Genomic DNA, 288,358 nt, shown 5'->3' on the forward strand with positions numbered 1-288,358 from the left:
GGAAGGAGGGACTAATACTCAGTCAGATTTCTCAGTCTAATTAACGCCTTTGCTACAACAACCCCAGCATACGTTTCTACAAGAAATTTCCCAGCAGCCCCAGTTCCATTTGAGACACTGAGAAGGGAGCAGTCAGCATGTGTGCTTGAAGGGGTCTGGGAGATGGGGGTTGTGTGTGTGTGTATGTGTGTGTTTGTGTGTGTGTGTGTGTGTGTGTGTGTGTGTCCATGTCCCCTACCATAGGTCAGCTTGGGCAAATGCTGCTTTCTGACACACTGTTGGGAGTATTTGTGGTTTGTAGCCTGCGGGCAACTTGGGGTTAGTGCTACCATCTGCATCATATCGCCAAGCAGCACAGAGATCAGAAATTTCCTAGGAAAGTTTTAAGGCAAATGGACAGCTGTAGGATTCTAGCATCTCGACAAGTTTTGATGCATGAATATGTGATGGGTTTATATTTTGAGTCACGTCTCAGTTGCCCCGAGATCTCACAGTTTAAGCATTTTGAGATGAAATGGCATGTTAATATAAAAAATGCTCTAAGAATAAAATGACATATCAAGGACAGTTAAATAAACAAATCCTCCGTCATTTGGGATTCATTTAGATTTATGCTAAATTAATCTTTGTTCTGGGAATAAGACGAACATGTGCAACGTATTGTAACACTGTTAGAAGAAAGTGTTTTGAAATCTAAACAGTGATCTGAGCTCCCGCTAACAACTCAAAGGAGACAGATCTTATACTGACAGTGTTCAGAGACCGCAGAGAATCTCCTGTAACATAAAAGTGTTTGTAGACACAAAAGTGGTAAATTCAGGAAATTTGACTGTTTTTCTGAATGTTAACCAATGCTTTGAAACACCTTTTTATACAAGATTGATTTTGGTTTGGTTTTCAAGTAGCATTTAGTAGCATCACATTCAAATCTGTGCAGAACTACAGAGGGATTCTCAAGAGTGTGTTTATCCTAAATGTTACTTAAATATATTTTTCTATTTCCAAAATATATATAAAAAATACATTTATCTAATTTAAAGGAGTAAAATCTTCTTTTTGTGGTAGTTTTTTTCAAAGAATTTGAATACTGCTTTAATGCACATTTATTGTATCAGCACACCTATAACTGCTTTTACCTTCAACCCCTCTATACCAATTCTTAGCTTTATTGCACTTCTTTCTTGGGTTCAAAACCCAACCAAGGTGTTTTTCTCTTCTAACAGCGCTACAGCAGTGAAAGCCCTGAAAGCTGCTGTGTAAAGTGTGACCTCATCCTCTTCTTCTTGGGCTCCGCAAAACGGCAATCACGTGATTCACACCAAAGACGGTGTCACATCATACAGGGAGTGGGGGGATGGGCGCGGGACTGGGAGAGGTAGAGAGGGAGAGAGAGAGAGAGGGAGAGAGAGAGAGAGAGAGAGAGAGAGAGAGAGAGAGAGAGAGAAGAGAAACAAGTGGAAGGGGGAAAGAGGTGAGAGAGACAGTCAGACAATGAGGATGGAGAAGGGGGAGAGTTGGAGGGAGAGGGAGGGGGATTTACAAGGAGAGGGAGAGGCAGGGATAAAAAAAAGAAAAAGAAAAAAAGCAAGGGACGAAAAAAGAAAAAGCAGACAAGCGATTTATCCAGTTCAAACAGAGTCCAGAGGTAAACCACAGTGAAGTAGACTAGATGACGAGCAGACCGAGCCGCCGCAGCAGAACTAGTGCATCCAACCCACATACTGTAATCTCACACTACCCTTGGGAGTCTGATGTAAGAGTCAAATTCACTATCAAAGTTAAGATATTCATACAATTTCTCTCTCCCTTTCTGTCTCTTTCTTTCTCTCTCTTTCTTCTCTCTATTTGTTTACCTGTTATTTGTGTCCCTGTTGTAGAAACAGCTGTAGTCTTCAGTCTGTAGAGAAATAAATAAATAAAAATTGGCCTGTTCTTATTATTCTGCATTCACACGTCTTACAAAGATGTGTATTATCTTCCACTCCTGTTTCCACAAAAGCCAGTATAACACATAATGGTGTTTCATCTTCTTCTCCATGTGTATTGTGTTGTGTGAATGTGTGCAGTTGAATTGTAATATCTCTATTCGTCTGCCTCTGTGCCTCCTCTATCTTCCTAAACACGCTGTTTTTCTGTTCCTCCGATATCAGTACAAGTCCAATTGGCCTCTGTGTCCGATTAAGTCCTGCCAGCCACTGATTTTTATTGGCTGTGTAATGGTGCAGAACCTAAACATTTATCAGGTCGATGGGCTATGCGGTGAGGGGTGTCTGTATTACGGCCTATTAGGGGATGGAGAGGAGGTAAGTGGGCGTAGAGAGTTAGTACAAGCACGAGGCAATAGGTGTCAGAATGAACTGCCACCTCCAGAGGAAAATTAAAGCTGTCACTAAAAGGAAATTGTTGAGGGTTTGCTTTTACCGCAGTGTGCCCTGGCCCTGTCTGCTTTGCATTAATGACAAACTACTTTGCCAGGTAAAGTTGGTGCAGTATGGCAAAATACTGTAGCTTTGTATAGGCTGCTGCTTCCAAATGCTGGATCCTCACAACAGAAAAATGGTGAGCTAAGAGCAAAAAATTAGTAAACAGTCCCTTTCTCAAAGTTCTAATAACTTTATCCTGGCTCACCCAACCTTAACTTGGATGAACTGGGTAAGAAGAGGAGAGAATGCATCTGTTTTTTTGGGTTTGGGTGCATTGTGTTCTCACACAGGTGCTGGCTGTGCCTCTGTGATCCTCTGGCTGACAAATCTGTGCATAATCCACTAATGTTCTTAATCCTGAGGTCACATTAAAAAATGGATCAGAAATTAATCTGCTGTCAGGGCTGTCAGGTAGTTTGTCAGTGCTTATTTTCACCTCTGCTGCCTCACAACCCAACCAGCCAACCAAATCCTTCTGTATGGGCTACTGCTGCCCCGCCGCCAACCAAATCCCTCTGTCCAGTTCCTGTCAAATTTCCTCTGTCCCTTTGCCCTTGCACTGTGAAGGTTTCATTAAGGGAGAGTAGTATGAGGACAGACCCAGATCACAGAAGGAATGTTTGGTGTTCAGCCTCATATGAGCTGCTATATAACAGAGTGGTGAAGAGGGACAGAAAGCATTGTGGCTGGACAGAGAGAAAAGTACTTTGCAGCCAGAGCAGAGCGGATGCTTTTGCTCCCCTGGCAGACTGAAAGTTAGAAACTTGGTCATACTGTGCAAATGCATTACTGCTTCCTCCCCCACATGGATGCAAACATCAAGTGTGTTTTGTTTCAACGTTTGCCATATCTGCCTATGCCATGCTATGCCGTGCATATGTGCTGCAGTAACCGGGCTAATTTCATTGCTTCTGGGTGAGTGGATCAAAAAGACCCGCATTCACTGTTTTCTTCTGTTTGCTCTCCCCCTTTCATGCGGTAATCTGCGCAAAAGGCAGAATTAAAGCAGCGCTCCCCCGGAGCCAGTCTTCTCCTTTCAGATTGGTAAAAGAAGAGAGATTGGGAGGACATGCTTGTTGGGGCAGAGAGATTGTGGGGTTCACTTTCAGGTGAAAGTTCTGGTATAATCTGTCACATTATAGAAAAGCCAGGCAGAGCAGAGCTTGCTTTAGGGAAAACACTGTGGCATACAGGTATTTTCGCTCCTCTTCACTATTTTATCAGTATTTTTATGAACACTTTCTTGTTTTGTCAAATCATATTCCAGTAAAAAATCAAAGCCAAAACATCAAGTAAAATATGCCAGAAACATCCATGTTAATAGTTTAATTAAGTCTAAATACAATTTGTATGCCGGCAAAGGAATGAAAATCAAAATTATTCATTATGTAAAAGACAATAAGGCACGGTTTGAATTCCTTAGTGTCCTGTTATGATTGATTTGCTTACATTTTGGACTCTTTTCAACTGTCCTTCCCTAACTTCTTAATCCAGGGGAGATGTCAGTATGATGTAAGGTGGCTGCCATGATGGATTGTTAATAAAGACGTCAGAGCTCCGGTGTCATCACTCACCTCTGTCAGTCTGGCCTTGTCCCTCCAATAGAAATCCTCTAGTCAGGAAGCATCACGTCTACAGTTCTAAGCCAGTGGTTTTCCAGTAAGGACTCACTTTCTTTTGTCCTTCTCATTAGGAATTTACACAACCAGAAACTAACACTGGTGAATTAAGAGGCCATATACTTCAAGTGACTCAGTATTAAGTGTATGAGGGAGCTGTTGGATGATGTCACAGCGTGTTACAATAACACAGTAATGGCTACATAGTATTTCATGTAACATTTATATCCCTCCCTCTCTTTCTGGACAGAATTAATGCACCAGTGATATCACACTATGAAAACCCCCGTCTCCCTCAGCTCTCTGGAGCTAAACTGTCACTGCATTAAACAGAGTTCAGAGTACAAGGCGCCCTCAAGTCAGACCTTCCTAAATATATGATGCTATAATCCTGTTTATTTACAGAAATGGTTAAGCTAGAGGTAGAAAACATATTTCTGAATAATCTACACAGACCTACGCATGACCCCATGTCATTTAATCCTGTGCTGCAATATACAATCTTAATGCTATAGTGCACCAAACCTGCCTCAGTGTGCCTGCAATGCTGTTCTTTATACAGTATAATTGCCTTATTTTGCTCTGGGTGATGATGTGTGAAAGTACTGAGGTGAGTTTGGGTTGAATCTCAGCAGCTTTGAGTCAGTCAGACACAGTTGAGGCTGTTGAGATTTTGAACCATAATAAATCCTCTTCAGATGAGGCACTTGACTTCGAAATTCTAGTGAACAAAATGTATCTTTTAAAGTCACTGAAATGGAAAAATCACTGTTTTGCCTTTTTTAGCTCATTCTAACTATAATACCATACGTCTATTTCACAATTTATGCCAAAAAAAAGACCAAAAAATAATTTTCTTTTCTTTTTATATCAAAATCTCATTTCTTTTACTTCCTGGAAAATGGAAAACAATCAACTGTCTTTCTCTCCAGAACCGGTGTACATTTGATAGATCCTTTCCCATGTGATGTCCTGCCCTAATATGCTGTTTCAACAGGAAATTCATCACATTAAGCAAGCAAGATGCACTCAAAATGCTGTTTCATTGTGACTTTAAAGGATGAGTTTTTACTCAGCTGATTTCTTAGGATGAATCTTTCTCAGCTACAGACTAACAGAAGGTAAGCAGAGTAGCTGCACTTGCACCAGAAGCAAATATATCTTCCTCTTTTTTGTGGAAGCAGAGAATTTAATTAATTCAAAATGCAATCATAATATTTCATTTTGCATCTTTGCACTTACACACACCACCAGAAAAAACATATCTCAAGGTAAAAGATGAATGATAACAGCAGAGTTATGTTTGTGTAGCATATAGATTTATTTTATGAGGCACGTTTTTTTTTTCCTCAAATAAGGAATGGAATTACAATGAAGTGGCCCACGTTGCTCATAAAAGAGCAGTTCCTTTATGAGCTGAGTGCCTACCTCTCCCAGTACGTCCAGGGAGAAAACCTTTCCTTTAATATAAGGGTGTCTCTGCTGACAAGCTTTGTCGATGACTCAGATTAAGGGCTAAAATATGGCTCTAAAAACCCCCTGCCTTTATCCTGAGCACCTGCAATCACATGAAATTGGTGGTGTTCCTGCAGTATTTGCCTTGTAGTCTCAAAATAGCTCCTGTGCAGCCTTGGTTTGTTCTGCTGCTGTTGTCGCGGCGGGTAAGGCCAGCAGATAAATACATAGGTCATTGAGTTTATATGATCTCTCTTTCTGCGTGTGTCTGGGTTGTTTTAGATGTGTAAACCTGAACCAAGTGAAGTGTCGTCTACATTTGTCATACCGCCAGTGAAAAGCTCTCTGTCTTGCTCGTAAGCCGGCTCTCATGACTACAAAGGACGCAGACACACAGGTACAGTGTAATATCTACCGAGCCCTCCAACACTCACATGATGTAAATGCATCACAGCATGCATAATTGCATTCATACATAACCCAATAATTTTGGCATTTAGCTGGAGATGTGAAACCAGGTTAAATGTTGCAGGGGAAAAAAACCTATGAAAGCATCAAAGAATTATAACCACTGCACCTCAACACTGTACAGTAAATGTACAGTAGAAATGTGTAAATGTTTGTTGTTTTATTTATTTCTTCTTTTCCATTATTGTTTGTAAGTCTCCCTTTATATATTCCCGTTATGTATACAATGCCGTAAAGTGAATGTGGAAACGTAACATTTTTTATAGGCTTTGTACTACAGGGAACTTGGGCTAACTTTCTTTGTCCTGTGCTGTACCTCGGGAGAAATGAAAGAAGAAGGAGAGGGAAAGGAGCAGAAAAGTGAAAATGAGATTAAGGAGCGACTGAATAAGAGAAAAAGAGACGGATGAGCAGGAGAGAGAAAGATAGAGAGAGAGAGAGACAAAGAGGCACAGCACTGCATTGCATCAGGCGAAGTTGACAAACGGCTTTTCTTCCTCTCTTCCCTTTTCTTTTTTTTTATGAAGTTCTTGAGTTAGGGAGAAATCTTGAGTCCCTGCTGAGTTTGAGATGGATGTGCCAGTGTTGGGTTCTTCGATTTCTCCGCGCTTTGCAGAGTCATCCTGGCAGGGGAAGCATCAAGCATCCAGCCCTCCCCGGATCACCCGCAACGGTCAGCTCCAAACATCTCATTCTCTCTCTCTCTCTCGCTCTCTCTCTTTATTTCTCTCTCTTTAACTCTCTCTCCCCAGTGTGGGCGTTTAGTTCAGCACTTTCTCTTTTTTTCTCCCCTTCTGTTTTTTCGTGTTTGACCTTCACGAGGAGCACACACAACCTTCCCCCTCGGTCCAGGCTGCTTTCTTGCATCCCTCCTCAAATGAGAGAAGAAGGGATGAGCAGAGCACCCAGAAAGGGCAACTCCCACTGTATTCAGAATGATGATCAGCTCTTTGTCATTCCTACAGAGTACAAGGGGCATCTCTGTCTCTGGTCAAAGTCACAAACTAAGTTAAGAGTGAGACCCTGCAGATGTATAGCTCACAATAAGGGCTGAGGGCAGCGTTTGATTTGATGCATGCTGTGTAGGAGTTCCCTCAGGCCACGCATGCTATTATGGACCATAAAGTATTGATGTGTCTCATGGAAGCAGCATCAGTATTGAAACACGTTGCAGTCGCATATTTGCAGAAACTGATGAGATCCTGATATCAAGGTGTGTCCTGCAGTGGGGTTTTCTACAGAGTGGGTGTGGCTAAGGTCTTCACTGCACCAAGGCAAAACTCACACTGGAGAGATGTGATGGGGCATTCAACACAAGCTACTGTAGCAGACACAAAGTATTGCACCTCACACGTTTCTGGTGTACATGAATCCCACTTTTATTTTAGACAGAAAAACGATGTTTGTTTTTTTCTGGTCTGTTTTGGTTACATTTAAAACCATTCTATGAAAAACTGTAGCACCAGAGCAGATTTCTATTGCCCATTCTTTGATAAAAATGTCAATTTGTGCTATTTTGAGTTTTGATCAGCTTTGATTGGGGAGAGACATTTCCTTCTTGTATATAAAAAAGACTAGCACTTCATTTCTTTTCCAGTCATTTGCAAAATAAAATAGAGAAAACTGTATATCCTTTTTTTTTTTTTCATTTAAATCACAACAAATACATTTAAAGCAAATAAAAATTGGGCGGCATTTAGCATAATCCAAGCAGGGAATTAGCTTTCATGATGAATATTATATATTTATATATTTATATGTATACATATATATTATGTTTATATACAAGTATGGCACTTGATTACACAAAAGCAAGAAAACACTTCACAAATGAAAGCAGTGGGCGCTTTGGTGTGTTATAAATTAAGGAAGTCACAGACGTTAGCGTTTGCAGCAAATCCACCAGATACTGTTTTGCAAGTCAGCTATTAAGCAATGGAATGGTTACATATGTTAAGGTCAGTGGTGCAACACAGGCAACAAAAACATGAATGACGCTGATGTATTTCAACTAGGTTGATCCATAATCATTACTGATTTATATATCTATGCATATATAAATCTGGATGGTAGATTTTTCCTTCAACCACTGTGTATGGTGTCACTTAAATAGGTTGGTGTCAAAAATCGGTGGAAAAAAATGCTTTAAAAACACCGTCAATAGCACATATTGGGTTAGGTTTGGCTCTCAAGTGTTCACCTCTTAGTGCAATTTGCATTTACTCTCTTCAAGTACAGCAGAACAGCCCACAAAGAGTAAATATGTGAACACGTTAACATGGTCTCCATTTAGCTTTTTACAGAGTATAAACGTTACTAAAAAGTTGCATCAGTGCAATAATAAATAAGTAAACAAACGTGTAATCCACGCTTGCCATGAAGTCCTTAAAAGACAAACAAATCAACAAAATCTGCCCACTCTTAAGTCATAACACGAATTAGGCGTGCGGAGCTGTCCCTCATGTCCATCATGGTTTTTCAATCTTTTCATCTCGGACTCCCTCCCATGAGTTACACATAAGCAGAGTCACTGGACTGAGTGCGGCCAAAATTAGGTACACTCATTCTTGGCAAGTCCTTGTTTCTGATTTCATAAATGGACTTTCGCCGAGCCTGCACACCTCGCACGGCCGTTTTGATTTTCCTCCAGCCCAAGTGATTGAGTTCTGCCAGGTTCAACACCACACAGAACCCACTGACCGCAAACATGAACACCAGGAACACTGTCTTCTCCGTGGGTCTGGAGACGTAGCACTCGACATCTTTTATGCAGGGGTATCGATCACATTCGTACACCGACGGGACGTTGAATCCATACAAGAAATATTGACCCACCAAAAAGCCTATTTCCAGCGCGTTTCTGAAAACCACTTGAATGATGTAAAATCTGGAGATGCCCTCTTGTCGCCTCATTTTGGACTTAGTAGTTCTCATGGCCGAATTAGGGATCTCTTTCACTTCCAAACAGTCCGGCTCGGCTTCTTTGGTGGAGTTCTCCGTGTTTTGAAGTACTCCATTAACAATGGTGTTTTTAATCTTTTTGCTCTCGTCTCGTTTCATTGAATCTTGATCCTTATCCAGTGTCAAATAGACTGTTGAGTACCGTCGCTCCTTTTGCTTGGCCGACTGGTGCACCGAGTATGTGATAAAACAAAGACTCGGAGTGCACACCATGATGATTTGAAAAACCCAATATCTAATGTGTGAAATGGGAAATGCCTTGTCGTAGCATGCCTGGTTGCAGCCCGGTTGTAAGGTGTTACAAACAAACATGGTTTGCTCGTCATCATAGACAGTCTCTCCAACTATTGCTACGATAAGAATCCGGAAGATGACCACCACAGTTAGTAGGATCCTAAAAAGCAAGCAAACAAACAAACAATGTGAAAATAAGTGTATAAATATATGTGTTACTGATATCAGTGTGGTTCATTTACGCGCTGCCTTGGTGGCTTATGCGCTCAATGGAGTCCAATGCTGGCGTGTTGGTTTTAGGGAGCTGTCCAGTGCTGAACCGGGACGCTCGTGAGGATGCTATGTGCTTCTTACTGTGTGCATTTATGTGTCAATGTGTCTGTTTCAGTGCGTCTGTGTGGTTTATGTGTTTTCTGATATTATGGTTGGAATGATATGTAAGCAACCCGCGTTGCTTTGAGAGTATGTGTGAGCTTTTTTTTTTTTTTTAATGGAAAGGGGTGATAACGCCAGCGCTCTCTCTCCTCCTGAGTGCACAACGACCACTCAAGCCCCAACAGACAACCATGGATGGATGGGTGAATGAAGAAATGAATGACACGTGAATTTTAGTTTAGTTTAGGGTGATTGAGTTTGCAGCACCAGCCCAGGTTCTGGAGAGACAGCGGTCAACTCAATTACTTCGCTGCCTCGTCAAGGAAGAAAAAAACCTGTGAAACAAGAAAAAAATCCACAACACAGAAACGGGGGACTGGGGACCATGCTAAAGAGGATCCTGGAGGCTGCTGCATTTCTTCGGTTGTTCTTGTTCTTTTTTGTTGTTGATCTTACCTTCCTATCATAGTAGAGTGCTGCTGGACAGCAGCCTCCAGGAGCCTCTCTAGTATAGTCCATTCCCCCATTTCTGATCATCCGGAGAAGACGAGGGCACAACGGCACTCTGCTCAAATCCCTCCGAAAATGCGCTTTATTCCTCGTCCCGTTTCTCTCTGTCTCTCGTTGTTGTCAGTCTCCAGAGCGTCCGATTTGAGCTAAAAAATACATCGATGACGGGATGCCGCTGCCGTCCCCGTCTCTCTCCGACTCGCTCTGCGCGCTGTGTGGTTGGTTGTGCGCTGAGAGCGCAGTGCCAGTGAGCGTCCTGCTGTGTCTGCCGAGCGCTCCCACGACGTCGCCACACTTTTCCTTGTCATGGGAGTCTGAAGGGCTGATTACTATAAGCCCTCCTATTTTCGATCTTCAGATCAGGTTGATGGGTTGCGCGCTGCGACTGGATGGAGGGAGGTTGGATTTAATGTCTTGCCAGCGTTAATCCGCCTTTAAGTAGTCTCCCCCCTCCCCTGCGTCACGTACGCGCAGACAGGTCGGTGGAGCGCAGCCAGGAGTGCCAGGGTTTCTCATTTTCAATATTCGGTGCATATACATAGCACGTGCCATTTAGTGGACGCTTTAGTGGACGCTTTTGCCCAAAGTGCTATACAGACCCATGAGTGTATACATTTTTATCATGGGGGGCCCTTATGGGAATCACACCTCTAACCCTGACAATATTAGTACCATGCTCAACTCACTGAGCTGCAGCACCACATACAACAACATCCAGCCCTCCGGGACAGGGCTCGTGGATGCGCGGTGTCCTGAGCTCAAGGGTCAAGGTGGCGTCCTGGTGTTGTTTATTTTCTTTTCTGTTTTTTTTTCTTGTGCAAGATAAAAACATATAGCTGATGTATGTAATATGCATATTCTGCCTATCACAGCATTTTTTTTTATTTATTATAAAACTTGTTGCATTTTAACCGAACCCCGTGGAATATTATAAGGCTTTATAAAAGATGACACTCTTCCTTTCTTGAAGCGGATTTCCTTGCGTGCCTCGAGGTTGGCTCTCCCTCCCCGTGTCGCAGGCTGCTGGCTGGGCTGCTACAGTTATTGTCTCCACCTCGGGCAAAGATGATGCTCTGGATACAGTGACAGAGTGAAAGTACCATCCGAGTTGCTAATCGCTTTACAAGGCAGCCTGCCTGCCTGCCTGCCTGTCTCTCTGTCTGTGTGTGGAGGTTTAAAAATAGATGCAAAATATCTGACTCCGCCCTGTAGGCTATATTGCCCTGAGATATGATCAACTGCGCTGCATTGTGTGTGTACATAGTAGACACCCTTTTAAGGGGAAATCGAACGGATTCACTATGAATTACATTGCATGTAATAAAAAATGATTGAATTTCAGGTAGCAAATGGAACTTTTTTGTTAATTTATAACTTTTGTTATTACAGACTGCGTCTGGACCAATGCTCTCTAAGACCGCATAATATTACTGAGTATTTGAGCAATAGGCAATTGTGTGGGTGCATAATGTTTAGCCAATACAGGTAGGTAGTGTGAGTTTAGGCCAACCTGCTCTGGGAGACTGGGATTACTGATCACGTGATAGCGGTGTTTTCACTCAATGAAAGTATGTGAGGTTAATTTCTCATGAGGGGGCTTATCCTCTCCGCTCACTGTAATCTTTTCTAATTCAAATCTTTTATAACCTTTACTCAACCATCACGTGACGGAAGGACAGAGGCTCGCCCCTTTTGAGAGAAAGAGAGTGCAGTGATTTTTATAAATCCTCAATCATTGTTCCATGAATCTACATGAACCACTGTTATTCTGCTGATTTAAACCATGAATAAAATGAAGGGTAGGCTTATGCAAAGACACAAAGAAACGGGTGTGTTGCAAGTCCCGGGTCTCGTTTATTTATAAACCTATACATACAGTATCCACATATAAATTGCACTTGAGTGTAAACAAATACTGGGAATTGACGACAATACATGAATCGCTGTTTTTGGGGTCGTGGGTTATAAATTGGGTTGGCGCAGAAGGAGGTAACATGGGGTGGTGGCGGTGTGTATGTATGTGTGTGTGTGTGTGTGTGTGTGTGTGTGTGTGTGTGTGTGTGTGTGTGTTTGGGGGGGGGGGGTGGGGGGGGGGGGCAGTCTTTTTAGAAACGTTTAGAAACACTTCCTGTGGACGATGGAGGGGCCAGCCTCATCATACTCCTGCTTGCTGATCCACATCTGCTGGAAGGTGGACAGAGAGGCGAGGATGGAGCCGCCGATCCACACAGAGTATTTCCTCTCAGGGGGAGCGATGATCTAAACACAAGGGGAGAAAGATTGCACTGGTTTATTCGGGACCCTGGACAAGCGTGTACACACACACACACACACACACACACACACATACACACTTCTGTTCTTCCTTTTAAGTGCGTAATTAGATGTTTTTGAAGTTCTGGATGGACCACACATCCCAAACAAATGATCAAATAGCCTAAACCAGGGCCGACGCGCAGTAGAAATGTTCCAGTAACATTCAACAGTGAGACAAAGTTACCTTGATCTTCATGGTGCTGGGGGCCAGGGCAGTGATCTCCTTCTGCATGCGGTCAGCGATACCCGGGTACATGGTGGTTCCGCCGGACAGGACGTTGTTGGCGTACAGATCCTTACGGATGTCAATGTCGCACTTCATGATGCTGTTGTAAGTGGTTTCGTGAATGCCAGCAGATTCCATGCCTGTGCAAACACACATGGGCAAGTAAGTTATCGCGTTGTTTTACCCCAAAGAGCACATTTGATACCGCTGTCGGCTGTTGTAACAGGTGCTGAAACGGACAGCTCCCAGCTACAGCTGCGCTGAGGAGAAAATTTGAACAGGGCAGAGCTGCAGCCGTAGAGGCCGAGCAAAGAATCCACTGCTTTAGATCACTGGCTGCCTCTCATCAGTCATGTAGTAGGCTAGTAAAGCAAAAGGGGTAAACTGTAACCTCCAGCCGGTGATTATCATGAGGCAAACAACCACTAATATGAGTAGGCTAAATATCCATTCTATTTTCCGAAAATCGTCAATTTAAAAACGATTCCGCCAATACTAAGGTGAATAAACCGAGTTTAGTTGGGTTTACGTTTCACTACAGCCCTGCTTCTCTTACACCGCAAAAATACTTAACATACTTAACTTAGGCTACTTTAGTCGAATATTGAGTCTTAAAATAGCCTACTGTATTCCTTTAAACAACTGAAAAAGTCTGCCATTGGAGTAGGTAATTTCATTGGTTTTCAATGCAGTTTCATCTGTTCTGGGAATTTACATGAAACAAGTGAGAGTGTCTAGAAATTAGGCGGATCAGGATAACATTAATAATATATTCCTTGATTAAAGCCTAAGAATATTATTGAAACAAGCGGATTGGCATTGGAAACAAGGAAACTTATCTCACTCCACTGGCAGATATTTTTCACTTGTGTAAATAATTGAAAACTCAGTACTAATATTTATAAAGTCACGTTGCGGTGTTCCGTTTTTAAACTACAGTTCACGGATCACTCAAACTAAATCTAACTCTTGAAAGGTTGTTCTCGTCGTTACGCACCGATGAATGAGGGCTGGAAAAGGGTCTCCGGGCAGCGGAAACGCTCGTTGCCGATGGTGATGACCTGGCCGTCGGGCAACTCGTAGCTCTTCTCCAAGGAGGAGGAGGAGGCGGCGGTGGCCATCTCATTCTCAAAGTCCAGAGCCACGTAGCACAGCTTCTCCTTGATGTCACGCACGATCTCACGCTCAGCTGGTGGGATCAGATTTGTATGTTGTCAAAGGTGCCTCATTCAACACATCGAAATGTATAAAGATGAAACGTATGCGTGTTTTTTTCGTGAGCAGTGTTGGGTGGTAACACCTAACTGCTGTTTAGTTTCCCAGCAGTGTAACGAATTGGCATTTCATTCGTTTTAGCTGCCTAATAGTTTTACAGTTACCCATCAAAAAGTCGTTACTCTTCATCAACCCCTCTATATATGAAGTTGATATTGAAGTTGAATTAGCAAAAAAAAAAAAAAAAAAAAAAAAAAAAAAAAGATTATCAGCATGAGAAAAGACAGAAAAGTTTACCAAAGTATTCCTGCTACTTTGAGTTTATCGAGCAAAAGGATGCTAGGAATCTAAGTTATCTAACAGCTGAGTCATCACAGTTTTTGAAGGTCAGAAAAAATCAACTTTGAGGGGGGCTGGTAACGGAAAAGTAGCCTAATAAAATGACTAGTGTAACAAATAACTGCTCTCGAGGAGTGGTAAATAAAGACATGGTATTATTTTTGAAACGGGTAACGAGTAATGCGTTACCAGCCAACCCAGCTCTGTTTGTGAGTAATGTGGCTCGGTGGCTTGTAAGTACCGGTTGTGACGAAAGAGTATCCACGCTCAGTCAGGATCTTCATGAGGTAGTCTGTGAGGTCGCGACCGGCCAAGTCCAGACGCATGATGGCGTGGGGAAGCGCGTAACCCTCATAGATGGGCACGTTGTGGGTCACGCCGTCACCAGAGTCCAGGACGATACCTGAGGGTGATGATGAACACCTTAACATTCATTAATTCATTCATTCATTCATTCATTCATCCACTCATCTATCCATTCAAATCTCACTTTGTCAATTGTCAAATCAGCCCTCACACACACCAAACGTACACGTGGCTTTCCATACCTGTGAGGTATCTCTGTCACGTACCTGTGGTACGCCCAGAGGCGTACAGGGACAGCACGGCCTGGATGGCGACGTACATGGCGGGAACGTTGAAAGTCTCGAACATGATCTGGGTCATCTTCTCTCTGTTGGCCTTGGGGTTGAGGGGCGCCTCTGTCAGCAGGGTGGGGTGCTCCTCTGGGGCCACGCGCAGCTCGTTGTAGAAGGTGTGGTGCCAGATCTTCTCCATGTCGTCCCAGTTGGTGATGATGCCGTGCTCGATTGGGTACTTCAGGGTCAGGATACCTCTCTTGCTCTGGGCCTCGTCACCGACGTAGGAGTCTTTCTGGCCCATACCGACCATGACGCCCTGATAACACACAAGACCCAGGAATCAGTGATGAAGTGGGTGAACTATGGCCTCCAGCCGGTGATCATCATAGCGCATCACAACCCCAATATTAACAAAAAACAACCTTATTAAAAAAATTAAAAAAAAACGTTAATTTATGCTGTTTTCCTTGTTACTATGATGCATACTATGAATTTACAGCATAAAGGTGGATAAACTCCCCAAGTAAGAAGGTGGGTAAAATTAGTTTGGTGGGTTTACCCTCCATTACATCCCTCCAGGAATCTTATAGCCTATAATAACGACAGTTATCCTCACCTATTAGTAGCCTACATTTGTAAATAGTGCGCAATTACGCACGGATGATCTGTTCCTCATCCCAAGCCATCGATTTGTTTTCATGTGGTGTAACGACTAGTATCAGGTAGCCATAGGTTTATGATATTGTATGATTAGTCTATATTACCTGGTGACGGGGGCGACCAACAATGGAGGGGAAGACGGCGCGAGGTGCATCATCTCCGGCGAACCCAGCCTTGACCAGGCCGGAGCCGTTATCACACACCAGCGCGGTTGTCTCTTCGTCGTCGCACATGGTGTCAGCTGTGAAACACACACGCGCGCGCGTCCGCGCGCACGCAATGCCACTGTTAGATCCAGTAATGAGATTCCCTGTGTGTTTGTTTGTATTAGGTGATTACAGGCGCACGCACGCACGCACGGTGGGTATTTGTGATTAAACCACTCAGAAGGTGGTTACTGGTTAAGGTGTCCATCCATGTCTTTTCATGAACCAGTGAGATTAGTATTTGGGGTTAGAATTTCAGAATTCTTGCCCATTACAGGAATATTATTACTATAATATTTAGGCTTTATAATATTAGTATTATGAAGCATTATCATTTTCAGCATGTCACATCAATTGCAATCCATAGTCCGCCCAAGAAAACCAAGAGAGGCTGATGGACACTAAGACGATGCGGTCTAAGCTTGTGTGGTGGATCTCAGTTCCAGTTAGATGATGCCATTTGGTTAGTCAAAGGCGGAAGCATTTGTATGGAAGCCCTTGTCAGTCGTGTTAAAATCCTGTATCCATCCTCCTCTGATAAATCCATTCGCTGGCCTTATTCAGCGCTTCTTCAGTCAGCCCCTCTACTCACCAGATCAGCACCAAGCGCCGGATCTTGAGTGTTTAAACCAGGGGTGCTGAAAAGTCAGGACGGCCCAATTTATACTCTGACAAGTGTCTGTGAGACGGGACAGTGGAGTGCGACCCCTTCTCCATATTTGGTAGCTCATCGCGCCATTGACAACAGCAAGTCCATTAATGGAATGGCAAGAAGAGGGAACTCCCGCGCGGGCAGCTGTGCCCGCCGCCCATGTAGGGAGGAGAGGGGGGTGAGGGAGAGAGACAATACCGGGGCAGCCAAACACTGACTGCAGGCTTCCTTTTGATTGATTAGCTATAATATTACTATAACGTGTATATTGGACCTAGTGCGTTCATAGTAACCCAATAGTCCTTTATGGCACTTTTTATCACTATATAGGAATGTTTTAGTAGAGAACACACGGCCGACCTAAGTCTTATCAGTGGAATCAAATTTTTAAATTTGCATTACTCAAAACAGTAATCTCTTCTGTCTGCTCCTGTGTTTCTGGAAAGGGCTCCCAAACATTATACCCATTTAGCCTAGAGAGGCGCGTGTAGTGCTACCAAATGGAGAGAGAGCACGAGCACTTATACCGCACAGCTGGTGGCTGCAGCTGTTTGACTTATTAGAAGCAGAATTTCCAAACTCCACATTTCAGATTTCTCTCAGCAGAGGGGGAAGCCACTGCTGCGGCCCAAACACCCTGTTTGAGTGTGTGGCAAGTGTATCTTCACTCATAACAGTTATATAGATATAGATATAGATCATAGAATTGAATGTTGTTTTGCCTTCATGTAGGCTAAACAATAGCATTCCTCTGGACTCATCATAAGGCAAATGAGAGGATATTTCTAAAGAGACATTCATGGATTTTATTTGCATAAAATCAATGAGTTTCCATAATCATAATAAGCTGCTTGGGAGCGGTTGGGTTATTGATGTGCTGGCCATGCAACACGGCTCCTGCAGTGTCCACATATGAAAAATGTTGAAATTATTACAATTAGTACTTAGTCATGCTGTCTTGGAACACAGCATATCAGTCAATTATTATATGTAGATCTTACAGGAAGAAATTCTCAAGTTTAACATCAACATTTATTCATTGCATTTGCTACATTTGCAGTTTATTCCACTTTTAAATACATATTTCTCTTCCTCCATCTTAACACACAAACACCAGGCTGGTCTGGTAATTAGTATTTATATAATAAAAGGCAAGGTAATGTGTTCATTCACGTCAAAAACCGTTGCAGGAAAATCAAAAGCAATGCTGATCCCTTCTGTTGTATTCAACATGAAAACAAAGAAGAAAACAGCATATCTCTTGTTGTGACACATGCCATATTCTTTCTTTATTCCTCCAATGAGGAAAGAACAAGACATTAGGGATGACATTGCCAGTTTACATGAAACAGAGAGAGAGAGAGAGAGAGAGAGAGAGCAAGCTCTGAAGGCTGTAAAATAACATTGGCTAAGAGCAGTGGATGGTCCCACCACAAGGAGGACAAGACAAAAGGGCACAGCAAGCCATGAATCATATGCTGCTGTCACCCGACCCCGAGCCATAACCCTTCACTGTGTGACTCTTTGTTTTGGTCTTATGTAATGAATGGTAGGCTGTGGCCTGCTTTAAGCATCCTTTTGCCCCAGTATTCAAATAATGTTAACATTTTATGACCATAGCTTCACTGAGTCTGTCTATAGGGAACATGGCTGTTATGATCAAGAAGGAAAGGTGGAAGACTGTGGCTCCTTTCAACATGATTTTGCCCGTGTGCCAAAATATTAAAATGCTATAAACTTGACATCGTTGAGTTTGCCACTATCCTTCTTTGTGTGTGTTCAGGTAATATCAACAAGTTATGGACATGTCAGGCCAAGGGCTCAAGATATATGTAATAGTATTGTATTGTTAGACTGTAAAATATTTGTTCTCATAGAGGGATATAGGCTCAAATGGGAATTAATGACAATTGTGTGTTCCCAGAGCACCCAAGGGTGTGATAGGCTCATGACGGTGCCTGGTTTAGACACGGAGACACTTGGAGGCTGCTCAAATAGTCCCATCCTGTGATTTTCACTTTAGCTGTTGCTCCTAAGATTAAATCATTGTGGCACGATCATACCACCTCCCTAATCCCGTAACCCCCTCAGGAGATCGGCCTCATTATTCAGCAGCAGAGGTGAGATAATAAGGACAAAACTGTCCGGCACAAAAACCTATTGATTTTCAATGGGAATTTCACATCATAAACAGAGTACAAAACCTTTTAAAGAACCCTGAGGGGAAGTCATTTGCCTGGCGCAGGCAAGGTTTTGTTCGTGAATCAATAATGTGCACATATATAGGAATGTCCCTGTGCTGGAGCGTAGCATTTGAACAGTTCATCAAAACTAGTTCAATACAAATGGTCTGAAAGCACTTTGTTCTTTCCAACATGGCGCCTGTATCTGTGCTGAGTGTCAGGGGCCATTTAAAGGTCACAGCAGAGAGAAGACATGAAACATATTGCTCAGTGAAAATTGTGTGTGCTCTGTCTGGCCCATATACTGAATGCTGAGTGACAAGCAGTTGGCTTATTTTAAAGTCTCCTGCTCCGTACCTCAAGGGAGCGTCAGGCTTGGAGCACTGTCACTATAACTCCAGGGATACAGCAGAATTTAGTTCATTCATTATCACTGATACTTCTGACAGAATGGAACTAAGTAGCACATTCCTAAAATGCGCTGTTTTTAATTTAACTTTCTGAACATCTGCTACACTGATAAGGCACACAGAAGAGTTCTGACTTTGGAAAATAGAGATGCAGTATTTGTTAAAATGGAGAGTCTGTACATTTCAAAGCACGGTGCAGATCAATAAAGAAACAGTTGAGTCAGTTACATATTGCGTAAATGCAACATGATAAAATAAGTAAACACAAAATGCACAATATTGCTGTATTAATTTAAAAGCAAATCAAAGATGTGATATCTATACAACAACAGCCATTTTCAAGTAAATACCAAATGCTCAGTTGGCAGTTAAACTATTTAAAAACATACATATTATGAATGAATTACATCTAGCCTGTTTGTCAAACATATCTTGACATGTGTCATATTTCGTAAATCTCTGCCAACAGAAATTAGCCTATTTTTGCATGTAGTGCATGTGTGTGTGTTTATGGTCTGCATTTATTAGCATACAGTTAATGAACAGTCAAGTCCAATTTATTTATATAGCCGTTAATCACAGTTACAGTCTCAAAGGGCTTCACAACACCCACATTATAAAACAATACATTAACCCCCCCCCCCCCCCCCCCCTCCAATGAGAACAAGGAAAAACTCCCACAAAAAACCTCATTAGGAAAATGGAAGAAACCCATAGAAGGGCCTCACACAGCGGGAGCCCAGTCTATGTGAGTCTGTTGCACAGATCAACATTAGCAGCAGAAAAAGTTCCTTTTCATGTGCAACGCATGAACATGAAGGCTGCTAACTGACATTTCCTTTTTAGCCATGTCCCCACTTCACTGTGTGTGTTTGTGTGTGTGTGTGTATACACGTGTGTGTATGTGAGGGTGAAATTACAAAGCAGTATGTGGTTAATTGAATGAGGAGGCCTACATATCCTCTCTCTGAGCCTCCCAGGACTCCTTGCAGCCAGTAGGAGCAGGCTTTTTCCATACCCAATCTCAGACCCAAATGAAAAATTCACCAGCTTGACTCTCTCTCTCTCTCTCTCTCTCTCTCTCTCTCTCTCTCTCTCTCTCTCTCTCTCTCTCTCTCTCTCTCTCTCTCTCTCTCTCTCTCTCAGTAAGGCGCTGTCAGCTTGGCTTCCAGGCCCAGCCTGCTCAAGCCAAGCTTGCTGTATTCTCTGCCAAGACTTCTGGGAGGAACAACAGAGAACAAAGTTGAAATTAAAATCGGGCGATTTTTTGGCAAGTGGTTTCTACCCTCAGGATGTTTGGGAGCAGAATTGGGCAGACAAAAAAAGCAATCTAACTAGGTCTGATATGACACTCACATAAATATTGCAATACAAGTTTGGGTTTCGGCCATATTTGTTTTTTTCAAAGGAATTTCTCTCAGATTAGAACCTAGCATTTAAAAGCATGAGTGAGTTTTTGTCACTGTGTGTATCAGTCAACAGTGAGAGGCAGAAAATGAGGTTAAAAAGCGCTTTGGATTGGAAATGAAATATTCATGAATCAAATTTGAATAAGCTACAAAATGCACAGCTACCCGGATTTGTAGGTACGCCGCTCAGCAAGAGTATTTTGGCTAAGTCCTTATAGGGTTCCTAAGTATTGAATCCTGAGCTATTTTGGAAGTAGCTGACAATGCATTGTGCCAGTCAAAACTGATAGGAAGACAGAGGCACAAAATACCTAGATACCTAGGAGAACAGATGAGCTCAGCTAAATGTCCTTCTTCTGCCTGATAATCCCACATACATGCAAACAGTTTTGACTGGACTTTCACAGCTATAACATATGGTATATTCCAATTATTCACTCCATCATGTTGCTTTTATTTTGATGTGCATGTTTGAGCAGCATGATAGAGTAGTGAGTAGGGCCAAGCATCCACCTGCTGTGGCCTGAAAAGAGAATTTCTCCATGGAGATCAATTAAATATTGCATGTTTTCCCGTAATAAATAGTTAAATTGTTCACCAAAGTTTCCATCGGTTGTTGGTCTCAGGAAGCTGCGGGATTATTCGTCTTTCTCCCCTTGTGGCCTCCTGTGCTCCTCTGGGATTTCTTCTGAACTGTAATTCTGTTTCATGTGTTACCTCTCACCACCTGCTTCACAAGTGCATAAAAAGATAAAAGCAGAGAAGGTGCGTCAGGTGGACTTTTCAACTTTCTGATGCTCAGGCTGAAGAAGGCAGAAGTTTACTGTGAACTTGGACCAAGTCAGCTTTTTGAAGCTTTCAAAAGTAATCTACTCAACAATGAAAGTATTCTAATGCACACTGAAATACTACAGACCTATTTCATATTAAGTAATATTCTGCAACATTTTCATAAAGATTAATGTCCGTTTTGCTACTCTCTATCGCCAATTGATATAATACGACAGTGATTCAAATATACCCGATTCATGAAAGGTTTTACAGTTGCTACATTTCCTATTCTAAACACTCTGTCAGGTAGCTCTTTCCTGGGAAGAATCCTCTGGTGCACAGGAAGTGATGCCTTTGACATTTGTTTGGAGTAAATAGAAGAAGAACTGGGTAGTTTGCATGAGCAGTAATAACTACCATGGCTGAACAGACAAAGAGAACAGCGCCACCTACAGAAACTCAAACTTCATCAAAGGAAAATCCAAGGAAAAAGAGGTCACAGTACTGGACACACTGGTCAATTGACAGGTGATGTGCAGTACTGAAACACCACAGCAATGAACATTTATCACTTCAGCAAGATGTTGCCTAAATAAAAAAAATGGGAATCTCACAGATTACCACTTTGATGTATCTACACAGCAGCAACAATACACTGTGTTTTGCCAACAGGGTCCATCAGCCTCCCAGGGGCGGTTTTACCATTAAGCCCTGGACAGATAGAAAGCGTCACACGCCAGCATCAGCAATGGCTGTAGGCAAACTAGAGGCGTTAAGTGGCGCGTCAAAACAGTTTGATGAGGCTCCCAGCTTCAGCTCAGAACTCGTTTCAATTTCGGAGCATCGAAGCAGGGAACACGCCACTAAAATACTTGTTTTCTGTCATCCATGAACTGCAGGAGTGACCAGCTGATCTTCTATTTGTCCTCCTGTGTGCAGTGTGCTCTAGTGGCATCATATGCTATAGTGGACTATTCCATTTGACTTCTAGCACCATGTTGCCACTTGACTTTAAGATCATTTTCCTTGCCACTGGACTGTTACTGCAAGAAAAAAAAATGAAGCAAAGCTACCCATGTGGCACAGATAAACAAAAAAGAGAGGAAAATAAAAGATTTGTTGACAAGTTTTTTTCATCAAAGAATCAACTGCTGCAAGTGTTTGCTGCTAGCAAAGTTACCACTGCTTCAAAGCTCAACAAGCTCTAGTGAAGCAAACCGGCACCAACAGCAACAATGTAGTGAAAGGTGACTTAAGGTCACCAAATTAATATGTGCCATACAAAAATGGTAATTTACCATGATATTCCTCTCAAATGTTTGCTCAGGCACAAGCGTTCCCTCTTCTATTTGTCATGATAGCTCAGAGCGCAGTAGGTTGAGTCACAGGAAGCTAGCAAAATAGCCTTAAAGTGATAGAATTAAACATAGCCAAATCTCCCTCTGAGATTCTGCATGCTATAATAGAATGGACTTACAATTAAGGTCAAAGTTAAAGTTCTGTGGCTGTTGATTAAACCATGACACATACGCAAACACACACACGCGCGCACAGAGAGAAAGAGAGAGGAGAGGTTTGACTGTTTCACAGTACATGTAAATGTGAGAAAGGATTTTATCAATATTTGATTTCCATCAGATATTTTTTTTTTTTTACATTTTTTAGCACACTAAGCTGATGAATGAAGCCCAGGAGGTACATGGCTATAGCTCAGTGAGATAAACAGGTGCTTGTCATGTATGAAGATGCTGGTTTGAATCTCAACCCGCTCTCTCTTGAGTGTTTCCATGTTGTTGTTGTGAACAGTTGTAGAAATCAGATGACGAACAGAAGCAGAACCAATCTCAGAAATAGCTTTGATCCCTGATGGTGGAGAAATGTCATTGCTAAAACCAGTTTGTAACAATATACGATTAGACTCAAGGTTTGCACTGCTTACAGATCATACACTGAGAAGCTCCAATTAGGAATATGGCTTGTACTGCTATAGGCAGGTGGTGGCTATTGGAATTTGTAATGAAAACATTTTCAAAAACCTTGGCATGATAAAACTTTAGTCTGCCATGGCTTTCTCATTCATCAACCCCTCTTTACAGCGGGGGTCCCACCTCAGCAGGAACAGTTTGTACACCAGCGACTGGGAGGGAATCAAACCAGCCAGCCTACACTTTCAGACGTATCCGGGGTTCGTGTTGACAACACCGTCACACCACCAGGTCCTCTTCGTACTCACAGTTCTTCTCTGAGAGCTTTTCAGTCTTTCTGCTGGGCGTCAGCTTTCAAAATTCACTGACTTACTCGGGCTTGAACCTGCAACCTCAAAACCTTTGTGCAGCCGTCCAGTGCTTTGAGCCAATGGGTCATACTGCATCACAGCACATTTTGTCAGAGCTTTATCAGAGTCTTTGCTTGGGCTGTTGGCTTTGAAAATGTACTTTAAGAGAGGAAAGTGGGCCTGAGCCTTGAACCGAGAACATCACAATGAGCAGACAACTGTCCAGCACTTTGAGCCACTTGGTCATATTGCTGCTGAGCTTGTTTTCTGAAAGCTTTTCAGTCCTTCCTCTAGATGCTGGCTGGTATCAAAAGCTGGACCTCAGCAACTTTGTGTATCTATTTATCAATTTATCTCAGTGGGCTCAGTCTCTCAGCGTATGCTCTGAAAGTCTCTGGATAGTGGCTCTCTCTCTCAAAAAAAGAAAATAACAAGGTTATAAACTTCAATCTCAAAAGGCTCTTAAACACTTTATTCCTCTAAACAACTGATTGAAACTCTAGCTTAGCTTGCTGGAGATCATTTAAATTTCCTCTTTGTGCTGAATATCAAAACAAACATTTACCCCAGGAGACTTAAACACCAATTCTACATAGCCTAACCTACCCGGCACCACCAGCCTTAGCGCACTGCATACAAGGAAAACGTCCAAGAAAAGACAATGTTAATAGTTTCAGTGTTTTGCACTTTGAACACACAGTGCAAATGGACAACCACTTTTATCAATTTTTATAGTATTTTTATCATTGTTTGGTATGTAGCCTATAATTAACTATACATCAGATGTTTGCTATCACCCCAACAATAATAACCTGAATAATACCAAATAAAAGAATGTTGTTCAGTCTGATATAGCTGCCAATATTCCTTTCGGCAACATCATGTTCATGTCTGTGCACTGAAAATATGGACCCAGAAATTCTCAGAAATTAAGTTTGGGGCTAAAGCATTAATTTCTTCGGTGAGTGTACAGTTTGAACAGAGTGAAACTTCAAATTTCAATACAGAATAAAAAGCAGGGTAAAGGCAATGTAGGCCACTCAAGATAGGCCTAGCATAAATCAACATTGATTCAATGTTGAAAAAACAATTATTCACATTGATTCAAAGTAAAATTAACATAAAATTTTCAACCTCAACCAAAATGATGATTCTGATGTGAATAAACATTGCATTAGTGACATACAACATTGCTATCTGGGTGTTGCCTTAAAGCACAAAAGTCCTGGGTTCGATTCCCTGGCCGTCTCTCTGTGGAGTTTGCATGGGTTTCTTCCCACAGTCTGAATGTGAGTTTGAGTGTATCTATCTGTTGGCCCTGTGATGGACTGGAAACCTGTCTAGGGTGTCTCCCAGCCTTCCACCCAATGCATACTGGGATAAGCTCCAGCCCCCAGTTACCCTTAATAGGAATAAGTGGGTAAAGAAAATGAATGAATGAATGTTTTCCTGTTTTCTTTGAAGGAAGCTTGAAATTCATCCGTTCATATCTCTAGGTCTTTATATCTCTCCATTTACCTCCTCCTTAAGACCTGATGACATGGATTTTCTCACAAATACTGTATACAACAATTCAGTCAACAAACACAGAGGACAAGTTCAAAGCAGTTTTAATCGCATTATAAGTTTCCATACAGTCATTTACAAGTCTAAGCAATTCCATTGTTAAACTGCTATTTCCATTCTTATCTTCCCCATGCAGTGTCATCATGAATTAAACAGCAAACACAGACCATGAACACAAAGCCTATTTCCTTCCAGACAAACCCATACAAATTTGAAATCCATGGTTAATTACATGTTCACAGAACTAGTGGAATCCATTTTCCAGACCTTCCGGACCTTTTTGTTAAATAAGATAAGTTGCTAAAAAGTTTCTCAGTGTATTGAGTCTGAGTGCCATTCACCTCAGGACATTGCCACATACAACAGACAATAACACTTCTCCTCAAAATGAAGGGTAACGCACTTCTCTGTAGAAGAGCAACAGTCTTGCTCTGGTTCCCTGTGCCGCCTGGGCCCCGATGGCTCAGGCTGGATCTCAACACAAGGGCTTTCCGTGCCTCATGTTCTGGGCACAGGTTCGGCCCAGGTTGGCCCCCTCCAGGAGCAGGTCAGAGAGTCGATCCAGGCCGACGCAGGTGGTGAGGGGGGTGATGAGGCCGTAGAGACCCCCCAGCATGATGCTGAGGGGCCAGCCCAAGCACAGCAGAACCACCAGCCAGATGATGCTCCAGAAACATGACCCGCAACTGGCCATCTTAGTCTGGGAGAAGGAGAGAAGGTTGAGAGGGGTTGGCGTTTTACTGAACCGTAAAATGCCTACATTGGGAAGATGCTGAGGGTAGGACATCAGCATGCTCTGCAGAGCCATGTGCCGCCCACTTGAATTAACCAGGCATACAGCAAATACTGTAAACAATCAGAGTGGGAATTTAGTTTGAAAGTCTTGCTGTAGAACACTTTAATCTCTGAAACAATCATACATGACAGTGTATCAGTCGCCACAATAGTATCAGAAGACGAGAGCCCCAGTGCCGGGCCACGCCTCTTTAGTGATGAAGGGAGATTATCAGATTGGAATGTGCCCTGTTGATGATCTGGATGTACTTGTCAGGATTTAGCAGTGGCCTTGACAAAGCATGATAAGCTGGCAACCTCAAGCAATAACCGCCATGCCTGTCTGGCTGTTGAGGTCAACTTGCAACTGGCACATTAGTCACCCACTAATAGCAGATCAACAGAGATCATGCCCAACTTCGGTAATAAGCATTAATTTATCTGTCAAAGTTGATAACAAACAGCAGTCAGGAGTATAATGTTCTGCTATTCTTGGCTACACACATGCATGTTGTATTATATGTGATGAAACACTGCTAATTGGTATGCCATGCAATGTGTGAATCTACCTGATGATTTACTCAAAGTATAGCGACAATAATATGCTGATTTCGCAACACATTTAAATTGTGCTTCAGTTAAATTTTATTTCTCCAAGAAACTCAATATTAGAGAGAGGGTGAAACTGTACATCTTTTTATGGTAAAGATCTGCCAGAAAATCTGCCCCGAGGCTCAGCCTTGAAGTTTAGATTGTAGAACTGATGGTTTTATGAGTGTGAAAGTCTTGCTGCTGTCAGATTGATTCCCTAAGCCTGTTATAGCTTAAAGAGACAGTGGTCAGATCCTTCCTCCCTCCCAGCACTTCTGTGTTGGCTCTACAATGTGTAATTTCCTGTTGTGACATTACTACCATATAGGGCTGTGGTGATAAATCACACATAACAACACGAGTGGATCCCGTGGTTTTGGGAAATGCCCTCACAGTGAATTAAAAAAACAAAACAAAATGGACAATAAAGACATCGAACCAAAATAATTTAAAGCACAGAATAGTGTGGCACACTGTAGCCTCAAAATCTCTCTTCATTGCACTTCACCTCTCCTCTCCCCTTATCTTCCTCTATTGCACCTGGTATATCTTGCTCTTGTTGCAAATCCCTCTGGATAAGATTATCTGCTAAATGGTCAAGATAAGCCGGCTTTTCAGATATTAAAAGAATAGAAAACATCTTAGAAACAAGACATAACTTATCATAAAGCAAACTGATTCTAATTCAGTGCTTTGCAAATTAAAATAATACTTATTTTATGTCACTAATATTCAGTACATCTGCAACAGAAGATAATTTTTTGTCTGGTAATTGCAAATCAGCATAAAGAGAATAATGTACCGGATGTGATCATGAACAAATGCACATTGACAGTTTTACTGCATGCAGTTAGTCTCCGTGACACATCAGCCCATAGCAATGGTTAGAGGAGAGAGCTTTGCAAAGTAGCTATTAACCTAATGAATACCTGTCGTGTGAGTATAAAAGACATGTTCACCTTCAGCAGTGAAGAGTTCTGGAGAAAGTGAGAGCCTGTTCTCTTTTCTTGCTTGTAGCTATTTCTTCCAGTCTCCCGGTTCCTGCTTCAGGCTTCCAGAGATCATCTGTGTGAGCAGTAGCCACTTCCCACCAGTTAGCTTTAATTTGTTACAACAAGGCACCACAGGCAACTGAATACCCAAGAGGTCAACTAGTAGGAAACAGAAATTTAGCAATTGGAAGGCTCACCAGAGGGAGGATATTACACAATGCAGACATTCATGTGACTCAAGTAAAAGCATGGTTTCTGTCACGGGTTTCTGCATAGTTTAGAGAACACTCACAACCAATTTGCGATAGATACTGGGAACTTCATGGACATCAGTGTTATAGTTATGTACAAGTCTACCATAATAATGGTTCTTGTCATACAATGATTGACTCTTGAATGAAGTTGACATTAAATATTTCAGGGTTATATGACACAATTGTCACATATACACTTAGGCTTGATGCCAAATCTTAAGCCTGTCAATAATTGACAGATGCAGCAAAGCCAACACTAGAAAACTGACTGAAAATATCTGTTGTCTGGCCTCTCATTCTAATCCTTACATTGGCTGAGAGAGAAAGAAGTACTAGTCAGAAATACTCATATGGACCTACACCCAAAGTGGCCTGGTCTCAGAAAAGATAGAAAAATGGACATTGCATGGCTCCACATTGGCTGAATGCATCAAATGTGTGTCTCCTCACATCTATCAACACATGGTTCTCCATCAGGTCTTTAGACTGGCCCAGGGTGGAGCAGCTGCACGCGCGGCTGACCTGTTCTCTCAGACAGTGGGGGGTTGTGGACTAGCCTGCCTGAGGTATGATGTAACAACAACTAACCTCTGGTGCATGATAATGACTAGATTTCCAGTCTGTGTTTCCGCCTGCAGGCTGTGGACTATTCTGCCTCTTCATGGTAAGAGGAGCCATGTGGAAATTACCAATACAAGGCCCAGGCTGGAGCCCACCATCCACAGGCACGACCTGCATTCAACTGGCCATTTTGATGTTCACACAAATATTAATACTGAAATTATGTCTGATTTCAACGGTCAAACATCAATGCTAACACTGATCCAGCAAATATCAACAATTCTGCTGTCCTGTTATGTACAATACACAAAGGTATGAATGTCAAAGGATTTAAGGAGTGCCGATTGAGTGACTGTGTGCATCCATAGAGCACAGTGGCCTTTGGGCTGAGTAAGTGACCTACAAATACAGCTTAGTAGCAGATTGTGTAGCTGCTATAGGCTGAGCCAATCAGATTGTCAGATTCCAGTTGTGCTTAAAGAGGGGGAGGGAAGAGGATGAATGGACTGAAGTATCATGACAAAGAGATTTTAACGAGGCTTAAACACGATGACTATACATTGTATTTGTCTGTCTGTGTGTGTGTGTGTGTGTGTGTGTGTGTGTGTGTGAGTGAGAGAGAGAGTGGGAATTATAAGCTTTTCAAATGCACATATAGTAAAATATATCACAGACTACAGTTAAGATTGATCATTTCCTTTTTTTTTTTTTTAATAAAAAAGTATTAATGGTTACAAAGTATTTTAGAAAAAATTGAATGAAACATTATCCTCAAGATTTCCCTGTATCTTCATGGCTTCAGTAGAAAACAAATCTAAAAATCACTGACTCCACACTAATTATCTCTTTCTCTAAAGGACAGTCCAGTTAGGCGCTCATAACTGAGGCCCATAAGATGAGCTACAGCGAAGGCGCTCTATGGCTGTTGCTCCTCTCCACTGTCCTCCCCATCGCTGTCGCTGTCTCTTCCGGGATGCTCTGGCATCTTAGCGTGATCCTCCGTCTCCTGGTTTCCCTCCGTCTCCTGGTTTCCCTCCCGCTCGGTCGTGTTTGGCTCTGAGCTTGGCTCCCCTCCTGGGTTTTCCTGCTCCATGGGGGTCTCTTCCTGCGGCTCCCCAGAGCTAGCTGCTTCCTCCTGGACTACAGCCTCTGTCTTGGTCTGCTGCGGCGGCAGAGCCAGCTTCTGCTGTTGCTGTACATAGAGGGTGAGCAACAGAGGGAAAGGAAAAAGGTTCAAAATGTAAGGAAAAAAAAAATATTTCCACTTTTAATTGTAATAATATATTAATCCAAAAAATTCAAATCTAGTTTTATTTCATTGGGAAATAGTAGTTCAGATAATAAAAAATAAATAGTAGTTCAGATAATAAAAAATAAATAGTAGTTCAGATAATAAAAAATAAATAGTAGTTCAGATAATAAAAAATAAATAGTAGTTCAGATAATAAAAAATAAATAGTAGTTCAGATAATAAAAAGGCCCCCTTCCTCCATCTTACTTTTCCCTTTTCCTCCCTTATCATGCCATAATCCTCTCTTAAGTTAGCATAAGAGCCAGTGTGACAGTGGACAGGTTAAAAATCATTTGAGCTCCACATGTAATATGCTAGGCTTGTGGCCTGTTAATTCTCCACGTGCCCAACTAAAACAATTCTCTTACATCTGACCTATTTCCTGTGCTGCATTAAAGTTTTAAAGGTTAAAAATACCAAAATAGCTACCAGGGAGAGTGGGTGACAGCTTTTAAAGCTGCTCCATTGCTTACTGTATAGTAAGAGAGCTTGAAAACAGTTGGGAGTACGTTTGTTAGTGTGTCAGTGTATGCGTGTGTGTGTGTGTGTAGTCAGCACAGTAGGAACATCAGTTTTAAATTGTCTCAGGTGTATTGTACAAAAAGGAGCTACCCTAGATGAAACAGTAGAACTTATTGCAGAGCATTGTGAAACAGCTACAGTATCTGTACTGCTGGTTGCCTTGAATCATCAGTACAATACAGCAGTATATCTTTTCTTAGATACACTATACTACGGTAGTCACTGTGTACATGAGACAGATGGTTATTAAAGGTTTTGTACCTGTCTGTACTTCTGGGTGCTCTGGATCATGTGCATGTACATATTATACACCAGGTTGGCCATCTCCGGCATGTTCTTGACTGGTCGGTCTGGCTGACCAGAAGCCTCTCTCTGAAGGAAAGAAAGAAAGAGGAAAAAACAGAAGTGAAAGATGGTTCAAGTTGTATCCAGGAGGCGATGTGAAGGGAGAGATAATGGAGAATTGTATCTGTCTTGTTAGCGGGCATTCTTAAAGGCGTCCCCCTTGTAAACTATTGATCTGAGGCAAAAATGGGCAGAGAATTACAATTTACTTGCTCACCACCCGCTTGTTAATTTAAAACAAATCTCCCACTCGCTGTCTCAAACTATCAATGGTCACGCACCATCAAAAAGGAGTCAAGGATGCAGAACTTGTATTTGATCAAATTAGTATGCAGACAGAGCCATACAGGCTAAACTTCGAAGGGAGGCAAGGAGAATATTCATTCTGCTGGGCTGTTGCCTCCTAAATACAGAGGTAATATGCTCAAATCACAGCGGCCCATTGGGCATCATGTGGATGTGAATGCACTGCAGTATTGTAAAACTAAACTGTCTGTGGTTTTATTGCTGTGAAACTATCAAAGGGGAAGTGCTTTAAAGTGCTTCCCAATGACTGCCGGTGATAAGACATCATGTTTTACTGTCTGTCCAATACTGCTGTAAATATACTGTATAAATATGCATATGGGGCATTTTGTAGTAGTGTTACCCTTTGCCTTTATAACTGCTTCCGGATCAGCATTGTTAAATAGCCTATAATACTTCTGTTTGAGTGTGACCAGAAAAATTCTGACTAAATCTGCATCTGGGTACATGCAGCAGAGGGTTACTGACTCCAGATAGACTGGCTAAGCAGGGGCCGCATGTGTGTGCCCAAAAGAGCTGTCCCCCATGGGAATGAACACTTTAGAGTCAGAGGAAGTGTCAGAAGCTATGGGGTATTTTAGACACCCCTGTTTCCACACACGCCAGTCAGTGAGACACAGTGACCAGACAGCGGCCGTCTCATGCTGGCCTGGCGGGATTTGGGAGAGTGGCTTTGCCTTCTGACCTTCGGGGGTTAATTATAGCCAGGCCTGTGTTTCCCCAGCTAGCAGATGGCCCCTGCAGAATGCTGTTAACAGACCGGAGCCTATGGGCAAAGCTGCACTAAGACTTGAGACCAGCGAGGGCCAAAGGGAATGAAGATTCCATTCAGAATATAGAGGCAGGATTAGACAGGGACAGGGGGCTGTGGCAGTGATGACGTGGAGGGGTGTAGAAGAGCACAACAGTGTTATGAAAATGGGCACTGGTGTGGAACGTGGGAAAATAAGGTGGGTTCTTGCCTGCAAATGCGGAGTTTGAGTACCCAACAATCAGCACAATTTAATGGAGTAGAAGATTATTGTGCTTCAAGAAACAAGTCAGTCTGTCTCTCTCTCGCTCTGTGTGTGTGTGTGTGTCTACTCACAGGCTGTTCCTGGTTGTAGTATTCGTGCGGTCTGATGTGCAGCTGCAGTGGCCTGGCAGTGAGCTGGTTGAAGGCAGGAGTTAGCTCAAAGCAGTTCTGGAACAGGGAGACCCGGGCAAAGATGTAGAGACCCAGCCTGGCTCTAGACATAGCTACCACCAGACGCCTCACATCCCTATGGAGAGATAGGGGAAAAGTTGAAAATTGGTTTGGCACAGGAAAAAAAAAAAAACAAGCACACAGAAGAGGCTGGGGTGGGGGTGGAAAATATGAGATCAGAAGAGGAGAAGAAATCAAGAGCGGGGGAAAAATGATAAAAACTGAAGTGAAGGGATCAGAGCGGAAGGAACAAGTAAAAAAGATTGGAGTGGAAGGAAAAAGGCAGAGTGTAGGAGGAGAGGGGTTTAGTGAAGGATAAGCAGCAATAGGTGAGGGGGAGAAATATAAAAAATGAGAGGGTGATAGAGGAGCAAAAGGCAGATTGCAGGGATAAACAAGGCAGAGAAAGAGAGGGAGAGATGGAAGAGTGCACAAGAGGGCAGATAGGTTACTGTTTGTTGCCATTCAGTAGAATTAAAGGATTAAAGGCAGAGGAGTCATTTCCTGGAGAAAGGAGGAACCCTGCTTGGCTAGCTGTAATAGCCAAAGTGTTTAATAAAATATAGTTTACTGGCTGCTCCCATGACACAGGAATGCCGCTGCAGGCCTATATGCCTCATTTAAGCAACCTGATAAAGATACATGGTTAACACTGAATTTTATTCTAATTTTAACCCGTGGAAAGCCCCAGGTTAAGCTACAGGGCATTGTGTGAGAAAAACTGATTCCACCTTAGGCAACTCTATTCTCATGGTGTGTATCGTCTACATATTGTACTCTATCATGATTAAAATTGTATACAATACACATGGAGTAAGAGAGAGGGAAACATCAGCAAAGCTTCTTACAGCCACGAAAATGTGCTCTTTCACAAAGTGGCTTGCATTCAATAAAAAAGAAAGGTTGAACCCTTCAACCTGTTCTAAGATGAAATAAATCTTTGTATTGTGTGTTTTAGGTGTTTGTACTCGAAACATATTTGAGCTGCACAACATTTGACCGTTTATCTGGCCAATAAATCTGTGAGACAAAAGCAGCTTGACTGATGCAGATCCTTTGAGCATGGAATATGGCATTTGAGGGGGAAGGAAGAGTCTTTGGCTTGCTCAAGCGGCTCTGGCGAGATTCAAAACAGTCTTTGGTTTGATGTACAAGAATTTGGCTCACAATAATACTTGTATGTGCTTACTTATGAACACACATACACAGCCAAAAACGTGGAACGTGGAGAGGACATGAGCGGAGCATGAGATTAAGAAGATTAATCCTTGCAATATGCATGATGTGTGCCATGAATATGTCAAAAAACAGGGTTTATGGAAAATAATGTGTAGGATTTAAGAATGAGTTAACGTGTGGAGCCTATAGCATGTAGGTGTGTGTCAAAATCACTGTAAATTTAAAGCTCTGGAGGATGCATAGTACAGGAGAGGATCTCCACAGCACAACATTTCCACAGAGACAAACCACAACAGCTGACAACCAATGAGCACAGAGCCTGAGAAGATATGAACCAATCGTGAAGCACGATAGCCTACGGACATGGCTCTGTTGAGAGACGCCCACCTGGGTTGTTCCGTGACATGACAGGGCAAAGTGGACAGATAGTCTGTGTGCGTGTGCGTGCGCGTGTGTGTGTGTGTGTCCCCACATGTCAGAGTGTGTCTGGATCGGTGGACGCGCATCCCTGTCAAAGAGTGTGCTCCTGCATGTGAGTGTGCCTGTGTGTATCAGCAGGAATGCTTCTCCTGTCAAAGCGAGGGTCAGCTCGTCATATGGTCAGCTGCGTCCCCTGTGGTTGTCACGGCAGCAGATTGCCATGGGGAGAGGGGTGGGAAGAGGAGGGGGGGTGCAGGAGGAGGACTGTGAGGTAGGACTCAGTGGTACGCCAGAGTGATCCCAGTGAGGGGCAAAACACAAGGGACAGCACAGGAATTTCCCATGAATCACTGCATTCCCAACCATTCAGCTGCCCATTCAGAAGTGTCAGGGACACCATGATTAAAAAAAAAAGTTATAAATGGTATATATGGTATATAAGTATTTCATGGTCATTTAATTACTTTGTTATTAATCAAAAACATTGGACTTGGATAAAGAAAAACCTTGTAATATGTAACCAAGTAATTATCTTGCTTTTATTGATAAAAGTCCTTATCCAGGAGAATAGAAGCTCTAATATTGCATGAACCTTCAGTGAATAACTGGAACTCTAGCACACATCATGATCGGAATGCTTTTGACAACCATCCCACGTAGAGTGGGCTGAGAATAAAATGTGTACTAGGCAGGGTGTAATATCCAGTGTAAGACAAGATCAAATGAATGATGCCGGAGAGGAGAGGAGGCGCTGCCAGCAAGATAAAGTACCGCTCTCTGTGGCCCGCTGCACTTCTCACGCCCAACACCATCAATTCATAGCTTTATCTGCGAGATGATGAAAAAAACAAAATGGAGTTTTTAAGTGTTTTCTCTGCCGGCTAGAAATGAACAGGGGGTGTGGGTGGGGTGTGGGGCGCGTGCCAGGCTACAAAAGGAATGACTTATTAATCGGGCTAAGGCTCCATTTGCAGGGTTCCCGATGTGAGGCCGGGTGAATGCTTTGGCAATAGAGCTGTGATAGAGTGGTGAGGAGTACAATTCCACCAGCAGCCACTGTACATCAGAGCCAGGGGACCAGCATGGACAGCCTAAGTACTGTGGAAGAGTTTGGCCTCAATTGTCTGGTATTAAAACATGCAGCATATTAAGTGTGAAGAACTCATCAGGATCTCATGGCAGCCTAGGAATGAAAGGCCTTTTCACTACACATCAGTTCAATGGAGAACAGAGAAGGAGGAGGGAGAGAGGGAAGGAGGGAGCGGAGAGAGATAAGGAGAGAGAGCAGAAGACTAAGAAGAGAGGCAAGGAAGGGAATAAAGTTGAGGAAAGCGGCGAGCAATGGGACATGGAATGAAAAGACATCAAACCTACCGCTGCAATATGGCTAACCAACATGCCTCTTAAAGCCTGTAGTAGTCTGTTCTATGGTTTGCCTTTGATCAGAGCGCAACTCTTTGTTCGATATTCTCACCCCAATCATCACAGCACAATGATTTCTTTTAACCCGGACAAAAAAATACCGGGTAGCTCCAAAGACATGCGCCTCTCTTTACCACAGTCCCGAAGCTGCCTTCATCCTCCTCGTCTGTGAAATTAACTTCAAGATAGAGCTGTAACTTTTTTTTTCAGCAAACTTCACAGTTACACATGACAGAAAGAGAAAGCCTCCTGAGAGTAGCTGTCTCAGGAGAGAGCGTGTCTGTACTTTTGCTGTGTTGTTTCCCTGAGGAATGAATATCCTAGGCATGGTTCCTATGAGACAAGCATATTTGGGTAGTGGCTCCTGCAAGGCATGTGTATTATGGGCCAGGTAAGTGTTTCTACTTGGCGTGCGTTGGAGTGCTTACCTCAGATGTCCCACGGCTTTGGTGCGGACCAGTGAGAGGATGATGTAGTCATTTTGCTGACCCTGGAACCTGTCCACTGTTGTCACCTACGCAGACACACAAACATTATTAAACACACAACCATACAAATACACGCATGCACAAATGCATACCAAAGATACACTAACACTAAGCTATGCTAGCCGATATGTTTTGCAAAGTAAATGAGTGTGTGCATTTTAGGTAGGTGGAGGGATTTAGCTGAAACGTTTAGCAGCATGAACGAGACTGCTTTCCATCTGAAAATATGAGATGTCGGTGTGTGTTTTTTTGGGGTGGGGGGTGAGGGGGGGGGAGAGATGAGCGGCAGCGGCTGTGTTTTGTTGTTATTGGCGTTATCGCTGTGGGCCACATGGGCAGCCAGCGGGGTTAATGCGGCTTAGAGGGCATTTGCCTCCGCTAGCCGCTTACCTGGGTCCCCGAGACTCAGTGCCATGGCTCTGGGGGCCTCGCTGCTTCACTGGATCAGAAATTATTTCAGAGAGATGGAGAAAGGCGGGGAAACGGCTCTGTGGGATTTTCTCAAAGCAAAAGGAAACTCGTGTCAGCCAATTTGCTTTTATTCCCTGGTAATCCTGTCCTGCTGAGAAGCATACTTATTCCCACAACCCCCTCTGATGAAGAAAAGAGCTGTGTTGAGGGTTCTTCAGTGTTGTTACACCTTACATAATAGAGCCAACATACTGTAGTTGCACTTGAATAGATGTAAAGCCGAGAAAGCTACAGATGCAACCCCCGTAAAAACTGAACCAATAACATATGCTAGTGCTTCTTTGTGGCATGGACCTCTGCCTACAGCCTACATGGGCTGAAATATGTCAACATCTGTACACAGGCCATTAGCAGGGACTGCATTTGTGTAATAAGGTCTCAAGGGGACTCACAAGCTCCGTCTTGCAACCACCGGGGTTAACCATTTAAAACCCATATTAACAGTGTAAAAACATTAGTTCCCTCTTCTCAAGTGAATATAGCCTAGATTAGCTATCCATCTTTAATGTGGTGGCTACAAAGATGCCTACTGTTAGCCTAAACCTCTAAAAGGGTTATGTTTTATTTGATATAGGATAAACCTATATCAAAATGAAGATGAACATGAAGAAAACATGTCATAAATCCTGCTTGAATCGATGTAATTTGTTATATGACAACTACACTACAGCTTTTAGCTATATGGGCCAAACCACAGAAAACCTCTAGAAAACCCCAAAAGCCACCAGAAAGAGAATGGCCTCCTCTTTCCTCTATAGATCCTGTCTCTAGAGTGGATCAATAGGACAGCAGCTACCATCAAGAAGCCAAACTGCCCTAGGACTACAGCAACCAACCAATGAACCAACCGTGCTAAATAAATCATCCTGTGGCTGTGGTTACCTCCCACTGGTCTAATGCAACATTCAGTGACCCTGGAACTCCCCTTGCCAAACCTCTCTAAACCCCCTTATGGGTAAATGGGAAGGGAGTGCGGGGAGAGTGTGTGTGTGTGTGTGTGTGTATAAGAGAGATGGGGGCTAATGAGGAAGTAGCCCGATATTTATTTACGTCTCCCTGTTGCCATGTAGAACAGGTGCAGCACCAGAGGCAACAATATGTCGGTTTTACAATAGCATGAGGTCTGTCTGTTCAAGTCAAATAGCCACCGACAAAGACTGGAAGGACCCCCATCTTGTTCACCATGTGGTCTCATGCACATACCCACTCAGACATGCATTCAGACACATAGGTACGAATGCATGCACGCATCCACACCGGCGCATGCAATTGCGTACACAGACACACACTCCAACCAACCCTCCAATGGTGTAGTCTACTAACTGTAGACTGAGGAGGCTAAATATGCCACATGGTTTAAGCCAAAACAGTGCAACTTGTTTTTCAGAAGAGAGGTGCATAGGAGAGTGAGTTATTCTTAGCCCATAGAGAGCAAGAACGAGGCCCAGATAGAGAATCTCCCCAAGGCATAGCATTTTGCATGGTGTTTAGTTATTTATGTGAAATCTTCCAGGGAGTGAATTGCAGAGGTCATGTCATTGTGGCCGATACATGTCTGTGGATACAAGCACACAAACACACACAAGAGCACACGTGCTCACATAGGAAAGAATGCGGCATGAGCATGCATACATGTACACGTACACACACACCTACCCACCCCTGGGTCTTGCTAATAGAAGCCATCTGACTGAGGGAGAGTAATTTTCTTCCACCTTCCCCTCTTCCTCCTCATTGTCACGGAGACAATGACACACTGTGTCTCAGCAGATGGCCTCACAGTTGAAAAATTCAACCCTGGATCTCTCCTCTCTTTCTTTCTTTTTCTCACTCACTCTATCCATCCCACTATGTCTTATTCATGGCCATTATGCTCTGGGAGGTGCAGAAGTCGGATTGCCTGATTGTTCCATTTTTCACAAGAGGCTCTCGGGGCTCACAGACTTAACAGTCTAATGTCAGCCTATTGTTTCTTGTCACTTCATACCCGGCTTTTGGTCACAGGCTTCGATCTCCATCGGAAAAGGCATGCTGGAACACGCCGAGACATGCTCACCATCTATATGAGCACGTCTAGCTTTAAGAGTGTCCCTGTTTCCTGTCACACTGCAGGACTTGATTTCCTGTTGTTACAGAGGATATTGCTTTCAGAAAATGAAGGATATCCACAGAAGGGATGAGGGGAGCATGTGTGAGTGAGAGAGAGAGAGAGAGACAGACAGACAGAAGCTGGACTGATTTCAGCAAAAGCTTCAACTTGCATACCCTTCCCTCCACTTCTCACCCTTTATCCCTCTCTCCATCTCTCCTCAAATCTGTTGTGGTGCATTCCAACTAACTAGAGACCCAGTCTCTATGGGACTGGGTGGAGAATTGGGGTGGGAACAACAGAAGCAATAACTTGGCTTTGCTTGGGTAACGACCTGGAAGAAGAAATGCTACCCCGGTGTTTCAAATATAGCACCAATAGAAAGGAAACTAAACAGGCTTCGCTTCTAAAATTGCCACTGTAAACTAAAAAAGAAACACCATTAAAGATGCATAAGAGCATAACTGTATGCAAACTGTTGACTACAAGATCCAGTAGACAGCTTGGCCTTGTGTGCTTATATGGGTGACTGTGGCTGGTGCTAACTGGCCTTCTTCTCCTTCTCTGTCTAATTAAAGTCATCACAGTGGAGTGGGCCTGCTGCTGACATTTGCTTGGTTTTAGCCATGGTGACATGCTGTCAGACGCACTGTGGACCAAATGCCCAACTCCATGACCTTTCAGTTGCTCAGCATTTTCCCAAAAGAGCCCCTCCCTCCTTCTCATCTCTCTCTCTGGCTATCTTTCTTCTCAGCAAAATCTCAACAGCATGTCATCCCAGTCAAGTCGGTACTGGACATGCCTAATGACTAAGAGACAGAGAGCAAAGAAAGGAGAGAGAATGTGGGTTTAGAAAGAGAGGGAAGAGAGAGGGAAGCGCAAACTGAGGCTAGTGGGTAAAAGCATTTAGCAGTACAAACAGGAGAATAGGGACATGACTGTGCCAGCGGGCTGCTGCCTTAACACACAGCGTAAAGGAAGGAAGAGAAAAGGAGAGGGGGGGGGGGGGGTGAATAACGTGGGCAGGATGAAGACAACCTAACAGTATCCTTCAGGGATGAACAGAGCAGAGTTTACACCCACACTCACAGTACGCATGGTACACACTCATTATAAATCCTTCTCTCAAACACACACGCACCCTTAGACACACACACTCACATACACACCTCAATGAGTTTGATTTACAGAGGAATGCAGCAGGCTGGTACGTAAAGTGTCGGATACAGAGGGTAGAAAATGTCCAGCTCGACGTGAGTCTTATGACCTGCTGCAGCAGTCTTGATAGTCTCATGATTTGATGCTGCTAGACACTGGAAACTTGGGTGGGAAAATATAATTTTGCTCTGCCTTTAACAGTGGAGAGTGAATCAAAAACCTTCATGAGCCACTAATATTAATTTTCCACCCTGCTGGAATCATGTTGATCCACTACATTCAAGGGGATATGTCACACTAGTAAGGATAAGGACAGTTGGGAAAGTTTAAAGGTACAAACTTATTTACATGGCACAGGGAGAGAAGAATGTGTGTGTGTGATGCGAGTGTGTGTGAGTCTTGTGAGAATTGAGAGCTGTGAATTTCTCTCTTGGCGCAACGGAGGATATAGGAGGTTGGGTGATAACGCTAGGAGACTGCAGCTGACATCTGGAGGTGTGAAGAGCATGTGTTTTGTGTTCATGTGTGTTCCGTATGTTTTAGCTACACTAGGCTGTCTGAATGCTACACACTGTGTGGAGTGAAAACACGTCTGTTGGGAGTTTGGATGCCTGCCTGACAGGAGAAGAAATGTGTGACTCTCAAGAGGGGTTAGGAGTGCGTATGTGCGTGCATGTGAGTATCTGTTTTCCGATGTTAGAAAGCTACAGGGAATGTGTTTATGTTGATATGTCATAAGTAAATTTTAGGTACTTCTTCAGGTGCATTAAAGACTATCTCCTTGTTTATTTGAGGTGTAAAGCAAGGGACTGCATGGAGACAGAGCAGGAATGCTTACTAGAACAAAAACAGTGCTTGTGGTACAAAAACTTGTGTGGTGATGAGAATCATTTGTTTGCCATTATATTTACTGACTTTTTTATTTTGATTTTTTTAGCCCCCTTATTGAACACTGTATAATCAGTTACCATACCATAAACTAACCATATTTCTTTTTTTATCAGATTAAATTTTCTCTGATTGCTCTGATAAATTTCATGGGGGATCAATGGGTTGTTTTAAACAATTGCGTGTACCTGTGTGCATTGTTTGAGTAGAGTATAGCAGCCTATGCATGTGTGTCCTTACCTTATTAGGCTGTGCGAAGAATGGATTGCCTGCACAGCGCTGGTTGATGACGTCTCTGATCAGATGTTTCTGTCCGTTGTAGGTGGTGAGAATGCTGATGCGGTCTGCAGGGTAGCCCAGCAGACGCATGTACATGTACAGAGCCACAGAATACTCCGCCTCTCCCAGGTTCTTCACAGGGAGAGAGAAAAGGAGCAAGTCAGTTACATTATCATAATCTGATGATTAGCCAATTTGATACCAATAAAGCTATAGGTGTATCGCAAATGAGTATCGAGAGAGGGACGGAGCTGAAGGTTGGGAGAGTTGTGATGAGAGGGACCACAGAAGTCTTTCTGGCAGTTGCCTGGTGCGTGTATAATACGTATGGGTGTATTTCAAACCCACTGGCCTGCATCTGAACCACGGGGGAAGCATGACCTCAGCAAACCTATCACCTGCCAGTATAGTTCAGTATAGTGAATCAAACATTGCTAAGAGGAGTGCTAGGCTGATTCACCCAAATATACAGGTCTCTCTAGCCAGCTGCACCTTGATACCATGCCCCTCTCATTCTCTTGTACTCTCACCTCTCCCTCTCGCCTGTCATGTGTTTGACTTCTCAGCCAGATAAAAAGCCCACTCATTCATGCACGAGTAGCCATCTGATTTGGGTTGGAATTAATTGCCTCACTCAAAGCTCAACAATAGCACTAGCCAGCAATCGGCTGGGACAAAATGTCCCGTTCTAGGTTCCCTACATAAAAGCAAGGAGGATGAATGGCATATTTCTGCTATCACGTGGCTTATAAAATCAAGGGTGAATTGATTATCATGTTTTTAGAAGTGTGACTTAAGTTTGTATCTAATATAGTGCTTCTTATTGTTTCTAGATCCTAAACAGAGATTACTGTTACAGAAGCACTTTGTACCTGGAAAAAAAAATCACACTATGTTCTTATTCTTCAAGTTTATTCCTGGTAACAGGTTTAATCAATTAAATATTATTAAATAACAATCCTAAGCATGCAACAGCACCCATCCATCAACCTCTCCTCCCCTGTTCCAAACATCCAGGTCCTGGAACTACATCAACCCCTTCTTCCCTTTACTGGCCCTCCTGGCACTGGGGCCACACTGGAGTGATCTGCCCTCCAAATGTGACCGGACAAAGAAAAAAAAAAAGCCAACAATATGCATTATTCACCCAGTTTCAATTTAGCCTAGACTGCAGCCTCTCATCTGGGCTGTAATAATTCATGGAGTTTGAGCAACAGTTCCTGAGCCAGCCGCATCACAGTCAACACATCAAAACCCATGACAGCCTTTGTTCTTCTGCCCTCGATTACCTGTCCTCGCAGAAATGGCGCAAATTCATAACTATAATTACCAATGCCACACCATGTTTCCACCAATAGAAATGTCCCATTAAAGTTGTTAAGAGAATGTTAAGCTTCAGACTGGTGTTGTGAAAGTCATGGTTGACTCTTAAGAGGAAAGCTCTATTCTCAGTTCTGCATCTGAATACATCAAGAAATGCTAATGTGGTCGCTTTGCAGTTTAGCTAAGAAAGATCATGAGAACCAAACATAACCTACACACATACACATGTTCGCACACACAGATGTGAGGAGCATCATGCGAGTTGATGTCTGGTTGGCACCTCCAGTTCTGCCTGCCTCATGTCTGCGTTTAACATAAATGTGATCTAATGCTTAACACCCAAGATAACTTGGTAACCATAACAACAAGGTCAGACCCAGCCCATTGGATTTTGAGCTAAACGGCCCAAGGCTAAATGACAACTAGGGAGCAGGCAGAGTGACAGAGAAACAGAAAAGAAGAGAGTGAGAGAGAGAGAAAGAAAGAGGGAGAGTGAGACAGAGCAACTCATATACTGGAATGTAGATCAACACACACCATTCTCTAATTTAATGTAGAAGTTTGTAGTCTGCCAGTGAGTAAAACCCACCATGCCATTCGCTATTAATGTCATCTATAATCTAGTGTATAAATGCTGTGCAACAGGCCAGATTATAGCAAATCTTGTGGTTGAGGAAAGACATTTTCCAACTACAGAAGATGTGGATTAAGAGAAACATCTTCCCCTTCACGAGCCATTTGAGAACTTGGGAAGCACTATCAATGTGTTGAGGCTCAATGTGTACTGTGCTTCAGCAAATGAGCCAAAGAGGCAGGGATATATTGCTGCTGGCCGTCTCCTGTTGCTGGTTCTCAATGAAGAGCCTTGGGTTGTGGAGTGTGTGAGAGTGTGTGTGTTTGGGCGTATAATGTGTGTGCATGTGCATGGCAGGGGTCGGGGCAGTGTTTGTACAGCTGTGACAGGCATTCACCATGCACTGGACATGATTGCTTCTCTAGTGTCCAATTTACCCCGTCTGATTCCAAGAAAAGTGTGTGTCAGGAGTGAACATTTGAGTGATGTGGGCAATTCCCTTGAGGAGCCTGGAAATGGCAACAGGCAAATGGAGGGAGGTTCATGTGATCTGGTGCCTCGAGAAGCGCACATGGTCTGCATTTAAGAACAATAAGAAGCTTCATGGACATGGGCGTGCACAATGCTGAACGGTGCATTCAACAGCATTCGTGGCGCACTGTGATACCTTCATTGGTAATGCAGCTCTATGCAAACCATATTGTTTTATCTCCTATTAAATGTCAGATCAATAAATTTGCAGTTTGCTGTGTGATGGTGAAATACATTCTACACAGTCACCCTAACCCTTCCTTCCTTGAAAAGTACTTGTTTTTCATAACCCCAAAAAAATCCAAAAGATACACTAACTGGCTTCATTTTTACATTTCAAATCATTTCCACATTCTTTTATAATGTCTATGAGGTAGTTTAGTGATTTTTTTGCTGTGGTATTTGAGGAAACGGTAATATTTGAGCTTTGCTACCAAAGTAAACATTTTGTTAACCACCACCTCATCCCCCACCCACCCACACACACACACTCTTGAGTGTCTCAGCAATGTCATGATGAAACACAATCTGACTCCCAGTGTGAAGGACAAACCCATTGGTCTGTGCTGGGCAGCCAGCGTTAGTCGCACACTAGGCAGGTTTATGAATATATCATATGGACTGGTCGCTAAACCATTATAGTTGAATGAAAAATGAATGAACTGCTGTACAACAACCAGTTCAGAAGGGGTGCGGGGCAAGGAGAAATATGGTTCTCTGCTCTGGTGGAACTAAGTGTGCATGAGTGTGTACTTGTGTAAAGGAGTGTATGAATTGTGTCTGGAAACCATACAAGTGCTGTACACTGCTGACCATGAACCTTTTCTGCTGTTTAAATATTGTGTGTGTGTGTGTGAGTGTGCAAGTTGTTGGTATACTGAATATGTATGTGTGCGCACTATTCAGCTTGTAGAAGTAATGTTTGGCCTGTATGCATGGGTTTGTGTGTGTTCATACTGGAGGCATTATACAGTATATGTGTGTGGGTGTACTACTGAGTTAGTAGAAGCAAGCGTTGGGCTGTGTGTGTATATACGTGTACTCTAGGTATGTAGTACATGAGTGAGTGAGTGCTACTGACCTGGTAGAAGTAAGGGTTGGGCTCCGACTCTCCCACCCCATTGAAGTCCTCCACATTAATCAGCTGGAAGTCAAAGGTGAGGCCGGGGTTGGGCACCTGGAACTGGGGCAGTTGCTGGACATGGGGCAGGTTCCCCAGGTGTTTGTAGCGCCAATTATACAGGTTACACAGGCTGAGGGGCAGGGAGATGGAGACACATACTGTCACACTGCTGTTTATAGTCCATGACAAAGATTTCATGCTTAACTTTCACTAACTACCACTACTATGACTACTACTCTGTCATGAAGGATGAAATGTTGTCTCCAATTTTAGATGTTAGTGAAATACTGGAACAAGTGAATATTTCTGTATATTCTAGGATTGTAAAATCATTAACTCTTTCAGACATTTTCTCTATCTGCTTAATGCTTTTCAGATTTGTGAGGGGGTAGAGCAGCATACATTGGGCAGAAGGGACACCCTGAACAGGTTACTAGCCCATCGCAGGGCAAAAACAGACAATCACTCACAATCATAACAATGGGAAATTTAAAGTCTCCAATCCACTTGTCTTGATTGTCTTTGAAATGTGGGAGGAAAGCGGAGCACCTAGAAGAAACCCACGCGAACGAGGGAAGAACTCCACACAGATAGGGCTACTTGCTGTGACCACTGAGTCATTATGCGTCTTTTATGTAAAATGAAGTAAAAATAATCTATCAGTCAACACTGCCTCTATCGCTGTGTTCTGCCAGGGTGACCCACCTGGCACGTGCACGCCCCTGTGCGTCCAGATCGACGGTGGGCACCCCCAGGCGCACAAAGCGGGTGAAGAGGGACTGCTCCATGTTGGAGTATTTCTGGAAGGCCATGTTCTTGATAACGGGGGGCAACTGGTGGTGGTCTCCAATCATGATCCAACGTTTCAGCCTGCTGTAGCCGTCCTCTGGGTTCTACAGGGAGGGGAAGAGAGACGGAGGAAGAGGAAAGCAAGAAATGTTAAGAAGAACCGTTAAAGGGAATTTTTTTTTGAAATACAGTGGATGCAAAGGAGTACTGCGCCGAGTGAAACGTCATTTTTATCATATCCATTTTTCGTAGTAGAAGTTGGGATATGGGATGGCCACTTCTTTGAAACGGTGACAGTCAAGCATAGACATACACGTTTGTTCAACATGTTGTTACAGTAAAGGTTCTGTAATAGTTTGATTAAATTATTTTGAAAAAGTGTACATTTTTGTTGATCTGTTATTCGCTGATCGGCGTATCAGAGAATCACAAAACTTTGCTGATTTAAATGTGTGTGAAAAGTGCTACTATCAGTTTAAAATGCAGTAGTTAATTCATAATTAACTACTTCATTAATAATTTTAATGAGTACCCATTATGATGATGTCAATGATGATTTTGGTATCTAACCATGTTGAAGTTATCATCCCCAAAAATTGCAGCTTTAACAATTACTTTGTAATGTAGGAACCAACATAAAATGTAACTTATAACTTATTACATGATCTGGCAAAAGGTTATTATGCATCTGTCATTTTAATACATTATGAGCACTTTATTACATTATGAATTTTAATTACATTTTATAACATTGCACAAAGTTATTACAATATGCAGAATTATTACACTATGAGATGCTACACCCTAGCTGCCTTCCAATTCATATCTCCCTTATCTCCCGACTGACACTTCACATAACATCTGTTTTTCACACCGCCACCCCTCGTTTCACCCCATCTTTTTATCATGCTAATCAGGCTGTGAACTCCTGGCATATCTGTGGGTACTTGCAGACGCAAGTTGAAACGGCTAGACGCATTTGAAGAGCATGGCTGCATTTGAACTATTTTTGCACTATAAAAGCCTCAGAAGATTTTTTTTGTCAACAGGATGCACTTTTCACTGGAAATGTAAATGAGATAATATATTTATACTGTACTTATAAATTCCACAAATTCTCTTAATTGATAGCAGTAGCTACATTTATAGTAGCTGTATGAATTATGGTCTAACCTATTTGCTTCGATCTAGGTCCACATACTGGATGTCCACATTATGTAATCCTGGTGCTCTACAACTACCTTGAGTTCTACAGCTTTATAAAATTTTTAACTTCATGTCTAATAACGTGATAAAATCATATTTGTGTTTGTGAAATCGTATCTTGAGCCGAGTATAACATTACAGTCCAAGAAGGCAGTGAAGCATAGAGGGCCTGTACAGTATTTCACTCATGACTGCTTCATGTTGCTGCTGCTGCTTGTTGCTAATTAGACAAGGTTTAATTGAAGCTTGACCTCACACAAACCTGATATACCAACCCTCATAAGTCACGAGCTGATTCAATCACTGATAAGGGTTCAATGGGAGGAAAATGAAAGGGAAGGAGGGGGGAAGTAGGAATAAGCAGACTCGTGACGTACTTAGTGCATGGTTGTGACTATGGCTCACTGAGAGATGAGTGATAGAGAGACAAGCTCTGACGAGGTCGTTGGACGGGTTGATGTGCTTAATGATCTTGTCTGTAAGCAGACATTAGCACTATCTCAGACAATTAGGCACGACCACCGAACACAAGCACGATTACACTGTATAGAGCCCATCAATCAAGACTTACTTAACAGGATGAGTCAGGTAAGGAGTAGAAGACAGTCATACTGAGGCAGTGAGCATTCAGGTAGGGTTTGGGCATGGCTGTAGTTCTTGACAGTAGTTTTGAGTTAATATTTGGTCAGTTTTAGTCCATAGCATAATTGTCAGGTGAGGGTTACCTGTAACAGTAGAGGGATGAAGGTCTCGATCTCCAGAATCTGAGCTGCTTCTTCCATCAGGATGTTGTCGTACTGATGAAGAAAAATAGCAATTTAATAAAAACACATTACAGAATAACTGACCTTAAATACAAGCTTAAAAAAAAAATTAAGAGCAGTCCACCTTAAATCCCAGTTCCACCAGGTCATGGCGTTTGAGCGCAGCGTGTGTGCAGGTCATAGCGATGATTTTGGCTTCCTTCACCAGCAGATACTTGGAGCGGTCCAGTCCACTCCTCAGCAGCTCAAAGGCCCTGAACTCCTGCCAGGGGAGACGAGAGAGTGTGAGGGTCAGGAGTCAACAACTGGCTACACTGATATCTTAGAAACTCAACACATGGATGTGACTGGGAACACAAAAATGGAAGGGAAACAGTAATCTCCCATAAGCAATTCAAAAAACAGCTTGTAAAATTACTCTCTGAAACATTTGGCTAGCTTGGACTTGGATCGCTGTACCATCGTGTACTCATTTATTTGTGCATACAGTTATGTTTTGCTTCCGTTCCCCGTAGAATGGGGTTGTGGGGAAAGCTTTAATGGCATTTGGAAGGCTATTCCTCAAACAATGACAGATGATTACACTCTGAAAGATGATGGATAACATGATTATCTAAGGTGAAGTAGTAAAGGCCCCCATAGAAAAAGAGGCACACTTCAATATTAGCAATAAAACAGAACCGATACATCAATGTCTACCCATATTCCAAAAATGCAGGTGCTTGATAAACACGTGGCACTGGCTTAAACTGACACCTACCATTCTGATAATTACAGTTACCACTAGTTCCTATTATTGAAGTGTCTTGAAGGCCTTGGAGACAAACCACAACCCCAAACTTAAAGATGGCATAACGGCAGGCAATCTAGCCTACCTCTTTAGAAAACGGATCATTAACCTAATCCCTCTGCTTTCTGCTCTGATTGGACAACAAAGTCTGCTTCTTTCCCTGTATCCTTCAGGGCGGCCCTGGGGAGAGTATACTGGGTGTAGGTTACTGTTCAATAGCTGCAGCTTGAGGAGCACTTCAGAGCAGATACTCTTACATGGCTTATATGGGAGTGCGAAATCAGGGACAGTTTTTACACCAAAAAGGAATCGGTTGACTTCAGAACACCGATATCATGGCACTATGAAAGCCACGCTGCGGGGGGGGGCAATATGGGTAAACAGGCGTGCTATTTTCAGGTTGCCACACTGGCTGTGTAGGGGCAGGGAAGGGAGGGAGAGAGGGAGGGAGAAGTAGTCTCGGAGGGTACTGGGGTATAAATATTTGATGTGTTACTATTTTAACATTAATATTAAACCGATCAAAACATGCAATATTGATGAGGTCTATTTTTAACCCCCACGGCTCCAAGCAGTTGAAGGGTGAAATCAAGCCGGTAAGGATTAACGGACACAGTGAGAGGAAACTGAAGAACTGAAGGGGTAAACAACAGTAAAGATGCGGTGGGACCGCTGAGGAGGAAATAGGAGAGGGAGATGTCTGTATTGGAGGTGCACAGGAAGCACACTGTGTCCCTGTCTGTCTATTTCTCTGTCTGTCCATGAAAAAAAAGAGACAGCAATACATTCTTAGGATCTTCCTATGGCAGCTTATTCTAAAACTGCTTTTACCTTCAAAAACACAGACAGATGTGCAACTTCAGCAGAATGTAGCTTTCTCTACACTGCACCAGAGATAGCAACACCTCTTAATGGGTGTACAGATTTCACTGCAGCATGGGTGAGGCTGAGGGAGCAGGGAGAGGTGTTGTGTCTGATGCAGTGATACAGGGGCCGGCCAGATAAATCAAGGTCAACACACGTGTTGGGATATTACCTCCAGCCAATAACTTCTTTATTGCTTCTTGGAGGCCTTCGTGGTGTTCCCATAAATCTGCAATGTTATTGTTATCTCTATAGAAATACTGGACAGGCCGAGGGGAGATAACACATCTTCAACTGTGTGTTTGTGTGTGTGTGAGGGTGAGAGAGTGAGAGAGAAAAAAAAGAGTGAAAAAGATGAGAGGTAGTAGCTTTTATCATTCTGTCTTGCTATTAGGGATTGCTTAACTTTTCTGCAAACGGGACAACACATTTATCTGCAAATAAACAGCACAGGCGCAGCTATCTTATATAATGATTCACACTAACAACTGAAGCAAAGAGACAGGTGTTGACTGGAAATCAGAGAGATGCTAACGTGGCAGCGGAGCTTCTTATACATGGGCACATCCACAAAGAGACAGACAGTGTCTGACCAATCACTGTTAATCTGAGACAACCTGTCACTGTGGTGGGAGGGGGGGGCAAAGTTACGTGTGCAAGAGGGAACGCGCTTCACCTGAACACACAGCTGGCTAATGGTCTGTGAGCAACAACAAAAACCGCTGACGTACCCTGTGTGTGTTTGAGTAAAAGAGTGAAAGGGAGATATGTTTACTTCTGACTGGTTGGAGATTGAGAGAGAGAGAGTGAGTGAGTGAGTGAGTGAGTGCGTGTGTGTGTGTGTGGATGATAGCACTTGCATACAAGTGACCTCTTTACATCCCACTGGGTGCTGATCTGCAATGAGAGTGCTAGCGTACTCTTCTGTATATGTGTGTGTGTGTGTGTGACCTGCTTACCTCCAGCTGGGTGAAGATCTTCTTGATGTGGCGGTAGCAGCCCTCTGCAATGTCCATGTCCTCTTCATATGAACGGCCCTTGAACACCGGCTGGGGGGCGTTGGAGAAGTACTTGTGGAAGGGGAAGTGTGTGGCCACTGCCGCCACCTCCACTTCCTTGCCCTGCTTAGGCCTGACCTTGCTCATGTACTCTTCCCAGCGAGATATCACCTGCAGCGGGGAAAGAGAGCAGACACACCAGCGTCCTCTGGATGTTAAGAGTCTGGGCCCTTAGTAGTGATATTCTATGTTCAGTATTGAACACAGACACACGCAAACACATACACCCCTCAATTAATCCAAGTGTGCTGGCGCTTTCTAGGTGCTTGTGTGGAGGAGTGGGGTGGTGGATATGCAATGCATGATTGGAGTAAGTGAAACTACACTGGCTTTAAAAACTCCACCTGTTAACACCAAAATCCTGTGGTGGCACAATGTTGTTGTAACCAAGAGAATCACTGAACAAAATATTTAATTTATATTTAGCCACTACAGTTAGAAAATCACAGAGCTACTTATTGGTATGTGGATGTACAGTGCAGAAGCCTGATTTCTACCGTACTGCCTGGCTCTTGGGGCTTTGCACAGCCTAACCGGTGCATACCGCAATTCCCCTAAGTGGTGTGCATTGCAAAAAGCCTTAGACACGAACAAACACACACAGAGCCCTGCTCTCATGGAGGTGCTCCTCCCGAACACCTAATAAAGCAACTTCAACCGAAACAGCAAGGTAGAATAGCTCTATAAATACCCCTGTAAACAACACCTTAAAGGATAAGCCTACTGGAGGACTCTGCTTAATTGTGTGTTAAATGTGAGTTACCATCTGCCTGACTGGATTATTATGACTACCAACCAGAACCTATATCTACCTATATAGTCAAATCAATCACTACGCTCATTGACAGCACAATCTGTTCATGGGCACAGCTTCCAACCATCAATTAACAAGGTTCTCGATACTCACATGTTCAAATATCATAGAGCCACAATGGTGGACCTAAAATAAATACTACTAGGGACATCAACTCTGACATTAGACCTCGGGTAACTGACACGGCATCTGCTAAATATTTGCTATGGCCTCCACAAACCGGATACTTATCTGCTATAGGATCCAGTTTAAGCTATGACCCGCACTAATTGCTATATCATCGGCATCCTACTTGGGCCATCTTTACACCATCTATGTTTTCCATCTGTCTCACCTTACTGATGGACTGCCTCAGTGACAGCCACTTCTTTTTCAGCAAAAACCTGTGGGCTATTACTTAAGCTCCTAGGGACGCTGAAAATGACAGCTACACGCTCAGCTTCTCTTTGTTACAGATGTCTATTTTAGGGCCCTTCTAATGATGCACGGGGATGCAAGCAAGTAATTGTCTGCAGTGGCATTTTTTTTTTCCTGGAGCCCAAGAGGAGTTATAATTAGGTGACAGGAATAAACACAGAGGGATAACACTGTATCTGGGTATTTGCTGTCTAGGCAAAATGAGAAAGTGAGCCAGAGGAATGGAAACTTCAATAATGTCTGGATGTGATCGGCATGAATAAATCTGGGGAGCTGGATAGAGAATATATAAATCCATTCTGATAAAAAAACAAAAAACAAATATCTCCTGAATCCCCATAACACTCTCACTGTGTATATTGTTATCAATATCCTCACACTTTAAAATTCTAAGGCTGTCCAGAGGCCTGACACTGTGGGCACTGGCTGACTGTGCTGGAATTGAACTATTTCAATGGTCAGAGAACATATTAGGGGTTTTGGGTGGCTTTTATAGATTTTTCGAGGATAAACATCTATGCAATTAGTTATTCTATTTGAACACTACCCTTGATTTTAACACGATGGAAAACTACACAAGGGATAGCATGTTAAGACTGGATATCAACGTGAAGTGATGCAAAATGGTAATTCAGAAAGAATGTTAAGTCTATGCAATGCGATCACATCTTGCCTCTTGCATCTCACATAAACACACCCACACACACCCACACACACCCACACACACCCACACACACCCACACACACCCACACACACCCACACACACACCCCTACCTACAGCCTTACCTGGTAGAGGTAGAAGTGTCCAGCAGTCTCGCAGGTGTAGGAGACATCTCCAGGGACATCCAAGCTCTCCTGCAGCCTGCCCACTTCTCTGAGTAGCTCCAGCCTTCTGGCCAGGACATAGTTTACTCTGCCATATCTGAAGACACAGACAGCACAGCACAGTTAGCCAACCCTTTTGTACCAGGATAAACAGACGGCACAGTTAGGTGTCACCCTTTACTCTCTGGAAACTGGACAAGTATATGAATACAATTGTTTAACAAATCACTGCTGTGCTAACATTACAGAGCATAGTCATATTTAGTAATGATTTTCTATCATGCAGCCTAAAACAATATCACAGAAAGGCATTTAGTAGGTGGCAACAAGACAAGCCACACACATACGGGGGCTGGGTGGGGGTCATAGGGTAATACTGGAGGTAAGCTCTATTTTTAGACCCTCTGCAAAGCTCCTCAGTCAGCAGATGACTCAAAGACAATCACACTGCCCTGCCTGCTTGGCCTGGATAAAATTAAATAAAAATGGTGAGTGACCTTGTTTCCCAGGATGACAAAACTGGTGATGCACCTAACTACTCTCTGGGACAGAACAACCAAGACTACATATACCGGTATGACTCCAGATAAAGGTCTACATTTTTAAAACACCGATGTCAACAGTATTATATTATTGTTTTCTGAAATCCCACAAATATATAAATTGCACACTGCAGCAGTGATATAAAGAGTTTGTGATGGAAACTGGATAGGAATAGGCCATTCAATTTCCACCATGGGTTAAAGTGGCACCATGACAATTTTTGACAAAGATTATTTGTTTTGGGAAATTTGGCCCCAATGTAGACTAGATGTACATGTTGGAAATTTTTAGAAAAGGTCTCCTCCAAGTCTCATTAAAACAGCACAATATACAGCGTGAAATACAGGGAGGCATTGCTAATTGATGGTGCTGCAGCCTTCCCTTTGTTAGGCATTCGGTGGAGCGCTGCCTTCCATTTTTCATCCCGTATACAGTGTTAATTAAAACTCTCTAGTTCTCTCCTCTTGCTGGTGTCAGTGGGGTGGAAGGAGTGTGGAGTCTGCATGTTGTTAGGAGGCAGCCAGGCAGGCAATAACATACTCAATGCTTCTAACTAAAGCTCTTTCTTTTCTGTCTGTCTGTCACTGCATAATTCAAGAATGCAACAGACTGCTGCCATGCAGACCTCAGCTCCCATATGATGTTATTCATACTAGTCGTACACTCACAGGGTACTAGTCATACAAAGGGTAGTGTAAATAAGCAACATGCATAACTCCTCCCTTCCTCATCTCTAAACATTGCTGAGAGCTATAGGGTGTAATTTGCTCAGTGCCACAGATGGTTATGGTGGTAATTAAGAATGTAGGCTATAAGACACTTAAAATAGAAGCAGCATAAAAAGTAAATTAATATTCAATAATGTTGAGCTATTTATATTCAAAAGCCCTGCCTTGTTTTGAGGAGAGACTGGCTAGCTAGAAAAAAAAAGAAAAAAAGGTTTGGGCTGATTCATCTAATAGTGGCATTAAATATAGTAGCAGTCATGCAGCACTGTAAATGTTTTGGGTATCTTAAGATATTCTCTCTCACTCTCAGGTCTGCCATGAGTGGTTTAAGTGTGCTGCCCCCCCTCTCTTTTCCATCTATGTCTCAGTAGTAAGGACTGAGTCACTATCCTTCAAGGCATTGCTCACACACACACACACACACACACGCACACACAGAGTGGAGCTTACACAAAGGCGTGGGTGAGGGAGCTGGGAACTACTAGGGCTGTCCTAACAGGACTATAGTGGTTCTTGTCTGAGGCTATCTGTTCTGTACCCTGCCACTAGTACTCTTTGTAGAATAGCTCAGTTGTACGGGTTTTAGTGGAGACTTTCAATGTCACATGATGGTCTAAAGGCAAATGCTTTTCAACCCTGCCAAGAATATAATTCTTGGGGAAAACACTGAATACTTGTAGTTCTTAGCATGAATAAGGTCAAATTTAAAGATATTGGATACTGGCACAAAATATCGGCTATCGCTAACTGCAGTCTAAAAATATCAGTATCGGCCTTCAAAACCAATATTGGTTGAACCCTATAAACCACCCTAACAGAAATATACTGGAAAACTCACAATAGAACTTCGCTAATTCCCTGCTCAACCCATACCAAGGGTTCTTACACATTTTGCTTATCAAATTCAATGACTTGTCCATGACATATTGTGCAGAAATATTTGCTAATATTTGTCAGTGCCTTGTTTGAATGTTACTTTTTTCTTTGTTAAAAATCTGATTTAAACATCCTGGGCCTTATTCTGGTCAGCCACAACTGTAATTAATCAAGAAATGGGTTACTTGGGTTATTATTGCTTCATAAACATAAATAAATTTACCAGAAGCCTAGCTTGCCATTAAACACACCTATATATATATATAATTACAAATTTTCAATAGCATTCCCAAATCTTTTTGAAGATATATAATTTTCCATGACGTTTCCAGGCCTGGAAAATACAGTTTTCTGTCATACCCCTCTACACAGCGTTACAAAGGCTTACTGCCGACCACTTTTTCTTGGAAATGATTCTCAAATTGGCCAGTAAGAATAGGTACAAGGTCAGGTCTTGCAGTCCAGATTAGTGATGAGAGGGTTAATCAGGCAGGAATTGCCTGTGAGTGCAGGGCTGTAGGGAGAGATCCCTTACACTGGTGGAAAGGCCTGGGAGGGCAGCGATGCCTAATGAAGATAAACCAGGTCCATGGACTGGCATATGGGAGTATCGAGTGGCCCTGTCACCGAGTTGGCTCAGACTAATTATGTTTGTGGGCAGCTGGGCTGCTTTTATGTATGTGTGCATGTTTGTGCGTGTGTGTGTGTGTTGTCAGCCTTTATACAACTGTAACGGTTGCCTTTGCAGTGCACATGCATTTAGAGCATAAGTTTGTAAGCATGTGCTGAATGCACCCTTATACATGCAAGTGTGTATGCAAGTTGTTTGACCCAATTCTCACATGTGCATTTCTCTGTTTGTTTAAGTGCATATTTCTGCGTGTGTGTGTGTGTGTCCACCTGTTCCCTGCTGTCCTCACCTGCTGAAGTCCTTCTCAGTCTCCAGCTCTTCCTCTCCGTGGCCCAGACGCAGAAGGTGGCGCTCGTCGATGTCCAGAGCCATGATCTTTTCAAACAGCTGGTTCAGAGCCTGGTGTGGAATGCACAATGGGAACAAGTAGACATACTCAGACATGGAAAATAATTTCTTTGATTTGTGTGTGTAATTTTGTCACCTATTATGAGTACTTGTGCATATAAATCTGTTTTGTCTTTCAGTTTCTATGGATTCTGATTCAACCGGTGCTGTTGACAAGTAGTATAGCAGAGCTGAATGGGTATTTAGCATGCTTTGAGGCACGCTTCTATTCCTGTATGAGGAATATAAATGGAGGGGGAAACTATTCCACGAGAATAGGGCTTTTCATAATTATATATTCAGCAATGCTTCTTTCAGCTGAGGTTCCTTCTTGCAAGCTGCCGTCGGTGTAAAACACCAGCAGATTACTTTATGATTAAATACTGAGGGTGGAAGACTGGGGCACAGGGGAGCTTAGATTTTAATTTTTCCTCCATGATTCGGATATGACTTTTTCATCTGATTAATGGGCAATTCTGAGCCGGGGCTGTTAATTCTCTAGACAGCTTCACTGTTTTTTGAGCAGGTTATTGGGGAAACTTTTCAGAGATCAGAGATGTGTTTACCTGGTTTGTGTTTGTGTGCATTTTGTCTGCTGTGAGGATGCATTGTGTGTGTGTGTGTGTGTGTGTGTGGTGGGTTAACCTGGTTTGAGTGTGTGACTATGAGGGTCCTCTGCTCAGGAAAGTTGTGATAGAGGTTGGAGATGATCTGGACAGCAACATCTGTCTTTCCGGTACCTGGTGGGCCAACAACCTGGAGAAAGGGAGGGGGGTGAGGAAGGGGGTGCATAGAGAGAAATAAAGAGTGAGAAAGTTAACAGACAAAATCAAGAAAGAACATAACAGAACAGGAGAAAACAGCAGAGATGAGAAACACGGTTAGCAGTTAGGTTACATTGAAAAGGCCCCTGCCTTGGAGACAACTTAGCGGTTGTGACAGCGAGGCCCTGTGCCTGTCAGAACGGGCTAGCCTAGCGCCCCGTCGTTAGCACTGCTCAGATGGGCCCAGTGCAGCAGGGCTGTGGAGCCGCCTGGCATGCCAGGTCAGTCCCACAGCACACGCAGACAAGCAAGGACACACAGTGCCAGCGAGAAGGGAGGAAAGTTACACAAGGCCATAGGTAGCTTTCAAGCCTCCCTTTTGTGCTCGTTACCGGAATATTACCACTTCATCAGTATACAGGTTATCATGATAATAAGCCTCATATTTCCTTAACCGAGGGAAATAGGCACATCTAATTTAATAGATAAATATTTATGAAACTATTTAGTCCTGGTATGTGTTATCTCAGGTGAGTAATCTTTGCTAACAATAGACAGTACAATTAGTAGACTTTCCTGTATAAACCAGTACATAAACAGCTCCTTGGTTTCCCTACATGAAAGCGAGCTAGGCAGGCAGGGAGGTAGTGTGTGTCTATCTTGGCTGCTAACGACTGTGACACATGCCAGGAAGGGGTGTTGGAGGGGGTGAAGAGAAGAGCAGAGCAAGGCATGCATGCTGAGTTGTTTTACGACTCTGCTGATAGCCAACTTGCCATATTTACCCCAGCTAGCTGCACAATAAATAACAACTCAGAACCCACTGCCAGCTCCCAATCACCAAGTGGGAATGACACTTTTGTTAAAAGAGTGTGTGTGTGTGTGTGTATGAGTGTGTATTATGCTACTCTAGCAATAGCAGGCTGGAATGACATGTATGTGGCTCGGTGTGTGAGATTGTACTTGGGTGCGTCTATAGCCATAAGCTTCGTGGTTATATGTCGTAGTGTATGTGTATTTCATTGGCAACGTCGAAGTTAATTTACAGAGGGGCTGGCGGGACATTATGTCACCACAACCGACTAAGCTCTGCATGAGTGATGGGGATAGGGACACCAAACAACAGCATATTTACTGGTGGGGGAGTCCCTTCGGTGTACATCACAAGACTGGCCCGAGTGGCTGCAAATCTTCGGCTTTATAATAGCAACCAGGGAGAATGTGCACCTGCCATATCAGCGGTCAGTGGAATGACAATAGCGCTCGCCTAGCAAGCATCACACTCATGGGTATGCATGACTTATGGGCTGGATTTTAAAACATTGCCTGTCCTCCTAATTAGCCCCACTGTGTTCTTTGACTTTCACTTTGTCTGCTACTGACTGGTGAAATGAAACTCATAAAAGACATAAAAGACAAAATGAAAAAAAGAAAAAAATCTGACTCCATGACTTTCTAATTCAACTCCATGACTTCCCCATGAATATTCCATGACACACAGAAAAGCGTGATCAATATTTGTTGGAGCCTGTTAAAATGCAAATGTAAAATGTGAAATGTAAATGTCCCTGGTCTTGTTTGGGTAGCTACAACTCAAGACTGGGAGCGTATGTGAGCAAATCAGGATACTTGGCATTCGGAATAGATAGATGGATATATTCTTCTATCTATAGAGAGATAGATCTATCCACAGAGAGTGTCAAACACTCCTGGCTGAAAAACATATCATTATATCATATCCATGATATTTCCAAAACCTTCTGAACATGTTTCATTTTTTATAACTCTTCCTGGGCCACAAAACACATTTCTCAAATTCTAAATCTTTCCCCCAGGTTTTCCATGAATGTAGAAACCTGGCACTGTGAAGCACTAAACACTAGCAGATGGCCTTACCATGGTGAGTCCCGGCTGCATCCCAGCTCGTATGGCTTCAATCTGAGTAGGAGTGAATTGAATGGTGTTCCTGTAAGAAATGTGACATTTACATTACCGTTAATGTGATACTAACATACCAAATAATTAATCTGAGATATTGAAAACTTGACAGCAACAAAACACATCTATATTCAAATGTTGCATTTTTTTAAAGAAGAGATGCTTCATGCAGCCAGTTTGTTGTGATGTTTTTTGAGACCATCATGAAAGATAGTTCAGTCAGGGCTCCCCCATAGGATTTGTTGTTGATAAAGATTTCAATATCAAAGTACAAACTGGAAATGCTAAAATACCAGATGATGCTTAATTTTCATGAAGAAGGGCAATTATTTTTTGTTGTTATGATTAGCACAAGAATATTAACAAACAAAAGCCTTTTCTGTTCACATTTAATTGCATAAAATTCTCAACCTATAAATGCAGGTCTACCAACGGCCAAAATAACACCAAAACATTTCATAGCTAACATGCCAGAGTAAATCTCCAGGAGACATGCACAGACGAGTCGAAATCAAAATAGTCAGACCTACAGAATTTGAAAGAGGACACAAACCTGCACTGACAGAGCTATAAAAAGCATGCGGCTTGTGTTTTTTTTACACTGTTTTCTGCTGCAAAGATGGTTTGCTAAAAAGCCTTCGGGACATAGAAGCCCCCCAGACACACACACACACAAGCAGACATGAGCAAATGCATGTGCACACACAAACACACAACCATTGGGTAGAGGTTAAAGTTGAGGTCTTACGGCTGGGCACTAAAACACACAGGCATGAGCATTGTGTTCTCTGTGGACACAGTGGAGATAGATGAGGTGTAACTATCTTTAAAGAGGTCACTTCTGTTTAGAGAAGGTGAGACCCCTACTGTAGTTGACTTGTGAACTGTGAGGGCTGACCCTTGGCCTTGACCCCTCACCGTTTGGGCTGGTTGTAGGGGTATGGACCACGGTTGGGGGTGACATGAGGCTCAACGATCAAGGTCAGGTCTTCCTCTTTGTCTTCCACTTCCTCATCGGCCTTCCTCTTCTTCCCTTTGTCTGTTCTGTTTGGGAGTGGAAACTTGATTCTGGAACAAACAAAAGGCCCAAGGTTATTGAGTATGTTAGTTTTAGTCACAGAGAGCTAAAAAAACAGCATCTAACAGAGTGATTAATTATAGCCACCCTCTACTGTGGTGGGAGTTTAATACATTACGTAAATAACCACCAGTATGCGATAATACAATAACAGGCTGATAGAAATACTTAGGTCTTAACATTTCCTTTGCTTCCGTTATTCCTCCATTCATCATCAAGCTAAGACAACCTCAATAAGACCTTACTCAGCTTCACCTTTGACCTTTGACCCTCACCTGAAAGGGGGGACTTGCAGTTCAGGATTCTCCTCTGTGACCTTGACGGTATAACCAGGGAAACAAGAGCGTAAGTGGTCCAGGGACAGAAAGGTGTCGTTGAAGTCCAACGTGGAGATCTGATTGGGCATTTTGGAGTAGTGGGCACTGCCTGGATCACCATATCCCAGGATGATGTCATGAAGCCAGTCAGGGACAACACACTCTGTGTTCATCAGGTTTCTGATGGTCTCCAGCACCGCCTAGTACAGACAGACACAAAACACACAGTTTGGATAGATATCAAACCAACAGCTAACATCAGTGAAAATCTGATTTGAGGGAAACAACAAAACAAAACAAAAAAACTGTCACCATTTGAATGAAGCACCTCAGGCAATAGAATTGCAGAAACTTAAAAAAACTCCATCTAGCAAAACGAGATGGCTTAGCTGGATATGAATAGCTGTGTGGTGGGCTGATGGGGCAGTGGGAAATTTGTGTCTGTCAATTACATTTTAATGAGCTGCAAACTGTCCTGTGCATCAAACCCTGGATAGGGAAAACTTGTTTACTTTCATCTCTGTCGACATCAGAGATGGAGAGGAATGTTTCTGGAATACCTATTAGTTTCTGTGCTTTTCAAAAAAAGAAAAAAAACCATTTAATTTCAAAAGCATCTGTCACTCCTCTGGCTTTGAAAGACAGAAATGGGTTGGGAAGATGAAAAATAACAGATCACTCTAGAAAAAAAAGCTGATAAACAAAACTGAGCAAAACAACTGTGACAAATGTTTCACAGGATTGTGTGGTTAACCATTCCATGACTGGTGGAAAAGCTGTAATAGTTTGTGAAATGAAAAGGATGTAGTGCAGGGATTTCCTTTTTCTTAACCTTCTCTACCAGCAGGCATCTTCAGGAGTGCAACCTGATCCTACAGTATGCATAAACTATGGGCTTGCTGCCAGAAATGGATTCCTGGCAGGAGAGTGAGAGGAGGGGGACGAGCATCACAAGGTCACCCAGGGAGAAGTGTCTCTGTTTGGGATCAGTGGGAGGGGGGGCCTTGAGCGGGCGGTAATCTCAGAGTTGCCCTGGCCCCAACCTTACAGCTACAAGACCCAAGCAGTATAATACGTGTGATTGATCACCCAGGGGTGATGTTGGGAGGGCCAGAGCTCAAGGTCTGAAGAAGCACTACTCAAACAGAGAAAAAAAAATGGACAGGAATAGAGAGATAGAGAAAGGAGGCGACAACGTGCTTGTCTAAGTTAAATGTAGGGGCTGAACTGTGTGTTCAGTTTGTAGTTCAAACCTTGAAATTATTCTCCTTGGGTTTGCGCCTCATAATGATGTTGAAAGTCTCATAGGGATCCTCAGAGCCACTTTGAATGCTGCTGGTCATGTCCTGCTGGTACTGGTTTGGGTCCAGCCATACACGGAATGTTCTGGAGTCTCCTCGCAGCTTAGGCTTTGGGTCAGGTCCTAGATTAGAGTGGAGGGGAGAACACTTGTTACAACTGAGAACAAGTATAACATGTCTTGACAGGATATCAGTATGCGGTCAGCAACAATGACCAAGAGATGTTAAAACCCATAATTCAAATGCATAAATATGGACACATCATGCTTGGCATCTGTCCTCTTGGTACGTTCCACAGTTGAAAGCACACCCAGCATTTGCTCTGCTTCTTCCTCTCTGTCCAAACTTGCAAGACTGGACATAGACATCGGGACAGTCTGGTGTAGACTACCATGCGTCTCCTCCGACACACGTGGAGCCACCAGCCCCTTCTTTTCACCTGACAGCGAGTAGTTTTTCCAGGAGAGCATAACATGCGTGGAGGTTTACACTATCTATTAAGCACCTGTCCTATTGAAGTGTCCTTACGAAAGACAATGAATCCCTGTTCTGCAGCTGACCCTGTGCTCTGACCTCCCAATGGAGGTGGGGCAAGTCAAAAGAGAATTTGTCTACATAGATCAATAAAGTATCACATTATTATTTACATCTATCACTAACCATACTCCTTTCAGTAACCATATCTAATTTATGAATGATCAACATTATTGTTATTCTAAGAAAAACAAGCATTGATACATAAAAGCAGAAATGCCATATCTACTTACTTAAAATAAATGTTGACATATGAGCTATGTGCCATGCAACTTCAGCCAGCTGCCAAATGTAGGGCACATATGGAGATTTAACCTCAGCTTAAGAGTCAAGGGAGTTGCATAATTCTCAAGCTAACCTGCACAAGCCTGTTTCTTGAATATGTGGCTAATGAGGTAGAGTAGATCACTGCAATTTAGCCACTACCAGTGCTTACATAATTGAGAATATACTCATAAAATGTGTATACATGTTTGTGTATGTGCACACACGCACATACCCTGAAAAAAGAAATTACTCTAAATCATTTAACCTTTCCAAACCAAATAAACCAGAAAACAGAATTGCAATAATAATTGTCACCCCATTATTTTATTTTCCAAAGTATACTCTATAAAGATCATAGCCCTAATTTGCCCTGCTACAGCAACACTATGCCCCACCTCAATAGGGACAGGCCTTACATTGTGATGCCTCTCGGGCAGGAACAGGAATTACATTGAGATGCCTGACAGGCAGGCTGAGGGCTTTAGGCTTACTCCCATTGGGAGCCAGTGTGGTGCAGCAAGTGCAGCTTTCACAGATATCTAAATAGGATTCTTGCCTGGTGCTGCAGGGGTGAGAGCAGGCTAGTGAAATTCAATCCTGTTGGCCTCCTGTGTGTATGTGTATCAGTGTGTGTGTGTGCATGTGTCGCTGTGAGGATCATCAAATCCTCCTTACTAAAATGAGTGTGGTGACAGCTCAAGAGTGGAAGCTAGACAACAACACCATGGGATAACAGTGTGGACAGCTGGGCAAAGGTGTGTGTGAGCAGTCAAGACAGGTAGGCCGATGTGTCATCACAATAAACTGCCAGTTATTAAAAGATGAGATTAAATCAATACATCATTCAATAACAGTTTAATGAATTCATTCAGGTGGAATTCACATAATAATCTAAACATAATAATCTTTAACATTCTGTACTTTATACAATTATTTTTCTGAGGAGAGTCCTGGATACAATAATCCTCTGCTATTAGTCAGTAGTTAATGTCCCAAAATGCGCCTCTCAGCTTGTGTCTCCCCACGCCTTCACCAAGTGCCCAATGATTTATGTGACACCTCCCCTCCAACCAGTGAGCCATAGTACCACTCATCCCCGTTGGGGATCTGAAAGTTTAACCAAGCCGACAGTGGCAGGGGCATGTTCCCTAGCAGGATGCCTATTCGGAAAGCCCTGCCCTCTGCATATTTAATCCAAACAGATGAGAGAGGATAGGGGACAGGGTGCTTCAGTACATGGACACATGTTCCGACAGGGGAAAAGGCAAACACTTAGAATAGCAGGGCTGCAGGCTAATTCAGGTTAACCAACCACTTGGAGGGACTGCTCTGGGCTGTGGGGGAGAGCAGGAGGGCAGCAGGAGGAAATGGAGCAGATCGCTTTATTGTACAGATACATTATACTATCCAGGAAATAAGTTGGTCGGACTCCAAGACTCCATTGAGTCTTCTTTTTGATGTAAATTGTATGTTTGTTTTTTAAGAAATATGGTAGCTCACAGATTAAATAACATACTGTGCTCAAATCATATTCATAAAGCCAGAAAGTATTGTCACTGGCAATACCTTGTTTCAGAGCTAGAGGTGAGTGTAGCCTATACGGCACATTACTGTATTCTGCTGGAGAAGCATATCTGGTGTTCTATTACAGAAGCACATCTATCAGATACAGCCAATGCAGCTCTTGTGTTAAATCCAATAAATAAAGCAGGGGGCAGGGCAGAAAGCTCTCAGGTGTTCTTGCCGACCTCAGGTTAATGGAATGTTAATGTGGACAGGTCAGGTCGCACTATGCCTGTCACCATGACAACACCACTGTGACCCCCTCATGAGGATTTTGCGGGGGGGTGGGGGGGGGGTTAGGGGTCTGATGGGCGGGAGGATGTCATGTGTCACTGGTTTGTACGTGTGATGATATTCATGTGTTTCTTATGTGTGTGTGTGTGTGTGTGTGTGTGTGTGTGCGCACATGTGAGCGTACCCTCTTCAATGACGCGTCCCTTGTCGTCCAGCATGCCCTGCACCTCGCAGCCTCTCACGTACACCAGGCCAGTCTGCTCCACGAAGGGCTGGCGCCGGTCGAAGCGCGTGCCGTAGGGCAGGTTGGGGCGCACCGTGATCAGAAAGCAAACATCGTGCTTCCGCAGCCCTAGAGAGAAAGAGGTTAGAGAGAGGGGTTAGAGAGAGAGAGAGAGAGAGAGAGAAAGAGAGAGATAGGGGTTTTAGAGTGAGACAGAGAGTAGCAGTGTGGGGCGGGGGGGGAGTTTGGAGAGAACGAGAGAAGCTGCCCTGTCAGCGTTTGGCTGATCTTTAAAACATGAAGCTCTAATTATACAATGGGGAAACAGTAAGGGGAGGGAATGAAACCGTACTCCACACCTCCATTGAATTACAAAAAAAGAAAGTAAAACCATAAAAAAAGTGTGTGTGCAAAGTGGGAGGAGGTGGAGAAAGATTCTGAGGCTGGCGGCTTGGACAGGCTTCCACTAATGACACTGAACAAGACCAGCTGATTGTGTGAGGATCATGGCTTGTAGTTGAGATTCCTTTAAATTTATGTTGGATACATCAAGAGTACCGAACCCTCCAACATTACTTCTACAGCGCATCTCCACTTAAAGCCCCTGTGTATTTTATGTTTAAACTGGTGCCAGACACCGTTGGCATACATTGGCGTGCGAACACAACCTATATCATTCTCTATAGAGCTATAGAAGTCAACCTGCCTAAGGCTTCATGGTGCTTTCTATGTTCCCCCGTGAATCAATGTCTTTGAGGATGACAAGCTACAGTTAACATTATCTACAGTGCCCCTGCCTACAACACAGAGAGAGACAGAAGATGAGGAAATAAAACACGGAAGCTAAGTGGTACAGGCTACCCAGAAGTGGCATGTCTTCACAGAGACACAAGGCGGGGAGGGGTCACGAGTCAAGGTCTGGCAGGATTGAATAGAGTGGTAAGGGAAGACTTTATGGAGGATATAAACTGTTTACTGGGATGACTGGGCTGTTCGGAGACAGCGAGAAGTTAACAGGAAAAGGAGGGGGTGTGGGAGGGGAGATCAATATGGAAGGAGGGCTCTTAATGTATGATACTCTTAATGTGCATCATGTGTGCTGTGTTATGTGCTGATGCCTATTTTGTATCCCTGGTGAGGCCAAAAACAATTCTGCCCCTTGTGTGGACACAATAATCTATTCTATACAGTACACAGAAACAAAGTGGTTTGGGGTGAGACAGAAAACAAGAGAGCTAGATATATGCATAGATGATAATGATGATGAAAGATAAATGGTGGATACACAAGTACAGATAAAAAGAGCTGGAGACAGAAAAAAAATACAGAGATAGATGGACAGATGGAGACAGAAACACACACATGCATATTCATACCTTCCCACTCGTGTTTGATATGATCCCGTATGTTGAGGTTGACAGTGACATCAGCTCGGACGCGAGCGGGCCAGTTCTCTCCAATGTTGGGCTTGGCAACCTCAACTATGGAGAAGGAAGTGATCATCTGAGCCATCCTGGCCCAGCCGCCAAACACCACTCCCCCATACTCTGACTGCCTGTGTGGAGGGAGAGACACAACAAGCAGTTAGAGGAAAAACAGAATGAACATCCATCATTAAACAGAAATAAACCCAAGAAATTTGGAAAGGCCTTAACGGTATCATTTTAAGACATTTTTGGGAGTTCTGAGAAATTTCCACAAGTGTTATGAGTTATGTTATAGGAGGTCCTGCAGTATTCTAAAAACTGTGCTGGTAAAATCTGAGGCGTATTAGCTGCTGTGGCCAGTGTACAAAGGTGTCTTTCATGCCCTAGTGAGGTTAGGCACACCCACAATGATCAGGCATCTTTAGTGAGACTGATGTCTGAGACCCCTGACCTGAACAGACAACAGCAGGCCTGGAGGCAAATTACTGATACACTTTATACCATGAATTTCAGCTGATTCTGTGGTAGCAACAAAAAACATGCAGTGCAGCGAGCCATGCGATGTTCAACTTCCAAAACGCATGTGTGATTAGTATTCAGCAAGCATTCACTGTTTTTTTTTAGACTTTATCAAGTTGGTATCCAAATGAAAATTGAGGCTGGTGTGATAATGATGCGGGCCTGAAATCAATGCAATAAATTTCCACAGGTCCACAGACAGTAAATCCTGCCTGCTCCACTCCTGTCAGATCACCGCTGGACTGGAACACAGGGCTCTACAGTGCGGCCATTTAAGAAGCATATGATCCTAAAAATAACTCCACGCTCGCTAAAAAATTGAGAGCACATGTCATTTCATTTTCAAAGTAGGGGTGGATATATTAAATTAGGTTAAAAGATTATGCTCCTTAATTTATTTCCTATGTCTTTAAATTTTAAAATTGAAAACTAAATGTGCTCCTTGGAGGAAAATGTCACCACAGAACTGTAGATCAGCTGCTCATGAGGTCTAAGATTGTTTTATATATGTGACATTACATCGTCTATGTCCTGTCTGATCTTGTATAGCAGGTTGAGGTTCCTCGGCAGGTAGTCATGGTCTACATGTGCAGTGTAGTGTAAGCGTGGTGTAGGCCTCATCTTTACGAAAAGCAGGTATAGTGTGAGGTGACCTCTAACATCCAAACCAGACTTCTACATATTGTGCTCACTCTTGCTTGATAGCACAAGGTGTTGTTACATCAGAATCTGTATATGGAGAAAATTTTGTTTAAAAGGAATTCAGGACATCTAACCATGGTTTCATACGCGACACCACATCCTCTATGTCCTGTCTGATCTCGTAGGTCGACTCCAGGCGGAAAAGGTTAAAATTCCTCAACAGGTAGTCATGGAGGGTCAGGAACTGGAGGTTCAGCTTGGGGAGGGCCAGGCAACCTGACAAGACAGACATAAAGGATGGAGAGAGAGAGAAGAATAAGTAAATGAATAATTAGACTATTAGACACAGACATCAATTTAGGCTTGCTATCACATATCTTTACGATTACAAGAAAAAGACTGAATGGTAAAATGTATGTGTCTCTTCCTCGGTTATTTGATCTACGTACATTCTTGCTTCTATAAAGACTATTGCGATGTTACACGAATAATGCGCTTAGGGGGTGTTGCTTGAATGGTGGGTGGCATCTTAGTGGCTGAAGGTGTCCTTGCCAGCTAAAGAGGATTCCCCATGAGAGGGGAGCCAGCTCAGTGCCAGATGAGTGCCCTTAGAACAAGGGATAACACAGCATGGGGGTGTACGTGTGTGTGTGTACGATAGGGCATTGGCTAGACATGCAATCAAGCGTGTGTGCGGTGGCGCACTTTCACACCCACCCACGCAATCACACACACATATACGTGCAAACAAAAACACAATTCACGCATGCATACACACAGACACACACCTTCGCCTGAGTAGTACTCGGTCGGGACGATGTTCTCATCCCAGATAATCTTCTCCGTTGGATAAAGGGGCATCTGGTTAAGTTGTTCAATCTGAGAGATTCTGCGCTCATGACGGGACACCTGTGTGTGGCAGACAGCGAGAGAGAGAGCGACAGAGGGAAGAGAAAGAGACGCAGAGAGAGAAATTGGGTTAATGAACAAATGTCCCTCTGTCCCTTCGGCTGAGTCTCGAAATGTTTATCCTCTCCCTCACTAGAAGACAGACCAGGGAATAAAGAAAAAACATTTCCACAGAATCAGGTCACTCAACCATTCTATTACATAATACCCACCGTAAACGTCTGGTGTAACTAAAGCCTTTTATCAGACGTCGTCTCAGGCTAGTTCTTTTGCTGGACCTCAGTTAGCCAACATGTGTCTGTGTTTGAACACATGTATGAGTATGGTAAGTGCATGGGCCACATTAAAGGCTAAATATTTGCACATCTGTTGGATTACCACACCCACGCATCAAGTCTGTTTACATGCGTGTATGAGTTTTAGAACAGAGTGCCCTAGAACAGTGGAGGGGAGGAGTCGGTGGTAGTGTGTTGATCAAACTACCATGCTCTAGGAGCGATATAATCCCCTCTGCTCTCAAATGTGGCCCACTAGGCGCAATAATAGGCTAATCCTGTTATAGTGCCATGTCCCCTGCCTATCAGTATGGGACCCAGGGTTATTTCACAGTCAGATGGGACAAGGACCGCTCTATAGACGGGTCAGCACTGCTCCGTAGACCCTACAGAGACCAATACCATGTTGAAGGCTAGTTGCTTTACTATACAGTTGCTTCGCTTTAGACTTACAATAAGTAAGCAGGTAGGGGATCATTATCTTGTTCATGGACACTCCATGTTCAAAATTGAGTTTTCCAAGGGCTGGTAAACTAAAAAAATCACATGATTTATTGCTTACAACTATTCCATATGATTTAAGTGTATCAAACTTTATATCATTCTGTAATAAGAGGAGTAGTTTGTTTATTTCACAGGTTAGTGTACATGGTGATTTGCCCTGTAGCTCTCCTGACTGCATCCCTGTAGGTATTATGATGGACTCATCTAAATTCAGGCACAACAGCACATTGTCCCTTCTGGAAAAAAGTTCCCCTTACATAAATTATTCACCATGTGAGGGAGAGTGATATCTGCTGCAGAATACAGACCAGCTCATCTGGTCCCTCAGAGGAAGTAAATAGCCTAAACTCGTCTAACATTGGCACTGGTGTAACAGCAGCACTGCCTCTCAAGAGGAGCGGCTCCTCCCCTCTAAGCTTAATTATGAGTGTGTTCTCTGCAGCATGTGACCTGTTTTGCAACCGTACGGCAGAGCTCTGGTCCTGCGGCCCCTTCCTAGGCTCTGGCACATGTATATTACACACACCGAGTCAAAGAGATCTCGGTTGTTGGGGGCAACCTCGAGCGCACACAAACGAGTCCCCTGACATTGGCTCCTGCAACAATCTAATCAGATAATTATGAAAAAGCTCCTCTCCATCGCTTCTCAGAGAGGACCTGGGGAGGGTCTGAGTGGGTAATTATGTATAACCACAGGTCAGCCTGCCAGCACCCTCTTTGATGAAGAAGCCTATAGCATGTGTGTGAGTGTGTGTTGGGGCCACTAGCGGGACAAGGGTCCATTTAAAAAAAAGGAAAATTATGAGTGCAGGGGAAGGGGAACCAGAGAGGACAATCAAACCAGCTCCAGCCTTTCAAAAGTTAGCGAAAAAAAAAAACTGGGCTCTTTATCTCTCATCAGCACTGTCCTCAATTCACCCTAGCCCTCACAAAAGCTCACATAAAGCAGTAATTGGATTAAAAGGCAAATTCAAGAGGGACGGACAGTGAAGAGGGGATGCTATACGTATTCCAAGGTCAAAAGCAGAAATTAATTACTTTAAAATGAGAAACCCAAAACCTATTATGCCGTAGCGTTTTCTGACTGCTCAACAAATAATTGCTCACCAACATCGTTTGTAGAGGTGCACAAACACCAATTATACAGAACCAATACGAGTACTTTATGAAGTAAATCTGCCGATACGAGTACTGATCAGAGTACTACTGTATCTGCGGGGAATGAAAATATGATGCCAAGGTAAGGTAAGGGACTCTGGTACACGTCCTGTGGGAGTGCCCTCTAATTCAAGATGAGTGGCACCAGATACATGAGTGTATTAAAGAGGTCACCGATGCTGATCTGGACTTCGGTCCAAGACTATATATATACACGAGGTGATCCTCTGAAAGTGTCCCACTGTGATGCCTCAAACTGGATCCAGACTAGGGAGACAGATAATCAAGAGGGGATGGAGAAGTGGTTTACAGAACTTGGTAAAGTGGCGGCATATGAATAAGTTTCTTTCAGCATAAGGGGCAAGATGAAAACACACACATTAAAGTGGGTCAAGTACTTAGTACATGTAGTGAGGAAAACTGTACGTGAAGGGTAGCAAATTATAGCCAAGCTTAAGGCATGCAAGTGTTGCACTATGTATGCTGTAATGAGCGGTAAGGTATGAAATGAAGAAGCCCTTGGATTGTGTGGGCGTTCCCATTAGTTGCCATGTCTTTATTTTTCATGTGCTTATGTTCTCATTACAACATGAACGTAAAAGGAAAAAGCTTTAATAAACTATAAGTCATAATAAACATTAGTTAATTCCTCTGTATGTTTGTGTTTTTGAGGGACAGGGACAGGGACAGGGAGAAATGTTATGCTATTAATTTGAAGGCAAAATCATCTCACTATATTCTGGCAGTTTTTGGGTGTCCAGTTCATGTGCGTTCTTGTGTCCTCCATGCTGCGTTTGGTGTAAATTAAACAGCAGGAATACAATACCAAAACAAAAGAATGTGAGGACAAATGATGGATCAAGACCCCAGAAGTTTCCTTGCCAACCAAGGATGCATCGGATGGTGACATGCCTCCTGAGAATGAATGGGAAAACCCCAAATCTGATTGTGGGAACGATGCATCACGAGTAGCATTTAAGGGTAAAAAGAGGTAGGTCATCATTTGAGGCTACAATATATTTCTGTCATGTTCCTTCAGAGAGCTTTAAGCTCAGTGCACAGACTAATTAGGGGGAGGATGGAAGAGCCAAGGCTAAAAAACTGAGATGCCCTCATGGACAATTCACCAGGAGCAAGGACTGCACTTACCAGCAGCTCAAGGAGAACCTCCTTCTCATAGGTGGTGTCTTGCCCTTCAGCCAGCTCTGGCAACAGACATAGATACGAGGCCACCTGGTGGAGCGTGTTGGAACTACAGAGACAGAAAGGGGACAGGGGAAGAAAGAAAAGAAAAGAAAGAAAATATGAGAGGGAGAGAAAATTAAGAATCAACAATCTTACAATATGCACTTTTAACATTATCTATAATACACTTTGTGAATTCTGATGACATTAAGCAGACAATGACTAACTGCTGTCCCAAGGCAATGATTTACTGATTACTGAAATGGTTAGTGAGGAGGGTTAAGCTTAGGACAGGGAAAATCTAATGCTTTGTCAGATTATAGGGGAAAAATACATGCTCACTTTATATCCATTACTTTGGTGCATCATGTTTTATTAAAGCACACTGTGTGCAGGTCCAGCCTCTTTTTAGTGACACTCCCTTCTCCTGCTATGAGCAAGATTTTTCAAATGGCAACATAACTATTTGCACAAAGATACAGAGCCGTTTCTAATTCTTTGTGCTTGTTAGCATTGCGGCGTAAGGCAATTCTTTGGTTTGCTTTGACACTGCACTCCTGCTCTGTCAGCATGTGTGTGTTAAGGGGCTGGGGCGCATTGATGCGACAGGATTATGAAAATCAAAGCCCATCTCCATCTCTGAGAGCTGAGGCGCGGCTCTCTGCATACAGACCTGTTTTAATCAGGCTGACACACTGTGACACAGGCAGGGTCTGGTACACAAGGAGGGACAGGGACTGGACACATTGTGACAGGCCTGGACAGCCACACGTGGCACTGACCAACTGTATCCGTGTGTATCTGTGTGTGTGTGTGTGTGTGTGTGTGTGTGTGTGTGTGTGTGTGTGTGTGAGAGAGAGTGTGTGTGAGTGTGTGTGTGTGTATGTGTGTGTGTGCATGCGCGTGCATGCATTCTGCTACTCATGATGCCATGCTTGATCATTTGGGTGGCGGTTCTGCCAATGCTGCAGTTTGGTGGCCCAGTAGATGGCCTGGTATGGGTCATGTGGGCACTCCTTCCCTTAGCAACAAAACAACAGCAGCACAGCAGCTCACTGTGAGTGATGAGAGGAGACTGGACCAGGTCATGGCTGACAGCTGAGCCACAGGCAGGGTAAGGTAAGGAGGAAGGCTATTTCTCTGTAATAGAAACTGGTCCATAATCAGTTTGCTCTTTAACCTGGGGGCTGTCTCATTTAGGGTGTCCTCAACTGACCCTTGTTCGGAGCTTGTGTAAACTTTTAGCAGCTATTTCCCTTGACTATTCGTAGGCAACCAATTTTAGAAAACTTCAAACCACTTTAATAAATAAAAATGAACTACACTATATATTTTGCAAAAATTCTTAGCATAATGCATTTAAATAAGATCCAGTGTGCCTTTTCCTTGCTTATATGTTCTGAATGGGCTCCAATAATATCATAACGATCACTACGATTATAAAGAGTGTGGGGTATTATTAGGCTAAGTTCACATTACAGGCCTTAATGCTTGCCTGTTCTTATTCATTCCATATGAAGGAATTATCCAACCGCACACTGTTAGACTTTGTTGTTAACTTACATCTTTATTTTCTCAAGATTAGGCTTGAGAAGCAAACAACGCATTTCGCCAGTTGCTTCCTCAGATTCGCTTATTGATTGCACTCAATTGTGCAACGAAGTCTAACAGTGTGCGGTTGGATAATTTCTTTATATCGACTGTCTTATTCCTGCGGCCAACCTGCACCTGATCATAAGTGGCTGTGCACGGGCGTCTTGACGACTGTTCTTATTCATGTTTGACCCATATCTGACATTGGTATGAACGGACCTCTACTGTGAAACGACCCACATGCGCAAATGAACAACAAATTATGTCATATTTGCGAGACAGCAAATCATGGAAGCCGGTGAAAGTCAAAGTGAAAATGTGGTCCAAGTGTCAACGTTAGGGAATATTTGCAGTGGGGGTCGGATGCTTCATCTGATGATGAAAAAGATTTCCATTGTTGTTGCTGTCCTGTACTGTTTCTGAAATGTGCCAACGCCAAGTGATGAATACAGTGATCTTGCACCGTGGAGTGTGATTTGGATCACCTGTCCTCACATTCTTTTGTTTTGGCCACATGATTGTCCTTGTTCAAAAACCCAACTCAGTGGTGATGATATCACTGAAGCATTGCTAAAAGCCAGGGGAAACTTTTGCATGGAGCCTCCGCATAATCTCCATGTTCTAATGTAAGACTAACAATGTCTTAATAGGTTCCCGGCAGTCGTTTGGCTTCCCACAAATGAAGCCTGATTAGTAATACAGTAGGAAACAAAAGTCAATCCATGTTTCTAAGCAAATTTCAGAGACACTCCTCATCACTAGCGTTTGTATCATTCTATTGTAATTTCAAACGGTCAGAGCTGTATTTGGGATTACTTTTAAGAACTAACCTACAGAGCCAACTACACCAACTATTTTGACATTTCCGGCAGTAATGAATGTCTTCAGTTTTTGCTTGCATTTCACAAAATGATGCACACCATTTGATAGCATATTCTTTTCAGCCTTTGGCCTCAGATGACACACAACATGTTTTATTTAACTGAAAGGAGTGTGTATGTGTGAATGCGTGTGTATGTGTGTGGGCAGGCTATGCAATAATGCTGCGTTTGTGTGTTTGGGGGACTTAGCGGATAAATTCAGAGTGGCGGGTGACTGGGAGCTTAGCTGGTGGGTAGCGCAGCTGGAATAAACTGGCATTAGCGTGAGTTGTTTGGATGAAAAGTGCCTCGTTAAATCTGATCGGCATATTTGGAGTTCCCCAGGAGCTGCTTTGGTGACAGTTGTGGAGCGGGGAACAATACAGTTCCTGCTATATTCAAAACACTAATTCTGGGAGGAAGAGCAGAGCTTCTAGAAATACATGAAAACAGCTCAGCTAAGTCTCTACCTGATTCAGCTCAGCTCGGCTCATACCCCTCTGCCTGACTCAAAGAAACTTAGCGTGAGATTTTAGCATCTATAATCCAGGACAGAAGTTAAAAGGAGGTGATGGAAATGGAAGCAGGGACTGCGAAAAGGAAATTTGTCTTGTTTCTAACACTTCACCTGAGAGCCACTGTGACAAAGGAAGACGTCACAGACAAACAAATAGGTAATCTGTCATTCATACATGTTCTACAGTATATGACAGGCAAAATGGCTTTCATGCCCTCTAAATGTAGGTGTCAGTGATTTTTCTACCTCATTATGATCTCAAATGCCAAGGAAGGTTGGGAGTGATTAGAAAATAGCAAAGAACCAATGTCTTTTCACTCCCCTTCACGTGCGCACACAAGTAAAAACACAGATATACACGGGCCAGCCCATCAAAGCGAGGGGGCCTTTTGGCTCTCTGGCAGGCTAATATGATCTGACAAACACAGCTGTTCAAAGAGTTTATTCTCAAGCCACTGCAAATCGATTAAATTAATGAGGCGCAGCTTTCTCTCTGGCTGGTACCAGCTGCCTGTTCAAGGGCTCACTGGCTGCCATTTAGCAGGGAAGTGAGGCAGCAACAGTGATGCTGATGCTATGATGGAACACAGGACCAAGATAGATACAAGTTTGCATGTATTTTCAATGGGACTTATATTTTTAGGTGCTTGGGAGCACCTCAATAAGAGCTGGGCTCTGTGTGTTGTTGTTTAGGGGGATTTCGGTATGCGCTCTTCAGGCCATGCAGAGCCCCAAGAGACCTGCATAAGGGAAATACAGCGTGTGTTCGTACACCAGGCAGTACGGTAAATGTCACACAGGCATGGGCCAGCTCTACCACCGGCTGTTGCGTGATTTCCTAACTATAGGGACTAAGTAAACACATTAATTATTTTGTTCTGCAATTCCCTTAGTTACAACACTGAGCTACCACAGCACTTGGTGTTAACAGTCAACTCCAATCATTCATACACCCCCAGCCCTCCACCTGAGTACTTATAAAACGTTAGCACACATTTTGTGATTCCTGTTCATTACTGCTGCTGCAATGCCTTATGTTTTACCTGAGATGTCCAAACTGTTTGGTCAGGGATTCTCGTGTATCTACTGCTGCAACGTTGGATAGGGCAAAGTCGTTCAACTCTGGGAAATGGGCAAAGGCTGCCCTCTGCAAGACAGAAAACACACACAGATCAAAACACTCCGATTCAGTCAGGTAAGGTTGGAACATTTTTGATGTGCCTAGTTACAATGAAGCGTCTTTGTGAGGCTACTGCCATTAGCCATAGAGCACAGTCTGTGTGTGAAACAAAGAACGCTGTGAAAAGGTGAGGGCATCCTGGGTGAGCGCATAATACTGACAGAATAATATGAAGAATAATCATGACAAAAGCAAATGTTCCATATGATCAAGTTGATATCTCTGAATGGCATCTGCTAGCTGGCAGTGAACCAGCAGCATTCTATATCCATGTCCCTCTTTCTCTCCCAGCATGAAGTCATGTACTCCAGATGCACATTAATACCCAGAGAGATCAGATCCACTTAGAGTAAGTAAACAACTTCCTGGGCACTTTCAATGAATAGCAGCAGCAGGAGCAAAGCAGGTAGGACAGAGAAGGTATTTGAGGTATGGTACTGCATGTCTGTCTGTCTGTCTGTCTGTCTGTCTGTCTGTCTGCCTCTATGTATTTACCTGGAGGGAGGTGATTCTGTCATAGTGCAGAGTGGTCATCTCTTTCTGTGTCAGAGCGTTGCCAGTCTGGTCATTAATCTCAAAGCCTGTGTAGAACTTCAGCATGTCCAGCAACTACAGAGATGAGACAATAACAAAACTCAGTTTTGAACATGAGAATGACAGTTGAGGTAATTTTAATTTCTGTGTTTAATGTGCCCAGTTCATGTGTGCATGCATGTGTTTTCTGTGTTCTACCTGGCAGAAGAGGTGTCCCTCCTTCTCTCTCTGGGTGAGGCTGGACAGGTGACAGCTGACAACCAGGTGAGAGTCATCCAGCACTGTGTTGAACCAACGCCTGGTGGGCAGCAGGGCCTAGACACACAGAATACCATGTTTTTAACACTGGAATACAGGCTTACAGATGTGGCTAACACAAACTTCCACTCATTGGACCTTTAAGTTATCATAAATACATAACTTGGCTATGTAAAGGATTCTTTCATTAGTGCGCACACAATTCCTTTTCTGACCTAGGCACCAAGCTTAATGTTCCTCCGCCAGAGATAAGAAGAATTTGTCATTGTATAGACTGACATCCTCTCAGAGGTCAAAAGGATCAATTGACCCAGCAACAACCACAGTTCCCAGCATCAAGACTGAGATTATCCATATATCTTATTGATCCAGGGTCTTTTTTAGAGGTTGTTTTGGAACATATCATAGAGAGGCAAGGGATAACAGACAGACTTACAGTAATATGTGAAGAAGACAGGGAATAACTGGCTCAGCTAGGTCTATAGTCATGATTGCTATTCCAGTTATAGCACAGTAACATGACATTTAGTCAAGAACAGAGGAAACCTGTCAAAATGAGATGAAGGGAGCTCCTTCGGTAGGAATATAACAAAGAAATACTGAACATCTTGATGGTCTGACAGTTTGAGCAAGAGGGTGACCGGTGCACAAAGAACAAAAATCGGAGTCCAGTCAATCACATTATAAGGGCTGAAAGAGAAGAACTGTCCAGACAAAACAAGAGCAGTGTGAAATAGAATATGAAATGGAATGTTGAAATCAAAAACACCAACAAAGCAAAATATCCATTATCATTTCACTCATGGAAAACTGCTCATCAAAGGCAGCAGGTGCAGCAAGTGATACCTAAACACCGAGAGAAAATGTAACCTTTATCTCCGGCAGCCATCTTTGATCTCAACACAGTCCTGACAGCCAGCATAAAACAGGCCTGAAAAGGTGGATCTTTTTCCCTACATTAATTCACAGGTCATCATCAGAGAGGGGAAGTATGGATTTCAGGCAGCGGAGGCTTTGTAAAAGGATAGCGCTGAAGGACAGGAGATGTCTCTGGAGACAGGCGGCTGGCTGGCCACTAGCCACTGCCAGGAACAGCAAGGCCGGCCTGTCAGCGGACAGCCAGAGGAAATCTATTCAGCTCTCTTGCTGGTAACAGGAGATCTGCACAGGCAGCAGGAGGAACCATCTTAACTATGTGACATTGTGTCTTCAGGCCACAAAGACAACACTACTGGAACTGATTTTATTATGACCTTTATGAGACTATTATAGCACCCCAAAAATGCTGCTGCATTGAAATTGTGCTACCAATTAGAACAATACCCTTGACTCCATGTTGATTCCAGCCTCCAAAACTATACACACAACTGTACATTATGTGTGTGAGCAGGTGCGTTGTAGCTGAAGCATGTAGCAGCAAGCAAAGTGTGTCTTTATCAAGGTGTGGCCATACTTTCAATCTCCTTTCTAACGTTTGCCATGCTCGCTCTGCTGCTATGCACTTCAGCTAAAAGTAAACACATTCTGCTCCCCCCGAGCCTCACTGCGTCACCTCACAACTTTGCAGTCAATCACAAACAGCACATGAATGGAGGGTAAGACATTTGATGGTGAATAAAAAATGGTACCCTTTATTCTACTTAAAAAAGGATCAGGAAAAAAATGCAAATCAATAACGTGAATTGATCAGGTAAACGTGTTTTGATCCAGTCCTTTCTGGAAACTCTGGAACTGGAACACTGGAATAATTCTATCAAGGAATCGGGTCTCAGGTCCCAACCCATCTAGCAAGTAGAAACTGCACATCACTCTACACCTTGTACCAGTTGTCAAAAGCCATCAAGGCTGAAAATAACCTTAATAACCTAATCTCAGAGTCTGATCAAAGACTACTCTTTCAGATACTGCATAGCTTTGCAGACCGCAACGGCAGAGATGCATTGGGTGGAGCTGAGAGCTGAGGCATTTGTCTACTGTGTCTGTTGACCTGAGGCAGCTATAAACATAAAGGACAAAAGGCAAACAAGGTCTGCAGAATCTGTCAGATGCCTACACCACTTCCTCCAACACGATACCATGATTTAGCAGACAGATATTTTCCACTGTGGTCCTATGCCAGAAGAGTGTCTGACTTTGCTGTGTTTTTATGCTTTAAGGTTTGATCAGGTAAGTGTTTTTGTCTGCAATTGCATGAACTACTGGTTACATTTTACTTTTCCAATCAAATATTTGATTGTATTTATAAAATGCTTTTTTACAAAAAAAAGTGCTTCAAAGAGTAAGTAAAGATGAAGTGAACCCTCTTTCACGGTTGCTTTCAAATAAACCCTAATCAAATCTAGGGGGAGAAAGGTCAAATCTTGTCATCAGTTTTAGAGGTAGTATTGTTGGTCTTTTGTGGGAGGACTAGACTATGGAACAGGAGGTTGATTCTTACCTCCAAGTCAATCATGAGTTCAATAAACCGCTCGCAGTAATGTACTCTGTCCATGGATACTGGACCTACAGAAACGGAAGGAGAAAATCAGGGAGGAATTCAATACAGATACAAAAATGCATGTGGTCAATAACACATGCCAGCACACATTGCAGACACACATGACCACATGCACACACAAGGACACACGCACACAGGGAAAGGTAGAAGTGGCGGGGGAGGGGGGGTGTTTTTCACCGGGGATATGAGGGCAGCAAACGCATGTGGACAACACCGCAGTGCCACGCTGAGTGTGAGCCTCACTATGAGATACTAAGATAGCATGGCCAGCACAGCAGCATGCTGAGAGCTCAGCAATCATTAAGTGTGTGTGTGTGTGTGTGTGTGTGTGTGTTTAATGTTGAGGCATGCAGCAGGCAGCAGAATGATGGGGATCCTGCGGGGCCTGAGATCGTAATCTACTCTGTCAGGTTCGAATTCTACCTAAACACACAAACACACACGTTCTATTTTTAGTGTTCAGGTGGGGGGCCTCTGTGTCGGCCTGCATTACAACATAGCAGACAGTGCCGGTGGCGGGGTGGCAGCTGGAGCACATGCTCCTTCGGCGGCTGCACGGATCAGGAAGAAAGGATGAAGTTTTGACTGAACAAGTGATGGAAAGAGGGGGAAAGGTGTGTCTCATACTGGCAATAGGGTCCTGGACTGAAGAGATGTGCCACCTGAGACTGGGTGTGGTCTACAAATGCCACAGACAAAAAGGTGGCCCAAGTGCATTAAAAGCACTGCAAGGTTCAGACAGCACAATGCATGCAGTGACTTGCTTTGGCACCAAGTCACAGGGAGAGTAAGTCACCTGGTATCATTATTTCTACACAATGTTTGGAGGTGGAAGTCATCCCACATCGTGAGAGTAGGAGTCATTCAACTTGTTAAAAGGAATTCCCTGTGAAGTAGCTATGCACTATGTCACAGTGAGGTATCCTAATGCGTACCAAGGGAAATAATGTTTACCTGATGGAGGAATGGATATCAGAACCCCAAGAAACTTTTTAATGAGTGCTGAGAGGAAAGTCCTCTCTTTTTTGGCCCTGAGGAAGACAGAAAGAGAGAAAATTAGAGAGGAATTAGAAACTCACAGGACATAATATATTTTCGTTTGCTAGTCTGTGTAGATCTGAGGACGCAAGCAGAGGAAATAATAGCCTTACTGCTCAGCTGCGTCAGCATCCATCTTATCAAATTTTTTCTTGATTAGATTCCAGAACTTTTGCAGCTTTGGAACTTTCTTCAGCTCGTGCTGGAGTCTGGACTGCAAATATAACAGAGAGAAAAATCAGTACAGGGTCATTTTATTCAGAACATGATGGCACAGCAAGGAAGCATCTTTGTCCTAGGAAACTATCATGCAATCTGATTATTTGGGCCGGGCCAATCAAGAGATAACTGAGAGAAAAACTTTGTTTGGGGTAATGGGTTGAGATCTTACTGGTAGGAGGCACATCCACATAGGCAGAGAAATGAGCTGCTGCACCTGGTCTCTGATCAAATCCACCTCCTAGGAGGGAGAGGAGGATGGGGGGAAGGAGGGAAGGGGAAAGAGAGAGAGAGAGAGAGAGAGAGAGAGAGAGAGAGAGACTTGTCAAAATGTATTGTTTATGACAGATTTTTATTACACTTCAGCCCCTAATAAAAGTCTGCAACTAAAATATTTAGAGGGCTTTATAGGATACAATCAAAGTGCAGCAGGCTATCACAGCAGATTTTAGAGTGAGATATCCGCAGTGACTCCCCATGGTTTAATGCGGCTGTAGAGGATACAGATGGATGGGAGCTGACCAAAGTGTACAGCCTGGTCTACTGCTGCCATCTTGTGGATATTACAAACAATTACCTTATTTTACACATTTGACTTAGGAGAGAAGGCAACTACATTTTGGCATTACTTCTATATAGACATCAATGAGTATGTTTACATGCACACTACACCAATTAAGGAAATACTTTGACTGAAATTGTCAAGTAAAGACATTACCCGGATAACAGATTTATGCTCAATCTTTTGATTTATGGCATGTACATGTCTTAGTTAGATTTCTTTCAGCTTTTTCAAACTGCCGAATGTCGAGTCACCAGACACAGTAACCAGTGCAGTACAGAAGCCAAGAACAGCTGCAGTTGCTCATAGTTTTTTAAAATCTGTTAACATATTAATGGTTTTGCCAAGCCTAGTAAGCCGGATAGTGTTACCAATGTGTAGAAAGTCTTAGGGCAGCTTAACACAATTCCAAAACACAATTTGATATCAACCAAATCTGTAGTTCCCCAGTGGGTGAGTAAAGCCAGTGGATACTGGTGTAGCCATACACACCAGACTGTTGAAGCAGTGGTCCAGGAAGACCAGCAGCACAGTTTGCTCTTTCAGAGTCAGACCAGCCTCCTCGCCTGTCAGAACAGCCTCCATTACACACTTGAAGAAGAATGGGAAATGGCTTGGCCCCCTCTTGAACACCTGAGATACGACAAAGAGAAGAGAAGAAACTGGTTTAGACAGCCATCAGTCTGCATGGCACGTATCGAGATGGTAAATGTCGCACCTTTACACAGTGTTTAAGTGATTAGAATGAGCCTGATCTCTTCTGAAAATGGGGTCACCAAGTGTTTCTTACCTCCCAAGCCGGGACGTTCTCTCTGAACTTCTCATTGACGATGCAACAAATGGACATGAGGTAGGCATTGCTGGACACTTCTGGAGTATAGTTCACCCATAGGTAGTTCTCAAGGTACTGGCTAAAAGACAACAAAATAATTAGTATCTGTCAACCAAGTGGTGATGTAGGCTATTGAACAACAGGTAAGGAAGTCAAATAACCCACCTGAACTCAAGCAGCATGATTTTTCTGATGGCAAACCTGGAAATATATAGAAAAGAACACAAAATTAAATTTAAAAAATCTCTAAAATGGAAATGCAACTGGGTAAAGCAAGGCAGCTTAAGTCAGAGATGTTGTATTCACTTACTTGGACTTGAGAATCTCCTTTTCATAAACATCTTCCAACACCTAAACAGATGGCAAACAATGTTAAAACACTCATGGGCCCCATTGATGTAATCGGAAATGACTGCAGCACTTTTTTATATACTGCCTCTTCACCAATTATTGTGATAAAAGAAACCAAAAGAAGTCAAAATAACTGGTTAAATGGCAGTTATGAGAGTGAATCTTTTTCCTGATTCACACTCGCTCCAGCATAAAGACTAGATATGTATATATGTTTCTGCCTCTTACTGTAGTTTCACTACCAAAAATTCATGGCTTAGCACCTGTAAAGTAAAAAGCAGCAATGTAAGAAACTCACCTTTGGGTCAAAGGGTAGTTTATTCTTGGCATGGGGAGCCCAGTATTTATTAGCCAACTAAAACAAGGGATATGAAGAAAAACATAAACAATGTGAAATTTGGGAGCATCAACAGACACTTATCCTGAATCACATTTTTCGAGCTGTAAACTCGTTTGCATGCCTTCTATATGGTGTACTGTATCAATCTCGGACACAAGCTCTGATCTGAGGAGAAAAAATCTGTCATCCCAAACTAGAGATGGGGAATCAACTGATGCAAAGACTACTATCCCTTTCATTTTCAAACCTGTGCTAGTCAAACCCAGCTGTGTGACGGAATCTGCACTATTTTTTTCATTAACACTTTCCTAGTTCCTTGTTTGTTCATACTTAGCACTTCATGTAATACCACTATGACAGTTCAGCTACTGCCCCAGGTGTTTGTGCTGGAGCAGGAGGAGCTAGAGCTTCATCTCCTCAGTCCCCTGGTTCAGCATCAGATGGGGGAGATTCTGGAGAAATCCTCCACCTTAAATAACCTCTCAATAGCCAAAGTGTTGTCAGACTCAGTGTCAACCTCCCTTGCGTAGGCTAAACAAGTGGGTGAGTGACTGAGAATCTGAGGTGAGGCCCCTCACCCCAACTTTTCCCTCTCACTCTCCACCCCTTATTCCATTTTTACAAATGTGTAATTGTCAGAGACAGGTGGAAAACAGTGTGTTTCAGTCTTCTATGAAAGTAGGAGTGGTGGGTCCCGATTAACATGACCATTTGATCCATTATAACTCAGTGGGCAAAACGTCATTCTTCCAGTTGAGACCCTCATTAAATACAACCAGAGCTGCAATTCATCAGCGTAATAACAATATAAACAAACCATCTTCTGTCAAAATACCGTCCATTTCAACTCATAACACGAACCACTGTGTGCATGTATCAGTTACCTGCGTGACGTATTCTGCGTTTATCTGAGACACAGAGGGTGCTGCAGCTTTTTTAGCAGGGGTTTCCTTCTCCATGATGGCTGTCTCAAACAGCTACAAAGGTCACTGTCCGGAAGAGAGGGTGATACAATAGTAAAAAGCAGTAATCAACACAAAATGAATCGTTATTTTAGCTACTGAATTCCTATCTTACAGGTTAACAAGTTAACTGGACAACACTTGACTAAACTGGAGAAGAGTGGAAAAGTCTAACGTATGCGATGTTGGACATTAAAATAACAGACTTGAGCGATACAGGAATAATACATTCCTCCACCATACTGTAAAAATAACGTTAACTTAAGATACAGCTAGATAACAGTTGACTGGCAGTTGTTAATGCTAGTTAACGTTAGCTGGTTAGCTCTCTCAGATGGAAAACTAGGCTAGTAGCGTTAGATACAATTGATTCAGAAATAATTTTTGATCGCATTGTATGTCGCCCGTTGATCCTAGAACGTACAAAAATATGATGATAAAATGAACTCACAAACCTTTATTTTTATTACAGCATCTATGTCAACACCGTTGGCTGGCGAGTTACGCATGTACACAAGCAAAACGCGCTGAATGCGACTCACTTCCTGCATGGGTACGTCTGGACAATCGTCCCGAGGTACGAATACATGTCTTTGGTTCCTACTGCAGCTACGCATGGATTAAAAAATAGTAATACTGTATTGGCTCATTCTCTCTCAAAACAAACAAAAAATGGCAATAGTTGTGTGTTGAAATATATTTATATACACAAATTTATTTTGCATTCACCACGAGTGTATTCTTTTTGAGAGCATTGAATTTAGAGCATATTTAATGATACAAATTACATTTTCAGACTCAACAAATAAAAAAAAAATTGGAATAAAATACAAGAATTTCCTTTATGAAAGAAAATGCCACTATGGAAAATACAATAAAATATTGACATATCAAGTACAAATATATCAGCACTATCAAGTACAAAGCATGTATGTAGTAAATATATTACTAAAAAAATATGGACTATTTTTTAATATATTTACTACATACATCACCATCATATTTGACACATCACGTTCATCAATACAAGGGATTTTATTCCAAAACCAAAAATTATGCAATGTCATATTGTATTCAATGAGTCCGTTGGTGTGTTCTGACATGTGCCAATTGTGTGAAAGTTTTGCCACAAACGTCACACCTGAATGGCCTCTGGCCTGTGTGGATAAGATAATGCCTTTCAAGTTTAGAGGGAGATACAAACTTCTTGAAGCAAATATTACAGTGATACTTTGGGACTGACTGAGCCATTTTAGGCTGACCTCTAGTGTTACATTTATGACGTTGAAGATCCTGCTCCGTCTCAAAACTCCCAGTGCACTTGTCACATTCAAACATGATTAGTGGTTCACACCAGTAATAATCTGTAAAATCTTCCTGGATTTGATTCTCAACCACAGAACTCACAAGTCCCTCACTGAGCATCTTGTGACTGTCTGAATTAGCCATAACAGGTATGCTCCCCTTTTCCTGCTGTGACGAAGGTGCACCTGCCGCTTTTTGATTTTGGACCAGCCTGTGAGTTTCAGAGGCATGTTCATAAGGAAACAATGAGCGACTGTAAAGCTCTGGAGCCTGATTACAATTTTCTCTTTGCGTCTTCTCCGATTCCATATTCTCCTCTAGTAAGGCTACTTCTGGCACTGCCAGCCATTCAGTGTCTGTTGCCTCAGAGCAATGAGAAAATACCCTATCAGTGACTAAGTAATGACCAGCACTGGTATAATGTGACTGGGGCTGCTCGCTCACCACATCCTCTTTACAATCATTAAGATGAGCAGACATAAAGGTTTCAGGTGCGGGGCCATTATCAAGGTATTTATCCTGGAGATGATTGGTCCTAATCATTTCTCCTTGAACACAATCTGACGTCCTGTTATGTCTGTGACTGCGCTCATGAGCTTTCAAATGGCTAAGCTGTGTGAAGGTTTTACTGCACAAACAGCATTTGTATGGCCTTATCCCAGAGTGAGTGAGCAAGTGTCTGGATAGCTTGTACGGAGTAGCAAAGGTCTTACAGCATATTCGGCACATGTGTGCTTTCCTATTACCATAAGCTACTTTGTTTTTAATCCTGGTCTTTGTGAGATTGTTCACTTTTGTGATGGCTATTTCCCTCCTGGGGGAGAACTGCTCAGTTTTTCCTTGATTGTTTAAAGCATCTGCAAATTGTGAATGCACTGTGTCTATTCTAATAGAATTTTTCTGAAGTGGAATGTGGATATTGATCCTTGGGTAAAGCTGCTGTTGACTCTTCACTTTCAATTTACTAATCTTCCCTTGTTGATGAACAGGCTTGAGGGGTCTCCTCTTATAGTGAGTTTGTTCATGGACTTTCAGATGCGGAGCCTGCCTGAATGTTTTCCCACACATAAGACACTGAAATGGTTTCAAGCCTGTATGCACCATCTCATGTCTTTGCAGTTTAGAGGCAGAGGGAAAACACTTAAAGCACTGGAAACACTTGTGTTGCATGTTGCTTGGATTTTGCATTGCTTTAACAGTCTGTCTCTTTTTCACAGTCACTTTAGAAACTTTACCCAACTGCACAACATAATTTTTCTGTGAGGTAGGCAGTAAAAATGTTGGTTCTCTATTGTTGTCATTCCACACACTTAGCTGAGAAGGGGCCCGATCAAGCCGTTTCTCAGAGAGTAAACCAATGCCAGAGTTTTTCTCTACATGTTTACTATCTACAAACATTTCTTGCATTGGGACATCAGCTGCAAGCTTTGTGTTAACTCTAGCTATGCGAGATGGAGGCCGACTAATATACAACGATCGCTGTTTGTGATATTTGGACCATAGGTGAGTACGGCAATGAACCCTCAAGTGTGTTTTCTGACGGAATCGCTTTCCACACATCTGGCAGCCGAAGGGCCTTTGTCCTGTATGAGTTAGCATGTGCCTCTGAAGTTTTGACAGAGATGGAAAATTTTTAGAGCATGCGTGGCACTGGTGTGCCATGCATAACGTGTTTATTCTCTGCTGCTGGCCGGTGGCTTGACGTGTTACACTCCGCTGGTCTGGTGATGTAGTCAACTTAACATCCTGGAGAGGAGAATCGCTGTGATCGATGCAATTTTCACTCCATGTCTCTGATTTAACAATGATGTCCAGGTCAAGGGGATCTGCATGGTTGGGTTCAGGTGAATTCATTATTGCTTCAGTTTTCATGTGCGCTGACTGCGACACATTATTCCTCATGTCCTCTGCAGTGGTATGGCTTCGCAATCCTTTCTGGTTCTTGTGAATGTCCTGATGACGTATTAAATTAACTTCCAGGTGAAATGATCTGTCACAGGTGGCGCACCGAAATGGTTTCGAGTCTTTATGGGTCAAATAATGCTGCTCATGTTCAACTGACTTATTTAATGTCTCTAAGCAAACACTCTTCTGATGCTGACTGCTGCTATTAAAATTCTCTTCTGGTTTTATTGCTTCTTCTGACTTGATTTCAGACTTGCCCATGTCTTGTGTAGCACTTACACTCACTTTACACTGCAGCTCCAGTTCCACTGACGAATTCACTGCAGTGTCGTGGCTGGAGGGATGTTGTAGGAGTGATGACTGAGACTCCACACCTGAAGTTTGACTATCAATGCAAAACTTCTGTTTTCTCCTCTCGGTGCTTCGAGATTGTGAACATATTTTTGCTGTAATTAGGTGGGATTTCAAGTGCGTTTCCTGTCTAAAGGCTTTCTTGCAGATCATACAGGAGAAGGGTTTCTGTCCTGTATGAATGAGAAAATGTCGTTTTAATTTGGATGGTGAACAGAAGCTTTTTAGACAAGTAGCGCATTGGTGTTTCAAAGTAACTTTGCCTCTGTAGCAGCCCCGTTCATGGGACTGTGAGTGCATCCTCAAGCGGCCCTTTTTAGAGAAAGTCTGGCCACATATCTCACTCTTGTATTGTTCTGATTTTTTATGAACTGGTGAGTGAATCCAAAGCTGGAGAGGTGAACTAAATGACTTTAAGCAGACACTGCAGGTGTATCCATTGTGGGTATTGCATACTGATGTGTCCATAGCTGTAGAACCAACTTTATCTTGAGGTATTGGATCCATAAACAACGATCCATCAGTTGAGATACTGCTCTGAATCATTAAGCCATCATTTAACCTTGGGATAACTTGTGGTTGAGCTTCTGAGGAAGTCTCTGAGGAAGGAAGACAAATATCCAGTGGCAAAATGTGTGTTTTCCATTTAGCCTGGGAAGACTTCTTCTCCTGAGGAAGAATCCTGTCTGTGGAAGGACCTGCATGGTGGACTTTCTGTGAGTGTGTCTTTAAATGCTCAGACTGAGTGAAGGATTTTCCACAGACTGTACAGGTGAAGGGTTTCTGGCCAGTGTGGATCAGATGGTGTCTCTGGAGTTTAGATGCCGACGGGAAAGATTTTGGACAATCGGGACACTGATGCATTTTTGAATCGCCTCCTTTGTGATCCTCTCATTAGACCTAGGGCAAGGTACATGAAATTAAACATTAAACTTCAAAACAAGGAACTTGCATTAAAACATGACAAGAATCGTCACTTCAGCTTAGACTGTGGGCATCTAACGTTAGTAACACTTCACTTTAAGTAATCTATATAACTAACGTATATCTTCCACAACATACTATTCTCGCTATGATTCGTATAAATATTTTGCATCCACAGCCTAATGACTAATTAATGTTGGGGTTTAACAACAGCGTTGGCAATGGTAACGTTATCTGGCAAGAGCAACGTGCATTTGTAGCAAAGCAAAGGTTGGACCATCGGTCGGACTCACTAATTTCTCTGGCTAACGTTAGTTCAGTTAAAATGTAACCTAAACTAACAATGTGTATATGTCAAACTACTTACTATATACGTTTGACGAAGTTTTATTACAATTCATGAATTCTGAGCCTTGTGTATCATGGCGATAACACGACCTAGCTTGTTTGCTAACGACAAACGAGCCTCATTTAGCGTTACGCCCCTCTAAAAGTACGGGCGGAAACAAGATTTACAAGATTTTTACGTTCCTACCTAAACTACGAAAGGTTGTCTAATTTGAAGATAAATCGCTCAAAAATAAAAACATGGTCCATTTTCCAGTCTGTGAAATTGGACGTTAACCGTCATGCATGGACTTTCATGTAACTTTTTCTCTCGCCGTTACCTGGGATATACAAACTTTACAGATTAAAGATTTGTATTCCTCCGATTAAACTATACTAATGTACCCAGATTATGCCCTGGCATAATTAAATTAGGCCTAAAACGTGCAGATATTTGGTTCTCAGGCCTGCGTGCAGAATGGGGCCTGCCTTTTGTAGGAAGAATAGGTAGGAGAAAGAAAGTAATAAGATTATACATAAAATCTTGAAATATCTTCAGAAGCTACAAATTCGCAAGTTATGTAGCCTCCATCAGTGAAAACAACTGTGTCATGTTTGTTCAGCAGCACCCTAGGGCTCAACGTCACAACCTTTGAGGCCAATGTCAAGTTATGAACTTGTTGTGACATCTGACAACTGGCTTTAATCGTGGTTGTTTCACAGTATGACTAAGGCAATCACCAGTGTGCACAATTATGTCCTTCTCTATAAAAGCAGTATTCAAAATTGTGTCAAAAATTCAGTTTTTAAGATATCTAGACAACATAGAAATGTCTGCAATTTATTTATTTATTTATTTATTTTACCAAAGGCTCCATAAGCGAAAAGCTAATGTTTAAAGATGCTCTATTTACATTTACTAAAATTGTGGAAATTTTATTTCATGAAGATTGGACATTTATCGAGCTGCGGGCTAAATTTTTTATATTTTTCAAATCCGTCTGGATCATTTGGGGACAGTCTGAAGATGCTGTGTAGCAAGTTTGGTGTCAGTTGGAATGTAAACATGTGGGAGGAGTTAGGTCAATTAGTTTTACAATTTTTGATGAAAACAGAGTGGATTGACTCAAAATTGACTACAGGTTGCAGTGAAGCAAAGTTTCTTAGCATATTGATGGAGTAACTACAGGTTTGTAAGATGCAAGCCTACCTCTGATGTATTGGCTTTTAAAATTTTCAGATTTGATTGATTGCTGTAGCCCACCACGAGGGCTATTGGTTACATACTGTAATGGGTGTTGTTGGGCATGGACTGTGTGCAAAATTTGGTGCATTTTCATGGGAAAGCAGTTTTAGGAAGAAGATGAAGAAGAAGATGATGAAGATGATGATGATAGAAATACAATACTAACTTCAGAAATGAAGGTCAAGAAATTAATTCAATATCTCAACCTTGAGCATTGAAGAGAATATTCTTATGATGTATTCAAAGAGAAAGACAATTGTAAAAGATTTCTAGGCAGCTTGGTTTAATTTGTAAATTGTGCCACAATGGATCTAAGTGGGAATTACAGGGTAGAGTCAAAAGTTCTCAGGCTTTTTAATCAGATTGTTTTTAATTGGACTCTTGATGGAGACAATATGGATGTTGACCACAAGAGGGCAGCAGACACCACTCAATAGCGTGTGATAGTTACCAATCCAGTTGACAGAACAAGCTCCATTAATCCAGTGCTGTGACCATGATGACAGGCTTTCATAATATGTCAGGGGACGAAAACAAGGCATTATGAGGAAAAGGATTCAAAACATGAAAACAAACAAAACCACAGTCACTGAGGCAAATAGACCACAATGTCAAGAGGTGTCTGGAGCAGCGAGACCTCTGCTGAAATGGGTTCCCCGACTGTAGGCCACTGCTAGAGGGGGAAGGGAGTCGCACACATCAGCCTGGGTAGCCTGGAGGAGGTACCACACAGTTAAAGTCCATGTGCCAGGCCACAATGACAAGGGCCCCAGGGTGGTACACTGTGCACAAAGGACATTGTTAGCCACAACAGCTAGTTTGTGTGTACAGTGGTTGCAGGTCAACTTGGTAAGAAATGTACATTTGACAAAACACACATGAGAAAACTAAATGTCACCCTGTCTTTATTCATTTTGTGAGGAAACACAGCGGTAAGAGCACAAAGAAATGTGTCTGCCATAGGCCATCACATTGGATGTGATGAGGGTGTGATGATATACTTGTGGCTTTGTTTGTGTCTGTATGAAAACATGTCTGCTGAAGGACAGAGTGTAGTGTTTACTGGTGATCGACAAGTGGTTGTTGTGCACTGAAATTTAGCGGCTGAGCTCCTCTGTATTTACTGAAATGCTGACTCTTGTGTTTTTTTATGTTACGTTTCATATGATTTCCTTGTAATTGATCTGTTATTTCACTAAGGCAAAAAAACACATGGATTCAAAACTCAATAAAGAAGAAAACAGGAGACAAAACATCCAGCACGTTCAGAATTTTAATAAAATCTAGCACTGATATACAATGTCCACAGGCTGATGTATGTTGTTTTTCAGTTTTCCATAGCTCAAAATGAATTGAACTGTTTTTCAATCCTATTTTTTTTAACCTTTATTTACCGGGAAGATTTTGCTGAGCGTGCATGCTTGTTTTCAGCAACGCCCTGCTTTGCATTCATACACACTCACAACTGGGAGTAACCAGGAAAGTTGGCTAAGAAAACATTCTCACTGGGTTGTCTAATGGGAAATATCGGCTATTTGTGCCGTTGCATAATCTATAGAGGTTAAAAGGCCACTTTTATCGAAAACACTGAAATATTACGTCATGTGACATTTATGGGTGCTTAATTGACTAATTGAGGAGGTCTAGAAGCACTTAAAAAGAGTGTTTTATTAAAAATGCCCATATTTAAGTGTTGGTTTGACAGATGCATCATTCAAAAATTAGAACGGGGGGGAAGGGGTGTTTGGGATGGCAAGCAGAGCGTCAAAATCTGCAACTGTCAGGGCCCTTTAGACTGAATAGGTAAACATTAACACATATTTATGGTGCATTGGCTTGCTCACGCTCATATATAATTGCTTGTTTGTGTTTTTCAACCCTCAATAAAAATCTTCAGGCTCTATTGGTTGCCTCTATTGTTCAATTTTTGATAACAACAATGAAAACAACATCTCGGTGGGTGAAGATCAATAGCCCACTCCGCTCCCGCCATCACCAGCACAATGAAGAGAATAGCCGGAGTGAAGATGCATTCCAATTGAGATCATCAATACGGTTCATGATCTTTGAGAAAAGAAATGTTCCAGGAGCAATGGTTAATAGTGTTGTTTTCTTCCCACACCATCACACGGTGTCCACTGAAACACACACACCCACACACACACACACACACACACACACACACGCCTGCCCTGCAGCTGCATGTGGTAGCGTCCCTCTCCTATTAACCAGACTGCCTTAGAATCGATAGGGAACATAAAGAGGCTTAATCTTTTCAGGTGCTTGGTCCTGATTGCCTATTACACAATAATAACACACCTCGGATCCCATGGAGCATGAGAGGGAGAAACACAGTCTCCTCATCCACACACATAACACACAGCCACAAACCAGTAAACCAGTCACAGAGTAAATCTATAGGTTTACATCTGAGCAGATGGTGTCAGCGGTGGCGCTAGGCCTTTATGAGGGCTGTTAGCTAGCGTGCTAAGAGGAATTCCATCAGAAACAGTGGGATATCAAGGCATACACGTTATCACCTGATGGACTGAGACATTGCTGGTGTCTCCTTTTGTAGAATCCTATAGTCTTTGGTCTTCTGGTATGCAGCTTTAAGTTATACAACTTCCACAAGACCCTCTCTGAGGCCGAAGAACAGCTGCTGCAGTATACAACTCTGGTAGAGGACAAAGTGGATTTCTGGCCTGAGTGTTGGGGTATGAGGTGGAATACACACCTGCTCAAAACCACACATCATCAATACAATTTGGAGACACACATAGCGATGAACAGTCAACGTTAATGAGCAGTTATGCATTTTTCCCCCCACATTCACTGATGTTCCGTTGTAAGTCATCAGTTGTTTGGTTGTCAGAGTCGCTCCTTGAGAAAGGCCCCGTTGAATTCCAGCGCTGTGGACGACTAGAGTCTGGTTGTTGATTCTGGCTGTTTTACTACAAACTGAGCCAGCAGGACAGGTGGAGGATCTGGGAGTCAGGCAAGTCCAGGACCGGAACCAGGGCCACGGATGGACCGGACTGTTCCAGAGAGGTTCTCAAACATTCCTCGAGTCCTGGTGGGACGGGGTGCGGAGGGAGAAAGAAGGGGGCGGTGTTAGTTTCATTACAACTTTAAAAAGCTGTCTGTATCTTAGAGTTGGGCATTAAACCCTCAGATGGCCGTCCCACTGGGGCTGTCCCAGGACAGAGGCTGCACTTAACCCTTCAACCAGAGAACACAGGCCTATTTACAAATTATTGACATTCTTAAATCCTTGGCAGATTGTAGCCCCCCCATTCAGTCTCCCTGCAGTGCAGACATATGGTCAGCAAGGACTGAACTCTAAGCTACCCCTCCCAAACTCACACACAGAGCCATATACAAGCAAACACACACACACACACACACACACATACACACACACACAGTAAGGAGGGAGGGGGCAATCATGCCGTGCCCTTTTGGACAATTGAGCAGCTTGTTGGGGGGATCTAGTGGAATGGATCCTCTACCCCTGTTGTGTTGGGATGTTAGGAAGCTGTGTTGGGACTGCTGCTCAGTTTTATGGAGCTGAGAGATGTTGTTAGTATGTGTGTATGTGTGTGTGTGGCAGGTCTACAGACAGACAGTGGACATGTGAGAATTCACTGAGTGTCTCAGAGCCTGGTCTTGATGACAGCCTGTCTATTTAGCAGCGGCCCGCTGGGATGTTGCCCCTTTCCTCTCCTGCTCCGCACACTCTAATTGGTCACAAGTGTTCCTGTCACATGGCTGGCTGTCCTGGCTTGTTTCTTCTGATTTAACAGTATGTTGAATGTGACTCGGGTGTGGTCACTGGGACCTGGCATGGTCATGGTAGAGTTACATATCTGGGAAATTATGCTGTGTCACCATCACACTATCAATACTACAACTGTCAGTGTCTTTACATTTACAGCCACATCTGTCTAACATAATGGCCGTCAAAATCTAATTCCTGCCCAGTTATATTAAGTCTCAGTGGACAAACACAAACTTCTGTTCTTTTTGATGATAATAGCCACTAGTACTGCAGTACCACTAAGATCTGACATCTATGTGAACTTGTAGAGAGAGAAATCAGGACAGAAAGGTTACAAGAGCAGTTCAACACCATTTAATAAGCCTCATCCTCTTTCATTAGAGGCAGACACAGCATGCCAAACATCCATACAAAGAGCCCACACAGCCTAATTAGCTAATATGCACTACAGCTTAAAATGCCCCCACTGGACACAGGGCCTTTTTTGGGGGTATTAAAAGCCTAAATATGTGTGTTATCAGAGCATGTGGTGCACCCTGGGAAGCAGGATCCTCTGGAGATGGCTAGCTGACAACTGAATGAGCCAGAGAGATCACACACAGTGGATGGTTCTATTACGAGAAGAAACACACCCTTCATCACACCTTGCACACTAGCCCTGTTTCATGTCAGGATGTTTTAATCTTTGTGCTAACAGATAGGAAATAATTGTAATCTCTCTGTTTGAGTGTCTCTGTCAGTGTCTGTACACACACACACACACACTTGTGCACTTATGAGAGACGAGAGGGGGTGAAGGTGACTTGAGTGACCATGTTATTGCGTGTTTATGTGCGTCTATGTGAGAAAAAGAGAGTAAAGAAACAGATTGCTGTGTTCCAACCCCTATGAACACTTCCCATCACACACAATCCTATGAACACTTCCCATAATGCACGCAGCCAATGCCTTTCCCCTGGTTCCCTGACAATCCCCTTCCCCTGGTCCCTCGGCCCCCCTTTGGGCTACATGGGGAGCCTCATTGAGAGGCCCAGTGGACAGAGGCTATTAGACAGATTCTAAAAGCAATCACATTAGCAATGGGATGGAACTAAACCATCTACCCAAGAGTACCAGCCATTATTCTGCTTCACGGCGAACACACAGAGAGTTGAAAAGGCTGCTGTTAAATCTCTCTGTGTTTCCAAAACCAAACCATTACTAATGCCCACAACACCCTTTTATGCTAAACATCAACGGCCATTTTTGTTTGCACTGATTAATATATAAATATTGTAAGCCTAAGTGAATAGAAGGAGGGGTGTTAGTGTAGGGTGCAGTGAAAAGGAGAGAAAAGGGGGTTCTTGTGTGAAATGGCTGATGCCTGCTGGGCTTATGGGGCTTTTAAGCAGTGGCCAAGGCCCAGAGCCAGTGGTTTTTAGTTGTGCTACACTGACTCCCAAACTGGTTCAAATTAACCGGTAAACGAGGTGGTAATTAGCAAGTGTTGGCTCATGAAAATTGTTCATTTAGGCCAAGGAGAATGAACAATGTGGCTGGGTGAGAGGCTGGGTGTGTGCAGTGGAGCTCCCACAGGGCCACAGAGAAAGGGAAGACTTCCTACCAAGGCAGGTTGTGGTCCGTAAACTGCCCTCCTGTATCAAGTATTGATGTACCATAGTCTTTTGGGTGTATTAGGAAGCAAACAGACCAACCTTTATAACCATTTGTACTCACATTCATTTTCTTCTTGATATACAGAAATAATGGATTTCTTGACCCTGCTATAATTTTGCTATTAGAATATTGTCATATGAACCCATTTAGGCCCCTCAGTAAAAGTTGAGGTTTGCGGGGCTATCTTTCTTCGAACCTTTCTGTCGTAAATAATAAGTTGAGACAAGATGTTTAAAGGTTTCATCTGAAGCATATGTCATGTCTATCAGCTGTGAATCCTAACGCAAGTAATTGAAAGGAGGGGGGGTGTGCAGTCACATTTTTCCAGTGTTCTCTCTCTGTCTGCTCTCTGACAGTAGCAGTTGTGTGGCTGTGACGGCTAGCGCCAGAGGTGTTACTTTTCCTCCTTTGACTTTTGGGATTCATCACCCAGTGAGCATAGGCTGTGACCCATGAAAAGGCCCATGGGTGAGCTCCCAGGGCTTGGTTGTGCGTGCAGAGGAAGGTAACAGATTCCAGTTCAATGATGAGTCAATAACTGGCTTTGGGGAAACCGTTCATAATAAAAGAAACACACATTTCAAGGGTGAAGATCGGGGTTGATTTTTTTTTGTCGCGTCCCCAATGACCCAGTAACAGAGTTAATGGTTTCTATAAAACCCAAAGAGAAATTCTGACGACTTGCTATTGGATTAGTCCATTAGTAAATGTTTTGTTTGTTCTGTAAACTATGCAAATTCATCTCAATATTTAAGTACAAGGGAATACATTTTCTTAATTTATTGGACATGATATGGGTAATTCTACATATCTTAAGATTAATTAATTCTATTATATATATTATATATACATTTAAGGCATTTTTAAGATGATTTCTTGCCATTGCTACCTCACTGGACTCTATTATAGTGGAGAATGATGAAAATATCATGAGCTGAACTCAAACTCTCTATGCACAACATTATGTGCCTGTGTCCACTAAGCCACAAAGTACTCCATAATTAAACATTTCATAACTATTTTTTATTTTGTACCTGATTGCTGTGTACTTAGCAGCTCTGTTCTACCTTGAGATTGTCCTATCATTAGTCAGAGACAAGGCTGAATAATGATTATATAATTAGGTAACAAAGAGCACTGTTTGTACTTCATGAATTCAAACACACATATTCTAAATAGACCATCCTCATTCCTATTCATCACTGGTGACCATAATTTCATGTCCCCTCATAAAGACGAGTTATGTCGAAGCTAAAAATGACAGTAAGATGGTTGGTTTGGCGTGGATTCAAAAATGTTAATTGATTGCTTCAGCGAGGACTTGACAACTGAGCCTGTGTGATAGATGTGCTAGTCGCCCTTTTCCCTCAGAGAGAGAACATCTCTCCGGATTAAACAAATACAATTCCGCATTTGCCTTGACGAGAACCTAGAATCCTGGGAGAGGAAGACAGTGGCATATAAAAGTATAATGATGACAAAAGACTGTGCCAGCTGCTTGGGTTACTGTACACAATGCAGACACAACAATTAAACACAGGAAGATGTGGAGATCCTCTGGAGAGACTGCTTCCTAGTCTACTTCATGGAGTTTACTTTGCTAATGTCACCTCAAACTTTCTTTGAAAAGAGAGACGCTCCAGAGAGACAGACTTTTGCTCTATTTCTAATAATGAAGTTATACTGTGGAGAATGTGTAAGAACAATACAGCAGCTGTATTCAACAGAACACAAGATGGCCCATTTAGGTTAAATCCTCTTAAAGGACCTAAACATCAGATTAATGTAAAGTGTGTGAGCAGTGTCTCGGCTGAGATGTAGTGACATACCTGTAACAATCTGCTGTGCCAGTGTGTGGTCGTACTTGTAGAACACCCTGGCGCACAGTGGCAGCAGCCCAGCGCCCATCTTCTTCATGGCATTCTTGAACGTAGCACCGACTGCCTCGACTACATCCTTCACACCTAAGACCTCCAGGCCGGCACCAGGCACAGCGAGGGCCAGGGAGAGGGAAAGTGACGCACTGCAGCTGTCAGCTGACACAACAGTGTGGCATTCTATGGATCCACACGCCACCTTTGTAGTCATGTGACAGGAGGTCCTTTCTCTGGGGTCGTCCTGGACAGCGGTGACATGAAGCTCAACAGACGCACCTTTGGGTAAGGCAGGGACCACAGCCACCAATAATGGACCTTGTGTGATCTCAGGCTCCCAAAGCACGTCCTGCAATAAAGACAAATGGTATTCAAATGAACTGGTTGGAAATTGTGTACTGTGCTGTGCCACACACTACAATCAAATGTATAGCCCTCCTGCTGAGATACCTGCTGTGCTTTCTGACCAGAAAGACTATTCCATCAACATAAAACATTAGTGTAAAATACAACACAGAAATTCTACCCCACTCCACCAAGACAGGCTTTTCACTTGAGAGATTGACAGGATATCAATTAACGTGAGATTGCGAGGTGACCCTGGGTAATAATAGGGTGCAAACAATTCAACAAGAATCCATAGGGCATACAGCCACCATAAACAAAATGCACAAATGCATTCACTTTGAGCCGCATCTACAAACATGACAGCTTCTACCAAAGATGGCTTTTCACCTTTCTAAGAAGATCATTCTCGACATGTTGTGGCAGTTTCACACCATTTCACCACACACATCTAGTGGAAAACTGCCTCGATTTTGTCTAGCGAGTCAAAATCTTGTCTTTTTTTCTCCTCCGGACTGTGGGCCATTATCAGTAACAAAATGTCTTGCAGCAGCGCTACAATGTGGCCCTCTAATAATACTTGGCTGTGGCTTCATCTGCTAATGGGAGAGAAATGAGTGTTTTATACAACCGTCATTTCAGTTGGAGTCGATAGGGCAAAAACACTTAACCCCCTTTTCAATTTGCTGGATCAATTTTCATCCACTTACACCCCACTTCGTAAGTGCAGAATAATAACAGGTTACATACACTTTATTTTGAAATTCACTCACAAAAAAGAGAAATCATTGACAAGAGCAGACGGCGGCCTCTTTGTCCCTTCGACAGACGAACCCGTCATGACCCAATCCACCAGATTCACCGAAGCAGCACTTACCTTCAGATTAAACTTTAGCAAACGCCTAATTGTGTATCAACAGCTAACCTCTTGCCTTGGAGAGTGAAAAACACTGAAAGAAGCAGGGGTCGGGGGGTGAGGGGGGGTAAGATTAAGATTTCTTTACTCGGCTGATTTTGTAGAGAGCCTAGCTTGCAGTGATCAACAATAACAACCACAAGAGCAGGGAACAATAGCCATGTAAGCACGGACCTGTTAGCATGTCGGACAGAGTGACAGCACACATGCGAGTCCTATGCTTTGATAAATGTTAGATTAGCACTTCTGGCACAGGCTAGGTATTCTGCTAGAGGGAACTGCTCCTGCACTTGTCAATAGTGATTGCCCAGGGAACAGAGAGTGGGAACTGGGGAGAGAAGTGACAGGACGGGGGTCTTGCTCAGCCAGGCTTAAAGGCCACCCTGCAGGCCTTGGGTGCTGAGGTACTATACCCAACCGACCGTCCACGAGGAGATCAGGGGACTTCAGCGCCGTGCTTCCCCATCCCAGCCTCTGGCAGGACTTTATAGTCGCTGCACAGTTGCTGACTTTTCTTCAGACCTGTCGGAGGTGGTTACATCAGTCCCTGTTTGTTTTTTTATTTATGTAGCTACCAAAATGTTACATTAGGGGGGCAGTTTGTTCAGTAGTTCTAAGTGCTAAAGGTGTGTGTGTGTGTGTGTGTGTGTGTGTGTGTGTGTGTGTGTGTGTGTGTTTCTGTAGGTGCACGTGTGCATGTGCACTTGACTGTGGTCAGAGCTCCATTACTGTGTGCTTCCCTGCCAGGAGAGTGAGAGGGAGAGCAATCAAACTGGCTGACATCCCTACCTGACCAGAGATCATTTATTAAATTAATCCAATAAAATAAAGAGGTGACGAATTTTGATATATGGTGGAGCTGAGTGCTGGAGTGGCAAGTTGGAAGGTTGGAGGGTGGCAGTGTGTGTGTGTGTGTGTGTGTGTGTGTGTGTAGAGGGCTCTGTCCCGCTCTACAGCAGTTACTTAACACAATCCATCTCATTACTTCATCCCACTTCAGTTCCAGGGCATGCAGCCATTCACCCAGCGCTCTCTCCATGCGTAGGCAGCAGGTAAACCCATGAAGTCTGGATCTGCTGCGCTCAGCTCTCTACACTGATGGGGTGTGACCTGCTTCTCTTTATGTTTGTTTTCTTTCCTCCCTCTCTCCCTCTTACTTGCGTCCGTACGCCTGGAGCGTGCGGCGGGTTGGAGGGCCGAGAGGCGTGAAAGCCGAACGGTAAACACGGTAATAAGGAAGTGGTGTAAAGGCGGGGAACAGCGGGGAGCTGATGGGACTGCGCCGCTTAGCCAGTTCCCCTACATTTCCTGCCCAGCGGGACGCCTTCAGCATGTGGCTCTACGACTCAGCGCTGAGTGCCGCCAGTCCGCTATAATATCCCTTCCCATACACCTCCCCGTCCCTCCCACACTCACTCTCTTTCTTATTGAGATTCCACTCCATAGCTAGTCCAGACCATTTGTATAAATGAAACACACAATGCCATGTCTGTTGCACACTCTTCTACAGGGAATGGGTGAGGAAAGATTTAAGGGCATGAGGGCAATACAGGATCCTGCCATTGAGTTACTTCAGGATTGCGAAAATGGAGATGCACAATAATTCAGTGTAAAAAGGGCTTACTGTATGCAGCAACTAAAACACACTTAAAATTCATTAGTGGTTAATTTACTTTATCGCCAATCAAAATATTATTAACATTAACATAACTGCTAATTTCAAAGTTTAATCCACATTACCAAAATATCACAACCTATATAAAAGTACATTCAAAAATATCTCAGATTTAATTTCTTTCTTTTTTCCTGCGTTATGGAAGAATCATGACTACAAAACATTTAAGCTTGCTCAATAACAAGAAAATCACTGGTAAACAAATAATAGTCGGTGACATGTTTTCAGGACCTGTCATTGCTACAGAAAAAGAAGTCTGTTTAACAATTATCGACTTATCACATGAACACCTCCCTATTCATCAAACCCACACACACACACACACATACGCAGGCCTACGCATATAACACACACACACACACACAGACTGACCTTGCGGTTCGATGCACTGTAAATACGATTTCACACTTGTAGCGACTCCAGTATGCTCCCAATTAACCCTGCAAGCTTCCTCATCCACCTGATTAGAGAAATTATCAACGCACAACAACAACATGGCCCTGTGGCTTCACAGACACGGTAGGCACTGGTGTTCCTATCAGAAACATGTGCTTCACCGGTATCATATCTGAAAGTGCCTATCAACAACCCCTATATATTTTTATATATAAAAGTGTGAGGAGTGATAATTTATTGTTTCTTTGAAACCTCAACAACTGGACTCCAATTGCCATTGTTAAGTGAACCACGCATTCAACGCTCTGCTCATGTTTTCCAATTACAGTCCATATATCAATGAGATGTGTTGAAGGGACATGATATCAGCCTTGTTGAAAAAATAAGACAGAATCAGAACAAATTTGAATGAAAAATATTACTCAAATCCTGTTGCAACCTATATACTCAGTCTGTGTAACATACAATATGAGATATTGAATGAATTATTTGCTAATGATGCAGTTTAGCCTTAATGAATCAAGGGATGGGTATAATTGTGCAGATTAGATTTCATGCTTTCACATACAGTACATTTCCATATTTTTCAGTTCAGTTTGATACAATAGAGTACTGTGTGTAGGTGTCAGACATCCTCTTCACAAAATAATTAAATAAATAAAAATCACATAAGTGTATTTTTAGATTATTTGGTTGCCCAGCAAAATAGGCAAAATGTTAAGGGTGAACACAATTTTGCACATGCCTGAAAGTCATGTTTTCTCCAACAGTATTGTTAAAAGATTAAAAAAAAACAGTGTTCTTTAATTGTAATAGTAAGACAAGCTGCAGCAATCAGTGACAAATGACTAGCTACTTTACTGAAGATTTCTTTTGCACATACAGAGGTAATGTGGGAAGAGGTGATGAAATGATACTCTGTTTTTATATATATATATATATATATATATACATACTGTATATATGTATATATACACACACACACAATACTCTGTTTATATATACATACAGACCCACGAAAACCAAATTTATAGGTAGAGATAATTTTCTGTTAATGTTAATCTGAGACTGATGATTTAGTGATTAAAGTAGGTCTTAAAATGGATGCTTTCACAATTCTGAAACATAAAATATAGCCCAACAGATTTTTCTCACTCTGAAATGCCTATATGTTTGAAGGCACCAGTGCAGAAAGTTGTCTACAAGTGAACCGACATTTCTAGGAATTTGCTCCATATTTGCCGATGCCGGTTGGTGGAGCCTAAGTTATTCCCCCTCTCTGTGGGAGCTGTGTTATCGGTGTTTGACCTGAGTTAAATATTCTCATTACAGTCACTTCAAATGAGCAGCAGTGCTTTGTGTAATCCCGACCCCAGGGAGAGAGCGTTTCACCGGGCTTGGGATGAAACAGAAGCCCCCGCCACAGCCCCTCTCTCCCCCATCCTTCCTCTGCTGCCCCTTTCTACGTCTACACTTGGAGTGGGAGAGAGGGGAAAAGTAAGAGCGGTGGGGAAGAGACAAGCTGGGGAGTCACACCCAAAAGATCAGCCTCATAGGCAGAGAGAGGGTAGGAGGTCAGGTTAGTAACCCACCACCTAAGCCTGGTCTGTTCTTGAGGGATGAGCTCACCTGTTTACCAGTGACACACCCGGAGCTGTCAATCAGTGGGGCTTAATCAGTCTCCTAGTGCCAATCCTAGGTCCACTGAATGAATATTTTGAATTGCTCTAATATACATTAAGTGCAACAGATGGACGGTGTTGACCATCTTGAGCCTTTAGGGTTTCTATTCCATTGTGCATTACAACAAGGTGACAATGTGTCAAGAAATAACTTAACAAATAAACACCAACTCTCAACTGAGACGTGCTGAACTGGGAGTTTGAAGAATGTCATTCCAAAATGAGATATCCACCATTTGAAATTTATAACATCAGCTTTGACAATATAATGTCTGGCATGAAAGTGATCACTATTCAATATTACTTTAAGTTAGCTAGCTTAAGCCCTTAAGTTATAGAATAGTACGATTTTTAAGAGGATATAATCATCTTTATTTAAATATGGAGCATAGTGTAAGTTATTTCCCACAAAATGGATATTAACATTTTGGAACAAAGTCCTTCATATAGCAGACTTTGGCAGAATTGATACAAAGTCGACACTCTCCACTTCCAACCCTCTCTGGAGCCTCTAGTCTCTAATACCTTCTACCACAGAACAGAGCCACATGTTGGAGGTGGGCTCGCTCCTCTCTCCCTTAGCCCTTATTCCCCTGGCTAGACAGATTACTGCGGGAGGAGCAGGGCTGGCAGGGGAGACTGGTGCCCCTATTAGCCGTATGGAGCAGGGGTTGTAGCTGGGGAGATGGGATGGAGGGAAGGATGGAGGGAGGTGGCAGGAAAGAGGGGTGGAGAGGGGGATAAGCTGCTCTGAGAGTTGAACGGAGCTCCAAAATGGTGTGTGGGGGCAAAGGATTAGGGAGGCTCTGAGGAAGACATCTGCTTCTGTGCCAAGCTCCATATTATCAAAGACACCAGCGTTTCCCACATCATCAACTTTTCATGAGCGCACTCACTGGTAAATATCAGTCGCAGCGGCCTGGGTCTCGGGGGGGGGAAGAGGGGCAAGGAACTTTTGCTTATTTCAGAACTATAAAATGCAATTCTGAAATCTTGGATACCATATCACGTTTCTCTTCTTTTACTTAGTCACTGGCATATTTTCCATTTTCTTTCCATTGTCTTTTGATGCATTAAATGTGTGTTCACCCTATGTGGTTGTAATGTTGCAGGATAAGTATGATCAATATTTCCTGAGCATCTAATGAAACAGCCAGACACAACTCTTGTCCTTCACTACCTGGATATATTTCAAAAGCAGAAAGCTCAACTCCACACTTGCTGACCTTGTCTTGTGCAGCAGTCAGCATGTTCTCCCACACCGCCCTGATGATGGAGATGTCTTGGTGTCTTGTGGTGTAGCAGTGGGCCTGGACGACGTGACCCAGAGTCAGGCCGCTGATCACAGCTTCCAGAACCTTCTTCACATGGCTGAAGCACAACTGGGCCTGGGTCCTGCTGCCGGCCTTCACCAACTGCATGGTGCAGGGGACCAAAGCAATTTGGCCTGCACAGAACACCGACTCATCCACCTGGAGGAGAGAACATACATAGAGAACGCAGCATAAATATCAGTGTTGGTCTTGGTCTGCTGAACAAAAAAGGCAAAGGTTGGGGTTCATGTTGCCAACCTAGTGTAGAGTACAATGCTTAAACTTATTCATATCACTCTCTCTCACACACACACAAGTACATAAACACACACAGGCTAAAGGAATAAATCTGTCAACCAAATCAATCCATCGCTTGAAACTCAATTACGGCCTTCCACAGAATTGGTTACTGGGCAGGACAGTGCTATAGCAGCTTGGCAGTGATGTTGAACATGATAAATGCAATCTTCCTACCACTGGACAAAGCCAAGTGCAGCAAATGTGAGTCGTGAATTTCTTGCTCCAACAGAACCATTGTTGTTACAGAAGGGGATAGCATGTCATTTAGTGACCTTTATATGTATATATGTTGATATGAAATCTAAACCCTGGTAATGACCTTGCAAACACACAAAAATATAGTTTCTATTGTTGGTAGTAACGGCCAGTGAAGATGTTGTGTGGTTCAATATCAAGAGAGGATGATTTATGTATTTCAATCCACTGTAAACCTCTCATACCCACACCTCATGCTAGGCAATGACAAAAATATTTTTCATTACATTAGTCCTACACGCATGCCCATGTAGTTTTTGGTCGCTATAGCTAGTACTGGGGTGTGCATTACACTCATAAAGAATGAGATTTTGAATTGAGGCCATGGTGAAGACAGAGTTGTCATTTAACCGTCAAAGCAGGTGTACGAAACAAGTCATCAGTTCTGTCAAAAAAATACAATATATTCATCAGTGAGGTGCTATAATCAAATTAACATTAATTACCAGCGTATGTTTGAATAGTAGTGCATCAATTAACAGGTTCCATGTGTCTTTCCCATTTTGCATTTTTTTTTTTTTAATCACCAACAATATTCGTTTCACAGTTCTAAAATAAGCAGGTATTTTCTGAGTAGTCTGTCAACGTACCTCCATGGCACTACTATCTCTGTTATTCATCAGCATAATTAGCCATGTGATAATTAGCCGAGTTCTCTGTTAAATGCCTCTGTTAGAATTTAGTGTCCAAAACTAAATAATGGAACCCGGAAAAAAAAGAAAAATCTATCTGTTTAATGCGGAGAGATGAGTGGGGATGAATGGTGGCATTAAGGGGGTCAGGTCTTTAGAGACCCTGTAACCTGCCAGTGTTTGAGGTTGGACGGCCTCAGTGCTGGACACTAGCTCCTGGTCAATGCAAATAGCTGCTGATGACATGGTGTTAATTGGTGGCCTATGCAGGGACCCTGGAGTGTGAGTGCATGCAGACCCCCAGGGAGGATCAAGGAGGCCTGAATCAATTGATACACGGCCCGAGACAAGGTCCTTAGCTGATTAGCAAAGGCACAGCCACGGGTATCGTGTTTCACAGTGAGATTACCAGGGTTAAAGTGGACCAGAGGTATTACTAAAGACTTAGCACCCCCTAAACCAAACTCCCCCTCCCACTCACTTTAAACACGTCACGTTCCTCACTTGGTTGCAAGTCAGGATAAGTGTCTTGATATCCAAAGCCTATATAGATGGAGGTATGCTGCGCCACATGTTGTTCAAAGGAGGAAAATACCAGTGATTATTTTTTTCTTCCTGAAATGTATTAAATCTGTCTTTTATAGGATATCAGCAGAACAAGATGCTAGCTGCACAACTGTTTAACTAGAGGGCGGACATGGTCACGGCCATTTCCATAATCAGATGGGTTTGCCATGATCCCCAGCTCCTGGGTTCACTTGTCAACTTTGATGAATCTTCAGCTTCTGCCTCTGCTGCTCCAAATTACCGGGACAGCGCAGGAGACAAGAGATGGAGGGATGATGAGGAAGAGGGGCAGGAGGGAGTGAAGGGGGAGGAGAGGGAGTAGATATGGGCCTCCCTGCTTTCAAACGGTTGGATCAATCACTGGATCATTTACCTGCAAGCACAATCTGCCGGAGCGTTACTATGCATTACTATGTCTGCCTAACATAAAAGCCAGATTCCCGCACATCAACAGCAAATTGTCATTGGCATTCCATTTATGAGCCATCAAATGCCATCATATCTGCTCCAACAGGGAAGGGCTCCATCAGGTTGGATGGGTGGCCAGAATCTTTTAACAAGCTTGTCCCCATGAAAAGAGCTCTCTCCATTTTGAATTCATAAAGGAGGGCTACCATTTGTTGATTTGAATATCAAAAGGGGGCTAGCATGGGGCCCCTTGACTGTTAAAGGCAGACTCCCCTAGCTTCTACCAAGCAGGTGTGTGATGATCAATTATTAAGGATCCCGCTCTGGTTATTCTTAGTGGGAGGTGGGATAGGGAACTGAGGGGTTTGTGGTGGTGGGGGCACATCTTTCTGTGGTGAACCTGCGAGGATGGGGGAGAGACAGCAGAGAAGGGAGAGCGAATACTATTTACATAAAATTAACAGTTCAAAAGAATGAGTTCACACACCAATCAAACTTGTTAATTGACTGTCAATGGTGTGTCCCTGAATATACAACACAACTACATTATTCATCTTAGGCCTTGACAGGGAAGACAGTCCAATTTGCATGGGCGTTCTAAACGTGATCAACAACCACAATGCCACATGCATTTTTAATAGGGCAGAGATGGGATCCTTTAATATTCATAAGGGTCAAACAATTGCATATGACATTAAACTTTCTATAACAAGGTAAGTATTTTTCAAATGCTAGCCTTAACAGTCTAAATGGCCCACAGAGAAAAGAGGACGCACTCTATTAAAGTATTCATGGTGAATCAATGCTACGAAATGTTCATGTTGGTTTATTTCTCTTCTACCTGCTTAAATAATAATTGAGATTTGCTGACATGATGTAAAAGGCTCAAAAGGTTATTGGAAGTTTCTAACTAATAATATCCAGGATCAGAGATTTAAAACATGCAGTACCAACTGACTTTGACACAAACTTCATTTACGACCTTATTTTCCCAACAATAAACCAAACAAACTTCCTATCAGCTCAACGACTCTGGTGATCACAGCACGTTCTTCCCTGCTTAGCATTAATTAAAGCCGTGTTTTGGCTTCATGCTTTATCGACCTTTATTTCATGGCTAAAACACCATCATTTTTCATAAACCCAATGACGTGTCAAAAGGTCACCCAGCCCCAAAGACATTCTTTCTCTCCCTCTCTGGGAGCTGCAGACAGTAACATATATGTAAATGCACTCAGGAAGCGCCTGGCTGTGTCCACTTTCAAGCCTTAACGGTGTCTTGTATCAGGATGGTGTGTCTGAGGCATTTCTAATTGCCGTTTTTGTCAAAGAGCTTCAAGGCATGACCAGACAGGGCTGGGCTATATTCACACTGGTGTTGGAGCCCTTTGGGCCCCCATCTTGCTGAGGACGTCTCTGAGTGTCATTAGCAGAGCTCTGGAATGGTATGGATGAACCGGGCTGGCCTGGGTAAAATGACCTGGTATTGACGAACAGTCAGGTTTTTCTGCCTGGTTCCAAGGACAGAGAGAGGTGGAAAACCGCTCCACCGCTCCTATCAGATATGCTAATGGTCACATTTCTCCCCATTGAGACCTCATGCATAATTTAACCAGCGAAATGATAATACAAAATGTGTAAAATGGGTTAGATTAATATGGTGTAACTTTTCCCTTATGCAAGGACACATGTAACCAAGCTAAAGGGGTAATAACAGTACAGTACAGTATGAGCTAAACAGTGGGTGACTAAATGAAGCACAATGCAATTAATATTTGTATCATGTCCTTTCATTGTTGTTTACAGTCTGACCATGGGTAAAGGGGTAAATGTAATTATGTAGACAGTAACTGCATCTTCAGAGCACCGAGGCAAGACTTTGATATCATATCAAAAACTTAATTTGACATATGAATTATAATTTACCACTTTAAATGGAACACTTTTAGGTTCACTTTTAATCCCTTATGGAACATGCTTATTTCATGTGACAAAATTCTAAATTTATTTTTCCATTTGGTGATTTTTTGTCTTTTCTTGAATATTTAAAGGTTGGCAAATAGTTCAAAATGTGGGGATCAAAAAAAAAAAAAAATCCAGGCTTGAAGTTTTGTTGAACGTATTTAAGTGCATATATTATTTCTGCGTTTTTGGAGGGATTTGATATGCAACGACTGTTTAATCCTTACGTGGTGGATGGCAGTTTGTCAGGTCTGTGTGCTGTGATTTCATCTTGAACTGGCTTCAAGTCTGTGGGGCTCTTTCAGCATTAGTGCATTCAAAGCAGATCACGTCTGGGAGTGGGAAATGATAAGAGATGGGCTCATGTTGTGCTGCGCCCTGAGGAAATCCTGCCTCTTCTGACACCTCATTTCTACAAATACAAACCGTTCAGGAGAACCACAACCTTTCTCCCCTCTACAGAATCTCTCCCCATGTTAGGCTTCTCGTTTAAGGCTTCGTGGGAAGGGGGTTGTGGGGGGGGGGTGTGGTTGTTGGGGGGATGGGGGGTATTCGCCTTTTCCATTCCTTCCTCTTGTTTTTTTCTGTTATTTCTATTTTTTCTTCCTGTTTGTGCTCCAGTTTGAGCCTAACCCCTGTATGCTCAACTGTCACACAAAATCAGTGTTACTTAAACGGCGACATAAATAGCCGTATGAAGTGCACAAAGAAAGGCAAGTATAGGGCACTTCTGAATGCATTCTCTCAGGTCTAAAATTGCATGTTGATGCAAAGAACAAACCATAAGCATATGTTCAAAGCACATGGTTATTACCCTGACAAATTTAGAAGAATACACAAAATTATAGAATTATGATGAGCCATTGTAGAGACAACGTGTGGTCAGTCTAAGCCAGGGACACTGGCCTCGACCCAACCCCCACCTTCTCTATGCCTGTGTATTGTAGTGTGTTTTGCATGCTGCCTGTCTGTCTGCCCTCGACATGCCCGCTCCACAGACGGTGAACCGTGTGGAAGAGTAACACTGTCATGTCAGCTCTGGTCAACTTTATGCTGATTATTGGTCTGGAGCCGCTGCTCAGTACTATTACCAAGGTCAGGGGGGGCCGGACTGCTGGATGCTCAGGGAGACGCATCCCAACGCCAACATGCATGAATAAACAAATAAATAAATAAATTGTTCCACCATCATTCTCCTTTAAATATAAACAATGGATTTTTACCACAAAATAAAACTGGTATCGGTAATTTAGGTGTTGTTATTACGTTATATCCTGAATTTACTGTTATTGTAATGTTACTGAAACAAAAAAATAAGAAAATAAAATCTAACAAATAGTCAAAACTGATGTAATAAAGGTATTTGTTGATGTGGAGCACTGCAGACTTCAGACATGCTCTGTGGATGCAGAGTGATGGAGGGGCATGGTTTTTCATTGCGTTAGGGCAAAATGCCCTGCTGCCTTCAACTGTCCCGACCTCACATTTTTTGACAAATTGGTTGTGAGGCTTTTACGACTGATGCACATATCGCAAAAATCATTTCTGCCAAGCTTCCTCTATGACCTGCCCGTGGGACATGACAAGCCCCTCCATGCATCGCTCTATCAAACCGAATCTTTCCAGGACAATGCAAATTATGACAAATTCCATCATCCTGCATTATGCGCTTTCCTGCTAATCTCCCTAATTCGAGAGAATCGGGGAGGGTCTCGCTGTTTCAGCTGAGGGGCATGTTGTCTGATTGAATGATGCTGAAACTGCAACCCTCAACCCCCGTTCTTTCTCCCTTTCCAGCTGTGACCACCTCGTCTCTTCTGTCTTTTCATATTTTTTCCTTTTTTTTCCCCTTCTACATTTCTTAGTCTGGCTGGTAATAGAAGCACTAACTCAACCTGGGCACAACAGAATTATGTCAGAGGTCTTAACTTCTATCAGCGGAGAAAAAAAAAAAAAAGCTGTGGCACAACCGTTGAAGAGTAACTGTCAGTGGCGGTGAATATATGCATGTGTGTGTGTGTTTGTGTGTATATGTCCGTTCTGTCTGGGCTGGTGGGCTTGTGGCACAGACACATCAAGCTGCTGGTCCAGAGAGAAAAGTCCCTCTGCATCCTCGTCCAGAACCCTCAGTTAAAACAAACACACCGACACACATACACACACAACAAAACTACCCTATTGGCTGTACTGGACACTGGACAACCTGCAGCTCACAGTATTACAGATATAAAAAATATGAACAGAAGTCAAACAGAAAAAGAAAGGGAGAATGAAGAAGAGAGCGAAAAGAATGAAGAGGAGAGTGAAAATAGATGTAGTACCATTTCCCCTCAACAGATGGCAGTATGACTGCATGAAAAAGCAGCTGCAGTATCACCGACGCTGCACATACCAAGTCCGCTCAAACCATGGACAGGCTGGCTGGATAGGATCGTAGTCTCTTTGGATATTTTTCTGACAAAGTGAAAATGTTCTCATAAATAAGCCACAAATTTCAGCATTGAAATGGAGGAATATGGATGAAGGAAAATGGATATTACAAATTGTTTGGGGATTTCACTTCCAGTGTGTATATTGGTGTTGCTCTATATCGATTTTTATCAATCAATATTTCAAAAAAAATCTGATGCAACTAAAACATGTTAATAAAAAGACTAACATTTAAAAAAAAAAAAAAACTCAGAAGAGAAAGATTTTCCATCTAACAAATATTTTATGATATCATATTGGAATGATTAAAAAATTACATTTTGCTGCAAATGTGGGCCAGAGAAAATAATATTCTCAGTAGAGTAACCTGATAAAATACAACATGCTGAAAATGTACTGAATCCCTACTGAAGAATATGGCAAATATTAACAGTTTTGTCAGTGCATCAAATTCAATTCAATAATTTTGACGTATGGAAAATATTGTGTACTCCACATTATTACTCTACATGTTGAAGGAACTCTTACCCTGAACATTTAAACTTAATCACATTAGATAGGCTCACAGGATCTGACATCCCCTTCCATAATGAATCCATAATATCAATAATAAATCTGTATTAAAAGTGAACATGCTGAAATGTCCATAGAAAAAACAGAAAGTTGTATATTATTCATCTGCAGCACGTTTTACCTCGGTAAAGTGTGCTTTGATGACAATGGCATTTGAAAAATGAATGACTCGGGTTAAAAGTTACCACTCAGAGGAAGAATCGCTCCATGTGAAATTCATGACAAAGTGAGTGGACAAAAGTAAATGGGACATAAACGCTAACTCCTCTCTGAGCCATCTGTTTTACTGCTTTTAAAAAAAAATAACATCTCCTTAATAAATGAAGACAAAACGGCAGTGCTAACCCACTGTTGCATGAGGGTGCAATAATCATTTCTAACCGGAGGCACTGACTGCCACTTTTAATATGTGGGACTTATGGAATTATAGAATTATAGAGCAGCGTAATAATCATAGAAATAATCTGCGATAGCTGTTCCCTAAAATACACAAACTACAAAACAGTACTGAAGTAGGTATATCTACAGCTGTAACAAGCCGTCTCCAGCAACCTCTCAAGACTAGATTGGTGACAATTGGTGTTAATGAACCCTGCTTTTGTTTGCAGCACATCCATCCCTTTTCTGTATGTTAATATATTCACACTGTGCAAACAAAACTGTCTATTAATAAAATGCTAAACAATTTTTGATGCAATACTGATTGTTGTGCTTCCTACTTTTGAAAGCATAAACACGTGTGACCAGTATTTCTGTGTTGTCTGCTCAAGCCTTGTTTAATTAAAATCTCATAATGCTACAAGGAAGAAAAAAAAATCCTCCAACGTTTCTGTGTGTCTACTGTACATTTTGGGTAGGAGTGAAACCTTTTAAAGGCAAGAGGTCACATTTCTCTCCTAATGCTGTTCCCTATCCGTTTCTGTATGTCACCACATCAGTATGTGTGGGCACTGGCCACTCTATATTGTGTGTTTCTGTCTATATTTGCCACCCATGTGTATATTTCACAAGGAGCATTTTCCAGAGCCTCCCTATCTGTGTGTATGCGTGTGTGCGTGTGTGTGTGAGTGCAGGCCCTGTCAGCTATGCCCTCTCGTCACTGCAGGGGGAAGAAACACACCCGGGCAGCTCTGAATATAGTGGCTAGTTACCATAGTAATGGGATGGTCATACGTCTCTCCTCTCTCAGACAGTGATGGGAGTGGACAGGACACGCCGCTATGCTTTTCATCTATGCATTTGGTATTCAGTTATTTCATTCCACAAATAAAAAGCCAAGCCACTCCGCTTCTCCTTTTTCCATATTCAAACAGGAGGGGAAAATGGGAAGTAAATACTTGGATACAGGGTAATAATTCACACACACAGGACTACAAATAATTGATGCATTATGATTGAGAGTGTTTGTGATCGCAATTGTAACGGGGCGAGTATCTCAGCAGATATCTGTGGTGGTGGAATCTTTACATGACGCTTTTCAGGCGCCTTCTTGATGTCTCTGGTCCATTCATCCTAACCCCCGTCCACTGATCATCAGCAGTGACAAAGTGAGAAGTAAACAAGCGTGCGTACACATGCGCACACACACACACACACACACACACACACACACACACACGCCATGTGATTCTCTCATATCGAAAGCAAAGCCTACAATTAATCAAATAAAATCCCATTCATACATCTTAACTGATTGCATTCATTTGCATTCAATTTAATGTTCTACAATACATTTGTATCCATATAACCACTTAAATACTTACATACTGTTCAGTGTACAGAGTATAGTTACGTAATTTACAAATTTGCCGATGTAGTTTTTGCATGGCTAAGGCTAAGACTGTCCATTCACCAGACTTAAGACACCAGAGAGCACAACTCCATTCTCCTGAGGCTGCCCAGGTGGTTAAGGATCACTGCGCTGGTACATGTCTACCTGTGTGTGTGTGTGTGTCTGTGTGTGTGTGTGTGTGTACACGTGGGTTTGTACATATTCATATGCATAGCTATATGTGCGACCACACATCATCTGTATGTGTGTGTGTGTGTGAAAGGGGAATAGGGATGGTGGCAGTGGCTATCCTGTCCCTCCTTCCTGTGGCTTGTTGACATGAACCAAGGCAGTCAGGCACCAATAATACATGAAGAGCTGTTCAGAGGCAATTAGGATCAGTTGTCAGGGCCGGGCCCATTAATGAGGGGGAGTGTGGCAGGGGCCGGGGCCGAGGCACAGCGCTGGCGCACACGACCGTCTGAGAGCCGATGCGCTCTGACAGATCCAGTCCTTCCCCTGTCCTCGCCCGGTACAAGCTGATACCAGCCTGTGCCCACGTGGTGCAGCGGCAGAGGATAATGTAGCGAACAAACGCTCTGACTCCTGGAAATGACTACTGCCATGGCAGGTCAGCCTCCACGCGGTCACAGCAGGAGAGAAAGAGAGCGGGGGGGGGGGGGGGGGCGCGGCTACGGGACAGAAGATGGGGGGTGGGAAGAAAATAATTACCCCCGCTGCTGTCTACCACCTCCCATGAAACTGCCCCCTCATCAGATAGGAGGTGGTCTACATTCGACCTCTCACACATACATGCATACACATGAGCCCAAACATATAGAGGCACAAGGGCCCAACCCCCGCCCCATGGCTCCGCCACTGTCCCAGGCCAGAGCTATGACCATGTGTCAACGCAGATATACGTCTTGGGATGTGGAGCTGTTTAAGAGGAGGGGGAAGGAAGGGTCTTGTTCCCATTTTTACCATACAATACCCCACTGTGTGTTGGTGATGTGCATGCATGTGTGAGTGTGTAAACCTGCAGCAACCATCAGCAAATCTCTGTCTTGTTTAGTTTGTGTGTATATTCTGCAACGGTATGAGGGAATGTGTTCGTGCTCAAGTGCCTATTTTGCTCATGTGTTTGTTTGTGCATTTGCATGTCAGTCAACGTGATTTGAATGCTGTGAACCTGTCCTGTCAGTCATCTGTGAGACATACAGTGAGTCACCTGTGACTCAGTTTAATGGCCGAGCTTGTTTACCTTGTCGTACAGCCTGGGCCGAGTCACAAAGAGTGCACAGGTGTGTGTATGTGTGTGTGTGTGTGTGTGTGTGTGTGTGTGTGTGTGTGTGTCTGTGTAAGACCTGGCCTCGGGGCATACAGCCGACATGCCATTCCGGTAAGGTCTTACTGGGTTTGATCAGTGAGTATCGTGTGTGTCCAGTTCAAGTGAAGACAGTTGACCCGAGTGTTTGGGTAGGATGAGTAAAGCCTACAGAGACAGACACAGGTGATGTACAAAGACAGGAACTGAATCAATGCTCGCTGGGGAAAGGCTCTGAGGTGAAGCCCAACTGTCAGTCAAAGCCTTTCTGAATCCCTCCAAACAAAAGGTTCTACTCATTGCTTATGATTCAGGCGTTCTGTAAAGGAAACAAACAGCCAGCCTATTCTGCTTGTGCCTTTGGTGAAACGAGCAGAGAGTAAAAAAAAAAAAAAAAAAATACACAAATCCACGTTAACGTCCTCCGTGGCAACCAGGAGCAAGCGACTAGATGTGTCAGAGAACACCATAGTTTTGAGTAGCCTTCAATCTCACGACTGATCAAACCATTCAGCCTTCAAGACCTCATTTTTCATCGACTCAATTACTCGACAACTGTTCCCCCCCGCGCCCCACCCCTTCCTCCCTGCCTCATCTCCCCTCCTCCTTGGTTGGAAGTGATCATTTGTTCTTTTATTAGAGTTGATAACATCCCTTGCATTGTCTGAGTGTGCACGCTAGAGAGCCGCCCCTACTGTTCTAGCCTCCAGCGTTTCGTATTATTGGTGCATTATTTCACGCATGCCCTCCTCTTTTATCAAGCGCTTTTGAAGTAATGTTAATAGACTAGAAAATTGAGACATTTATGAAGTATGGGCCGTGTTTATGAAAAAATCCATAAAGTATGACAGGGGCGAGGTGAGATAAAAGCAAGGTTTTAATAGATTATGGCGAACGGGGGAGAGGCGTCAGAGGCTGACAGGCACCTCCTCTGAGATCCCTCATATTTTATGGGATTAATTTTGTTGTATTAGAAATGAAGTTAAACGTCCTAATTAATCTGTTCGTACTGTGTGAATACCTCCCCACACGCAGACGTGCACACACTGCTTTTTGGCTAATTACTCTTCTGTGGTAATTGAGGGAGATGTAGTCTCTAGATGTAGGCTGAGGAAGTTTTGGGAGGTGGGGTGAGGGTTGTATGTGTGTGTGGGGGGGTGGGGGTGGGGAAGGGTGCTGAATTGTGCATGTAGGCTCTTTCACAGTAGTGAAACATTCTGGGCGAGAATAACAAACCATAAAACAAAAGCACTTAGCTTAATTCCTGCTATTCATCACTGAAAATTTTGCTTTCTCATTCCCCACATTAGCTCATATTTAGCTGTCACCCCCTTGACTATTCACCACAGACAGTCCTACTGGCAGCTCTCTAATCTTCACAAACTCACTTTTATTATTTGATTTCCCCCAGATTTTATTAGAAAAAAGTGTAATATATCCATATGTTATTCTCAAAATATATGTGTGCAATGATACCTATAACATGTATACTTTGTTGCCCAAAATAAATAAAATAAAACAGGCAGAGGAAACCCCATATTCTCATTTCAGACCGTCCTGTGTCCTTTCTCTGGCCCTACATGGGTGGCCCAGCCTCAAAACAGCTCAACTTGACCTCTGAACTCTTCATCAAGGGGGTCAGACAAAGCTTAGCTCATTGTTTTAAAGGCATTTAGGCTCCTGTAAGAAGATTATTCAAATTCTACCATCCGCCGCAGTCCACTCCTCCCTTTGATGCCAATTGGCAACGTCAGATCCACTTTCCTCCTGATGCCTCACAGTCCACTTTGACAATCTTCAAAATCCAATGCAAATCCTATCGCGGGCTCGTGCAAGAGAGTCTTCCACAATATTGACTGTCACTCACAATTAGGGGAACGAGGCAAAGGGTTAGCGTTCACCAGCAACCTGAGGCTAGCACTGTCAGCTCCCCAAACACACCCCACAGAATCTGATCAGTGAGTATAATTTCCCAGCAAATATCCCAGGGGTGAGCCACTTACCTTAACAGGAAAGAGGAGATGTTTAACAACCATTCAACTGATAGTGTTTCTATTCAGACATGGTTTGGCTATTGTGTTTGCCTCTGTAAATGCTGTTCCAAAGGGAATGTGACGGAACAGGCAGCATTAATTCAAATAGATGTGGAAAAAAAATCCAGCAATTTGGGACTCCTGTTGTTAACTATGACTTTGGTAAATGATGGGTCAATTTCTTCCGTCTGGCAACTCACAAGCTTAATCGTCTGTTATGAGTACAAATGGATTTCTGTATAAAAATGTGGACCATCACTGGCTAAAAAAATAGGCCCATGCTCTTCTTTCCTGCTATTATGTTAATGCAGCAGAGTGGGTCTAAAAGCTCACTCAATGCAAGAAAATGCAGTAATAACTTTTTTTCTTTTAAGAGCATGCCATTACTTGGCTGATGTTGTAATGAGAGAATTTGTTTTGATATTTTGTGATAAAACTGCTGGATGTCTGAGGGCATGTATTTTTTTGTTTTCAATGAAGTGATTGATGTAATAAAACAGTGGCATTTCTGATAGCTTAATTAAATTATGCAAATTGAGACCAAACAAAAGACGGCAGAATTTGCATTAGATCTCTGATAAATATCAACACAGCAAAACAAAAAACAATTGGCTGCAAGAATTTTGATCTTACTGCACTCACTAACAATATCATAACTATTACGCTAAATACAACCTCCAAACTCATGTTAATCAGGAACGGAACCAATATGAGATAGTGTAAAAACCATAAATTAAATCACAGTTTTTGTCTTTATAGCTTGCGGCTGATTTTACTTAAACCACTGTCATACCATACATTAACATACAATACACCAAGGGCCCCCCAGCTGTGACGTCATAAAGGTTAACTAATTCTTTAAATCAAGTCCGATCTGAATCTGTCAGCTCGCCAGGCCGCGTCAACAGCCAGTCAGCCTGCCATTCCTGAGAGCTGGGGCTGAGAGACATGACAAGCCGGGCAGATAGATGAATGGATGGATGGAGCTTGAAGGTCCAGCATCCATCACATGCCAATCCCTAATGCGGTTCCTCTGTACCTCCACCAGTACCGGCCCTCGTTGTGGAGCCCTAGTCAAATCCTGCAGGGCCAGAGTGCCATGTCCTGTCAGCAGCCATGTGCTGTCTCTCAAACCACTGGACACTTGTCACACAAATGCTCTGCTCCCAATAGACCCGGACATCGATCAATCTATAGCCCTAATTAACTTCCACCACACATGAACATTAAAAATGGCTTGCGTGGCCCAATACTATTGAGGAACCAGGTTCTGTCAGACCACAAGCAAGATTATAAACAATTAACTGCAATCACTCAGCTATTTGCTATTCATTTTATCCATTAAGGCATGTGTCACCGTCCCTTTAAAAGGATCTTTACAAAAATACCTCTGTTGCACATAACCGATGACATTCTCCAGGAAATAATTAAGATCACAAATTCATCATTTGAGCTGTTCAACCCCCATCCAGCCCCCTTGTATAGTGGGATTCTACTTTTAATTACTAATTATTTTCCAGACACTGGGTAGGTAGAGGGCTCCAGGTTATTTGGTCTCAGATGGCAGCTTCTCTGTCTCCGTTGTTGCCGGAGCCCTGTCGCCATGGCGTCACACAGCAACAGTCACCACGGAAGATTGTCATTAAGATGGAGTCATGGGGGGGAGGGACCACATCTGCATGCTCACAGCAAGGGGGTAATTGTATCAATATGTAAAAATCTCTGGCTGTACTGAAGAGTTGTTAATACATTTTTGATCTAATTAAGTCGTTGTAGCGTGGAGGAGGAGCAGACACACTGGGAGACGACGCAGGGTCGTCGAGAGCGCTGCACAGCTCTGAGCAAACAAACTCCTCTCATTGTTTTCTCAAATTGCTTTGGATATGAAAGATCATTAGGAGAACGAGAGATTATGTTGTTTTCCAGAGGCAACAGTACAGGCCCACAGCTCACTTCAATTTCATGTCTCAATGAGACTCCATTGAGGAAATCGCACATTGCTGGCATGTTAAAAGCAAACCTGACTCTATAGGTAACGTCACAAGAATCCTAACTGCACAGGATCCTCTGGGCTTCGGTGACACATTGGTGAGATATGCCTTCAAGCTCTAAATGAATGGCTGATCCACACATGTTCTCACTCATAGAGGGATTTGGCTAGGGGATCAAGGACAGTGTGGAGGAGACGGACACTAGCCTTGTTGACAGTACCTTGACAAGTGTAATCCCATATAATACACACTGGGTAAACAGAACACCAAGCCAACCGTGCAACCACGGCCCACACTTCCTCTGCTCTCCCTTTGAATGTAACATTCTTTCTGGGTTTGAAACAATATGAAAGAAGTTAGGCCGTTCGTAACTTTACAAACAAGTGCAAACATGGATACATACTGCCCACTATAATGGAGATACATATTTGCATGTGTACACAAAAGTACTATTGAGAACAAACTATCACACAAAACAACAATTATACACACACGCACAGACACACACACACACACAAACAGACAAGAGAGAGATGCACGCAAAGTACTGTGCATGTTATCTGAGGGACTTCAACAGCTGTATTACAGCTTTGTAAGAGTCAAACACAACAATGACGCTACACCAGCAAGATTCATGTTTAATTAGATAATTAATTAATTTGATCCTTCCTATCCTACCTTCCTATAGTGAGACTTTTCATTGCTTTGCTTACAATGGCACAAAAAAGAGAAAACAATGCCCCTTGTTTTGGGCTATGTCCCACCCAAACGGATCAGGGGATTTTGTGGGAGATGCTTTGCTGTCGCTTGCATTTGAGCAGCCAAACCAGTGATGTGAAGAAGGTGTTTGAAATTTGGATAGAAAACGCTTGTTGGATGAATAAAATCCGTCCTGGTGGGCTTTTTTTTAGATTAGACTTGAGCAAATGTTTTCCTTTATGGCCACCACTAAATTCAACCTGCCAGCATTGCTACCCTCCACCACTGAAATCTACAACGCCCACACCAGCTCTATTCCCCGCCGTGGGCCTTGGAGCCTTACCCTGAGGGCCTGGCTGTAGGGCCCGATGTTGGCTGGGGCCCAGTGGGACAGGCCCTGGACGTGCAGGGCCTCTCTCTGGTGGAAGGAGCCGTCCTCCAGGGGCTCGGTCCAGTCGTGGAGCAGACAGTCCATCTGCAGCAGCTGACCAGCAGATAGAGGAGCCTGGACACAAACCCTGCGAGGAAAAGAAGGGAAATGTAGGTAGATGGATGAATGCTGTGGTAAGAATGTTCATGGAGGATGAAAGTACTGTATACTGCAGCGAAATGCTTTAGAGTTTAGACTACATGAAGGTGTTCCCTTAGAGAGAGAGAGGGGAGAGAGAGAAAGACAGACAGAAAGGTGTGTGCGAGTGTGTGTGTGTGTGTTCCCCGACCTGGCTGGAGGGTTAACGCCAAAGTGCTTCTTATAGACTGTGTTGAGGGGACCAAAGTCTTCCATGCTGTTTACATAGAGGTGAACCAGGACAATGTGCTTCATCTTCCAGCCTCTGTTGTCCAACTCACCTGGAGAGGGGGAACACATTATAAATCACATTAGCCTAACATAAGCTCAGTAGCATAACCTATCACCCACCACAACCTTACCTTACCTTACCTAATATATGCAGATTTGGTGGATACTTTTATGCAAATTATCTTACAGTTCCAAGAGTGTATGCATTTGTCTTATGTATGGTGCCAGTGGGAATCAAACTGGCAGTGTTAGTGCCATGCTATACCCACTGATGTGACCAATCCATTTAAAGAGTCATTTGAAGACTGAAGTCACCATTGCAGTCTACAGGTGAACAGGTTTTTTCTGTCATTTGTTACCCCCCGCAACAAATCCATCTTGAAATATGTTTACCATTGAGACAGCTTTTAAGTGGTAATGGTGTTTGTCCCCTCCCGTACAGCACAGTCCAATACAGTATGCATACACATGGCATGCTGTGGATGCAAACGGAGGAGTAAGGGCTCAAAGAGAAGCCTTTCTCCCTACAATCATGTGAAAGAGCTTCAAGTTTGTTTTTCCTTTGCCAACGCTAGCGTCTCAGACTACTTCGCCCTCATACAAAGAGGTTGTTCATTAAATATTAACTTGTTTAATATTGTCTCTGCACTGTGAAGGCTGTTCAGCCGAGCACCACGATAAACATTAAATATGCTTTTCATCTTTCGCTTCTCTTTCTCCATCAAAAAAGAGAAAAAGAAAAAAAAGACTGAGATACTCTGTAAAAGCGTGCACTTTAAAAGTTCTGCAGGGCAAAAACGATAACCCACCCAACATGACTGCACTATGCGTGTGTGTGTGTGTGTGTGTGTATGTGTGTGTTTAAAGAGAGGCTTGGGTTTGGGTTAATTTGAAGTGCCTGTCCTTGTTTGGTGGCCCGCTCGCTATCCCGTCCCTGTGACGGACGGAGTCTCTGACACATGGGGCTTCGCCTGCTGGCTTTAGACAAGCGTTTTTGAATAAAGAACGATTTCTCAAGCTCTGCCGCACCTCCTCAAGTGTGTTTTGCTAACACAACAAGGAGGAAGAAAGAGGCACCCAGGGGACAAAGAACTTTTCCCCATCTTTTTTTCCCCCTCCGTTGGTTTTTTAGGGGGCTAAAGCGAGCCGTGTAGTACAGCAAGCCCTCCGATATCTGTTTTACTGAGTAGCTTAAATCACCCCTGGACAAAGGAATCCCGTACCGTCTCCCTCTGATCATATAAAAGATCTAATTTTTATTTGATCGAAGAGAACATGGATTATTTAGGCTTAGCGTACTTGTGTGTCTTTCTGCGTGCCATTTGCTTGTGTGATTTCAGAGAGGCAAAAAAGAATTTTCTAGTAGTTCCTTGTGTTTTTCTGAGCTTAGAGATATTTAAGAACGTTGTCAGAGCTCTGGTACACCATTTTCTTCAGAAGTGTTCTCTCTCTCTTTTTCGATCTCTCTCTCGCTCTCCCTTACTTTGCAGCAGTGTGAAAGCTGCTGTGGTTTGGCCCTGGATCCCGGGGTCTTTGCTCTGAAGCCCATTGATGCCAGAGATCCACTGATAGCCCCTAGAGCTTCTCGGTGAGCAGGATGGAGGAAGCTCTGGAAGAAGAGATGCAATGCCATGAAGAGGAAGAGGGTTAGCAGGTTTGAATTCACAAAAATAATTGATGCACTCTGCACTGCAAATTCCTAGTCACATGGTGATTATGTTTGATTTAGACTTTTAGGATGTAAAAATAAACACGCTATTCCTTTTGTTTTCTTTTTCATCTATAACCAGGGCATATATGAGATGTAATTCATGCATGGGTGGATTGTATCAGAGGAGAAATGAATTCAAAGACTGTCATAAATATGTTGCTGAAATGACAGCCCTTGTCAAACAATCACTCAAAAACAGTAGCATCATGACACTGGCCGCATGACACAGATTCTGGGTACACACACTCAGATATCATCCGACACACCCACACATGCATGCACACGGGCACAGACATAAACCCACACACACACGCACGCACACACACACACACACACACGTGCACGCATGTTGGCACGTACATCCCACCACATGTCTCACAATAAACGCATCTCACCACGGCCCCGCTGACAACTAAGGTCACAATTTGATGTAAATTCTTGCTGGTTGTCTTCAGCTTGATCAGCATATTCCACCTCCTCAGTCATCTTGTCAATGGCGTTCTGGCAAGGACAACTACCATGGGGCAAAGCTCTCGCCACCACATCCTGCAATAAAACACCACAGGGAATACATCAGGCCAAACGCCCACCAAACAACGCAGAGCCTTTTGCAAAGACAGACAAAACGCAGTATAATTAGTCGAGCTTTTCAATACCCCACCGAGCTGGCAGTGTGTGTCAGTTTTCCACGACAAGGGCCCAGACACATATAACTTCAAGGTGAATGAATATGAAACAACATGCTAACATATTCTTGATTTAGGCGAATAGGGAGTGGAGAGAGTTTTCTGATACTGTAGATTCAATCATGCTGGCTGTCAGTCAAAACTCATGACTGGGTGCGTGAGACATGCTTTGGATTTCACCGGAGTAGTGTTTTATTCATCTGTTTATTTATACTTTGCCTCAACACTCTGCTACTTCTTTAAATAACAAATCATTAGCATTCTCTAAGGCATACATATTACCTGCCAAATCCTGCTGGGGCGTCACACATTAAAATACATATTTCATATTTCCTCAACACCCCCCCGCCCTCACCCTGCCCAACACTCATTCACCCCCCTCATCTGCTGTCAACTGCATTAGGCCATATGATAATCAAATTAATTATACTTCAGGCCCTCTCTCCTGGCCAGCACGAAAAATAGCTTGACTAGCATTAACGGAGGGCAAATGATGGCGGTCCATCCTCACCCCCTGAGCCCGGTGCAGTTTCCTCTAGTGCTGGTGTCACCGCGGATCTGTCACCCTGACGAGAAGAGCTTCAGAAGGCTGAACCAGGGCAGGTTCTCCCCTGGTTCCCCCCTCCCCTCCCAGGCCCTGGATCTCCCTGCTCTTCCCCCAGCAACCTGGGGGGGGCTACAGGGGCTGTGGGTGTGTGTGTATGTGTGTGTGTGTGTGTGTGTCTGTGTGAAGGGGGTGGGAGCAGTGGGGTGGGGAGTAAAAAATATATAGCTGTAGGGAGTGATGCTGGAGGGTCACTGAGGTTGCAGGGAGGGGGGGGATGTTTTCTGTCCATAACAGTCCCAGCCCCCACCCAATAGGGTAGCATGCAGATACACATACACAGGACCACACATAGGAATTCTCTCTCTCTCTCTCTCCCTCTCTCTCTCTCTCTCTCTCTCTCTCACACAGTCTCACACACAAACAAAAAAAAAAAAAAAAGAAACACATCCATACATGTACACAGAAACACACGTGCACATACAAACACATGCAGGACCCTGGAGACGTGCCCAGTCACAGGCTGGTACCCTCCCTCTGTGTAACCCTTACACACTCTCAAACCCCCTGCAACAGCCACTGCAACTGCGCTACAAGCAGCATCTCCCGTTGCCAGGAACCCTCGTCAACTAGTGGGTGTCTTATTAAAACGGACAATTTGAACCAGAGTAATTACAGTACAGATAAATGAGGCCTATGTCTCCACCGCCACAGTTTTCTCACAGTAAATTCAGGATTCTAAAAATGTCTGCCCTTGCATGGGAAGTAAAATGTTTGGAAGTAAAGTGTCACCCTTCCAGTCTACGGACCCCCATTCAGCTCCTTCTAATATACCAAACCCAAGTGCCTACCGCCTCCCCCCCAACCCCCGCCTGCGTCCGCTTAGCCAGCTACCTGAATGCAAAGCGCCTTAATGTGAGCAGACATGTTTATTAAGCTGGGCCTAGTTTCAGGCAGCAGTGAATATTGCAGACGTCAAAGTAGGCCATGTGGGGCTAGAGGAGAGAGAGCCAGGGATGAAGGGAGAGACCGAGAGCAAGAGAGAGGCCCTCTGGAGGTTGATCTACCCCGCGCCCTACAGTGCTGTTTTTCTCTTCTCGTCGACAAAGTTATCAGACACCAAAGGGCAACGGTTTTGTTCTTGTGTTTGTTTTGCCCTCAAAGTGGTTTTAGAATAATCAACCCCAGAGCAACTCTAACTTTTGTTGCAAAATTATTGATTCAACATTGAACAGCATTGATGTTATTTGTGAAACAAGTCATACTCTTGGATTCCTTCAGAAGTTTGACTCACACCGTCTTTGTTCTCGGTGTGCATCTTGGTGAAGCGCAGGTAGCCAACTGGAGCGAAGGCATCTGCAGAGTGGATCACTGTCTCCATTGCATCACTGCACAAGGAAAAAAAAACAAAAAACTTTCATACACTATTGGTCAAATTCACATCACTTTCTAAAGTTAAACTAGCCACACACTGATAAAACAGTAACTGTGTTCTAAAACAGACAAATACCTGTCTGTTTATAATACTCTACTCACATTACTATTTTCTTTTTGAAGAGAGGGCAGTCAAGGGTGAAGGTTTCATATTCGCCTCCTTCCCCACAGATATGGACTCCATACTTCTGAGAGAGCTAATCACCAAAAACAAAACACCTCATTAAAATAAACAATCACCTTTTACTGTGTCACTTTCACTTCAATCACATCATTTACTCTACAAAAGTAATAGAAGCACTTACATTACCAGGGTGTCTGCTAGTTAAAATTAAGCCTCTATTCAACCTTTTTAATACCAGTTAATATGAAACATAAGACCAATATGAAAACAGTACACCTATGAGAATATAGGTCTGCGTGACTGGGATGATTTCTCACAATAAATACAGTTTCTAAGACTTCTGAAATGTAAAGTTCAATAATATGTATAACTGTACTTAAGATTGAAGACATTTTAAGACTTTCAGGAACCTCAGACACCCTGACTGCTGATTGTGAACAGATGATGTACAAAAAGATACACAAGCAAGTACTGAAATTCAAGAGTTTAAACAAGGTGGCAGAGTATCTACCAGTATGTGACCTGTTTCAGATAGGGCTCCATGTCAGCCAGAGGTTTTCCTAAGTGCTTCTCTGGATCCAGGCCTGGTACCCATGTGAGAAACACACACAAAGACATACAGAGATACGCACACACACACACACACACAGAAATACACACACAAACACAGTTGCGTGCACACACACACAGACACAAACGTACGGAAAGAGAGAGAGGCCTGATCAGGAACAGAGAACAGTGATTGAAGATGACAGGCAGGGAGGTTTACGGGCAGTCGCACAAACACACACGTAAACCTGCACCCTGGATCTATTTGTTTGACTTTGCAAGTAGTGTACACAGATCTCTCCGGGTAAGGGCAACAGTTTTCAATTGCTGGCCGAAGCAAACCCCCCCCTCCCGCCCCTTCCCCCTCCTCCTCCTCCTCCTCCTCATCTAGTTCCCTTTGAGAACATAAACTTTGGAAAGAGATCTTGTTTATTTGCCTTTTCCCTCCCCTTCCCCTGAAATGGTGCATGGAAGTGACTCACAGGCATGGGAGAGAAAAGAAGGAGGGGAAGAGAAGGGTGGAGGAGAGCTTTGTATGCATACCCAGTGGTGCCACACTCCTAAAAATACAAGCTCACTGGCTCTTGCTCCCCAAACAGAAAAACCAAGAAGTAAAGTATACTTCTACAAAAAAAAAACACAGCCCTTTGCCATATCGCCTTGCCCTTTTAAGAAGATGCCCTGATCAAGACCATAGCTTTACAGAAAGATTACCACTTTGATCAGACCTATTTAGGGATTACGAACATATTAGCTGGAATAAAAGGGTGTACTTAAATAGTGCACGTTACTCAGCTTGTTAAGTGTTGATAGCTTTTACTCCCTTCGTGACACTAAATCCTGCTTCGTCTTCCTGACACCTGTTCCTGATGGCGCCACGCTGAACTCCCTCTCACCCGGTAAACAACCCCTCTTACAAAGAAAACACAGACACAGAAGCCAGCGCTCATACTGCACCTTCCTCACTGTTCAGAACAGAAACAGAACAATCATAATGAAGAAACGAAAGCACTTAGCGTACCAGATGCCGTGTGCAAAGTATAGAACAATAAAAACACAGGAATGGGAAGAGAGTGGGAAAGTTTTAGTGCAAAACTTTTAGTGAATTTCAAACCATGCAGCCACATACCCCCGCCATGATTTTTAGTGTAACATGCCTGGCTATGATCTCACCATATGAGGGCAAGATTACTAGAACATAAAATGTACATCTTGATGGCCACTGGCAGCGGCTTGCCTCATTCTCCAACATTTTCCATTTCCTCTCACTGTGCCTGCCTATTAATTGATTGACATAATCATTAACAAGTTACTGATGACCTATACGGAGTGATGTGGAGTTGTGACAGGAATGCCATCGCAATAAAAAATAATTTGCAGAATTGTCCCTAATAATTTCTCTGAAAATCCAATCTACCCCCTCTCTTCTGAAGCATCATATGGTCCTGTTCATCTGCACGTTCATGTGTTTAATTAGAGGAACGAAGTTAATCGTAATGTGAGAATCTCTCTTCTCTCATGACCTGACAACCTCAAAGGTTAACGTGTCATCTGCGGCCCCTCGGGGAGCAACGAATAGGAGGCGAGAGGGAAGGGAAGGAAGAAGAGAAGGAAGGACATTGCATCTCATCCTGGTTTCATCTTAATCCCAGCTGTGTCTCTCCTCCGGGCCCCAGTGGTCCAGCAAGATGGGGGAGTGTAGGAGGGCCACAGCGGAGCGAGGGAGGGAGAGAATGAGGATAGAGTGAGTGTGGAGGGAGAGAATGAGCAGGCCCTTATTCTCTTCCCAGGGGATCCGTGGTCTTAATTAGTGTGAGAATATCTAATCTCGACATCCTCTCATCTTAACCCTGCCACAAAGGTAATAAGGAGGGAGAAAAAAGCATTAAAATTCAATCCCATTTAAATATCCTCTTTAATTAGTCATGCCTTTTAACAAATGTTAATGATTGGCTTCAAATTGCTGAGGGGATGTCGCTTTTTTAATATGTTCATTAACTTCCTAACTCTTAAATAATATATGATACATGATTTGATATTTACAGGGAGGGAGGAGGAGGATGGAAACGCAGGAGACAGGAATGAGTGATAAAATGATGCAAAGATGGCATTAACGTGATGGCATTTCTCCTAAGACCACTTTACACTTGTATGAGTGTTTCTTAATTGATGGTCCTAATTGACTAAAGGTTACCGAAACAGTTTAGAAATGAAGATAGGTGGAATGAGTTCGTACTTGGACAATACATGTTTTAAGAAGTCTTTGAGTAGCCACCAGTGTGAGCCTTCAGCGATCTAACACCACTCATTTACATGATCTTCACATCCCTGTCTCCTCTCAACCTGTTTTACAACTTGACCTAAACCCAATTACCTAACCTCATTATGCCACATTAAACCCAAATAAGCCCACTAGAAGCTGCCATTAGTCTGCTGCCAGAGACAGCAAGACCGCACTTTGGAGAGAGAGGAGCTTCCCTAAGAGAGACTGAGAGGAATGGCTCTCCTTTAAAAGGGCTTTTTATCCCGTATTATCCTATAAAACTGCAATTAAATTCAGTGAACTTTAAAACCAGGGAGTCCAGTAATGAGGGAGAGCATTTTTTAAAAGCCTTGTCGACATTTAAGAGGCTGAAATTAGCAAGGAATAAAAAGTTTACCAGGAATCCAAGAGCCATTTAAACAATCAAGCCAGTTTTGTGTTCAGACATGAGAAAATGGTGAAAGGTGGGAGATCTTAAAAAAGGCGTATTGGATGGAGGACCTCATAAGACAGCAAGAAACAGGCAAGTGGAAAGTGATGGGAATTTATCGCAGTATAACAAGTTAAACCATACCACAGTAAGCTTACAATAACTTGCAAAATCTGGAAAACCCTTTGATCATGCATAAAAATTGGCTTTTGAAATACAACCCTTGGACCAAAAGCCAGAGTTCTCAGATAAAAACATGTTCCCCTTCTGAACTCTACAGAATATGATGCTCTCTCTTCTACCCTTGTAAAAGTCAATGGCAATTATTTCCAGAGCAAAGACTCGTACTAATTCTTTTTAACGATCATGATTGGCCTCCGCTCACCTTTAACAGGTTGATTCGTGTAAGCCCACAGCAGTGACTTACCTATTTAATTGAAACCGCCTGTGATTTTGCTTACTGAGCCTAATGCTAAATTAGAAGCTGGGAGATTCTAGATACCGTCTGAGCCGAGCTGAGCGAAGTATCGCAGACATCCGCGGGTTGTCTTAAGATCTGGCATGCCAGCTGACAGCTCGGCTTTAATCCCTGCCTTCAGAGAGAAAAGGCAGAGAAAATTGGATTCATGATGTGTAACATTTTAGCTTTTAAATGCATGAAATAAGCATCTCCTCCCTAGTAGGTGAGCGGCATCAGCCTTTGAACAACACTCTCAAAGACCTCCGCCAAAACAATAGCTGCTCACTATCACCTAATCTTCGCAAGTGAGAGAGAGAGAGAATAAGAAAGAACGGAGGGGAAGAGAGAGAAGGGGAGGGAGGCTGCGCCATACAAAGGATGATAAGATTAAGGTTATATGTGAAATTTGTCAGGCTCTTATCTGAAATTCAATGTCTGTGAACAGAATAATAGGCAGCATGAATTGTGTGGCAACCACATCAAGATGAAATCTTTTCAATTCAACAAATGAAAAAGGAGAAATTAGTTATAAGTAGTTATAAGCATATTGAATATATGCTCGATAGTGGAAGTCTTGGAGAGAATTAATCTTTAAAACTGTGGAACTTAATGAATCTATTTATTAGGTTTATAGAATTCTAATTTTATTCTAATTCAAATCTAGGTCCAATGTGTAATTTATGCTGAGATTTTGCAGGTTTCAAACTAAATGAAAACATAAGTGAAATAAATGTGAAACTATTGCTGCCCATCTTACTTACACTGTTAAAGGCTACTTCAGTTGAACCTTGACCCTTACAATAACAATCTGTTTAAAGACATCAATGTGATTGAACTGGCAAGAGAAAGTCAAGGTCAAGGAAAGGCAGGTAAAATGGGTGTCTGTTTACCTAAACATGTCAAGCTTAAGAGTTATCCCTTCATACATTTTGCCTTGCTGTGGGACAGCAACTTCTGATCAAACCTGGTATGTAGTCACTGCAATTTTAATTAAAACGTGACAGTGAAAAGCTTCTCATAATCAATGTATTGATAACTGAGAATTTGTTTTTCTTTTGATGACCAAATTGAAATTTTGATATACGATAGGCTCTGAATCGACTAAATAGAAAAGCAACTGACCCTGACGCTTAGCAGGAGGCTAAACAGAATGTGACCCAAGTCAAGGTTACACTGTACAACCCGAGGCCACTAGTTTATCATTTACTGTAATTGCCTTAAAGCTTCTTTAATTGTGTCAGTGCCTCAGTGCTTTACGAACAGTGGTACAGAGAATGTCAACAACAGATTAAAACAGTAGTCTCAAAGTTTTGTCCTGGGTTAGAAAACAACACACTCACTTCCAGGAATTGTTGTTTCTTTATGTCGTACTTTGCGGTTGTACGTAAATATTCTAGGGACACAGAACATATGTTACATCTATTGCCTGGACATTAATCCTTAGTATTGGTTGCTTGAAATGCTGATGATGTTGGAATTTAATCTATTTCTGCTTTGCACTCATTGTACGTTTCCTTGGATAAGAGTATCTTTAAGATTAAAAAAAATGTAATGTAAATGTATAGGAGAGGAAAGAATGGTATTTGAATTGCCCAGTCACTGCCTAGCACATTGAAACAAATGGCAAGTAGCGTTTTTTTATTGTCTTTGAACATTAATCGTACTTTAAGTGTATATTAAATTATATTCAGTGTCTTTAAGTGGGTGAGGTGATCAGTGAAAGCAATTCATGATGCAGTGATAAATTCTCTTCCTCGTAACACAAAGGGTATGTTCATGTGAAGGGTAAAAGATCATGCAGTGATAAAAGGTTTCCGACAGATAGACCTTGATTTCACACATGCCAATTATCTCTGGAGCTGAGGACCAATTAACTGCTGCACAGCGCACTGAACCCGTGCCCTCATACACACCTGCACTAATCAATCAATTAACTAATTACATGAATATTTAATACTGGCATTTGGAATCGCCAATTACCATGGTTAGCAAAAAAGATATTGTATGATAAAGAGATAATTAACCAACAAATACACATTTCCCATTGGAGGCAATGCTTTTCACTAATGAGAAGCATTTCCTGACATCCATAGGCTTAGACTCAGAAAGTTCAACTACACGCAATTTGGCATCTTCAAAGACTAAAATCTTCTTTCTCTCTTTTGTGGTTTTAGTCTGCCATCAGCACGCAAATGAACACTTCTAGAGAATTCACTTAGAGGATCATCCTGCATTTGGACAGCTGTCTTTTCACCACAGGGATTTGTCATCTCAGAATATCTCCTCCCTTAAAGACAAGAAGTATTTTTTCTTTATCCGTTCACTGCTAATTTCCACCTGTCTTTCTAAGTAGGTAATGAAGGAATATTAAGCTCCAACGACCTCCCACTATTTGGAGCCTGCGTCATACTGTGCAAATGTACCACAAAATATCATAAGCTGTTTTGGCTGTCATTTCAGATGCAGCCTTAACCTTTGCCCTGTGAGAGTTGTTTTTATCTCCTCCTGAGGTCTGCACAAGTAAATCCTTCCAAATCTCTCTCTCTCTCTCTCCCTCACACACACACACAAACACACACACACAAACACCAAAGGCCCCCAGGTACGCCCCTCTGTCACCCAATCTCCCCCAAACAGCACACCTCACTGCTCAGACCTGCTCCCACCAAAGCTGCAATTATATGAGTGGTGCCTTAAGTGCCTTCGGCGCTTGCACCCCTATTCAATTCTCTCCTTTCTAATTACCCCTGCCTCGGGACAGGTGAGGAGTCAGGGGTGATAAGATCTTCCCTTTCTACCTGTAGCCAAAACAGACACACATACACACACACACACTCACACAAACACCTACAGTGGGAGGCCAAGATACACACTCCAAGGCACCCGAGGTAATTTTCCTTTCTAATTATAATCTTCAAAAAAATGTGGAGAATTTGTTTTTAGAGGAGGTTGTGTTTAGAGAAGGGTTGAAAGCTTGGCGGAGGTAGCTGGGTCGCAGGGTGACTGAGGCCTTCAAGGTGAGGCGTTTTCTCTGCATGTGGATTATTCCAGAAGGGTCATTTAGCAAATACAACAGCAGTACCAGCAGCCCAGACACACAATGCCTTTGTCTCAGCCACCAAATGAAGATGACGCTGTTAAAAAGACATGTATTTGCATAATTACCTCCTTTCCTCTAGCTGCTGCAAGTTCACTGTGTTCAAGCGGGGTGGCAGGGAGAAAAGTGTGATCACTGATATTAAAGGCAGAGTTAGGCCTAACCTGAGTAAAATACAATATACAAGTCAAGAGTGAAAGTGTAATGGGTAGAAAAATTGACTTTGACCAGAAAACAATAATTACAAGTATCCTCGGTCTCAAAAACATGGATTCTGATCATCCTCTCCCCACTGACAAGCATCTGACAAGCTATAAGCTATAATGACATTTATTGCACAAAATTCCTTAATCATTAAACCATCAAAAATGAGAAATGAGTCCAGCAGATACAGTACCAAAGATAAATGGCTTATCATATGTATTCCATGAGAGGCTATTTGAGCAGTGTTGAGAGATATGCAGAAAATCCTGAACATGCTGCTCGGCTCTGCGGGTCATCAGTCAGCTGGGACCCCTTTTCAACTGATTGCTACCAGAGGTGACAACAAGCACTTAAGAGCACGTAAACAGTGTCTACATGATGATCTATCGCCATGAGTAGTTTGAGAGTAAAAAGAACCATTTGTGGTCGTAATTATCATTTATCACTGGCACCGTCAAAAGGGATCCGGCTTCACTGTCAAGTAGATACAGGTAGGAATCTAAGGGTAGGAATCTTAACACCGTGTACCCAAGAGAAGGAAAAAGAAAACTTTTTTTCTCTCTCCTTCTCTTATTCTGTAATCTGATCTTCCTATCCTCGGGCTCCAAAACAGGCAGGTAGAGAGCAGGTGACACCACATTAACCTCTTCCTTCAGTGCTGAAGCAGTTGAAAAACGTAAATGAGATATACTAGATTTTAATCTTCGCTTCACGGACCATGTATTTCGAGTTATGCATAAGCAGAGAATGCAGCACTCCTCAGACACAATGGGGACGTGCGGCACTTATTGACAGGTTGCATTAATGTGCGGGGCAATCACCTGTGATTCCTTCTCAACTGCCAACCACCCCTCCACCCCCGACTCCTCCACCCAATACCACTCTATTCTTCCATCACACCCCCTCCCCCCTGCTTCTTATCTTTTCATATTGTTCTCCACTTCAATGCCTATGCCGCTGGCACAAGTCTCAACACTGCTGCTAAGCCTCAGATTAATGATTTGGGCATTACTCTCCTTGTCTCTCTCTCTGGTTACACCTCCCTGCCTGCTTCCCTCCTCCCATCCTTCACTCGTCCAAATTCTGTCCCTTTCATCCACATGCTAAACACTCCTTCACCTAAAGTCCATGTCTGGAGAGTGAAAAAAGTGAGGACTAAGCCAATAACCAGAGGGGAGGGGATATCAGACTGCTCACCTGCTGCCTGAGACACAAGAGAGAGTGAGACACAAACTCACCAAAGGCGGCAACTTTGATGAGTATAGCATGGAGGTCAGATGATATCATCTCGGAGAGCAGGGACTCTTGGTCACGGCGCCACAGGTAGGCCAGGGGCTGCAAACCCAGCCGCAAACATCTGGGGAACAGGTGAGAGGGATGGGGGGGGGGGGCAAGAAGGTTGAACGAGAGGAAAGGGGCTCATGTTGAAAACTTGCCAGATTCAGAGCAACTTCAAAGCCAAAAGCACTGGGCACCTTCTCCACTTGCGGGCAGGCTGCCACTGTGATAGTCCCACAGTACACACTCCCACCTGTCACTGGTGCCAGTGGCTTTTGTCAAGGAGAAGAGGAGAAACCCAAAAGGAGTAATTATCTTACGATGGCACCATCTTAAGCTGTGCTTGTCTGTCACATAAACACGTGTGTCACACACACACACACACACACACACACACACACACACACACACACACACACACACACACACACAGGTCTAAGCAGGTAACTGGAGCTAAAACTTTTGGGCATAAATGTCTGCTGCTCAAGAAATGCCTAGGGTGTGAGAGTGTGAGTGTGTGTGTACGTGCACACGTGTGTGGGGAAACAATGGTTGATTGACAGCAGGATTTGTTCATAAGCAGAGAGCTCTGTGGTTCTGTTGGAAATATGAGACAAGAGAGGCTTGTGCTGCAATGTGTCCGATCGGTGTAAGTCTAGAGGGAGAGGGAAAAAAGAGAAAGGAAGAAAGATAGAGTGAAAAAGAAAGAGAAAGAGAATAAAACAAGAATAAGTAAGACGTAACAGGTATCTATGTTACAAGGAGACCCTCTCACCTTCCTGCAGATGAGACTATTTGCGTCTAACATGGAAAGTCATGTTTCACACCTAAAGCAAAAGTACAGCTTTATAATTTCACCAAAAACTGACTACTATGAATCAGACTATCCAGAGATGTTTAGATGCCTTTTCTTGAAATCTGCCCCATAAAAATGGAGCCACACCATAGAACCAAAGCTAGTCTAAACAAAATGGTGTAAACAAAACTCTATGTGTGTGTGAACAGTGTGTGTATGTGTGTGTGTGTGTGTGTGTGTGTGTGTGTGTGTGTGTGTGTGTGTGTGTGTGTGTAAACAAAACTCCAAGTTTGGAACACACAGTGAGGAAAAGACTACAGAGGATGTAGTCTTTTCCTTCATTGGACCACAGAGTGTGCGTCATTCGAGTTCAGAGGACTAAATTCAGTGTGTGTGTGCATTTTACTGTAGTTAGAGAGTGTATTATGCTTCATATAACATGTGTGTGTGTGCCTGTGTGTGACTTACACATTTTCCACACGGACCCTCTGGTAATCGGAGAGAATGGCCCCTACAGACACCGCCTCGACACCCTCCTTTTCCTGTGGGGAGGAAAAGAGGGAAAGGGAGGAAAATCATTCTTTAGGAAACTTAACCACACAAATATTCCATTATACAGTGAAATTGCATTGTCATGGTGATATGACGTCATTGTCCCATGGGGCCAAATACTCCTTTCTCAACATGCAATGATATTCTGAAGTGTAATCTGAACACAACCACACAAATACATGTAAACATACACACACAGTCTAAAACAGACAGTGGAACCAGGTTCCTGCCCGGTCTCTCCTTTCATTGGACAGCAATGCAGTGGGGATGTTTACACGCTGGTCGTATCAAGGCCTTTGTGGTCCAGCCCATATCCCCTGGAGGTTTATGTGTATGTGTATGTGTCTGTGAGTGTGTGTGTGTGTGTGTACGTGTGACTGGAGGCACCAGCACCACTGCTGCTACAGGCTGCAGTTACTGGATCTTATCAGCAGTCTAGTGTGAGCAGGAGATGAGTCTGTCTGGCCGCAGCTTTCCTCCTTTACACACCCAGCTTGAATACGGAACCGCAGTGACAACTTAAAGCATCGGTGGAGTATTGTGTCTGTGAGTGGCGTGTATCTTTAATACTGCTGAGGGCTAATCTAATTGCTTTTCATATCATATTCATATTTCAGAAACAGTGAGACAACTACACACTCGAGAGATACTGGCGCAGCCTTGAGATGCATTCAATCTTCTCTCGTGGAATAGGCTTGATCCATGGTGACATACACAAACACACACGCACGCACTCACACGCATGCAAGCAATGCATGCATGCGCATACACACACACACACACACACACACACACACACACACACACACACACACACACACACACACACACACACCTGCAGCTTCATTAGAACATTACATGGGCTGTAATTAGAATGAGAGGCCAGGGTAAAAGCGGTGGAGGGATGCACAAGTCTCCAGTAAATTACCTTGTAGCCATTATCAATTTCCCAGGCTACTGGTCCTTAAGATAACCCCCCCTTCTCCCTGTGGTCCCTTCCTGCAATTTTCTCTGCCTGATAAACATGCTGATTAAAGCGAACAGCGTGTAAACCTTTGATACTTTCCTAAATGAAATCCATGCCCTGCCTGGGGCCTGACGCTGTGCTGCGACGCAATGTGCCTCACACACACACAAACACACACACACATATACACAGCTCCACATAGGCGTGCCAGCTAATCAGATAAAGGATGTGCTCTGTGCGTGTGTGTGTGTGGTGTTTATGGCACAGACACCAAGAGACACAGCATCCTTTAGGCACAGTAAAGGACGTGGAGTAAAAAGGCAAAGCTGAACACATACAGACGAATGCACACACACAGACTGAGAATTTAACTCTTTGACCTAAAGTTAAATACCAAGGGATCTTCGGAACTTGGGTTTAAATACTCAAGTTTCCATATCCCTCCAGTGTGTCCAAAACTGAAATATGCATTACAGTCAATTCTGCTGCCCAGTGACAGTAATTAAGCCAGACTGATAACATTTCAGCCCAGCACAGAGCTAAGAGGGCTGCAGGCATTGTCATGTAATTCTAGGTAAGCCTCAGGGCCAGCACTCTATTCTAATACAATGATAACCTTTTCCCTAAATACAACTGTCACTTCCTAAAGAGGCAAATTAGGAGTGAGAGAGTGGGAGAAAGAGAGAGAGGCAGAGGGAGAGAGGAAAGTGGTAGACCATCCAGTGTTTAAAGGGTTGTGCTGCATCAACACCAATTTGGTCCCTTGGCTGTAAATTTGGCAGGACCCGTTTCAGAGCATCAGAGAATCAGAGCAGCAGAGAACAACAGATCCTCCTCTCGTCTTTCTGTCTCTGTCTCCCTCTCTCTCCCTCTCTCTCTCTCTCTCTGGAGGCAGACTGTTGTAGGTACTTGGGCCTCAGAGGTTTGACTCAGCCACAACCAATTAAGTGGTTTCTCTTTTCACTGGCTCTCTACACATCAGCACACAGACTACAGTATAATACTCAGGCCGACTCTCCACCAATGATAACACGGGACAACTTTCTCACACACCCCTTGTTTTCAATGGAGACTTTAGCTCCTAGACCCTTTGGCAAACAGCTTTGGAAAATGATTATTTTTGGATGCAGTTATGTTTTTGTCGCCATTATAGCTATCATCAGGAGACAGGCAGGAATGAGAGGGCAGCTAATGCTGCTCTGGACAAACTAAGAGATGTGATTTTACAAATTCTAGACATACTTTCTCATCCGCTGTGGGAAAGGTAGGAGGGATGATTGTGGAGGGGTATAAAAGCATAAAAGTAGCGCTGGATATTATGGGAGTGTTCCGTGTGTATTCATGATGCCGTAAAAAATACAAACTGTGATTTTATGCTCGTTGAAAAATTTATCAAAATGGTTTATAGTGGGAATACCTGAAAAGCTACGAGGTAGCTCATGAACCACAGTATAATAATATATAATAATAAAATCTTTATGAGAGCTATCTGGCCAAATGGTATTTTGACTGCATTAGAGGTGGGATCTGGGTAAGAAGCTACGATAACATAAATCAAGGCAGAGGTCACCAGGACTCCTCCAACCTACACATCACTTCTCTTTCTTCATGACTGTTGGCACAAGATCCAAATAAAGAGCTCCCCTCCCCACTGTGATTCCATGTCACTTTTCTCTTTTCAACCTTTAATGACCCTGGTTCATTTAAGGAAGCTTCACCTGATCCAGGACCCGAGGCCCCGCATTAACTAGCGCCCAGAGCAGGACTAATTCTGGCATGGCGAAGTGCAACAGTGGGACCCCCTAGGAGCCCCGTCAGAGGCAGACTAAACAAAGGCCTGGCCTGGCTTCCCTTGTCCTCTCCAGCAGGCAGAAAAGCTATTAATGAGGATCTATGGCCAGAGCAATGGAAGCCCTCAGTCCCCCAGCCATGTCCATCAGGGTACTTAGCCCCATGCAGTCATTAACTTCTGTTACTAATTGTCAAATTCATTAAACTAATCCTTCCCCCACATCCGGACGTCTCCTGTGGAAATGGATGGAGAGGGTTGAGTTATTAAGATGTCAGCTGTGGGGAAGATTAAGGCCAGCAGACGTGCTCCACAAAGAAACGATACGGCCATTAAACTCTATTTCAAGGTAGCGTGTGTGATATACTTTGTAATTATATATACATACATCTTGGTAAGAGAGTAAAAGAGTAGTTCAAATGTATTCACAGTCACAGACATGCCTTCAGTCAAGATATGTATATCTGCCCCGGAGATACGCGGCGATCGTAAAGCACTGAATCGGTCCAGGTTGAGAATGCGGCTATTTTATCAACTCTCAGCTTCAAGGTACTTATGCATGCCACACATTCAGTCTGGGTAATATTCAACAAAGTCATTAACAGTAACCAAGGCAATTAGAAAGCCATAAAATATTAAAAATTCAATATTCATATTCACATTGAATACATCAGAACCCTCATTAGCTCTCCCTCTCAATGGCTGTCACAATGAGGTCTTAATTATACACCCTAACAATACAAGGCTCTATTTTGCAAAATGGTGGGGTTCCAAAATGCCGACTCCAGCCTGTTCTGACTACCGGGAAATCAGCACTTGCCGATCTCGACTGTTACAGATACAAGGCCGGATATTTTCATTACGAAATCCTCCTTTTATCCCGTCCAAAGTTGTTGATGTGCTTTCTATCACATTATTGGCCCCTGTATGCGGCATGCCTGAGCACGACGGGCGGGAGGCGGGGGGGGGGGGGGGCAGGGAAGAAGACGGAGTGGAGAAATTAATTAAAGTGCTCTGAATGACAGTTTGCTCAAGGGCACCGGGGTACCATTGCACGCTCTCCATCGCGGTGTCCTCGTTGTCATATCGACACCGCTTCTAACCCCACGGCCTCCCATCATCCCCTCCCTCTCCTCTCCATCTCTCCTCCTCCTCCTCATCCCTCTCTCCCAGGATCCATCCAGTGAGTGACTGGACGCGACATGGTTTTAATGTCCTCTCTCCATTAGATCAGCTCTGGGCCTGTTGTAATCTAATGGGATTGTTCTCCCCTGTTCCCCTACACGGTGGGATGTTGTTGGACCTTGATGTAGTAGCACAAGTTGATGTAGTAGAGGGGATAGGGCTAGCTAGGGTCAAGCAATTGTGTTTAATGTAATGTGGACACAGTCCTGTGGCGTGTTGGGGCGTCCTGACAACTCAGACATCCCAAACTGACAGGAAGCTTAGTGTGACGGGAGGAGGAGACGTCGGTTATTTGTTTTAAATCAGCCTCCTCATTACCATTCTGTACAGACAGTTATACTCCAAGGTGACTCCCTGTGTTGGTAAAGGAGAGATAGGATGTGGAGGGGTGGAATGAGGAGGAGAGGCAGGATCTAGCTTACACCTATCATAATTTTATAAATAAAGTTACACCTAATGCTTATAAGATTACATAAATGCTATGGCCAAAACACCACGTACAATGCCTGATCCATCACAATAAAACTACAAATGGCATGCAGGCTTAGTGAATGTCTTTGTAAAACAAACATCAACCAAAACCCTGTTCTAAAAGGCTTTCAGAGACATTCCCTTTGGTAAATTGGTGGGGCTGTCTGTTTGAAGCAGCTGTTGAAAGACGGGCTCTTCCTTTGTGCTCGTGGATGGGCTGGCAAGATGACTCACCACGTGTCAGTCCTCAACCATACAGAGTGGTGGAATAAGAAAAACAAACTGTTCACAAAGCCAGCTGCTTATAAACCTAAATGCCCAGACCGGTTCCTGAGATGATGCAGGTCAAAGTGAGTCAGAAGAAAGAGGGAAAGGAAGAAGAATAGGGGAAAGTATTATTCTCCGCTGGGACCACGATGCAGGTGTGACCAGACTACAGAGGATATGACATGAGACATTGTCTCATCAACACGATGAGTGACTGACGGCTATCAGCACACAGAAAAGTGACGAGTGACAGGACGACCCACACTGATCTGGGCCTGATTCCAGAGGTAGAGAAGAATGAGAAGGAAGTTGCAGAACTTATTCATGCAGCAGCTTTTACTGCAGACAGAGGAAAGAGCTTTTCAGGACTCAGTTCGTATTTGTTCAGTTTCCTAGCCTGAAGTTTACACACACACACACACATACACACACAGACGCACACAGACACAGTCTTTAGTCGTGGACAGTGATTCATTTACAATGACAGAGCTGTTTTCAGCGATAGGGCCTGAGCATAAATATGCCATGCCGCACAGCTGGAAAACGTAGAAATTCATCAGGGTTAAAAAGTAGAGAGATTAACGTTTCGCGAGTTTCCTCTCAGATATATATGGTTACGTAAACACAGGCCCAGTCGTCAGGCAGGGAAGGAGAGGGCCTTGGCCAAAGCAAGCACAAAGCCCTGGTTTGAGCAGGCCAAGGACAAGGAGGCTTTCCATATCAACATGCATGGAAAACTAAATGCTGGGAAGCAGCGGGGAGACATAGGGAGGTCTATCGATGCATGTTCATGAATACTGGCAATTCAAGCAAAAGGGATTATTTATCACTGGATCATAAAAAATGCAATATTTTAACGGTTGTTTTCTACATTGAACAGATTATCACTCTGCATCTGTAGTCTCACAGGATCCGCTGCATTGGGATTTTTTTTCGAGATGACAGGAATTCGTGCAACTTTTCCGAACATTCAGGGGCCTCATTCCTCAGCATTAAAAGGGTAAGGTGTTCTAATAAATAAACGTCTACAAAGTAGTTTTCTGCAGGGCATAAAACAAAGTCATAATCCCAGCTCTGTCAAAGCAACATTCCTGGCTGGCTGAGGAAAGAGCATTTGAGGCGCTGAGGCAGGAAGCCGCTTCCAGAGAGCGAGCACGACGGAATCAAAGAGGGAGTCTCGTACCACAGAGAGGTAAACTATGTCAGTCGCTTTTCATGGTCCGCAACAACCACCTCGTCCACAGGGCGCACCCACACGCACTCACACATACACACGGTCATGCTCTCACCTACACAAACGCACACACACACACACACACACACACACACACACACACACACACTCCAAAATGTAAATGTTTTTCTGGTGAGGTCAGGTTCCAGACTCTCAGCATCTTGGCTCTCCTGTCCTCTATTCTCCACAACTCCAACAGACATCATGGACACCCCCCTCTTCCCTCCCCAGAGAGAGACTGGAGGAAAATATAGCGGCGATGCTGGTTTAACACACTCTCCAGACTCCAGACAGTGTTTTTCTACGGCTGGTTATGACTTTAGCTGCGGGAGGCGATGGGGCCTGCCACAAATATTTCTTGAAGGGAATGGTCCACAAAACAAAACATAAAAGCCCTCTTAATTTTGGAGTGGATGGATGGCAGGGAGTTGACTGACTCAGAGCTATCCCTCAGCCGTCTTCTCCCCAGACAGACAGTATTGGGTCTGACTGGAGTTTGACAGCAGGGTGCACTCTGGGCTTACTGGGACAGAAGGGTTAAGAGGCTGTTTTTGTATCTGTGTGATATAGCTGTTGATATTGGAGAGTTTTAAAGGCTTTTTATTACAAATCCAGCTCTCTCTATAACTCTGTAACTTACATCTTTTTTGAAAGAAATGGCTAGATTATCATTCACACTTTTCATGGGTGATGAACTCAAGTTGAAGGAGACACTAGAGAGTAAAAAAAAACAGGCTGGAATCCAAATGTGACAGAAAGAAGGCAAATTGAAGCCCTATAAATTGAATTTCATATTTAATTTTAAGATTTCATAAAAGTACTGAAAGCAAATGGAGAAGAAAAATAATATTTTCAGCAAGGGTGACAGTGAGGATGTAACAATAGATCTTTTATGATCAAAAGTAGAAAAGTTGTTTTGAGAGGACGCAGGAACATCCAAAGGCATTTTGAAGGGGAACTGACAAAAATGAGAAAAAAGTGGCGCTGGATATCCATTACACATTAAATTAAATTTGTTCAGCCTGGGCTAGAAAAGGATCACAGCTTTCCCTTAAGTTTTAATACAAACAATCAAACAAATGAAGCATAGAAAATTTACCATTACACCATCTACACACCTTCCATGAAAGTGAATGCTGCATTACAGCAGTGTACGATTTATTATGAAAAAATGTTAGCCAATAGCTAAAACCAATCAGATGCAAATAACTTCTAGCTAGATCTACAATTCATCCGGCATCAAAACGAAAAAAAGAAAAAAAAACATACACACACGTTCTCCATTGGAACAATGTTCAACCAAGCAGTGTTAGTGGCTCATGCCCTTGGCAAGGCGAGATAAGGCTATCTGCTTCCATCATCGCTAAACAAGATTGAGCAAAGTACATTAAGCAGAAAAATACAAACAAATTACAAAGGCTTGAGGCTAGGCTCTTTATCTAATGTTTGTGGGGACTGTTAGCGTCAGTTGGAGGGAAATGGGCCTGCATCTAATAGATCCTGTCCCGCCACTTCCACACGGCCAGAGAACAATACACAGCGCCATTATCTCAGCGCTAATGCTATCCTTCCTCATGTGCAAAACAAGCCCGCAATCTCAACCCCACTGCCACTGTGTCGACCAACATAAATACAAGCCGTCTCAGACCAAAGGAAAAGATAACAATGGCTATCACACAGAGAGGAGACACACACAGACACACGCACACACAGAAAGACAGCTGTTTAAAGGAATCTATACTAGCTCATAGAGTACAACATGCTGAAATGTATCCGATAAGTACGGTAGTCTAAACGTGTGCTGAAAATGTAATAAAACTACTTGAGAGTATTTCTGCAGAGCAATTATCCAATTCATCGTTTTTAGACTACTTAAAACCTTCTAATAATACCATTTGGAGGTCTCTTTGCACCACAAACCTGCTACAACAAGCTTACATTAGCCTTGTTATTGATCTGATCTCCTAAACCCACGCTGTGACCCCAGAGGTCATGATTTATGTATTAAGCAGCTTTTTAAAGAAATCCATTTTCCTTTTGAGCCCCCGATGTACGTCTAATGCGGCACCATGCCGGTAATCAGAGCAGGGCTGTGTGTTTGATTTTGACCCCCCCTCCTCCTTCACACCCCTGCTCAGCGACTTGTCTTCCAACACCTCAGCTCCCTGATCAATACCACAGTGCTCCTGGTTCAACTGTAGACTCCTCCGCCTGCCTGCCTGCCAGCCTGCCCTCCTCCTCTCTGCTCCTCTCCTCTTTCTTTCTCCTCTCCCTCGGTCCCCCTCTCTCTCCTCTCCTCGCAGCAGGATACACCTCCATCAGGGCACCTGCAACAACGCGGTGCCGGTGCTTCTGAAGGCTCCGGATGAAAGTGTGACGACAATACAATAGAGGCAAAGATGCGAGCAGAAGAAAGAAAGAAAGGAGCGAGGGAGAGGAAAGAATGAAAAAGAATGTTTGGACTTGTGGACAGACTGCTTCTCCAATCTCAGAGGGCCCCAGTCTTGTCTGCTGATGTCGATAATGGAGCAGTGGTAGAGGCTGAGGATAAGGGGGGAAATGTGTGTGTGTGTGTATGTGTGTATGTGTGTATGTGTGTGTGTGTAATAAAGGGCAGAGGGAGAGGCAGGGAATGGGGGGAGAGTGTGTGTGTGTGTGTGTGTTTAAGAAAAGGATTATCTCACTAAAAACAAGGTGTTTTAACACACACCAACGGAAGGGAATGTTTCATCTACAAAGGCCAAAGGACTGAGTGTGCCTCTCCAGTACTTTTCCCAGACACCTCAAGGAAGAAAAAAAAAATACACTGGCTTGATAAAAAGAAGGGGGGAAGTTGAGGGTGGCAACTGACCCACGATCAGTTATCCAAAAAAAAAAAAAAAAAACCTTCAAAAACCACAGCTTTTCTGAAAAGTCGAATGAATTACAGCATAGGAAATGTGATTTGAAAGTAACATTTCCATCGTTCTCCAAGCCGGGTCGCAGAACGACAGAGATGTCACAGTGCTGCTAATGAGAGCTGGCAAAAAAGAACGTGAGCATAGATATCATCTATTGTTCCTCATCATTCTAATGAGCTTAAATGTCTTTGTCTTTATTCATCAGCTCAAAGGTTGCAGAGTTCCTGCAATACAGTCACTATCTTTTATATATTATCTATTACTATATCCAGCGATTAAAGCTCCAGTTCCCCCTACATCTTTCCATAACTCACAACTATTCGTGCCGTATTGTATGCTGTGCTATTTTTTTTTCCAAGGTGCAACATCTTTATATTTTAAAACACTCACTGTGCAGACAACCGTCTTGAAAATGGGAGTGACTCGTTTAATTGAAATAACATCTAATAATACATTACAGAAACTACTTACAACACTACTTACAACATCAAGTAGCTTCCAATTGGGGTTGACAGTTGACAGGGAGAGTGGAGAGAGAAAAAGATATGTAGGTGGATATGGATAAGAGAAAGAGGGAGAGAGAGAGAGAGAGAGAGAGAGAGAGAGAGAGAGAGAGAGAGAGCACTCCTTCCTAGTGTAGAGTGCTGAAAGAGGGCAAACCAGGGGAAAAAAGAGAGGTAGGAGGTGACCATGCTTACAGCACGGTGTGTATGGAGGAGAGAGATAGACCTGTAATCATGTAACAGAGGCCCTTTTCGACCTGACCTTGAACACACACACACACACACGCACGCACGCGCCCACACGCACACACTAGCAGGGTCACGGGGCATAAAGAGCCACTGTGTCAGGTCACAGAGCACAGAAAGGGGGATAAAGGACTTGAGGGATGTGAGATGACTAATATGAGGGGTTCTGCAGGCCTTCGGGGGGACTGGCGTTACAGCCAGGGGTGACTGACACTGCTGATCTGTATCACACATCACAGCAGATCACAGCAGAGGAGAGCAGACCGACCACACAACTGATGTACAGGACAGGAGGAAAGGCTCCATCTCAACCCACTTAAAATAGACACTTGGGCAGGGGAAAAGATAGTGTATTAACTACCACACTGAGTGAATAAATTTGAATTATACAGTGGGTGTAGGGCATTAAGCTACAAATCTAAACTTTTTAAACTTTTATTTATCAATCAGCTAAATGTTGCAGAGAGATCACCCAGTACAAATTAAAACAACTACATCGCTAACAATATATTTTCTTAACTCACGTCCTCTTTCACAGACCCATCTTTTATATATAGTTTATATTCTAGCTTGCCTTTTGACAATGATTGCCTTTTGATGATTGATAAAACGGCACAAGGACGCCATCTATTCTATGAAAACACCCTTACAGCAATAGACGTCCAAAAGTGAAAGATCCCCCCTGCCGCTGACAAAACTGTTATTTCTCCCCCTCAAAGAGTGGGTTCAAAGATCAGCACCTAGCAGGATGGGACGGGGTATGCTATGGCTTGCATGTCTATCAGGTTACACACTTCAAAGAGACACTGCCATACACAGCCAGCGATGAGAGCAAGGGGCCAAGGATAGGGCCACATTGTCATTCTGCCATTATCACTACTGCTAGGGGATGGACGGCTCATTTTTTCTATCATAATTGGGCTTCTTTTTTTTTTTTCCCTATCAACAATGGTTCAGAAGAAAATGATCCCTTCCTTTGAATCCTTTGAATGGCTCCAAACATTCTTGGAGAGGCCACAGTGTAGAGAGCTGCTTTGGTTTGTCAGCTTCTGGGAACGATCCATAGATGGCACTGTTGGCTCATGCTAGGAGCCTGTTATCAAAGTTGCAAAGGAGGTGGAGGGAAGAATTTCCACTTAAACTCATCAACTCTGAAGTTGAGAAAAAAAAATTCTTTCATCTATGCTCAAGTGTCATTTGCCAAATATAATCTTGTAACTTCTAATTAATTCAAACTGCTAGAAAGAATCTTTCAAAATATCACCCTTTCCAAACAGAACACATTTTTTTTTCATGCTAAAACTGTTCTTTTCCAGTAAGGGTGATTTAACAGCTAATTATCAGAAGAAGTCTTTTTTCTCTCTCTCTCTCCATCTCTCTCTCTCTCATTTCCTTCACCAATCAACAACACCACAAACTTTAAGGTGAGCAAATACCAGAATAATTTTTATTTTAAACGAAATATGTGCAATGGAAAGCTAGGCATATGTGTTGAACATAACTAAATGTGACCATAATCCGTGACATATTAAGAGGAGATTTGAGTTGCTTTGACAGAATAGTGTGAGTTTCTAAATACAGGAACGAGACTGATTTGCATGAGTTTACTTCATTTCACAATGCGGAACAAATTATACCCATTAGTAAACTTGCCGATTCCTAAGAATGTCAAAGAAAGCAAGTTGGGAGAGGAGTTCTGTAAAACTTGAGATAAGAAAGTTTAAGTCTATCTTGTATTCTTATACTCGACATCAGAGAGAGAGAGAGAGAGAGAGAGAGAGAGAGAGAGAGAGAGAGGAAGCCTGTTGTTTATGGTGCAGGTCTGTTGATGACAGTGAGAGGGGTAAACAGAGAGAGGGCTGGAGGTCTGCTAGCCCACGAGGGCCCCATGGGAGTCCAGCTGCCCTGCCCTATGGCCCTTCTGACGAGAGAGGTCAGACCAGAGAAGCCCTGGAAATGGGAAATTAGCAGCCTTTTGCAATCAGAGCCAGCACTGACCACAGGGAGAGAGGGAGTGTATTGCATCGTGTACCAGAGAGATGGAAAGTAAGTAAGTGTGCGCTAGTGTGTTTCAGTGCGAACGCTGGCGAGAGACAAAAACCCAGAAACCAGACTGTGCGAGTGTGTGCGCACACGCACGGACGCACACAAACAAGCGCTTTCTCACGTAGCCGCATGTGTAAAGCCGCAGATTTATACAGAAGACGACAAAGAAAGCGAGGGAGAGGGCGCGAAATGCCCCGAGGCGGGATGACTGGCCCTTGCCACTCAGGCGGTGTGTGGACATGCAGGGGCCCTGGAGCAGCCCTCAGCCCGGGATGAACATGTCTCCACACAGACCTACAGGAAGAACCAGTGCTTTCCCCCCCTTCCCATTTACGCCACGTCAAGCTGACTCCCATCTCAACAACAAACTCCCATCCACCATCCCATAACAAGGTCTTAAAATTTGATGCTGCCAGCTAAAATGAGAGGTTGTGTGTGTGTGTGTGTGTGTGTGTGTGTGTGTGTGCAGAGGGGGAAAAGTGTTACATTGGATCAAGCCCACACCCCGGCGTCTGTTTGCGCTGACAGCAGGGAGAGCTGCGGTTGCTCTTGAAGTGTGTGTCCAGGTAGCTTCCTCATGGCTGCAGGCGGTCAGGTAGGCAGTGTTAAACACACATGCAATCGTCTCAAACCTGTCAGTCGGTCTCCCTGCACCACATCGCACCGCTGAGGTCTCATACATAATTTGGCATCAAATGAATATTTTCTCAACATCCTGGCAAAAGGGGTATTTGATGAAATATTAATTCGGTGATTAATTTTTTGCATCTGATCTTCTGTCATGTGAGATAAAAAAGAAGAATGGAACTTTTCCTGTGAACCCAGTTGTTGAAGGACACCTGACCCCAACTTTATACATGAAACTTTGATAAACTGATACAGCATAGGTACAATATTTTCCAAGACTAAGATAAAAAGAGATGTGAGAATAAGACATACTAAATAAGACAGAATAAGACAGACTAAAAGCAATAACATGGCTTTGTAATCTCCTGTGCGGCTCAGTTGCACTTTACAATAGGTGCTAAGGATCGTTAGTGTACAGCAGGGCCAGATGAAGCTAGACAAGCAGGGTCTCGTTGAGACAGTGCTGATGGGCTACTAAGTGACTCTGAATCCATAGAGAATGGTCTGTAAAACATCTCAACACTGTGACATGTGTCATGTACCCTTAGCCCAGATGAGAAGTTTAGTAGTGCTCTGAGAGCTTGTTCACTAAAAAGAAGTCAAGCATATGTCAGTGGTTGCAAGGAGTCAAAATGATGTTTGACCACTCTTGTGTACACGCAATGAAGCATTGCAATATTGAGTTCATGTAACAGACCACTCAAGTGCTTTCGTCATTTTCAAAAAAAATTCCAACTTCCGGTTCATAATACGAGTTTGTCTATGGAACAAATGAACGGGAGAATTATTTTCTCAGTGCTCAGAACTCAAGCCCTTTGGAGTATTTATTGCATGTGAAAAAAGATTGCATTTGGTACACGCACATGTTTTTAAGTGGCTTCATTTATTTTTAAAAGCTGTACTGCAAACGCAAAAGAGGAAGTAAGTGGTGTCAGGCATATCGGCTGGCTACATGAACGCATAAGAGACAAATCCTGAAATGCTAAGCTAGATGATGCTAACAATTTATTTCCATTTATATATTTCGGCTTCAAAATTAAAAAGCTCTGTCCTCAACACAGAGAGATATGTACTGAGAAACACACGTTCAAAGGAAAAAAGTCAACCACAGACTCCAGTAATGACAATCTTTTAAAAATCTATGGGTTTTTTGAATGGGGAGTTTTGGCTATGATCTGGAATTCTATATTTGGGCAGAAAAATTACGACAAACTTCAGCGGTCTATTGTGCAGATTTTAGCATAACGGATACACACCTCAAATAAACCTTGAATACGATCCACTCTCTATTTCATTAATTAATGTGTGAAGCCTTTCACACCCCTACTATGGAAAACAAATTCTTAGTTGACTAGTGGTAATATTAATATTTTGTGGACTAATAATGAAACTAAAACTAATATTTCAATTCATAGGAGATATGAAAATGATCTGATGTTAAAATCAGCCTCGTGCAAATGAAGGCAAGCACGCAAAATGACCACTAGGTCTAATGTTTATCAAAGATGATTATATATTAGTGAATACTGTAGCGACACCAGAGAAATGTTTATAATTTAGGAAAAAAGTGACTTATATAACATAATTTTAAAAAAACAACAAAAAAAACTGACTTAACAGTTTTAGTTTGCTAAGATCCTAACAACCAATTACACAGTAATTAAATCTTCTCATAATACAGAGCAGGGTAGTGTAGTTAGCAGGGGTGGCAGCAGTCCTCAAGGACTCAGGTCCTTCAAACGTGTCGGGTCAAGCATCCGTCCTGCTGAAGTGTCTTTGAGCAAGACAGTGAATCCCTACCAGCTGCAGGGTGACGTAATACTACAATAATAAAACCCTTGTTCTCTCAGCACTGGCGGGGACAGAGAGGCCTACCTTGACCAGGTGCAGCAGCTCATAGAGGTCCTCCACCTCATCTCCCTCTGTCTGACTGTAGTCTCTGCCGGTGTCCAGGCTGCAGCCCTGGATGGTGCGTCGGTACAGTGGCAGCTCCATGGCTTCAGCATACAGCTCTATGGCCTGGTGGCCCACCGTCTGGTACATGTAGCTGTCCAACTCATCTAAGGCATGAATGACAAGGAGTTTAGGCCAATTTCTGATGACAAACAGATTGCAGAGTGTCTGGCAAATGGCAGAAAAACATGCGGCAATAACAAAATAACACTAAAGGGCGGCTGTGGCTCAGGAGGTAGAGCGGGTCGTCCACTAATCAGAAGGTCGGTGGTTCGATCCCTGGCTCCTCCAGTCCGCATGTTGAAGTGTCCTTGGGCAAGATACTGAATAGGGCTGCAACTAACGATTATTTTCATTGTCGATTATTTTCTCGATTAATCGATTAGTTGTTTGGTCTATAAAATGTCAGAAAATGGTGAAAAATGTGGATCAGTGTTTCCCAAAGCCCAAGATGACGTCCTCAAATGTCTTGTTTTGTCCACAACCCAAAGATATTCAGTTTACTGTCATAGAGGAGTAAAGAAACCAGGAAATATTCACATTTAAGAAGCGGGAATCAGAGAATTTTGACTTATTTTTCTTAGAAAATTACTCAAATCGATTAATCGATTATCAAAATAGTTGGCGATTAATTTAATAGTTGACAACTAATCGATTAATCAATTAATCGTTGCAGCTCTAATACTGAACCCCAAATTGCTCCCGATGGTTGGCCAGCACCCTGTGTGGTAGCTTGCCGCCATCAGTGTATGACTGTGTGTGTGAATGGGTGAATGTAGGCATTGTTGTAAAGTGCTTTGAGTGGTCGGTAGACTAGAAAAGCGCTATATAAATGCAGTCCATTTACCATTTAAATAATGTACCAATTGTTGTAATGTCCTTATTGATATTGATAAATAACAAATTTCACTGTAAAACAGCCTGCTCAGCAGTTCAGAAACCAAATTGTATAAAATATACTAAAAGCTGAGAACAGTGTGTACTAACTCCGGCTGCTGTATCTATACTATCGATATATAACTCACAACTTAACCATAAGACTGTCTGCATGTTTGTTCATATTTAATCTTAATCATATAATTGGAGTCATGTGATTCTGGACCTCAGTTGGACCTCCACTCCTGAGAGATTTACCCAAACAAAGTTCTGCAGCACTTCGTTTACAGTTTTGCAGTGGCAGAGGTTTCTCGGTCCACTAGTCAGCAGTGCAGCTGGCTGGCCCATATAGCCCAGCTAGCCCTTGTAGATCATAACATCAGCAGCTCATCTCACCTGTGTTAGCAGGGCGCAGGTTGGCCAGAGCTGCGATCCTGTGCCCGGCTGCGACACACTGCATCATGTTGTAGCAGCTGTCTTTGCCCCCGCTGGAACCCGGGATGAGGAATAGGCATACAGTTAAGTCGTGTTGTTTTTTTAATCATTAATATGCAGGACAGGTCTGGACCTATACATTATCAGGCGGTGGACAATTAGTACTGTGGGAATGTGGTGCGAGTGGAATTAGCAGAGTTTTCAATGATGAAGAACCTGTTATCTGTTTGTGTCTATCCTGACTTTCCAGTGGTCTACTGAGTACAGATATGCTCTATTCTAGTCTATTAGCAGTTAGTCTTTTCCATATTACTGTAGTTTACTCTCTTATAAAGCATTTCCATAGCCGATAACTTTGGATTTCTATTGCCTGGTATATCCTGGTTTCGGAGAAAATTAACGGTGAACCACAAGACGATGCATCTATTTAATAATCAACATAAAACAGTCCAGTTGTGATTTACTAACTGTAATGCTAGCAAGAACATCAGCAACATTGCATAGCTGTGAGCCAGTGACAGCACGGACATGCAGCAGTTACCTTATTAACGCGACCACCTTCATTTTCTTATTTCTAGACTCTAATGATACAAAAAGTACAGTCCGTAATTTAATACAATATGATATCAGCTCATAGATGTAAGCAACAGTTCTGCATAGCAACCAATGCGTGTGTATACAACACGTGAAAACTACACTTCCGGGTTGAAGCAGGACCCCGATATATAACAAGACGCCCTCGAATGTGCCTGATAGAAAATCTGTTCCTGCCATTCTCTCTCTCTCTCTCTCTCTCTCTCTCTGTCTCTCTCTCTCTCTCTCTCTCTCGCTCACTCACTCACGCACATACACACATATACACACACTGCAAAAAGTAAATAGCTTTCACATTTAAAGCTCATTCTTAAAAGATATACTACACTGCCAAGGGATATAACGACAAGCGTTCTCAAAATTGCATTACACTGATACTGACACTGACACTGACAAAAATCTTTTGGCCCCATGTTGCTAAGACCAGAAGTCCACGCTCTGGTATTCACACACAGGTTGCGCTTTTCCTCTGAGGGAGCCCTATATTGCTCAGAGGAAAGCCTTTGATGCTCTTTTTGCTCTCTGTTGTTGTGCCAGAACAGAATAATTGCACTGCCTTTGTGTGCTTCCCTCACCTTCTGCCCTTAAGCAGGCCAAAGGCAACTGATTTCGTCTGACTGTACAAAATTGAGAGAGACATCTCTTCAACCCACTGCTTTTAACTATGTTCCTTTCTTTTTGTTTTTGTTTTTGTTTTTTTTCTGTTTGAAAATGTGGCAAAGTCTTGAACCCGGGGATAAGCACCGTTTGTGTGGTGGTGGCTTTGGCTGTACAGACTGGGAAGAGACCGATGGGAACAGTAGGTGGTTTACTGATTTCTTCTGAGTGAACTCAGATTCACAAAACAGCATTTCCAAATACTATACAATACATGTAATGCACTTGATTTTACGTCTGCAACTTTTGCCGTTTAATATTGTTTTCTTCATTGGCATCTTGCTTTTTATGAATAGTTGAGTGAATAAAAGCTTGAATGTTTGCAATTTAGTATACAAATTAATCTTTTACAAATTATGTGAAATTTCATTTGACAGGATGAGTGATATATATTTCAAATGCCTGTGTTTCCCTGACATGTTCATTTGAAAAATTGCCTTGTCTTGGGGAGAGCAGGACACTTCCCCCTGGGACTGCTTGTCCTTCAATTTTGTAAACTCATAAATATATCACCTATGTTTTCCAATTTTGTTGGTTATACTTTATAATACAGCTTCATTGCCTCTGGTAATTTCCATTAAAGCCTAGGCCCATAGGATATGGCCAATGCAAATTACCTCACTTATCAGTTTTAATTTATGTACTTTATTACCAGACAAATAAAGAAGTGTGTTGTTCTGGTTTTATTTGTAGCAGCATTTTGCTGACGTAAAAGAGCGTTTTATGCCCTTATTGTTGGTGCGATGGGGATAAAAAGTGTTGATGGATAGCCCAACTGAGACACAGCCAATGGACGTGAATATGAGACGCATAAATATGAAAGCAAGGCGGCAGGAATCGAATGACACCCTTGGCCTTTTCTTAAAGGAGCATGTGCATATGACAGGTGATTTACACAGACATACAAACTAATTTTTGTTGCACAAGGACACAAAAACTTTGGGCGTAATGAGAAACTAAGGCCTCAAATCACAAGACGATAAATTGAGTGTCAGAGCAGGCCAGCCAAGGTTGCTCGTTGAGTGGCCAGAATACAAACACACCTATCCTCTTCTAGGCCTTTCAACAACATGACAAAACAAGTACATATTCTGCACAGTCCCACAGTGCATCACCTCTGCTTCTTTCTGAATAAAGAATAGGATTGTAGGGGTTCACAGAAAAGGTAAGATTCAAAGTTAAAAGTTAAGTTTTCACAATAATAAAACATATTATTTTATTGATTAGATACAACTCAATAGTGAGCAGACATGATTTGTTGAAAATGATTTTCTCTACTGCTGTAAAATGTGATGAAGTTTCATAGTTCACATAGGAGTGAAGTATCTCAGCTCTGACTAACTGACCTGAACCTCTTGAAGACCACAGCACCAGTCAGATAACCAGACAGACAGTGTGACAAGAGTATAATAACTGGGTGTTTTAATAAATAAATAAATAAATATGAAAATTCCATTACTGCATTAACACTTTGATTAAAATAAATACTGGCAATTAGACTTTTTCACATCAAGGATGAATCTCATGAGGAAAAAAATGGTAAAATAAAAATTAATGAATGAATTGATGAATTCTCCGACGACTTTCACAGTGGCTACAAACGTTTTTCTGAAGTTGGAAATAACAAGCCATCTTCAATTAATCCTTGGATCGAGCTTTCAGATTTTGCACCAAATATTCATATTAAGTATGTATTAATCAGTTCTCCAAAGGAGTTTTAGGAATGTTTTAGGATTGTTTAATCAATATTTGTGAACATGAACAATTCTCTAAAAGCCAGAGAAATAATACTGTGGTGTATCAAATAACAAATTCCAGAGTTGCTTCCCCGACAATGAATTTTATACTTTAATAATGCTAGTGGCTCTGAACCACTAAATGCACCCCTGGATATTGTTACAACCTCATCAAGCTTCTCTTATTCATTGATTCATTCACAGATTAGACACTTGGACTATTTCTTACCTTGAAACGTATACTCGAAGTTGAACTATCTGGGATGAATATATTTGAATGTTTTTGGGGTTTATTTTCCCTCAAAAAGATGCTGCATATTAGTGGTCTGCTAATGCTAATTATATGCAAAAGGTCCAACAGGCAGCAAAATGATGACATGCTCTGAGAGGGTAGTTTAGAATGTGAGCAGTGTACTCTGTCATAGTAATTGCCATTTACTGTCATATAAATGAACATCATCAAACAGAACTTTTTGACAAAACTCAAACCAATCTACAGTTCCTAATCTTATTCAATTTCCATTTCAGTTTGGATTTCAGTTTCAACCAAGCCACATACATGAAGCAGCGGACACATAAGGCCCAGTCAAGCCATTCTTTCCCCCGGAACATCTGCTAGTCCAGTCGCTGCTCTTCCACATGGACCTGGCTTAGATCATGAATCCAAGCCTATCCAAATATCCGAGGTTTCACGTGAAAATGGTTGATTTCCTTCTCCAGCGTATTCAGCATTGCAGAAAACCCACGCTAATTATAGATGAAGTTCATTGAAGGTTGATGACAGCCAAATGTTAACGTAAAATAGTGATAAATTTGCACTCAAATGAGCAATGGTTGAAAGCAGTCCTGTGTATTCTTAACTCTGCTCCACTCTGGTGTTGCTTCCATCAGGGGCTCATTTTCCAAAGAACTATCAACATAATGATACCTCTTTAGGGCCTAACCACATCCAAATCAGTTAGTAAACAACCCAAACGGGGATCTGTACACATTTTTACAGACAATTAACTGTTATCACGAGGGGCCCAAATGGATTAGTAGGCTCATTAATGTCTGAGGCTAATCGGTCCTTGATTGGAAATGTGAGAGAATGTGAAATAAAGTCGTGGTTTGATCCAAATTGTGTTTGATCATGGCACCATCCTTAACAACAGCCTCCGTCAGCGAACAGTAATTGAGGTTTTTTTTCTGAATCCCCCAATGAAAATCTGGCTTTTACCTTCATTCCACTTGGCATATAAACTGCATAAGCATAAAGATTGATGAAAATTGTTCTGCTTCATAAGCTCTCGTTATCTGATACCCAGTGTTGATTGGTAGACACAGAGATATATACTTCAGTACGAGCCTCAAAGAAGATTTTGCGTGAATTACAGAAAATGAATCTGGATTTTCATAATAAATCAAAAAAGAATCAGTCTCAGATCCATCCAACACTACAGGAACAGAAACTTTCCAGTATACAAACCAGCCAACCATCCCTAAGTACAAATGTAATTTCCTGAATATTTTTCCTTGATTTGAAATTGTCTTGCCCTGCTGCCAGCATCCTAGAATCAAATTATGGCTTCAGTGGTTGAGCCCTATGAAGCTCTTGCCAAAAGGATGTGGTCCATTAAAGTACGCCACCATTCCACTAATTATGAAGCAGCCAAGGCAAACTGCACGCACTACATGACGACTCACCTGACCCTGCTGCCAAACACCGTTTTGTATACAGGATCTCTAATGGTTTACAGAGACACCCTCCTCTTTGTAATACAAACCATTGGATATTCAGCCTATGCTATGCAATCCAAATGAAATATTAAATATATATTGAAAAGAAAACAGCACATACTAAACTAAAAGTATAGTACTAGGTTTTCTAAAACATATATGGAAATATATTCCTTAAATAAAATCAGACTAATTTATATATTGTATATATACTGTATATGTCAAAATATTTTTTTTAATGGACAAAATCAAACATTTAAATATAATTTTGAAATATATTTGAACATGTATGTACATATAATGTTATTTTTTGTTGGTATAATATACTTCTGCATGAGTTCTTAAAAGGATGTTGCTTTATAAACCATCAATATTAAAGAGCCTGTAATTGAACCTGTAATTGAAAAAATAATGGTTCTATAGAGCACCTAGTTCTTCCACATAGAAGTAGGCGGTTGTTTTCGTAGGTCATGGTTGTGTAGTCCTCAAATGGGTCTACAGTATACTGCTAAAATCCATGACCCAGATTCAAACCCCGCCTCAACACATTGTTGAGACTTGGCCAAGCCATCTAAATAGCAGTTGGATGTGGACAAATGCAAACATTTATCTTTAATACAGTGCTAGCAGTGAGGATGGTTCCTGGAACTGTGCTGCACCTAAAGCGGTCCCACTGCGATTGCAAGCCAAAAAACCCTGTTTACTACTGTTCTGTAAGCACTTTTCCATCTTACAGTAGTCTTCGCAAAGAGGTGATGATTATTTTCTTTTCCACACTTCTCTCTGATACATCAATTGTTGTACATCCTGTAGAGAAGAATGCTGGCTTTGCTGATAGCAACTGGTAAATAAATATTATAAACGACTATAGTTGACGAAGCATTACACCAAACAATGGTGGTGAAATATTTTTTAATCTGTAAATTGTCTGGTGGCTGCTGTAATTAGTGCGTCTGCTCTCTGATATACAATCCTCGGACGGTTTCCCTCTCATCCGACAAACACAATCCTAATCCAGGAAATAGCTTGCAATCAGAATATTGGAGTTGACATCAGAGGTAGCCACAGAGGCGATTCCCACACACCCCTCCCATAGCTTCAAAGGTCTTCCTGGGCCTGTTATGGGTTTCCCTCGTGATGAAGTGTGACACTCCACAAACACAAAAGCCCCAGCCCTCTCGTGGGTCCGCTTTGCTTTTCTTGGATCACTCCAGCCCGACCAATGCCAAGTCAACTTGGTGGTTGTCAGAACGGGCCCCATATCTCTGAAGAGTGTGTGTGGTGCGGTGTGCTGTCTGTGTGCTGTCTGTGTCTGTGTGTGTATGCTGTGTGTATGCGCGCGGTTAAGTGCTGAGTGTGTGTAGATAGCTTGTCACAGAGCCCTGTCTGCGTATGAGTGCTGTCTTGTGTGTGTGTGTGTGTGTGTGTGTGTGTGTGTGTGTGTGTGTGTGTGTGTGCGCGTGTGCATGTGCGTGTGTGTGTGTGTGCATGTTTCCACCCTGAAATGATGTAATGTGCACCCATAATCAAAGCCACCACCTGGTTGTCTGTGGAAGCTGCTGGGTTGCCAAAGCCCTCCACATGCAGCTTTATGTTTATTGTAGTGGGGGGACTCACAGAGCTTTGGAGAAGCACTTTACCACAATCAGACATACAGTTGGACTCACTCTTGCCTAATACATTTATATATTTGAAATCAGTTTCAAAGACTTACCAATGATGCCTAAGAAAATATGTTACCTCACCAGCTATATCTTTGGCTCTTGAGACAAATTAATTATTATTTTGATTCCTTCCTTTTGAAGATCAAATCATTACCACAACGCTGTGTACCATAAACAAAGTATTTTTAATGCAGGACATTATATTTTGCACTTATTATCTGATAGTGTCATACTAAGACAGCTTCTTCTGAGTTCTGAGTTACAGTTTTGTCTTACAATCTGAATCTGTCCATTTCTCACTTCCACCCTGTGCTCTCTATACTGTCCCATTCTATCTATCATTTCAACATTAATCACTTTTCTCTCCTTCCATTTTCTATCCATCTTCCCCCTCTCTACATTTCCCTTCATCTCTCCACCTTCCCTCCAAGCAGCGGTCTGGGTTTTTCTTGCAGTAAGACGTCACCTGTGCTGAATAGCTGGCCACAGCTTAGCCAGACTAGCAAACTCACTGCCAGAACACAGCAAGCTGGGGTCTGCCATTTGTCTTGTGGTTTCGAGTCGGGGATATTTGTCTAACGTGCTGTCCAATGTCAACACTGGCTCTAAATACCCTCACTGCTGCACGAAGTGGGCTTCCTTAGGGAGGATAAGGATTAATGCTGGGTTGGAGGAGGAGGAAGATGAAATGGAGGGAGAGGAGGAGGAGAAGGAGGACAGAGGAAGGATGAGCATGGGGAGAGAAGGGATTGACCAGAGAAGGTGGACATTGATGACAAGCAGAGGAAGAGAAGAAGGATGATAAGAGTAAGAGAGGGGCATATGGGATTGGATCTGTGTAGGTAGTTATCTTATTCAATAACTGATCAATCCATAGGAAAAAAAAAACGAATGAAAAAAGTCCAATTTGTTTAGACCTTTTGTATGCAGACAAAAACCGCAAGTTCCACAAAAGTTATATTGGTGAATACTTACAATCATCAACTTGCTTGAAAACCTATTTCCACATTACTAGCTTGTTTTATTAATATACTGTATGTCCCTTCTCTTGTGGTACACTTCACAGACACAGTGTGTACACAGGGGGTTAACCATTTTAAAGCTGTGACAGGTACTGTGTGAAAGATAGCCTCCGATCATTCAGAACCATTTCTGAACCTGTGACTAACCATAAATAACAAACAAAAGCCAAGGCCTCCCACCGGCGTTAACACCGGCACCGCCAGATGAGAAACTGTCGGCTAGATAGGAGATGACCTCAAGTTTACGGCCTAAAACCTGTTGATCCTGAGCGATTGATTGTCACCCGTAACAGCGAGCCTCCGCCCCCATCACTTCCCCACCACTGTCTCAGCAAGAACAAGATGAATTCTATCAGCGATTCTGCCATGAGAAGCACATCAGTGGCCTCTGCCTTTTCTTTTATGAGGAAAATTCCATACACTGGGCCCAATATTCCTGGTTACTGGAGTCTGGTGATTAAAGTGTATAAAAAAGGGGGCAGCACCACTAAAAGGCAGTGATTTAGTGAGCTGTCACCCCAGTTCAGGCGGGGCAACAAGTTCAGGTCCCAGCAGGAGGGTTGTAATGAAAATGAAACAAGGAACGAGACAGTGTCGGAGGGAGTGGAGGGCTATATAGGAGGTGGAGGTGGAGGTGGAGGAGGAGGGGGGAGTACAGGGTCGTCTGGAGGGTGACGGTGATGATGCATGCATTTAAATGTAGTGTTTGTACTGTATGAGTCGGCATGTTTGTGGCTGTAGGTTAACTTTTGTGTGCACATGTGTTAAGAGCTACCGTGTGAGGGTATTGGCATGACAAAGTTAACAGGCTCCCGATTGCGCCAGATTGAAAAGGAGGCATCACTGAGTCCCTGACCCTCCGCTAACCTCCTCCTGACCTTGTAAAAACCCTGACCCCATCATTTCCACCCTTACAGGATTCATCTGCTTGCTGGACTGCCTGCCTCTCATCTGTGGGAGTGGAGTTTGATGCCTTCAAGTACCAGCCAGCTATAAAAGACACATCCTGATGGGCCTTCCTCTGTTGTGTTTATTAGCCACCTCTCCCCCTCCTCCCCCCATCCTGACCTCCCCCACCACACCCACCCTCAGCCTCTGCGCCGGCCCTTGGCTCACCCCTCATATCCAGGGTTCAGGGTCAGGGCAGCAGACTCCCAGCCAATTGGGCGGCTGCCCAGAGGAGCTGATGCGGCCGTTAGCAGCAGGACAGACGTAAGAGACCCAGGGACCCCTCTGATGTTCCCGAGAGTTTCCCAAGAGGGAGGGCCCGCCGTGTGTTTACGACATCTTAAACTTGGAGAGAGACGGAGTGCTTCACAGGCTTATACAGAACATGACCAGAGTACGGTACAGTGTATACAGATGTCTCATGTAAAAAGAAATATGTGATTCCTGACATCACGGTGAAACGGCAAAACCAAAGACAGAGAGAGAAATGACACGCATACTACTGCTTTCTCTGTGCTTCTTTTAAAAAAGAAGGTTCTCACGCACATATATCACTGCATCTTTCACTGCATGGCCAGCATTTCAGTCAAAAGACCTTTGTTAAGACAAACACCTGGTGACCAAACCATTGACCAAACAATAAAAGATGCAGAGGTGACACGCGGGGAACATTTTTCTTTTTAAGTGCTGAGAGGGTCCAGCTGGGGACAAAACGATCAAAAGAGAGAGATTAGGAGGGAGAAACGAGGAAAGAGAACCTAAATAATTTTGTACTGTACATGTGTTTGCCTTTGAGAGAGCCAGTAAGGCTGTGTGTGGTTGGGTCAGACGCAGTGTGGACTGAGCATGCTCTGTTGCTGCTCACTCCCTCTTGAGGAAGGTCCTTCCGGCCTTGAGAGCGCTGATTCAAGAGCCTGGTATCTGCTGCTTCCTGCTGCAGGACAAAGAGAGCACAGACAGGAGACCAGGACACACACACACACACACACACACACACATAACCCCCCCCATACACACACACACACACACACACACACACTTATCTAGCATTTGTAGATTACTTGCGTGTGAATCTCTGACAATTTAGTCTGTACTTCTTTTGTTTCCGGAGGATATGAAATACCATTCAGCTTTTGTATCTGCTTCTAAGAGCCCACTTATTTCCTAAGCAACTATGATTGCACAGTGGACTAACACCATAACACAATAGACATAAATCTGTTAAGAAGTATATTTCACAGTAAAGACAACGATGATACAAACAATAACATCCACAAAGCCTATTTCCTGAAATGGATTCCCTGGAATAACAAATGTTGGCTGCTTATGGCTCTGTGATGGCTTCATTTTTCACCTGGTATAACCTGCTAATTTTTACTGCTCAATGTCCTCCACTCAGTCCATGTCACTAAGTCATAAGCATGCTGCTCCTGGCTGATATATGGGTCCGGACGATGATGTCAGCGAAAAACACTTTCAGTAATTGCCATGATGAATATCCTCAACCTTCCAACACCTTCCCTTCTCCATCCAGCCACATATCTCCAGCTAGGTTCATCTATCAGTCTGCTCTCAAACTGCTTAAGTCCTCCGAGTGATGCATGGCACACTGCCAGCCCTGTGTTCCAATGCACACTATTTACATTCATTCAAATTAAGAGCCGATGAGCCTCCTGTGCATAAAATTATCATGTGTTAAAGAGGAAGAGGGGGAGAGGGCCAGAGCATTAACTGTTTAATTGTTTCATTTGGACTGTGCAACAAATGTACTGTTTGTGTTACTGTCTACATTAGAGCTAATGACATCAAAAGTCTTCATGTTTGTCTTCTTTTCCAGACAGTTCTCATGATTTATTATCAGGTGAATACACGTGAATGCATGGATGTGAGTGTGTTTATCGACGTTCGAGCCTTTCCATGTCCTGGTAGCGGTTGTGTGATGTCCCACAGCTGGCTGCACTGGCCGGGACACTGTGTGTCGACCGCTCACGGGACGGGTTTCCTCCTCGCTAATTGTTTGGGAGGAAAAAGGTGAAACAGATATGTATAAACAACGGAGGTCTTCCACAGGACTGGGAGAGACCTAGAGGGCCTGGGACAGTAGCTGACCTGTCATATTCACCATTCACACTGAGGAATCGGGCCTGCCATATTCTGTCTAGTGGCGGCAGAAAAAATAAACTCTTACTTCCTGAATGTTGATGGACAAACTCACATGGCAGTGGGAAAAAACTTGTCATACACACTGGCTTTGACCATGTGAGGAAACAGCGTACATGTAACTGGATGGAACAGATAATCCCCAAGTTATGGGGACAGGGAGAAAGAATATTGTGCTTCACCAAATCAACTGTAGTCTATCCAAATAAAAGCTTTAATGATGTGAATAATCCCTTCCTTTTTAGAAGTCATTTTCTTATATATGGACTGGGTCCAAACATGCTGGGCAGAAGAATACTTGTTTTGTATTGGCAATCCAATCACACTCCATTTCTGGGAGAGTGGCACATCCTGCCTGGAAAAATAGCTGCATGTCTTTTATTTTGGTGCACAGGATAGATATTTTTTCCTGAAGTGGGAGGGGCACCTGCAGTACATTCAGATACAAATGACTCTGAAAGTTTCCCTCTTCACTTCTCTTCTACCTGTGTTCATAGCAATGTGATCATTATAAAGTGACACATGACATCCAACCTGCAGTTGTGTGTATGTACTGTATATATGTATGTATTTTTCTTGCTTCTGTCTGTCTATTTTGAGTTTGAGTTGAGTTTTGAGTCTAACCCTAACCCAGTGTAGTCATTCATACATTACTTCATTGTCTTTGTGTATCCCAAAATTCTCAATAAAATGCTAATCATAAAAAAGAAATATGGCCATTACTGGGAATGTGACTGCTTTCTGTATGAATGAGATATTTAGGCAGTGATGCTCAGTGTAACAAATTGATAGGAGTCAATTAAGCATCTATTATTAACCTCCTATGGTTCACTGTCAATTATCTGTCCCATTAACTCTGTAATACTGTACGCAGTATGTGTTTAACACTGAGGAGATCCAGCATGGCTCACATCTCATCTGCACTCATAAAAAAGAGCCAGAAATGATGACTTTTAATGTCAATTCAATTTAATTAGATTTAATGAAATGGTTAAGGTCATTTATACCTCAGTTTCCAAGCTCTTTGATGATTTATAGTAATAATAAGGCACGTTTATATAGATTAGTCATAAATTCACCACACTTGTACTACAGTCTTAAACTCAAGGCACAAAGATGTTTTTTTGCAATGATTACCATATTAAAGATAATATTACTGTCCACTTTAGAAATGGTAGAGAATTACTTCTATCTATAAAAGGCATGGGGAAAGACAGAGGCGGCAGGATGAAATCTCTGTCAAGTTTTAAAAATAGATCTTGATTCAATCTCCACAAAAAGACACATGCTGAAGAGCACCTAAGAGAAAATAATCACCATCAGAGGGAAATAGTGTTTATCACATGTAGCATGTGCAAAAATGCCGTAGCATGTTTTGCATGTTGCAGTGTGTATTACGTGATGCCAATCCCTGCTCACGTCCCTCTTTATGTTCATCAGCAAACCACTGCGCTTGTAACAGGAAATCATTTTACCGCTGCTCTGACTGATTCCTATTTACACAAAAATCGCCCAAAACACTTAAGACAGGATATTTGATTGTGAGAAGTCTTTTCCATGTTGTTTTCCCAGAGCTGGCCGTCACCCTGGGTTAAGCCCCTTACACATGAAACACACAACTCACAGCACTGCTTAAAGGAATGAAGACCTGCTGGTCATTAGAGACTTGGGGTTGCTAGCTTCCTCTGGCCTGATTTAGCCAGACTTTCTTTGATGTCATTGTTTTTGTCTACATTGTATTCAGGCAGTTAATTCCAATGTGTTATATCTACTTTGCTGAGAAACTTTACATCAAGCAAATGAGTTCAGGAAATAGATTCATTGTAGACTATTTGCAGCAGTTAGCGCACAGTACAAAACACAATGATATTCAGAGAGCGTATTATGTGACAATTCAACCCGGCTGAGGCTTGGGAAGGAAACCATTCTAACCACAGAAATCCCAAACGCTGGCTGGCTGGTCGCTGACATGAAAAGTGGTGCTGCCAAGCCAGACATGCTGTCATCTGACCCTGGCAACTGGACTGCATACACCAGTGTCTTGACTCAGTATCTGGACATCCTCTCACTGTGAACAGACCAGCCATGTCCCTGTGGCAGAGTCCCTGCCAGCCATTTTTGCTAATGGCTCTTCCCTGAGAGATTTACGAGGCAGAGACACAGGACAATTAGAGAAAGGGAAACACAAAAGCCTGGCGCTCTCTAGAGAGAGATTTACGGTTTACGGAGGTGCTATTTTTGAAATTGAAAGTCTGATTAGAAAGTGCTGATGGTCTGATCCAGGAGAGGACTTGCACTTACAATGTCAGGTTCATTCAGGTGTCACTTCACTGGTGGCCTCATTACAGCCACTCTTGTTTGTTGTGGGAGCACTCCTGTGACTGACATGTCCTCTCTGTTTGTTCAGCGGCGTATTGCTGCCACTAACATAGGCAGATGTAATAAATGAGTCACAGTGAGATATATGGCATGATGGCAGAGCCTATCAAGTACAGAGTATCACCCAACCACCCCCGCCACCAACACACACACACACACACATACACACACCACACACGGCCCTCTCTTTCTCCGTGTGTTTCCGCAGCACCTCTGTATGTCTCTCCACTCAGGAAGTGAAACAGGAAACACTTGTAGTCATGTTCCAAGAATCCAGGAACCTGTAACACAGAGGGAGGATATATGACTGTATGATATGAGAGAGAGAACAAGGGAAAGAGAGACAGAGATAGAGAAAAAGGAGAGCGAGAAAAAGAGAAAGTGGGTGGGAGAGATGTTCTGTCAGACAAATGGTGGAGGAGAGATAAAAGATTAAAAGGCAAACTGTACTGAAAAAAGCGATGTGTTAAAAACCCATTTGGAAAAAGCATGCAAACAAGGATTCACACAGTCAATATTACACACACAAAATCCCTTGTCTTTTCACTCCTTGTTCTGATATAAACTGAAGAAGGAAAGGGTGGGAGCGCTCTGCCCTTCCACAATGGGGTTTATATTCCCGTGTGTGTGGTACTGAGCAGACATGAGTCAATCCTACTTGTTTGGCACAAAGTCACATAGGAAAATTTTGTCACAGGAAAGTATTTGAAAGTATACTTTTTTTGTGATTGATGACTTATCTTTAAGGCAGATAATATCAAGGCTATATTTAAAAACTTGGCTGTCATTTTTGATCCCAGTTTAGACACTGAACAGTCCAAAAAGCTAGTCCAGTCATGTTGTCACCTACTAAAGAATATTGTCAAAATTAGATTAGTCCTCCCTCTCATGACACAGAGAGAATCACACATGCTTTTATATCTTCTCATGTTGATTACGGTAACGCCTTATGTACCTGCCTTAGCCTACAAGCTGTGGCTCGGCTCCACAATGTGCAAAATGCTGCAGCAAGGTTTTTGACCAGAGAAAGGACCACATCCTTTAAATCAGTTCTTGAAACCTATTTCTACAAAAATAACCTTTTTATAATTGAACCTGCACGTGTTAAGGAGCAGTACATTTTTTACACAGGATCTTCCTATGTTCTACACTTTTTCAATAATCTAGGATCATACCGTTTCCTTTAATGACATGTAATTTCCAGTAAGCCCGTACATCTCCTTCTCTTACTGTCTTCCTCTCTGTGCACAATGCATTGCTCAGTGATTGTGTTCTGTGATTGTCCGTGTTTAATGGCAGCCTCCATCTGCCAGCCTGTGTGTCTGCAGGCTAGCGGCCCGCGGCGCCCCACATTAGAGCCTGTTGGCGTGGGCCCCAGGCGCATTCCGCCTCTGGAAGTGTGATTATTGAGGCCTGATTACAATGTCTGAGACCACGATAACAAACCAATCCTCAATGAGTGCCAGGCAATCTCATTGCAAAACAAAACGGCTGGAGAATTAATGACGCTTCAAACTCGGACAGGTTTTTTAGTGCTGATAATCTGTATCCAGGGTAATTTGCAGCAATTGGTGGCATATGTTTTGGTGTTACACTCTGTGTCCAGCAACAGATATGAAATCTGTTGGACTGGGAAAGATACGGCAAGTTAATCTAAAGTGACAGAATAAACACATGGAAAACAACAAACAGAAATTAACAAACAAGTCAATGAGCAAAGTCATTAGGAAAGAAAGAAAGAAAGAAAGAAAGAAAGAAAGAAGGAAGGAAGGGCAAAGAGGAGCTTACAGTATCAAACAATCGTCAAAAAACATTTCAGCCTGTCTGGTTTGAGTTTTCCAGTGGATGTCCGTGGGGCGGCTAAAGCATGTCACTGTGGAGAGGAACCAGAGAACAGAGAGCATGCTGCTTAGTGTTTGACACACACCTGAAAGCCCCCATGTTCTCCCTCTGTAGAAGTGCCTGTGGTGGTCTCCAACTGCCTGCATGTTTTTGAGGGGTACTCATTGCCTCATCCCTGCCTCCGGGCAAAACTCCATCCCTATCCCCACCTCCTCTCTCTCCCTCTCTCTTCCTCTATCCTCCTCCTCCCCTCACTCATCAACTCCCTCCTTTGCTCACTCCACCCTCACTCGCTCTCGTTCTCTCTGTTTCTCCATCTCTCCGTCCCCTCAGGGCAGCAGGTTCAGGTAGAAGTCTATTGCTGCGATCACAGCTGATAACCTCTATTCTGGACAGGCATGCCACATGGGGCCACACCTTGCCCGAGGATAGGTCCATCCATGCTGGGGGCAACAGAGGCACGGGGGCCGGGGGGCTAGGGCCGGGGGCTAGGTCTGGAGTTGGGGCTGGGGGCTTTGGCTGGAGCTGGAGCTGGAGCAGGGGCTGTGAGCTGGATGCTGGATGCTGGATGCTGGGACAGCAGCTGAGCCTGGAGGCCGGGACCGGGGCAAGAGGCCGTAGACTGGGGTTAGGGGCCGGAATATGGAGCCAGGAAGAGAGGGAAAGGTCAGGGATAGTGACAGGGGTCTGCATGGTCCAGCTGAGGCTCTACTGATCCACGGTTGAGTGGAGCTGACAGGTGAGAGAACAGCACCACCCCTAATGATGGCAGCCAAGGCGGGGGCTGGGGGGAGACGGTGGTGCCGGTTGGGGTGTGTTGCTGTGCTGTGAGGTCAGCGTGACGGGGCGATGGAGGGGTGAGATGAGAGGAGAGGAGGCCAGAGGTGGACACTGTGCTGTGGAGAGAGTGATGGAATCAACCGTTGTAGCCCGCTGTGTGTGAAGCTATTGTTCATACTGAAGTTTCACATCAAAGATCAACTGGAGGCCTAAGCCTAGCTGTGTCTGGAAGGCATCTATTGCACTATAACTTAACCACCATATAGTTATTTAGCGAAAAATCCAACTTGACAAAAATGTATTTGATGAGCACAGAATTTTATTTTAAATACATTTTGGCACTTTGCACCATGCACGCAGCCACCAACGTCATGCTGTTTTTTATTCACTTAGTTGGCTCCACAGTATGTGACAACAGGCCATGTGTTCTGCCGCCTGTCACTTTAGTAAGAGACCACAGGCTGGAAGAGTTGGTCAAAGGAACTCTGGGAAGGTGGTGCGTGTGCACTTGTACTTGTGCATTTGTGCATGTTTGTACGTGTGTATGAGTGTGTGTGTGTTTTATTGACTCTGTGCGTGTTTGTTGCAGAGGCAAGGCCGTGTGGCAATGCTCCATCTGCTTGGCTGGCTGCTTTGCCCTGTCTGTGCCGCCCCGATTCCATCGCCTTCCACGGGGGTGGAGGTTGATGAGGGGAAGGAACGGCGGTGGAGGGGAGTGTACACAAAAAGTCACCCTGAATCTGCCAGCTGATTAATCAAGGGTGATTCGGCGGCAAGCGCAGCCTACCCGCTCCTTCCTGGCTAGTCCCTGTGTATTTATTTAGAGTAACCCGTGGCCAGTCACGCCTGACCTCAAACCATCAGGAGCAGCCACAGTTGCGGCCAAGCATAAACAAAAAATGCGTAATGAAGGTAAGAGGACAGAGGACGGGGTGGTGTGGGGTGGGGAAGGAGGGGAGGGGAGGGGAGGGGAGGGGAGGGGAGGGAAGGAGGCAAGGAGAGAGGGAGGAGGGCGGGTGCGCTTTCTTTTCTCAGAGATAGGGATCTTGAGCTTCACAGCAGAGCTCATGGGTCCAGACATTGAGCTGAAATAGCCGCCTGTGTCCTGGTGTTTACTTCTCAGCTGACATGGGAAGGGAAATCATTGACCTCTGTCGGAGCAGCCAGGGTCCATCCATCTTCCAGGCCGAAGGCATTTTGCGCGGGGTATCAAATAGCTGGCAGTGAGGGGGAAACCTCCCTACGTGCATACAGAGTTAATTGGAACTCCAGGGTTCACAGTGATGCAGATCTCATTCATGATTTTATGAGAAGCAAAACATGCCTCCAGTTGTGAGTAGTTTGATGTGACAAAAAGACATGAATCACAGTTACATAATAGCCAGCACAATTTTTAATCTTTGAAAAAAAACTATTCTATTCTATTCTCTCTACACACATGTTCCAAGACCAACATGAAATCCTCGGTTGCTATCCTATTTCTAAAAGCGTCGAGTGAATAAAGGGGTTAAAAGCATCAGGCTTGATCAATTTCATCATCTACGTCGTGATGTAAGTAGCGCTGCGAGCAGGAGCACACAAACAAACAAACTCCAAAGATGGAGCCTCTATAGAGAGTTATTGATCGAACATGAAGGTTAGCCAGAAGTCTGAGAAGGTTGGCTCTCAGGGCCGTGCAACAGCATTAGTCCCACATGGCTCCAAGAGGCCCCACTCTCTCTGTCTTTAAGAGCACAAAACACAGGAAAGAACAAATACAGCGGATGGGAGAGAGGAAGAGAAGAACAAGTACAACACACCCCCAGTAAGAAGGATGTGTGTTTAGGAACCACGTGATCAAGAATAGGTCAATGTAAGGCAACCCAATGGCACTGTTGTAGTTATATTACAAGCTTGAAATCATTATATTAATAAATAAAACCACCACAGAAACAGCACAATAGGCTTATGCTAGAAATCAAGAGGGGTTCATATGGCCAACTGTCTTTTATCAAGCCTACAATTGGATTTGCAAACTCCTCAAAGTCATTTTAAAGGCATAAGGAGGAGAGGTCGACTGTGAGGAGGGTGCCAGTTGTTAAAATGTTTGTTTACCAACCTCCTTGTCCTCCACCCATCTTTTCCCTCTTTCCCCTTGTGTTGGTAACTAATCTGCATGACACGTGGTGATTGTCCGGGAGAGGCGGAGTGGCATTTCAGGCGAGCATGTGGGGGCAGGCAACACACCACCTGGTGCTGAGAGAGAGAGGGAGAGAGAGAGAGAAAGAGAGAGCGAGAGCACAGCCTCCCAGCACAGCTTGTTGGGTTCTGACCCACCAGAGCCCTCAATCTCTACAACCCACGCTCCCTCCCTTTCCTCTCCCATCACATTCAGATCAGCCACACAGCACTGGCTGACTGAAGCAGGAGGGGGTCTGTCTCCTGTAGAGGGAAACAGAGGACGGGAGGATGAAGGGAGGGCGGGAGAGAGGGAACATAGAGGTAAACAACAGCACCTTTGGTCCTGCATCTGTCTGAGCCCGGAGTCCTACGGTGTGTGACAGGTAGAGATGCATGTGGAACGTTCAGCATTCCCCGACACGGACGTTGAGTCATCCCAGATGGCCCTCGCTTTCTCCTCCCCTTCTCTCTCTCTCTCTCTCTCTCTCTCTCTCTCTTTCTCTCTCTCTCTCCCACTTTCACACTGTCTCTCTCTCTCCATCCCTTTCCCCTCCTCCCTTCAACAGAAGGACAGAGCCACTCTGGTGTGACTTTGAAGCATGGGAACAAACAGTTGGGTTGACTGCTTAGTGACCAGCATACATATTCATTCAGCCATTTATATACTACGACTATGCCTCATAATATGAGTCTGAATCATAGTGGTATAATGATGAGATGTGATATTTCTGAGATATTGGTATTTTAGGCAAGTTGGTAGGCAATAATAGTACCAGCATGGGAATAGCATCTGATTGAGAATTTGTATTCTAATGTATTGTAGTTTGCAAGATTCAGATTTTTCTTTTTTCAGGAATTCTGTTTTTTGAACATTTATTTTTAATATGAAATTACTGTTTTCCAGTCGTTTTGCTGTTTTTGTGTGCTGCTGATCAAATACTTTAATATGCAGTAACACAGTTTTGTGTTCCTGGTTTGCACAATTACCACATGTCATACTGCATATGAACTGTTATACTGCATTTTATCTGACTGTGAGAAATGATATTCAACAACCTATATATTTCATATCAGAGGGGACAAAGAATAATGATTAACCTTCTCTAATAAAACTTCTAACATAATTATGCACATGCCAACTGTAAGAAAACACTCCCTGTCAAAGTTAATTCCCTTGGCAGCTTCTCAGTTCTCGTTGACAAAATAGAAAAAAGATGCATAACCCTTTGACTTTCGACAGTTTGGATTTAGAAGCCGGCTTGACAGATGCTACGCTATTCCACATCTTGAGATGGAGGGGAAAAAAAATATGAAAATGCATTATTAATTTCACAATGTGGATAGCCAATATTCATAGAGTGCAAAGGAAGAGCAGGCAGGCAGGCAGGCAGGCAGGCAGGCAGGCAGGCTGGCGGGTGTGCCAGCGAACGAGTGAACGAGCAACCCTAACCTTGAGCTTTCACCATCGTCAGTTGACATCTCTGAAAACATGTTCTTTTTTTCTATGAGTGCGGGTTGTCAGCGGTACTGTCACTGGCAGGGAGAGGCGACGTTAAGTAAAGAAGGACACATGTGGCTCTGAGAGGGAGGGGGGGTCTCTGTAAAGTCACTCACAGAGTTCCTGTCACGGTTAAGTAGACAGGTGCTTACCGTTAACACCCTCCTAATATCTTTATGCATATTTATGAATTTTCCCCCCTTCTAATACGTTGCTCGTTAATGTCACAGCTGCCAAATATTGACTATGACTTTCTTTTAAAAAACGCATAAATAAAACAGCTTTTAAAGATTCTGACCTGCTTAAATACATCGCTTTTCCCGTCCCTTTGATCAGAAAGCTTTTCATTATTTAAGCCTCCATGCTTCTTTATACTCCGCCACCTCATCCGCCGCAAATACGCAATATATCTTTATTTAGAGTAGCTACCTATCCCTTCATCTACTGTATCCACACTTAATCCTCCCTCTCTCTCTCTCTCTCTCTCTCTCTTGTGTGTAAGTGTGGTCAGAGACGTCTAAGTGCTCTCATTATGGGAAAAGTTTGAGAGTGGGGCAAAACTTGCTGCTGGGTCTCATCAGTGAGAAAGGGGGAAATGGCTTTATAGTCTCTGAGGATTTGTATGCTGATTGCTCCCTAATTCCGACTCCCGCTCTGTAGCTGTGCCTTTCTATTCCCATGAAAACTTGGCCAAGAATTGCAATGTACTGCAAATGAGAGGAGGAGTTCAGAGGAGATGTGGATGGAAGTAGACAAGTTCCTACTCTGCCATAATATCTCAGTGGGATGAGGGTCTTGGTTTGGGGTGAAGATTCCCATCAGAGATAGATCCGCTATAAGTCAGCCTTCTGTATCTATGGAGCTCAAACAAAGGCCTAGATGAGACAATCAATGGAGCGCAACTAAAAATTTCAATTAGACAGGAAATTTACAGTATATCATGCTTATTATGATGTCAAAAAGATGAAAAGAGTGGCCATATTGGATTTAGTGGCTTGGATTGGATTTAGTTCAACATTTGGTCTTACTGTGTTTTTTAAGGACAGAGAATGCTGCTGACTGCAGGATGGTTTGTATTCTCCATCTTATTGACAGGACTGATTGCAGCCTTTCTCGGCAGCTGTACTGTGAGAAGAAGAAAAGGTCATGAGAGCTCAGGATGGAGATCAAGGATTTCATCTAAAGACTGACAACTCTGTCTTTAAAATATCACATCAGTAGATGGCTCTGGCATTATGAGGCATATGTCAAATATTGTATATATGCAAAAAGGTAATAGAGTTTTTCCTGTACTCTTGCCTTGATTTTGGAGGCTTAAGATCTTAAAGACCTCATTAATTTGGTAGCAGGACCACAGATTACTATCAGATATTACTATCATATTATCAGATAATGTTCTGTCTGTCAAGTTTCTTTTATCCAATGTTTTTTGCATTTTGAAAAGATTGGAATGGTTTCACCGCTCACCATTTAGGAGAAATCCTATGTTTCCATAAAGCTGTCAGTCATGCCAGCCTCAGCTGCGATAGTGGCTTCATCATTTGCTATAAAACAAGTAAACCCAATGGCTTTAGATATGCCAGTATGAAAGCATGTGAATTAGTCATACTATAGGGGGTCATAAAATTACTAGACTGTATTTACTGCACAGTATGTGTGTATCATGATATAAGGTGTAGCTATAAGGTGTGTAAGGTGTTTGGAAGCAGGTGGTTGCATGATCTGAAAATCACTATAATACTGACCCGTAAGCTGAGCAGAATACCAGTGCATGCTGATTGTAAGGAGCTCACATCAAAGGCCTGTATGTCTGAGTGTCAGAAAGAGGCAAACAGATGAAAGGAGACCAATGATCAGGATAAGACAAACATACAGTGTATTCACATGTACAGATTTTCCATATCTAAACCTTGAAGTGTTTGTATTCTGGTGGGATTTTGGTTTGTCCCTTCCTGTCTCTGAGAGTAAACAAATTAGCCCTGTGGAGCCATGGGTGGGGTCAGCGGTCAGGCCTGACACAGGAAGGCATGGTGTGACAGGCTCAGGCCACTTGGACTCCTCGCCCAAGGAACAGATGTTAGTAGCGGCGGTGTGATTATCGCCACGGCGACCGAGGAACAGGAGCAACGGCCCTTGGATGGATGCTGGTAATTACCCAGGCTCCCCTGGGAGGGAGATGACACGTGCCCGCCACTCTTGGAGATCACAGGGGCGTAATTAAAGCCACAGTAACAGTTGTTAATAGGGCAGCAAATAAAGGTAGCAGGGGATGAAGGGAAAGAGAAAGCTAGGGAGGGAAGGAAGTAAGGGGGGGGTGTAATGGAGGATTGTCCTCTGTCCTCTCTCTCTTGTTTGTTTTCCACACTGTGACCTTCCTGTAAGGCAATGGTTATAAATGAAGGACAGTTCATTTGAGCAAAGAGAAAGTGAATTGAGCTAAAACTTGGATACTGTAGCCAAACAAGCCTAGTTCTTTGAATGTGAGAGAGAATGAAAAGCAAGAAAGAAAAAAGAGAGTAAAAAAAAATCAATTAATAAATCTTTGATTTGATTTTAACAATGCTTATATTTTCCTGGGGCAAGGATGATGAAACCAACCAAAAGTAAATAAAGCTTTGTTTTCTGTTGACCAATCAGCATTTGCAGTAGAGGTACATTTCAAAAACATTATTAGAATTTCTACTTTTTTACTCATGCCATTCAAAGGTTTATGCACATCCACGTGGCTAACTCTTCAGCCCCCAAGGTGACTCCATCTCACCTCTAGTGAAAAATCCACTCTTTCTTCACATGAAGGAAACTAGAAAAACAAATTCCTCAGCACAAAAGGTGCCGCAGCTTAAATGTCCAGCTGCAAAAGAGCAGTACTGTACAACAATGTCACAAAGTCACCTCGAGACCTCTAGTGGCATGAAAGCTGCGCAGAATCTCTTTAAGTGCAGTAGACGTGTTTGCTAGTGACAGGTATGTTTTTGTCTCGCTCGGCAGTGTGTGATGCAGAGAGTGCCCACGCAGAGCTCTTAAAAGCACCATACAAGACCCCAAGTGTCAGAGCACATCACCGCAGCCTTTTAGAGCCACAAAACCCTCTGACAGCACCAAAATGGCTCCTCATGCCTTTTTGTGCCGCAGTCGCTCCTTATAAATGACCACATTCAACCCTCTCTTTCACTTGACAGGCCTATGAATTCTCCTTCCTGAAAAAGCCTGATGGGTAAAAACACACATTGCGTCAGGGGGGCATTCTGCAAGTATGCTTAGACTTTGTATGCGTGACTTAAATGGTTCTCAGTTTGATGGCAAGTTCTCCTCTGCATGTCAAAGAGACTTGGAAAAAGAAAAAAAGGTTAAATTGGACCAGTGTTTGGCAAATGAGAAGTTGCAAATAAATTACAGCGTACTACAGTACATGACTAAGTACAACTGATGAAGACTGGAACGTTTACAGTGCTGATACAGTACAGTGTCCTTGAAGATCTGGCTTGAAGCAACGCCTGGCACAAAGCAGCCTTTCTGTTGCTTTGTGCCAGGCATTGCTTCAAGCCATCATCTAATGGCTTGCCTAATTACACTAAGGCTATATTTGTAGGGTCCTGCATCCCATGAAGTCTTCATTGTGACTTCTGCCTAACCCACTGTTTTCTGGCACTTTATATGGAGAGAGAGAGAGATCTTCAGCAGAAGAATGAGGGGAGCAGAAGAGAAGAGGCGGATCAGATGACTGTGGTGATAATGTGTGAGTTTGCCAGTCAGGTCTGTCTTCCACAGCAGAGGGGAGTCCCAGAGAGAATTAGCCATGCTGAGCTTGACACAGAATACCCACCCAGATAAATGGCAAGGTTCTGGCAGGACATATTTTTAGTATTAACTCGCTGACCCAAAAAAGTGATGTCCGCAAAATGAGACCGCCAGGGACACTGGCAGGGAAGTAGCCATTTCCTAGACTGTTAGAGCCAATATCAGCGAATGAACCTCGATCTTTCAATAGCTGTCGTTTAGTTCTCAAAGAGAAAGGCTCCACCAGGGATAATTTGTCCAACACACAGCTGCCAATTCATACATAAGGCTAGCCAAAGCAAGGGTATGGATAAACCATATCTATTCTAGTAAGACTAGCCATACCATTAGCATCTAATGCTCATGAACCACTTCAAAGGAACTAAGTGGGGTCAATACAGTGTCAGCGATTATTGTAATTCCTCAAAGCCCTGAATGCAATGGCCTCAGTATTTCTGGTTTCCCACTTCCCAAATACAATTTTAATTTGGAAAGACCACCATTGATGTTAGCATGCAATCTCTCTCTCTCGCTCTCTCTCTCTCTTTTTCTTCCTCTCTCTCTCTCTGCGGTGACATTCACACATTGCAAACAAATGTCCACATGCTCCCTGTTGCTTTGAGTGTTGTGTTGTCAGTGTTTCATGACTTATTCACTCATTTTATCTCACTCAGGACATCAATATTTAATGGGGATGGAAGCATCTTTTCCCATGGCTTAATAAAGGATATGGTGTAGGTGTGTGTGTGTATGTGTGTGTGTGTGTGTGTGTGTGTGTGTGTGTGTGTGTGCGCGTCTCTCTCTCTCTCTCTCACACACACACACACACACACACACACCATATCCTTGTCTGCAGTGATATAACAACTTGTATTGTCTGTTCCTCTCTCTCTGGGGTGAGGAACAAGCGTTGTCAGTACGCACAGCACCAACACTAGTGCTGCTCTTAAGAGCCAGACCTCCTGCAGCCAGCAGACTGGACAGGCAGGGATGCTACATCCAACTACTACTAATTTCAAACATGTATTACTGTAATAATGTTAATTAATTGTATTCAAATTTAAAGGTGCTACGTGTAGCATTTTTAAACATCAACATATCATTGTCAAATTAATTACAATACCTTGGTATAACTACTGTAAACAAATGAGTCCATGGTAGAGACAATTTGTAGCTTCTATCTCACACCAGTGGTATTGTTAGTGCTAGTGTTTCTCAAAATAAAGACCACATTTCTCAGAAATCGTGTTGCATTCTGTCACAAAGTGGATCTTTTCTTCTTCAGTCTCAGTCTCATTCTCTTTTGCTTTACTGAAGAGGATAAACATGTTGGAAGTGATTTTTCCATCAGTGCTTCATTCGTTCGTCTGACCATCTGCCATTGCGAGAAACTCGGAAAGGTTTAGCTCCATTTGCACTGGAAGAGCAGCAGCTCTTCCTGTTTTGTGCTATAAAGCAAACCATCTGTGCAATCTGACCCAGTGTCACACAATGTAAAATGCAGTGTACAGGCCGGTAGAGGCTGCCAATCTTCTCAGTGATGGACTTGTTGTTTTTTTTAATGGTAATTATATTAATGTCTCAACATTAATGTGGTAAGGATTTATTGATGTTGAAATGCAGTATTTTTAAAATACTTTCCCTCATACAGAAGCTCTTATCTGTGTGATTCTTTCAACTGGGACATATAAGGATAAGGAGGCAACCTGCATGAGGAGGCAACATTGGCATGATTTAGGAACTTGACTAAACTACGGAGACACAAACAAAACAATGACATAATGTATATAGGAACAAACCCATGCACTATGCATGTATTTGTGCCCATGTTATGTAAATAGAAGCACTGCACTCGTTACCTCCTTTTCTCCATCTTGGACAAACCCCAGCTTATATTTAGTAATTACTGTATCTGCATTTGATCTAATGCTGGGTTTAGCCGGTAAATCGATTGGTATAACCTCATGCATTTAAAGGGCATGCATGACTGAATTAACATACTGTGTTACTTGATTAGCTACCGATCGGTACAGTCCTATAGCTATATCAATTCCACAGTTAACACTCATCAAATCTAATCCTGGCTGGAAATCCCCATGCAACTCGCTGTCATATCCCGTTGGCAGGTTGTGTCTAAACTGATTTGGCAACCTTTTGTCTTCTCTAATCTGGTCAAATCAATAGAAACGTTCGCCCTTGATCCGACATCGGGGGCCCTGATCAATATGGATATTGATCAATAAGTGGTATTGGATGCATTGGGAGGTCAGTCAGTCCTAGTAGGGTCGAGGCTAATCAGTTTAAGTTGCCCACAGGCAGTAAAATGGGGGGCTAAGCGGTGTTTAAGCACTGACCTGAGAGAGAGGCCTTGGCTCCTTCTGTGCCATGAAGGCTCCCACTGAGAAACAGAGGGAGAGAGGGAGGAGATGAGGAATGCATAGGGAGGAACAGCCTGTCAAAATGAAAAAAAAAACATTGGACGATCATTTATTTAAGATCTCAAATCTTTTAAAAGATTTACTCAAGTCACAACAGTCATCTGAGACTGCATTTACATTTTCAGTTTCACTTGTACCACTATAGATGATAACAGATGTATACAGATTACAAAAATACACATTATTTAGTACATTACCGACATATGCACAACAGCTGTTATAACTGCCACTCTAATGGTAAGTCTAATGTGGGTAACAAGTGACACAGTGGCTACAGTTAAATCTGACACATTACATGGGCGCTGACGAAATGAGACATGGCCATGGTGTGGATACACACACACACAAACACACACACACACACACACACACACACACACACACACACACACACACACACACACACACACACACACACACACACACACATAGAAAGCCTTTAGGGGGGTAATTAACACAAGGCCAGTGTACCTAACCCCAAAACCTGTCCCTCCTCCACTACATGTTTTAGCACACTTTTCATTTAATGTGCTCATTACCTTGCTTCTTCACTTTTCCTTTTGTTCTGATTTACACATTCTCTCTCTCTCTCTATCTCTGTCTCTCTCTCACTCTCTCTCTCTTTCACTCCAGGAGGTATGTCCTCACGCCTGACCAAGGTCAAGGATGGACAGAATCATTAGAGGCGAGGATGGGGATGAGGGGGATGAAGGAGTCCTCTCAGGGGTCACATGACATGAATGATAACACACAATGTTCTCTGCAGTTAAAACACAAAGACCTTATAAAATAAGAGGAAGAAAGAAAAAGAGGGAGAATCGCAGGACAGAGAGAGAGAGAGAGAGAGAGAGAGAGAGAGAAGTATGGGAAAAGAAGAAGAAGAAAAAAAAGAGCATGGCGAGTCACGGCGGAGTCGGGGCAATAGATGACCTTTTCAGAGAAAGCCCCTTACGCAGTCTTGGGCCAAGGTACACTTTTATTTATAGAAGGTATTTATAGAAGCGATTTTCCCGAGGTTATCCTGAGCAAAATGCCAGTTCTCATTACCAGCCGGATCCTGCCTGTGCCTCATTTTACGGCTGGATGAGCCCAGGCAGCGGGGGACCCAGCGTGCAGCCCAGGGTCACCTATTAAATCCTCATGTCCAAGAGAGCACCGTCATGCACCCCTCGTCTCTACACTGGGTGGGGCTAGGGTTCAGCGAGAGCAGAGCGCGTAAGGGTGGGGTATTGTGTGTGTGTGTGTCTGTATGTGTCTGTATGTGTATGTATGTGCCACCTACTCTAAATATTTAAAATCAAAATAAATGTGAGCATTTTTTAAAGAATAGCAGATTGCTTTTGACTGCCTAGAGCCTCTATATTTTAAATCTATTGAATGATAAACTTTGAATAATGATTTTTTTACACCCCAAAAAATAGATACCTTCATTTGTACTTTTGTCCCTGGTGAGGACTCACCATTGTAAACACAACACTCTCCAACCCAGTTCTGCTTGTCCTTCACCTGCCTGCCATCAGACTCAGACTGGGCATCAGCTTCTACTGGAGACTGGGTTTGGGACTGCCGCCATCGCTCGATCGCCCTCAACCTTTGAGAGTGTGTGTCTTTGTATCCGTGTGTGCAAGTGCAAGTGTTTCCCCTCATGCATTTATGCTTGTGAATGAGTGTGTGTGAGTGTATGTGTGTGTGTGTGTGTGTGTGTGTGTGTGTGTGTGTGTGTGTGTGTGCATGCATGCGTGCGTATATATGAGTGTGTCTCTCGTCAGAGCAGCTATAAGTCACCCTGGTGAAGCACCTCGGGCCCTTCTGGCTGGGCCCCGGAGCCCCAGCATGGGGTCATAACAGCCCAGGGACACACAGACAGAGTGGAATGTCAACTCAAAGACACAGCCAGACATGTACAGGCTCCAGGAAAAGGAAAAAAAAAATCTCTATTCTCTACTAATGGTGCCAAAGGAATCAGCTAAGTTAGATGTATTTCTGGTGTAACGTGCACACCTTGTTAAAATACAAAGGTGTGATGGAATGAGTATGACTATGTTGATTAACATTATGGATGGATCTGCCAAGAGAACTAAATTCATATTTCTCAACATGTTTTTTTTTACTGGAAAAATGGATGATGAGGCAAAAAAATGCAACACACCTGCACATTCTTCCACTCATCTATCTCTGAACAGGAACAGAGAAGTGGGGAAGGTGCAGATGGGGGGGATACAGTATCAGTGGGGTACAGGGACAATGGCAACCCCTGGGAATTGGACACTATTCACACAGCACAGCAATATTCCTATTTGACCCTCATCAAAGGGATCCTCTGCTCCTTTTTGGTCTTGAGGGAGTCAGAGAGTTTAATGCGACCAGCAGAATTAGACGTAAAGAGCAAACCGCTTCAAAAGTCAGACGGCAAAATGACCTCCTTACTATAATTGCCATTCCTTAAGACAGCTGCACATGCCCAGGACGGTCCTAAAAGCACTACAACTGCACCACAAGCAGGAAGCGACCTTATTCAACCGAATACATTTCTCTCTTCAAGTGGCGATTTGCCAATAAATTCAGTACTTTGTCACTTCATTGAAAAACAGTAAGATGAGTTTGCTATCGATTGCATTTTCCACAGGCTTCTTATTTTCTCACCAGGGGACCTTGCTGTACTTCCCTCCTGTTCTCCTCCTCCTCCTCCTCCATCTCCTGTTCCTATGCTGCTTGTTTGGTGCGGAGTTGTGAGGCTGTCAGGTGAGACACCATTAGACTGGGTCCTGACAGGCTGCAGTAATGACGGCCGATGTAGAGGAGAAAGCTAACATTTTGCACAGGGGCTACGCACACACACACACACACACACAGACACACACACACACACACACTGTTTCTTTCTCTCCTCTTCTCGCCTCTCTATATCTGGAGTTGAGTCACAGGGCCAGCAGTGTCGTTCGCATGCTGCTCACACCACAAACACAAACAGACACAGTTAAAGAACTGTAACACTTTTTTTTGGAACTGCTACAGATGCCTGATGGACAAGAACCCAGTCAACCTCTGGTCATCCTGCCTTTTGTGTGTGTGTGTGTGTGTGTGTATGAGTGAGAGAGAGAGAGAGAAAGGGAGTGAGAGAGAGAGAGAGAGAGAGAGAGAGAGAGAGAGAGAGAGAGAGAGAGAGGGAGACTAAAAGGATTTTGGCCTGCAGCCCACATACATTTCAAAGCCTTATACAGATTACAGCAGAAGATGTCTAATCTGTCGGTTGCCATTTCCTCCCATTGAGAGAGAAATTTGCCCGGATCAAATTTTTTTGGGGGGGACATTCTACCACAAGTTTGAAATAATCTTTATCTTGCTTCATGGTCTCATCATCTCACCAGCAGGACCAGATTGGTGCTTGTCAGACTCAGAGCTTGGCTGTTCCCCCTTACCCCACTAACAACCCCCCAATGTCTGATTGGCTTATAGGCTTTACTGTAGGGCTGTAATTCTTTCCATCCCACAAGGCTCTGTAACACTTACCATGAATGGAGCAATTCTCAGGAAAAGCCAGTTGATGTGAACTTGGCATACAACGGGGTTATTCCTCACAATCAAACTTAGCTATCCAACATCTATGTGCATATAAAAGGGAGCAAGGAAAAAACTAGAAGAAAGGCAGACCGTCTGGCACAGACTGCACTTTGACCAATTCTGAATGTTTGACCATGTCTGAATCAGCCAGCAATAGACTTTCTCAAACTGAAATGACTCCACACATGCCATTCATTACTATCTTCAACTATCCAGTTAATCTATAAATCAAGAATGCCAATAGATGGAGCTTATTTTCCTAAAAGGGAAAAGGGGCAGAATAGCTATAGAGCAAATGTAATCACAGACACACAGTCTGAGAATCTGGCTGTCATGCCCCCACAATGCACCACACTGGCAAACCATGACATCTCCATTCCGATGATCCTCTTCTCCGAGTCTCACTAAATTAGCTAAAATCTCATCAGCCATCAACATCACACACTGTTTCGACCATCGAGCACAGGCCCTAAAGGTGAGACCCCCCGCCTGTCTGCCTAGCTATGTGCCCAGCTACCTTTCCAAAGCCACATAATTCCCAGCGTTCCGGTGTTTGGGAGTGAGGGAGCAAGGTCTGTCCCCCAGGGCTGTTTGCCTGCCTGTCTGACATCATAGACTACGGCATCTTCTGATCCGCCGGCGCAGAGAGACGATCTGACAGGCTTAATTTACAATGTCAGGCCTTTCAAAACCATTTCCCCCTCATGCTGACAGCAATCCTGCATTTATAAATTAGCAGAAACATTAACCTTTAGACTGATTATAACGTGTTCCGAGGGAGGCAAATTAACTTCCATTTGTTAATGTCAGATTTTGGGTTCAAATGATACCAAAGAAAATGAAGTAAGGAGATTGAGAAGATAATGTGATGTATCGTGTGTCCTAAAGTGAAATGTTTTGTCAGGTTTTGATGATGAATATGATATTGTTTTTGAGGTAATGTGAAGCGCATTGCACAGCAGGTGAAGCTCGGTAATTGCAGTCATGCTCTCATCACGTGCAGCACAAAGGTCTTATTGTCTAGAAAACACGATAATATGTACTGGCTTTTCCATTTCACAAGGGCTGCCCTCATAAAATTATGCAAACAGAAAATAGAGATTAAGAAATACAAACAAAGTCGTGGTCTTGATTATTATTTTAAAAACGCAAGTAAAACAAAACTGCAACATTGTAGATGTGCACATTATTATAAATGTTGCCAAATGATACTTAGGGGGAAAATGCTTAAGATGTGCCACCCTGATTGTTATTGGAATGCAGATTACTTTCCCAGAAATGTTCAGTTACATCAGTGCAATTGCTAACTTGTGTCTATCAAATCCGGAAAAGTCTTCACACATTGGCATGTAACAGCTTGTCACGAGGAACTGTTGCAGTAATATTTGTGGCTATTACCCTAATTAGAGGAAAGCACACAGATGGTGTTGTTTCACAAACTCACAGGCTGAGAATCAAAATGTCATCACTGCCAAAATTAGTGATGGTCGGAGAAAATAACCTAAAAAAAAACATGTATCACTCTTTTCTCACAGCCTAGTTTTCATTTTCAGAACTTCTTTCTTCTCTCCAAGTGAAATTGACGTTAAATGGCCTTTCTTCTCTGATGAAAAAACAGGGTCTTTAGTGGTGAAACAATGGTACTTGGGTACCATATGCTGCGTTTAAACGCTGTAAGACAGCTGTGAAGCCTGAGTGTTCCTGGATGTGGGCCAGCTCCCAGAAGAAGCCTTCCACTGGTTGGAAAATGTTTCCAGCTAGAGCAGGAAGAAGCCACTTTTCATGGAGCAACTTCCAGATGCAGGACACAGAGGATGAGATGTGTGCATCTGTGTGCTTGTGTGTGTATGTGTGTGTGTGTGTGTTTATGCATGTGTATGTGATTACGGTACAGCATTTGTACTCAAGCATAAGCTATGTCGATATCTCTAATGAAGGTAGAAAAGAGGTGAGGTTTTCTACAGGTGGACTTCATGATTGGTCCAGTCTCCATGTTGTCCTCTGCCTCAACCCTATACACACATTTTATTTCTTTCAGCTGCAGGGGACAAATTCATTTCTATACAATCCTGCCCATTCAAATGTTATTGTACTTTGCCTATGCTTATTTATCTATCCCCAAACAATCTGTATTTTTATCAAGAAAGGTGTATTGTTCACCTTACACACAAAACTGAAAAAGAATATCATGTATTTTCATTCAGCCACACAGCAGGTGAAAGGTGGATATGCAGTTGCACCGGTTCTGACTCTGACTTTATTACTTACCTCCATAGAAACTGTCTGTCAATCAAATCATGCTCCTTTGCAGACTAGCCCAAGGGTACAATGCTAGTGCACCTTCTCAACAATGTTACATTGTTCATTACATATAGCATATCTACCACAGAGAGGCAGAAGATTCAATAAGGAGACCATAGGGTAAGACGATCCCCTTTGTTGAAAAGAATGCTGAGGATTTTATATTGCTGATGTGAGCTTTTATGTGATGCTCGAACATGGTTATGGCGAGGTGAGAAGTTTCCAATAACTGTATTTTGCCTTCGGCAGGGATTAAACTAAATCTATGCCCCATGCTGGAATCTCAGATTACAAATCTGGATCTGGCCAACGGGGGGTTTAACTCATCTTTGTCATTCCAGAATAATCTCTTCACATAATACCTGTTTTGCAGTGAATTTATGTCTTAAACATAAACACGTCTCGGAGAACTGCTTGATTCGTGGGATCCCACCTAATACCTATAATTCTCCTGTTTTGGGGGGGAATTATTTGTTTGATAGGAAAAAAAAGCAAGGGATGATGTAAAAGAAGAGGTAGAAGTGCTGCTACCAGCTATGTATAGTAGGCCTAAGGTCCGATAGATGTTGCAGGTAGACAGAGAGAGAGAGAGAGAGAGAGAGAGAGAGAGAGAGAGAGAGAGAGAGAGAGAATGAGATATTTTCAAAGGGAAGCAGGCTGACATCAGATTCACTCCTCGGAGCTTTAATAAAAAGCGCTCAGTTAGCCCCTACTCATTACTATACTATGAGTATTGACTTTGGCCTACAGTCATGACCAGATAAAATGGTGTAAGGGCTTGTCCTAAGTGATTACTCCGAATTACAAATCTCTCTGCATGTAACCCAATACAGCCAGTCTGCCGAGCACTTCAATTCACAAAGAACACTTGTACACACCTTCCCCATTTCTAAACACACACACACACACACACACACATACACACAATTTGGACACCCTAACCACGGGTGGTTATTTTAAAGCATGCATGGGCATGAGTGCCTCACATACACCTTATGACACAGGAATGAATACATACACAAACAAACGCAGAGGAGGCCAAGGAGAGAGGAGGTGTATTCATCAGCTAATGATTGCGAGAGCACACGAACACCCTCCACAACCACAAAGACATACACACACACACACACACACACACACACAAACACACTCTCTCTCTCCCTTACTATCTCACAGTCACACTCAGTCACCCAGTGTTGGTATAGTGTCTGGTCCTGACAGCTGAGTTTTAATTGGCCAGGGTGGTGCAGCACGGGCCGCTGTCATGCGGCTGGCAGTTTGAGGGGTTGTGGGACAGGCCCCACCGTGGGGGCTGTCAAACGGCCCACGGTCTCCACGGGAACCCCCACCGTGGGTGTCCCGGCTCATTTAGGAGCGCACAGACAAAGCGCCAATTAAGAAGGGCTTTAAACAATCAAACAGAGTTCCTCAGGGCCCACAGACACTCCACAGGGCACTAAGAAAGACAGACAGACAGACACACACACACACACACTCACACGCCTGACGGTACACATGCACATACACACATGTACGCAAATACACACACACACGCACTTATACACACACACTCGCACAGATAAAAGAGGTAAAAATAGACTGATCATGACTTGATCTGAAGACATAATTAATGCTTGTTCACAGGACTACACGGGTGAGCGTAGTGTGCAGGCATCCTTCTGAATTAAACTCCAAATTAAACGTGATGGAAAACAACAGAACACTGGATGAATACTAAAATGCTAAGAAATTAAAATAAAAGTCTCAGATTATTTCATTATTTTGTATTGAAGCCCCTTTGGATTTTTAAACTTTTTCCCCCTGAAATTCACATCAAATTTCTCAATCCCAGAATAATGTCCGGTCGTAACTGCGAATGATGGCTGTAGCCTGCAGATGAAATGGAATCGAATAAGAAACTCCCTGCAATCACAAAAGGGTAACCCCCTGCATCTGCCTGTGTTTGTCTGCCTCCGATCCCACGGAAGGAAGCGCCACTGACTGATATTCCCCACTAAACTGATGAACCTTGCATTTGTAAGAGTGTTTTAATGTATATCTCTGTCACTCCCCTCCTTTTGCCCCATCTTCCACTATGAGCTTCCATATGCCACTTCCATATGGCCCTGCACCCTCTCCTGACAAGCCCATGGCTAAGGCCCATCCATCATTCTAGGGAGTGCACTCACTTGTTATCAGCTCAGGCTGGTGCTGGGGAGTGGGGGAACAGAGATGGGAATGGGGCTGGGAATAACAGAAATCAGGCAAATTGCCCAGTTTCCCCCTAGAACTATTTTGTCGCGGAACAGAGCATCATTTGCCTGTTGGATATTTTATTTTGCAACTGTTTTCCTTTTTGCCTCCGGTGATTTGAGTGACAGATTTCAGAATCTGAGGATGGAGATGGAGATGGAGATGTGGATGTGGCTGGGGAGAGGCTTCTCAATAGCTGCCTCCTCCAGCCTTAATGCTGAGGGAGCGAGGGACCATAATGCAAGTTGTCCTGGAGGGGGAGATACAGGCATGCAGTCGAGCTGGCTCACTAAGAAACACTACACCACATCATGGTGGAGAGAAGACTATAGACATGCTCAGATCTACACTACATACTGTACACCTCAGTAGATTTAGCATTGTAAATGTACATGCTTACAGAAAGAAAATAATAAGATTTAGGATTATAAATGTACATGCTTACAAAAAGGGAATAATAATAACAATAATAATATGTTAATGTTAATATTAAGTAATACACATCACCACCATTCACTTACCATTATTGCCCACAAAAATAATAATATCATCATTCACTTATCATTGCCCACAAAAATAAAATACAAGCTTTCATATCAATCACGAATGTGGCCATTCAAAAAACTTGTTTGAGTAAGATTTTTTTTTGTATATACTGTATGTTCCAAGTGATTCATTAGAAGGGGAAATGAACATGAACAACCAGAAATATTGCAACAGAACCAAAGGAATCTGGCGGAAATATATCATCTCTCTTATACAGTAGGAAAATAAACACCGTCCTTAAGACCAGATGCTGTGTGAATTCATGATGTTTATCAATGCTAGTATAAACACGAACCATAGACAGTTTACATTTCTATTACAGAGCATGTTCTGTGCTCTTTCTGTATTAGAAGGAAAATATATTTTCAACTACAAGTGGGTGGAAATGGAAGACTGTTGTATTATATTGCAATTATAGAAACATTTTTAGAAAAGTCATAACAACAGCATCGACAAAAATGGGATATATTTAAAAAGCACAGAATCAACATACAGCATAATTCTGTATTCTTTACATGCTCGAGCAGTATTTCCTTACATGAGTCAACTAAGGCTATCAGTCTGCTGAATGCATATGCTTGAACAGAGTGAAATCAATTCAGAAAGAAGATAAACAAAATACACCTCATGAAAGATAGCCTCGGTGGCCGCGGGTGTAATGACATTCAAACACTGATAGAAATCAGTAAACACTCAGGAGCATAAAAATGAAAAGCAGCTACGGATCGGGACAAACACTGGAAGGAATAAAGAAAGCAAAAAAATACAGTGACGACTGGTGAAAAACAGCCACCTTGAAGCAAGGGAAAAGGTGAGGAGAAAGCGTCCACCTTGAAACAAGGGAAAAGGTGAGGAAGACGATGCTTCTGGAGATAAAGACGATGACGAAGACGAGGAAGTGGAGGCATTGTGGCCATTTTGCGGTATCACTGGTGCCAGACATTCTATCTGGGGGGACATGTAGCCTCCATGCGCTTGTATGCCACAGTGGTCACACTAGGAGTCGGCTGGGGAGCAGAGGATGAGTAATTTTAAACCCCATTAACAATCACCATATTTATTTATGAGGCTGGGGCTGGCTTGGTATGTATTGTTGCCCACACTTCCTTACTTAGAATGAGTCCAGAGGACAGATGATCCTTGTCTGAGGCTTCCTGGGAGGAAGAGAGGCCCCACTTCCTTGTAGACTCTCTGATAGCATGAATTATTGAGAGGGTGTAAGGAGAAGAAGCAACTTAAATGTAATATGTGGCCTTGTTATTGGCTCCCACCTTTTGTAACCTTTCAGCTTTAATTAACACTGTGGGATAAAGCGGGGGCTGGGGTGCAGAGCGGAGGCTGGTGCCTGTCTGGTGCATCTCTGTGGCGGTGGTAGTGTTGGTGATGGGAATGGTGTGTGTATGTGCATTTTGTGTGTGTGTGTATATATGCTTTCGTGTATAAGTGCACACGCGTGCATACTTATGTATGTCTGTAAATTTGTGTTTGCGTGCATGTGTGTGTTCATGAGATAATGGTTGTCAATAACCAGCCATCTGGGGACTTTGGCCATTTCCCCCATCTTTCCTCCATTCCTCCATTCACTGCCCATTATCGCCAACACACTCAACAAGACTGTGGATTAACGTACATCTTTATGACAGCCATGGATGGTTGTGATCCAAAATACTTTGATTGTTAGCCTGAATTCAAATGTTTCCTCTTACTGTCTCAGCACCACACTTTGCATCGAACCAATGAAAAAACCACAATGCAGCTGCATGCTCATCCTCTCTGACATAAAGGGGAAAGTTCCCCCTGATCAAACACGCTGTGTCTGATCCTGCCTGTGTGTCCTCAACAACAAGTGCTGCCAATATGGCTGCCTCTCTCCACTCCCTGGGCGGGACGCTGCGTCACCGCTGCGCCACAATGACTTCAAAGCCCCCGGCGCGCCACACACAACTGATGGACAGGCGAGGAGGCTGCCCGATGTAAATAAACACTCAGGCATTTTACCATCAAAGGGGTTGAGCCATTGTTGTGGTCAGTGTTGTCTCACATGTGTCATGTTGGATGATGTGGCAGGGAGTGTGTTGGTTGTTTTGATGTACAGTGGTGCTTTTCATGACCTCTTAAAGGGTTGTGGGGAATAGGGCGTGTGTTCAACCACAATGCTGAACCTCTATTGATCAAAGCCAAGTGTCAAAACAGACGATTGGGTGATATGGTATCAGAGGATCTTCATTTTAAAACAATCGAGAAGGGGCTATACTGCTTTCTTAGGGATTATAAGGATCTTTTGACTTCTTTCTCTCATACATTTTTCCACTGTGATATGAGGAGTCTTTAACAGGATTGCAAAATATAAAAAAATAAATAAATAAATAACTAAGCAAACAGACAAAAAATAAATCTTTACTTGAACTGGCACACAAGGATCATTGGACATCATCTCTAGCAGAGAAACTATTAGACACACAAAAGCCATTCTACAGCATTCAGCCTCTAAAAACAGGGTTTATGTTTCATGGTTTAGGTCTCCAGGCTGTCATTCAAGAGGTTTGTATTGTAAGCAATTTTTCTTTTGCCCCCTTCCACCTTTCTTTGTGTGCCACTGGCGACCATCATATTAAAACACCTTTGTTTATGTTTTCTCTCTCAAAACCGCCTCTTCTCCCTTTTGCCCAGTTTCTTCAAAAGATGTGTCATCTTTTTACATGATAGGTCTGGACCTGCAGCAAAGCCCCCCCCCCCTGTCCAGCTGTTTTGTTCCGAGGGTAAGGGGTGAAGGCTGGGGAGAGTGATGGGGGGTCAATATGGGGAAAAGAGTGAAGGGGTGGAGGGGGAGCACAGAGCAATCCTCAAAGGGGAAAATGAGCAGAGGGCTCCTTCTCACCCTCAGTCAGACCATGTTAACCATAAAGATGTGTGTGTGTGTGTGTGTGTGTATGGGAGAGAGAGAGCAAAAGAGAGCGAGAGAAAGAGAGAGAGAAAGAGAGAGAGAATCCACCCAGCCCTCACAGTAAAGGCATTCCCATAGCAGGTGGTCTGGCTCAGCCGCCATCTGGAGGCCTCGATGGCCAGATAACCTATGCTATTTACAAACCCCAAACTTTGTTTAGACAAACCCTCTAAAAGCCATCTGATGGCCAAAAAAAACGTCAGGCTCTTTTTTGTTTTCAACCATCGAGACCTGGGAAAAAGGAAAGTCATGCTGAATTTCCCCAAAACCACGATGAGAATACTTCTGTTGGGAATACGTAAATAAATAGTGAATTAGAATAAGAATGTGCAGTTACGTCTCAGACATTTTGCATACCAGAAATCAAAGTCCATACAGTGGAAATTCACGGGGCTGCGTATGAAGTAGTTTCTGCCTATACCCCTCCCAAAAGTAAAAATAATCATTTTAATTTAAATGCTGGGAATATAAGCAGTGTAATTTTGTGGTATGGGAAAAGGTTTGACAGAAAATGTCTGAGAGAAATCAACAAAAAAACCTGGCAAAACATTATGTCATCTTCAAAATCATTTCCTTAATTCAGATAATTTTGTTCCTATTTGCTTTGCATTTCCTTAATTCTCTGGGATTATCTTGCATGAATACAGCCAATCATCTCAAGTGGATATTTCCTCACTAAGCACAAAGAACCTGACAATTTTAAGTTAAACTCTGAGCTCCCTATGTAATACCTTTCGGCTTTGTATACAGCAGGTGAGTGGCTGGTTGTGGAGTTTTGCTGAAAACTAGGTCATTTACATTGGAGGCACACCTGAGTTCAACACACTTTGAATTTTGTTTGAACATCGTTTTCCCCATGCAGCTTCTCAGGGCTCAGTGATTGGGAATGTAATACAGGCCGACTGCATTAAAGCCATTTCCGCTAAGTGAAATATGTGTCCCGTCAGTGCGGCTCATTCATTATTTATCCGTTTGCACACATCTGAAACAAACATGAAAAAAACAAAGCTGTTTATGGCCCTATGGGTTGGAGGAGTGCTCGCTGATGTCATCCAGGGGATGTGCGGCACGCTGATTTATTCTGAATGTTATTAACCTTTCCCTCCCCGGAAGGCTTCGCTCACCTCACTTATAACAAGTCTGAGTGAGGGAGAAAGGTGGGGGGAGCGGATGATTGAAAGGGGAAAAGTGTATCAAGGATTGGGTTGCTTCACGTTTGTTCGGGTCACTCTGGGCAAACTCTGTTTCCCCAGTTCAAAGCAGATAGCATGTGGTTTTTCACTGTCCTGTGAGTAATTATGAATGGTAAAATAAAGTCACTATGATATTGCCATAACTGGGCAAGCTCGCTGTGGATGATTTCCAGATGTCGCTTACGCACTAATGCATTTGCTACAGCAATAAAAATACTTTCGATTATATTTTCATTTCAAGAATAGCTGGAGCTATCATTGCAACTGGAACAAAAGCACATGAAAAGGCAAGGGAAGATCAGAGGGAGATGATGAGAGGGTGAGATTCCAGGAAAATGGCATTATTGATAGAATTTTACTATGGGGTGAGAGAGGGGGAAAGAGCAAGGGGAGAGATGGACTGTGGCTTTCACTCTGCAAGTAGCCCAGAATTTATCGTCTCGTTGCAGGAGCGAGCAAGGAAATTAAGTGATAAGAAAATCAATTGCATACTCCTGGATCCATATAAATGTTGCTAATGTTTAAAATTCCCAGCAAATGTGCAGAGAATGCAGTGTGGAGGGGAAGGTAGGAGGGAAGTAGGAGGGTGAAGCAAGGGGTTGCAAGAGAGAGGGGGGGGGGGCAGAGGGGGGGGTCGAGGGGCGGGGAAGAGAGGGTCATCAATCACGTCTGGGTGACACACAATGAAATCTGACCGCAGCCCAAGATGTTTTAATACGGCATCCATTAGAGCCCTCAAATAAATTGCAATTTGGAAAACAGAACATAATACCGGCCAAGTTTTCCTCATCCATCTTGCAGTGTGTCATGTAATGTAATTGCGTTGTTAATTTATCCAAGAATTTCCTTGGTACACCATTTCATCCGCATTGGTTAATTTCCCTGTAGAGTATATTTTCTCCCTTTCCCTCGGCCGGCCCTCCCCTCCTCTAGCTGTATAGCTAGCGGGGGCAGAGTAATGTTTCTGCTTAGCATGGCATTAGTCGAAGGGCTAATCAAAGCACTGAAGTCTGTGACACTTTATCAATGCCTGGCTGCGTTGGCTGTGCGCCGGCCGACCTCGCTGTAGTGCAGATCCAATCAGGCCTCCACTGCCTGTCATTATGTCTCTCTGACAGCAGGATCACTCAAAAATGCCTGTGGATTACATCAATATTATTGACAGAGTTTGGGGGCATTTAAAGCTGGGCAGCAGCACCAAATGCATGGCAGAAGACTGACACTTCCTGTCTGTGGGCCAAGGCAATAGAGCAATCCTGGGAGAGGATGAGGCCGAGAGATGTATAGGCATGACCAGGGCAAATACAAAAATCAATACACCCCCTAAAATAAAAAAGAGAACTAAAACAAAGAGATGGCGTAAATTGAGGGCAGTGGAGATTACTTTTATGAAAGCAGACGAAACTGAAAACTTTGCAAACAATATCGGCATACCTCAAAATTCACCCACTACATCAAAATTGCCGTCACTTTAGGGAATTTTGTTTGAGTGGAAATACAGGGGCTGCATGTTGCAGACCCACAATAAAGACAAGAGAAGCACCTGGGTGGTTTAGCTCTTCTCTTAACAGGATACAGCCTTTCTCCTCATTATCAATGTCCCGGTCATTCCCTGTCAGTGGTAATGGGCTAAGGACCTGTAATGCAACAAAAACACTCCAGAAAATGTGTTCATTCCTAAAATGTCTAAGTCCAGATGAGGGATTGGCACGTTTTGACATCCCTCCACAGCAGCATGGTGTGATATCCACAGGTGCTGACCCTTGTCTCGGTTAGGGGAATAGCATGGATAGCGCATGGAGGGGGACTAATAGGGGCCTGCTGTTGGAGAAGCCTCTCCTGGTATCTGGGAAAAGCTGGGGTGTTTTCTTACCTCCTGTCACCTAACTGGGGATCATGAGGAGGGGGCTGGGAGGCGAGGGTAGGAATGCCCCCGCGGGGAGAAGCGGATGGGGTGGATGGGATACTTTTGTCTCACCCAGTGCAGTCCCGAACACAGCTCCTCTCCCATCAGACCCATGAAGGTAGACAGAGAGAGAGAGAGAGAGAGCAAGAGGCCTGACATGATCAAAGGATGACAGGAGAGCTAGAGGAGGAGAGTCGACCAAAACAAAGGCTCATTCTAAAGTTCCCTTGTGCAGGTTTCCATACAGGCTGACAGAGAGGGAGAGACATGGACTCCACCCCTCCACCAGCACTCATACCTGCCAATGGACACATCACAGACAACCAATTAGCCCCTGCTATCTGATTCATCTGTACGTTTTACATACAGGGAATATCTGGCATCAGATTCACAATGTGTGTGTGTGTGCATGTGTTTGTGTGTTGGATGATTTCATAGTTCTGCAAATGGCTGTGGTCAGGTAATTGGAGTGGTCCATGCTGGAATGTTGGCTATTTTTGGTCGTATTCGTCTATTCACTCTGGCGAAAAGAGATAAGCTTTTGCATTACTTAAGCCATAATTCATAAGACACTGACTGCATGAGTCAGATACCTTCAAAGAGCATTTGACGCTTTATTTGAAGCTGATCTGGTGATGCTGATGTCCATTTTGCTTAAAATTAGAACTGTTTCAGAGCTCACCACATGGGACAGGTTGCCATGCATCCAGCTGAGCTGTGTTCTCTGTGTTCTACAGATCTATCATTAAAACTTCAGTGGTTTACAGAGAGGAAGTCTCACTACTTCCAGATAAATCAGTGAAATAAAGACAAAACCTTTCATGCATGTCCAAAAAGCTGCGGCCCTCCAACCTCACAAACCTCAAAGCCAAGGCTGCAGAAAGACATATTTATTTTCATGGTTTTGAGAGCTATAATCTAATGTCATTATGTGGATTTGGCTGAGCTGAATGTCTACATCCGAATTGAATGGTTATAGTTTTGAAATCAGCACTGAAAAACACACATATCAATTTAAAAAAAAAAAAAAAGGCCCATACATATGCAACCGGGAGCATTAGCTATATGCGATAATCACACATTTCAATTTTCATTTTGCACTCATCAAATTTGTTTGATCAAAAGATTTCACACAGTTCAGAGGACGAATCTGGCAAGGACAGAGGATTGACAGGCAGCACTCAGCATCCTCACCAGCACACCAACCCTCATCCTCTGATTCAGAAGGATATATTCTTATAGATGAAAATGATGCTGCATACAGTTTGTGGGTTTGGTTTGGTTTGATCCCGTCTCATCCCAGAAACACCTCACAACTCTTCTTCCTTTAGATGGATGGATGCTTTCACGGCCTGGCCTTAGAACCCACATCCCCAACCCCCGACCCCCAAACCCACCGACACCCACCCCGCTATCTCGCCCCTCTATTTTTTTGTTTTTGTTTTATAGGAGTAAATGATGTCTCAGGAGGAGGAGGAGGAAGAGGCGGTTGCTTGCTCAAATCCCACCACCTCAGATGAGCAACTATACCATGAGGGGGGGGGGGGGGGGCCTTGAAACGTGTGCTCCGTCTATTTCCTCCACGCAGCCTGTCACGGCCAATGCAGCTGAAGACGACAGGAAGGGCAAACAAGCACTTGTACGTCCGTCACCGTTCTGACAGGTGAAATAAAAGGTTGACAGGACTGAAATCTAGCTTGGCCCTCCAGACGTGGCCTCCTCAGCTCTTAGTCCAGACTAAGGAAGGGTGAGAAATAAATTAGTAATAGTGCTTTACCTGTCAACAACACAGGCACTTCTGGCTATCGACCCACCGGTGTGTTCAAGGAACACAACTCTGCACCAATCCGCATTCACCTACACTCTAAAAGTCAGCAATGCACTCAAAAAAAAGGTTGCCATCTTTAATAGCACTAACATTGTACAGATAGTGAATTTAGAATATCTGAGCAATTTTTGAAATCTCTCAATGGTGGAAGAGTGATTTGTGTGTGGGCATTTTGTGTGTGTGTGTGTGTGTGTGTGTGTGTGTGTGTGTGTGTGTGTGAAATCAGACATTTCCAACTAAAGATTACAGTTACAAGCAAGTGGCCCATATTCAGTCTCTAAGTATTGAAGTAATATCCTGAAGAGAACACAGGTCCTGGTAATTATAGAAAGCATTTCTATAGTTAGCTGCACAGTGGAGCTATTTGTGTGACATAGTCATTACTCTCCATATTGCCATTCAAAGCAAAGCCTTTTCATTTAGTCCTCTTATCCTTAGGAAAATCTTCTAGCTTCAGGTGTATCAGATATCAGCCAACCTCTGAAATTAGCAGAGGAATTTGTCTAATTAAATTTGCAATCAACTAAGGTTTCAGCCCTGCAAGTCTCCTTCCATTTGTGTTCTTTGTAGTACTATTAAGAAAAATAAATGTGTCCACATGCATGTTAAAATAATTCTGTATGACTGAAGTTGTAATTTGTGGAAATCCAAAACCTTTCTATATATATATATATATATATATATATATATATATATATATATATATATAAAACATTTCCGCGTATTTATCTGGATTCAACGCTATCAGCTATCAACACTTACTAATTTATAGATGTAGCGTTTTGTAATACGACATGCTTGGTACATTTAGGTGGCTCTTTGCAGGATGCTCTATTCCCCTCATTTTTAACCATCAGACTTCATGACCTCCTAAATCTTTCTGTGGGATTCTACAGGCTGGTAAAATGGTTATGACCTCTTTATCTGTTTCATGGACTCCCTGACCATTTCAGATGGGCAAAAATCAATGACATTTTTGACCGAAATCAATGGAATTTACTAGCGGTAATTTGACCATGCAGGGAAATAAGGGTGCTAGGGAATTGTGGGCTAGAAAACCGCTGCCAGGGAGATTTCTAGCTTGTCAATAAATGCTATACTTGAACTTCAGATTGAATATTTGAAATCTGGAAGTTAAAATAACCAAATCATTGATAGTGAAGATAATCAAATCCGTACTTTTTTTTTTTTTCAGAGCATCTTAACATTCCAGAGCCTAGACATATTTTGTGAGTCCTCAATTTTATGAGTTCTCAAAAAGCAGACTAATTGTAATGCATGGCTTCAAAGAGGAAGGGAGAGGGCATCTTTTTATATGACAAGACAAAGACATCATTGATCATTTTGTTGTGAAAGCCACATCTTGGTAATCCCTCTCTTCCTCTTGCCGTCGCTGCACTGTCTAATGATGCACAGATTGACACCGAGGCCCCTCCTCCCTTCCTTTCCTCCTCTCTGCCCATCTGTGTGAAAGATCCTAGCGTACAATACTGCTTCTGCATGTTCCCTTAGATGTGCCTCCCAGCCTGGGAGAATAAAGGATTAATGAGATAGATTTATCTTTTCTGGTAATACACCCGCCATTGTTTTCTCCATGCATGTCCTAAATGCATCCCAGAGTGCCTTGGGAGAGGGCTGCATCATTGAGTCCCATAGATCAGTGGTGCGGCGTTCTATTCTACATCCCCATTTCCCCTTAGAAAAAAAGCAAGACATGTATGCATACACATATATTATTCTCCCACCATTTCAGCACTTTTACGAGTATGTTATTTTGAGTTTAGAAATGAATATACTGAAGTATATACTGAACTTGTAACTGTCTCCAATTTTCAAAGCTAGTTTCCAAAACAACAATATTATTTCTATAATATTATTGTTTAACAAAAACTTTGTACTATGGCCAGCATGTGTCTAATACAACAGTTTCACTAATGTTCCAACACAATTTAATTCAACAATTATATTAGTAACAGGATATAAATAAAGGTAAAAGTCCCATGCTTTCAAGTATATAGGTGTAATTAGGAATAGTCTTATTTTATCCTATATTCATGCTATATCTAACCATAAAAAATAAAGTCTATGTTTTTATGTAGCAAGATATAATTATAGCAGGCCAACAGATTTTCATTTTATCAATTTAGTTAAATGACTCCATTGATCAAATAATTTCCTCAAATGAGAAACAAAAAAAGAGAGATCGGTTACTTTAATGCTTTGCTCATTACTCCTCAATCCGTATCAATACAAACTATGATTATGTGACTTACTGAGACTGCAGACAGGGAACTCATCAAAGAGCGATCTGAAACAACCTGGAGCTACTCATAAACATGGATAGACAATTATAGTGTCCTTAGGAGAGTAGTTAAAAAAGGCTAAGAGTCAATAATGACTTACATGTTCTTATTTGGTTTTGTCAATGCTTTTACCCTCACTGGGAAATTGTTTTGCTGCATTGCCTCAAGGTTGATGTAAATTAGCCAAGAGTTTACATTACTGCCATGCAGATGAATATTTGAAAGCTCCATCTTGGAGGGACAATTACTCCATTTATACAGATTGTCAGTGCAGCACCCATTTACACTCAGATTAATTGGCTATTTTACAATTTTAAATGAATTTTTGATGAAAAGAAAGATTATCTTCACATGTATTGTTTCATAAAATACGGTTAAATTCCTGTACTTTATCTTTCTTCTATTAATTTGCATAGTATGGTTACAGCAGGACATCCTCATTTGACTATCTGAAGAAACGTAAAAATCCCTGTCAGGACATATCACCAAGGTATCTGTTTGAATAGTCAGCTGCTAAAAATGAGAGGACACACTGTAATTATCAAGGCATGAATCACTCACACAATCCTCCCATTGCCATGCATTCCTGCCTGGGTGGCAAACCAGAGAAAAACACACACTGACCCAAAGGACCGGTGGGTGTTCTGCTAACAGGTGAGGACCCAGCTTTCAGCACGTACAGATCAGGTTTCTGAAGAAACCTGGGGAGAGTGCAAGAGCATTGATGACTGTTAATGCTCCACGTTAGAAGTGTGTGCGTGTGTGTATGTGTGTCTGTGCGCAGCGGCCCAGAGCGAATCAGGCACACATCTACCCCCAAAGCCCCTGACCTCCCAGTGTGAACGGCAAGCGTTGTGGAAATTTACAGCAGGAATGATTAGCTCATATTTAAATGCAGCTTAACAGCCAACTTCCTGAAAATTTCACAGGGGTGAAGTAGTCGCTGGTATTTAGGCATCCCAGTGGTAGCAAGTCTTCCTGAGTGAGTGGCTAAGGGCTTCCGTAATTACCGATTTAGAACCTGGGAATTTTTCTCTCTCGGCAAGAGGGGCCTGCACGAGACGTCAAGGTGAAACAGAGTGAGATCACATCCAAATATCTCCACTGTGTCCTGCGTGCTTATTAAACAAGGGATTTCACTTGGAATATCCTCAAACTACAGCTAGATATCCAGTGCTGCATTCCTGCACACCAGGCATGCAATTGTCTTACAATGGAGTGAGTTTTTGTTCGTTTTTCCTCCCATCGGTACAATGTGGTAATGAATGTACGCCTGGCTTTCAGATGCTGAGGTGAGAGAGACAGCAACAGCCATGTTCCTGCTGAAACCCTTTTCTGATGTATGTAGGTGAGGAGAGATGGGGAGGCTAAACCTGCAGAAGAGGAAAACAAATGAGTGATCGCTCCGTCGGAAGACTCACCCCCCGATGTCACAGCAACACGCGTGGCTGTCTTAACTTGAAATGGCGAAGCAACCGAAGAGGGTTTCCTTCCCTCGAATCCCTCTCTCCTCTCCACACATGCACAGCCATCAGCAGGTTAATTAACTGTGAAAGCTGCTCACTTGAAACCTTAAATCACTCATTCAGCGTTCTGTCACGAGCCGCCAGCTTAACCACGCTGACGAGGGTTCCGCCTTGTTTACCCAACACAGGAGACAGCAGGGTGGAGATGGGGAGGGTGGGGATTTAGGTGGCATGGTGAGGTATTGCATGGGCATCAAATTTGGACCCGTTTCTACGAGGATGGCAGGGAAATGTCAGTGAGTGATGTAAAATGAATGGAAGAAATATACCCTTGGGTGTCACTATAAATGTGTTGCTGCTCTTTCTCATATCTCTGTGATTGCAGCCTACCACTCTTTGTGCTCTGTGAAATGTAATCTGTCGATTCAGACTGTTTGAATAATAACAGGTGGATCGGATAAGAGGGTCTTGGGTATTTTGGAGGTGAACCAATCCCACCCACTCTACTGACATCCTCCCTGAACACACACACATCTCTTTCTTTGTCTTCGATAAATTCTATACTGAGATATATGTAAAGGCTGTATTTATTCCTCCTTATCTCTCCAGCCGCCCGCTCTGCTACAGAGGATGGGAGCGGGGAATTCTCAGCATTCCACAGTGGAGGTGGCATGGACATCTTGGGTGAAGTCTGACTGCCAGGCAGCCATGCAGCCCCAAGCTGAGCTCCTTCACACCCTTCAGGCCTCTTATTATTCCTGCCTCCATAGGTCATCCATAATATCCAAATGTGTTTGCATAGGGAGGGCTGTGACGTTTGGCTGTTTTCCCTCATTAGTCAAAAGGCTGCGGTGGGATAGGCCTCTCTTTCAGCGCAAGACCCAACAGAGCGGCTGTGTTCATGTCTGCTCATTTCTCCTTTTAACAGGTTGGACATCTCAGAGGCACTGGTTCATTTTGTTCTCACTGCAGGGGTATTGACCAATAATGGCACCCAAGGGAGGACTGGACTAATATGTAAGAGCTTTCAACAACAGCACATATCTGGGCCACAGATTTGGATTCACTTTTGTTGTGAAAGAATCCATTCATTTGAGAAAAGGATAAGATGAAAACCAAGTTAAATTTTGATGTGTGGCTTGAAAACAGTGTTTCCCAATTGACTGCTAAAGTGCTGACAGTATTGACCATAAACAAAGAGACCGGCCCCGGTGTGAGCATGCTCTCCCCCTCTCCCTCTGCCTGCCTTTATAATCCTCTGCCCTTCCTTTGAAACATTACCGGTGAATATCACATCCATAAATCAAACCGTGCATCCAAATAATCTCATAAAGTTTTTTACAGTGTAATTCATGCTGCTCATCAGCATTCTTTGTTTAACATTTATGTTTATTGATAAATGAAGATAGGTTTAAATAATTCAGACCAAACATTAGCTGTGAGCAGAGAGATTAATAATTGATGGGGTGTGTGAAGGGCTGGGCCACTCTGGGAATAGATAATATTAGCTTAATGCAGGGCTGTGTGAACAGGGGAAGTGTAATGGACCCGCCGCCTTTAACTGATGATGGTTATTGTGGCCTGAAAGTTGTTACAAAAGGGGAAAAAAGGGGTCTGAGTTGTGCAGAGGGGGGAGGGGGTTGTGGGGTGGTCATAGATTTGGCTCATAGGAGCTGACAGTGCAAATTGTGGTTTTAATAGCGGGAGGTTTACACATTCTACAGAGAGGCCCTAATGGCCAGGCCTGTGCTTAGCGTAAAGGGAGAAAAATGGCCCTGCGCTATTAAAATGAAACTTGAGAAGGTCCTCGCTCTTGGTTTGGTGTTTTCTTTTTTTCCCAGTCGAACTCTGTCTCTCCATCACTCATTTTGATCCCCTCCTGTCCATTTCCTGCTCAGGGTCTCACTTAAGTTTGCCCACACACCCTCAACATAGCGGCTCACAAAGTGATCCTGTGCACTGACCCTGTGTGTGGCAGGGAGACTCATTTATGCAGAAAACTGAGGACCTGACTGGCTCACTTATGAGGACGGGGAATGAGGAGATAGTATGAGCTGCTACAGCAGATAATATGCGGAGGATAATCTCTGCATTACACTTAATGAGAATATATGAGGAGAGATTGAAAACAGGATTTGAAACAGGAAAGTTCTTCTGTGTGTGTGTGTGTGTGTGTGTGTGTGTGTGTGTGTGTGTGTGTCTACAACATTCTCTGACCATCTAAGGCCATACTACAAACTGTTGGAGAAGTGCACACTACTGTACATACAACAAAGCCATATTATCAAAGCATCATTATTTCTTACACACAAAAGCACAAGGCAGCAATGGTAGATATTACCCATATGCTTATGTTAATGGCTGCTCAGCGCCTGCAGGTCAGCCTGCAACAAAAGGGCCTCATTTACTCTCCAAGGGATACTATTCTTGTTGTGCCAGGCTAGTAAAAAAGATGCGGAGGGATAATGTGTATCAAAGGCATAGGAGGACCCCTTCATTCTATATTGCTATCACAGCAGCATATTAGCATCTAAACAAAGGAAGCAGAATCCCCTGCAGCGCAGCAGCGTTTCAAGTGGTCACTCACAGCCTTTATTTATTTCTCAATCCGACACATTTTATGCTGAGTAGCAAGATTCAGCACTACCCCCCCCTAAAAAAAATCATCTTGTGTCTTCAGCACAAAAGTGTTAAAGTTGCTGCTTCTTCTCTTTTTTCTCTCTCTACTCTCTCTCTCTCTCTCTCTCTTTTGTTTGACTTTATCACGGAGCTATGACAGCTGTCATCGCTCCTCAGTAGGCCTCAGATCTGCATTTCAAGGTTTGCAGGTTCACCGGTTCACCAGGTTCTGCTTGGGTAGACAACATAGGCAGTTCATCTGAAACCCACCTTCTGATGAGTCCCTCTCATAGACAATAGGTCACACATACATGCACAGCATCGACCAAAACAAGAGAGACCTTACAAACATTCGTGCCATCTTAGTTAAGTCTAAGTATTCTGCTATGAGTGGTTCTCATTATTGACAATACAGTTTCTACAATATTCCCTTTTAGGGTAATAGCAACAATGTTATAGCAGTGCTATATTAGGATCTTCTCTACAGTTATCCTATCCATTCATCATAAATAAATATGTGATACCATTACTTGATCACTCTTATCTCCTTGTGAGACCTGGTGCATGCAGTGTAAATTGGCAGTGATGGATGGATGTTATGATACTTGAAGCACTCAAAACCATAAAAAAAGACATTTAAATTATAATAAACCGATGTAAAAACATGATTGTTAGTCGTGCATAAGAAATTGTATTTTGGAGGAAACATATCACGGTATTGCAAATATGTATTGTTCATACCCCTGTGGGCTATGCAGAGGAATGCAAAAGAATTAAAGAGAGGGTGGTAAGCCAGAGGCAAGGGGAAGGGGTCAGAGTCAGGGAGCAGAACAGAGGCTCTTTTTGAACAGTGTTGCTGATCTAAGAGCATCAACTACCAGGATGAGGAGGAGGGATGGGGAGGAGAGGAGTGGGGTGGTTAGGGGTGTGGTTGATATGTTTTATCCTCATCAGTCTGCTCCCCAGAGGATTTGATGGGCATTTGTTTCTCACCAGCCCTATAAACATGATTACCGGCATAGTCGGCACGTTAGGCCTACTGGTTTCTGATATGCCGTGATGCAAAGCTCCTGTCCTAAATACTGGTGTCTGTCATCCTGGATAATTGCCATCCACTCCAGCACAATACCCTCACAATAACAAGGTAGAGCACACTAACCATGCTTGCATTCAACCTTTCAATGCTTGTTGCTCACATTCAAAGACTGACACCTATTAGAAACAAGTGCAGTCAATCATTTTCACAGAAAAGGCTTTTTTTCCTTTTCAGGGATAAAATCTCTGGGTTATTGAGAGAGCAATCAGGAGCAGACAAGATCCCACACTCCTGTTACAGTACTGACAGGCGGACTAGTTTGTTTTCGACCCTGACTCTCCTCTAATGCTGTGACTGTCAGAATTGAAATGCCCTTTATGGCAACTGTTTGACTGGTCAGCTGGTGACCTGCCTCACAGCTCCCCCTGAACACTGGATGCACAACATGCTAAGACTTACCCCACAATTTTGAAGATCTGACTTTGACAGCACATTCAAAAGGATCAATAATAACCTGTCAGGAGACAGCAACCATTCCCTCTCATTCAGCGTTAAAGGTGAGTTCGTACTGTACCTGTCTGAGTGGCAAGTGGATAGATGGGAGAGGAGAACAGAGGAAAGTTGCAAATGTGTCTGGCTGGGAACAGTGGGAAACAATGTGGTGGAGAATGCCATTTCCACCACATTCCTGTGTTCTTTTGTTTTTTTTTCACAAAAAAATAAAAACATATGCCCTCTGTGGTTATTTTGTGAGTTGAATCTGTTGTCCAGGCATAAACATGTTCACCCACACACACAGTGTTTGATGGATGTCACCATTGTCTTTAGGTTGGTGTAGGACCTCTGGGCACGGCAGGCCTGTGCATATGTAACCAGGCTAATTTACACAACGCTCCCAGCAAGCTTTACTCCATAATTCACAGGCTTGGTTTGTTTGAACCCTCTTTCTCCCCATCAGAGAGCGCTAGGTCTGGGCTGTGCACAACTTCAACTCCCAGGCTCGTCTGGATAGCTGCAGGCCTAGTCGGAGATAGATAATAGACAAAAGGTACAAAGGCGCACATATCTCAATACATGCATGAGAGGAAAGTGCAGGGTCGTTATGGGTAGTCTGAGAAGGCCCCGGTCCCATCCCTTTCTCTGATGTGAGTGTTAAGGGTGACATGTCATTGTCCTCGTGTTCGGCCTAAAGCGAAGCCCTTTTTATTATCATCTCTGAATGCATAAACATTACTCGTCTGGACCTCACAACAGAGGATGGGGCAATTATAGACAAAACACCAGGACATCTTGAAATCCTTTTTAAATAACTTTTTTATTCATTTCTTTCTTTTCTTTTCAGTCCATTTTTCTAGTACCTCTGAAACATTCAATTTTTTTTTAAAGATGTCTCAAAAATATGAGTTTGAATATCTTCATGGAACTAATGCATGGATAGATTATAATGATCCTCAAAGGATTTTTTTGATGGCAATTATTATTACACTAACGTGCTGATTATCAAATGCATTTAAATTAAACCCTTTCAACTAAAGCTAAATCTAGGATTTTAGGTTGCTGCTAAACGAAATCTTGGAGCAAAACAACCAACAGACATGAAAAGTGTTTATTTGCTCTCTCAACTACAAATGGGAGCATAACATTGGGAAGATCTTGACATGATATTCCAGACTAAAAGCAAAACTCAAATTTCAGATCATCTGTACCACTTTGGCGAGCCTTCAAAACAAACTTCACTGCCGCCAAATCTCAGAAATGTTACCACGGTTCCTCTGTTCCTCTGTGAGAGTGTGATGACGAGCCGTTCTCCCAGTTCACAGCACTAATGGTGTCTGTGGAAGGCATGCAGCACGGAGTTCCAGGCTGGCAGGGACGCGCTTAGAGCAGTACACTTGTCACAGCCCATCATATGAGCACTCCTCTGAACTGCAGCCGTGAATAATTTCTTCAAGATCCAAAAGTCTTTCTTTTTCTTTTTTTTTCACACTATCTTTACAGAACCAACCACCAAGTCCTTGTAACTATTTCAACACTTGCAGTGGAGAAAGCAAAGAGATGGAATACAGTAATAGTCTCTCTTTGTTTAACTGAAGAAAGTTTGCAAAACTGGGCTCAGAACTTGACATTAAAAGAAGAGCTTATGTGAGCAGTCAGGCAGAAAGAGAGCCAGGGTGGCAGGCTCTGAAAGGGATTGTGGGTAGGACTTAGCTTATCTAATTGTAAACGAGCACACAAGTGTGTGGACACTCATCATGTACTTGTCAAAACATGGCTGCCTGTGATTTTGTTCTGCTGCTTGCGAGATATTTTGTTTACATTGAAACTGGGCTTTTATGATTCCAGTTTGAAAATGTGATTGTGGCAATTACTATCAGATAGGTACAGCTGGAGAAACAACAAAAAGAAAACATTACAATTATTGCCTCACTTTTCAGCCTTACTTTCAGTCTTTGTGCATCAACTTCGAAGCAAGATTCGCTGGCAAGCACTTTTCCTATTGTGACCTCAGACACATACTGCAAGAACTGAACTGTTTTGCATGTGTTTACCAAATCTGGTAGTTTCAGATCTATGGTGAAGATGAGGGAGGATGCTACTGTTAACAGTGTCATTCATGCAATGTGCTGAAGGAAAATACCAGTATTTTTCATTCAATTTCTTAAGTCATTTTTTTTTCATTGCAGTTGTAATACTGTACTCGTTATCTACAGACCATTTTCTATCGCAGGATTTGTAGTTTGGATTTTTAACAAGATCCTGTTAATTGAAAGGTCACTTATTGGTGATGTAATCATGAACACAAACTACAAAACAACAACACACTGGAGCCACCCTCAGCAGTGTTGACAGATCGCACACCTGCTGTACCTGCTGATCACACTGACTCAAATGCTACTTAACCGGGAAATCTTTAACAAATTATAAGCCTGAAAAGAACAAAGAAGCTATTTCCCGTGAGAAAGAGAATGTCTTTCAATAGGGTATTTAATGGAGTTTCAAATTCAAATTGGATCCTATGGGCAGTGGAAAATAATGTGACTTTTAATTATGTATCTCATGGGATGCTGTATGCCTTGAACAACTGTCCAGATGGGTCTCAAATAGTAGAGAAATGGTGGCAATGCACCAAAAAACTGAGTAACACAGGTATTTTCCTTAAAGGGCCTCTGCTGATGAGAGAGGAGGGAGGAATGTGTCCATGGAGGGGAGTGAGAGAGCAGGCAGATGGGCACAGGCAGAGTGGTACCGGGTTCATGTTGCACTTGATTTCAGGCCGGTGGGAGGGAAGTGAGAGCTTAGGGCAAGCTCCCTCACACAGATGTTCACAAGCTGCTGTCGGGAGAACATCAACATCTCAAAGAAGACACTCTGTCCAGGAGGAACGGAGGGAGCGCTAATACCTAATACATTTGAAGGAGACAAATCCCCACTGGCTGACAATGTAATGACCTGCATGCCTAAATATTGCATTCACTGGCACATCCTCGCTTACCAGGTGTCATTGGTTACACCGGGGTCAAAGTTGAAGGAAGGAAGAGCCAGTTTTGTTTTTCAGCAACAGCCTAAAACTGCTGATGGATGCACTTCCTAAGTCTTAGCATCCCAACACGCAAGCTGGAACAAATGGTGTGATTGTATGCTAATGTTCTTGCTTGTGGCCATGCATTATCTGCTCAACAGAGCAAAAGATTAAAAACAACCTCCATTCACTTGTGTTTTGAAGAAAAAAATATTTGTTTGACAGCATTTTGCACTTCTCTTTTAATGCCACAAGGCATTAATGTCAAGTAATGAGTCAGACTAATCCTTCATTGGTTTCTGTGGCTTTGAGCATTAAAACTTGATGCGTCTCCTCACTTCCCTGTAAATGCCTGTGGACCTCTTAATGTGCAAGCCAAATGCCCTGCTGGGTTGGATTGACCGTAATGGATTTGGTCCAACGACAGATATCCAGCACTCATAAATTGATTTGATCTCTGAGGACACAGAGCGAGAGATGATATTTACAATTTAGACATCAATGGAACATGAACCACAACAGAGGAGATGGGGAAAGTCAATCCCATTGAAACAGCAGCTAAATTGGCACAGGAAGGATCAAACGTGTTACTCAAGTGACTAGTTATTATTAACTAGTATCTCCGAGACAGTTTTATTTGATTTGTTGTGAGAGTCTATAGATGTGCATAATTAATTCAATAAACCCTTGACTAGTTCAAATCCCAAAGCACCTCAATAGGGTTAATAACTATGAAGTATTTACTTTAGAAATGGTTGTTACTGGAGCAATTACACTTTGCCTGCTACAACATGTACAAATAAATATTATTATTCTTATTATTATTAATACTATTATCAGCATTATTTAGGGTTAAAGGTCTGTAATCTATCACAGGGTCTATTTTTAAAATCAGTCACTCAGCCAGGCAGAGTCAGATTGCTCATAAATTCAGCATCGAATAAAGTGATCAGATTACATTAAATGCATTTTTTGTATCCGCAGCCCTCTGCCATAAATTAAAACCATCTGAAAGCGTCTGGAGTGCATTTCATTTTGCCTTGATTCATGTGCTGTAATATAACCCCTCTCCGATTCCCCGTGTGGCACAGGACAGCGAGGCGAGTGAGCTGAGTGCGTCAGGAGATTAAAACCTAACCGCGAGATTGGACTCAGGATGTAGGCATCAGATAATATAGTAGAGATATAATGAAAGTGTAAACAAAAACCTGGCACAACGAGAGAAACGCCTGCTCATAAAATCTCCTTCCCTCTCTCACCCTTGTCTTCCTAACAAAAGAGATTCCACAGGCCCGGCGCCCTGCAAGTTATTAACAGTTGACTGAATTACATAGTTCAAAATTTAAACTGATCTGAGTTCTGTCCCCCTTTTCAAATGTTGGACATGTGTAGATGTCAATATGAGGGCATGGTAGACGAGGAACGTTTTGTATGGCAGGCATACAATGAATGCACTCTTGGGGATCCACAAATCACAATTTAATCATGAAACTGACCCATGAATATATTGATAAAAAAGACATGATCAAAGATAAGACAATTAAATCACTTACATCTAAGTCTATGAGGATAGACTGTGATGTGCAAAGCCCTCGCTCTCTGCCAGCAGGCCTTCTCCTCTCTAGACTGGGTTTGCACCTTTGTGTCCTTGTGTGCCCGGCTGCCGTAGTGATAGATTGGTCGTCGCTTTGACGTTGGGAGCGCCGCTGAGTGAGTCGCCAGCCGGACAGCTGTGTTGGCACAGACTGTGATCCAGGCTGCCAAGTCACAGAGCCTTTTTACCCCCGCTGCTCCCTGAGCACTGCTCAGTGCTTACCGTCAGCCCCTTCACTGCCATGCTTCAATGACAAAACACACGTCAGGCTTTAACAGCTCACTTTGCACCGGCTTGGCAGGCCAGGTCCGGTCTTTGTGTTATTGGTTAGGTCACCGGCTAAGGTGTATGCTAGGCCAATGTAGCATATTTAGTCTCTGAAGAGGCTGACGTGAATATTGCTGATATTAAAATATTGAACAGACTGACAAATTGAGTGGCTCTGATCAGTGCAGAAATCTATTTGATGAAATACCAAAGACTGTGTGACTTTGTTGACATTAATATCACCTATCTGTTATCATTTTATCTGATGTTTAAACAATTTAATGCATACGATGCATGTTAAACATGTGGCTGGGAGATACATCATAGTGAACTTGTGGTGAAATATTGCAGTCTGGTTTCGAAGACCTTGAATTGAGACGTACTCTTAGTTACAGTAATTGAAGAAGTTAACATGAAAAATGTAGAGGGATGTAATATATGATTAGCATTTTGCTCTGGCACCAGACTGCATTAATAAGAGATGATGAAAAATCAATAGTAGTCATTACACCACTATGCAGGATAAAATATTAACTAGTTTGGAAACTGACCTGAAGAGATTTCTTTCCCTCCAGCAGTGAAGGCTTGATATGGTTATTGGTAATAAACACCTACAGTGGTGCAACTAGCTGGGGAAATATCATATTTACCAAAGACAGGGGGGAGATGAGTGGTTAACCTTGAATATAATTAGGCCGACCTGCTGTCCTAAATGTTTTGTCAAACCAGTACAGGGAGACAAAGGTGTTTCTGCATAGAGTGTTAGGTAATGCAATCCATGGGAATCTCAGTTCTTGCATTTGTATGCTTGTATTGATCCCAGACTCCAGATCTCAAAAAACATATCAAAAGTATCACGGCTTTGTGCAAACATCTGTCAGTGTCATATTGTATAGTATCACATGAATGAAGATACTTTGATCACTCCAAGCTACTTCAAGTGTGAATGCAAAATCTGTTTCTATGGCCTGTTATGATTGTCTATATGAAAAGCATAAGTCTGAAACAGGAAGCAGATGATGTCATTAACCAGATTCTCCATACATTGTTCCCCTTCTCACTGTAGTTATCCATCTACCGCTCCCCCGAGTCCGCCTCTCTCTATCTTTTGTGAATGGATTCCCAGCGGTAGGATCGACAAGGATTTCACAAACAATTTATCCTAAATTGCAGGAAAATTGGCTGCAGATCTTAGGGAGAGGACAGGGAAAAAAAGTAGAATGAGGTTAAGATGATCCACAGGGTATTTATTCACTAAGGCTCTCATGGTCGTTCCACAGGGTTCTCCCCTTTCAAAATAACCCACAACCCCCCTTTTCAACCCCCGACAGCCCCCCTTTCATTCGCCGTTTCAAATGTATTAATGGGCCGGAACCTTCCTGGATGATCTTGGCCCTCTCCCTAATGAAAACGCTCTGCGGCTGGGTCCCAGCGCAGTAATCAGGCCCTGGCCTCCAGAGCACCGGGGCCTGCAGCGTGCAGAGCAGGAAGAGCCCCAATGTGACCCCACACTGTGTCCCTCAGTCACCCCATGTTGCCCTGCGCCCTCTCTGGCCCGGGCCTCTTCTCCTCTAAAGCAGCCAGCGCCAGGGGCCGCAAGCCTGGATCTCTACAGGATGACGAGGAGAATCCAGTGGTTTGATGGACTGGAAACAGCACCCTTCAACAAATTTACTGTTTATGTAAACTCAATGATGTGTAAAGCTCTGCAGTATAGCTGTTATGTTTCTTTTGTAGCAGGCAATTACGGCTTGAAGAAAATCCCAAACATTTTGAATATGCTTTGATATACTGTAATGCTGTTATAGGCCGTTTGCTGCAGCTCCCTTTCAGGAAGATAAGATGCATCAGACAGTGTTTACTTTGACTTGAATTTGAATTAATCTTATCTCTATGAAGCAAAGTTACTCTTAAATATTTCAAATAATTACATCATCTTTGACTGTGAAAGTTGAGTATATGTTCCCCTCTTGGTATCTCAGATGCATCATCACACCAATACCCTCCGCTGCCGTAAACACAAGCTGGCCACATACTGTAAACACTGAAATAAAAGCCATCTTCACTTCTGCTCTGTGAGGTGTCATTTTAAAAGGCTGATGGGGACAAAACAGAAGCAGAAACCGTGTCTTGTGCGTTCTCTGTGTTTAGCCTGTCGGTAGCCAGCAAGCCTTTGTTTGGTCTGTTCTGACAGGTCTCCTTTAGTCTCCACTGTCTGTCCCCCCAGGCCCCAGCCTTCAGCCTCAAGGTAAGCCTGGCCAGATGTGGCGACCCAGGAACCTTTGCAGCTGCATGTGTAGCAGGGCACCAGAGTGATGGGGCAGTCGCCACGACGTGCATCATCTGTTTTAACTTGTCTGTCTTCCCTGACAGACCCGCTGAGTGCTGTTTTCATTCCCCTTGGATAATATCTTTTACAGTTTCGCAAAACTGTCAGCAGACCTAAAGCGTTGAGCCCCACCTGCCTGTACTGTTGCCCATCACCCTAATCACAACCAGACACCCTCAAAGACGGGGCACTAAGGTGCTAACTACCCCACAGAGCTATATCTAGCACACATTTGCTAGCTCACATTTTCCAACTGGGGCCTAATGGGCTGATTTTCTCAGATCATTTTAGGTGGTTGAAGCTCATATGATTCGGCTATCCTTTTCTTGCTTTGAAAAAAAAATACATACATTCCACTTTAAGATAAGTGTAACACTTTGGATCCCCTTTCCCCCCAAATAAACATGCAGCTTTTTCTATCTTGGGCTTTGGAAAAAACTTTCAGACCAATTCTAACAAACACCGAACATCATAGGTGTGTAATAATCTAATGGAGGGGTGATGTCACTCAAACTCAACAACATTAAAGTAAGGTAAACTCTGAGGGCCATTTTCTCAAATCATGAAAAACGGCCCTCTTACTTCAGTTTATGTGGGACACATTTATGTGTGAGCACTTCTTCAGAGCAATTTATTTGAGAATAAAAGAAGAGTCAGCCTTCACATGTGTTAGTGGAGCGTGTGACAACTACACTATGGTCTGCATTTGTTTTTCTTGGGCACTTCCATTCTCTCTCTCTGACCTTGGGGGAACAAGGACCGGCGGGCAATTGTCTGGTGTCTCGACTAGTTAAGTCAGACATTTCGCTGCTCTACAAAGAACCACAGCCCCTTTAACTACTGAAGAAATTATGGGGAAAAGATAATGAAAGAAAATCTGTCAGATCTGAAGAAGTCTCAGCTTTTTAGTGTCAGTGCTCAGCCAGGCATAAAATGCTCCATTTAGACTCTCTCTCCAGAAACAAAGCTCTCTGGCCCATCCTCACAGGTAATGATTGTCTGAGAATGTAGGGAGAGATTTCCATTTCATGCCAGCCCCCCCCCCCCCCTTTTCCACTACACATCCAACCTTTTCCCCTCCAGCCCTCCCTCTCTCCTCATATGAGACTGTAACGTTCAGCAGTTCAGCCTGGAGTTGAGAATCAAACTTGGCGAAAAGCAGCGGGAGATGAATCTCTTTAAGTCCCCTTGAACAACATAAAACAGCCTGGGCTTCCATTATTCAGGGGCCTGTGCTGCTTGTTTACAGTGGAGTGGGCCCGCTGCACCTGCACTCCGGATGGCCTGACAGCTTGATGGGCCCTTTAATGGTGATTCACTGGCCAGATCTATGGGGATAAAAATGGAATTCTGGGAGAGCAATCTAATAAGAAAATAAAGCGCTGAATGGTTGCCATGGCTGTTGGATGGGCTTGTTGGGCCATGTTCACTGGGCCATGCTGGCTGGAAATCAAATCCAAACTTTGATCTTGGGGCTTTATTACACGCTATCACTTCGGCTACGGGTCTCTTCAAATAGAGTGTCACAGGGTCAAGTAGATGGTACTTCAGTTTTACCTTTTAAAACTTGGGCCTTAACCTCGATGCTCCTCTGTAAACAGGAATTCAATCCTAGACGTGACTGGACATTATTTGGACGTCTTTGGCAGTGCACTTTTACTGTGAACTGTATATTCTCTGCAGAGCTGGAATAAGACTTCTGGCTGGTGCCGGGCTATGAAAGTATTTCTAAGCCACAGTCCTTCACACGCCCTATGCTAAACACAGCTTATTGGGTATACTGTTGCTGTACTTTCTGTATTGCATGTAGACTACAGCAAGCAGATTGAGCCCACACTGAATTTGAATTGTGGTGTAAAAAGTCTGCAGGAAATGACCACATCCGTTTTTCACCCAATAATAAACATATAAATAAATTAATATTTTTTTTAAACGTCTCATATCGTATGGTAGCTCATATTGATTTCTGTGGGGCAATATTATATAAGTCAAATTCAATTCAATGATCTATCTACCTATTTACTATTTTGGTAACGGCAGCAGCTGATGGTGAAAACTGCGTTGGTTCTGCCCTATTTAATTCACATTTCCTGATAGGATAGCATGACATGACTGGTGCTTTCTGGATCCTTACAGTCTTGAATTTTGCTAATTGTCAGATAAATGATAGTGTTTGAAGTGAAAAAAAAAATGACTGCAGAAATGAAGCAAATGGCAAGGCAAATTGTTTATAAGGTTCTCCAGCCTCTTGGGCCCCGAGGCTTCAAGCCATGTGATGAACCAACCTTGATTCTCTGGGTAACTGGAGGAATTAACTGCCTGAGCTCCAACAGCAACCTAGCCTGCTATTCCCAGCCTCTCCTCCGTGAGGTGTAATGTATCCAGAGGCAGTCCAGTCTGTATGATGTTCAACAGCATGTACCCATTAAAGGCAGCGCTTGGTGCGGTGCACACAACACATACACAACACACACACACACACACACACACACACACACGAACACGTGCACACGCAAACACACACATGTATACACAAGTGCACACACACACACACACACAAGCACACACATCCAGGGCTCTAACCCACAGTCTGCATTGATCTCCCCTGTCATATATCATTAATGAGGGTATTAAATCCATGTTTAGGAAGCAGAAGGCTGGCTTTAAGTGGGGTTTGCTGGAGCAGCTCATAACGCCAAAGACCCCCGCTGAAATCCCCCCCAAGGCAGGGCCACTCTCTAGCTCTCTTTGGCTGAGGAGAACATTAATGGAGTGATGTCATGGTAGCTCATATCACTGCTACTGTCCAGGGACAGAGAGAAAACTCAACTCTCTGACCCACAAACTGACCCTGGACCAGCTAGGGATGATGGACAGAAAGCCCCAAAAGTATCACTAAATATTTTATGCAGCAACATGCCACTAACTTTTTGACACTTCAGCTTGAATATACTACCAAATGTCATTAAAAATATTAGAATTCATTGATTTACCTTGGTTGTCACTTGCCTTCACATGTGACATTGTAGGGAGCAAGTGAGGAGAGTATGGGTGTATCCTAATAGAATCCTTGTCATAATGTACACCAGCTGTATTGATCAGTCTAAAAATCTCCCCTATGCGCCTCACCCATGGGTTATCATAGCATCATTACCATCCGGAGTTTGGGAAGACGCTACAGTATGATACGGCAAATGGACTTGCTATTGATTTTGCATGGCAGAGAGGGAGAATGGCAGATGGAGAAGAAGACGAAAGGGAACATCTGGAAGGGGACAGGGATGAAGGGTGTGTGAAGGGCCTCGGCTGTTAGACGATACAGGAGGCCAGTCAAAATCAAGTGCCATGTCGGAAAAGGGTTGACAGATTCTGTAGGACAAATACTTAAACCTGTGCTGTCCAAAGTACCAAAAATATGTTGAGATTTGGAAATTTGTCTTTGTCTTACATTCTTTTTCCTTGTATTTTACATTATCGTTATCATGATTACCACCATTATTAAAACAGATAAATGCTCTTTTTCTTTTCTTGTCTTTAAGAAAAGCGAAGGCTATATAGCACTTTCCACCACATTAGAAAACACCAACTTTGCTCTGACTAATCCCATTATGAGAGTGAGTCTTTGCTTTGGAGTGTAGCTGAGGTGTTAATGTGATAAACAGCGTGAGAGTTGAAAAAATAAAATGGGGCAATCCTTCCTTTCAGGAAAGGGATATCCTGAGGCACGGCTATATAGACCTTAAGTGCTGACAAAGAAGATATTGTATTTTTCCAGTAATCCTTTTAAACACCGCAGGGCAGAGGCATGCAGTTCATTCCAGACTAATGCAATGCTGTTAAATTTCATTAAAGAAAGACTGCTATTGTGATTTTATCATTCATATATTTCAATCTGTAACTGCAGACAGGTCGATGGAACAAGGCGAATATTCATATTCTGCGTACTTTTGGAAAAGGAAAATTCTGGAATAGTAAAATAACGACAACCATTTCTTTCAGAATCCGGCCGTCCACGCATGCCAAAAGGGCAATATTTTTTTCTCCTTTCTTCCCACTGGCTTCGTTTGTTTTGTTCTGCTTGATTAGCCAAGAATGCTGGAAACTGTATGTATTGTTTCCGCACCATGAACAGTGTCTCAAATATTTGCTGTGCATTAAATACTTTAGCAGACAATCAAAATCCTTTCAGCACTCTCCATTACTGTGAATAGGCTTAGAGGGGAAATAATGTGCTGGGCATGCTGGTTTCGGAAAACATGTCAACAATTCATCGTCAGTGGAGTTTCTCACTGTCAGGTAGAGCTTACTAGGGGCTACGATTAGTACGGATTTGTGTGATGCACCATAACCTTGACACTGAACTGTGAAACAGCTTCACGCAACATTCCAAAGCACCTGTCAATCAACTCACACCTACAAGGATAAATATCCATCTGCTCAGGTGTTGCTTTGAAAGAACTGGCATTATGAGTACTGTGTGACTGCTTTAGTTACATCAGGGAATACTTTCGGGAGTGTATTCGCTGTATTTTCTGCTCTTACATCACAACTGACATCGTGGCGTGCAGAACTCAACGCTGCTGTCAAACTGACCCCCGGAATTGCCTATAGGGATAGATTCTGGGTGTTGTGGTTGACTTTAACAGATATCGAGAAAGAGTGAAGCATTAAATATCTAATACTCTCCTCCCTCTGGGTTTCACCTTCCTCAGTGTGGACCTTGAGAAGCTACAGCCAGCTGCATCGGATGTTGGCAGGGCCGCGTCCTCGTCATGAGACCCTCCGACTAGACCGTCTTCTCATTACCACAGGCACAGGTGGATCCTCACTCTGCTCGGCGGCTGTTTTTCAAGCCCCGTCTGCTGCGAGAGCGCCATTAACAAGCGAGCGATAGAGGTTATGTGAAACGCGAGGGAGAGAGGAAACACATTTTTCAATACATTAAATTTCGGGAAGCATCTTTCACAAATGTCTCCGTTATTAGTTGACCTGTGGGGAGGGGTCGTATGAGTTTCACCCAACGTTCAAGGTAGGGTAAAAGTACTTCGGAAGGGCGTAGGTCAGAGAGCACTGGCTTTCATAAAACTCTGACTTTAATCACTCTCGTGCCGCTTACGCTTTGGTTGAACTCCGTGGTTGAGAGAATGTGTGTGTGTGTGTGAAATAAAAAGAGTACATTTTCTTCGTCTCCACCTGGTAACAGCAACTGCACAAGTTGTTCTTCAGCATTTGCAGCAGATAAATTGGATGCTAAGACAGATTGACTACAGTAGCCAAGAGGGAAACAAAAAGGACATAAACCAATTAACAGCTAGTCGTCTGTTTGAATTTATAGCAGGTTTTAAAGTGGACCTTTTCCCTGCCTAGAACTACACATATGCAATGTTTCACGGCTGAGAAATCCAGGAAGTCTGGTTGCTCTGCCAGGGGAAGCCGGGGGAAGCCGGGGGTGTTGTAAGGGCATCCCGCTGAGAGGAAAGATGGGCCGAGGTGTGGCGGAGTGGTCAGAGCACCTCACAGGGGAGCAGAAAGGATTTCACACCAGTTGTGGCCAATTGTTTAGTCTCATCCTCAAATTTATCACTGGTTATTAACAACTCCACCTTAACACAGGCAGGAGTATGAGAGTAAAAGACGTACCCACACTATAAAGTATAACACTGAAAAAAGACAATTAATGCAGATTATGTTCAACGGTAACGTTATAATTGTCTAGAATGGACTAAAATACGCTTTCTTAAAAAAACACTGAAGGGGGTTTGTGTTGTCATGGGGCTAACACTCACAGGATTAATACCCCAGCCTCGCCTCCCACCATTCCTCTTGGATTAAGGCTTTGGCAGGGCGGCGGAGCTGTCAGTCACCGGCATGTCTGGACTCATCATCCACTAATCATCAGAGTTTATAAAAGTCCCTCACTTCTGACAGGTCGGGATGACTGATACCTCACAGTGGCAAGGCCCCTCTGTCTCAACATGCACTTTAGATCCCGTCAGAAGCCTCCCTATCAAAACAGGATGAAATGGCCACACTCCTATCGCTGAGTGTTTGGAAATAATTCCCCCATGGGCAGATTAATGAGTATTTTTTTTTCTGGTTACCGCCTTGATGGGAATCACCATGTAGACTTTGACAAAGGTTGGCATTCTCTTTGACGCCTCTTCCTTGGTGCTGGGTGCCATCGGGGCCCTGGAGGGCGGGAGATGAGTGGCATGGCGAGGTACACACATGCCTGCTGGTCTGATGTAAGGGCAGTGTTTATGCGACATCATAAATATGCATGTTGCTTCGTGTTATACAGGGGCATTTATGACAGTGGAGTGACAGTGTTTTTCACTTTCAGAGGTCATTTACCTGTCATCCTCTGTGACAGTAGGGGACGAACACAGCAGAAGACAAACAGGCTTCACGTCTAGTGGATGGGATCATTTTAAAGGCTTAGAATGGCTGAGGGTGTCTAAGTACTGTATTCATGAAATTAGTTCTTGGCACTTCACACACTGTGAATACTATTACAAGTAACTTTTCTAACTTTTTTATTTTTTTATTTTATTTAACCTTTATTTAACCAGGAATTCCCTTGAGATTAAAATCTATTTTTCGAGGAAGACCTGGCCAAGATAGCACACCATTACAAGGTTACAAAAATTAAAAAATGGAGCACGTTAAAAACAGACAAGGGACAACAGATACATAATACAAAATCCAGTTTAGGAATAGCAATTGCACTCTTCAGTTGCACAGTTTATTATCAGTTATTTATTATCAGCCCTGGTTATTCCATGACCAGGGCGCAAAATAGGAGAAAGCTGCTCTACCAAGTTCTGAGCAAATCCTGGGTACCTGGTAGAGCAGCCATTTAGTGGAGCAAAAATCATAATAGCTGTTGGTGAGTGATAGGAGATTACACAAATATGAAGGGAGTTTACCCAGTATGGCTTTGCAAATAAAAATATACCAATGCTGCTGTCTCCTTAGGCTTAACGAAGACCAGGAGACCAGATCATAAAGTACACAGTGATGTGTACGGGACAATGAGTTGGATATAAAACGTAGAGAACCTTGATACACAGAGTCTAGGCAGCGAAGTGTAGAGGAGGCAGCATGCATAATGTCCCCATAGTCTAGAACACTTAAGAACGTAGCCTGTACAAGTGTTTTCCTAACTGCTAAATTAAGGCAGGCCCTATTTCGATAATAAAAACCCAGCCTAACCTTCAGTTTCTTCACTAGGTTCTCAATATGCACTCTAAAAGAGAGCCTGTCATCCACCCAAATACCCAAGTACTTGAAGGATGATACTCTTTCAATTGAGTCCCCTCCTAAGGTATGAATGCCAACATTATCTGAGATAATGTTTTTAATGGTAGGATTAGATAGAGATTTTATAGGACAATGGCAACGTTTTAAAATATGGCGTACATGCACACATGCTCACACAGACACACACACACATGCACAGAGGACTATTAGCACTATTACTTCACAAAAACCGGCCCCTCTGGGAGATCCCCTGGATGGGAACACTATGCCTGAACACTTTGCGTCGGGAACATGTGAAAGGGAATGTTTCAGATGTGGTGACCACAGAAAGGTCAAGAGACGTACAGGAAACAGAATGAAGAAGGAGTCTGGGGGAGGTAAAGAGGAAAAAAAAAAAAACTTGACTCCAAGTATTTATAATTCTAGCCCCAGGAATATCAGTGCACATTGTAAAAAGCATCTAATCGGAAATAAATCACTCAAGAGTGGCAAAAAATCAGGGCATTTGGAGAAGTGTTTCTCCATTCTATTTATCCTTTTTTTTCCAATCACTCTCTCTCTCCTCTCTCTCTCCAGGATACCATCCATAAGCTGATTGGGGTTAATGCACCGGACAATAGGCGCAACGCTGCACTTCTGTTCCACATTACGCTCCTCTTTTGGGGCAGTATGGTGCTGCTTTGGAGTATACATGAGCCCTCGCCTCAAAATAATATTTCCCAGACCCCAACACCAGCCGCAGCATGTGGTATCACTCTGATGGGAGAGTAGCTTGGCTGATATCATCAAGCCTTCTGACCTGAAGCTTGTCCTATGAGCGTATGAAACCATTATGGAGCTCTCTGGGCTATGACGTTGCCTGCTCACCTTCTGTGAACTGTAGCCCCGCCGTCCTTTCTTTTTCTAATTTGGTAAATAAGCATAATTTATAATGCATGAGCACATCGCACAAAATTTTGCCAGTGGTAAAACAACAAAAAAAAAGAGATAGGAAGGAAAAACAGGTTACAGATTAAAGGAAGTTTTGAGAGCTGTAGAGTTAGAAAGCCCTAGAGAGTCAATTTATTGAGGTAAATAACCTTTTAAAGTACACTAATTAACTTTCTGTGAGGATATTTTACATTTGCATACAATAAATTTAGCAGGATTAAGTAGGACAAAAATATTGCACATGAAGACAGTGTCAGAAATTAGGTGCCAATGTCAGTCTAGGAACTAAACATAAAAACATCAAATATAATGTTTATGTTTTTGGGTTGGTTTTTCTTTGAGAAACACTTCACAGCTGTGATGTCATCTTAGAGGAAAGTGGTCCAAGCAGAGATGGATGATCCTCTTCCTGGGTCAACATGGGGTCAGTCAGGGGAGGTGTTGATCGGCCAGGATGCGCACTGGACACCAACGTGCCCTGCACCCCCCCTCTACTCCCTGTCCCGCCTCAGATAGATCATGTGATGTGCAGAGCTATGTCCAAAAGAACACAGGTGCTCTGATTCGTCCTGCATGTTCCAGCACAAATCCAGGCATCCAGGGAACCGCGCTACCCCTCCCCAAAGACCATCTGCCCCGGGGAGACACTGATCCTGTGGATCTAGTGTCAACACCAAGGGGCTGTTCGGGAGCAAGGGTGGAATCTTAAGTATTGAGTCAGAGGCTTGTGTGTGTGTGTGTGTGTGTGTGTGTGTGTGTGTGTGTGTGTGTGCAAGAGGGCAGGGTAGGAGTGCACTGGACTGGGGGAGGTTTTCTTTGAAATCAGTGAAAAAGTATTTCACCCATTTTTTTGTGCAGCAAAGGAGTTGATGCCAAACATAACAGCTGAAAAATATACAATGTATGCAATGAGATATGGGAAGTTGTTTCCTTTAACAAACTGAGCTCTGTTTAACTTTGCAGGATTTTTCTCCAAAGATGGATGTATTGTATTCTTGTTGGTTTTGCTCCGTCACTAGGTTTTTATCAATGGTTAAAAAAAATGTGTGTTTAATGTTATGATGTATCAAGTTAAATAATGCAGGGAAGTCATACGGGGAAATAGCACAAGGATTTAGAGTGACTACCAATCACGCGTGTCAGTTAGCTGAGAAAATGATAAAGCCGACTAAAACCAAACCCTGCTGTGCTGAGACTTACAATAGCTCACTGTTTCCCTTCTTAGATACATGTCTCGACGGCCTCCTCTCACTGGGTCAGAGTGTTACATGGCACAAGCCCAAACACGGGCCTAAATGGAGAGGAGTGCTTAAGCCTCAGAACCCTGCTGTGGAGGGAGAGAGACTGTTTGGATAGGCCCTCCTCCTCTCATCCACATGGACTGAAATGTTGAATTGATGACCTCATGTGCGGCATGATAGATTTATCTCACAGTGCTGCTCCATCCCCCGCACCCCGTGCTCTCTGGCATGCCCGGAGTCCCCCGCCACAACATACAGGCACTCGCTGAACACTTTGAAGTTAATTTGGAAAAGCAAACAACTGCTCGGGCACTTGAACCTGAGTCCATGACAGGCGGAAACATTTATATGATGTTGTCTTTTTTGTCTGTTTTTTCCTTGTTTACTGAGCTAGAAGGTAGGAAGTGATAGCCTAAGGCTTTTGCTTGGAGTTGGTCCATTGTCAATGTGTTATGAGCAAACAGGATTAGCTCTGTATGTGTGCATGTGTGTGTGTGTGTGTGTGTGTGTGTGTGTGTGTGTGTGTGTACGTACTGTATGTTGAGAGTATATTGTTTTGGAACAATCTCAAATAGTACACATGCCCAGGGGGAGTGAAGTAATACTTATGTATACTGTGTATATTTACTGTAAAGAAAAATCGAGCAGGGAGGAGGTGGTTGCTTAAAAACTGTTTCCCCATTCCTCTCACTGCCTGAAGCTGGGGCTGATCTGTCCCTGGCATGGGCCCCAGGCACTGAGAGTGGAGATACACTCCCTAAAATTATCGGCCTGGAGAATAAATACAAGTCTATCATCGCTCAGCTGAAAGACTCATTAGGATGAGAAGGACAGAGGAAAGATAGAGGAGTTGGAGGATGGTGCATGGTGGTTGTGTGTGTGTGAGTGAGAGAAAGAGAGAGTGTGTGTGTGTGTGTGTTTGTGTGTGTCGGGGTTTGAGCAGAGAAGGAGAGAGTAAGATCAAGGGGGGCACAGGAAATGATGCAAGACTGTAAAAAGACAAACTGTCGGTGATGCTTATTTTCACTGCTCTCACCACTATAAATGGACTGAGGCCTATGGCCCTGGAAGGTTGAGGCTGATGCCTTGGAAGTGGCCCGACACTAAAAATAGTCCCCCTGCCCTCTCCGAATGTCATTGTTTGAGTTCCGCCTGGAATATAGATAGTTCCTATGGGGTCAGGATCCCAGGAGATGGATATTTCCCTCATGTCCATATCTACAGAGGGAAGGAAAGATGAAACAACTCAAACCACACATTGATATTTCTGCCCACCACTGTTTGGAGTGTTTCCTGTCTGAAACCTGGCAGACCCAGGGAACACAGCCATATACAGGAGCAGAGCCAGCTCTATCCCGCCTCCAAAGTCTATCTTTAAACAACATAATGGAGAGAGAGAGAGAGAGTGAGAGAGAGAGAGAGAGAGATAGAGAGAGAGAGAGAGAAAGATGGAGTCAGATAGAGACAGAGACGCAGAAAGAGAGTGCATTTACACAGAAGAGCTACTGTAAAATAATTTCTCAAACACGATGGAGACAAAACAAGAGGCAGTAGACATCAAACTGTCAGAGTCAGTCTATATGGAGCGTCTCCATAAACTGCTGGATGCAGACAGGCCCAGCGTGAGGCCAGGGCCCCCAGTCTGTGGAGCGTTCCACTATAGCGGGCCCAGGAGAGCCGGGGCCAGGTAAAGTACTATCCCAGCCGCAGCTCTGTCTTCTGCAACTAGAATCACAACCAGTCTAACGGAGGAGACAGAGCACTTCCACCACTGTCTCTCAGAGTCATTAACAACCTTCACTCACAAAGATTTATAACCTCATGATAAATGTGTGTGTGTGACTAAATACAATAAAGACACTTCCAAGGATAACAGTTTATTTTTGTTCCAGTACTGGCTGACTGTGTTTTTCTCTCTGCAAAAACAAAAATCCCTCTGTTTGCAATTCATACAAAATGCAAGACAATGCCAGTTCTTGTGAATCATTTTCCATTTAGTAACGATTCCTTTGGACTAATATAAACACTCTAGATTTAATATGGGTACATTTGATTGCACCTGTGCTTAACGCTAGTATACAAGAGTTGCATTGCTAATCTAAAATGGAGGGATTGTAAAAGTAATGGAAACCCATAAAGCGCATGATGTGCAGCATAAATGTGTAGTTTTAAGTAATCTGATAGGGACATCAACTGTAGCAAACCTGCAGTAAACACACATGCTCTCATGCACGCAAGCACACACACACACACACACACACACACACACACACCAACACACACACCGCTATCTGGCAGAGAACACGGCAGGTAATCTGAAGCAGTGCCAGGTCTTAGTGCTGCTTAAATGGCTCCATGCCTTGAGGGCCTGCTAAACACTGCTCCCTTGGCTGAAGCCCTGGAGAGGAAGAATGAAGGAGAAATCAGTGGGAGAACTCATCCAGGCCTGCAGCACAGGCTAATACCACAGCTAACCCTCACCTGTCCATGGAGATCCCTACCTCCCTGCGTGCGTGGTGTGTGTGTGTGTGTGTGTGTGTGTGTGTGTGTGTGTATTGTGTGTGTGGGTAGGCATGTGTGTGTGCTCATGTGTACGCTGAGAAAGTCCTTGCCAAAAGCACAGCTGCCTTCATTCTGACGCATGGTTCCATTCCATCTGATCTATCTATCCAGAAAATGAACAACCCCCTTTTTCTTTTTTCCTGTGGCGTCTTTCTCTTTCTCTCTCTCTCTCTCACACACACACACACACACACACACACACAACCACCCCCCCCCTCCTCCATCGCAGTTTCTCTCACTTCTCCCTCCTTTTTTCTTACTCCCCTTGCTCTTTATCTCATAATTTCTTCCAGTCCTGCTGTCTGTCTCTTCCCTCCAGTCTCAAACTGTGCCGGGGACACAACCTGGAGCCCCAGCCTTCCTCTTGGAATGCCATTAATCCCGACATTCCCATCTCCGTCTGAGTGAGATCATTAGACCGCTCACTGGCTGTGGAGTTAAGAGACATATTCTGATGAGAACATCCTGCTGTCCGCTCCTCCTTTCTCCTCCCTCCATCCTCGCCCCCTCTATATCTTGCCGATGTGGGCCAGAGGGCCTGGATGGATGGAGAGGCAGGAGAAAGGAGGTGCGGTCTGCCCAACTCCACTCTTCCTTTTCCAAACATCTGCAGAAAAAGAAGGTACTCTAGCTGCTAATGGAAAACTGAAAAGAAAGACACTGTTTGCTTTTTTTGGCACCGTGCACGTTTCGGAGGATTTTCTTTGCATAATGTGCAACTTGATCGCAAGCTGGCATTTGCTCGAAAATAAAAAGGAGGTTCCAAGTCAGAGAGTGCTGGGCAGGGAAACTGTTAGTCAAGAGGTAGATGCCTCATACAGACTCCCACTGGGTGTATTAATTACAGTGTTTGGTGCATCACACTGGATTGAACATAATGTTTAGTCTGAATATTTCCCTTGTTGCAAAACTCTCATCTACTGCTTGGGGAATTGCATCAACAGTGAGAAAAAAGGCTACGCTATAGTTCAGATCAACTTAATGTGCATGGGCTCCCAGAGTCTGAGTCGACCATTGTTTTTCCATCATCTACTATAAGGCTAGAATGTGAATCCAGTGAAATCAGTTCCAGTTGGCAACAGAGAGAGAGAGAGAGAGTATGAGTGCACAGGGCAAGAGCCAGTGACAGTCAGATTACTTCAGCTCCCACAGGGAGACCAAGGGCACAACACAGCACAGCACAGCACATGTGACTGAGAGATCAGACTCTTTGCTTATTGATGAGAGCATGAGGGGGGGGGGGATGAATGGGGAGAGGTGGAGGGTTGCAGTTCAATAGCCGGAGACCCGTAAGTCCCTCTTTGCTGTACAAATGGACTCCCAAATTTGCTGGTCTGTCGTCACTGAGGGTCTGGGAGGACAGATGAGAGTGATTTTCTGTGGATGGCTGATTGTGCACGGATTCTTGTAGGGATATGCATGCTGCAGTATTGAAGAGGAGAATATACTGTATGTAGGTTATATAAACAGCTTGGGCACAGACATGCGCTTGCTTTGGGACTGTAAATGTCATCTGCACAATGAAAATTCAACAAAACTCTGTTCTGAAGCCTGTTCTCACTTTCTCTTTCTGTCTCTATCATCAATAAGTAGCCTGTAGCCTGACCTCTTTTGTAAGCATACCTATAACAAATACAATTTTTAAAAGACTTTAAGCATTCATTAATACTAAACAATGCTCAGATTAATAATTTCAGCCTTATGTATGACAGTACATTATTGTGGTATCTGATCCAGTCCAAATGAACAAATAAGAACCTTTTACAGTACACACTCTGACTCAATTAGGCCCTTTAACCGAACCACAGCAAATAAATCACTTTGTTGATCAATGTCTTCAATAATTAAATGCTGGGCAATAGCTTTTCTGTTTGGCTGCTGTCAATACTGCTGAAATTTATTTCTCTCTGGCTGTACAGGAAGTCAATTTTTACAACCCTTCGATTTTCGACTGTGAAAGCAAATAATTTGAATGCAGCAGTGAGAGGGGAATTAAAGAGTCCTGCAGTGTAACTGCAGATGGTGATGTCTTTACAGGGGCTTTCGTTCTCTTTTTTTGCTGCAAGGTTAATCAATAGTTGAATTTAGATATACCCTGCAGTCCTAAACACCATACACTACACTCTAGGAATGTGGGTGAACAATGCCAGAGACTCTGTGCCGAGATATGAATATGATATAACCATCCAATGGCGGTGCTATCTGCAGTAGTAATCTAACATGATGAAATACATCCTCTGAAAGCATTTCAGAAAGTTTTCTGCAAGGGGCTGATTGTGTCTCATGCAGTAGTCTCCCTCTGGACAGGACTGTATATCATTATTTTCCCTTAACCTCGGGCTATTTACTACACTTTACACTGACGAAATAACTTACTTTCAATCGGCAACCCTTGCCCTCTTTGTAAGGTAATTTCCCATGCTGAGAACGCAGCAACCAGAGGAGGAAGCAAAGGGACAAATTATCCTCAGTGTCTAGACGGGTACACGGGCAACAACAAAGACTAACCTCTGTAGAGCGCAGATCTGAAGAACAGGCAGGCACACAGTCAACTCTCTAGGCTGCAACCCAGGGTTTACACAAAGTCTATGCGATATTCACTACCTAACTGTGCTAAAGCAAATAATCACAACAAACAAAAAATAAATAATGAAGTTGTCAGGCGATGGGAAGGAAGAGTGTGTGGGGAACATAAATCACACAAGTATCACAATGCAGCGCCTCCTTCAGCATGACTCCCTGGGGAGGGGTCTGGGCAGACTGAGATCCTGGACTCTCTCACAGCTATGTAAATCATACCTGCCCTACTAGACCCTCCGCCAGACCCCAACAGCCCCCTCCAGACACAAGTCATGGCTCCCCTGCTCAACTGTTAATTCAACCCAGAAATCGCTACAGCCGCAGAACCCATAGCTCCATCCCAAGTCTCAGAGGAAGCGCTCTAACCTCAGCCACAAAGCCCCAGGTCTCTAACCTCGGCTCCTACGCTACAGCCCTAAGCCTTTAACCCCAGCCCTAACTACCCCAGCTTCAGTCCTGATGCTGCAGTTCCAAATCTTAGTAGCATCTACTCTACACCCCTAAATCCAGCCCGAATCCAAGCTCCAGCTTTCAGTTTTAAGTCCAATTCCCAAACAGAAAATGCAGCATGAGAAGGCGGCACTGTCATTTGAACATCAACACTTGGTGCTCGAAAGGACAAAAATAAATACGCACCTCTGAAGAAAAATATGGTGGGTAGGTAGAGAGAGAGAGAGAGAGAGGAGAGAGAGGAGAGAGAGAGAGAGAGTTAAAACTGTTTAAGGCCATATTTGATCCTTCCAGACACTTCATTGGGAGCCCAGCAGGAGGAAAAAAAAGAGCTGTTGATGGAATGCAGCCATTTGGTTGACCCCGTGGCCCTCTCAGGGAGGAAGGCCGGAGACAGGTAGATATATGGCCAGTTTGTTATTGTGAATTCCAGATCCTGTGATTATCTCCGACTCGCAACCTTCTGGAGTTTTTTAATCTGGGGATTCCTGAGACGGTTCACTCGCAGCCGCTGACGTCACGTCTTGCTCACCTTTCTCTGACCCCCCTCTTGACTACCCCACCACTGTCGTGCACACACATACACATGCACACACACACGCACACACACACACACACACATGCATGCACACACACAACCTGCAGGATTCCCAGTTTAAGGAAAAAAGAAAGGAGGGAGAAAAAACAGCACCTTACAGATTCCAGGGCCAGGGTCAGGTTTCGTTTTAATGTCCGTTTACATGTGGATGGGGGATTGGGGGGCGCGGGGTGGGGGGGGCTGGGGAAGAACAGGGGTTAGTGTGGAAGGGTGTGGGGTTAGCGGGAGTTCCCCCATGGCAGCCGTCCATTCTGCACATATACACCCGCTGATGTCACACACACACACACACACACACACACCACTCCTCGATAGCTGGATGACGAGAAGCAGCGGTTCACTCGCTGCTGCTGAAGCCGCCTCTCGCCTCACTGTTGACCGAGAATTCAAAATACCTTCAGCTCTCAAAGAGGGTGATGGACAAGACAAACAGGAGACCCCTGATAGCGGAGACTTCTAGACAAAAAGGAATCAAGTTTCTGTGCCGCGCTCCAAACGAGAGGCGGCTGATTGAAACCAGATAAGGTTCAAATGGAACTGTTAGGTCCAGTAATGAGATTCCCCGAGTGTATGTTTGGATTAGGTGATTACAGACCTTGCCTTCCTCCTCACAGTCACACACACGCACACTCACACTCTCACACACACACACACACACACACACACACACACACACACACACCAACAGCCAAAGCATTGAGCATCATAGGGGGAAGAGTTCATGAAATGGTGAGATATAACTCTGTCTTCCTCTCTCTGCACTTTTATAGGGAGGTGTAGTAGAACAAAAGGAAAATGGGTTATGAAAATAGACACAGCTGGCAGAGCCTAAACAATGGGCCAGCTGGTTCTTTTTGGAAGTAATGATCCTCTCGGCTTCTCGCAGACGTGACAGGGTCCGCCGAGTTACTGTTCTAATAAAAGTAAGGCTAAGATTAAAAGAAGAGGAAAACTCAATAACGCAGCCCCCACGTCAAAGAGACACCTGCTCTCATGGAGGTTAATGTCAGGTTCAGGGCACAAACTCTGCTGGATCGGGTTAAATATGAGAGTAAAAAAAAAAGATAACTTTCTTTTATAGGATACCATCCCTTAAAATATATATATGTTTTTGAATGATATTAACCATTAGGGGATTTCAATATTTCATTTGAATTCTTTTCCAAAATGTAATCCATTGTTATACAGTGTGAATCCTCCTGGAGCACTTTCCCCCATCCCGCACTGGCATATAAATCTTACTTTCTTCCAATGTGCCCATGCACGGAGGCACACTGCAAAGTATATTGACATACGTTGAAAGTTTGTAGGCTTAAGTATTCAGAGAAAAATGTGGCGTGCATAATTAGGTGATGTTTCCATTTTTTAACTGCTGGGACAACACTGTCAGAGAGGCTTGCAGCAGCTCACTTCAATAACGGTGTGTCTGTGCATTGTTCTTTTGAAAAGTTTGTCACAGTGACAGCGTCACCGGGGTTTTTGACATCGCCTGTCATGCTGAAGATCTCTGCTGCCTCTGTTGCTGTCACTCCTTATCAGCACTCATTTCTTAAGTTTATGCTTGCAAATATTCAAAAACCATATTACCATACCTACCGCTGCCAGGGGGGCAGAAATGAAAGGAAGCAATAATCTCTCTCTTTCTTTATCTGCGAGCTATCCTTCAGCAAAGTACTCAATGCTAGGAATTTTCAGCAGAGGCTTATAAGAGTGAGAAGGATATTAATGTTTTGATTGTCATCTTTTTTTTTCAAAATGATCCAGCTTGTGTTCTCTATGGCAAACACTCTAAAGTTATTCTTTTAATACTCCTCTAAATTATTCTATTTTACCTCGGGTTAAATGGCAATGTCACAAAAGAGCGTATATAAAATTATTAAATGCAGCGCACAATAGTTTGGGGAGTGTGGGGGCGGCTTACATGCACATTTAATTGCATTACAAGACAAACACTTAGCACCATAATGCAGAATCACAGCAGTACAATTTCACAGTGCTTCCACACAAAAACACGCTGCCTGGCATGCATTTTGGCATATCCATCACAATACCCCTATCTGCAAGGTGCAGGGTAACCTGATTTAAGGGCAACTTATTGGATTTGTGGGAGGGACTGAGAGGGGTGGAAGGGAGAAAAGAAAAACAAAAGGGAAGGATTAATCACGATGCAGCGCTATGACAGTGCCTACAAAGGCGGCCATGAAACAGTTGCTTGACGAGAGAATGATTGCAGGATCTGCAAGTAACCGGCTGCCACCGGCGATGTTCTTCCTCCAACTCAACTTGTCAGGTGTAATCATTTTGTTCAGCTTAATGTTTTATGCAAATGCACTTGGGGAGAGTTTTGTCAGGGGGCTGGTTGTTGTTTTTTTTCTTCCTCTGTTGTGTGATGTATGTGTGGGTATGTATTGTGGTTACGTGTGTGTATGATGTGGTGTGTGTGTGTCTGTGTGTGTGTGTGTGTGAAGGGGGGGGGGGGGCCTCTGTATTTGGTGGTGTGTGTGTGTGTGTATGGTGTGTGTAGTATTGTTTTTTAAGCACTCTGAAAATATTTGCATTCCTCTGAACACTGCCTGTGTTGCCCTGATTATTTCCTGTATGCATCAGGGTTTTCTCTCATGGAGATCACACGGCTCAAGTCACATCACACGCTGCCTGGAGAGCTGGGGGCCAGCGCTCACTAGAGCCTGCCTGCTCCAGTCTGCACTCCTGCAACAGAGAGGAGAGGATGAAAGAAACGATGAGGGAAGAGGAAGAGGAAGAGGAGGAGAGGAGAGGAGAGGAGAGGAAAGGAGAGGAGAGGAGAGGGGAGGATTGGTTGTGGCTCAAGAAAGGTCCTGTATGTTAATTCTGTTCCCTGGCTGCAGATGGAAGTTGATTTTCCACAATGTATTGACAAAAAACTCAATGTATTGGCATGTTCTCATTATGATATATAGAGGCATGTGACCCGTTGTATGTTTTGGACTTTGATTGAATCCAGTGCAGACCGTCAAGGTGACCAGGAAAACTCCCAAGAATCATCTCATTTGTCTGTTCAATCAGTATGTCGATACCAGTTGGTTTTCCAATTGTGTCACCGATAATGTGCTAGACCAGGATTTTCCAGTGCTCTTTATGGTGATAGCTATGAGAACTATACTATATTATCTCAGTTTTTAACCGATAACAGGTCAAAGATCTGAGAGGTTTCAGTTTAGATGGCGAGAGCAATGCCAGTGAATCAGATATGCCCAGACACGTAAGATCCAGCAGATGCAAACATCCAGCCATGCTAACTCCCTCAAATCAAAAATTGTTTCATCCATAAATATCCAAGGTAATCATCTCTAAAAGCCAGCGGAGGGAAAAGAAATGCATTGGCATGGACCAAACTTGCATTGGCATGGACCAAACTTAACACGGCCCTCAGGTCCTCTTTATGAACTCGCGCCTTTTTGTACTTTTATTGAGCTATATCATTTTTTATGGTTCATCATCATCATCAGAGGATCTCATGTGAGAATCAAAGTCTAATGTCAGTGTTGAGGGAGGAAAGCAGTCAGGCTGAATGCAGTCTTAGCCGGGGGTTTCATTTTCAATCGTCCTTTTTTTTTCCACACGTGCCTTAATTCGCTGCCAGATGCAATAAAAAGGATGTAGCCTGTGGAAAGCGAGGTGGCTGTCTTATCTAGACGATGATATTCACTGCCTTGCCTTTTTTATCACCTTTAAAACTCCCTCGTACTTTTACACAGCCGCCCGAGTCCTATATGGAGCAGGTTCACTCTTCTTCACTTCCCTATTTCAGTCAGTCAAAGCCAGAACACTTCAATGCTTTGAATGAGATTTGACAAATTGGAGGAGTTACGCTCATTTGTAATTCCCCAAAGAATATATGCCCCTGAACTTTCACTCTATAAGTTTAGGCTACATCTTGTTCATCATTGTCTTGCACTGAAAGTTACTGTTTTGGATGGGAAGTCGAATGTTGATGAATCGTGACTTTGAAAATTATTTTTGTGTCAAAAAAGGAAAAAAGCGGTATGACTTTTAACCCCAGGTTCTGTGGTGCATCTCCCACGTGCATACAAGTCATGGTGAAAATATTTGAGGATCCTGTTTAAACTGACATGACCTATGGAGAGGAAATAATAGCACAGGGAGGGAGAGAGCGAGAGAGAGAGAGAGAGAGAGAGAGAAGGAGAGAGAGAGAGATCTTGGAGCTTGTTCTACTTTATGTTTAACTCCTTTCACTTCTTTTTTCCAGAAACACAGTTTGTTTTAGCAGAAGATCACACTTAAATGGATACACATTTCAGTCAACAATGTTATTCCTGTGTCCGATGTCTGTAGAGTATAATACATATTTGCAAATATGAAAAACCGTATCCCAAAACCAGAATCCAGAGAAGTGACTCTTGAACCTGTGATACCACCAAGATGTACAATCTGGAGCTGCCCTATACACTTTAAATTGGTAAAAATGGTAAAGGTGACTGTAACAGCAGCAAGGAATATTTTTTCAGAAGATAACGCTATATTTCCATCTTCAGAACTGATAACATTACAACAAAATAAAGCTCATTTGGGGCATAAAACAGTTCAGCTGTAGATTTTGAAGTTTTTAAAAATTGCTTTACAACATTGATCACAATACACAATCCATTACAGACTATCATACAGTATATTAATAATCCCAATAAATAAGACAAAACACAGTGCTGTGAAACTGAGATTAACCTGGTCAGTGATTCAGAAATGATGACTGTCTCAAGCCATTAACCAGTTAACATTGCGTCTTGACTATTAGCCATTGGACCAAAAGCTACTGTAAATCTGAACATGGGCGGAGCCAGAAGTACACGCTGCTCTGTTTCTCATCAGCGTTCAAGCTAATGCGAGGGTTGTTATGGAGGAAAGGCCACCTAGCAACCGCAGATGGTCGCCACGTGCCGTCTGTCCGTCCATTCATCTTGTCAGCATGGTTCAGTGGGAGGGTTACTCAGGGACTGGACTCAAGGAAAACACCGCACCAGAGGAAATGACACTCAGGATCAGATGTGATGAATGGCTTATTCTTCTCTGGACTCTTCACTGTATCTGCGATTGAGCTGCATTTGCTAATGATCATAAATTACATATTAGTCTCCGTTCTTGATTGTAATAAAGTGTGTGGCATCAAACATCAGCTAACAATGACAATATTGTAGAAAATCCACACAGCAATAAGTGTGTTAATTGTACTACTACTAAAGTAAGAGCACCATGCAGTTGTTGTTTCTTTCATTCTAACAGATACACTGGGATACAGGGGTGCAGGGCATCACTACATGCTGGAGAATCAGCCTGAGGCACACACACACACACATACACACACACACACATACACGCAAATGCTACACACACATTCACTCTGTCCTTGCTCTGCCATGCTGGTGTGCACTGAGGTTAATATTCATTCTTTTTGCTGGGTGGTTCTGATGTCCCTCCACCCATAAGTAAGCAATGAATAAACTGTAGCTTCCAATAAACACTGGACGGTGTGCGAAGTGGATTTGAAATATGGTAATAATGGTGTATGTGTGTGTGTGCGTGTGTGTGTATGTGCAAGTGTGTGCACGTGTCTGTGTGTATTGCACATCAGTCGGGCGGCTAAACCAGACCACAGAGGACAAGCAATGTTGCAAATGACAACAAAGGACTTCAATACCATTGCACAGGCAACAATAAAATGGCATCCATGGGCGCAATTACAGAATTACTAGAGTGGTGTACCGGCTCTTTCTCATTAGAATATTACCTCTGGCTCCCAACAGCAAGTTGAACCCCATTAAGATGACCTTCACTCGTACACTGCTCATTAAAGAACGCTGAAATGCTCTTTTTCATCTGTGGCCGTAATGAGGGGACCAGTGTACATACCAATATGGAATCTTATCAAGAAGGGCCCAGGCTGCAATTATGAGGACCTTTTGAAAAGTTCACTTCTATTATGCCCCTCTACCACTGGTAATGACATTGTGGCCATAATCGCTCCTCCAGTAAGTTAATATCAAATATGAAACCAGATATTAACGGCCCCAGAGAGTTTGTGCATGCTGTGTGTGTGTGTGTGTGTGTGTGTGTGTGTGTGTGTGTGTGTGCGTGTGTGTGTGTGTGTGTATGTGAGTGTGTGTCTGCATACATGCGCTTCTACAGTATAAGCGTGCGCGTCCTTCACTGGTAATCTATCCCGCCTTGCATTGTGTCTTTAATCTTTTGATATTACAAGCCATTCATCATTTCATCCTGACACCTTCATAAAATAAAACATACAGTAATTAATTTTGTTAGACGTAGAGAGAGAGACAAAGTGGGAGCGAGGAGAGGGTGATGAGAAGATGAGGAGAGGATTATGGAGAAGGGGGTTTGGGAGTCCTGGATCAAGATTGAACATATGATATTTTATGCGCCACATCCAGTACAAAATTATTTCCAAATTTCGGATGTGTCATATCAAAGGAAGAGCTGTTGCAATGAAGCCAATGGGGTTTAACGCGGATATGATCCACACATAGCATGCTTAATTATGAATCCTTAAATACATCTGATTTCCGATTTATCTATATGAATGCATACGATTCTACCATGCCTACCAGATTCACACTGAAAACAGACATGTCAAAATCGGAGTATAGATAATATATATAATAATATCCACTAAGTTATATTAAGCTCCTCAACTGTGTGTCTGGTTCCACATGGATTCAATGATTTGCCATTCAGTGGGTTTTTATACATCTGGTATGTGGTAACATGGCACTCTGCATATCTATCTTAAGCAAAGCCAGTATATTATGTCACATCAGGAAATATTACACAAGTGCACTAAAGCACAACTTGCAAACTGTTTGGATTGATTTTGTGGAAGTGCACAGGAAAATACCATATCCATTTAATAATCCTAATTAATACAAATCGTTGAATACATTTTGTCTAGAATATAGAGAATATACAGTTAAGAAAGCTTACTGTGTGTACAGTGCTGTCTGTTTCGGGAGATCATTACTCCATCCCGTTTCTCCCTGACAGTTGTGGGCTACACATCGGCCCGTTTCACGCCGCTACGCTCTGAACCCTCTAAAGGTGCTGCAGACAGCGGAGATGGATGCTTACACTGTGGAAAGTATGAAATTAAAAGGGAGCGTCTGATAAATTGACAGCAGGCACCTCAGGATAGAGAAGCAGGAGATGGGATGATCAACCTGACGTGAGGGTGGAGCGCTGGGCCGCTGAGGAGAGGCTGATGGATATGTGCTGTTCATACAGCTGGGTAAGATGTTTGGCTGTAAAAATGTTGCTGTGTTGTGGATTCTTTGTTTCATTTGGGATTTGCATGTTTATACTGTATGCACACTTTTTTTTATAGCTAGGTATTATTTAGAAACCAATAAAACTGATGTGCCTGCCTGCGTTGCCTCAATACAGCTTATACATTTCTTGTTACTATATGGGGGAAAAAATGTATGCATTGATACATGAATGATATCTACAGAGCATTACAGAAAGGCAGAGCCTCTAAAGAATACATTTTGACACGAGAGATAACTTTTCCATGAATGATAGAGATAGAGGTAGAGAAGTTTTTCATTTCAGTTTCATATCAAACGCTGCAGCTTTATAAGCTGCTGGGATTGCTAAAGGGGTAAAATGTTTCTAATCAAAATATCTTAAAGCCACACGAGCCTACCAAAAGTCAGAATACAAATCAACTGGAGATAAAATGACCATTTTTCCTCACAGTAGAAATTGTCTGAAATTCTGCCACAGACTTATGGAAGCCAGAAGCTTTGTAACATGTCTACATGGCTGTGGTTCCCACAGTAACCTGCTCCCTAGACTGAGATAGAGACTACATCTACTCCACTATTGTCACTTCAGAGCCAAATCCTTACTCAAAACATATGATATGGTATAAGAATTCCTTTGTTTAAATTTGGCATCAGACAATCTTAGGGGAAAGATTGTATCAGCACAAAAATACAATTGGGAGAGATGGCTGAATACTGACTCATATTTCTATAATATTTCTGAATTCAGTTTACCATGATGTTACCATACCCCTTTCCTAAAGCTAATGTATCTGCATGGCAAAAGCACCTTTATATCCCTGTACAGCATTCCAGGTTGTGCTTGGACTCTATAGTGCCAGCCCCTTTGTGTTTAAGTTGAAGGGGCGACAACCAGGACATAACTGTAACTAATTTCCTTAGACTTCCACTTCTCAACACCAAATGGCTATGATGGATTTGCCTTTCCGACTATCCCTACTGCACATGAGGCTTTGTCCCTTTTTCTCTCTCTCCACTGCCCGGCTCCTCACCCCAACCCAGGTGTTTCCTATTGCCAGTCACAGTCCCTCTCGCCCCAACACCAACATTGGTTTAAGGCAAAGGACTCTGGGCTCCTTCCAGAGGCTTCTGACAGGCCATCGCGCCCATGTTTATCTGTGTGCATAAAACTGCATGCATCGTACTGTCTACTCGCTTGGCCTCTGGGGACAACACATGGTTTTAACATCAGTCCATCTCTCTGAACAGAGAAAAGGAGAATCTGTGAGGCCTTTAGCCATCAGGGGAAGGAGCTGAGATATAGGACGGAGGACAAAAAAGCAGATTTAGTGTTCTCGAGCAACAGGATCATCCACTGTATACAGTAGTAACTTTAATTATTACTTTTATTGTCTTTCATTGGGAGCCTGATGGAACAAGTGCAGTGCGATTAGGCCAACCGTTACCATACCTGAGTTAATGGAAGCAGCATGCATGCAGTCATCTTGATAATTTAATTTGAGTGTGCCCCGAGGTGGAGCAATCTTTATTTCATCAGCTCAAAGCAGTTTATTTCATTAAAACGTCTACTTGTCCATCAGTAAGAACCTGTTCCTTTTGAGATAAGCTGGCGGAGTTCATCATAATTGCAAATGTTTGCACGTAATGTAAAGACCTTGTGGGGTCTAGTATTCTTTGAGATGAAAAAGGTTGTCATGCATACAAATCAGAACAAGTGACAGTAATTCCCACCAACATTTTCGATTAGTAGCAATTCATAAAGAAGTGTCAGAGTTGCTTGGATCTGCGGGGCATTCTAATTTGGCCACACAGCTTGTTTAGAGTCGTTGTTTTTAAAAAATATTTTTTAATAATATAGCTACTGTATGTGTTTCCACTAAAAATAAATGAAGAAGTTGGAAAAAAATCTACATAAAGTTTTCTTCTATTTTCTTTTATGTGACTAATATGTAAAAAAGAATTACTGGACCTAAGGCTTTCATTCAAATGGCAGTTAGGCATGAAAATGAGTCGCAATCCTCCTCCGCCTTCACTCCTTATTCCAGCTTCTGACTTCTAGATCTTGCCTCTCCCACACACACACACACACACACACACATTTATAGTATGCACATTAATGTACACAGGAACACATGTATGCCCACACAAAACACACACACACACACACACACACGCACGTCTACACCCACACCTCATGGCATGGCGGCTGAAAAGGGACTAACTGACAAAGATTGCTGGGTAATTCAAGCCAACGTGATTGACTTTATGATCACTTTAAAGCCGCAACTAGTCGTTATGCTTTCAAGCAGTGCCAAAAGTTTCCAGCACAAAAGTGGCAGGGAATCAGGGATGAAGGGAACAAGAGGTAGAAAACCCTACGACTGCTTCACTTCAGAGCCCACCTCCCTCCCTTCCTGCTTCCCTCGCTCTCCCCTTGGCATTTTTAATGGCATGGAATTATGGGCCTGCAAGAGCAGCAACAACTGTCTAGGTTTAAAACATAATACGTTGACAGGAGTGACACGGCCATTTTCTCCTCCTCCATTAGCGTTCAGACGTGGCCACCTCCTCTGCTCTTAAAGAACCAACCACGCTGGCAGGCCATAGTTGTCACACGTCACTTCCTCTGTCATTACCCGCTGACACTGACGGCTGCTACTCTCACACTGACACACACAGAAATACAGAAAGAAAAAACATAAAACATAAAAAAATGGAAGGGGCTCTAAAAGTACTATTTCCAAAGTGGTCTCTCATTATTGTCACATTAATGCACGCTGATCACAGGAGGGATTTGAACATTTGGAAACATCAATAACTAAAAGTCTCTGACCAGATCTGAAATTATAGATAAAAACAGTGTCTTGGGAGAGGGCTTCGCTATCTCGGACTCATTCAATACCAAAACAGATGGTTATCTTGAATGCCATGAGGTCATTCTTCACGTCTGTCAAATGTTGCATGACTTCATAACTCACTTATTGTCAGAACTTGCATTATCTATGATTTCTTTTCCTGTGAAAGTCATTCCTTTCCCACCCAATCATTCAGTAGTGTGCAGCGCAGCCTGCGAGACCCCAAACACATTTAGCACTAATCAGGAATAGCAACTCCGACTTTATGTTTAGGAAACGATACAGTAGCCAACCTGATTTGTGAAAATGAAAACTAATCAATAGTAAGCAAATTGCCTTTCAGACTGATGTTCACGAAAGTACTTAGCCCATGCAGCTTTATGCAAAAGATTATAGGCTTCCTATCACTTGGTACTAAAAGATCCCGGGCCCAGTCAGAGAGACACATAGTGCAGCTCTTAAGCCATCAGGGACACTGGCCTCTGCTCTCATAAGTCCCTCAAATGTGTCGGCGGCATTCCCAATGATATCATAAATGTTATGTTGAAAAATCCCCCTCCGTCACCACAGGATCCCAGGCCCAATCCAAACCTTGTCTCATCCCTGATGCGGTGACGATCCGGAGCATGAAATCCGTCCCACAGCGCGAGGGCCTCAGCTTCTGAAACTGTAGATCTATCTGTCAGCCAAACACGTCGACCACATTCTGTGCTGTCCTCTTCTGTGGCCTAACTTTCTCGCCTAGAAAAAGACAGAGAGAGAGGGAGAGAGTGAGAGAGAGACACGGAGAGAGAGAGAGAGAGAGAGAGAGAGGGAGAGAGGGATCTATAATTCAAATAAACAGGAAGAGGATTATCATTTCTAGGCCGCCTAAGGACTTCAGTGGAGAATGTTGGTTTGTTGAAACCATAAATAAACAAGGTCTCTACAGGCTTTGGAGAGAGGAGCAGGACCTCCTTGTTCTGTTGTCGGTAGCTTGCCCCAAGTTAATATGGGTGTTATTGTTGTTGTAACAATATTCTCCCTTACATGCTGCGTTGTCCCAGTAGCATAGCAGTGCCAAAGCCTTTGTTTGGCTAATGTCCTGTGGTGGCTTCTGATTGGTCTAAATGACCTGTGACACCTCATTAGCTCCTCAAGTTGGCCTCCCCGCATCATATTATTAATGGGGACATTGAAAATAGCAGCCATATTAACCACCTCACACTTAATGGTGTTGGTTTTGATTAACGTCACCAACACTAAAATGACAGTGAGGTTAATGGGAACTTTGAGCAGGACCCCTTGTGCACACACATACACATACTGTAAGTGTGCACGCATGCACACACACACACACACACAGACGTTAACATCGTTCCTATCTTGGCTGATATCATCTTACCGGGGATTTGGGTGGCTATCATAGTGAGCATGAAAAATAAGACTGAGCTGCCCAGGAAGCCTCCGCTGACTTGTCTATATGAAGCCTCATTAGGGACATTGATGGATGGGCTAGTGCCGCCACCACCAAGCTCGTCCAGAAAAGCTCTGGGTATTATTAGTGTTTGTGTGTTTATAAACTGACACTTAATTACAGGTGCAAAATCATACCACATGCATTAACGAGTTACGGCCCATTGAGTATAATGCGGTCTGGGTATGGATATTTAAGAGAAAGAAGAAAGATCTTTCATTGGAATTACTGTACTGTGACCAAGAATCGGTCAACGCTTGATGATTTAATACTCAAATGACATAAGGGGAGAAATAAATAATGTGTGTGGAGATTTATAGAACCTTTTCACTAGTGTTTTACAGCAGGAAATATAAATTTTCAGTCGACCAAAATTAGAAGTGCTTCCTGTTGGGAAAATAAATAAATACCCTTTGAAAATTGAAATACAGGAACTGGCATGGCAGTAGTACTCACTTTTTTTTTATTTCCAGTTGTGGTAGCTCACAGTGTTCCTCCAGCCTCTTCACTCTGTACCAATTATTGTATCAAGTTTTAAATAACCTCTCAAAACCCAGAGAAAAATAGTGAAACAGTATCTTTTTTTCTGATAAAGTGTCTGAAAATGTATCATGTTTTTATCAGTGGCCTTGGTAAAAGAAAATCCTCCCTGTGCAAAACTGCTACAGCAGCAGTAAAAGAGCAGAAATCACAGTGTTAGAAAAATGAAATGCAGTGCAATTTTGTTTCCCCGCTCTAAGTTACCCAACTATTCAGCTTGAGTCCAGATGCAAACTCCGTTACTCTCTTGTTTTCATGTTCAGCCAGCAAGTTTGAAAGACAAAACAACCAAACAACGCAAGCATATAGGAAGCAAACCTTTAAGTGTATTGGCATTTTCTTTCTCTATATCTAGGGAATATCCTCAATACCTCTAGTTTCATAAAACATTCATTTAATAATATATATGTATAAAAATATATGTGAAAATGTAATTTCCCACGGCTGCATCAGAATTGACTTTACTGCAAGAAACAGCTGATCTTTATTTTACTAGTTTGGTTTATGTCATACCAAACCCAGTTTTCTCCCTCTTCACACACAATACTGTAGTTGTGTATCGGATTTACAGCTGATAGTTTACTTTTATACCAGAGGAGGTCATTCGATATGATATTTTCTGTTTCCTAAAATGGCTTCAGCCGAGGGCCCAGACGTATAAAACATACTCCTGACAGCGATACATTTCACGTGATGACACTACTCTGAAACAATCTCGATATTGCCTTTCCCTGTCATAAACAAAACCTGGCCGCAGTTTCTGCTCGCTGGTGTGTGTGTGTGTGTGTGTGTGTGTGTGTGTGTGTGATGGTGTGTCCAGTGTGTGTGGGGAGAAAGAGAGAGAGGGAGGGAGAGAGAGACTAAAACTCTCTTATTCTCAGTGGTAGACAGAGTAAGTAGATAGATTCACTCTGGGGAGAGGAGTGGGAATGGTTGTAAAATGCACAACTCCATGGTAACTGGAGGAGATGTGGCACTGCTGAGAAGAGGAAAAAAGTGTGTGAGAGAGAGAGAGAGGGAGAGAAAGAGCTAGAGACAGGAAGGAACGAGAAAGGGAGGAAGGAGAGAGGGAGGAAGAGTGAAAGGAGAAAGAAAGAGCGAGAGGAAGGGAGGTGAGCAGACAGACAGAACAGGATGGAGCAGACATGGGGGAACTCTGGCAGGTGCTTCATCATCTGCTTAGGCATTCTCGGGCCGCCCGTAAACAGTCATTGGGCTTCTCGAGGGAGCAAGCTTCTCCATAACTAGCACAGGTATAAATCTGCCTCTTAGCCCACTAAATTAGACACATTCTTGAGAGAGTCTCTCTCTGCAAATGCTGCACAAACCTGAGGGAGGGAGGCAGGCAGAAAATTAAGGTAATCCACTGAGATTACTAAAGGAGGTGTATGCATAAGGTAAAAAAGAAAACCTATGTGAATTTAACCAGATGGCCACTTTGATCCATATGAAGAATTATGAATGTTTTCCAAAACAAACCTGTAATGAATAGTTCTTTACATTGAGCAAATATTAATTTCCCCAATATCTCAAGGAGCTGTCGTTGCATCATGTGCAAGTGCCTGCTGTGGCTCAAGGCTGAGGCCCGAGTCCAAGGTCTGCGCTCTGTCAACTCGTCATGTTTATCCTTCAATAACACTCTCAAAATACTGACACACCCATGGCTTTTTTTTTTTTTTTTTACAATAATTTTTTGTAACCTGTGAAGTGGTGACATTGTGTGACAACATGACACTTGCATATTGTTTTTACACTTGTAGGAGTTGGTGAAGGGAGGAAAGGTTGGGGCAAAATATACCAAGAGGGGTGCTCTAGTGTTCTGACCACAGTTAAAGTTTGTACTGCAGGTGTGTGTGTGTGTGTGTGTATGTCTGTATGTGCAGCTACGTGTGCATGTGATTCACCCCTGTCAAGAACATTAAGTTAAAAACATAGCAGGACTATACATAGAATAGACATCCACAAAAAAAATTGCGTGATTTGTTAAAAGGAAATGTAAATAAGATCTCTAAAAAAAACCTATTTTATTGCAAGCAAAACTGTCACACACACACACACACACACACATAAATATTCACACACATACATATACACACATACTTTTATACAACCGTATGCAATGTAAATGCCAAGTTAAGCAAAACAAATGAAAAAAGGCACTAAAAAAGAATTGTTTACATGGTGTGTATTTACACTCCATATCTGCACCACTGAATGCTATCTGCTGCTCTGAACAACTTTTCTGAGGTCAGAGGTGAAATCTGTCATTGCAAACATAATGCTGGAGTGCGCTGCTAGTGTGTTGTAACAGGATGCTAATCTCCTAAACACTCCATATGTATTTGCTAAAACATTGCCTCACTCACACCCTGTTTGCTTAAGTGTCACTTTACTCACTCCAGTCTTCAAAAAGTACCCTGCGAGGCAAAGGAGGAAAATGCCGGCTAATATATAGTGATTATAATTTCTGTAATTGATAGATATTATCTGCTGTGCCTGAAAACTGCTTGGACATATCAACAAACTGTCATTATGACAAGATTGTAGCTAAAAAAAAAAAAAAAGGCAATTACACACATCAGGACCATCACCTTCAGGTATTAATCATAGATAACATTTTAATGGGAATACGTACTGAGTTTCTTGGTGTGATGGACAAACATTATTATTTTATCCTTCAAAGTGTCTTTTGGTGATATCAGTATGAAGAGCAGATGAGCAAATTGGAAAACCTTTTTTGATTTTGATTTTTTTCAAAGTAGCTGTTAAAGAGGACATGAGTACTAATCTCAATATAATATTATTAAAACAGAACTTAACAATTTAGGGTAAATAATTACAGCAGTTTCACTGCGGAAACTCGCAGATGGAATGTGCAAGTGGAAATCACCAGACTTTGCATTAGTCTACACCGGTAGACTCGGCCAAGGGCGTTGTCAGTCCTCCAGTTTAGCAGGACTCCTTTACTAGTTCTCCTCTCACAGAGTTTCTCTAAAAAATCCCCAGAGGACTTTTTAACATTCCAATAAAAGTATTTTACAGAGTGGTGTGAGTGTGAATTTTGGAGATGGTGCCGTGAAAAGAGAAAAAGAGGTGAGCACAACATTGTTAGAAACAGAGTGAGGGACAGGGAGAATAAAGCAAAGGTGGTGAGCATATTTTACCCATAAATCAATGAGACACCATATTATATCATAAGGTAAACTGGAGGTGGTTTAATCATGCTGAGCAGTGAGAAAAAATTACCATCAAAATCAAATCAATGCACTCTGTGATTTAATACAGCAATGCACTTCAGTATAAATAGAATTTTGTAAAATAAATAATCATGCTTAGTTAAAAGTTTTTCAATTTGAACAACTTGAGTCTAAAAAATATATATATTACTCAATGAATTTCAAATCACAATTTTTAGTATCAGATTTTTTGTTTTGTTTTATCCCATTGGACAATACTGCATACTAAATCAACCAAGCTATAATCAACCTTTGATACAATAAGCCCAGTGCTGACAGAAATAATCCACTGGCCACCTTCTTAATGAATAATTGATACACATCTTAACAGGCTAATGAATGAATGTGGTTTAGGTTTGAGTGATAGCCCTCTCGTTGGAGAGCTATCCCAAGAGGCACGGGGCACTGGAGACGGAGGTGCCATCCTCTATAACCTGTATAATTGGTCATTTGACATGAGTGAGTTGACTGTGTGTGTCCGTACACTGCCAGTGGAGACTGACCCTTTTACCCTGTTGTTTATTGGCCCCGTCCCAGGTTATCACACCAATTAGGGCTGGAATAACAGCGATCAGGACAGGGAAACCAAAAAGTATAAAAATACATACTATTAGTTGGGAGAATGGCAGAGCAGCTCAATGATCTCAAACATGAGAGAGAATGCTCTTCTTTTCCTCCCTTTTTTGGAAATAATTATAGGATGGAAAAAATGACAGACAGTGAGAGGTTTCTCTTTTTTTAAAACTCAACACTATTCTTGGTACGATAAGTTATGTGTATTTCAGCTAAAAAAAAAAAAAAAGCTCTGTGGAGAGGTGACAAGGTTACAAGGCTGTTCCCTCTGCGCATTTGCGTTGGGCTTGTCCAAACAATCATACTTACATTTTAGCACTATTATGTGCACACCCTATTCCACAGGTCTGATAACATTCTCACTGCAGTTTCGGTGTGGCACTCTGACTAAACAATACCTTATTGACATGAGCTCCAGCCTCACAATGGCCACAAAACATCAGCGTTCCTGTTTTTGTTGACACTGTTTGAGCCCTCCATTGAAGGCAAAGCCACTGTGGACACAGCAATGCATAATTGGAGCTCTCTGTCATACAATACAACAAATCAGCCCTTTAAATGTTTGAGCATGATAAGGCAGAGAGAAGGCACACAGAGGGGGAGCGGGGGAGCGAGAGGGGGAGTCAGGTGAATGGAAGTGTGGAAAGTTGATGGAAGTGGAGAGTTAGAGAGACTACGGGAGTCAAACACCACTAGGGGACAGTAGTAAGTCATGGACGGCACAGCAGTGCGTGTGTGTGTGTGTGAGGGTGTGTGTTTGTGTATGCGTGTGTGTGTGTGTGTGTGTATGTGTGTGTGTGTGTGCGGCAAACGGTGAACAAAAGACTTTCTTTGTTGCACTCTCAGATAATAAAAGAATTCAGAAATAGCTACTTGACTGCTTTACAAAAGATCTTGACAATGCGTTGGCCCGTAATGCACAGGAACAGCTCCAGATTTACATAATCATATGTAATGTAAACCACAACGAGGCTCCATAGCCAACAAACAAACTGGGTGACAGAGAGAGAGGGATCCACTTTCCCCTATGGACTTAATATACTTACTAAAAGTACATTTTGCATGATCTGCTCACAACAATAGGACAACGTTTGCAAATTTAGTTTCTGTGGTGATGATTCAACAGAAAATAAGCTTCTCAGGTATACTCCAAGATATACTCTAACCACAGTTAGAGTGCTACCAGTTTTAAGCAGGAACTGTAGATTTTTTTTTTTTAATATTTACTACAAAAATGATTTATGGCTTTAATTAATGCAGTTTCCTGAAGAAATAAGCACACAATATGATGCTGATCCCACATTGACAACACTTATAACAGCAGAAATTATATCTGGTATAAAAAGGGAAGCCTGTGTTAATGAGACACAAAAATACAGTGTCCTTTTCTTTGACCATAGATCAAGATGAATGCTCGCCATACCCCCCCCCCCCCACACACACACACACACACATACACACACACACACACACACACACACACACACACATACACCTCCCAACACACCCACACACACATAGAAGATTTCACATAGATAGTTGAGGAATTACTTCTTATATCTGTGCTCTTTATGCTGTATGTTAAAAAGGGGCATTTTTTTGGTGACTGGTTTAAGCAGAGAAGTTAACACCTCCATGTACCTCTGACATTAGATATAACTGTCAGGAAGGAACCAGTGTTTCTTTTTTGCTATGGTAACCAAGCACGTATATACAAAACATGCCTCCTCCTCCTCCTCCTCCTGCAGCAATTAAAAGCAGAACAATAACAATATTCACCAATGACGGCGACGTCTCTACAGTAGTTATGCCCTTCGTTAGTTTCACAATGGTCCTCATGAATTAGTTAAGTCTGTTAATTGCACATTTATTACACTCAAGGCCACAGAGAGATACACTAAATGGCTCTGGAATAAAATAACACTTGAACACATATAGGAATCATGAAAAATGAATTAAGCTTTTAGATTAGAGCTTAACCTTGTGAGGCAAAAATAAGACCAATACATTTTATTTACATGCTATTACATTGTGTCTTTTAGAGCGAATGGAAATCTCAACCAATCAGATAATTGAAAAAATAAAACGAACAAAAATTACCCCACAAAATTTACAATTACTAACACATTTTACAATAGCCTAAATATATTATTAACAGTATGCTTGCTGAACGGAACTGAATGTAAAATCATAGGTTAATAAATTGCAAAGTTAAATTAGAGCAACTTTATTTTCAAGTAAAAAAAAAAAGCTTAGAGCCCTAACCATTCGCCGTAGTTATTTACATTTATCTCAAGTGCTTCCAAAACAACATAGTAACCACCATGTTTATTCAGAGACGGGAAAATAAGACAAATATCAAAATCATCCGGCAGCATAATCTCTTTGTGTTTACACTTTATCGTCGCCTTTTCTGATCTCCAGCGTGTTTCATTATGGAGTGACATGTTTGAGTGACACTGCGCCGGCTGTCACAGCCATGTGCTGAGGTTCCCTCTCATTTCCAGCACCAACAATAATAATGACTATTCTAGTGCTAGCCCCACTATTTGTGTTATTGTTGTGGGGTGTCAGACACAGGCCCTGACGTTTGCTATGCTATCAGCAGGAGTGTACAAATACAAACACATTTGCCTGAGTTATTGACCTTTATCTCCCCACTTTCTTGACAGCCTTCTCCAGTTATTGACAATACAAACACACGGGACGACGCATAACCTTTCATTTACAGAGCTCTCTCTCTTTCTGTCTTTCCCTCTCCCTTGCTCGTTCTTTCCCTCACTCCGTTTCTCTCTGCTCTTGCAATTTGTTTAAATAAGATGGGGCAGACAATGGTACTGCTCATTTCTGCCATTTCTCTTTCACTCCAAATTTCAGAGGATAATATCATTAGACCGATACAATGGCTGCTATTCAGCCCTAGATACACAGATATTTCAAGTATTCAATATAGTTTTGACATGCTGACATTAGGGCAGAGTGTTGTTTCCCTATTTGTTTGCTTACAATGTCAATACTACCATAAATCTTAGATTCCTAAGGCAAGATGTTTATCCTTATGACTTTCAACTTACCACAGATATATATATACTGATGGTTGATATAGTCACACATACTACATTGATGAATATGCTAAATATGCACAGATGAACATAATTCTGAAAAACTACAAACTGCTACTGTTGTGGAAAAAAACTATATATGCATATATACAAAAATATATATTAAGTTTAAACACATATATAAAATGCAACTATATAGTGCAAGACAGATAGATGCATTTTAAGTGTAAACAAAGCTTTATGCAGAATGAGGCACAAAATAATTATTCTGAAAATGGGATTGGATCCATAAACCCATAATAAACAGAATAATTTACTGCACTTCAATACAGCGTTGAATAACAATGGTCATAAAAACCACTAGTATTCCACTAATGATTCTCCTCCAGGATTTACTGTGTTTTTCAATGTGTGTCCTCTTGCATTTCAGCGTGAAAAATAGCATACATAAAATATGGGTGTCCCCACCAGCCAGCCACTCTGCAGGTACTTCAGAGCCCCAAAATTAAATTTTAAACAATCCAGACCAGTGTTTGGTGACCATGGTTAATCATCAAGAAACAAAGACATCAAACAATATTTGATAATGAGAAAAATGCCTCCAGGATATTAGGGGATGGGGAGAGAGCACAGCGTGAGCCTCGGCAGCAGAGCTAGGTAGAGAGGCCAGACCAGACACAAGCCGCATTCACATGTCTGTGTGTGGCGATGGTGGTGTCTCTGTGTGCATGTGTGTGTGTGTGTGTGTGTGTGTGTGTGTGTGTCTGCATGTCTGGTATCCTCCCCACCTCCCCGAGCAGGAGGGAGAGGGGGAGGGACAGAAAACACACAAATGCGCGCAGACACAAACACACACATAGACACACTGACACACATATACTCTCTTTCTACACAAACAAACACACTCTCACTTTCTATCTTACGCACACACACATATGTACACTCAGGCACACACACACACACACACACACACACACACACACACACACACACACACACACTCACACCTCTTATGGAGTTAAAAAGCCATTAAAACATTGCCTCTTTTTTTAAAGTTCATGACGAGATAATTAGAATTCAGTGCATGGAGCCAGTGGTGAGATTACAGCTTTGTGAAATTGTGCTTCATTTTGAACTTCACTGCATCACGACTCAACCCAATTATCTGCAGTTAAAATGGCTTAGTGAGGCTCCAAACTGTGATGCTCTCACTGACAAAAAACCAGAGGAAACCAAAAAAAGTTTTCTTTATAGATAAAAGAGATATAGATTTTTTCAAACTCTCCTAAAAGGCTAAAAGGCTATGTTTCTATTTACACTGCTATACACATCTCATTTAAGCTAAATATCATCATCATGTACTTGTATGATATTCCATACTCTTTCATATAACACGTTAAAAAATGTGTTTCTTAATGGCAAATAAAACATTTCAACCATTACAGACATTTAAAAGACACACCATTTTTAAAATACATCCATTTATATTTTCAGTACTCTATAACACCTTGGTTTCATTTTTCATCAAGCCAGAATAATTAGTGCTAACTGAAATCAGAAGTTGGGTAGACAGGGGAAGAGAGGGGGGAGGGAGGGGAGGGGGTGTTGGGTAATGAGGAGAAAATGTTTTTTTTTTTTTCCTCTTCCTCAGTCATACTATTACAGGGTTATCCTTGATTGACGCAGCGTTAACGGTTTGGCCAAATCGAGGCAGATCCAGCAGCCTAGGCCGAACGGCAGCATGTGCCGCCACCTCGGTCATGCAAATTGCACCCGGGCAACCCGTTGACTATGATTAATGAGCCTGGGCTGCAGCCTTTGTTTCCGCGTGCAGCCGTTTAGTGTGAAATACAATCCCAAAATATTATCAATCCCCTATTAATCCAGTAAATTTGTTCACACCACACATGTTGTTTAGAGCAATTTACAACTGGAGGTGTATGTGTTTGTGTGTGTTTGTGTGTGCATGTTTTGGGGGGGTGAGCACAATTGCATTTAATTACATGTCCTCTAATTAAATTCATTAAAGGATAATAAAATAAATGGAAGAAACAGCTTTGAAAGCTGGAGTGAAACACATGTGTCTTGTCTCCCCTGATGTAAAATATGGATGTGGGATTTTCAGGGGCTGTCGTGCTGTTCAGGGGGGAATGCATGAATCTGATACCTTGCTAATACTACAGGCATTTCCTGGTTATGGCTTGCCTCATGTTTAAACTGTGATTTTTAGAGCTGAGAACCCAGACTCCCTGAAGATTGGAGAGCAATTCTGTGGTGCAGAGGAGTGAAGTCACTGACTTCACAAATAGAAAAAAAGAAACATTATGACAGTAGTGCTGACGATCCAGTGTAACAAAATGCTCTCTTTGTATGGTGAGTAATATTACTGGATATGGTAAAGAGGGACTAATGTGTGAAGAGATGGGAGCGCTTGCAATTTCCTTAAACAGTGTGATGTGTAAAGGAAATTGCACAACCTCACAAATCTTAGATTCATCTACAGAAGATAGGCTACTATCGATAAAAACTCTCTCTCTCATGCTTTCTATCTCTCTCTCTCTCTCTCTCTCTCTCTCTCTCTCTCTCTCTCTCTCTCTCTCTCACACACACACACACTCCCCTCCACAGCCCCACACTCTCCCTCTGCTGCAAGCGAAATGTAAATGTTTCCCAGGCATTAAGGTATATAAGTGCCATTAGTGGCACAGTGCTTAGCACTACAATGGTGTGCCGAGAGCAGTGGAGCAGAGATCAGTGCAGCGTCTCCTGGATATCAGAGGGAGACATCCTTTGTAAATTCATCTCCCACTGTGAGCAGGCTTCACAGCTGGTTAACGGCACTGTGTGTACCGCTGCCCTGTTTACATGCAGCCTCCAAAGCGCTCGTCTTTCTCTCTGCATCCTTTCCCCCTATCCTCTCCATCGCCTCTCTCTCCCCTTCAGCTCTCATCACAGCCCGCTGTGGCTCACATAGCCATCAAAGATGCAGAGACACACAGACACAAACTGACTCATGCAAGGGTGTGCGTGCACACACACACACACACACACACACACACACACACACAGACACCTACACGCACAACAAAATCTCTGATCCCTTAGCCTTTGGAACCATTACAGTACACTGCCTTTCCAACCCCTTCTCTGATTTTTATCTTTTTTATACCATCACATTACACTGATCCTTTTATACCTATTACACACGCCGCTCCGCACCAAACCCCCTGATCCTTTGATACCTAGATGGGTAAACTGCTCCTGCTGCCCCTGACCTCAGCCCTTTGTAGCAATCAGACCAGACTTCCTCAGAGGCCCTGATCTTATCTGGCCATACCAATCCCAGTACACAGCTCCCTTTTGTAGCCACCACAGAGCGCTGAGCCCTTTTAGACCCGGGGACTGTGCCGGTGAACACACAGCCCCAGACCTCAGCTCATCTCAGACATCATACTACACTGCCCAACAACAATGAGCTCTATTTTCTGATGCACCACAGGTCAGATAGAGCCCTTCTGCTCACAGATGCATTGTTCACCCACAATGGGAGAAAATAGCAATGCGGGTGTCAAAAAATGTATGACTCTACAATACAATTATTTGATAGAGTCATATGGGCTTGCAGATAATAATGCAAATGTGAGTTGATAAATACTTATATTTATTTTAATAGCTAATTATTTTGCTATGATATGAAAATTTCCTAAATTGTGGAAAGGGTGTCTGACATATTTTTTGATGTGATCTAAAATATACAGGAATAATAAATATATCCTGCACAAGAAAAAAGTTAAACTCACCATAAAATGACTTCAGGATCCTTCCGCATCTGGTTATGTAGACAGAATGTTAAAGAGAAAATCTATTAGGGCAGACTGAGGTTTAGCACTGCTCAGAGAGCAATTACACAATAACTGTAAAATTATTTTGATCTCAGGGGATATTTTTGACAAATTAGGCCTTAAAGATAATAGGGCTATTTCAGTGTCATCTATAATATACACTCCAGAAAAAGCCACTCATACATTTCAGAAAAAAACTGAACTTAAATCATGAATCATCTATTCATTATTTCTCAAAGTTCAGGTTGCATTTGTACACAATTAATTATGAGTAATCTATGACATGGCTATTTTCACTGAAACATACGAGCTTTTGGGTTGCAAGCTCAATGTTACAACTTTAGGCATATAGCACACACATATTCTTTGTTCTCAACAATACTCGTTTTACAAATCTTCAGCGTGTTTATACTGTATCATCAACCCCAACCCCATTTAAGTGTTTCTGCCAGGGGCATTCAGAGTATAAACTGTTACAAGGGGAAAGAAGATATATAACAATCAATGATGTCTTGCTGTAGTTAACTTGTTACACTCGTAAGTCTCCATTAAAGCCATGTAATCCAGTGAAAAAAAACCAAAAAAAATTCAATCAATGCACTCTATATGGAAAGTAATCTTTGTGGAATTAGCAGTTCAAGGTGCTGGATTTTGGAGGTAGTGTACAATGAAGACGCTCTGTTTCAAATGGGCCCTCCTGTTAGGGCTTGCAGTTCTTTCAACTTTCAAACTTTTAATTTCAAATCAAATAGAAAAGGGCAGCAGGGATCTGTGGCAGTCTATTAACAGCATGTAACGATGAACAAAACAGCCAGGCCATTGAAGTTGTGTGTGTTGTGTCTATTTTCTACATATTCATCAGTTTATTTGTAATTTCCGTCTGAACCCTACATTTTATGTTACTGCAGTAGGCGACAAAATGCACGCGCGCACTGACGCACACCTGCAGTAGGCTACATAATTTACCATGATCATAGCAAAAGTGCATCCCTGTAGATTTAGGCGTAAATATTTTGGTGTTGCTGCCTCCCAAGGTAAAAAAAAAAAAAAAGAAGAAGAAAAAAAGTACGTATGTGCAGGTGTAAAACCAATAGCCTGCTCTCGTGAAAAAAGAAAGATGCTGTGAAAATATTGACACACCAACCCTTCTTAATGAGCAGTAACTTGAATATAGTTATTACTTTAAGTCATACACATACGCAAAGACGCACGTGTGCGCTCTCTCTCTCTCTCTCTTCCATGGATGTATTAAACTGCTCTCTTCCCTTCGCTCTCTCCCTCAAACAAGATTTTCCCCAACCGCACAGTTGATTTATTTCAGTGAATTTTCCCCTGTCGCACTTGAGAGAAGTTGATGAGTGCTGAGGAAAAGACTACGCCTATTCATTCCTAATACCTGCTTTTGTAAGCACCGCTTGCAGTCGACGAGAGAGGCAGAAATGCTTCGGGAGTGCAGTGCAGCATGTTTTCGTTAGTCCTCGCCCTCGTGCTTCCAAGTAACCAATCCAGTGCCGCTATACTCAGCTCCAGCGACGACGCGGCCAATCAGAGTACAGCTCACACCAACGTCTCTGCTTCAACTTCCTAGCGGGAAGCTATCGGGAAACTGTACCTGGACAGCGAGCATTTATGGTAAATAAACATATTTACTGGTTAATTTGTGTCCTGGAATCATATTTGACAACTTCTTAAATAAAACAGCCATGATGGCTAAAATCCTACTTAGGTTAAACATCAAGGTTGATGTAGTATTAGCCTAAAGTGTGTCGCGCTAACCATAACATAAAGCTAGGTTTGGTTAGCCATGCAGGTACAGCTGTTTTTGACAGCTGTCAGTCAGCTGACACGTTGTTTACCTCTCAAAACCTGACACAAGAGCATCTGTTCATCAACCTCTCGCTTATTTGTATAGATACACAGCTGATCAAAAGAAGATGAGACTGTCCCGAGCAGAATATAAAGAGATAGTGAGATGCATCGAACAGCTGAGACCTACGCGACAGTGTATGAAGATGCTAAAGGAAAGATTTCCAAAGTAAGTAGTTACTCACTGGAATGTAAGTATTCATGTCATCGTAGTGAGGTTAGATTATATTTGTGAGTTTAGTTTTGCATCTCTCTCTCTCTCTCTCTCTCTCTCTCTCTCTCTCTCTCTGTGACTGGGGGAGAAAATGTGACCAAACTGCTGCATATGAACTGCCCACACGTGCACTGTAAAGCAGTGTGAGGACTGGCCAACTGCACATAGCAAAATGTGTTGAGAAAAGAAAAAAAATAATTTCTTCTTCCTGCTTCTACTTCTTCTCTCTTGTCAGTCTTATTGGTATAAGAGCAAGTTAAGGTAAACTCAGCGATGACTTAATCATAATCAAGTCTAGTAGCCTACTACTAACTCCTGCTATGAAGATAGTTCGCTCAGTTTTTTATTTTGCTTTTTGATGAGCACAGTTAACAATTTAATTGATATGTCCATGGTGCTGGATTAATAGCAAAATTATTTATTCCCCTGTTCTTTGTTTTATCATCCATAATTAAATATTAATTCTACTTAATTCACTCATCATAACCACTGAATAATGCCTTACAGTTTTTTGCATGGGCTTCCATTACAGCTTTGGCCACTGTTTCACCATGCAGCTGCTGCGCATTCAGAAATCGAAGAGAGGGGTTAATGGTTGTGTTTGCGTTTCTCCTTGACACTGAGGGCCCTCTCTTTATTGAATGTAACACGTGTAATCCCCCAAGGCCACCAGGACACCACGGCTGATCCCGTCGAGGTCACTTACAAAGTCGCATGTATTTGGAGCTTCCTACTTCCATTGTGTCCTAATCACCAATCTAGAAGAAGGTATAAGGTCCCCAAAGGGGACACAGCCTACCTTGAGCTTGCCTTTGTTCTCACTGTCAGCATTTTACAGAATATGCCATGCTTACAAAGTGCATCCAACATCCTGTATGTTTAGGCACCAACACTAAGAATCCTTCTCATGATTATTGTGAGATCCTTTCTCCTTTTGGTTTCCTAATCCAAACTTTAACCAACAGTCCAAATACCTTTTTTAGAGAGGTGGTGGTGGGGGTAATAATTAAAGGAAAACATTGGACCGTTTTCATTCCAATAATTCTGCACGATCCGTCCCTCCCGGAGGTGCTGGCTCTTTTGTTTAGTCTTGCCGGTTATTGTTATTATTTCGTTCACCATAACCAATCTTGGGGAGGCCCCTGCTCTTTAAAATCCCTGAGTCTCGTCACTGGGCCTGACAGACAGGCACGGCAGCAGTGTTTTCACAGCCTGCGAAATTATTCTGGTTGTCCAATCAGCTGAGCTGGGCTCTGGAGGGTTAGTGATTGGACTGGCAGGAAATCAGGCTCTTAAGACATAACATATCGACTAGGCCATCCATCATCTCTTAGCATGCGCTCAGGCACGGCAGTCAACCGCCCCCCACCCCACCCCCCTCCTGTCCCCTCGGACTGTGTGGGAGCCCTGCCACTGCGTAAATATTGGCCAGGCTGGGGCTGGCGGGGGGGTTAGAAGGGGGGTGAGGAGTGGGTTGTGGACTGGCCTGCGCTGAAGGAGTGGGCACGAGATCGGGAGGGGGATAACAGTCAGAGAGATAGAAAAGACAGGTATCTTTGGATATCAAATCATTTCACATTACACTGGATGATTTCCAAATGATGCAAGCTATATTGAGTAATCTGTAGATTCATGTGTTGTCTACTAGTGTCCTGGTGAGGCTGTGCTGGTTCTGTTCAGGTAGGATGTGCCATATTCTTGAGGCAGAGGACACAGGCCTATTATTTTGTTATGTTATAATTTTATTATATACATAGCTTTTTTTTCATAACTTTTTCCATACATTGGGCAGACTAACTTAGTCTGGAAACGTTGCCTAGGTCATAAATGGAAATGTATGCTGTTAATATTTATTTGGAATTAATGGAGATTAATAGGAGTGGCTATTATCCTCAAGCCTCTGAAAGCTTTTCTGAGTACAAAAGCATTTCATAATCATTGCTTTTGATTGGTGACTCAAAGGGAGGAAAGTCAAAACTTTGAACCAAATGATTGTGATAGGCCATTTCAAGGTAATTTCCACGGAAGGTCTGTCAGTCTTTCTGCTGTGCTATGAGTATGGGTAGTGGGAGGAGAGAGGGAGGGTCACATAGACAGATAGAAAGAGAGAGAGCGATGTGCAGTCCCTCATCTGTAACGCCTGCATAACACAGATGTTGGGAGTCATCTGTCAGCCTGGCCTCTCTTGCCGGGCCCGAGCTGCTCTGAGGGGAAAAGAATTGGACACGGTGCTGTCACTTTTTACCCCCACTCACAATGGAGGGACATGCAAATATCAACCCCCATTCTTGCCCCCTCTTCCTTGCCCTCCTCTCAGCCAGCCGTGATGTCCTGCCTAGTATTTGGGCCGCGACTAGCAGCTACAATGAGAGCCAGGCAGGCAGCAAGGGGGCGGGAGGGCTCATCGCAGGCCGGCGCGGGGAAAAATGTGACATCAGTCCCATCAGGCCTTTCTCTCGCCACGTATTAGAATTGGAAATGATGGGCTGCTCTCTGAGGCCTTGCCTGACTTCCCTCGGGTCCAGAGGGGACCCCAGTCCTTCCACCCTTTGTCCCCAGAGAGAGTCTGTGTAAGGAGGGCGAGAAAAAGAGGGAGGGAATGTGAGAGTCCTCTGGCTCCTTCTGTGCTATATTATGAATGAATTTGGATGTAATGATTACTCCCCTCTTTAAAATGCCATTCAGCTCGTTCCTCATATGGCTTTTGCAAATTTCAGGGAAGTGTTTGTGGGTGGGTGTGCAGAATGAGGCAGATGCCTCTGTTTTGGAAAAATGCTTAAAAAGAAAAGTGTGAAGTCCCCCCCCCCCCCCCCCCCATCACAGTCAATGTCTCTCTTGCTCTCTCTCTCTTGCTCTCTCTCTCACGCACACACACATACACACATACACAGCTCCCTGGTGAGGAGTCCCTGAACGTTTTTCGAATCGGGCCCTAATGTGCCGTTTTCATCAGCAGTGAGGCGGGCTGCAATATGGTGCTGTGGCTCGCTCTGGGAATATGAATGTTGATTAAGCATGCGTTCAGCCTTTTGAAATTCTGAAGAAGTGTCAGAATAATGGATGTTGAGCAAATGTCAAGCATTTGTTAATTTCTCTGTTATTTGGGGTTTATCTAGCATGATCTTGGGGAGGAAAGCAGAGGCCAGGGTTGTTGTGGCATGTGCCATTGATATGGTGATTTCTTGGCTACAGACACTTTGTTTTTGATGGTAATATCCAGGCTCAGGAGGAAGCTTAGGGACTTGCTCATTGATTATTTATTGTGGCTATGGTGTTTATCTCTCTATTACATGCTGGTTAAACCTAAGGATTTGGTAATAGGCTTGATGCATTAAATAGACATGCTCTTTACGGATTTATTTTTACTTCACAGTTACAGTTCAAGGAATCAAAAAATAAAAAAAAACTTGACTGATCATAGTTCTACTTTTAGGAATCATCAACAAAACTTGTATATTTATGCACATTTATTGTTCTTTTCTATCGCCGTAGTATGATTTACTTCCCATGTTTATACAGTACAGGGTTAATTGCGGTTTTGGAAACCCCTTTATAGTTATGTTCATACTTGCAATTGCCAAAAACATAAAAACATTCAACCCTCACACTTTGAAGACCTGGGATTTAGCAGGCACCTGAAATCCCTTTAACTTCTTTGCAAACTACCCAAAAAACAAAAAAAAATCCCTTAAATCACCTAGTACCTTGTGGGATATGGTCAGGGATCGATGCTCCAATCAATTGGCCAGCAATCAGCATCAGAATATGTGGACTTTTGGTGTCAAGCTTACTTGGATAGTCCAATTAACATTTTGGAAAAAGAGAAAATGAATTAGCTTTCATCAAACCACTAAGCATGGTGGCCCACTTACCCGAAAATTCACATTCACTACCATATATCAGTTACATGCATACAAATTAAGCTTTCAGTATTTTTTTCTGTTCAAGCTGTACTAAAGCTTGCCCAGATAAAGTCTTTAAAAGGTAAACAAATGCAAATGTTTATGGGGGGGGGACTCTAAAGACAAAAGCCAACTTTTTTAATACATAAAAAATGAGAAAGTGTTGGTACTAAATGTCCCAATTGAAGCATTTCTAGATGTAGCTGTAATTTCCATCCTCTTTTCCATGGAATAGGTCAAACTGCTCTGTTGTGGCTGTTTTGAAGGTAGAATTCCATGGCTGTTGTGTAGCCTGGAAGTGGCAATGACATTACCCAGAGACTGATCCTGTGCAGAGACTGTGAGGGCAGCCTCCAGTGCACGGCCTCACACTTCTGGCTACCCATATAGAACAAAACACAAACTGGCAGTTGGGGCTTATGGGTACAACCCTCGGAGGCTGAGAAGCTGGCGGACTAATTCCACAGCTTTATGTGGTTAGATGAACATTGGAAGGATGAAGGGATGGATGTGGGCTAAGCGGAGAGAGGAGAGAGCTGGAGGAAGAAGAGAGGAGTGAGGCTGTGCTGAGTTTACAACTTCATGTCAGGCTAAGGAGTTCATGAATAATAGATGTAATCAATTACTTGATTAGGAAGCACAGGAATGATCTGCTTCCTCTTCATATCGTAGGGACGTTGTCCAAGCACACTCTGTAGATTGTAAGGCCTTTTCGGCTCATTGGGCTAAAAACACTGAGGTAAGCAGCCCGTTGCTAAAGTAGGGTGCGGTTTAAAGTGATTATAAGGGACACTGCATAAGGGACACTGCATAATCTTCAAGGTTCAAAAAGCCTGCAATTATTGCATTGCCACACAGAATAAGTAAATACGAAAATAAGCGACTCTGGAATATGGGCTATTCTGAATAAAAACAATGTATTAAGCGCTATATTTACAATAGTATGTATCAGCACTGTCCCCCAACTCCCTACCCACACACACACACACACACACACACACACACAGAGGGAAACGTACAGGACGGTCTCCCACAGTTTAGCTGGGCAGCTATGGTGGAGTCTCTTGCCCCAGGTTCTTTTTGCATACTGAGATCAATTGCAAAAGAAGAATGAAACAAATTGCCCAGAATGGTACAAGTGCCGTAGCCGTGCTTGAGGGAGTAGGCAGTTGGTCAGTGTAATGTGTTTTCTTGCCAGACCAGAGGACGCTCGCCACTTGATGGATAACATGGACCTCATTTTCAATTTTCGACGAGAGTTTGCAGAAACGGCAATGATAGTAATTACGCTATAACAATAGCAACGCGCTGTAATAGCTATAACACGTTTTGTCACAGATGGCGTCATGGAGATCCCTACCTTTCAGGAGGAATCACAATTAGAGCGGTGACTGTGGTATCAGTCCCACTCTTTTTGCCACCATTATATAACAGTCCTGACATCTCGGGGCACCTCTGAAGACACAGATTTTAAAGATTGTAATAAAGTGGGGGGATGTGGGCAGGGTGGGGGGGTCATATTTTCCTTCTATTAGGACAATTGTAGGCAGTGAGATGCCCTGTTGTGCTTCTGCTAAAGCCATTTCTGTCCACGTTCCCCCGCAGGCTGGTAGGTCGTCTCTGGCCTCCTCAGAGAGAGTAGGGGGAGGGAGTCAGTATCCTTCAGTGCAGTAGAATATACTTTGAGTTAGACTTCGGAGAAATCCTTCTGCAGTTCTAGAGACTGGGAAAATATTTGATATGTCCATATTTAAGTTGCTTACTTTGGTCGCCACCTGGACATAATAATAATAATAATGATGAGAAGAACTAAAGTGCTTACTTTTAACTAGATTAAATACCATACTCATACATATTAAAATTATCATTATTATTACTAGTAGTAGTAGTAATAGTAGGATTATAACAGCAGCAACAGCAATAATAATCATAATCATAATAATAATAATGGTATTTAATCTAATGGACTAGACGCTTCAGTTCTGCAGAAAAACAAGTAAAACCAACTTGAACTGTAAACACGTGTGCTCATTGTGCAAGTATTTGTTTGAAGCTGCATGACTCTGAGATGTGTGTTTGTTTCTATGTGTTGTCAAAATATATTACATTTATACATTAAGGCCTAAAGATTTTTTTTTCCCCGCATTTGTCTTGCTGCTGATGACGGTAGGCTTAGCTGAGAAACAGATGTTAGCATTTTGCCTATCAGCATGTGTAATTAGATACATTTGCATATGCAGAATATTTAACCAAACCACATTCAGCTATTTTTCTCGATATAAAATCGTGATCTATAGGGAAGGAAATGCTTTATAATAGTTTTGTGTCACTATTTTGCTTTCATATGTCTCAGTTAAGAGTCCTAAGGTGAAGTATAAGTCCTAACTCTTCTGTGGCAACATGAGCCACTAATATAAGGAAAGATGAGTGGATAGCAGTTGAGTGAGGTATTAAAAGTGCACAATATTTCTTCACACTTGGTACAGACTAATTTCATCCATATATTTCCTCTCTCAAAATAGCTTCATTGCCATTATTATAAATATGTGCCATGCCTCAATTAGCTAGTTCCATGCCCTGAAGAGTCGCACCATGCACCACTCTCTGCATGCAGATCCACCAAATGCTAAGTACTGTCGCAGCATATGATACCAATGCCATTAGCCAGGTGGCTTTCATTACCTAAATTACTGCTATCGTTTATAATTAATTATTTGTAAATAGGAAGATTCTGAATATAATTGATTGCTTGAAGATCTCCCCTCCCCTATTAATTAGCTTGACAGAAAAAATTCAAGTCAGTATTTTCACTGCTGTTTTTCCTGAATGCTTCAGACATTGATACACTCTGTCTAAACTGAGGAGGCGATAAGGCGATGCAACACTCAAACTTGACTTTGTCAGATTCATAACCAATGGACAGGCTAGCTTAATAAAGCCTAAAGCACTGACCAGACAGGCATACCAGCTCACTGACAAAGTGAAAGTCCCTAATTGTTTTAATCTAATCTGCTGCTTTACTATTTTGGGTGCCAGTGCATATTAATGCTCTGTCTTATGTTGTAGAGAAGGGTAATTAGGTTGAGAGTGAATGATTCCCTAACCGCTCTTCTGTCTCCCAACCTTCTGTTTCCCCATGTTCTAAATTATATCCAAGAGGGAGGGATTTTTTTCCTCACACAGAGGTCAATGTAGGGATGTGCTGCAGTGTCATTGACTCTTTTCTAAATGAATTTACAATCATATTCACTATTTGCTTTTGTAAATAAGTGCTATTTTCAGTCATCAAAGACTGAGTTGAAAATAAACTGATCATAAACTAAACTTGTATTTATAAAATACAATTTTATCAAGTAGGCCTTTCAAATGTTTATTATATTAAAAAATGCAACCATACTTTTTCATGTCTAGATAAACTAAAGACAGGGATTGATTAGCTCAATTATTTATCTAGACATCTTACTAAGGCATTAAATAATGAAGCTTTATCTCTGTATTTACAGTTAGTCTTCAATTAGGGGTCAGGTCTTCCCAGGCCCTGCCATAAACAAGGGATTATTATAAGCTCTATTCTGGGAAAGAATTGATTTAATCTAATATTTACCTTCATCAAATGGCATTTTGGATTGGATGGCTCATTTTGCTTTTCCTTTTGTTCGGTCAATTTTGGTTTTGTGATCCATTTTGACCTCTTCACTATCTGAAAGCTACGGAAATATAATAAAGGGGTGAACACATGGGTACAAGATTTTATTAAGACTCAGTAACATTCAAGGTGAAAATCCAAAATCAGTTTCTCTCATAACATGCAGATATTGAAAATGTAATGAAGCCAGCAACGTTACTCTTAATTACTTCAGGGTATCTGGCAGGAAACTTGTGATGTTTTTCTACCTTAACCTTGTTACCTAGTTCTTACTATCTTTCACATTCTGCCATATCATAGCATAATACAATGTTCTATACAGGAACTGATCCTTCTGTTCACAGCATGTGTACAAATCTGAATTATAAGATAGTTATTAGCTTAAGGCTCAAAAACGGAATTGTATCAGGTTGAGCTCAGTTGAGGAATATATTTGAGTGCTTTTGCATTGGTTTATTTTTTTTTATCACTGAGAGTCTTTAAAATCCTTGTATTATGAAGCAAGAAGGTGAATGAATTACATTGGAAATGTAATGCTACTGTTCAGCAGGCAAGAAGATCAGATCTCCATTGTAAGATTGTGCTTGGCTCCATATTTTAGCATGAATTGAGCATACTGTGCCCAGGAGAGCACAGGTTGGATATACATTAATGTAAAGCCTGCAGTAACTTACTATTAATGTCTGTTAAATGGAAAAAGGGGCATTATACAATATGAGCGCAGTGTAAAACTTGACAGACTATAAAACCCAGACAACCTTTGGTTTGGATCCAGTTAGCTGCACTCATCTCTTCATTACTCTCAGCTTTTATCTTCTTCAAATCTCACAATATTTGGCCCTGTTGTGGTACCTTGTTGTTTTCGCCTGTTTTAGTACTTAGTTGTTTTTGCTTAAGTTTTGATGTCAGCTAGCAAAATGTAGACTGAGGTGAGAAAGAAAAACAAAAGTCCCTAAAATTCTTACCGTTTGAAACAGATATGTTTTCCCAGATATTAAGAGCAGTTTATGTCCCTTTAAACTTAACAGGGTATAGATTTAGCAATTAGGCAGTAATCATGCTCATTATAGAGAGTAATCCATTTAAAACCTAACAGATGTCTGTTCCAACAGGGGGATGGCGATGGTCCCACGCCAACAATAAGCCTGTAATGTTGTTGAAATGCTCAGGTGCAAGGTTGAAGTGGGAAAGAATATTTTTTTTCTCCCTTAAGTGTCCACATGTTGACAGTTGACCATTTAATGGCCCACTTAATTGCAGTGGCCCCTTCGTCCCCACGCATCATTGTAAATTAATGCTGAGGTGGCAGTGTTTTGTCTGAGACTTTTTTCCCTCTTCCACTTTTTCTTGAAACATTTTTTGCCTTCTCTTCTCTTGTAACTTTACTGAATCCTTGGTGGTTGATGGGACTCATCCGTATGACGGGTCAAACCCCAGAGACTTTGAATTGTTGAGCATTAGCTGTTCCGTAGCCAGAGCAGTAAAACTGTTTACAACTGACATCTGGAGAAGCTAACATGGCGGCTTTGGTGGGGTTAAGTCATTATAAACTGCTAAACTATTCCAGTGGTTGAAATGCTTTTATTAAGATATGGTCTCAGACTGAGACTCTAGACAGAAATCAATGCTTGAGATTCCTCTGGCTTTGTTTACATGTCACATGGTTATTTCATGGTTCATAGTGATTGATGTGGAAGGCCTATATGGACTCAATATTTCAATGCAGATAGGAAGCTCGGGCTTCTAGTCAGTATTTACATTCCATTCTCAGGTGACTTGTAAAGAAAAGTCCATTAAATTTAACAATCAAATGTACTGAGAGCAGTATATGGAGACACAGAACCACTGGAGACCATCGCAGAGCAGTGTGTGTGTGTATGTGGGTGTGCATTCCTGTGTTTTTGTTGATATGTAGGGTGGAGGTATGTACCATCCAATTAGAATAAAATCTGTCACTGCTTTAAATATTTTCAATTCAAAGGATGCTGTGGGGGTTGGGGATGGGGCATCGGAGGGGCTGTGAATCCCTGTTGGAGCTGCCTGTTTTCCAGGTTTGCCTCTCTGCCAGGTGTTTGACATTGACTGGAGCTGGAGATGAATGTAGCTTATGGCAACCCATGGAATTGACCGACTCCTGGGAGTCCCAGCTTCCTGCAGTGAAAGTTTCCATTTTCAAAGCCCATCAGTTGCAGTGGGAGGGCTCCAGAATGTCCCATATGCCAGCACTGACAGTGAGGCAGGAAAACTTTCTCCTATCCATGTACCCCCCACCACACACCACTCACTACACAAACAAATACACACACACATATTGTTCAGTCCCCTTTGCAAAGAGACATCTCCCAAAAGAGGGCTCCCTCATTGCTAACAAACTGCATTTCAATATGTTGCTCTTGAGTGCAATGTTCCCCACAGCTAATGGAATTGAACCCTATCAATTATTCGCATGAATTTGCTTTGTTTCTGTCCTATTTTGTTCTCTTTAGCTTTGTTATGAGTATCACTGCCTTTTGTGCAGTTTTACATCAACACAAAATGCACTCAAATTAAAAACAACAATGATAGACTACTCCACTGTTGCTGGAGAGAGGGTGAAAGAAGATGGTATGTATGATTGAGAGAAAGGGAAAAAAAAAAAGAGCACGCTATATTTTCTCATCTCATACCACACACACAACCTCCCCCTTTCTCCCACCCCCAGACCATCGCGGCAGGAATCCTTTGTCGGAGGTGTTCATCTGGAACAACTTTGCCACACTTGTTTTCATGTTCTTTTAGATTACAGGGCAGCCGGCCCCAGCTTTGAAGCTCCCCCTCTCCCTTTGTCTCTGTGCAATGCACTCTGGTAATTAACTTTGTCCTTCTTTTATTTGTTCCAGTCACTCGCAGTCCACTCTTCTGAGCATCTTCTCCCTGGAGTACCAGGTTAGAAGTTTTCTTCCTTTGTGAGCCCTGACAGGTGCCTAATTGAATGATGAATGTCCCTTTATTTCTTTGTAATTGAACTGCCAGCTCTCTGATTGGTTTGGAGGATCCCCCCCGCCCCCCCACAACCCCTTTGCTTCGCACCCCCCCTCCTCCTCACGTTCACGTTGAGGGCCCTTGCCTGCCTGAGCCTCAGTGGATGTCTGCCAAGCCTTCCCATCCATCTGTCTAATAACATCTAGCCCCTGCTTATTTGGTGGACCTGTAATAAATTATGCTAAACCATTATTATTCTGACAATAATAATTTCCCCGTGTAGTGCGGCTGCGTGTGCTAAATGTTTGCTGACTCGCACTGTCACTGCTGCTTTCCACGGCTGACAGCGGATGATGATAAATGGCCGCTGCCGCCAGTGGCAGAAGGCAGCACAGGCAGAAAATGGAGTCATTTATCATCCCCCTGACAGGTGTCACTCACACCGCCCGTCTCTGTGGAATTACATTTTTTGTGTGTAGTAGTTTTTAAATAAGTTGTTTTTTAACCAATGCTCTTCCTCTTTTATCCCCTGTCCTCCTCCTCCCTCTTGGTGAGGATGGCAATTGAATTGCATGGAAATGTCAGGGTGTGGGATGTGGAATGGGGTCATTGTTTGATCGAAAAAGGGGAAATGAATACATGGTTTGAGTGAGGGGGGTGGAGGGTGGGGGGTTGAACAAGGTTGCATTGGCACACTTTGACCCTGGGCAAACTTATTGAAATTAAATTACTGTGACCCGGGATCTCTTGTGCCTGTTCATATACAATAGAGCTTAAAAGAGCCTTGGCTGAACAACTATTTTTATTCATTTTATTCATGTGTACAGAAAAGCTTTATGTTTTTGCCTTCTTGGGTCACACACCATTATTATATGAAAATTGCTGGTGTACATTTATTAATATTATTATTATTAGCAGTAGTAGTAATAGTAGTACTAGTATTATTATTAGTAGTAGCAGTTGTAGTATTATATGTGTTAAGATTGTTACTATTAAGATATTACCATCAGTATGCTCTTTGTGACAGAAAAGAACAAAAAGAACAATCTCAAGACACCATGCACCAGATGTTATTGAAAGCCACTACCAAAGGTACTGTATTATTGTATTACTTTTCTCTCTTTCTCTCCTCTCTGTCGCCCTCTCTCTCACACTCTATCTTTTTCTCATCTCTCTCACTCTTTCTCTCTTTCATCTCTGTCCCACTCTCATTTACTCTCTGTCTCTCCCTTTCTCTGTCTGAGGAAGGGACCTGCTAAAGTCACGCGATAGTAAGTGGACAGGGCTGAGAGTTTGTGGGCCACCATGACAGATATAATCTCCTCCAAACAAATCACCACCCTCAGGATTCATTCCAGACCTCCACTTGCACCTGCTAAGCTTTCACAAAGCTAAGGCTCTGTTTTCCATGTCAGAATGAAAGCAACAAAAAAAACAAAAAAAACAGCAATTGGACATTTGCCTTACACAGGCTTATGATGGGCTGATTATCCGTAATTCAATGGAAACGAATAAATAAGAAAAAAGAAAAACAAGCTGTAGGGGGGAAATCTTCTTTGCATATTGCAATTAGCCTTTATCTAGCTTATTAAGTCATTGTTCTGGAGAAAACGAGGCTGGATAATGCACTTCTAATCCACTTACGACAACAAACCTCAGAGATGATCTGGGTAAGATCTGAGGGGAGCTGCAGTTTTAGCTGGCGAGGGAAAAAAGCCTTTTTGGGCGGTGGGGGTTAACTAACTATCATATGCTTGTCTGGCTTCAAGGAAATTTGAAGCCCTCCAAGCAGTGCCGTTTTAACCGCACCGAGCCTGCCATATGCCACCTAGGGCAAAGTCATCAGGGACATTAGCATGTCTTGGCTAGCCTGGTCTAGTCCCCTCTCCCCTTCTGTCTGCCTTTGTGGGCCATGTTTTTTTTCACTGCTGTTGTTGTTCTTTGTTATAATGAAGGTATCTGAGTGAAGCCAAGGCACGTCCCACCGCTCCCGTCCTACTGGAGTTGGCCAATGAGGTAATGGCATAACCTTTTTCTCTTTTTTTGTTTTCTTTTTAAACATTTCTCCTCCATCAGTGCTTACTTTACTTCTTTTTTTATTTGCGTGTTCAATTACACAACAAATGGGATAGATAGATAGATAGAATGGTAGATAGACAAATACAACCTAAATTCACCATATTTCCAAAGTTGGCAGCAGTTTCAGATTTTCTACCCTTGTCTGTTAGTGATTATCAAAATTGGTAAAATGGTCTGCTCTATTATCAATTATTTAATGTAATTAGCTCTTACCTCCATTAAGCAGATGTGAAAATACTTTTGGTGTTTTATTATGTAATTTTCCAAATTGGCGTTCAAACACAGTTGCTGCAAACTGCGGACAGGTGAAGGCAGGGTCAGCGGTTAATTCCTCTCTTCATCACAGTCGTTTGCTTTAGTAGCTTAGCTTGGGTTTTGTACTCTTGTTGATGTAGTAACAATTGCTGTATTATGTATTAATACATGAGTTCTATATTTGAAAAAAAAAAAAAGAATAAATAAATAGTTACATCTAGGTTAGCCAGTGGTACCTCATGAAAACTCAAATAGAGGATGGTGGGGGTTTGTGTAATTATTAGAAAATAGCCTGATGTTCTAGGCACTTAATTGTTACCCCTGACCAGGTTTCTGCATATTACATTGATAAGAATTAATCTGCTCAGTGACAGCTAGTGTCTCTTACATGCTGCAGCTAGTCAGTAAATTATTCCCCAACTTTAAAAGGAGATACATTCACATACTGTTCCTACTCAGTGAAGGAAATGAAGCAAAAGCAGTCATTTCATTAAGGGGACTGAATTACTCTAGATGTGTATTCACATTATGGTTAATTGATATAATTTCCTTTTAGATTATCATACTATTTTTATACTACATGTTAGCATGGCTTGTGAAGTCAGATACTGAAATTTGGGTCTTCTATTTTGTTTGTGTCATTTGAATACATTGTTATTCTTGCAGTATCCTCTTATTTGAATTGTTTGAATGGCTGTGTAACCTTTTAAAACATTTAAATGCCGATTTAAATTTTTATTGCTGCTTATACCAGGGAATGAGATTTTAGGCTTTCTAAATCTAAAATCAGAATAGTTCACATGCATCAGTGGCACCTCAAAGCTAACTGCCATTATTCATTCTCCATTTAATTGACACATGATTTTTTTTTTTTCCAAAGGATTAAATTCAGCTCAGAGATAACTGTCTATGAACCATTTAACTGTCATTTTAATATGCTACTTAACATTTAAACCAAGCACTCATGGTCTCCCAGACAGCTAATTGATGTAGTTTCATCCCTTTATGAGACAATATATCTCCAACAGAGGGAAATGATTAACAATGATGAAAACTATTCATGGATTTTTTTGCCCCCAGAAGTCTTCCATGAATATGGATTCTAAACTATGAAGTCGCTGTTTTTTGTATGCTTTATATGGCGTTTCATGTAAAGGTCAGTTAAACATACAGGCTTTAGGCCAGAGGCGGTTAGGCCGTGTGTGACACCCGCTAGCATTGGGGGCTAATAAAACCAAGACCAGAGTTTTCTCTGAACAGTAATTATTTTCAGCAGGCATTCAAGGGCCTGTGAATCTTAGTCACATGTTAAACTCATGAAGTGCTGCAATCTGACTTGAGAATGGAGATGGACTCATGATTAATATGAAAATTAGGGAGACGCAAGTACCTGAACTAATCAGGTGGTCCTTATTCAGGCTGGGCCAGCGTTGGTAATGTCGCCATTTTTCATGTGTCAGCCGTGATGCGGGTTACCGGGAATCTGACGCTCTCTCGTTATCCAGAGGTGTGAATGGAGTACAGGGCAATAAGTACAGAGAGGAATGGATTGAGAAGAGAGAAGAAAGGGAGAGAAAATGAGGAAGGTTGGACAGTAGGGAGAGAAAAGAGAGCTAGCTGCAGGCTACATATGCAAAGTCTGAAATGCTATCTCAGAGGTCTTAATGAAGATATAGATTCTCTGCTCACCCCTTAATTATTATAGACATGTTTGGTCTTTTTTACAAACTGCCTTCTTCATGCAATATTATGGAGATGTTAACAAATACTACCGCTGGTAAAAATACATTGTTTAGACAGAAACCGCTCTGCTCCCAGCGCTACCAGGATGCATCACAGAAGAGATGAAACACTCCAATCTCACTACAGGCTGAGGGCAAATTCACTTTTGGTCCCCAATTATGCTAACAAGAGAAAATATGCTCTCTGGCTGCAAGAACGTTGCGTTTCATAACAAAGTAGCGAGGAACGGCAAAGTCTACCAGCGATGTTTTAATTCCTTCCACACTGAAGAGGCTATGGAATTTAGCGAGTAATTACTTCAGCAGTGAATCACTTCATGTGTTTTCTTATTTGCACCTTATATTGTGTTTTGACAAAGTCCAAATGCAGCGCCATATGTTTGGTTTGCCTTTAAAGCCTATACATTTGTCTTTACATTTAGAGCCTTTTTTGTTGCACTGAATAATCATCATATTGTGCTGGCCTTGAGCATAGCTGTTGGTTTTCCAAGCCATACTCCTCTAACACTTGAAAAAATACGACCCAGTGTCATAGTACCATATATAAAATGTGTGGGAAGACAAGTGTTGATGGGGATGTGGGCTCTCAGGTTGGTTACCGGATTCGGTGCTGAATCAGTCAGGCAGACGGCCTCTGTATCAGTCATTAGTGCTCCCCTACCTGTCAGGGCTTCTCCCTGAACTCTAACCAAAAACACCTCACACCTCTCAAGGTGTCTTCATGTTCAAAGACCGCTGCAGCCATGGGTTCTCTCCTTCTTATTAAGGGTTGCAGTTCCCACAGTCCCTCTGGTGCGTCCTGTTTGGTTCCTGCGGTTTTGCCTTGGTAATCATGCTATGATTAAAGCTCTTCATTGTCTCTAGCCTCGGCATATTTTGTTCTGCTTTTTATATGAGATGAGAGCCTACCATCTTCCATTTGGTCTTGACAGAGGCGAAGGCAGCTGGGTAGCTCGGCTGCATAATAGGCGCTCTCTTGTTCCTGTGGGAAAGGTTAGTGCAAAGCAAGGCTCACAAAGACCAATTTGCACAGGGATTGTCGAAAGTTGGGTCAAGGTTTTGAAACAGGATAATATCATTTACAGCCATTAGAATCATTATTATCTATGTGACATCAGCGTAAGGTAGACTGGCTGTGTTATTTCAGTGCCGTAATTCTCTGGTTCTTTGAAATATGTTCACACTTCCAACTGGATATGTGGGATTTACTCTGAAGGTTTCTCAATGGAGCAATTCTCTAGAGAGGAATAACAATTCCACACTACCTCTATTTTGAAATAGCCTTAACTCCCCATTGACGCCATAGCCTGGTTTTTATTAGGGCTAATTCTCTTTTTTCTTGTTCAATCTATATAAAGGTGGATCTGTCTCCCGCACTGATGGCTCGTATCATCCTGGACAGGTTCCTGCAGGACCTGGAGGGTGGAGTGTGTGAGTAACACCTTTCTATTTCCCACTCTATCTTTTCTATCATTCTCTCCATCAGTCTTAATTGTAGCACTTCGTCTTTTGTATCCCTCTCTGTTTGAGTCCCAATTCCAGTTCTAGCACCAACGTTAGCTGCTGTATTTTCAGCCTGTCCAAGCCTAATGAGAGACAGGCCACTTTTAGTTGTAGCTGCAACCTAGGGCACATGACTGGCAATTAAGCACTGGGAGGACCACCCACCTCTCACAACTGCCGTGTGGATCAATGCTAGCTCACCTCATCAGTGTTATTTATAACACCCCTGATTTCTTCCCTAACCCTCCTTCATCCCCCCATGCGTCCATCTACCCCCTACCTTCTCTTCTTCCCTCATCCCCTTCTCTTTCTCCCACCCTACTGGGGTCCACTAAGGAAATTGAGTTGAGGGGAAAGTGTGGCAGAAAAAGCAAACCATTCCAAGGTAGCGCTGATGGACACACTGAGGGAGAGCAAAATTCCAGATGCAAATATTTTTGTTGAAAATCTCACAGAAATTGTGTGTAAATAATTGCTTGGGTACATTGTGGTTGTTCTGTTCTGTGTTTTTTTTTTCTCATGGCTGGATATTTCTCAAATAATCTACTGTGATATTTTATGGCATAGTGGCCTAATTTGCAGTTACACTTAAACTTTTTGCATGTGACATTAATTTATTGATTCAGTTGAATGATACAAAATCTCTCTCTTTCTCTCTCTCTCTCTCTCTCTCTCTCTTCTCTCTCTCTTTCTCTCTCTCTGTCCTCTTTCTGTCTTGCTCTCTCTCTGAGATTCCCAATCTCACATGCACACTAGAACCAATATCATTTCAATAGGCCCATCCAGAGGATTGGGTGTACATGCGTGTGTGTGTGTGTGTGTGTGCAGTTGTCGGTGCTTTGAGAGTGAATCACATGATGTCAAAAAGACGTGCCTCCGATTTAATCAAGAAAGAGATTAAAGTGGATGTGTGTTATTTTCAACTTCGCCACAGCACAGCCATTTGTCAAAGTCAGAGATGTGATTGCTTTGGACCCACCGTTATCCACTGCCTGTCAAAATACTAGTCTGAGCAGCTTGTAGAACAGGGCATTCATCCAGGAGAAGCATTCCGCCTCAGATAATAGCAGACTGCATCCCTCCATCTCCATACAGTGGAAACACGCTCCAGTATGGCTCAGAATAGATTTGTTGCAGGTGAAACTTCTTGGATGATCATTGTTTAATTTCAAAACAGTATTGTAACCGTACAGTATCTGATGTTTGCAGGCTGGTGAGTTAAAGAGAGGCCTTTGATCTGTGAGGTGCTGTAAAGGGTCCTGGTCATGTTTCTTCATTTACAAGCTGGTTTCAGTCATGACAGAACTACTACTGTAGGATAGTGTTTGACCGAGATTAGCCTAATTCAGCCTACATGGTGATTGTATCTGCAGCTGTGAAAATAATCAAACTCTTTATATCAGATTATTTTCCACCATTGTAATATGGTAGCATGGTATAAAATCGGTTTTGAGTTTTATATTAAATATTATAAATTTTACATTCATATACCAGGTAAATAGTTAAATAATGATGCCATTATACTGTACTTTTCCACTGTGGCCAGCTGTGAGGGCAGTGGCTGTGAGGGTGACTTCTGTTTTTGATGGAGCTTCTCTGCATCCGCTCTCAGCAATGACCCGCTTGGCCTTTGGCAATGAATTGCTGCCCACATGGGCTGCGCGGTCAAATCGTCCAATCTCCCTGTGTGTATATTAGACTTTAGTAATGTGTTTCCATTATGAAACAATGCAAGGATAATTGTCTTTGCTGGCAATTAGCTAACAGGTTGGTTCACTGCTATTGGCAGGCATATCTATCATGCCCCCCACCCCCAGCCCCAGACTGCACTGTTGTGTGTATGTGGGCGTGCAAGCGTGTGTATTTGTGTGTTTTTGTCTGACTCCAGAGGGAGGGCGGGCAGGCATACTGCGAAGATCAATAGACTTCTATATAAGGGACATTACCCCCAACTGGGTGAGTGGCCTGCCTTTGCCTAGCACCATCTTTTTTTATTCCCCTTCTCTTTCCCTTTGCATTTAAGAGACACAGGAATGGGGCCTTTGGGACTGTGGAATATATGTACAATCACTAGTGCTGGATCAATACAGAGTTTTAAATTGTTTTCTGTCTCTTCCTTGTTTTGTTTAGCTGGCTCGTTGTTGTTTACCCCCCCCCCCCCCCACACACACACACACGCACACGCACACACACACACACACATGCACACACACACACACACACACACACACGCACATACACTAGCCCCCCAACACCACCCATTCCCCCTCCCTGCAGCAAAAGTATTGGAGAGAGCATCAGTCAGGCAGGACGAAAGGCTATCTGGTGGCGCATGTAAATAAATCAATACATTCAAAGCAGTTTTATCACGTATTGAATATGATATCAACATCCATAATGCTCCTTGTCTCATGAAAACAGACTGGGCAGTAGGGAGGGGAAAGTCATAAGCACTTTGTTTTTACACCATGGGAGCTAACAGCATGGGAGATGTTTTGCTATTTTGTATAATACAGTAGCTAGAATTTGGGTCTGTTTTTATCCACTGTGTACTGATGACTAGAATTAAAGCTGCACTAGGCATGACTTAAAAAAATAATTGCCCAAATTCATTTCAAGGGTGTCGGTATGGTCAGTGACAGGAAATCTTCTCTGCACACAGGAAGGGATGAATCAAAAGTACAAAAACTTTCTCTTAGACAGCAGTGAACAAGCACTCCATAGAAAGCTAGACTCACCAATGATGTTTCAGCCTGCTGCCAAGAATTTTTTTTTTCCACCACCTACAAACCTATCAGTCACTAAGAAGAAGAAATTAAGTCCTGAAGAGTGCGTGATTTACTGACATTATGTTACATTATTTAAAAAATGAGCCCTGATATCTCAAATTACCTAGACGATTGGCACAAACTTTAAAACACACCCAAAAAAAAAACACTGGTATTATCCTTTAAAGTAATTTGAATTTAAAAGTTGACCAGAAAAATTACTATAAAAGTAAATTGTAAAGAAAAAGTCATTTCTGATGCAACCTTTTCCTTACTGCTCAACCAATTAGTTGCACTTAGACTGCATACAGTTATATTTTGATTCCTGCTCTATAGTATAATAGTAGATGTTACCTCTTAGAACCCACTAGCAGGCAGATTGGGGGAGCTCCTGCTCTTTTTTTCCCCCTCCTTCTATCTCTTCATCTTTCTCTCTATTCCTCCTTTGACACGACTTGATGTGCCTCTAGATTTAGACATACTTTTTTTTGAGGAGGCAATTTTGCTAGCTATTTGACCTTTTCCATTTTCCCAAGGCCCAGCTCCAGATTAGATTGCTGCTCCATGTTTTGTAACTATGTGATTCGACCGCCTTTAAGATTTATTGTCACATTCCTTTACAGAAGCCTTGTAGGCAAGGTTATAAATGTCCTGTGTTTGATGTTAACACTGTGAGAATGTTAGTGTCTACAGTGATCTTTGGTTCCTTGACAGAATTCATAATAGCTTCAGTGTTTTGCAGATCAGATGTGTTGATAACTGAATACTGTATTAAGTTCTATCCAGTAGAATCTCAACTCAGTATCCACTATCGTTGTTATGGTTCCTCCTCTCTTGTCTTCAAGTGCTCCTCTCTCCCCCCTCCCACTTCTCCAATATGGCAGAGCTGGTGTATATATGCAGCCTTTCTTCAAATAATGAGAGCGAGGGCACTTCATTAGCAAGGAGGAAGTAAAGAAGCATAGGCGGAGTGAGTGTTTGAGTGTGTGCGTGTGTGTGTGTGTGTGTGTGTGTGTGTGTGTGTGTGTGCATGGGGTGGGTGCAAGGGAGGTAAGCAGCAGCGTGGCACTTCACTTGACAAGTATACTAATTACTCCTTTTCAGCAGAGAAGCTCCAGTCAGCCTCTGCCACAGTCTAATGGCCTGACCTGGGAAGCCTCTTTCTATGGCAGAGCCTCCCCAGATCTACTATTACTACAGCTACACACACACACACACACACACACACAGACACACACGCACACACACACACAAACGTAGAGTCTCATTTCACCGCTATCAGGGAGAATCAGGTGGAAGCAGATCAGTTCTGCCCCAGTAACCTCTTCAGGGACTGGGCTCCTCCTGCACAGGAGATACCACCTCATATCATCAACTAGCACCACCACACCACCACAGACAGTTAAAAAAACAACACTGTTTTCTTCCCCCTTCCTCTCCTCTCCCACTCTCCCTCTTTCCCATCTTCTTTTTTTTCAATACGGGAGGATAAATTTAAAAGGAGTAAATTGGAAAATCAAATGAGGGCTTTAGGCAGCCGCAGAGATTTGCAGAGCTGTCGGCCAGCGTCTGAGAGCCTCATCCATCATGTCCCACAAGTAGTCAATTCCTCTAGTATCTGTAAATGTTTTCAGATATTAGCCAATTTATATGCTCCGAGATTCATCATGGAAAATCAGCTTTAGCGGCGCGCATTATCAGGACCCGTCTCTCCCTTGCTCCATGAAGTTTGATGAACGAGTGCCCCTCCACAGCTCAATGGCTTGTGCATGGGAACAAGGAGGGGGGGTTGGCGGGTTGGGGGGGGTTTAGAGGATACAACTGGGGGTGGGCAAATGCCCCCCCACCCCTGGAAAAAGTGGGTTTTTTAATTAATAAACAAACTTGCAGAGGAGCTCATCAGTGTCAGGGGCAATAACGATCGTCATCCGTTATTGTTTATTACGGTCCTCCCTCAACAAATGTTGCTGTCTAATGAGGTTTCTCGACATTTTTTTTTTTGTATTTCAGATAATGACTTTTTCACCCTAGTGGAAAAAAGAGGAGTAGTTACAAATGACACAAGTAAGCGATGAGAAATCAAACCAAGGTTATGTCGCTGTTAGCTTGCTTTGTATAGTTTATCTTGTTTTGGAGGTACGTATGAAAACAGGCTTGTGATTTGTTTACACTGGCTGTTTTCTTTAGCAAATCCCAATGGAGGCGTAGCGTTTCCCATCTATTATTCTCCTCTTCTCTGTTCCTTCTGTTCAGATGTTGACGATGTGATACGGTGCCTTAGTCAGAATTTATACCAACATGGGACAATTACAGTAAATTTGGTGAATGTTTACAAGGTGCGAAGTCGTGCTGCAGGGCTTTGTTCTCTGCATCTGGTTTTCTTCAGATTATGCTTTTTATTTTCCTCTGCGTGTTTTGTGTGTGAGTCTGTGTGTGCCTTTAGTGTGTGTATTTAAAGAGCATGGTGTGTGTGTGTGTGTGTGTGTGTGTGTGTGTGTGGCGGGGAAGAGCTCAGGGTGTCATAGAGGAGTGCTGCCGTGCAAGGCGGGGGCGTCTTTAATAAATGTATGCTGATGTTGGAGGCTGCAACGATGCGAGGGATGCAAGGGCCCTGTTGTTATTTACTGCTGTGTTTGTGCACAGCAGCGAATCCTGGGCCTGCAAATGGCATTACAGCCTGTGATGAATGAGCATTAGGGTAAACTCATTTTAAAAGCACCCTGATTTATTAGCGGCCTGGCCTTCCATTTTCATCAGGTCAATGCTTGGCTGAAATTCCACAATGTCAGCGCCAAGGTCACCTCTTTATGGCTATTTTTAACCCCATCTCTCAAAAAAGAGCAGGAGAAAGGGATCCTATCACTTATCATAGCCATCTACCAAAAATATCAAAGGGCTGAACAGACGGAGAGAGAGAAGTCTAGACCTGGAGGTGTGTATGTGTGTGTGTGTGTGTGTGTGTGTGTGTTATGTGAGAGACCAAAATGTGGTGGTGGTCAACCTCCAATTATGAGCGCTAGTAAGACAAGAGCTTTAATGGCTACCGTTTGCCTTCGGGGAGGTTTATTACACACTACTGTTTTGCAGAAGCAGCGTCAAATCTATAAAACGACCATTAGGAAGGGGGAAAAAATCAATCAAAATGCCATTAAAGTGGAATAAGTTGCCAATATTGCTGATGTGGTTGCGGGTCCTTTGATTTTCTTTCAGATTATTAGGCACAGTCGAATAGTGACTTTGTTAAGGGAAACCAGTGTTGTTGGGGAGTAATATGTCTCCTGGCTTCATAAAGTTTGCTGCCTCATATTTCCCGCTTTATTGATTATCCATTATCATTTGTCATGAGGTGTCCTAACTCAAGGGGAAAATATAACCCTCTTTCTTCACCGCCGCCCGCACTGCACAGGAGCATGGTATGGATCTGCGTGTGAAGGTACCAATCTCAGAGAAAAATGAGCAAAGAAATAAAGCACAGTCCTGTGCCTTGCAGCTCTGAGAGGGAGGGGGGTTTGGGGGGAGGAGGAGGAGGAGGAGGGTGAGGGAGGGGGGGGTACCAGGGTTGGGAGAGACTGAAACAGAGAGGAGGGAGCAAAAGAGAGAGAGAGACGAAGAGACAGCAGAGAAATATGGAGACAAAGAGGAAGAAACAGAGAGAGAGGAGGGAGTGCTGAATGGGCTTTGTTCTCCCTCCACCCTCCTCCCTCTTTATTTCAACGTAAGGTAGAGTAGAGATGAGGGATCACAGCACTGTTTGTCCTTCCTGTGATCGTCTTCTCAAGGAGTAACACCTACGAAAGACAAAACCAAGGGGAAGTGAGGACAGATAAAGGAGGTTCTGAGGGGTTTACATGTTCTAGTAAATATATTTTTAATAATGAAGTTAAACAACACAGGCTTAATGATCCAGGCAGCATTTATAAAGTCTTTTCAGTTGACTCCGTTTCACTGGTGGGGGTTTAACTCCTTATGCTTTTCTGTTTCTATAAATCTTCAAATAAGCTGTCCTGTCTTTAACAGTTATCTACACAGTTATCTAGATGAGCTTAGGAAGCTCCATGCAGTGTTGGTATATAGGCGCCATCCATGCCTGAAATGTGAATAGAAACATTCCTGATATTGTCAGTAATGCTGCAAGTCTGTCAGGACCGTGTTTATATATCACTAAAATGGCGTGCCTCAACCATTTCGTCACACAATGATACAATCCATTTAATCCAAATCTTTTTAAGAAATGATTTAAGGAATTTTTTGCTGTTGCAGTACCAGGAAATCAATCCAGCGGGCTTCCCTTGCTGATTTATAATGTTAGTAGAGCAGGAATGGGGATGAGAGATGCAGAATAGTCATCGTTCATAACATAGATAAACTACATGGGGCTCTTGTGCTCTGGACTGAAACATTTATCTATAGAAAATCTGTATAGACACCAAGCAGCCATCCAATGGACTAGCGCAGAAATACTACACTATCAGTGGCATGGTGAATAATGTTAAACCCGTCTTTTGTCTCTATATTTTCACTGTTTGTACTTTCACTGTTAGTACTGACTTTGTCTCTTTCCAGTCCATGCAACGTTTAGAAAATGTTTTTAACATCTGTAAGTAAGACAAGCTATGATGTTTGGTGTCATTCGCACAGCAATGTCTCAATTCTGTATTTGTGTCTGTATCTCTTTTGTCTATCTATCTTGTTCTCAGCATCTAAAACAGTCGTGAACAGCATGCTGAAGGAGCCGTCATTAATTCCCAACCAAACTCTGGCCAATAACATCTACCAAGTAAGTATTTTTATCTTTAAATTTAAACACAGACACATCAATTTTCATGTAAATTGTTTTGTGTCGTTGCTTGATAAACAAATTTTATTTTCAATGAAATTTTTACATATACATTTTTATAGTTTAAAAATTTTAAGTATCTATTGCTCATGTACAGCGAGCTTTTTAATGTTGCTGTTACTATACCACCTGCCTGACAGACGGCATCAGCCGCTCATGTTTGCTGATGAAGTCACGTGAGAGCCGGCGGTCATGCCTGCCAATCCGCCGGTGTCTCCCGTGTTTTCTCCCTTCCCAACGCTGTTAAACCGGTGTATGGGCTTCCTCCTTTCACCCCCTCCCTGCACGCCATAATATTTCTTCCCCCTCTTTTCAGTGCACAATAAATGACTGCTGTTATGGACCGCTGGTAGACTGCATCAAACAGTATCCTATCCCATAAAATTTTAAGCCTGAAATTGACGAGGAGCTATTGAAGGGGATGAGATGTGTCTGGCTTCACCTGACATAAAAGTTCTGCTTCACAGAGGAAGTGTTTCATTCCGCCTGCCGCCCCGCTATCACCGATACAGGGGCTGGAAGGCGATGGAAGGAAGATGAGGAGGAGGAGGAGGAAAGGAGAGGCTGATCTAAATGCATCTCCATGTTCACGCAGTGGATCAGGCCCAATGTTCTATGCCACAAGAAAGGAATCGGCATTCATAAGCCTTGTGATGTTTATCATATTCACATTTCTTTTGTTTGGTATTTTGTTGGCCACAACTTGACTCTTATTTACGCAAATCAGGGGGGGAAAAAAATTAAAATATGAATTATTTTTACATGTTTTAAATTAATAATTCTGTTTCATTTGATTGTGTTTAGTTGTGATATTTCTGAGAGGCATCAGCACCATGGAGAGTTCTTGTCGGTCCAACCTGAACTATGCATATTTTATTCCGCATTAGTTTTATTTATTCCTCATTCATTTTAACTCCATTACGTTCACAGTGTTTTTCCTTCCTTTCCTTTGCTCCCCTAAAAATCTTGTGGTGCCTCTCTATATCTTTTCATCTTTTTCCTTCTCTCTTTTCCTCTCACCCTCCCTCCCTAGTAGGGGCTTGGCCTGGACCATAAGGGCGGAGTTGGAGTCTAGGCTATTTAGGGGCAAGCAGCTGGGGAGCAGACCGGCCATTTCCTGGGGGAGGGGGCTTACTTGAATGAGTGTACATGTGTGTGCATGTGTACGTTTGTATGTTATTGTGTCTGTCCACACATTCATGTGTGTCGTGGGGGTGGGTTGTTCTGTTTTAGGTCCTCTGTTCATAGCCGGTCAAGCCTGTCCCACCCTGCCCTCTGTCCTCATCCCCCCTTTTTACCTTTCTTTCACAATCCTCTCTTTAGTGTCAACTTCCATTCAGTCACTCCGCCACAGAGAGTTCATGATAACCGCCCCACTACTATGTGCTTTGGAACGACTCCATCTCCACATCAGAAGATTGGCTCTTATGTGTGTGTGCCACTCAGGGTATGCATGTATTAATTGCAAGGCCTTTTGAGTGATTTGTGTGTGTTGGGGGTGGTATAATGCCTGAAGGAGTTTTCTCTTTTTTTCCCTTTTTTTCCCCCAAAAAAGCAAATTATGCTTATGATATCTGGCCTTCGTAAATGCAGAATGCCTTCCATGGCATCAGCCAGCATGTCTCCTGATGCAAAATGGCATTTATTCTAAAAGCATTTTTCTTTTTAGATTTTAGAGAAATGAGTCGAGTAGCTAGTCCAGAGGCTATATGCATTTTGCCAAATTGGCATTTTTTTCAGCCTTCTGTTTTCCCTAAAAGTTCTGTCTTACTCATTTAGGTAATGCACTTTGGAGATTTGTTGTGAAAGCTGATTAAGTTTGACCTGAAAACTCCTACTCTGATTGTGGTCTCGCTATACACAGGCATAAGGAGAAGTGGCTTTCACTTTGCAGCAAGGTAGTGGTTGAGAGAAACGGATACCACCTTAACTGATGTCAAACAAATACACACACACACACACACACTGTACACACCCATACTTGAGCGTAGGCTACACCTCCTCAACTATGCACTTATGTTGTTACCACAGCAACCCACAAACCACAGCGAGCGAGGCTTGTGGTTTCCATAGCAACCCATCTCACAGGTAAAATATCTGATTTTGCTGCAGAATTTTAGGGAGGAACTTTGTTTTGTGTTTACATAAATATTTTATTTAGACTTAAGATTTCATTTTGTTTCGTTGTCTCTGATGAGCCTACACTCCACCTAAATGTTTTGTGTGTCAGTATGAATAAATATAGTGTATACTTCTGTAGCTGTATGTTGGAATCCTTGACTCTTTGCCCTCAGTGCTATTGGCCAGGAGCATGAGGTACTGCTCCGTGACAAACTGCAGGAGAGGAACCTATCCTTCCTGGGTAAGCCATCCCCCGACCTTCTCGTCACGTTACTAAACTCAGTCTGGTCATGGCGTCTGTGTAGCCTTTTTGTAAGCTAGGTAAAGGGAAACCTGGACATGACTGATGTAGTGGATGTTATCTCCCATTGATTTGCTAACAACCAAGAGCTGTTATCAAATATCCCTGAATGTTTAATTTATACACTAGCCTATAATGAATATTTAAAGAAATAAGAGCTTCAAAGGTAGCTCCTAATGTTGTAAAGCTGTAATGACTGATCCCCGCAGGTTGCCGGTCGCCAGTATGATTTGTTTTCAGAAATGTACAAAAAATTTTTTTACAAATTACTTGTAATATTATATTAATGCCATGAAAGGGATCTTTCACTGCAAAAATACTGCTGCCATTTTGTTTGTAAAGTTTTATTTAGGGACTTTGTTTTTTAAAAAGACTAAAACTTCTCCAATGCAGCTGTAATTTGTAATCGTCTTGGCCGTTTCAAAGGAGAAACCATAATCACATCAGTTTTTTAATAATGGATTGTTTTCAAAATATCTTGTAGTTTCCTGACATCATTGTCTTGTTCAGACAATATTAAATCAAGGTAGAAAGTGTCCAGGTGTGAAATTGTGTAACAGAAATTTTTAACCCCCTCCCCCCACCCCACCCATCACCATCCCCATCCCATCACCATCCCCTAGGTCAGATGAGTGATGAAGGATAAAAGTCATTCCCTCTGTCATTAAGACCATATCATTTATTTGGGCCTGGAGTGCTGACCTTTCTGCAGGTCTGAGCTGAGGACTGTTCTAAAACTGTCAGAGTTCGGGGGGCATGAGGGCCACTGAGGCAGCCTCACCCCGTCTGATAAATGGATTGGAAATAAGCTACCCAACAGTGGGGACGGGCCATTAATTTTAATCAAAGGTGATGTAAAAAGGCGATCAGAGCCGCATGACAATGTCAACAGCCCAGTAGGTGTGAGGAGAGGACCCACAAAGCCCCCGTTCCCTCCCACCCCACCAATCTACACCCACATTACCCCACCCATGACGCCCTTCCATACCACCGGCCTCTGGCTGCCTCACTGACCTCGCTCGACTCTCTTTCTCCACCCGTGGCTGACGCTGCCTCCTCACCACCGCCAACACCGCCACCCTCCGCCTCTCCTCAATTCCCTTCCATGCCCCATTAGTTGAGCTTGGATGGAGACAAAGAGGCAGGCCCCTGGAACCGAATGACCTGGTCAGCCTGAGATTTAATGGAGAAATCAGGTGTTGTAGGGATAATGGCTGAAGCGCGCCAGGAGTCAAGGACAATGGCTGCAGCCTGTGCAGGCAGGGGTCAGGCTTACAGAGGCTATAATGCCAACCTTGTCCCCTCACTCTATACTTTATGAAGCTCTACCGAACTGCAAACTGGAGAGCAGCACCGTAACTGGGCTTTACAGGTTTTTGTGCAACGGCAGCAAATAAGTGGCAGATGTAGCTAATGGTTTCACTGCGCCTGCTGTCCTCTAGTGTTATGTCTTCTGCTTTGCTAACACCAGGGGTTTTGTTATCACCACCTTGGTAAGAGCTATTAGGTTAGTAGCCTGTTTGTGATGGACATACAGTAGGCTGATAACCAAACAGGTTGGTGCAGTGAAAAGTACAACTTAATGCCAAGTAACATGCTGCATGTTTTTTTGGGGGGTTTTTTTTGTAAATGTATCAGGACATAACTGTTTCCGATTATTAAAATGCTGCACTTTCACTCCTATAGATGAAAATCAGCTGAGAGTTATGGGCTACGACAAAACGCCTGACATTATCCTGGAGGTTCCAATTGGTTAGTATTTACATTACAAATGTCAACATTTTATTTGATGTAAAATAACTGCCTGTTAAGCTCAGCTAGCTCAGATTTTTTTTTACAGTTTTCTCAAATATGATTACTCAACTGTCAAGTCTTTGTCATGTTAATACAAAATTGTATTTGATTTTTAGCAAATTACTGAGAAAACGAAAAAGAAAATATCACTTGTCCCCTCCGGATCTTGCTTCTATGCCTTTCTTTGTCACAGTTTTTCTGACTGTTGCTGTGTGTTTCTCTTCATGAAAAGCCGTGGAGGGACACATTGTCCACTGGATCGAGAGCAAAGCCTCATTCGGGGACGACCACAGCCATCGCACCTACCTCACCGACCAGTTCTGGAGCTACTGGAACAGGTAATTGATATTATTCTTCTCTTCTCTTCTCTTCTCTTCTCTTCTCTTCTCTTCTCTTCTCTTCTCTTCTCTTCTCTTCTCTTCTCTTCTCTTCTCTTCTCTTCTCTTCTCTTCTCTTCTCTTCTCTTCTCTTTCAATCAGTTATGGTATCACCTTTTTGTTTGCTTTATCTTTATTAACCATATATTTGACTTTACTGTGTGGCTGCTATTTATCCCAATCTGCCTATTGTTTATTAACTTCTCCTTTTTCTGACCACTAACCACTATCAGCTTTTCTCAGTATTAAGGCAGCTCATATCTTTATCTAACAACACTAACCACTTCCTCCCTGGCATAGGCCACACTAACCCCAGACTTCCACATTTTGCATCTGCACATCACACTACTTCTATTCCAGGACCTACTTCAGCTCTCTAAGTCTAAACTATGGAGCCCCGGCCTCCTCCACTCTGGTCATTGGAGCCCTTTACAGCCTGAATGGCCTGCCTGTGAGCCTGATTGTTTTCCAGAGTACACACATTGTTTGGGAAGGGAAGCAGGGAAACGGGTGATTAATTCCTTGCATCTGTTGTCATGAGAACCTCTGGACAGGAACGGGCCTTCGTGGTCCCACGCTGGGGGAACAGAGGTGTGTGTGTGTGTGTGTGTCAGTGTGCGTGTGTCAATGCGAGAAAAGAATATATCACAGCACAACATACAGACCCATTTCATTGTCTCTTGAGAAAACATACTTTTCTTGCATCTACAGATAATCTTTAGAGAATTTCCCCATGGAGAACACCAAGGTTTTTTTGTGTTTTTTTTCCACACACTACAGTGCTGTTGAGAACATGAGGTTTAAGGGGGTGCAAATAACTGTGTGTGGATTCAGCTGTCTTTATTTCTGTAATTCCTGTCTGTGCACGGAGAAAGTGGCCATAATAGCTTCAGGAAATAGCGTACATTTGCTCTTCAGGCCGACTGATGGTGATTTAGGATAATCTTTTTAATTACATGTAAATAAGGTTAGACCTACATATCGGTTTGCTGATATATTGGGTTGATATTGGCATTTTATTAAATATTGGATATTGGCCACAGCTACATAAAAACAGTCTATAAAACCTACAATTAAATTTTGTTTTCTTTCTATTTTATTTAGGAATTTAATTTTGAATCCTTAATTTAAAGGCCTAATGCATCCTAGAGTCTCCCTGCCATTGAATAAGTGGGGTGGGTCGCTCGCTAGTGTCCAATGCTGTTCTAAATGCTGTTTCTGGCGTTTCCAACCTGCAAATAATACATTTTGAGGGGTAAACACTGAATACTTGTCATTTTTTGCCACGAAAACTGTCAAATTTACATAACATATTGGCTATAGGCAGCTTCAGCACATAAATATCAGTATTGGTATCGGCCTTTAAAAACCCATATCCGTCAAACCCTAGATGTAAACCCTCGATGTAAAAAAGTTGAGTGTGTTTCAGAGGCTTGATCAATGCCTTTTGTAGTAAATAACTGGTAACTGCATTATCTAAAGACATGTATAACTGAGGCTTTCTGGTATATCTGTAAAAACGGTGTCCACTCAACTAGAGCTGCAACGATTAATCGATTAGTTGTCAACTATTAAATTAATCACCAACTATTTTGATAATCGATTAATCGGTTTGAGTAATTTTTTAAGAAAAATAAGTCAAAATTCTCTGATTCCAGCTTCTTAAATGTGAATATTTTCAAAACAAGACATTTGAGGATGTCATCTTGGGCTTTGGGAAACACTGATCGACATTTTTCACCATTTTCTGACATTTCATAGACCAAACAACTAATCGATTAATCGAGAGAATAATCGACAGATTAATCGACAATGAAAATAATCGTTAGTTGCAGCCCTACGCTCAACCTGCCAGCCTAGATGTTTGGTAGGAGCTACAACACTGATTCAGCATAACAACTGGTGCCACGGTGCTCAGTGTCATGTAGGCCTCCTTTCACAAGTGAAGTAATCAGACTCTTAGTTTATTTGTGTCGGGGTACGGAGCACACATAGAGGGTGGGGGGGGCAAGAGCATTCACGCATGGCCTCTCCATCCCTCCCACTCCTCTTGACCGGGGCTTCCAGACACACCAAGCTAAAGAGTCACCCCCGCTGCCTCCACCGGCCTCGCTGCGGCCCTCAGCTGTGACGGCCGGCTGACACATCGTGACATGGTGCTGGAGTGCAGAGAGGTTCCAGACTCCTGAGACGGAATCTCCATCTCCGTCTCTCTCTCTCTCTCTCTCTCTCTCTCTCTCTCTCTCTCTCTCTCTCTCTCTCTCTCTCTCTCTCTCTCTCTTCATCTCTATCTCTATCTCTCTCTCAGTTCAGTTCAAATCTGCTTTATTGGCAGGACAGGACAGAAATCTCTGTTGCCAAAAAAATATATTGTATCAATTCAGGTGATATTATAGACATTAACAGATGACTAATAATATTTAAATAAAATCAATAAATATCAGTGTTATCGACAACAATATATGAAATAAATATTCAATAATAATTTGATTCAAATAAATTCTCTTCCATTCGGTTAATTATAATTTCCTCACTGTATATCCTCCCTGGATATATATAGGATCATATTTCTGGATTCATGGAGACCACAACACAGAACGAGAAGCTGTTGAGTTTGAGTGAATCACATGGATACTTTGATTCAGAAAGGTGCTGAAGTTGGCGCTTAGTTCATATTTTCTGTTTGCGATACGGTTATGATTCTTAAAACAATCCTGCGACTGTCAGCCTATCAAAGTGATTCTATGCCAGAAGAATTCTCTATTTACTGTATAATAAATGGTTATTTTAAGTAGAATTAATTTCCCAGTTTCTAAAGGCATTTCTAAAAATATGTTATAGTTGATGCTTATTTCAAAATTAAATAAAGCAATTGAGATGAACAGCAGATAATGGTTCCACAGTCAGAGAATTTTAAGCCTGCTTGGAGATGAATGACTTCCTGATTCACTCAGAAGCTGCCATCAAACCAAACATCTGATTTCCAGGGAGGATGATTCATCGAATTACAATGAGCAGTTAAAATGATGGAGACGAGGGATGATGCCAAGGTCATAATCAGCAGTGTGTTTTATTTTCTCAGCGTAATATAGTTTTATTTGGAAACGGCCTGCTTTCAGATGGAAAAGCTGTCGTTTTTGATAATATTGTTGACCTCAGGAACTCAAAGTCACCGAGGTGTGACTTTAAAAAGGGCCCATCTTTGATGGTTACCATCTTTAGTAGGCCTCATTAAAGGCCTGGAAAGTTGTTGACCAAAAAAAAGAATGCTTGGCCTACGCTCCAGAACATTCCTAGACCATGAGGGACATTGCTAACATTTAATGAGAAAGCACTTAAATGATAGCTGTCCCAGTCAGTCAAGTCTGAATGATATAAGAGTGAAGGGAATTTATTTGTTCCCATTAGGTCACATGGTAAGTAACATGGGCGGCATGACAACCAGAAGATCACATGTCTAGATATTCCTCTGTATAAGTCTGTGTGCTGTCTTGGTTTGGATTGAAGAAAATGGCATCCTTCTGCCTTTGTTCTTGCTCATCGAGGTACTGGTGGCATTAGATTGGGTAGATATCAGATAGAGGGTAGATATTAGATATCAGAATGCTAATGAGCTGATCGAAGGGTTAGGGTTAGGCAGAGCCTCGGATATCTGCCCACGGGTGTCTTTCATTGATATTCACTGCGGCGGCCTTGTCCAAGTGTATTAAGGAACTGACAACGTAGATTCCATCATGTCAGCCAACAGCCCGGTCAGATAAATGCTGTCGTGTCAAAAAAAAATGTCAGTCCCTTCAGACCCTACCTTTTCCAGCACCCTTGTAATTTTTAATTGACATTTACTGCTGACATTTCAAAATGTGCCTCATCCTTTCTGTTATTGTTAGGCCTCATGCACTGTAGATACAAGTGTTACGTCTGCGCATGTGTGTGTCTGTGTGTTTAAAGTCGAAGTTGTGTGTGTATAAAGTTGAAGGCAGTGAATTTGGGGTGAATGCTTTGTTTGTAGTCACAAAAACATCAACGTACAGAGAGGGGAAGAGAGAGAATGATGGGGTGACATCATCCTCCTTTCACTTCTCATTAGTGGTATCATTTCATGAGACGGATCCTGGAGGGCTGAGGGCTACGGTGTTTGTCCATTCCTCCGTTCCCCCATTCCTCAAAGACAGATTTCAGCGCTCAACTCCCAACCTTTTGGTTTCCTTTTTGACTGACCTTGAAATGGCACGGCAGTGTTTGTAATTACTTCATTGCCCCTGATTGACATTTCCAGTGATTTGCTTATTTTTCATGAATTCCCTCTTTGCTTTAACTGAACTGCTTCACCCATAGCTCGTGTTAATTGTTCTTGGTTTGCCCTCAAGCCTTGCAGAGTGAGCAATGGGGACGTGTTTTCTTGGAAGGAAAGAAAAAAAAAACACATAACTAATTTTCCCTCCAAAGCCCTCACCAACTGCATTTATCATCCAAACAATAGTCTTGCCAACACACTAACCCCATAATGAACCCCTCTTCAGTGGAGTGAGGGGTAATGACGCTTCACCTACAAGGCTCCCAAGAAAAAAGAGAAAAGGAAAAAAAGGGAGAGAAAAACGGTCTTCTGCCGAATCAAACGGCGTGTTCAGGCCCAGTGCCTGGATGAGATGGCGAAGCAGCAGCTATTGGTGTCTTCCAGCCATCAATCTTAGCTGGTGGCGTTCCAGAGCCGGCGAGCCCTCTGCTCTGACGGATGTTCAGATAATTGAGTTATCCATCTCGCCCAACTATCAGAGTTGCATAAAAATTATTCACCTGCTGGTGAATATTAAACACATAATGAGCCTCTTGTGTGTTTTAGGAGAAGTGGGTAAGGTTAAACACAGCATGTAATGAAATATGGACCCTGGCGTGGCACCACCTTAACTGCCCCTCCCTGATCGTGCCGTACTTAAATCAATTACGGTTGGCAAAGTTGCCCCCATAACTCTCCTTGTAGCAACCAATGATCTGGCCTTGTATTTGTCTAATCAGTTTAGCTTGCCTCATGCTGTTCCCAAGACCTATTCAGATAATGACCAGTATTTGCTGACTGCCTGAATATTTTCGCACTTGAATTGTTGGGATGTATTTGTCAAAATTATGTTTGATTAGTCATTTTGGTTGGTGTCATGTCATTGGTGTCATTGTTTACGGTGAATCATGATTCTGCTGTTGGTTCCTGTGAGCTTCAGTCTCTTAATACGTTGTTGTCAATCTGTAGAGTTCCTTAAAAGCTGTGCATCTGCAATGGAGGACAAAAGGCAGTGGAGCAGTGTTGATACTTGATAGATGGATGGATAAATAGATGGATCAATAGATCAACGATTAATCTTCATTGTCTTCAGAGTGTGTTTTCACAGCCTGTACAAAAAACACTAAAGAATCACCAACAATCAAAACATTAACACCACCGCCTTTCACATCAAAGCACCCACTATACAGGGTTCCTCTTAAATTGGCCTAATACTTGCCTTTCTTATTCCATTTCCGAGATGTCTAGTCTTTGCTTTTTTCAAAGTCTGACAGCGTCTCTTCTCTGAGAAAGTCTAGAAGTCCACTCACTATTAATTTGTCAGATTATGAGGGATCTTGGCGCCCTCAGTGCAGCAGTTGTGTACAATGACAGAATCAATAGAGTAAATCAAAATATACTGTTTACCCCAAGACAAGAAAAAGATTTTCTACAACAAAGCCATTGTGCACCACAATATAACAGATTAAAAGGGTAAATGTAGAGTTAAATAAATAGATTCGGAGCCAGGTCTCCTCTCCCTCCCCCATTCCCCCCCCAACCCAAGACGATGGACGGCCTATGTGGAAATGAGCGTTGTCGCCAGCTTGCCCCCTCCCAAAGTAAATCAGCTGTGAGATTCGTAAACTGCAAATGTGTCAGAGTTGAAAATGTTAGCTCTCTTAATGGAGGCTTGAAAAGGTTAGATCTGATAAAAAGCTGTCAGCCGTCCACAAAAAATGATTTATAGCAATATAATGGGACAGTATGGCTCATTTCTCCCTCATATGAAATGGGGGTTAAGACTTTTGGGTTTGCCATTATACATCATCTGGCTTGACCACTTGGAAATTTGTTGAGACTCGAATGCACACACATGCATTATGTTGTGTTTGGCTCTTTTGTTCTCACAATTTTTGGAAGTGTGTGTAATGTTGTATCAGAGATAATTTATGTCCTCCCATAATTACCAGGAAATATCTTGCTCATGCTCCAAAAGTGCATATCAATCTCTGTTCAAATCTGATTTGTGCAAATGAGATTCGTGTTTGTCTTTTGTTTTTACACTTTTTGATGTACATAATGGAAACTAAGCAAAACTTCAATTAATGCGGAAGTCATAATTCTCAAGACTCTCATCAGACCTTTTCTACAACATTACTAATCTGCTTGCTGACACATTGGCTAATGAACAGATAGAAAACTGATTTATGTGATGTTTTATATTAGTTGACACAGCTGCAATCAGACATCTTGAGTTCTTTGTGAACTTTTTCCAATTATATCTGGTACTGTATGCTGTAGGGTTTACAGCTGAAATTGCATGATAATTTTGTTATAGTCTCAGAACAGTCAATCCATTTGCTGTGACATCAAATTAATTTTTTGATGCAAGATATTGCACAATGTAGTCCTTTTTAATGGATATGTCCATCATTTTTGTTGAACTTCCCAAAGCAGTGAGGCCAGGAATGCCTAATTAATAGAGTGTAATGACTTGCTCTTTTGTAGACAACCCTATTGAGTTCAGCTGATTGTGCCTTTATCTCTGAACCAGGTGTTACGGCTAGACGCTGAGAGGCAAGGATCATTTGCTTTCATGTGTATGACTGGTTACATAGGAATTCAGGCATTTCCCTCTTTTTAATATCTGCACTGTAACTACAGGATGTTTGGGTTATGTTTGCTTACATGCACAGACACTTGCAAATGTGCATAATGTGTATCTGTGTACCTGTATGCGTGTGCTTGCAAATAGCCAGGTTATGTGGGCCCATTTCATGCAACAGTAACATAAGCCGCAGCAGTAGCGGGGCCGTCACAGAGCCGGAGCAGATAGGGGATGTCACCTGAGAGAGGGCACCCAGGGGCCACGGCTGCTGCTGCTGATCCAATGAGGCTGGACATTACAGGGCCGTCCCCGAGGACAGGTACTGGCGCTTCTGGGGTGACAAAGTGACACCTCTAAGACCTGTGCCCCGCCACACCGCACCTCACCTTCCTGTCAGAGACACGGACAACAGAGAGAGGGGAAAACAGAGATTTCGCCATGGTGACGGTGGCCTAAAAATAAATTATATTCGCTATAATCAGTGATCTGACGTATGATGTGAGAGGTATGCGAGCAACTGAAGGCAGAAGTGTGTTCAAATTCTCAATAGCCTTCCTATTGTTATAAGGGTTGTTTGGCTTTCAGGGGGTATAAGGTTTTAAAATAATTTTGCTACCTTGTCCTAGAGTTCACATTCACTTAATATGCAAGGAAATACAAGATGTGGCTTAATTCCCCCCCTGTTTGTTTGGAAGCAAAGACATCAGCTTTTCTGGTAAAGTGTCAGAGCCTGTGACATTGTCTTCCTCCTGTTTATAATGTTACGGATACCCCATGCGGTGCAGGAACGTGGCCTCTTTTATTGTTTCCTTTGTTATGACATCCTCTTGCAGAATATTCCACAGCTAGAAAAATAGATATCCACAATGGTGGTTCCTTTAGGGCTTTGCAAGTGTTTCTTTTAGGGCACAGCAACACACAGAGGTGCAATGCTGGCCCCCAAAGCACAAGCAACTTGGAATACTAACGGCAAATGACAAGTCGTCTCTGATGCTTCAAGGATTTCATGCTTTTAAGGATGCACATTTGGGTGCATTGTTTAAGGCGTCTGGGGTGTAATCCGCACACTCAGGTCTCCAGCAGCCTCAGGATTTAGCTCTGGCTAAGCCTCCATGTCTCCTATTTATTTTAGTAGGGTTGTGTGTGTGCATTATCCAAATTTGTCATTTACCATTGAGTCTGAGAGCGGCTTTGACACGGCCGCTGTGTGTATAAACGAGGAGCGGGACAGAAAGCGGCACCCTAGCGATATATATCCCTCCTCCTGTCTATCCGCTTGCCTGTGACACTCTGAGATGGAGAAGAACGCCTTAAGTAAAATGAGGCGCGAGCATGTCTGCGCCATGAATTCCTGTTTTGCTATGGAACTTTTTTGAAGATGAACTTACATTTTTTTGTCAGCTTTCATGATGTATGTCATCAGACTTGTAGATACACACATGTTGTTTTTTTTGTTTTTTTTTCTCTCAGTCTCACTCCCCTTTTCCCTTTCTTTTTTCCTTTACATTGACCTTCTGGGTTTCATTCCAGGAAGAAGTCAGCAGCATTTGTCATCTTTGTGAGATCCTGTCTGGAGGCACAGAGAGTAGTGGGCAAGGATTAGAATGGCTCTTTGTAAAACTCAATCTAACAGGAGAATTTTGATGGCTGGAATGGTTTTGAGCACACACAGGCCCCTGACCCCCCAAAGACATTCAGGCCTACGTTATACCAAATGCGACGGGAGACATGCTGTGTTATTTTCCTGACACAAAGATAGCCTTGTGACAAATAGATTGTGCACACCGCGCAGGACGCTTGCTGTACATCACACACAGGCCTGTGTGCACACATATTGCTGTCGGACATGTCCACATCTATAGAAAGTTACAGAGAGATAACTGAAGATAGGAAGATAATTATAGGGGTGGTTGTTATCGTACGGAGGCTGTGCTTTTGTGGCTTGCTGACTGAAGCCATTGTAAAGAAAGGCCAAAGGGAATTTGAAGAGGATTTTTTTTTTATAAACACATTCACTCCACATATACACACACTCAAGCTCAGTAGACATAACGCTACAACACAAATATTTAATGCTTTTTAAGGACCCTCAGTTCATGAGGCCTTTTAAGTATTTCATTTCATGCGCCTCCACAGCTGCTTCAAAAGCATCTTAAAGCTGCCCTATTAAAGAGCTTAATTGCGTCTTAACCTCTCAGAAGAGGGGGATGTCATCAGATGATTCCTCCAATGTCCTCCCAAGGCCTAAAGAGAGCATTGGACCATGAGTCCTGTGGCCTGTCACAGGAAATGAAGGAGACCAAGAAAAGGGGGCGGGGGGGGATAGTGGGGTCCATGCCCCTTGTCACGGCATGGCTTTACAGCTAAAATATAACCAATTGAATGGAAACAATCTGGTCTTTTGTTCCTCTATCAGCCAACATGGCCGTGACATTTTGTTTTAAGGAATGGCATTAGGCGTAGAGGGAGAGGGCTTTTATTTCTCCGTGGCTCAAATGGATAGAAGGGGAATGCATATTTTAGTTCTGGCTGTGCGACTTCATGACATGGCAAGTGTTTAACAGCTTTTTGGGGAGGATTAGTTTTTCCCTGGAATTTTTTTCTGATTTATTGATCTTTCTGGTGGCATTAAATACACGAGTATTATTTCACTGTGGGTAGCATTGGTCTATGTTTGGTATAGGATACTTGTGCTCCTTGTTAGTGGTACACTTACATCAGATTTCAGTAATAGAGCTGAAGCTCTTTGGAGCTACTTGTATTTAAATTCAAAATACATCCTGATAAACAGTTTATCTTAGCTTTGATTTATATTGGTTATTTGATTAGCAATGCCTATTGTGCTTCTGGGCAAAAAAGCAGTAACCACTCTTTCTATTTCGGACCATACAGCAAAAAGAATACATTTACCAAATGACAGCTAAGGAAACAATGCTTCATATTTCTGCCTTTGTGTTTAAAGAGCAGCTCTGTGTGTACCAGATAGTGTGCTGGTACTCGTGGTCTGTGGAGGCCCATCACTCACAGTGTGGAGCTGGGCGCTTGTGATAAGTGGTTCCTTATAGATAACCTAGACAGTAGGCTTCTTTTTATAGGCTCACTGTCCCTCACATAACCTTGTTGTTTTCCCCGCCCATGCTTATTTTCTTTCTTTTCCAGTGATTTCACCTTCTTGTTTAGCCTTCAGACTTCTTTCTGAAGTTAACATCTTTTACCAGTCTTGTAATCCCTAACAAGTACTGAATGAATTTCCGTGTGGACAGTAGTAATCTGGAACAAATTTGGTGCTAGCGGAGACGTAATGCCATACATAAGGTACACACACATATAGAAGTATGTGCATGCACACACACTTTACATCTGTAGCACTACAGTTCAGATATTGCAAGTTTTCCAAGCAATATCCTGGCTGAGTGTGACCTCAGTGTGTATTGGCCGCGGAGTGATCCTGATGAAAGGCTTTTGGTGATTTATACCTAACAAAAAAAAAAAAAGCTTTTGATATCCCTACCCAAGAGGGCAAGGTCCTCCCAAATGTTTTCCCTTTTTCTTGCCGAGCTCTTCCTGTATAAATCACAGTTAGCGAGCAAGCTTACTGTGTTGTACTCGGTAAATAATGTAATGCTTGTAAACAAAGCTGTAGATGAAAACATATGCCACCAAAACACCAATCAGCCTCTATATCTGTACCACAATAAATGACGTCAAAAGCGGGGAGGGATGCTGTTTTGAATTTGCAGTCATCTTGAGAAATTATTGTCTGTTTACCCTTTTTTTTTAAAGATTAGTGGAATAATTTAGATATTGTAATTATCCACCCAAATAACTTACAAATATGGTTTCAGCTGTTTGTTTGAGTATGTAAGACTCTGCTTTTTGACTGATGTACCATAAGTCAATGAATTTAAATACCAGATGAAGAGGTATTTATTTTTATGAACATTGCTTTATATTTCAGTATTCATTTACTACAGTGTGTGGTTGCCAGAAACTCTGAAAGAGATACAAGTACATCCGAGTATTTCCTCACCGGCCTGGCATTTGTTGAAGAGCTTCGTCAAGAACCTCTTCCCCCTTCTCTGTTCCCAGGCAGCCCTCTCCTCTCCTGTCTCTGGTTTGAGTTTCACGTCTCTCGGCGGTCTGATTGCCTGATAGCTTAAACATCTCTGCCTGCCTATCCCTCGGCGGGAGTGTGTAATCAAAGACACATGAGGAGCCTGTGTCCAAGTGCTGACCTTCTGATTTTGCTCATCAATTCTGGGGACTAATGTACAAGATCTATCGGGTCAACAGATTTGTCTCTCCAAGCCGTGTCACGTGTATAAACCATTAGGAAAAAAATGTGTTTGGCCGCTAAACCCTACTAAAACTTCTTACAATAAATGGTGTACTCACACATGACTGCTAATATGTTCTTTCCTCTCTTGTGCTAATTATGCTAATATGATTCTTCTATTGTGTACTGTAAATGAGCATCATAAACCAGACCTTTGTGACCAGGGTTTGAGGGGTTAACAGGGGAACGGTATGATCCACATTCCAACTCTGTCCGCTGTCGATGTAACGTTTCATCGTAGGCGGGAAGTTGAAACGGACGATACCCAATCCTTTCCTTTGGACTGATGCAAGATAACAGGGGCGTACATTTTTGAACAAGTGAAATATAAACTCTGCGCAGAGTTTTGGGGCTTCGAGCCGCCCCCTTTGAATGGCAGCCACGGAGACGTCAGAGAAATCTATTTCTCATTTTGAGTGATATCTCTATCAGCTGGCACGTTCACACCATGAATCCTCCCCCATGTTAAACCCAGAATCTGTCTCTTCAATGACGGCTGTGTGTTTTAAATGACCAGTCTTATTTTTTGTTATGGGTGTCTGTGTGTCATGGAGGTTACAAGTGAAAGGGCAGAATAGAGCTGTCTGGTGAAAGGCCTCTGATAGAAAGTGCCACTTCAATTTAAGCACAGCTGCAGCTAAGCCCGGGCTGGCTCACTGTCCGGCCCGACACTTCACATTCTCTTCTCCTCCGACTGGAATGGATGTGAAAACTATTAACTTCAGACAGAGTTTGGCCCTGTCCATTTCTGATTCCATCCCCTTGTTCATTGCTTATCTTTCTGTTGTTTTCTCAGGACTCCAGCTCTACAAAGCCTGTCTCAGGCAACATTTACGTTTTGTTTATTTAAGTTTTCTCTCTCGCTCTCTCTCTCTTTTTTTTTTTTTTTGTATTTGGGCTCGACATATATTCCAAAATAAAGTTGTGATGACATTAGACCCTTGCAAAAAAATATTACTATCTACTGTCCCTCACCATTAAGTTAAATCTTATTTTGAAAATGATGTTTCTTGATTACATTTCCATTGGAGAGGCCAGAGGAGTACACCTTTCCTAATTTGGTGATGAGGGGGTTTAGCAGTTTGGGGAACTCTATCCCCTGAGCTGCTGACAGTCCTCCGCCCCCTGAGTCCCTGCTAAGGACGGAGCTCGTGGTTAGAGAAAAGACTACTGGCTCTGTTTTGAGTAATCGTTGTGGTTTGAATTAGAAAGGGGATAAATTCCCTGAATAATGATCGCAAAACATTTTGCTTCAGCTGCCCGGGTGAAACTAAACACGCTCGCGTAAAACTTTGAACCGCTCTCTTTTTTTTTCCCCCCCGTCCGTTTTGTTTTCAAATTGTAGCGCTGAGTTCATGGGAAACTCGCTCCGAGGTTACCTGCGCCCCTGCAAAGTGATGGAAAAAAAATGATCATGGCCGCGAGAATGTTTTTGCAGTTAGTTGAAATATTACTAACCTTGTCAAATGTCATTTTGAATGAGAAAGCAAACATATTTTAATCAGGGTTTTAGAGGCAGGGCCTTTCAAACCGTTGACTCCGGGAGAAAGGGGTCAGCTAATTGCAACGTTTGATGTCATGTTTGGTCTCTCTCTCCATTTTGATGCGACTGCCTGGAAACTTATGCTCTCTCTATATCTCTCTCCCTTTGTTCTCTCTCACTCTCTCTTTTCCCCTCTCTCTCTCTCTCTCTCTCTCTCTCTCTCTCTCTCTCTCTCTCTCTCTCTCTAGCACACACTCACAGACACAGAATGAAAAACTACTGAAAGGTCTTAGCATTCTCAATGCTATAATCTTCACAGTCTTTGCTTCTCTTTCCTGTCAGCCCTCCTCTCAACTTCAACCTCCAACCTCTCCCTGGATGTAGCACTGAAACTTAGTCTGTTCCACACAGACCCGGCAGCGCTGAAATCTGACTCAGTATTCTGCGAATGCATGTGTATGGCGAGTGGAGTATGTCAGCCCTCAGTCTAGGATCCATCTCTCAGGCTGCCTGTCAAAATATGAACTCCGCTTTGGACCAAAGATATGTGCAAAGCTCTCCCACCAAGCCCTCCAACAGGATAATCTTCCAAACGCACAGTCCCATATCTCTTTGGTTCTCATAATTACTGTTTTAACAGCACCAGCGGAGGGGGGGATATACATTGTAAATTGTGTTTGACAAGGTGGGGTTAGTGGTTTTGTCGTGGCTTGTCTTTAGTTATTACTCATACTTCCTCCTGCCACAGATAAGGTCTACTGGTGAACATACCAAGGTGAGCATTGGCGCAGCGCCCTTATCGCCAGCATTGATTTAGGGCAAGAACCCAGTGACAGAGGTCATTGTGCAGTAAAGCTATCCATCATCCAGGTTTGATTTCTGCTCAGACCTGTCTCCAGGTTGTCTACACGTAGGTCGGCTGCTCACGAGGAGTAGAGGCCGCAGGAGGGTTGGAACAGTGGGAGGTGCGATCTGGAGGGTATCCTGAGGAACACTGGGGTAATGCTAACAGTCTGTTTAGAGAAGGCAAGAATTAAGCATTTACAGGTTGACTTGTATATTTTAGAATCTTTTTTTTAAATATAATTTAAAATTTAGGGACCTTTTTTTTATCCTCTAATTACTGTATGGAATCCACAAGCTATTTATCTCACATTTGAAGGTTTGACATAGTTCAAAATTCTTTTACTGTAACCCTTAAATTTTATAAAAATGGCACCAATTTTTTTTTCTTCAGTAGCTGATTTGCCTCTTTCCACAGTTTATTTTGCCACTTTATTCTCCATGTGTCCTACAGAGCTTTCCTGGGCATATGTTTGAGCTGCTCACATTTTCCTCTATTTAAATTCAAGGTAGTTCTCCACCCGTGGTAAATAAATTTACAATCATAAACACAGGAGATGAGTATTTTCCTCTTTGCAGGGGTATTTTTTCAGATGTCTGAAGATGGGTATTTATTGCTTTTAATGTTGTTCATGGCCTTCATGGCCAGACTTGTAACTTTTGGCATAAATGTTCTATTTATCCTGGCATCAAATTGGGGAACTCATACTTTCAAATATGCTATGAGTCATAATATTGATTTGTCATGTAGGTTATTTATTGCGCTTTTTCTCTAACTTCTGTAAAAGTTGGAAGCTGTCAGAGATTCTCCTGGAGTGATTGCGTGTAAATGGTTGTGAAATGGCCGTGCTGAGTGCTGAGGGGAAAGGTATTCCTGGAGAATGTAATGGTCCCGTTAGTTTTGCTGAAATAGCTACCTAGGATGGTGGTGCTACTCATTCTAACCCTTCAGAAGATAGCTTAAGTAATTACACTTCAGTCTGTAATCAAACCCGTGTCAGGTTGTCTGAGAACCTGGATTTGTATGGTGGATTTCTGTTAAATACAAGGGCAGCTTAAACATTTTTATGGTTCTCTCCTCAAATTATAGTTTTTTTCCCCCCAATCCCCTCTAAAATGTGTCACATCCCATTACACAAATTTGGATATGCTAAATTAGCGAGGAGAGTGCTTACACCATGAATATGTTGACTTTTTTTGTACTGTGTGCAGAGGGTTAGCTTGTTGGGGGTTGGGGGTTGTCTTTAACTCTAAAAAGTTGTCTTGAATTTTCTCCCTTCGGAAGATGATGCGTTTTTGCAATTCAAATATTTGCTCATTCTCCTCTCCATTGCAAAGCCCCCTTTGAAGCGGGAGAGTTCTATCAGGACCAATGACAGTGTGAGTGTGCAGCGTGACAGCGCAAGAGGCAGCGCTGGACTATTTCTAACTGCATATTTAAATAGCAAGGAAATCCAAAATCAAAAATGTATGCAAATGATGGCATGTTTTGCATGCTGATATTTTTATGATTTGGAGGGCTTGCATATTCAGGTAGTGCTCAGTATGTGCCTGGCTTTAGCAACATTAATCAGAATTACTTCATGTGCTCGCCGCATCCTTGATCTCCTTCTAAACAAACATTTCTGGGGGTGGAAGGCCTGCAATTTGGCAGATTTACTTTTGATGAAAGCCTTGGTTAATGTTTTTATGGTCTGTTTTAAGTGGAAAGACATACTTTAGGCCTTAGGCTTTACAGGAAAGTGGGAAAGCAGGAAACTCTGAATACTTTAGCCTGTTAATATGATTTTTCTCTGCTGCACATGAAGGAAAGACCCAGTCACCTGATCTCTTTTAGATTCATCACAGCTAAATATATGGCTTCTTCATGTAATGTGGGAGAGCTTCTTTTCACGTAAATGAAAATCTTCTGTGGATTCATTTTACTGAGCATATGCACCATGACGCTGTGTGTGGGGGTGCTTCTAGAAAGGGATGTGTGTGCCATATTCACCTCATCTCTAGCTGTTCATGCAATGAGCAACATATCAAGCCCAAGACTAAGCCCTCAAAGTGGGCCTTAGGCCTGCCTGTCCTCCTTAAGGTATAGAAAATATAAAATAATTAATCGAATTGTCATCTGTATGAGCAGCCCTTGCACTCTGCACCCTATAATTCCAACCTCTTTCTCCCCCTTCCCCTCACCACATTTTTTTCCTTCTTTTTTTTTCTAAACAGCAATTAATCTCATTTTTAGTCCAATTTCCAGCCCTCTGCTGGAGTCAGAGCGAGTCCCCTGTTTTGTTCCTATTTGGCTTGGTTCCTCTGCATAGTCATTAAGGGCCCAATTAATGTCACCCTTTAGCTGAAGAGTGCTCATTTTTATTGGGGAGCTGACAGTCGCCGCCATGAGTGCCGCAGTGTAATATGCATTAATTGCCCCGTAACACTGGTAATTACCAGTTCTTCAAGCCTCTCAGTAAACTGTCATGCCCAGACACGACTGCTTTGAAATAGATTACTCATTAGGGGGACCTGCCCTGTTTTCCAATGGGGGCTCGCTGGGTTGGCATAAAGACGGAAAAAAAATCTGGTGCTTGAACAAATAGTTGCCAAGAGCAATTTCCTATTACAACTTCCCGGTGACGGCTTTTCTCTTTCTTTCTTTCTTTCTTTTTTTTTTCTTCTTCTTCTCAGATGGCATTCCAGCCGTCAGTTGAGGTGAGGATCAGAAGTAGAGACAGAGGTCCATCACAGATCTTGCTGATAGCGGCTGGTTTGCCTTCTCTTCCCTCCTTCTTATATGAACACCTGCCCCGGGGATTTCACTATTCAGGATATTCCCTTGCTTTTAACACAGTTCTCCTACCTTGAATATTTTTTTGTTTTCTCTGCTATTGCACAACATTGCCCTTAATGCCCACAGAGTATATAACTCCATTGAAAGTGTCAATGTTGTTGGTTGATCTGGGGCATTTTAGG

At 42.8% G+C, this 288,358-nt stretch overlaps 6 protein-coding genes across 10 annotated transcripts in view; 1 reads left to right on the top strand and 5 right to left on the bottom strand.

The window, feature by feature from the left end:
- Window positions 1–7,807: 7,807 nt before the first annotated feature.
- Window positions 7,808–10,086, bottom strand: LOC139650208 (gap junction delta-2 protein). Its single transcript, XM_071526799.1, has 2 exons — window positions 9,992–10,086; window positions 7,808–9,320 (listed from the first exon to the last, which is right to left on the bottom strand). Exons 1-2 carry the CDS (start codon window positions 10,060–10,062, stop codon window positions 8,477–8,479), a joined length of 915 nt encoding a protein of 304 aa, XP_071382900.1. The 5' UTR covers window positions 10,063–10,086; the 3' UTR covers window positions 7,808–8,476.
- A 1,807-nt stretch (window positions 10,087–11,893) lies between these two features.
- LOC139650199 (actin, alpha cardiac muscle 1) lies at window positions 11,894–16,214 on the bottom strand. Its single transcript, XM_071526785.1, has 7 exons — window positions 16,181–16,214; window positions 15,487–15,623; window positions 14,714–15,038; window positions 14,383–14,544; window positions 13,585–13,776; window positions 12,546–12,727; window positions 11,894–12,304 (listed from the first exon to the last, which is right to left on the bottom strand). Exons 2-7 carry the CDS (start codon window positions 15,613–15,615, stop codon window positions 12,161–12,163), a joined length of 1,134 nt encoding a protein of 377 aa, XP_071382886.1. The 5' UTR covers window positions 15,616–15,623; window positions 16,181–16,214; the 3' UTR covers window positions 11,894–12,160.
- Window positions 16,215–28,759: 12,545 nt separating this feature from the next.
- On the bottom strand, window positions 28,760–81,442 carry aqr (aquarius intron-binding spliceosomal factor). Its single transcript, XM_071526786.1, has 36 exons — window positions 81,351–81,442; window positions 80,818–80,922; window positions 79,892–79,948; window positions 79,553–79,593; window positions 79,408–79,443; window positions 79,201–79,321; window positions 78,903–79,043; window positions 78,021–78,089; window positions 77,743–77,843; window positions 77,546–77,622; window positions 76,532–76,596; window positions 74,035–74,151; window positions 73,798–73,911; window positions 73,166–73,269; window positions 69,117–69,219; window positions 65,910–66,030; window positions 65,256–65,397; window positions 63,910–64,088; window positions 62,495–62,662; window positions 59,665–59,834; window positions 58,370–58,611; window positions 57,935–58,084; window positions 56,975–57,044; window positions 54,960–55,070; window positions 54,217–54,326; window positions 51,111–51,246; window positions 48,994–49,203; window positions 46,505–46,642; window positions 46,342–46,413; window positions 44,327–44,514; window positions 43,580–43,751; window positions 40,032–40,202; window positions 35,126–35,211; window positions 31,578–31,752; window positions 30,101–30,211; window positions 28,760–29,218 (listed from the first exon to the last, which is right to left on the bottom strand). Exons 2-36 carry the CDS (start codon window positions 80,890–80,892, stop codon window positions 28,943–28,945), a joined length of 4,419 nt encoding a protein of 1,472 aa, XP_071382887.1. The 5' UTR covers window positions 80,893–80,922; window positions 81,351–81,442; the 3' UTR covers window positions 28,760–28,942.
- A 297-nt stretch (window positions 81,443–81,739) lies between these two features.
- Window positions 81,740–85,829, bottom strand: LOC139650209 (zinc finger protein 770-like). The gene is made up of 2 exons (XM_071526800.1): window positions 85,748–85,829; window positions 81,740–85,356 (listed from the first exon to the last, which is right to left on the bottom strand). Exon 2 carries the CDS (start codon window positions 85,318–85,320, stop codon window positions 81,970–81,972), a length of 3,351 nt encoding a protein of 1,116 aa, XP_071382901.1. The 5' UTR covers window positions 85,321–85,356; window positions 85,748–85,829; the 3' UTR covers window positions 81,740–81,969.
- Window positions 85,830–89,907: 4,078 nt separating this feature from the next.
- On the bottom strand, window positions 89,908–146,529 carry dph6 (diphthamine biosynthesis 6). Its single transcript, XM_071526801.1, has 15 exons — window positions 146,507–146,529; window positions 145,927–146,018; window positions 144,577–144,761; window positions 130,383–130,456; window positions 129,079–129,197; window positions 121,360–121,421; window positions 120,816–120,910; window positions 120,574–120,667; window positions 118,445–118,595; window positions 117,822–117,947; window positions 116,259–116,388; window positions 115,883–116,057; window positions 100,505–100,750; window positions 94,220–94,613; window positions 89,908–90,026 (listed from the first exon to the last, which is right to left on the bottom strand). The coding sequence occupies exons 1-15, from the start codon at window positions 146,527–146,529 to the stop codon at window positions 89,908–89,910; spliced, it is 2,085 nt and encodes a 694-aa protein (XP_071382902.1).
- Window positions 146,530–243,086: 96,557 nt separating this feature from the next.
- cdin1 (CDAN1 interacting nuclease 1) overlaps window positions 243,087–288,358 on the top strand; it is a 58,525-nt gene continuing 13,253 nt past the window's right edge. Inside the window, exons 1-11 of one of the 5 annotated variants that reach the window (XM_071526792.1) lie at window positions 243,087–243,138; window positions 243,419–243,541; window positions 254,014–254,059; window positions 255,123–255,187; window positions 256,051–256,111; window positions 259,530–259,602; window positions 267,140–267,219; window positions 267,596–267,645; window positions 269,574–269,641; window positions 271,388–271,453; window positions 271,728–271,833. In XM_071526792.1, coding sequence (XP_071382893.1) covers window positions 243,441–243,541; window positions 254,014–254,059; window positions 255,123–255,187; window positions 256,051–256,111; window positions 259,530–259,602; window positions 267,140–267,219; window positions 267,596–267,645; window positions 269,574–269,641; window positions 271,388–271,453; window positions 271,728–271,833 — 716 coding nt within the window. In that variant the 5' untranslated portion in view covers window positions 243,087–243,138; window positions 243,419–243,440. Of the gene's footprint in view, window positions 243,139–243,418; window positions 243,542–254,013; window positions 254,094–255,122; window positions 255,188–256,050; window positions 256,112–259,529; window positions 259,603–267,139; window positions 267,220–267,595; window positions 267,646–269,573; window positions 269,642–271,387; window positions 271,454–271,727; window positions 271,834–288,073; window positions 288,098–288,358 lie in introns of those variants that run through there. The other 4 variants (XM_071526796.1, XM_071526793.1, XM_071526797.1 and 1 more) reach the window with 4 other exon arrangements.

The sequence above is a fragment of the Centroberyx affinis genome, unplaced genomic scaffold, assembly GCF_046629955.1.
Source record: "Centroberyx affinis isolate AG114_WGS23_722 - 3 ecotype Tasmania unplaced genomic scaffold, CSIRO-AGI_Caff_v1 ptg001464l_1, whole genome shotgun sequence".
NCBI classification, from domain to species: Eukaryota; Metazoa; Chordata; class Actinopteri; order Beryciformes; family Berycidae; genus Centroberyx; species Centroberyx affinis.

Excerpts from the sequence above, each read along its gene's own strand:
- LOC139650208 (XM_071526799.1), bottom strand. The coding sequence starts at position 10,062 with ATGGGGGAATGGACTATACTAGAGAGGCTCCTGGAGGCTGCTGTCCAG. Across the intron at positions 9,321-9,991 it reads CACTCTACTATGATAGGAAG|GATCCTACTAACTGTGGTGG; the intron begins GTAAGATCAACA and ends CTTGCTTTTTAG.
- LOC139650199 (XM_071526785.1), bottom strand. The coding sequence starts at position 15,615 with ATGTGCGACGACGAAGAGACAACCGCGCTGGTGTGTGATAACGGCTCC. Across the intron at positions 13,777-14,382 it reads ATACTCTTTCGTCACAACCG|CTGAGCGTGAGATCGTGCGT; the intron begins GTACTTACAAGC and ends TGATCCCACCAG. Across the intron at positions 12,728-13,584 it reads TTTCCAGCCCTCATTCATCG|GCATGGAATCTGCTGGCATT; the intron begins GTGCGTAACGAC and ends GTGTTTGCACAG.
- aqr (XM_071526786.1), bottom strand. The coding sequence starts at position 80,892 with ATGGAGAAGGAAACCCCTGCTAAAAAAGCTGCAGCACCCTCTGTGTCT. Across the intron at positions 66,031-69,116 it reads AGGTTCTCCTTGAGCTGCTG|GTGTCCCGTCATGAGCGCAG; the intron begins GTAAGTGCAGTC and ends TGCCACACACAG. Across the intron at positions 54,327-54,959 it reads TAGTCACACACTCAAACCAG|GCTCTGAACCAGCTGTTTGA; the intron begins GTTAACCCACCA and ends ATTCCACACCAG.
- LOC139650209 (XM_071526800.1), bottom strand. The coding sequence starts at position 85,320 with ATGCATCAGTGTCCCGATTGTCCAAAATCTTTCCCGTCGGCATCTAAA.
- dph6 (XM_071526801.1), bottom strand. The coding sequence starts at position 146,529 with ATGAAGGTGGTCGCGTTAATAAG. Across the intron at positions 146,019-146,506 it reads AAGGTGGTCGCGTTAATAAG|CGGGGGCAAAGACAGCTGCT; the intron begins GTAACTGCTGCA and ends CCCGGGTTCCAG. Across the intron at positions 90,027-94,219 it reads GGCACAGCAGATTGTTACAG|GACTCGAGGAATGTTTGAGA; the intron begins GTATGTCACTAC and ends CCGTCCCACCAG.